The 288358-nt window shown below is 39.3% G+C and overlaps 4 protein-coding genes and 1 long non-coding RNA gene across 6 annotated transcripts in view; 3 read left to right on the forward strand and 2 right to left on the reverse strand.

Moving 5' to 3' along the window:
• The first annotated feature begins 42613 nt into the window (after positions 1-42613).
• On the forward strand, positions 42614-55856 carry LOC310637923. The gene is made up of 4 exons (XR_014491995.1): positions 42614-42682; positions 44299-45475; positions 47729-47947; positions 53605-55856. It is a non-coding gene; the product is annotated as an uncharacterized lncRNA (long non-coding RNA).
• Positions 55857-110635: 54779 nt separating this feature from the next.
• On the forward strand, positions 110636-227260 carry CDYL (chromodomain Y like). Its single transcript, XM_083361178.1, has 7 exons — positions 110636-111169; positions 159122-159776; positions 213340-213593; positions 215529-215701; positions 217204-217414; positions 220263-220406; positions 225338-227260. The coding sequence occupies exons 1-7, from the start codon at positions 111146-111148 to the stop codon at positions 225494-225496; spliced, it is 1620 nt and encodes a 539-aa protein (XP_083217304.1). The 5' UTR covers positions 110636-111145; the 3' UTR covers positions 225497-227260.
• Positions 227261-242195: 14935 nt separating this feature from the next.
• On the reverse strand, positions 242196-262468 carry RPP40 (ribonuclease P/MRP subunit p40). Of its 2 annotated transcripts, XM_083357748.1 has the most exons (9): positions 262315-262468; positions 251919-252063; positions 251182-251250; positions 250289-250384; positions 249299-249424; positions 248267-248465; positions 245149-245283; positions 243509-243729; positions 242196-243075 (listed from the first exon to the last, which is right to left on the reverse strand). In XM_083357748.1, exons 1-8 carry the CDS (start codon positions 262438-262440, stop codon positions 243534-243536), a joined length of 1092 nt encoding a protein of 363 aa, XP_083213874.1. In that variant the 5' UTR covers positions 262441-262468; the 3' UTR covers positions 242196-243075; positions 243509-243533. The 2 variants fall into 2 exon arrangements, with proteins under 2 accessions (XP_083213874.1, XP_083213873.1); XM_083357747.1 differs by having other exon boundaries at positions 242196-243729.
• A 20686-nt stretch (positions 262469-283154) lies between these two features.
• Positions 283155-288358, reverse strand: part of F13A1 (coagulation factor XIII A chain) — a 564207-nt gene continuing 559003 nt past the window's right edge. Inside the window, exon 16 of the transcript XR_014492156.1 lies at positions 283155-283187. The gene's annotated coding sequence lies outside the window, so the exon portion shown is untranslated. The remainder of the gene's footprint in view (positions 283188-288358) is intronic.
• PPP1R3G (protein phosphatase 1 regulatory subunit 3G) overlaps positions 285675-288358 on the forward strand; it is a 5053-nt gene continuing 2369 nt past the window's right edge. The window contains exons 1-2 of the mRNA XM_083357850.1: positions 285675-287286; positions 287430-288358. The exon at positions 287430-288358 is cut by the window's right edge and continues 2369 nt beyond it. Coding sequence (XP_083213976.1) covers positions 285855-286907 — 1053 coding nt within the window. The 5' untranslated portion in view covers positions 285675-285854 and the 3' untranslated portion in view covers positions 286908-287286; positions 287430-288358. The remainder of the gene's footprint in view (positions 287287-287429) is intronic.

The raw sequence follows: 288358 nt of genomic DNA on the forward strand, positions 1-288358 counted from the left end.
CCTTTGTGTTATGTTTCGGGTTCGAACGAGCAGGAAAGACGCCAGGCAGATGAGTACAGAAGAATAGTTGCTTTATTCATAACTATAACTGTACTGAGGGTTAGGGGTATCCATGCAGTCTTTATATAATCTCCCATAGTCTGAACAACCAATGAGATTGAACCCATCATTCCCGCCAAGTTGACTGCAGCCTGGATTGGAAAGTCCTATCTGTGTTGCTGGAGAACCGTTAGCTTTCCAGCGTACACATGGTAAGGTGTTCCCAAAAGCTCAATACATAACACTTTGAAATAATCATTGCAGCTGTTATTGTCTTTGCTATTCATCATTTCTTCATTCAGTAGCTTCCCCCGCTGCCAATCCCTCTCAGTCTGTAGAAACCCAGTGGAAAGACTCTCCTCTTCTAATTGAGGTGAAATATTGGAAGCCAAGGACGATACAGGATTATACTGGAAAAAACAGGACATTTATACACATCATTGCTTCTAACTAAAAACAGCAACATGTAGTTTTGAGAACTTCACTGAAATTTTCCTTTGAAAGAACCTTAAAAGCAAATACGTTTTCATCCAGTTGAATGACAAGAAATAAAACATAAAAGCCTAATATATTAGTCCTTGCTGTTTGAAGGATGGTGGATATGGCCAATGAGTGCACCATTTGAGCCAGTTTTTGTTCTGGTTTTATGTAACATTGGAACGTGACTTCTAAAGAAGCAATCCAACATTGACTGACTGCTTTAATGATCTAACACTGTATATCTACTCAGAATCAACATTGCTGAAATCAATATGGCTGTCTAGTATACCCACCTAGTATAAGCCGGAGAGCATTTTTCTTTGTAGACTAGCAATTCAGTGTTATGTGTGATCTTATTCTGTATTTTAAAGATTTAAAGGAAAAGAATTTAAATGTTTTTGTTCCTTACTTTTATCCTTTCCTGTGAAACGAACCTCTACTGGCAGCTTCATTAGCTAGACAAGCGATGTTCCTGAATTTTTCTTAAAGTAAAGGTAAAGGTGTGTGCTAGTCGTTTCCGACTCTAGGGGCCGGTGCTCATCTCTGTTTCAAAGCCGAAGAGCCAGCGCTTGTCCGAGGACGTCTCCGTGGTCATGTGGCCGGCATGACTAGACGCCAAAGGCGCACGGAACGCTGTTACCTTCCCACCGTAGTGGTCCCTATTTTTCTACTTGCATTTTTACGTGCTTTAGAACTGCTAGGTTGGCAGAAGCTGGGACGAGTAACAGGCGCTCACTCTGCTACGCGGCACTCGGGATTCGGCCCGCCAAACTGCCGACCTTCTGATCGACAAGCTCAGCGTCTTAACCCACTGAGCCACCACGTTTTTTACAACTATCTTAACTTAGTTGCTGCTCTTTTTTCAGCTACCAACCATTAAAGCAATTTAATTCCTTCAATATAGTAATATCTAGAAAGATTGCTTCATTCTGAATTGTCTCCATTCTTTGCTGTGTTGCTGGAGGCTTTTAGGTATGATGGATTTTTAAGTCATTTCACATACTGTTATTAAAAATGTTATTGCTAATACCCATCTTCCAGATTTCTTTTCATTCAAGTACATTTATTTAAAATGGTAAAGGATCTGCAGCATTCACATAGTTTTGGTGAAAGGCTACAGTACACATTTTAGCAAAATTCTCCAGCTCCAAGCAGGAATACACTGAACGAGAAATACGATTTGTATACACAGTGATGGTTATAAGCACCTAGAAAGAAAAATCTTGTAAGGACCATAGGTTCTGCCATGTAAGTACTAGATAATCCTGATTTATTGTAAAAGACAATAGTAGCAGTGCTGTTGTTCATGAGGAAAAAAATCTATAGAAACAGTACTTTTAGTAGCTAAACCGCACAGTCCATTGCAAGTTCCTTCTTCAGCCTACAGGTAATCCTCAATGAACTTCCAACAGTTCATTTAGTGACCAAAGTTTAAAATGTCACTGAAAAAATTGACATGACCGTTTTTCACACTTATGACCATTGCTGCATCCCCATGGCCACACAATCAAAATTCAGACACTTGGCAACTGATTCATATTTATGACAGTTGTCCCAAGGACATGTCATCACCATTTGTGACCTACTGACAAGCAAGGATCAATTGGAAAACCAGATTCACTTAACAACCGTGTTACTAGCTAAACAACTGCAGAGATTCTCCTAACAACTGTGAAAAGGGAGGTCATAAAATGGGGGAAAATTCACTCCACAAATGTCTCACTTAGCCACAGAAATGTTAGGATCAGTTGTGGACTTACGACCACAGTTGTTCTTATGTAGTTCATAAGAACAAAACATTTTGGAAAGGAAGAAAAAAAATGTGTCTCATCTCCTCTTTACTAAGTTGTTTCACTGTCACCTTCAGTCAAAAAAAGTGGGTCATATGAGGTACTGAGATACAAAGTTTTCTCAAAGCTTGCTGAAAAGAAGAGATAAATAAATACTTGAAAGTTCTCCATTTCTAGAAATCTAAAGTTCAGCTATTCATCAAAACTATTCCCAGCCTATCCAGATAGACAGAATTTCTGCCTACTTAAAGGCAGAAGCTCCTAGATCACGGCTGTCAAACTCACCACGTCACGTGACGTGTCACAACATATCCTGACTTTTGTCCCATTGCCGGAGCTGGGGTGGGCACGATTTCAGCATGACGCATCTGGCCTGCAGGCTGGCAGTTTGACACCCCTGTCCTAGACAATCTCTATTAAGTCTATGCAGATTTTTTTGAGAGCGTCCCTGAGAATCTGTGAAAAGCTCAAAGAAGTTCCTCCAAGGTTTGAGGCCCTGTGAGCCTACCTGGGAAGCACTTCCACATCATTCTTTTGGCAGTTAGATCCAGAGGGTGTTTTGCCATAGTGGCGCAGTGGTTAGAAAGCAGTACTGCAGCCTAACCCACTGCTTACTCCAGAAGTTTGATCCTGACTGGCTCAAGGTTGACTCGGCCTTCCATGCTTCCAATCTGAGGACCCAGATTGTTTTGGGGGGGGGCAATATATGCTGACTCTGTAAACAACTTAGAGAGCGCTGTAAAGCACTGTGAAGCGGTATATAAGTCTAAGTGCTACTGCTCTTGCTCAAGTGAGGCACTGCTTTGAATGATCTACCCAGCCTAGTGTTGATACTTAAAAAGTCAGAAGTAATTCCAACTGTTGTGCTAAATAATGGCAGTCAATCAAAAGCAAATAGGGTAGGGTTACCTGATGGCGGAAGGGAAAGGATCCTTAATTGACTATCCAAGCAAGGTGACGTAACTTGTTCCTTCTGCTAGGTAGGAATCTCACTTTAGAATGAATTTTACATTTTCCAAGTTTCATAAAAAGCAATAATAACTTCATTGGCTAAGGAAAAAAATAAAATAAAATAAAATAATGATCATTAGTATCATTTGTTGTGTAGTCGGTTCTTTGCAGGCATTGAGCGAGATGGGAGGTTCAAACAGCAACAGGCTTTATTGAAGGTCAGAACATAACAGAAGCAACATAGGAGCTGCTGCTCAGCTATTTATACGGTTGGCTGATAGGCGGTGACCAATAGGTTTAAAGCAGTGGTTTCCCGCCCAAAGACCTACTTAGCCAACTAGAGACAACCAGTCTAGGCCAGCCCAGCAACCGTTCCATACATGTGCATTAAGCAATTAGCAAATGGTATAAACAAGCAAGTACTTTCAGCATATAAAACGCCAGTACATTACATCATTATTAAGGCAAATGAAGTTTTCTTGCCCTAATATATGTTGTTTTATACATATTTTTAAGCCAAGAATGATGCGAAGTAGGGAAATGGATTCATTATTGAACTGCATTGGTGCATCAAGCTATTCCACTCTAAAAGAAATGCATGCATCATTACTAAGTGTCAGAATGCAGCATGTACCTTCTTGTTCACCGGATGCAGGCAGCAAACAATTACATTTTACTAATTTGTCTTTAGACTAGAGATCAAAGTTACATAAAACAACATCGATTAAGACTGGGCTTTGGTTGTACTTATGGCTGTCAAGTAGACTATTAGGTAGACCAGATCAGGAGATCAACTGCAGAGAAAGGTTAAAGCTATTTTTATTGAGATTTGCTATAAACATGATCTTGGAAGTCTGACTGTGTTATACCTCCTCCTCCTCCTTAAAACAGTGAATTAGAGAGGCATCTGCCTGAGCTGCTTCTGAATGTTATCTTATAATTCTGGACTTTCAATCCCTTTTTCCTAGGTAGCAATTCCTACATATTCCATCCAGGTCATCTTCCTTACTCGCTTTATTGGCAAACTGGCCAAAATCTGACAAACTGGTTGGTACTGTTTTTTTTAATAAAGAATGCTACATATAGCAATGTACAACTAACAGTAGGTTATCTGCATCCACTTTATCTTACTAAACAGCATTATGTGAAAGCCATGTTTGCAAAAAGCCATAATAGGTAGCAGTGGAAGTCAACATCCATAGACCCATCTGGTAATGACCCTAGTTTATGGAATATTATTATTTGGAATGTAAGAGAAGTAAATGATAAAAGTCATGAATTAAGAAATGAATTAATGAAATAAAAATAACCCTAACCCTAATCCTAACCCTAACCTTTTTTTGGGGGGCAGGGGAAAGATGTATCATGTGTATGTTAAAAAAGAGAAAGGGGATGGACTTAATAGTTCTTAATGAAGATGATCTGGTTTTTATGGCATAAAACTGATGAGCAGAAGCAGGAAAGTGAAGATGTAAATTTATTGTAAATGAAAGACTTAGATGTATGCCAGAAAGTATGAACTGTGTTATCTAGGCTATTGTAGATGTTTATGAAAATAGGAATCTATTGGTTGGTGATAGTTTCATGTTAGGCTCCAATGAATGGTAATAGCAGAAGAACCCAATAAGAGTTTGAGGGAGGCAGAAACGTGCAATATTTTGAATGGATGTGACCTGGGACAATGTGGGTAACTATTCTGTTAGTGACATAAATAGACTGATAAGAAGCGGATGAGAGAATACAGGAGGGAGAGAGGGAGGAGAAAGAGACTGGGTCCTTTGAGGATCCAACAATGAATGGGAATGTACTGTTTGCTGAATAACTCAGACACAGATCTGTTTTTTCCCCAAATACATAAGTCTATTCACTATACAGTAAATGAAAACCATGAATTATTTAACAGTTTATAATTTGTGTAGGATACTGTGGTTGTAAAAGGTTTTGAATATGAATAGGAAGAGGAAATGGAAACACATTTGAAACAGAGAAAAAAGCCTATGTTTCAGAATATTACAGAGTGTGAGGACTTACACTAATGTAAAATAGAGGCACTGGGTGAAATGCTGAATGAAAAATGTTCAGGCTGACAAAACTGCATAGAAGAAAACGATTAGTATAAACTTTACAACGAGAGAAAGATACTTTGTGATGCGTGTAGTGAGGAAAAGAGGCAAAAAATATAGTCAGATAGTTAAAATTAAACAGAAAATGCAGAGTGAAGTTGAATTTAAAAAAGGGTTTTGAAAGTTTGTGAAGAGAGCTAAACTAGGAACCTCTGCCGAAATGAATGGAGTAAAATCTCGCTCTTTGATGGAGATGGGCAGCCTAGAAATACTAAATAAATAAATAAATAAATAAATAAATAAATAAATAAATAAATAAATAAATAAATAAATAAATAAAGTGATGAACTTATTTGGGATAAAATTGAAATGAAGTAATACTGGAAGCATGATTTAAGCTCTTTGTATAAGGAAAAACAGTAATATGTTGAGAATGGAATGGAAACAAATGCAATAAATGCAATATCTAAGAAAAAAACGATGCAAAGGAAGTTAAAAATTCTATGAGAATGTTGAAACAGTAGAGATGCGAACCTAGAAAAATGGCAAAATATGGAGTGGCAGTGCTACCTGTTTAACTGTATGGGAAACTGTTGATTGGAAGAAGGCCATTTATGTTTTCCCTCCGCAAATGGAAAAGTAGCAAGTATGAATATCCAAACTACCTGAGGTTCATTTGTTAACTGTCCTTGGGAAGGTGTTTGATCCAAAGTACATGGTGTGTGTGTGTGTAAGAGAGAGAAAGAGAGAGACAGTGAGCATGGCTAAGTCTCCAGGTTTGGAAGTTTCAAATCTCCTGGGTTTGTGCACCCTAGCCCATCTTCCTGCCTTGTAATTATTGCTACAACAAGATATCACGACATCGCCTCCTCAACCCTTGGGCAGGGGAAAAGTATGAACCTCCCAGTCTAGGCATTTTACTGGTCAACAGGACTAAAAAGAGATGATAAAAGTCAAGTAGGTTTAGTACTGCCAGTACCTCACCTTGTAATTTGTTATATGTGATTAGGGAGATCATTCTTTCCCTCATTTGAGAACTAGCTTAATCAACATCCCAAAGTATAATGTAAAGCCAACTTTATTAAGAAAAGGGGGGGGGGAAGGAATATAAATATTTATTTCTAATTTTAGGCAGTTTTAATGGATGAAATGAAAATAATGCTACTAAAATCACAAGCAGCTTAAAACAATCTCCCCCAAAAAGCTATACAGCAAAATGTAAGTATGAGACCACAAATTATGCTACTCAGAAACCCCAAGAGGCACCAAACATACAATAATTAAGTTGCATAGATATCATAAAAATCAGAGACGATGAAGCTCTTAGTACCACACAGAAAAATAAATGAAAATTAATTTCACACCATAAAGTTTATCTTGAGGGGTTTTTTTTACATATCCTTCTTGAAATAATTGTTGCCTGAAACGAATTTCTCTCCATTTCAATTATCCTTGTATCTTTCCTCCAGATGGCTTATGAGGATTCCTGTCAGATAATTTCTCAGCAGCCACAATTCCCAACTTCTTTTGCAAAAGTTTTTTTTTCCTATTTAACAGAAAGCAAAGGGGTGGAAATAATCTACTTGTGTATATGAGCCAGAACATATCTCTCTCCCTTACTCAAATTTATTCAAATCCAAACAAATAAATATGGGCCCTGAAAGCTTTCAGTTTGCTTGACTTTTTACTAACATTCTGAAATACTGTAAAGGGAAGCTAACTTTAAATGGAGCAAAATCTGGAAAGTGCAGTATGGTTTTAGGTCATGCAAGGTAGATTTTTCCTCTTCAGCAGGGTAGCTGAATGTGAACAACACCCCCCACCCAAACAAAACATATTATAAGTTTTATGATGTAGAGAAAGTATGTAAAAAAGTGAATAAAGTTGAATAATGGATCGTTCCGCTTGAATATGAAATTGACGGATGGAATTGATGGTTGTTGAATGCAATAGTGTAAGATGGAAGTAAAACATGTCTGAGAATAAATGGAATTTTTCTTGATGGCTTAATATATTTATGGATCAATCTGTAAGGAGGCCTTGTGATGCTGGAGGTCTGCTGATTGGGAATGTGAATGTATGTGTGTTTTTGTGTGCAAAAAATACTTGTGTTGGCCCAATGATGATTTGCAGCAGCTATTAGACTATATAATGTATAAGGCAATGAGAAATATGGATCCAAAAATTGATATCAAGGATCAAAAGTAGTTGAATTTGATAGAGAAAATTAAATAAGCAATTGCAAGTTATATAAAATGGTGAAAGGCAGAGCAAGTAGATGGATTTGTGTAGCTTTGTAAAATGTTTTGTACCGTCAGAAAAATAGATGGAGAAATTTGAAGATGTGGAGTAACTAACTGGTAGAAAAGTACTGAGTACTGCTGCTTATGGCCTACTGTGAGGAATTAATGTTTTTTTTATGAAGTAAATGAAAGTAGAGGAAATAAGTACACATTTCTTCTGTCAAGCCCTTTGCTCGCTCGTTCTTTCTTTCTTTCTTTCTTTCTTTCTTTCTTTCTTTCTTTCTTTCTTTCTTTCTTTCTTTTTAAAGCAAGGGGAATGTATAAAGCATTACACAAAGTGTTCTTTAGAATCTGAGACTGATGTCCACTATGGGAAGTAGTAACTCAGTAAGAGATTTTGAAAAGAGAAAAGGCTGTGGAAATGGAATGAGAATACAAGTAGTTTGATACCCAAGAGCATGGATGCCCTTTCTGCATCAATATATTACTTAAACACAGATACAAATATGAAGGCATTGCCTGATTCTTGAGATGGTATGGTATCATCTCCACATGGGAGGTGGTATTCTGCAAAACAGCAGGAGAAGAGGGTTCTCCAGTTTTAATGGTACATTATTTTTGGCAGTTCTTTCACGCTGAACAGCTTTCATGGCCATTAGACGAAGGAAAGCTGCAGAGGAAACAGAAGGATGCCAAACTGTTTCTGCAGCTGTTAGGAGTGCAAGAGAATTTCTGAAGAAAGTTGGCATCCATAGCCATCAAGAAGGAAAAAATGAAAGAGAAAAACAGAATCCATTTAGAAACTGTTATCAAAGCGAGGGGTCTTTGATCCTCTCTGAGGGTGGTTGTTTTCTTGCAGACGTTTCATTACCCAGATCAGGCAACATCATCCATGCTGTCAGTACAAACGCATTTTGTACAGACCTAAAAAAATTTTTTTTTCAAAAAATTAAATGTTTTAACCTCAAATTGCACAGTGTCAGAGTATCTCAAACATAATTCCTGGAATTTTACAAATATGAATCAGATGGGCTAACATTCCTTAGGGCACAGGAATGTGTTGTAATAAGGAACGATGATTTTTTTTAACTCATTAAAACAGGAGAAAAATTGAACAATCTGAAAATGATGCATGAATAAATTATTTTAAATCATTTCCTAAACATCAGCTTCCTAAACATCAGCTTCAAGCAACCATCCCCGGCCATTGAGAATCTTTTGCATCGTTTTGCCAAATCCTGCTCTCACTTCAGCTGCCACTTTAAGAGAAAACTCTAGTAACCCTAGAGCAAGTTCATGACAATAATATTTTGGGGAAAGACAATATTTGGGTATGGTAATCGTGAAGGAATAAAAGTAGGACATGGAGCGCTTCTGCTTACGTAGGTGAATTAACAGCAACAGCCAATAGCTGATGATGGGATTCCTCTTATCCATCATCCATTAACCACTCTCATTCTAATGTGGTGGAGACAGAATTGCTTCCAGATGGACATTGTTTTGTACTACCAAGCAAAAGATGCTGGGTGGCTGTTTTATCTTTCCCTCCTTAATGGATTTTCTGTGTCAAGAAACAGCAGGAAGAAACAGCAGGAAAACACTGGAGGGGTTATAAGTAGAGGTCTACCACTGTAGACGTTTGTTATTTTTTGTGAATGAGGTTGAATAATGATACAGTAAAAGCTTCATCTGTAATCACCGTGGCTGAGCTCTGCGGGAGGAAGGTCAGAGAAAGAGAGTGGCTGTGTGTCCTAGTTTATACAAGGTTGTCCTCTATTTGGTTTAAAAACAAAAGGTATGAAAAGAGCACGTAAAGAGCAGTTGGCATCCAGACAGCAGGTAGAACCAGATTGAAGGTTATCTCCCCCGTCTCCCGTGCTATTTCTAAAGTCTTAATTGCTGCAAAAATGCAGATCTTTTCAAGTAAGTGACCTCCATAGTTGGTTAATTGTAGACAATACTTTAGAAAAAAATTATTGTATGACATTGGCAGAATAAATCTACACTTGAATCAGGTTTTTTTAAAAAAAAAAGTGGTAAAGAAGAGAACTGAATTGTTCCATCACAATTTTTAGTGTACTCTTGATAAAAATAAATAAATTCCAGGCCTTTAAAAATATTTTGTTTTGACATCATGGTATTAACATTGTTGCATGCAAGTATTTTCTTCTGTTAATTAGAATAATAAAACCTTTTTAAACACATACAAGTGATCAGACTCAATGATATTTTTAAAATCAGGTTGATGTCTTTTAAATTGCCTCTATACTGTACACATACATTAACAGATACAAGTTTTGTTCAGCTTGATGGTCTTTTTTAACGATGATGTTGATATATTTCCTCTTTTTCTGCAGTTCCAAAAATTATCCCTCCAGGAAAAAATCAATTTGACATATCTCAAATTTCAATTAGGGAAAGTTACTCTCCAAGCAAGGGGTACAAAATCTTCTCAGTTGGGCTAACTTTTGCCTCCATTATATCTTGTATCCATTATTCCTCTGTAGATATACAATAGGAATCTAATGGCAGCAATTTTTTCAAGAAAGAAAGATTTTTTACAGGTTTATCACACTGAGATTGTAAGAAAGACTTCTTCACACCAGTGATTATTATTCCAAGCAAATTTTTTTATCCTCAAGTAACATCATTCTTTTGGATCCAATTTTTGATGTAAAAAGTTCAAGGTACCTGACTATAGTAGGAGCGAACCATTTCTGTTATATCCATTATAAAATGCTAGGTGATACCCATCTCAGCACACCATCTCCTTTCCACAAGATATGCAAATAAAATCTACATTAGCAGGTTGTATTTATAGACAGGTATTAAACAGAGTGGAGGTGAATAATGAATAAAGGAAATATTGTATTTGCAGCTGTTCCTTTTTTATTCTTTGTATATGTTTGTTTCTATTAAATGAAGTTGCCCTGTCCACAAAGCTCAAAGCAACAACAACAAAAAAGCTAGCAAAGGATATCAGTTCTTCACACAAAACAGAAGTCTAAGAATGAAAATTATTTCTAAAGTCTTTGCAATAAAAATTAAGATTTCTAGTTGTTTGGACCTTTGTGCAATTTTGGAATTTATGTGAGAAAAGTTACAACATGTAACCAGGCTGTAGCCAGCCTAACACTTTCATAGGAAAAGGCAAAATAAGTAGGAGGAATCTTATCTGATCTTACAAGGATAATTTACAAGCTAAGGAGCAGAGTCACAAGAGATTAGTGGCGTTACATCTTGCAATTATTTTGAAGCTGGGGCCTGAGGAAGGAGATAAATATACGGTACTCTGAATATGAGCTTTAAAACCTCTAGATTAGATTCATACTCAATTTGGGTTTTTTGGCTGGCTTGAATTATATGTATGTAGCTGGATTCAGGAGATTGTTACTCCCTTGTTAAAGAAAGTGAGCTGCTGCCTGTAAACAGAGGATATCCCTCAATGCAATCATTCTGAACAATTTCTGCCAAGGTTCTAACTTCCCCTTGGGGGGAAGGTTGCTAAGAAACTGGGTAGAGTCAGCAGAAGAGAATCCTTGAAAGAACAGATTATGTAGATCAGGGGTCTTCAAACTTGGCCCTTTTATGACTTGTGGACTTCAACTCCCAGTATTCCTCAGCCAGGCATGCTGGCTGAGGAATTCTGGGAGTTGAAGCCCACAAGTCATAAAAGGGCCAAGTTTGAAGACCCCTGATATAGATCCTTTCTGATCAGGACACACACCCAAACAGGACGGAACATGTTCTAATATGGGTACCACAAAACTCTGTCCTATCTACCATTTTTCACACACACCGTTACAGCATCCCCATGGTCACATAATCAAAATTCAGACAGATTCACTTACCAACTGTGTTACTAACTTAACAACTGCAGTGATTCACTTAACAACGGTGCCAAGAAAGGTTGTAAAATGGGGCAAAACTCACTTAACAAATGTCTCGCTTAACAACTGAAATTTTGGGCTCCGCTGGGGTCATAGGTTGAGGACTACCCATATATGAAGTCGATGGGAGAGGACCAGTTTGAGATAGAATATCTATTTCCATTGCTAATCAAGATAATTGATAAGTGAATTTTGCCCCGTTTTATAACCTTTTTGCCACAGTTAAATGAATCACTGCAGTTAAGTTAGTAACACGGTTGTTAAGTGAATCTGGCTTCCCCATTTAGCTTGCTTGTCAGAAGGTCACAAAAGGTGATCAGATGACCCTGGGACGCTGCAGCCATCATAAATATGAGTCAGTTGCCCAAGCTCTGGACTTTGATGCCATGGCCAAGGAGATGCTGCAAGGGTCATAAGTGTGAAAAATAATCTTAAGTCACTTTTTCCAATGCTGTTGTAACTTTGAACAGTCACTAAATGAATAGTTGTTAAGTTGAAGGCTACTGTAATAGTTTTACTTGAATTTGGAGCAGAAGTCCTACTTCTTCCACATCAATCACACTCAATGAAATAGAATCTGTTTCACTGAATGTTTTCACGTCTACCATTTCTGCTGTTGGAAGAAAGCATCCTTTATTGGCAGGATTTTATAGACACCTGCCAGGACTAGCCTGAGTGGTTTTTTTTTTGAGAAAAAGAATTGGAAAGGAGGGAGGGAGGGAGGGAGGGAGGGAGGGAGGAAGGAAGGAAGGAAGGAAGGAAGGAAGGAAGGAAGGAAGGAAGGAAGGAAGGAAGGAAGGAAGGAAGATTTTTATGTTTCCTGAAAAGTCTGTAAATGGGTTATGTCCTAGGAATGATGCAAAGAGAAGAGGTGCTTGTTGAAATATCTGTTATATGTACCAAAATAACTGACTGATTTTGAGTGTTATGATCCCTGGGCAGCTGATGGGGCATCATTTTCTATCTTGCCTCAGGCACAAAATGTCTTTGACAGCCCTGGCCTGCCCATTCCTAATTAAGGATCTATTTTTTGGCTTCAGAGTGAGTTTTGGAGCAAGGCAATTCTATTTTAAAACCTGTTTTGGCATCAAGCCATTGGATCGATCCCTCTTCCCCCACAACCAGCCTTAGCAAACATGTAATCTAGCACAGATACTTCTAAACAATCTCAAAATAGCTTGGGAAGATCAATCACAGTGGAGTCATAATTTAGCTGTAAGAGGAGATCACATCACATCATGCTCTCTGTACCTGGCCAGCCGGTTCCGAAAGACAACATGAGATTTGAAAAGCTACTCCCAAGGAGAAGCTGCCACTGATGAATTGTCATTTTAATTTTATAGCTGCAATAACACAGCCTGCATGGATTCTCTGTGAGTCAATAACAATAATCTCTTATTTCTGCAAGCTGTTCAGTGAAGCTGCATCTGTGTCCCAGAATGAAATGCATCTCGATGTGGCCATCCTTCCTTGCCTTCTGAAAGATATGGCGATTTCCAATGCCCTCTCTTTAGATTGTACTTGGCGATATTCTTGTCATCACTGCCAGAGTAAGCCATAATTATTGATTTAGATTTATATGACATTTAAAAGTAGATAACCTTGAAGCTGAGATGTAAAATATGTTTACTGGCTGCCTTAAGACTTCCTGGACATTGATCATATATTTTGATCAATTGTTTCACGTTTAGGTTAGTTCAGCAGAAAAATTGCTACTAAAAACAACAGTCAAGTCTAGACAGGTATCCTGGCACATTAAATCACATCATGAATAAATTGCCTGCTGGTGGACACAATCTGATTCTTCCTGTTTCTGTTTTCCAATTTTGCATGGATACTTGAGTCAGGTATCCGAACCTAGGATTGCTAGTTTGTGTTTATGGAATGCCTTTCTCTCACCACTCCCAGGATCTTGTCTTTCACTCTCCTCTTTTTAAGTGTAATTATTCTGTAAATGTCAGTGTGCATATTTTGGTGGAACAACCTTTTAGATGAAGCATCGCAATTTGCTGTTCCAGTTACGAATGCCTTATGAAAGTCTGCTGTCAAACAAGGAAGTTGACGTTGGTCAATTTTGTGTGTGCTGTGTAAATCATAAATCATATAAATGAGGTAGAGTTGGAAGAATGAAAACAGTTTACTCTTGGTCTCCTGCAGTCCCTGGATTAATTAACTGGAGATTGCTTCATTCTTTCAAGGACATACCTGATAGTAAGACAAATGCTGGGAATTAGGATCCAGAAATGAATCTGAACATATGGTTGACTACTCACTTTATGCCCCTTTTGTCATCACACTAACGGTGCTACCCTTTCTACCTTGAAGGTCATGATTCAGTTGCTTAATGTGTGTAAACTGTGGGTGTTCTTTTTTTCCTAGAAATTGTGCTGGGAATAAACACCATCTATTAATCTAAGAAAAGATGTGGGAACAAAGCTTCCTTTGGGGGATAAAAAGAATTTCAGATTGATTCAGACAGAGCCTAACTCTATATCACAATGGAGAACAGATTCCACACAAAATTTTAATAAATTCCACAGACTATTCCTGTTGGACTTTGGCAGGTCCAATTAGACAGTCCCTTCCTTGCTCAGTTCAATTGCATCCAGTTTACAGAAGCTGCGTCCCATGACTAATAAATCTACAAGTGGAATCTAAGGTGTCATAGGAAAGTGCTTAATTCATCTGAACAAGAGGTCTTATTAGAGAATGCAAATTATGCCATTGTTTCCCACATTAGGAAAAGTTTCCTTGGAGGCTACAGTCCTCTCAGTTCATTCTCATCTAGATACTAAATTTGGGCTTTCAGAATCTACATTTCACATTTATAGTATCCCCATGTAAGAAGCACACAACAGGGCTCAAGAGGTTATATGATAGACAGACAATATCTACTGCAAGACAGAGTAAGTGAAGAACTTTATATAGTTCCAAGTGCCCTTTTTCCGTATTTCCCAGATTGTGGTGGAAGAATTTGATCAACAATGCCTAATTTTCAACTGCATAATTTATCTTCAATTGTTAAACTCCAAAAGGGCTCTGTAAGGCTTAACACACAGGCTTCAAGCCTTTATATCTTTACAGACCTCAAACTCTGAGAAATAAACATTTTCAGTCCTATCTATCCAGTGACCTTGTCTTGTCTTGTCTTACCTTATCACCTCACCTCACCTCACCTCATCTTATCTTATCTTATTATCTACAATATCCCCAACTGGTTTGAAGGACCCTGCCCTGGTCTTGGTTTCAAAAGCCAGATACCAAGTCAGATAATAACTTAGAATATACTATTGCTGTGTATTGTGCATTTCTTTATTAATTAAATTTATATGGCCACCTGTCTCATGAGAAGTTACTCCCAGCAGGATACCATAAACTACTTTATTCTTATAGAGTTGCTAAGCCAGAATAGTTTACTTATAATATAGGTGATGGGAGGCTTGTTGGCCTATAGGAAGAAACATTTGATAAATGAAGAAGTTAACTCTTCCAATTAATATCATGATCCTGTTTAAAATCATAATCCAAAGTTATTATTCCTCCTAAGAAAGAATCTAGCTTTGGTATTATTGTAAAACCTCAACTGAACAATTCCTAACGAATGCAAAGATAAAATAATGACAGAAGTACTATTTGCTTACTCACTGTTACCGTAAATATGTAAATATTTAATTAAAACCCCGGGGGATCCTGACAGAAACTCTTTTAAAGGAGAAAAGTCAAAGAAGAAAGAAAAAGCCAGTTATAAGAATGTAAGGAAGAGGGAGAAAGTGAAAGACATTGAACAGGGTGTATGCCCAACCGAAGAGGCCTCACTTTTTCTGAATATTGTTCTTTCTTTTTAGGATAGTCAGGCAAAACTTCGGCAGATTTAACAGGACCAAAGCATTAATGAAGCGCAATGGCTCACATGGTTAGGACGCTGGGTTGATAAATTGCAAGCCCACATTCAAAGCCCAAATACTGCTATATGTTGGGGTGAGCTCCCATCATTTGCTCCAGCTACAGTTTCTGCTGACCTGGCTGTTCAAAAGTGTGCAAATGTGAGTAGATATATAGATACCACTTTGGTAGGCTCATTAATGGGGACCTGAAAGGAACCCCCAACTGGGCATCCCCTGGCAATGGTGGTGTCACCAGCTGGTCCTATCACCATGGATGTGCCTTGGTGCATCCAACACGAAAGTAGTAATAGTAGCAATATTGGTTAAGTAACTGAGCTCAAGCTAAACAAAATCCCACCTTGCAGTATAGTAAACCAGCCTAGGTATTTATAGTGCTAGGGGTAATTGCTGGGACCTTAATCCAGACACTGTTTCTTTTTATTGAAGTAAATAATAGGAATAAACCGCATTCAGGGTTTTTCACTTTTACTGATATTACCCATTTTATTTATTTACTTGCATTCCTATACCACTTTTATTACAAAGAACATTTAACAAAATGTTAAATCCAAAAAATATTTCTGCTTTGAAAGAGCAGGCGAGACAGCAAGTTAAGCAAACTTAACTTTATTAAGAACCAGGCAAACAACAGAAGAACAACGCTCTTATTTATGCTAGCAGCTGTCAACGTTTGTCCAATCAGGGCTGAGCCGGTTTCCTGCACCGTCTGCTCCGCCAATCCGAGCCGGCTGGTTTTGACAGCTCGGAGCTGTCATCGGTAGCGCGTGCTGTTGCCAGGTGATTCTGACAGCCAAGAGCTGTCAGACGGTGGGCGCCTGCGTAGTTCTGTCCGGCAGCTTTTGACAGCTGTCAAAAGCTGCCGCGGCTTTACCTCAGCCCTGTATATTCTTAATGTTAACGTTAATAAACATATAATACATAACACCCCTTACCCCTCCCTCTGATTGAGTTGCCGTTTTCCCGATTGTTTCTTTTTGGGGTTGCCCCATTCGAAGTCTTCCAAATAGGTGGGGGGTATTTTTATTCTTTTGGACCACCGGGGGATTGTTTCTCCAGTTTGTTCCTTTTCTTCAAATGTATTGGGATCTGGCTCGGGGGGCGGGGGGCTTGACTCCCTTGTTTCAGGGTTTCTTTGAGGAAAGGAGTCATTTTGTGCGGGGTTTTGTTGTGGTGTCAATTGTTCGGGGGGGGTCTTGGTGTGCGGGTGCCTGCAGCGGCGGTTCTGGTTGCATTTCCAAGTTCCCCCTTTCCCCCATATTTTGTGGGTTGCGTCGTTGTAGTTGATCAATGTGTCTGCGGATATGGGAATTGTTCCCTGTGTCAATGACGTATGATAGGGGACCTGTTTGTTCTATGACGACCCCCTGTGTCCACTTATTGCCATCTCCGTAGTTCCTAACCCAGACAGCTTGCCCGGTGCTGAGAGTTCTGTACCGGAGGGGAAGCTCTGGGTCTGGTGGGGATCTGTCAAGATGTAAACGGTCCAGTCTGGTAGTTAGTCATTTGCCCCAGTGTAGTTCTGCTGGAGACTTTCCAGTAGTTGTGCAGGGGGTGGTGTGTTGTGATAGAAGGAATTGAGCAAGTCTGCAGTGCCAGTTGCCGGTGATGATTTTCCGCAGTGCCTCTTTGGTTGATTTCACCATCACCTCAGCCAAGCCGTTTGTCGAGGGGTGAAACGGAGCCGTGGTGGTGTGCCTAATAGAGTTCGCCGTTGTGAAACTCTGGAATTCGTGGGAAGTAAACTGGGGGCCGTTATCGGAGACTAATACATCCGGAAGCCCATGTGTGGCAAACAACCCCCTTAAAACTTGTATTGTGGCTGCAGAAGTTGTGCTTGTAACTGGGGCTACCTCTAGCCACCTAGAATAGCTATCTACGACTATTAGGAACATTTGTCCCTGGAATGGACCTGCAAAGTCTATGTGGACGCGTGACCAGGGTGTTTTGGTTGTTTCCCATCTGTGTATGGGAGCCTGAGGCTGAGCTGCTCTGACAAGTTGGCAGGGATAGCACCCAGCTACATGTGATTCTATTTGCCTGTCTAAGCCGGGCCACCAGACGTAGCTTCTGGCCAAAGCTTTCATCTTGACCGTGCCAGGGTGACCTTCGTGGAGGCTTTCCAAGACTTTTAATCTGTGTTTTTCGGGTATTATTACCCTGCTGCCCCATAATAAACATCCCTGATGGGAGGATAACTCTTTTTGTTTCGAAATGTAAGGTTGGAATTCTGGGTCTGGGGATGTGGATTGCCAGCCTGAAGTGACGTAGCCTAAGACTCTGCCCAGGATTTTGTCTGCAGCTGTGGCTGCAGAAATGTCCTTGACTGATAATGGGCATTCTGGCAGTTCGGAAATAGCTAGGATCTTTCCAGCTGGTGCAGGGTTTGGGTCAATTACTGGTTGTGGAAGTCTGCTAAGCCCATCTGCATGACCCATGCTTTTCCCTGGTTTGTATTCTAAAGTGAATGAATAGGCTGACAAAAAGGTGGACCATCTGAGGATGCGGGGGGATAATATTTGGGGCGTCTGTTTGTTTACTGTGAAGATTCCTAATAGGGGCTTATGATCCGTAAAAATGGTAAATTGGCGACCATAGAGGTAGTCATGAAACTTTTTTATGCTAGCAACTATGGCTAAAGCCTCTTTATCTATTTGAGCGTAATTGCACTCAGGTTTTGACAGCGTTCTGGAATAGAACGCTACAGGGTTTTGAGTTCCCTCCTTAGTTAAGTGGCTTAGGACTGCTCCAATGCCGTAGGGTGAGGCATCACATGCCAGACATAAGGGTAGCTGTTCATTGAACAGTGCCACCGTAGCGTTGCTAGTCAATAAGTTTTTTAGAAGTTTAAAACTTTTGTCATGCTGAGGGGACCAAACCCAGGGTTTGCCTTTGTCTAATAGCCTGTGGAGGGGTTCAGCGATTGAGGCTTTGTGAGGCAGGAAGGTATGGTAGAAATTAACTAACCCTAGAAAGGCTTGCAGTTCCTGTTTATTCTTTGGGATGGGTGCTGTTTTGATGGCTTTTATTTTAGATTCAGTGGGGTGAATCCCCTTTGCATCAATTTTAAACCCTAGGAACTCCGTTGAGGGTACCCCTATGGAGCATTTGTCTCTTCTTAATTTGAGGCCAGCCTTCCTGAACCTAAGGAGCACCTTTGTTAGTTTGTCTGCTAAGTCATTTTCTGATTCCCCTGCAATAAGGATGTCATCGAAATATGGGCAGACCCCTGGGATCCCTTTTAGTGTTTTTTCCATGATTTCTTAGAAGATCCCTGGGGCTGCGGAGATGCCGAATTGAAGGTGGTTAATTTTGAACGCTCCCTTGTGCGTGACAATTGTCTGAGCTAAGGCGGTGTCAGGGGTGACAGGCAGCTGTAAATATGCCTGCGCCAAGTCTAACTTAGCGAAAATGGCGCCTGACTTAATGGCCGCGAGGATGTCTTTGACAGCCGGGACCGGGTAGGCATGGGTGTTTAATGCGCGGTTCAGGGTCGCCTTATAATCAGCGCATAATCTTATTTGGCCATTGGGCTTAATAGGGGTCACTATGGGTGTTTCCCATTCGGCCCCTTCCACTGGTTCTAAAACTCCCAAAGTAACTAGCCGATCTAGTTCATTTTCTATTTTTTCTCTCAAGGCGAAGGGAACTCTTCTAGCCTTGATTCTGATAGGCATTACATTAGGGTTCAGTTTTAGTGATACTGGGGGTCCTGTGTATTTTCCCAGTGAACTGTCAAAAACGTCCGTGAATTGAAGGCAGACGGATTCCAAGTTTGACAGCTGAGTGGCGTTGATGCCTGTCAGCGCTATTCCTAGTGCCTCGAACCAGTCCAGCCCTAGCAGGCTGGTCCTGTTTTCCTGGGTAACTAGTATAGTAAGGGGTCCCTTAAATTGTCTAAACTCCGTTGGGACTGAGGCCTTTCCCCGGAGTTTAATGGGCGTTTTTTGAAAATCCGCTAGGCGGAGTTTAGTGGGGCGTAAGGCAGGCCGTTGCCGGCTGTGGTTACAAATGTCCCTGTAAGTTTGCCAAGAAATGAGAGAGACGGAGGACCCAGAGTTCACTTCCATCTCGCAGGGGATTCCGTGAATTAGGACGTCCACCTTGACTTTGGGCCTAAGGGTGCTGTGGACCGTGTGCTCTCTCACTTTTCCCTTCACATTTTGCACTAGGGGTTTGGATTTGTGCCTGTCCCTGGGTGTGGGTTGGTTCGTACCTGCAGACGTCACCTCCAATTCATGTAGATTTTCTCAGCTCCGGCTCCGGCACACGGCTTTGAGGTGGCCTGTTTTTCCGCATCCATGGCACTTGGCACTGCGGAAACGGCATGATGCTCTCGGGTGGCTTCCGCTGCAGCTGGCACATTTAGCTCTGTTCAGCTGGTAGCTAGTGCTCTTGTTGTTGTTGGAAGGGCCCCCTCGGTTGTTGCGCTGCAGCCTGAGTCTCTCGAATCGCCGCTGCACGGCATCGATGTCCATGGAGATGTCGTCCTCCTCTGGCCCGCTGAAGGCGCCGTCCTCCTGGTGCACGGACCCACTGGGCCCGCTATCAGGGGGACGTTGGCTGTCACCGTGGCTGTCTTCATAGGCGATGACTTCCATTGCCACTTCAGCCAGCGTCAGAGCGGGTTTGGCGATCAGCTTCCTCCTCAGCCGTTCATCTTTAAGCCCTATGACGATTTGGTCCCGGATTCGGTCCTCTAAATCGGGGAACCGACATCGCCGCGCAGCGTGTCTGACCCGGGTTATGAAGTCATTAGCGGGCTCGTCAGGAAGTTGTACTCGTCGGGCGAAATTTACCCTCCAGAAAAGCTCTGACTTCGTGGGCATGAAGTGTTTACTCAGCCCCTCGGTGAGTTCAGCGTAGGAGATTGTTGCGATGGGTTCTGGACTGAAGAGTCCCACAGCGGCATCGTAGACGGCGGGCCCGCTGAGCCAGAGGAGGGCGGCTGCTTTAGCCCGATCGTCCGTTATCTTCTTCACCACCAGGTACCCTTCTACCTGGCCTAGATGAGATTCCCAGCATTCTGGGTGGCGAGTGTTGAACTCGCGAATATGGCCATGGTTCATCATGCTGTCCGGTCGTGGGTGCTGCTGCTTGCGTTGTGTGGAAGCTAGGCTTCCTTAGTGACTTCAGCGAGTGACTAGCTCTGGCTAAGGGAAAAAATCTCTTCTCCCCTTAGGCGGTGACTTTAGCTATGCAAGCAGGCATCCCATCCTCGTCGCCAGTGCTTTGAAAGAGCAGGCGAGACAGCAAGTTAAGCAAACTTAACTTTATTAAGAACCAGGCAAACAACAGAAGAACAACGCTCTTATTTATACTAGCAGCTGTCAATGTTTGTCCAATCACTCCGATCATTCCGCCGGGGTCTGAAGACCTGGCTCTTTGAGCTCTCGGGCCCAGGCTGAGGAGAAATTTATTTTAATTGGGGTTTTTAATTGTACAGGGTTGGTTTAATCTTTTTTAAATTGGTTTTTTAACTTTTGTATGGTTGATTTTTAACTCCCTGTAAACCACCCTGAGTCCTCAGGGAAAGGGCGGTATATAAATGCAATAAAATAAATAAATAAATAAATAAATAAATCAGGGCTGAGCCGGTTTCCCGCGCCGTCTGCTCCGCCAATCTGAGCCGGCTGGTTTTGACAGCTCAGAGCTGTCATCGGTAGCGCGTGCTGTTGCCAGGTGATTCTGACAGCCGAGAGCTGTCAGACGGTGGGCGCCTGCGTAGTTCTGTCCGGCAGCTTTTGACAGCTGTCAAAAGCTGCCGCGGCTTTACCTCAGCCCTGTATATTCTTAATGTTAACGTTAATAAACATATAATACATAACAATTTCGGTTTAAAATTGTACTTAAAATCAGTGCTTTTTTGTAAAAGAAAAAGGTGCCGGAACTCACACATGTCATACAACCTGCCTTGCATACCCTACAAGGTTCCATCCAAAAAAAGGTGCCGGAACTCCGTTCTGAGCATTCTATGACAAAAAAAGCCCTGCTTAAAATGAAAAAAACAGAATCTCTTTAACAGTCAAAACCAAAGCAAAAGGAGGTATAAAAGTACTGTACTACAATAATTTTATCTATTATTGCTTTTCAATGTTTAAGCAAACAACTAGACAAAATAACTGGGGAGACCAGTAACATTCTGGCTGAGTTTCAGGGTTAAGATTGCTGGATTTCAAAACAAAACAGAAGAAATATATTATTCGTCTTAGATTTGCAAGATCCCCCACTGACATTTGATATAATTGATCATGGCATGTTTTCAGGATGGTTAAATGACTGAATTGGCAGGATTTTCCCCCCAGTTTTGCTGTTCCATGAAGAATTGGCTTCAGAAGCTAGAACGGAACAATAATCCTAGTTCTTTCTCCATTAAAGTTTATTTTGCCTATTATGTGGTTTACATAGCTCTTGCAATAATAATAATAATAATAATAATAATAATAATAATAATAATAATAATAATAATAATAATAATAATAATAATAATAATAAGTAGTAGTAGTAGTAGTAGTAGTAGTAATAGTAGTAGTAGCTGGAAGGTACCTTGGAGGTCATCTAGTCCAACCCCCTGCTCAGGCAGGAAACCCTATACCATTTCAGGCAAATGGCTGTCCAGTCTCCTCTTAAAAACTTCCAGTGTTGGAGCATTCACCGCTTCTGGAGGCAGGTTGTTCCACTGGTTAATTGTTAATTGTCAGGAAGTTTCTCCTTAGTTCTAGGTTGCTTCTCTCCTTGACTAGTTTCCATCCGTTGCTTCTTGTTTTGCTTTCAGGTGCTTTGGAGAATAGCTTGATTCCCTCTTCTTTGTGGCAGCCCCTGAGATATTGGAACACTGCTATCATGTCACCCCTCACCCTTCTCTTCGTTAAACTACACATACCCAATTCCAGCAACTGTTCCCTATATGTTTTAGCCTCCAGTCCCCCAATCATCTTTGTTGTTCTTCTCTGTACCATTTCTACAGTCTCAACATCTTTTTTACATCGTGGTGACCAAAACTGGATGCAGTATTCCAGGTGTGGCCTTACCAAGGCATTGTAAAGTGGTATTAGTACTTCACGTGATCTTGATTCTATCCCTCTGTTAATGCAGCCTAGCACTGTGTTGGCTTTTTTGGCAGCTGCAGCACACTGCTGGCTCATATTGAAGTGACTGTCTACTAGGACTCCGAGATCCCTCTCACAGTTACTACTATTGAGCAAGGTACCACCTATACTATACATGTGCATTTGATTTTTCCTGCCTAAGTGTAGAACCTTATTTTTCTCACCATTGAATTTCATTTTGTTAGATAGCGTCCAGTATTCGAGTCTGTCCAGATCCTCCTGTATTTTAAGCCTATCTTCTGGAGTATTGTCTATTCCTGTCAGCTTGGTGTCGTCTGCAAATTTGATGAGTTCCCCTTCTATCCCCTCATCCAAATCATTGATGAAGATGTTGAAGAGCACTGGGTCCAGAACAGAGCCCTGGGGCACCCCACTACACACTTCCCTCCATGTAGATGCAGTTCCATTGAGGACCACACACTGAGTACGACCTGTCAGCCAGCTACGAATCCATCTGGTGGTGATGCTATCTAACCCACATTTTTCTATCTTATCAAGTAGTAGGTTGTGATCGACTTTATCAAATGCCTTACTGAAGTCCAAGTAAATTATATCTACAGCATTCCTCAGGTCCACTAATTTTGTCACTTGGTCAAAGAATGCAATGAGATTTGTCTGGCATGATCTGTTTTTGACAAACCCAAAGTGATGACTTTGTTTGCATCAAGGTGTTCGCTGATTTGTTGTTTGATTATCTTTTCTAGAATCTTCCCAGGTATTGAGGTCAGGCTGATAAGTCTGTAGTTTCCTGGATCTATTTTTTCCCTTTTTTGAAGATGGGAACTACATCAGCTCTCTTCCAGTCCTCTGGTAGTTCCCCAGTGCTCCAGGATCTTTGAAAGATATAGTTCAGTGGTTCTGAGATCACGTCTGCCAGTTCGTTGAGAACTTTGGGGTTAATCCATCTGGTCCTGGTGATTTGAACTCATCTAGGCTGGACAGGTGCCCACTTACCATTTTTTTGCCTATCTTAACTTGCGTTTCTATTCTGTTTTTTATGGCACTGGTTTTGGTAGGTTGGACTGTTTTTTCCCTTTGTGTAAAGATAGATGCAAAAAAATGAGTTAAATAGTTCTGCTTTCTCCCTGTTGCTTGTCACCTTCTTGCCACTTTCCCCCACTAATGGACCAATCATTTCCTTAACTTTTTTTCTTGTTTTTTATATGTTGAAAGAAGCTTTTTTTTGTTATTTTTGACTTTGGTCGCTAGCCTTACTTCATTTTGAGCCTTAGCTTCCCTCACTTCATCTTTGCAGGCACGGGCTATTTGCTGATATTCTGCCTTAGTTATGTGCCCCTCTTTCCACTTCTTATACTTGTTCACCCTGCTTACTGTTCATGCTCTGTGCATTGGTGTATAGACATTTGAGTCCTTTATGACTGACCCTGTGTTTACTTGCTACATAACTTGTGTGGTGCCTGACTTCCCCTATTTTCTTAAGATTGCTGGGGACAGTGATGTTCTGTATCAATTAACTCACTGTCCCCGTTGTTTAGTTTAAATGTTCCTCCAGAAAAGCTGTGAATTTATTGCAAAGTAACTCAGTCCCTTTCTTGGATGGATGCAGACCTCTTATGTACATTTTTTTATTGGACCAGCTACAGACATCGTGACTAATATAACCAAAGCCTTCTACTTTACACCACTCCTTTAGCCACATATTAAATTCTGCAATACGCTGGCCTTTTCCATTTTGCTCCTTATACACTGGTAAGAGACCTCTGAAAAAGTGAGCCTACAGCCTATTTTGCTGAGTTCCTGCTCCAAGCTCTGGAAATCATTTTGTACACAGAGTACATCCTTTTGGGACAGATTGTTAGTGCCAAGATGTACAATAGCATCCACATTACAGTCATTGCTGGCATTGTTGACTATTTTGAAAATACGCTTCTTGTCCCTACTGGCAGTAGCACCTGGAAGACACCTGACCTCTTTTGAAACCTCTGTATTTTTCCTCAATTTACATTACTTATAATTGAATCACCAACCAGAAGGTGGCTTCTCTTTTTGGGTACCTTTCTGTTCTTGCATGACTGATATATACATACCTCATTTGCACTTCTTCCTGTCAAAAACAAGTTCATCTTGGACCATGGTCCCCTGCTTATTTGAGTTATCATCACAACTACCGTGACCTGTTTCCTTAATGTCCCTATTAAGGTCAGCAAGGGCACTGTATCTGTTATGCAGGGACACAGCGAAAGCTTTGGGTTTATGGTTCACAGCTCTCACCCTGCCAGATCCCACGGTTGTCCACACTGCCCTTCTCCTGCAGGATCTTTGCAGTAGAGGGGGCCAATAGCGCAGAGGTTCAGTAGAGTAGAAGGGCTGAGCTGAACACCTAATTTCTGCCTGAAGAGCACAGATTACAGACCCTAGATAAATAAACTGTCCTTGTAGACTAGTGATTTGTGTACAGATAGGACATTTTCCCAGTTTGAAAAGAGTGCTGCGAAAGACAGCTGCAAAACAAGTGTTGCACTGAACTAAGCCAGACATGCTGAGATGAAAGGAATCTCAGATGAACTTGCCCTGAATGTACCACCACTATTTTTGCTTTTTAGTTATGTGATTTGTGTGCTGTTAGGCTCGCGGACCACTACTTTGCTCCTCACCCACCTTAACTCACAGTACTGTGGCTTTTCCCAGCAGCCTCTGGCAGTTTAAAAGCAAAGAGGGTCCAATCAGCAAGGGGTTAGCTACTTTGCTCCTCACCCACCTTAACTCACAGTATTGTAGCTTTTGTCAACAGCCTCTGGCAGTTTGAAAGTTTAAAAGTTGCAAAACTACAGTACGTCTCCTTTAATTCTAAAATGCAGAAAAGCTGAGTGGTTGATTCCTTCTTTCAATATCCTATTACTGTTCATTCAGTCTATATTGTTGGTTAACACTGATACAACATTGAAAGATGAATGTGATATTTGTGGTTTTGTTTGCATAGCATTAGCATTTGTCTTTTTGATTAAAGCAAAACAAATTGTTATCTTTGGGACAGATCACCTCTAGATCTATAGTGCTGTACTAACAGAATACATATTTATTTATTTTTTAAGTTGCTGATACGGCATCTTTCCTCTTTGGAATTCCCATCCCCCTCAAAAAACCTAACTACCTTCTGCAATGGGAGCATACTTAAATAAGCATGTACTGTATGTCAGATTGCCAGCATCCTTGCCTTAAGAACAAATAATAAAAATTACTGATAAGAAATGAGGCTCCAAAACAGTGCCATCATGAAGGTTTCAGTATAATACTTACCAATTCAGTCTAAGGAGAAGTCTTAAGAAGTCGGTAGAATTACAGATAGTCTTAACCTTACAACAGTTCATTTAGTAACTGTTCCAAGTTACAAAGGCACTGAAAAAATGATTTATGACCATTTTTCAGTTACGACCTTTGCAGTCTCCCCATGGTCATGTGATCAAAATTCAGACACTTGGCAACTGGTTCATACTTATGACCATTGCTGTGTCCCAAGGTCACATGATCCCCTTTTGTGACCTTCTGAATAGCAAGGTCAATGTGGAAGCCAGATTTACTTTACAACTAGGTTACTAACTTATGAACTACAGTGATTCACTTAACAACTGTGGCAAGAAAGGTTGCAAAATGGGGCAAAACTCACTTAACAAATGTCTCACTTAACAACAGAAATTTTGGGCTCAGTTGTGGTGGTAAGTGGAGAGCTACCTGTAGAGTGGAGAGGAAATCAGAATGGCTTCTATAGGCAAGGCATTCTCTATGACCAGACATGGCACAGAGAAGCCCCTCTTTGTTTTCCTCAAAACATATCTCAACTTTAATCCCCGTTTAAGCAGATCTTAGCTGTTGCAATCATTCTTATGGAAAGAGACATCCTTGGTGTTATGTATTGGGCTCAGTTGTAACACCACGTGGTAAGCTGGAGCAGCTAACGGCTCTTCAGCAACCCAGACTCCAGGTCTCCAGTGCTGCTATTGGCTGTCCCTAGGCGGTAATGGGTTGCTTTAAACCTATTGGCTGCTGCCTAGGGGCCAGACTATAAATTGCTGCAAGCTGCAGCCCAATTCTCAGTTCAGATCCTGCAAGCAATAAACCATGAGCTTTGTTGAACTCACTTGCCTCGTCTCCTTTCCTGCACGAAGAACTCACTACACAACACTGGCGATGAAGGTGGGATCCTGTTTCTCCAAAAGAGCTGAAGTTCACTAGGGGAGAGGCAGCTCACGCCTGGAGGGAAAAGGCATCCCCCCCTAATGGTTGGCTAGCTAGCCATGCTAGCAATCACGTGCTCAGTGGATTCAGTCCCTGGGCCTTGGAGAAGCAGGATCAAAAACCGCAGGAACCAGCTGAAGATGGAATGCTGAAGGTTGGAAGACTTCACGAATTTGATGTCAAGCATCCAGAGGGATGGCCTTCCTACAGGTCCCAGGTAGAAATCTACCTCCGAGCAAACCAAATCACAGAAGATGGGCTGAAGGCCGCAACGCTGCTCTGCGTGTGCGGCCCAGCCACTTTTGACCGGTGAAACAGCATCAGAATTCATCGCAGCCTTGAGACAGGCTGCACGCCTCTGTAAATTCTCGAACCTTGAAGAGCGACTGCAAGACCGGCTCGTCTGTGGCCTGCAGAACTGAACGCTCCAACAAAGACTTTTTGCCAGACTGAAATTAACATTTTCAGAAGCTCAAGACGAAGTTATGGCAGAGAGGCCACTGGGGGTGCAGTCCAAACAGTCCAGCCTGCCAAAACGACGAAACATGAAGAAACAGTCCACCACGAGGACGCCAAACACTTAGAGAAATCTTCAGAGGAAGAAGATCCTGAAGTCAACAAGCTTCACAAGCAAACCAACGTGCAGCAACAGAGCACCAAACAGCAAAAGAACACTTACAAGTCAGTTCTCTTACCTAGATGTAAAGGGTGTGGCGGCGAGCATTTTCACGCCAATTGCAGATTCCGATCAGCCACATGCAGGGCCTTCAGCAAAACAGGCCACATCACAGTGGTCTGCAGAGCTCACCAAAGGGACCGGCCACCCAAACACCAGTCGGAAAATCCGACCAGGAAAGGTACCGACACCCAGGGTCCATTCAGTGTGGGGTTTTGTAGAAGCTGTTGAAGCGTATGCCGCACAGGGGCCCGTCGCCCCCTCAAACCTAAACTCAAACTGCAGGTAGAGCTACAAGGAGTCCCTTGTAAAATGGAGTTAGACTCTGGCTCTGCTGTCTCCATTATTTCCCAGGACACCTTCAATTTCGTGTGCAGTCACAGTAATAAATGGGCCAAACTGAGGCCCTCAGACATAATTTTAACTGACTTTCAAAATGCTCAAGTCAAAGTTAAGGGAGAAGCCTCCTTGGCTGTAAAATTTAAGAGGTTTTATGGGCACCTGAATGTCACAGTAGTAGGGTGCCAGAGAACAAGTCTCATAGGACTCAATTGGTTTGATGCCTTAGGCATTCAGATAATTGGTATCAACTGGATACAAGCTGCAAACCTTTCATCAGTTTGCGAGGACTTTGCAGATGTTTTTGATTCAGCCCTAGGAACATACACAGGACTGCTTATCTCATTCAGGCTAGACCCCAACGTAGTTCCCATTAGGGTTAAGCCACGAAGGGTCCCTTTTGCCCTCAAACATAAAATTGACTCAGAAATAGACCAGCTTGTAGAACAGGGCATTTTACAACCAGTTGATGGTGGGAAGTGGGAAACTCCTATAGTCACCCCGCTTAAGGCCAATGGGGAAATTAGGATATGTGAAGACTACAAATGTACAATTAATAAAGCCCTTAAACAACACCCTTACCCTGTCCCAGTGGTCAACCACATTTTACCTTCCTTGCAAGGGAGTACTATTTTTGCTAAATTAGATTTAGCACAGGCCTATCAGCAATTGCTGGTTGATGAGGCCACAGCCAAGGCTCAGACAATCGTGACTCACAGGGGGGCTTTCAAAGTTAAGCGTTTACAATTTGGAGTCAGCGTAGCTCCAGGCATTTTCCAGGGAATCATGGAGCGCACACTTAAAGGCATTCAGGGCGTCTGCCCTTATTTTGATGATGTTCTTATTGATGGGGAATCTACAGAAGTGTTAGCCAATAGGCTCAGGGCTGTCCTACAGAGGCTTCGTGAAGCAGGCCTCAAACTAAAAAAGAGTAAATGTAGTATTGGGGTCCCTTCAACAGAATTTCTGGGATTTCGAATTGATGCTAACGGTATTCACCCTGCTGAATCAAAACTGAAGGCCATTAAAATGGCTCCTAGTCCTAAATCCAAAGGAGAGCTACAAGCATTCTTGGGCCTCCTCAACTTCTACCATGCCTTTCTGCCTAACAAGGCCACATTAGCAGAGCCTCTTCACAGGCTCTTAGGTAAGAAAGCTCCATGGAAATGGACCAACATTCATGAAAAAAGATTCCAGGACTTAAAGGCACTGTTGTCAGTTAAATCCACGGTAACTCATTTTAGGGAGTCTAAACCAGTCTGTTTAGCATGTGATGCATCTCCTTATGGGGTGGGAGCAGTCTTGAGTCATTTAGAAAAGAATGGAACACAAGTCCCTATTGCATTTTATTCTAGGACACTGTCCTCTGCTGAGGGTAACTACGCTCAAATTGACAAAGAGGCCCTAGCCATTGTTGCTGGAATAAAAAAATTCCATGACTATTTATATGGCAGGGACTTCACGGTCTTTAAAGACCACAAACCACTGTTGGGACTTTTCACAACAGACAAACAACCCCCCCACACACATACTTTCTCCAAGAATGTTGAGATGGTCTATTTTCTTATCTGCATACACTTTTAAATTGGTTCACAAACCTGGTAAAGAAATGGGCCATGCTGATGGCCTCAGCAGACTCCCACTGACACTAACGGAACCAGATCCGGCCCCTGCGGACAGAATTCTGTCCATTCAGGACCTGCTAGAATTTCCCCTCCATGCTGGGGACATTGCTGCAGAAACAGCTACAGATAGAACACTTAGTAGAGTGCTTTCATGGGTACACATGGGGTGGTTAGATAAAAGCCCAGGTTCTGAGTTTCAGAGTTATTTTGTCAGAAGACATGAGCTATCAGATCACAAGGGGTGCATCCTACAGGGAAACAGAGTCATAATCCCCTCTTCACTGAGAGACAGGGTTTTACAGTCATTACATGAGGGCCATCCAGGCATTGTCAGAATGAAAGCTTTAGCAAGAAGCTACCTTTGGTGGCCTGGCCTTGACAAGGACATTGAGGCACAGGTACATGGTTGTTATACATGGCAGCAATCTAGGCCTGAGATGCCACACGCCCCAGTTCACAGGTGGGAGGAAACGCACACTCCCTGGTCTAGAATTCACATAGACTATGCTGGGCCTTTTCAGGGACAGCGCTTTCTCATAGTGGTGGACAGCCACTCCAAATGGCTGGAAGTAATTCCAGTTGCAAATATGACTACTGCTAGGACCATCCAGGTGCTGAGAAAACTCTTTGCCACACATGGGTTGCCTGATGTCTTAGTTTCAGACAATGGGGCCCAATTCACTGCTGCTGAATTTCAGGCCTTCCTAAGAGCAAATCTTATCAGGCATGCAACATGTGCCCCTTTTCACCCGTCCTCTAATGGTCAAGCTGAATGAATGGTGAGGACTACGAAGGAATCACTCAAATGCATCGTAACAGGTGACTGGCATCACAGACTGGCAGATTTTTTACTCTGCCAACATTCTACGCCCTGCACTGCTACAGGCAACAGTCCTGCAGAACTTCGTTGGGGGAGGTGACTGATCACTAAACTGGACAGGTTGCATCCAGATAGAGTGGCAGCAGAAGCCTCTCGACCAAAACCCCCAAGGGGGCTGCAAATGGGCGATTGGGTATGGGCTAGAAACTATGGACATGGGAATCTGTGGGTTCCTGGTAAAATTACCAAATCATCTGGTCCCCTTTCTTACGAAGTGGGGCTGGAGGGAGGGCGAGTTGTCAGACGCCACATTGATCAACTCAGAAAATGGTTTCCAGAACGGCCACTAGGTGAGGACTGTGTCATAAGTCCCTCCCAAAGTCCTCAAACTTGCAGCCAAGCCAGCACATACATGGACTCTCAAGACTCTTCCTTCTTAAGCAATGAGGAACTTGGCATAGAGGAGGGGAGTCCAGAAGTACAACATGGATCCCCTGAAGGAGCAAACCAACCAGACTTTAACAAATGCTGTGCCAACTCTGCTGATCAGTATGACTCTGGGGTGGGCCAACCTGGTGAGGCCAGCCAGAAAGCATCTAATTCCTTTGACTCAGGTGCATCAAGGAACATTGGTCTACCTGGCCCAATGGGTAAGCTGGTAGACCAGAAGGTGACTGGAACCCCAAGGTGTTCCACAAGGGCACGCAAGCCTCCTTCTTATCTAACTGATTATGTTGTAAAATAAAGGAAATATAATGTTGCCTGTACTGTAACTTGTCACTACACTGAAACAGTATTGGAGCTATGATGTTAACTGTCTCGTGTGCTATAATGGAAGTCTATTCTTTCGGGCTAACTGATGCTATAATGTAACTTGTATTGTTTTGCAAAAGTTGCTATGATGTTAAGTTTTGTAACTTGTACTGTTTGCCAATTATTGCTATGATGTTGTCTGATCTAAGAGGGGAGGGGTGTTATGTATTAGGCTCAGTTGTAACACCACGTGGTAAGCTGGAGCAGCTAACGGCTCTCCAGCAACCCAGACTCCAGGTCTCCAGTGCTGCTATTGGCTGTCCCTAGGCTGCAATGGGTTGCTTTAAACCTATTGGCTGCCACCTAGGGGCCAGGCTATAAATTGCTGCAAGCTGCAGCTCAATTCTCAGTTCAGATCCTGCAAGCAATAAACCATGACCTTTGTTGAACTCACTTGCCTCATCTCCTTTCCTGCACGAAGAACTCACTACACAACACTTGGCGTATCTTAACTTCAGTCATTTGCGTTTTAAAGTCCTTGCTGTCAAAGGCTAGAATGGATGTAACATGATGGTACATGAATGACAAAGGGGAAATTTTCAGCCCTCTCCTCCTCCAAGATTGTCTGTGTGTGTGGGTTTGTGTTTGTGTTTGTGTGTGTGTGTGTGTGTGTGTGTGTGTGTGTGTGTGTGTGTGTGTGTGTGAGAGAGAGAGAGAGAGAGAGAGAGAGAGAGAGAGAGAGAGAGAGAGAGAGAGAGAGAGAATGCTTTTGTTGGTTTATTTTTAGTGTCTTACTAATGTTAACTGTTCTAATAGTGCAGTCTTGGTAAGAAGGAGCTCTAAGTTCTTGAAGGAGAGGACACACACACACACTGTGTGCAAAATGCATCCCTCCTGCTGCCCTAAATACCTCAGAAGAACTATCCTACTTTTTATAGGCAGCTTCAGACAGAATTCAATGTAATAGTCTTGTCTTGTTATATGTATGATATCTGCTCTATGCTATGTTTTCATAGCAAGTGGGGTTGAAAGATTAAAATATTTATTAAAGGATAGAGCAAAGGCTTTGAAAATACCCATCAATAGTAAATATCTGTTCCATGAGCTGTTTGGGAACAGCATGTTCATACGTTTTGGAAAGATAATTTTAGAAACTGTATTATAAACAATATTTCTAGAATTTCATCACTATTAGAGTAATAACTATGATAATTACTAGCTACCATGCCAAGTACAATTTTGTGATTTCATCATATTTCAATGTCTTGTTTGACAAACTCCAATCTGACAGAACGAAACCACGGATTCTCAATGCTAATTTACAGTTATATTAAATTTTATGGTCTTTGGAAATTTTCTTATTTTCTAGCCAACTAGCTTTCTTTGTTGCACTACTTGCATAATATCATTTGACAGTTGGATCCTACATTGAGGATCTGTGAAAAATTTTTTTATTCTGCCTAGATTGGGACTCTAATCTTTTTGAGTACCTATCCTCTCTCTCTATTAGGAAATTCTACCTAAAATGGTTGAGGCAGGTATTACAGGATACTTAAAATTATCCCTTATCGCATGAGTGTCAAACTCACCACGTCACGTGACATGTCAGGATGTATCACAACTTTTTTTTTGCATTGCCAAAGCTGGGGTAGGTGTGGCCTCCATATGATGCAACTGGCCTGCAGGCCAGCAGTTTCACACCCCTGCCTTATTGTAAAAACAGTGTACTTTGTTTCAGTTCTATTTTTGCCAGATGAGAGATTTTATATTTCCCAAAATGCATTGTTTCCCTTGTTTCTTCATCCCAAGTGCTTTTAAAGGTTAAGGTAAAGGTTCCCCGCACATGCGTGCTAGTCGTTTCCGCCTCTAGGGTCCGGTGCTCATCTCCGTTTCAAAGCCGAAGAGCCAGCGCTTGTCCGAGGACGTCTCCGTGGTCATGTGGTCAATAGGGACGTCTCCGGCATGACTAGATGCCAAAGGCGCACGGAACGCTGTTACCTACCCACCGTAGCGGTCCCTATTTTTCTACTTGCATTTTTACGTGCTTTCGAACTGCTAGGTTGGCAGAAGCTGGGACGAGTAACAGGCGCTCACTCTGTTACACGGCACTCGGGATTCGACCCGCCAAACTGCCGACCTTCTGATCAACAAGCTCAGTGTCCTAACCCACTGAGCCACCACGTCCCTTTTCAAGTGCTTTTAGGAGATCCTTATTGCAGGGGTAGGCAACCTTGGCTCTTTTATGACTCGTGGACTTCAACTCCCAGAATTCCTGAGCCAGCCGGCTCAGGAATTCTGGGAGTTGAAGTCCACGAGTCATAAAAGAGCCAAGGTTGCCTACCCCTGCTTATTGTAACTAACACCAGTTCAGCACTTGTCAGAAAGCAATTTGTCTCCAGAATAGCCCCACATTCCCTCCAAATCTGGAGAAATGGATTTAAAACAAGGCACTTTCCATTTTTCTCCATTTTTTCTTTTTCTTTTTGCAACTATGCCTCATGAAAGGTTTTTGAGAATTGAATGCTCATCTACTCTTATAAATGTTTTGAATTGGCTAATATAGGTATTGATTTAATATGTTCTTTGGGTGTTCTATACAAATGGAAGCACTGGGTTTGTTAACAATTATGGGCCGTTAATTGCAATTGATGGTAGGTCGATTATGTGCCATCAAGTCACTGACAATTCTTAGCACCCACCTAGATGTGATGAGCTGTCCCAAACTTGATCATTCAGGTCTTCCAATAATGCACTCGTCGTCACTGTAACTGAGTCCATTCACCTTGTTGCTAATTGACCTCTTCTCCTTTCCTACCACCTTTTCCAGCATTAGTGTCTTCTCAGAAATGTTTAGGTCTTTGCCTAATGTGTCCTAAGTAAGATAAATTGAGCCTGGTCATTTGGACCTTGAATGAGAATTCAACTCTGGGTTAAATTTAGTACAATACTGACTATATAAACAAATTTAATATAGAAAAGTATTTACTGTAACATTATTATAGTAATATTTCTACGATTTTATCTATTTTTAAAAGCAAACTAAATTTATAGATTAGCATGTGCACATTTTTATCTTCTTTTTTAGGTGATATATAATTTTTTGTCTTATATGCATTATTATCACCATGTCTGGTAACTATCAATTTTTTCCTATCAAATTCCAGATCAGTTGTAGTGCTGGGCTTTTTGAGCTACTCTGTGGTAAGGTAGGTGTGGGCAAACACTCCTGTTTTACCCATTCCAGTAAAGTGTCTGTTGTGACCATGGATACGTTCTCACAGTTTTAGCACCTGTGCCAACTGCAGCTTTTTCTGAAGTCATCCTTGGCCATAGCCAAAACTGCCATGATAATATCCAGCTATTGTCTTTGAAAAGGATTATTTTTTCAAAGTATTTTAATTGGCAATATGATTACTCTATTGCCTGACCTTGTCTTACTCCTGATGGAGAGGTGGCGCAGTGGTTAGAATGCAGTACTGCAGCTCCTTCTGCTGACTGCTGGCTACCAGCAGTTCAGCACTGGCTCAAGATTGACTCAGCTTTCCATCCTTCTGAGGTCAATAAAATGAGGACCCAGATTGTTGGGGGCAATATATGCTGACTCTGTAAACACTTAGAGAGGGCTGTAAAGCACTGTGAAGTGGTATATAAGTCTAAGTGCTATTGTTATTCTTTCTGAACACACTTGGAGGAGTTTATGATTACCTTTAAATATATAAATATTTTGAATATGGGATATTTAAAAGACAATGTGTTTTTTCATAATCTTGCCTATTCACTGAGATCAATAGATGTTTTGTTCTGGCCTGCAATGATTTACACATGATGGGTATACTAGATAAAGATTTTTTGGATTGGGGCTCCAAATTGTAGAATTTGCCATTCCTAGAGAAACTTCTATCCACTCCTCTGGTAATAATTTACTAATTAAAAAAACATTGTATGTAATTGAGACATTCATAGTGGAAGATATGTTTTGTCTGATCCATTCTGTGGGAAATCTTAATGTAATTCTTGTGATTGTATTTCTGCTCCTCATAATTTAACAATTGATTTAATGTGTGTGTGTGTGTGTGTGTGTGTGTGTAATTATCTTCTTTAGATATAAAGAGTAAAGGTAAAGATAAAGGTTCCCCCGCACATGCGTGCTAGTCGTTTCCGACTCTAGGGGCCAGTGCTCATCTCTGTTTCAAAGCCGAAGAGCCAGCGCTTGTCCGAGGACGTCTCCGTGGTCATGTGGCTGGCATGACTAGACGCCAAAGGCGCACGGAACGCTGTTACCTTCCCACCGTAGTGGTCCCTATTTTTCTACTTGCATTTTTACGTGCTTTCAAACTGCTAGGTTGGCAGAAGCTGGGACGAGTAACAGGCACTCACTCTGTTACGCGGCACTCGGGATTCGACCTGCCAAACTGCCGACCTTCTGATCGACAAGCTGAGCGTAACCCACTGAGCCACTGCATCCCTTACATATAAAGAGTATATATAAACAAATAGGTACCATTTTATCTGTATTAGATTTAAGAACTATATAACATACAAGAATAAGGATTGGACTACTGTAGTAAATCCTTTTAAATAAATAATATAATCCCTCCAAATTTATTTTCAGATTACTTTGATACACTTTTTTGGATCATTATTATAGCTGCCAAATTGTCTATCCGGTGACAAAAGGGCAAGAAACGTTTTGCAAAATTTTCCCTAATTCTGAGAGGCATGAGGAAGAAGTATTTTTTAAAGTCATCACCTGAAGATAAAAGAACATAAACTGAGAAAAAGCCATCTAGATGGAATTTTTGTTTTTGTCTTGATGGAAACCTGTCTTAAATAGTGATAATTTATCCTGAGCTACATTAACTGTTGGTGGACCTAGTTGCTATCAGATAATTAAATATAGACATGAAATTGAATTCCTATACATTAGTTTCAATATGTTCCATAATGGAACCCTGACAACATCGCTTGGAGATGCATAGGCTGTATCTGGCAGTTCATGCTAAGCAGGCTTCTCCAGAAGAGAACTATGAAGCTTTTATTTGCTGAACCTGAGATTCAATAATCCTGGCTCAGAAACTGGAAAAGCTAGTTCTCTTCAACACCACATATGCACAGCAGTTGTGATGGTATGGCACAGTCTCACAGAGCCAACCAGATAATAGTAATAAACTCAGTTGGCTATTTAGTGGAGGTGGAGAAATCCCCCTTCTCCCTATCCTAAATAGGTTCCCAGATTTCTTTCAAGGGTATAATTGGGGCTACATGTTTAACCTCAATAAATAGTCTTATGATATGAAACTGTATAATCAGCACTCATTTATGCCTGCAGTGCCTATCAAGCTAGTTAAAATGGCAATGAGCATTAGGTTTGTGTCACATGGTTGTGTAAATAGCAATTACATTGTATTATAATTATTTTCTTTAGTAGAATAATGTAGATTAGATGTTCAAAATAAGTCTGTGTGCATGTGCCTTTGAGTCAGTTTTTTTTTATTATTATTCCTGGCAACTGCCTGGATAAGTCCCTGCAGTTTTCTTGTCAAGTGGTTTGCCATTGTTGCTTTCTAGGTCCAAGAGAGAGTGACTGGCCCAAGATCAGTCCGATGGCTTCATGCCTAAGGTGGGGCAAGAACTCACAGTCTCTTAATTACTAGCCTGATGTCTTAATTATTACATCAGACTGGCTCTTTGTCAAAGATTTAGCTGCTACCAAGCCAACATGGTGGTTACATGGACCAAGATCCTGTTTAATGGATATATTCTTATTTTAGAGGGGGAAAAATCTGACATTTACATTGTACAAACAGATGGTATAATCAAATATAATTCACTTGTTGTTCTATGAAAGACAAAGGATAAGAGAAAAATAACAGGAACCATGGTGTAATGCACGCCTAATGCCCCATGTTCAATCACTGATTTTGGAATTGATATGAGTTAAGGAATGTCCAGTGTGCTGTGAAGATAGAGAAGAAGGGTTTGCTAGTGATGAGCAATTAATTTTAGTAACTTTTAACTTTAGAGAAGCAACCTAGAACTAAGAAGAAACTTCCTGACAATTAGAACAATTAACCAGTGGAACAACCTGCCTCCAGAAGCGGTGAATGCTCCAACACTGGAAGTTTTTAAGAAGAGACTGGACAGCCATTTGTCCAAAATGGTATAGGGTTTCCTGCCTGAGCAGGGGATTGGACTAGAGGACCTACAAGGTCCCTTCCAATTGTTGTTGTTGTTGTTGTTGTTGTTGTTGTTGTTGTTGTTAAGTAGCTAATTTTTTACTGGAGCCCTTGGCTTACTCTTTCAGGAATTTAGTATAAGCACAGTGTTATTTTAACAGAAGGCCTATAATTTGTTGCCAGGAAGTTAGTTATTCTTGAAATAAAATCTTCCTTTTTACCTATTTTCTAACAAATTGAGCCCCATCAGCCTGATCATTCCAGTTGGTGGGGTCCAGGAGAGGGGCCTTCTCTTCTGTTTGTCCCTGCCCTTTGGAACATCTTGACCCCCTCAGAGTAAGATCAGTTCCAACCCTCCTGGAGCCATCATTGCTTAAAGACCTGGCTCTGCCAGTTAGCTTGGCGTTTCAATGTGGAAGTATCACAGTGAAGGTGGTTGATAGATTAACAAGAGATCCAACCCTACTATTCTACTGTCCTCGCCATCTTTAATTGGATCATAGTGTTTGGCTTGTATGAACTTATTTATGTTTTTAGTATATACTTTTTTACGCTTTATGATTCTAAGCGGCCCAAAGTTACCCTGTGGTAATACGGACAGCCAATAACTTTTATATAAATAAATAAATTGAAATGGTAAAACAATTGGACTATAAAAAAACACAACCAGAAACATTCTTCTTGGAAGGATGGGAGATCTCAAAAAAGGCAACGCAAGAAAGCCATAGGTCTGTTTGAGGGCATTAACTAAATTCTGCCTGCTTGATATCTGACAGAAAAACTCTTATCTTTAAAAAATTATAACAAGAATTAAGGAAAAGGTCCACAGGAAGGCCTGTTGCATGCTGTATTTTGTCCGATGATGTTTGACAGCTCCAGCTAAATGGTGTGAAATGCAGGATTTAAACTCACACCGTCAAAATAATTGGAGACTCAATCCAGAGCTGTATTTCCAGCAAGAATGGCATCTCCAGGTTTAGGAAAGCTGGCTTAGTCATTAATCCAGCCAAATGTCATCTGGTTATTCTGAACTGCAGTTACTTGGGTTGCATAAATCCTCAACAAGAAATTAAATCAGAAGACAAGAAGGTGCAAGCTGTCCAACAAATGCACTCTCCAACTCCCGAGGAAGAAGTAAAGACATTAATGGGATTCATGAGGCCCTATGGAGAATATAGTCTTCTGTTTCCCATAAAAGCAAATCCCAAAGGTGCTTTTTCACGAGGCAATTTGGACTTTCTTTTTTCTCTTTATAGACATTTTGCTTCTCACCAAGAAGCTTCTTCAGCATTGTAAAAGCAAAAAAGCTTCATAAAAGCCAATCTTCTCACAGACTTAACCAGATAGAGCGAGCTTAAGATTTGGGGGATTCTTACCTGCTGAAAAGTGTTTCAGAAGTTAAGAAATGCTTTGCATTGGTAGTTTTGTGTTTTGTCCCTTGTCCTAAGAGGTTGAATTTTAATCATCCTTTTGTTTTATATCAGAAGGTCAGCAGTTTGGCGGGTCGAATCCCGAGTGCCGCGTAACAGAGTGAGCGCCTGTTACTCATCCCAGCTTCTGCCAACCTAGCAGTTCGAAAGCACGTAAAAATGCAAGTAGAAAAATAGGGACCACTACAGTGGGAAGGTAACAGCATTCCGTGCGCCTTTGGAATCTAGTCATGCCAGCCACATGACCACGGAGACGTCCTCGGACAAGCGCTGGCTCTTCGGCTTTGAAACGGAGATGAGCACCGGCCCCTAGAGTCGGAAACGACTAGCACGCATGTGCGGGGGAACCTTTACCTTTACCTTTATATCTGATACGGTGCATTCCTAATGTAAGAATTTGAGGACATAAAGTTTAAAATTTCCCTTTTATCTATTTTCTAACAAATCATCCTCTTTCCCCCAGAGATGCCAGTAGCAAGGAGGAGGAATTGATATGTGAAGCATATTTAATATGCTGTAGAGTTCGATATAAATTATAGGTATTGGAATAAAATAGTAAATAAAATGTAAAATAATTTATCAGTCTCTTAGAAGAACAATCCTCCCATTGTCATGAATATATGTGACAGAATTCAACAGTAAATGGAAAAATCTGAAAGGACCTCATTTTCAGATTTTATTTTTCTGATGTATATAATAATTGTCACAACTCTATTTTTAAACCAATTTCACCGGCTGCCATTTTTATTGCTATGTGCAGTTCAAACTGTTAGTTTTCATCTTTGAAGTCCTAAATTATTTTAAAAGAGGCTACTTTTAAGACTAGTCTACACCTTCTGTATAAATCTGCCTGACCTTATTGAGTGCTACATGCATACAGTATATCCCCAACCTGGCCTTACAATTGGATGAACTGCATTTTGTGAGAATGAAAGAAAGACCATCTCTGAGTGTGTTGGTATATTGTCTGTGCTTCCTAATTGTGGGGTGCAGGCAAAAATATTTCAGCTTGCAATATGCTTTCTAAATTTAAGATCCTACCATGACCACATTTGGGGAATGTGCACGTGATAGGGGTACAACTATGATTTTCACCTAATGTAGTCTATTTTACTAAAATGCATTATGTGATAGCTTCAGTTGACAAAAACCGTGATAGACCTTGGATATGTATGGTGCGTGGAAAGTTGCAGCTTAAGAGGAATATCTGGGAAAGACCATGAAATAATAAGCAAAGTGAATAAGAAAAATATGTTGTGTGAGAGACATAAATGGCAGTCCATTTGGGGGGATTGGAATTGATGAATGCATGCAAGGAAATGATGGTAGGCATAAAAGCCAAATAACAATGATATAACTCAAAAGTAAAGTGAACTCAAAAATAAAAGCAGAGATGGCCCAATCTGGTTAAAACAATTCTGGTTTCAACATCTTACTGACTGAAATCATGCAGGGGACCAACCTGATCTTGACAGAAGCTGTTCCAGAGATTGGCCCTGCAACTGTGAAGTAGCATCTCCTGGCTTCAGTTCCCTTTATGTCCTCAAAATAGGGTACTAAGAGCAGTTTCTCCTGAGGTGACCAAATAGATTGGGTTAATTCTCTCCTGTGGAGTAATTTAATTTATTTAGGAATAAAAGAACTAAATTACATAATATGAATTGATACTATGGGTGCATGTGCCTAGAGTTGCTTTCGCCACAAAAATACATTTAATAAATAAATAAAAATAAACAACCAGGGATAAGTTTGGGAAAAATTGTGCAGCTCTCTTCTGGGTCTTGTGAGAAGGGAACAACATCATCTGCAAATCTTAAGTGATTTAAATAGGTGCCATTGATTTTTATTCCATCGTTTGCCCAGAATGTTCTAGTTATTTATAATGAGAGACTAGGATAAAGACATAGAGATGAGGAGAGATTCTCAGTGAAGGGAGAAACTAGAGTGAAAGTAACAAAGAAAATATGCATCTTGTGTAAAAAAGAAAATAGTTTAATCTCCCAACAGAATGAATGAAAAATAGAAATAAGGAAACAGCAGGTAGAAATTATTTGAAATATAGTGAAAAAAGAATTATATTTTACAGTGCCACACAAACACGTGAAGTTATGAGGAATATATAAAAGGCTTCTTGGTGAAAAGTTGAAGTGAAAAGGGCAAGGGATGGCAAAAATGCATATAAAGAAAATGTTGGCTAAAAATAATGAGAGAAAGTTATTGCATTATGTTTATATAGAGAAAGCAATAGTTGTGTAATAAAAGAGAACAAGAGATAGTTAAGATTAAGACAGGAAAAAATGAACAAATATTTTAATGTTGATAAATTTCCACACAGACACCTCCCACCTGTTGTGCAAGCATTTTATTTGATTTTTGTTTTTTAAGCATTATATATCTTGTCTACCTTTATGGTTACAATAAATAAAATAAAATTCTGTTTGTAACTTTTTCTTAAATATTGAAAAACACACTTTATTGTCTCCCTGATTTCTGATGTGCATTGCCAACGTAGCTTGAGCAAGCAAGAGACAACATACAGTATGTTTTAGTCTCAACATGAAAGTAAATTTAGGCTACTTTTGTGAGGGCTCTGCTGGAGTAAATGCTTTTGCAGTAAGTCCTTATATCAGAAATTCAGAGAGGCATCATTTCTACTTTTTCCAAGTGACAGTCATTGCAACTGCACTCAGCACTAAGATTTTATTCTCACACTATTTAAAATAAATGCATTCTACAAGTAGTACTGTTGTATTTCTTGTGTTTATAATGTCCTTCCTTCCTTCCTTCCTTCCTTCCTTCCTTCCTTCCTTCCTTCCTTCCTTCCTTCCTTCCTTCTATCCATCCATCCCAACTATAGCTGCAGAACTCTAGCAGGTTTTAAGAATAGTTTTAGCCAGGGCTTTTTTCCTCATAGAACGCTCAGAACGGAGTTCCGGCACCTTTTTTGGATGGAACCTTGTAGGTTAGGCAAGGCAGGTTGTATGACATGTGTGAGTTCCGGCACCTTTTTCTTTTACAAAAAAAGCACTGGTTTTAGCAGAATTTAAAAGGCAAGTCTTTGCTTTAATGAGCACATCACCTGAAGAAAAAATGATTAGATATGGTCATAACTCTGAATTATTTATTTATTTGTTTGTTTGTTTGTTTCTTAATTCACTTATAGGCCACCCATTCCGAATAACTCTCTTCAGCATATGGATTAAAAATGTAATTTGCTTTATACGTCTGATATCTACTGGTAGACTTGGATAATGATAGAATACAACCTTAATTGCAGTTTTATTTGGATTTTTCCCACCCCAGACCTTCCCATCCATTCTAATGCAACTTTTCAAAATGTTCCAGTAAGGTGATGCTACTCACCACTTAATATTTTTTTTACACTGATCGTGGCATAGCACTCTTTAAAGATAACATGACAAATTGAGAAGGTAGCTACTGTAGATCCAGATGCCCTTTGCTTTTCCTTATTGCCAGGTAAAAGACAGGATTTTCCCGTTAGGCTTTTTATATCCTAATATTTGCTCATCACTAAGAATGTTTGTCTCTCTCAGGGTCTATAAGCAACAAAATCATAATGTATGTAATATTTGAGTTCCTATGGTATTACTTAAACATAATAATAAACAGAGGTACAATGTTATCAATACTCATCTCTTTATTATCAGCATTGCCGTATGTAAATTGTTCTTGTCTTTGCTGTATTGATTGATATGATTATAGATCTTGTGTTGTCTTTCATTTGCTGACTCTATTGTTCAATTTATTATTGTGAATTCAGACTATGCTTTTCCAGCCAAAGAAAAATGCCCCAGCTGGACATAAGGGAAACAATTTTAAAAAAATAATCAGGAAAGAAAGGAGATCTAAACTGCAACGAGTGATAAATAAAATCAACAGTTAAAACAAGTTGCTTCAATGCTATCAGAAAATAATGAAAACAAATATTGCAATCAGAGTTCACTTACATTATTAAATTACATCCTAGTGACTGGTGCCTTAACCACATTTCTTACTTGTTTCAAACAATCTACCAAATGAACTTAACGAGTTTTTGTTTCTTTTGACGAGAGGGCGTGGCTTCAGACTTCTTGCTGTCTTTCAGGTCCCTGAATGTTTGTTTGTTGTATTTCCAGAACTACTGGTGGATGGGGAAGGGGAAGAAAAACCTGCATGGAGCTAAAGCTGCTCAACTGTTATCAGTAAGTTCCTTTTATTTTATGCTCTTTGCTCCTTCGACAGTGGGAAGTTCCAGGTTTCCTTCATAGGTCAGTAGCTTGGTGAGTAGCAGATAAAGCTTATATAAATCGCTCCTCTGAAGGCAACCATTCCTTATCTTTCAAATTTTCACACTACAATTTTACGTAGACTATATTAAAATGCATTGTGAGGGGAAAGAGCCAATTCCTCAGATTTCAGGTTCAACTGCATTGGCCTTTGCCAGTTAAAAAATGTGGAGATATTGAACATCTTCGCCTGAGAGCTTGGAAAGTGATTGCCTATTACAGTTCACAGCTTTGGGGAGACAGACAAAAATCTAGATGTACACAAATATTGCACCCATCAGCACACCGATTGCCTCTCTCTTGGAACACAAGGCACATACGCTACCCTGTTTTCCCTCAAAGATCTTTTTTTTTTCCTCATTGCTTTTTATGACAGTTGCTTTGGGCAGTTGAGGTTTTCTATATATTGCCAAGTACCATGTGTTTCAAAGTTCTGGCACTTTCAATTAAATTTGCGAGAATCAGTTTGGGGAAAATCACACTGTTTATATAATCAGGGAAAACCAAGCAGCACATTTTCCACAGACAGGGTGAAACAGAATGCAAAGAACTAAAACTGATTAGGATGGAATAATATTATTAAGATCAGCTTCTGAAATAGACTAGAGTGGCATAGGGGCAGCATGCAGAAAGGAGAGTCATGATCTGGTTTCCACTTGCATCTAAAAGCTGACGAACAGTTCCTTTTAAAAATAAGTGTGATTGTTTAAATAGCAGTACCTCTGGAGAAAGAAAGGAGTCATTGTCAGCCATTCAGTCACGGCCAACTCTCGACCACTCTATGGATCAGCACCCTCCATGCCCCTCTGTCTCACCCTGCCTCCTTTGGATCTGCCATGATTATCTGGTGTTTATAGTTTTATAGTATCCAGCCAGCAGGTACTAGCATGGCCCTTCTCCTTTTTCTGCTGATCACTCCCAGTATGATTGAATTTTCAGGTCGAGTCAGCTCTCATGACATGACCAAAGTATGACAGCTTTTGTTTGGCTATCTTGGCTTCAAGTGATATTTTTGATGAGGTTTGGTCTAGCACAGGGGTAGGCAACCTTGGCTCTTTTATGACTCGTGGACTTCAACTCCCAGAATTCCTGAGCCAGGCTGGTTCAGGAATTCTGGGAGTTGAAGTCCATGAGTCACAAAAGAGCCAAGGTTGCCTACCCCTCTAGGACTTCTTTCTTTGTTATTTCTGCAGTCCGTGGGATGCGTAATAGTCGACTGCAGTACCACAGTTCAAAGACGGCCACTCTTCTCCTATCTGCCTTTTTCAGAGTCCAGGTTTCACAGCCATAAGTAGTGATTGGAAAATCGCTACTTAATTGGGGAACTGGAAAATTGGAAAAAGGGAAACTGCAAAATAAAAAAAAGTGTGTGTGTGTGTGAATATCCAGAAGCTCCTGGAGACTGCAACAGTGTTCAGGAATGTCCAGATATGATGTATTTGTTCCTCTTTGAATGCTGAATAATTTGTGTATGCTCTGCTTTATTTTTCCATAGTACTAAGGTGCCATGGCCATATATTCTCATTTTTCAGGATTTCAATTTGTCAGGTACAAAACATTTTGGAGTGTTTTATGCACTGAAGAGATGTCATTCAGTTATGGAGGACAGCACCTTTTTCTGAATGGCATGGGATGAAGGAATTAGTAGTATCTCCGCTGTGTGACTGTAATGATGCTTTTTCCGTGCTATTTGTTTCCTCATCTCTTTTCCCAAGATACGTGTTAAAATAAATCACTGTGGTATGTATTTCCTGAGAAGAACTAGCCATATTATAGAGATGACCAGATAAAATACAGGTATGGCCTTTATGATTCAGAATAATTGTTACTATTTCCTTATATTCTCTTTTTTTCAAAACCGAAATAATTATCTCTGTGCAATTTTCTAATCTATATGTCAGGAAATATTGTGTAGGAAATATTTTAAAACTGTAAAACAGAGCATAGCTACTTAGCTCAGATACGAAGCTACATAATATTACTTGCTAAGAAATTAACTGTTAAAAAGTACACCTGTTTTTATAATGGAATACAATCTAATATTTATTATGGGATACATGTTGAATAGTATTTGCTTGTTTGTTTGTTTATTAATTACATTTATACACCATCCATCTCACCTAAATGACTCTGGGCCTTTTACAACAAGTATTTTTTTCTCTGTCTGCCTGTCTATCATTTATCTACAAACATACATTCAAAATGCCACAACTGTTATATTCACAGTGCTTAACTGTGCTTTATCAAATAAGTCATCATGGCTAGGTATACATATGTTAAGCCATAAATCATGGTATACAAAATCACAACTAACTGGATTCATATAACATGCCAAGCCAAATCCAAACAAACCATATTACTGTTAGCCTGTTGTCCTTTTATTATCAATTATTTAATTTTATTGGACAAAATTAGCCCTCTGCAAAAAGTCAAATAATAGTTTTAGAATTATCTCAATGTCCACAATTCTGATTGTAATACTGTTAATTTTCACTCTATTGCTACAAATCACATTTTGCTAAATCTAAAAAAACAAAACAGAGTTAACTGTAGTTTTTACTTTTGGGGTAGACTTAGATTTTTTAAGCTGGACTGGGAAGCTGAAAAAAAATCCCGGAATAAGGCGGTGGGAACCACTTTATTATTGCTGCCAAGAAGCCTGCATCAATGTGCCCACATAAGGACTCATGCTCAGCTCATTGAGTGACGGTTAGTAGTTTTATTAAGAAATATGTGGATCTTGATGTATTCTAAATGAATAGTTCAGATCTATCTGGCTTATTGGGGACTAAGTCCAGGTGAATATACTGTGTAAGCTTTACTGCAATTACAAATATTACAAATTTACTGCAATTATAAATACTGCAATTTACTGAATTACAAATATATTTTGTTCAAGGTAAATCACTTTGATCATTTCAGTGATTGTCTTTTTTTTTTGCAAAGGCTATGTTACATCATGTGTATCATCTCCATCATGATTACATGATACAAATTATATAAATCTCCATGGAAATTAACCCATTGCTTGGCTGTATCAAGGTCTGCTAAAATCAAGTTTCAGTACATTGATTCTGGAAAAAAAATTAAAAGGATACCTCACTTAACAACAGAAAACTTGGGTTCAGTTGAGGTTGTAAGTCAAGGACTACCTGTAGTTCTTAGGGAGCAAGCACATCCAATAATTTCTTCCATTGGATCCCACATCTCCAGAAACAATTAAAGTCCAGTGATGTGGAGATTTTACTCAATCCACGTGCAGACCTGTTGAAGTGGGTTGCTCTGTAAAGAAAGCCCTCCCGACAACCGTAGAGAAAAGTTCCAAAAATGTACCATGTTGAACTAACTGGACCCCATTCATTACCACCTGCTTAAAGCGGCTGGTGTATTGGAAAGACAGGTTTCCTATTGAGCTGAAAGGTCATTGATATTGCTGCATAGCAAATGAAAGGATGGCCAAGGGAACCTTGTTCCTTCACCTAGGCCAGCTAAAAGAGGAAAGTGGTGGTGGTTGCTGGTAGGTACTGTAAGTCAGAGGTCCCCAGCCTTTGGGGAACCAGGGACTGGTTCTGTGGAGAGAGGTTTTTCTGCAGAACAGAGGGCGCATGGTTTTGTGAGCTGCCTGCATCTCGTGGATAGGACCTTGCTTGTTCATGCAGACCAGTTGCTGGCATGCCATGGACCGGTACTGGTCCACGGACCGGGGGTTGGGGACCCCTGCTGTAAGTTAATGTGATGTGAGCAAGGGAAGGTGGCAGGAGCAGGACTGGCTATCTTTATGTGGTTCCTAGAAGTATAAGAAGCAGAAGAAACTGGCTACTGATTAATTAACAGCATAAGACCTGTTTTGCATGTTTCTTCACTCATGGTAAAATCTGTTTGTATGGTCACAGCTTGACTAGTCAGAGCCAACGAATAGGCTTGTCTCTGAAGAAACATACAGGTAGAAAAGTCTAAAAGCCAAGGTTCTGTGAGACTAGATGCCTGATGCCTGGTAGTGCAAGATTCTTGTAGGTCTCTGTTGTTATTTGTTTGCTTATTTATTTGTTTCTCCCCCCCCCCCTCAGTTAATTTCTCTGAAGGGAAGATTTTTGTAACGGTTAGCTAGGCAATGATACCTTCATCCAAGAGACAGAACTGTAGCAAAAGTTCGGTAACTTTGAAAATACAGAAGTTGCTGAAAAGGTCATATCTACCCTGGAGGGTTGCGCTGTTGGGATGCCCAGCAGTCCATTAATTTAGGTCTTGTGCTTTTAGCAAGTAATACAGTTTAACACAGAAACTTTAACTTATCCATTTGCTGTGATTTACAGTGGAAATATTTTCTTTGCTGTTGGTTTTGGAGGAGGAAATAAAGAGCCATTTCCATACCACAGCTTGGCATACATGCATTGCATGCCGTTTTGTAAAGTGGTTACGTCTAGGACTAGGTAGTAAAATCTGAAGAAGATATCATTACATCAGTTCAGAGCCAGGTTAAAGGCAACCAATGCCCATGCGCAAGTAGCAACGATGCTGCTCGATGGAATCTCTTGCCGTGAATCAGAAACAAATGGGATATCTGACAATATCTTCAAACTAAACTTTTAAATTTTGAAGGGTGAAGATTAAATATGGCAAATACAGATGTTTGCACAATTCCACTAAAGTTGAGTATGGCAGTGAAAGGTTTCCCCCCTAGGAATCAAGCCCTTGTGGTGCCTCCCTTTCTTAGTGTCCTAAGCATGTGCTTATTTTGTTAATCCAAGTGTTAGTGGTAAACACTATTTTTTTCTGGAAAATCAAAACTTTTGGTTGAAAAGTGGGAGGCAGAGGAAGGTGAATCAATAGGTTTTGTATCCAGGAGTAGAAAGATCGAAAACAATGTAGAATATTTCAGTAACAGCTCCACCATATTCATTTTTAAAAAATATTTAGAGTTATTGAATGTCTAATAAAGCTTTTTTTCTTCCTTATTTGTAGCTAATGAACTGGACTGCTATAAACATATAGCAGAATTTGTCACTTGCAATGGGCTGATGGTGACAAGCAAAAAGAAGGAAAAGATCTGGTGCTCTGGTTTTCTGCTTTCATGAAACAGAATTTTAATTCTACCTTCTGAGTTTCCAGAAGGAAAATGCAATCTTTGGATTCCATAGAAAAGGAATATGACTGTGGATGTAGTTGAATTCACACATTATGGTAAACCAAGATATGGCTTGTTTGGTTTTGGTTTGGTGTATTCTATGAACCCAACCATGATGGTTTGCAGACCATAATTTTGTTACAGCTGAATCACAATAATCTGCCTAGGGAATAAGCATGGTTAAACCAAGTTTACTGGGATAAGTAAAAACAAACGGAAAAATATGAACATATCACTTGTATTAGAAGAGCAGAGCATTAGAATCTTCTAAGACAGTGTTTCTCAGCCTCAATCACTTTAAGATGGGTAAATTTCAACTACCAGTGTTAAGTCCGGAATGACGAGCGTAGACAGCGAGGTTGAACAAGAGAACGTTTATTGAATGCACATGGGTCAACTGGCTAGCAGCCGTTGAACCCAATCTTATATACTAAGGTGCCTTTAAACATAACCAATCCCCGGCCCAGAATCTCCCGCCGAGAATGTAACAACCAATAACTGCACCAGGTTTTCCCGCCTTAGGAAAACCACTCCCATTAACTATGGACACAACACCCCTTCCCCCCCAGATAAATGTTATTTACTTAACATAGTCTTTTAGATAACTTGGTGGCTTATGATTCCTGGCTGGGTATCTGCTAGCAGTGCTGACAACTGGGATGCCTACTGTTCCGCTATTTGTTTCTACCTCAGGGCCTGTTGTTTGTGGCACTGACTCAGGCAATGTCACACTTGTGGGTTGTTGGGGTTCAATGGACTGTCCAGGGGACTCTGTTGGGCTGCCCGGGGACAATGGTTCAATTTCTGCTGTGCTACTTTGGGGAGTTGCTTCAGCTGCCCTGATTTGTATTCCAATCCCCTCACCCCCTGGTGCTGCACCTAACTGGACCTGACTGAATGCATTGTCTGGTGTAGTGATGCTCCTGTCATTGTTGGCCTGTACAATTTCAGGGGACCTTTTCCTCAGCTGATCGATGTGTCTCCTGATCAGCTGATTCCCTTTCCCCTCAATTAGGTAAGATAACGGTCCAGTTTTGTCAATGACTACCCCTTGTGACCATTTGTCCCCCTGTCCATAGTTCCTTGCCCAGACTGTGTCCCCGATATTTAGAGACCGGGCCGGAATGTCCAGTTCAGGTTCCACATGTAGCCTGTCAGGGTGTAGTCTGTCCAATTTGGTAGTTAGACGTCTGCCCCACCTCATTTCAGCTGGGCTTTTCCCTGTGGCCATGCAAGGTGTCGTATGTTGGGCCAACAGGAACTGAGCCAGTCTCTGATGCCAATTGCCCTGGATGATCCTTCTTAGGGCGTCTTTGGTTGTCCTGACATTACATTCAGCCAATCCGTTGGAGGAGGGGTGGAAGGGTGCCGATGTCGCGTGCCAAATCCAGTTGGCCTTGAGGAAGTCCTGAAATTCATTGGATGTGAATTGGGGCCCGTTGTCAGAAACAATCACGTCAGGTAACCCATGGGTGGCAAAGAGTCCCCGCAAGACCTGTATGGTTTTGGCTGAAGTCATGGACTTTACAGGCACGACCTCCAACCACCGGGAGTAGCTATCCACAACAACTAGGAATGTGAGGCTCTGAAATGGGCCTGAAAAATCAATATGAATGCGAGACCAAGGGTTCCTTGCCACTTCCCACTTATGTACAGGTGTGTGCGCTTGTTCTGGCCTAGACCGTTGACACTGATAGCACCCGGCTACTCTGTCCTCAATTGCTGAGTCTAACCCTGGCCACCATAAATGACTCCTCGCTAGGGCTTTCATACGAACAATCCCAGGATGCCCCTCATGTAGTTCCCCAATCACTGTGTTCCTATGACCCTCTGGAATGACAACCCTATTTCCCCACAGTATACATCCCAGGTGTGATGACAATTCATCCTTCCTTCTAAAGTAAGGCGTGAATTTGGGGTCAGGATTTTTGTTGGGCCACCCCCCTTGTACCCACGCTGCTATTCTGCTAAGGGTGTGGTCTTTTTTGGTAGCTGCTGCAATGTCCTTGGCTGTCAGTGGGCATTCTGAGAGTTCCTGTAGAGACAGGATTTGGCCCACAGGTGCTGGGTCCATGCCAGTATTTGCTAGGGGTAATCTGCTAAGGGCATCTGCATGCCCCATCTCTTTGCCAGGTCTGTGTTTGATAGAGAACATGTATGCTGAAAGGAAAATTGACCATCTCAGCATCCTAGGAGACATGATTTGGGGTGTCTGTTTGTCTGTGGTGAATAATCCTAGGAGGGGTTTATGGTCTGTGTATATTGTAAAGTTCCTACCATACAGGTAATCGTGGAACTTTTTTACGCCTGCCACGATGGCCAAGGCTTCCCTGTCTATTTGTGCATAATTCCGTTCTGCTTTAGTCAAGGTCCTGGAATAATATGCAATAGGCCTCTGTTGACCCTGGTTGTCCAAGTGGCTTATGACTGCCCCTACTCCATAAGGAGAGGCGTCGCATGCTAGGAAGATTGGTTTGTTTTCAATGAAGTGGGTGACTGTGGAGTTGCTGGACAATATGTCCTTCAATGTTTGGAAACTGATTCTGTGCTTATCCTGCCATTGCCAAGGGGTCTTCCTATCTAACAGTCTGTGTAAGGGTTCAGCAATAGCTGCTTTGTGAGGCAAGAAGGTATGGTAGAAATTTATTAAGCCTAGGAAAGCTTGTAGTTCCGCCTTATTTCTGGGTTCAGGTGCTAATTTGATTGCCTTAATTTTCCCTTCAGTAGGGTGTATGCCCTGTGCATCAATTCTGAATCCCAAAAATTCAGTTGATTTTACACCTATGCAACACTTGTCCTTTTTAATTTAAGCCCTGCATCCCTGAATTTCCCCAGTACCTGTTCCAGCCTGTCTGCTAAGATGTCCTCAGTTTTTCCAGCAATTAGGACATCATCGAAGTAAGGGCATACACCTGGAATGCCCTTTAAGGTCCTCTCCATCACCTCTTGGAAGATGCCTGGAGCTGCTGCTATGCCAAATTGAAGTCTGTGAATGCGGAACGCCCCCTTGTGGGTAACTATCGTTTGAGCCTCGGCGGCTTCCTTAGACACAGTGAGTTGCAAGTACGCCTGCGCTAAGTCGAGCTTGGCGAAAATGGCGCCATCCTGGATCGTCGCAAGGACCTGCTTCACCGTCGGGACCGGGTAAGCGTGTTTTTTCATCGCTAAATTTAGGGTAGCCTTATAGTCGGCACAAATCCTCACATCCCCATTCGGTTTAAGGGGTGTGACGATTGGTGTCTCCCAGAGGCCTCCCTCTACGGGTTCTAGGACGCCCTGGCCTACTAGCTTATCTAGTTCGGCCTCGATTTTTTGTTTAAGGGCGAAAGGCACCCTCCGGGCCTTAAGCCTAATGGGCCTAACAGCGGGGTCTAAATTAAAACTAATGGGGGGTCCTTTGTATCTCCCTAATGACCCATCGAACACGTCTGCGAAGTTATCGCAGACAGACTTAAGGGTCTTACTATTAATTGTGTTAATTCCCCCTACCCAAATTCCCAGGGCCGGGAACCAATTGAGGCCTACTAGGCTGGTTCTCTGGCCCTCGGTGACTAAGAGGTCTAAAAATCCACTAAACCCCTTGTATTTTACTTTAATAGTGGCCTCGCCTTTTAGTTCTATGGGGTTTTTTTGAAAATCGGCTAACTGTAGTTTAGTGGGTTTTAGGGGAATTCTCCAGCCGCTTTTATTTCCAATGTATCTAAGGGTGTCACTGGAAATTATAGATACTGAGGCCCCCTAGTCCAATGCCATCTTGCAGGGAATGCCCTGCAGTTGGACTCCAATTTTTAATTTAGGCCTCAGAATGTGATTAATTCTAGGGGTGTGATTGATTCTATGGGTTCCCACGTGGTTGACCCCCACCCCCGCCCCACGGTTGGAAGTGCGTGCCTTAGGTCTTGGGGTCTCTCCGCCACTCCCTTCGGGGGTTCCCTCACCTGAGGCCCATGCGTCGAGCTCGTGGAGACGGTTGTCGCGCGGTCGGCTTCGGCAAATGGCCTGGATGTGGCCCGTTTTTCCGCACCCTCGGGATTTCGCGGTTCGAAACCTGCAAGTTGCTCGGAGGTGGTTTCCGCCACAGCTGCCGCACCTCGCTTCTGGGTCGCGAGGCCTGGTTTGGTTGTCCCTCTGGGGTCGTTGTAGTGGTGGAGGCTGCTGTCTTCTCCCTTGGTCGGGTCCATCGGAGCGTGAGGGTCTCGCCGCCATCTTCCCGAACCTTCGGGCAATTTCTGCAACGTCGGCTTCCCACTGGTAGTCCACCTCCCCACCGTCCACATGGCTCTCGAGGTTGATTTCAGCCGAGGCAGCCGTGCTGTTGTAGGGGGGGTCGCGTCTGCCTGTAGACTCGTACGTGAGTAGCTCGTCTAAGACTTCTTGCAGTGAACCTGTGGGCTTTGCGATTATCTGGTTTTGTAAGTGTTCGTCTCGCAGTCCCAAAACTACTCGGTCCCTGATTCGAATTTCGAGGTTATCGTATTTGCAACACAGGGCCGCTTCTCTGACTGCCGCCACAAACTGCGTGATTGACTCGCCTGGTCGTTGGTTCCGCTTTTCGAATATTCTCCGCCAAAACAGTTCGGACCTCTTTGGAGTAAAGTGGACCTTTAGCTTGGCCAACAGGTTGGCGTACGACACGCTGGAGACCGGCAAGGGCTGGCACAGGCCGACGGCAACCCGGTAAAACGGCTTGCCACTAATGGTGAGAAGAGCCGCCGCTTTCTTCCGGTCCTCCGTTATTCCGTTGACCAGCATGAACCCCTCGACTTGGCCGATGTACTCCTCCCAGTCTTCGGGGTAGTTCGGGTCGAACTCCTTCAGGGATCCGACTTGCGCCATTCTGTGAGTTCAGTCGCGGTAGTAGTTCGGTTGACTGCAATTCAAAATTCCCGCTTTTCGCTCAGCTGGCTTCCGTGGCTCCTTCGCTGTTCCGCCGTCGATCCCATCCTCGTCGCCACTGTTAAGTCCAGAATGACGAGCGTAGACAGCGAGGTTGAACAAGAGAACGTTTATTGAATGCACATGGGTCAACTGGCTAGCAGCCGTTGAACCCAATCTTATATACTAAGGTGCCTTTAAACATAACCAATCCCCGGCCCAGAATCTCCCGCCGAGAATGTAACAACCAATAACTGCACCAGGTTTTTCCGCCTTAGGAAAACCACTCCCATTAACTATGGACACAACAACCAGAATACCCCCATCCAGCATGCTAGGTTGAAGTCTACTCATCTTAAAATTGTTGAGGTTGAGAAGCATTGTTCTAAAAGAGCATATCAGTGTTGTCTCCCTTTTAGTATGTTTGCCATATTATACACTGTCTTGTATTTTTATATATCATTTTGCTATTTTTTTAGATGATTCTCTCTTCAGTTGCTTAATGGAATGCTCAGATATTCAAACCTGATAATTTAGTTGCACAGCAAAGATTCAGAAAACTATGTTGCTGCTTTCTGGCTCCAGTTGACTTGATTGATTCATTTATTCTTAATTTCTCTGCCCATTAAAAGCTCAAAAACGTTTTTCTCCTGCAATATAAGGTTGGGAATTCTTTTTATGACTACACTCTATATAGGAATCCACACACTCCAGACACATTGCATTTAAAATTGGCCAGTTCCTACTTAGAAAAATGGCAAATGTTGTCAAACCTGTTTCCACCCAGTTGCCATCTTTATGACATTGACAAATTAAACAATGCTTGTTTTAATCTTAGGTACGAATAAGCTAGTACAATGGAACACTGTGTTCAGCAAACATCGTCACTATGGAAATCATGGAGAGAAATTCTAGAAGCATTTTGGGAAGAAAGAAAAATACTGCAATTTGAGACAGGGTTTCCACCCCCCCACCCCCACCCCCGAATGTAAAATCTAATTGTTGTTTCAATGATTCCCTGTGGAATACAGTACTATTCTTAAAGAAATTGTAATCTTCCAATATCATCAACTGAAAAAACAAAATTCCATATTTAAAGGTTTTGATCATCAGATGGAATGATGTAATAGGCTCACTGCAACTCTGTGTAAATGGTTTAGCCTGCAGTCTTATTAGAATCTCCTGCCCAATGCCAAAATGTTTGGGTTTGCCCAAAGTGGTGGCTTTTGAATGAGACCATGTGATGACCATGCTGGTTGGGAATCCTGGAAACCCCAGGTTGAGAAAAACTGGAAAACAATTGCCTTTAAATTTGCAACCCTATAAACATATACCTGGGAATAGGTTTCAATAACACATTTTACTATTGCTAGACACCCATATAACAATAATTACATTTATTCTTCCATTTAACTCCAAATGCATTTTTTTTCCAAACATGGGTACTTATGTAACCAGAATGCCAGGCTCCAAAGACCAGAGATTTTGTTCTTATAATATCCTCAGCCATCCATTTGCCCACCACATTTTAACAGAATAACAGAGTTGGAAGGGACCTTGGAGGTCTTCTAGTCCAACCCCTTGCTCAAGAAGGAGAGCCTAGGGCCTATGCTATTTCAGACAAATGACTGCCCAGTCTCTTCTTTAAAATCTCCAGTGATGGAGCTTCCACAACTTCTGGAGGCAAGCTCTTCACTGATTAACTTAATTTCACTGTCAGGAAATTTTTTCTTTGTTCTAGGTTGGTTCTGTCCTTGATTAGTTTCCATCCGTTGCTTTTTGTCCTGCCTTCAGGTGCTTTGGAGAATAGCTTGACTCCCTCTTCTTTGTGGCAGCCCCTGAGATATTGGAACACTGCTATCATGTCACCCCTCATCCTTCTTTTCACTAGACCATACACACCCAATTCCTGCAAACATTCCTCATATGTTTTAGTCTCCTCTTCTTTGCACTCTTTCTAGTGCAGGGGTCCCTAACCTGTCGGCCACAACCCACTAGGGGCCATGATAGGTTTGCAACTGAGCCGTGGAAACAGCCAGCAAGCATGTGTGCTTACAGGTGCATCCTCACTTTTGCGAGCAGCGGGCAAGCGTGTGTGCGCATGCTCCATTTGCGTGAGTGGCAGGTGCACCTGCATGCTGCTCACGGAAATGGAACTATGTGTGTGAGCGCTTGCCCGTGACTTGCGTGAACCATTCCCTGCCCGCCCCGCCCCCACTGATCCACAAAGCTGGAAACGTTGTGGAACTCTGTTCTAGAGTCTTAATATCTTTTTTATATTGTGGTGACCAGATCTGGATGCAATATTCCAAGTGTGGTTTTATCGGGGCATTATAAAGTGGTATTAATACCTCACGTGATCTTGATTCTACTCCCCTGTTAATGCAGCCTAGGACAGAGTTGGCTTTTTTGGCAGCTGCCTTATAGCATGCTCTGTAAATCCAATGAATATGATTAATTCACCATTCAGAATGTTGCGAGAAGCCCCCCAATTTATTATTTTGTCAACTATGATTAATTTTACTAAGGATAAATACATTTTGCTGTCCCATCAATGGAAGAGGTTTTGGTAGGCTTAGAGAATTGAAAGATTTGCAGAAAGATCATTTTTAAATATATCCTAAATGGACATCACACAAAAAAAGAGTAACAGGAGAGTAAAAATGCTCACAAAACATAATTTTTTTTAATGGCGAAAGGAAAGGAAACAGTAGAATACCCAGGAAAAAAAGGTTGGAATACTGAATTCATACAGCAGTGTCATAGTGCTATAATAAGCGTCATAGTTGCTGCTCTGTACAAAGCAATTTATTTACCATCAACAGTACCAATTTTTCATAAGAATTTCATAGAGGGTTCAATTCAAATAATTTATAACTCAATTTATAACAAGCTTAATTAGAAGCCTCATTATTTCCCTGCAACTGCCTCCAAAATAAATGTGCTTATGAACAGATAGGTTTCTAATCTGATATGTCGATAGAATTATATTCATCACGCAGAGCTGAAGCTTTCTTGAAAAATAAAGATTAGAGCTGAAAAGACCTTCTTCCTATAAAACCTGACACTGCAGCTTTTTTATTAGCATTAAAATGAATAAATAAATAAATAAATAAATAAATAAATAAACAAACCTTTATTGTCAAAGTACAACATGTGTACATTGAGATTAGCTGAGCCTCCCCCCCCCGTGCTCTCTCCCCCCAACACACATAAACATGCTGAATGTAAAAAAAAAATAAACCAAGTCCCAAACTGGTACATAAATCTTCCTAAAACTGGCATATTCTAGATTTGTTAAGATTACAACATCCAGAATTCTGAACAGATTTAGGGCACCAGAAAAGGTTGTCATAGGCCAAAGGACACTTTTTGCTAGTGTCAAGACTGATGATCTGGAAAATGATGTGTAACTTAAGTAGAAATAGGAGAAACTAAGAACAGTTGGCATACCAGAGTGATCATGCTTTTCCAACTGCAATCAGTCTAATGTCAGGGGCAAGGTTCACATATAATCCTAAACCATTGCTTGTTTCAACTGCAAATGGCAGGTTTGCACTGGAGCAAGATTATTATACGGACAAAGATGGAAAAATACTGAAATGTCCACAATGGATTGTGAAGCTGGCAGAAGTGATTTGTCAATTGGAAAAAGATTGAATAAAGGGTCGAACAGTTTTCTGTAATGTTAAAGAGGGAGAAAGGGTAAATTGCCCCTTCTTTGTAACTGCTGTAAAGAAGAGTTTTTCTTCTTCTTTAATTGCATTCTTTCCTGTACTTTCTCTTTTTTTCCTCTTTCTTTCTTTTCTTTATATGCCTCTATATTTGTCTTTCATAAGACAAATATATAAAAACTTTTACTAAAAAATAATATTAAAAATTGCATACCAGCTGAATCATCAACTCTGGTTTACAAACCATAAAGGTTGGGGTTTGTACCACATGCCAAGCCAACCATATAACTGCGTCATTTTATGGGACAAAGTTAAATCCTGTACTTATCTTTGTTGAATTGATATCTGCTGTAAAAATACAACATTGGTTTCTGCTAACTTGCTGCTTTGGGAATGCAGAAAACAATGCCAGAATCAACTAGATATGAAAATTCAGTGGTTTAAAGTAATGTTTAAGAGATATGAGCTGTGTTCAAATCCTGTCTGAACCATGAAAGACAGCTGAGTGACCTTGGGCCAGTCATTCTCTCTCAGCCCAACTCACCTCACAGGGTTCTTGTTGTGAGGAAAATAAAAGGAGGAAAGTGTGTGGATACATTCACCACCCTGAGTTATTTGTGAAAACAATCAAGACAGGATAGAAATAAATAAAATATAATTCAACAAAATCTGTTTAGAGTACTTAACTTCTCTATTTGTTTGTTTCAGTTTCACAATCCAAAGAACTCTGGGGGATGCACAACATCAAAAAAAAACACAATAAAAAACAAATTGATCCCATTATCAAAAGATTAAAAACAGGCAGAGCAGAAAACTAAAAGAAAACCCCTGATCTGCAATCAATCAATTGGGACTGAAGGCAAGTTAAAATAAAATGGCTTTAATATGCAGGCAGAATTGCAATAAGGTAGGTGCTTCAGGTGCTTGGGGTGGGAAGAGAGTTCCATGAGGCTGGACTGCCCCAGAGAAGGCCTGTTCTCTAACTCACATCCATAATGGTATGTGGATATGATTTTGGGAGACAGGAAGAAGAGCCGCAGTCTAGACAACCGTCATGCAAAAGACATCTCAGCTCCAAAAGGAAAACAGATGTGGGAAGAATCTCGGAAAGGGCCCTCCTTGTTTTCTGGAAAATAAAAGTAAAGAAGAGGAGAGGGGCTTTCAGACTTGCGAGATCCTGCTACCATAATGTTACAGTAAAGACAGTGTTAATACTCATGGTTTGTACTTCTCGTGTGGACTACCTGGAAGGGCTGAAAATACTCTGTGTAGCCGTGGTGGCACAGCAGTTAGAATGCTGTATTGCAGGCTGACTCTGCCCACTGCCAGGAGTTTGATCCTGACCAGCTCAAGGTTGACTCAGCCTTCCATCCTTCCGAGGTTGGTAAAATGAGGGTCCAGATTGTTGGAGGCAAAATGCCAACATGGTAAACCGCTTACAGAGTGCTGTAAAGCACTATGAAGTGGTATATAAGTCTAAGTGCTATTGCAATTGCTACGTCCCTAAGAGAAGTAGCAATTTCTAGCAGGCCTTCTCTCAATGAGTAGGCTGGCCAGGCAGATTCTACTCTGACAAGGTATGACCTGATATATCCTGATACTGCACTGTTTGGGGCTTAATGATCAGCATTTTGATCTGGGCCTGGAAGCCTGCTGGACCTTAATATATGTGTAATTTTATATGGCAGGGTTGGCCTACCAATCATCTTGCTCTTTCTTTATGTAGGAGCTGCAGGTTTCCATTTATATCCATAGAGTGTGTTATGCTGTACACAAGAGAATTTCCTAGAGGACAATGTTCATAGAGTTAAACTAACCTAAAAATAATTGACTGCTTTGAATATTGCACCTGACAGTTTTATTGTACAAGCACTTGAATCAGCTAGTAAAGAAGGAGCCTTGGCATACTTTTGACTAGGACTCTATCTTACTAGAATTTAACTGCATCGCCATTATCATCTCGCTTAACATTGGAAAAAAGAGTTTTCTTGTTCTGATTGGAATACCTCTAGTTCCAGGAGTTTAGCTCAATTAGTCAACTTCTGAACAAAGTCATCACAAGCCTGATGATTTACAGGGCTCATTCTTAATTTTGAATTTCTGTGAAAGCAATACAAGAACATGGTATTTAATTATAGTGATAAACCATTCATTTCTTTCCTATTACATGATAGAAATAAGGAATAACTTGTAAAAATTTCACATGTAAAACATTAATTTTTCAATCCCCTAGATCAGTAACCTTTCCCCTTCCATCACAACTTTTTCAATGCTATATTTATATTCCCTGTCCCTCCCTAACATTTAATCAAATCTTCCTCAGCTTTGTAAAGCTCTGGAACACAAACAGATTTACTGACAGGTGTTTTTTAAACAACTTTTCCTGAAGACTATTTTAAGTTCATTTCTATGTTTGTTTTGAACATGAACCAAGACTACTTTCAGTTTCTGAACATAAAACGAAGATTTCCTATAATCTATAATATTTTGTTTTATAGCATAGCATCGCAGCAGCATCGTATTTCATAGACACAGTCTAAGTGCTAAGTTGGAAAATTCAGCAAATAAGTTAAATTGGCTTCAAATACATATAGTTTATTCTGCTGTGTTTTTTAAATTTAAACCTCAGTTTTTCTCTTTATACAGAAACTGAGAGCAGACCATTTTTTAGCAACAGGCCATTTTAAAAGTGATTAAGGCCAGGCACAAATAATTGCAACCAGCCTGCCTTCCATAGAAAACCTGTATATTGTGTGGGTCAGAAAGAGAACTGAGAAGATATCTACAGATCTCTTGCATCCTAGACATAAACTGTTTCAACTCTTCCCTCAGGACAGCGCTAAAGGGCATCGCATGCCGAAACAACTAAACACAGGGACAGGTTTTTCCCCCTCATGCCATTATTCTACTGAACATTTACTATAATTCTCAGTGTTGTCTAATGGCTGGAGTATTGTTATTTATCTTTTTTATTTTCTTTACTATCCCCTCTTATTGGGATGATGATGATGATGATGATGATGATGATTCTGTTGCTTTATATGTACACTGAGAGCTTCTGCACAGGAGATAAATTCCTTGTGTATCTAATCACATTTGGCCAAATAATCAATTCAATTCAATTCAATTCAATTTGAAGATCTATGTAGAATACACTACTAAAAGGTGAAGCATTGTAGGGTATGGGAAGTTTCATTATAAAGTGGATTGTTTTCTAATATATATTCCACCTGAAATTGGGAAAAGTAAAACAAAATGTTAAGAAGAAGCAGGAGAGAGTACACTGAATAGCTGCATTCACACAATATTCTGTGCCATTAAGTTTGACACTCTTTGGTAATGATGATTTGTACCTTACACAGTACACTAAGGCTTACATATTGCAACTAGGCAAAATATGACCACATGACCACGGAGACGTCCTTGGACAAGCGCTGGCTCTTCGGCTTTGAAACGGAGATGAGCACCGGCCCCTAGAGTTGGAAACGACTAGCACGCATGTGCGGGGGAACCTTTACCTTTACCTTTACCGATAGATAGATAGATAGATAGATAGATAGATAGATAGATAGATAGATATAGATATAGATATAGATATAGATATAGATATAGATATAGATATAGATATAGATATAGATATAGATATAGATATAGATATACACACATACACACATACACACACACACACACACACACACACATATATATATATTCTTAATAATTTTAAAAAGACAGAAGCTTAACAGGAATAGATGGATGGACAGGCACAATGAACAGACGAAAGCGACCATCCCAAGGCAAGGAAAATAACCAGCAAACACGTGACCCATAAAAAGAAATACAGCAAACAGGATAACACGACTCATAAGAAAAAGAAGATACCGATCATGTAACAACTAGCTGAGAAGACAAGAAATGAGCTGAAAACAACCCCGATTGAACAGATATGGGCGAACCAAGGAAAGAGAGTGCCGCAACACACATACACACCAACAAACAAAGAACGTCCAAATACAGTAAGATCAACTAAATCAGATGGCAGAAAGCAAGGGCGGCATATAAATAAACAAAAAATATTGGGGTGGCAAGTCCAGGGATCAGATAAAGATCAGTGGATAAGCACTGAAAAAAAGTCATATGTGCAGGTGAATTGGGGTGGGGAGCTGTTTGCAGAAATCACAGAAGGGAGTCAAGAGGGAAACCCAGGCATAGCACAGAATGGCCAATCACAGGCAAGGAGGGTAGAGAAGGAGGACACAGAGAACAAGGAAATACAAATACCAACAGCTATGACATTGGATGAGGAACAGCAAAAGATAACAAGACCAGTTAAGATAGGGAGGAGAAATTTTAAAAAAGGGGGACAGTAAGACCAGATTGCAAGGGAAGCGATGCAAGACAGTCAGAACAATCATGATTGGCTAGAGTAAGGTCCATCACACGGCCAATGAGCAGAGCACGGAACCAAACAGGCTTACCAATGGTTTTTCAAACCTTCAATGCTTTCTCTGATGATGCTGGCAGAGGACCAGCAAAAGCTTAGATTAGGTAGATATACTTTAAACAGTTACTTTTTATTGCTTATTATGATCTTTTAGCAATAAATGACTGTTTTATGCAACATTTAAAAAACAGGTTGAACACAGTGTGACTTTTCTGGCTATTTTACCATACATACTATACCATATACCATATATCTCCCTAATCATTTATCTTTTATACCCTTTCTATGCTTAGTTAATACTATTTACATATTTACATACATGTTTACGTATATTTACAGCATAACTTCCATTTCCATTCGTATTTCATATTCTTTCTGATCTCTATCTTACGCTCATTTGGGGGATGAAAGTCTACACTTTCTCTCTTCTAGGCAAGCTTTCTTTGTTCTAACCAATAATACATCTTATCCCAAACTTTGTAGTACTCTGTTTCATCCTTGTCTTTAATTTCTAAAGTTAGTCTATCCACCTCTGCACATATCAATTTTTTTTAATTAATTCGCTCTCCGCCGGGGTATTTTCGTTTTTCCAGTTCTGGGCATACACCAACCTTGTCGCTGTTATGATATGCAACACTAGATATATCTCTCCTTTGTTAAACTTCCCATCTATCATTCCCAGTAATAACAATTCTGGTTTGAGATCTATCTTCTGTCCCAACATTTCCTCCAACCAAGTCTTTATTAGCCGCCAAAATTCTTTTGCTTTGAAACATGTCCATATTTTGTGTCTTCTTTTTCTTTGATCTTCAGTGTAAGTCTGTCCATTTCTGCACATTCCAGTATTTTCTTGATTATGTCATTTTCAGAAGGCATTTCTTTATTTTTCCAATTCTGTGCAAAAACAATTCTTGCTGCTGTTAATACAAGTACCATTAAATATACATTTTCTTTCTCATATTTTCCTGAAATTATACCTAATAGAAATAGTTCTGGTTTAAAATCTACATGCTTTCTTAACATTTTTTCTAACCAAGTATGAATTTTTATCCAAATTTTTTTTTGCTTTGGGGCACGTCCACGAAAGATGATAGTACATGCCTGGTTTTTGCCTACATTTCCAACAATTGCTAGACATATTTTTAAACATTTTTGCTAGTCTGGCTGTTGGTAAGTGCCACCTGTTATGTACTGGGCTTTTGGTACATCACCACGTGCGTTGCTGGAGAACTAACGGTTCTCCAGCAACCCAGACAGGTCGTCTTCGGTCCTGCAATTGGTCAACTTTGGGTGGCAAACATGGGTTCAATCCGATTGGTTGCTTCCAGAGGGTCTGGCTATATATTGTGGCAGGGTGCACCCAAGTCCTCAATACAGTTACAGCTTAATAAAAGAATGAGTTTCTCTGTACTCAGCTGTGTGTCTTCATTCCTGCTCATCAGAGCCCATTACATAATAGTGGCGATGAGGATGGGATCCTGCTTCACCGCCTAAGGGCTGAAGTCACAAGGGGTCAGCATTACTCGCTGAAGGGAAGAGGCATCTTTCCCCCCACACCTCCCTAGGCCAGCTAATAAAGCTACACTAGTGCCCGCGTGCTCAGAGGACGCATTCTCTGAGCCTAAGAAGCAGGATCCAAGAACGCAGGAATCAAGGAAAAGATGCCGAAGGTCGGCAAACTCCGAGAGTTCGATATTAAACATCCAGAAGATTGGCTGCCTTACCTCTTGCAAGTGGAGAACTATCTACGAGCAAACCAGATTGCAGAGGAAGGCCTAAAAGCTGCAATGTTGCTGTGCATGTGTGGGCCAACGACGTTTGATCTAGCGGAAATCTCTTCGCACAAATGCCCATTGAAGCAGTATCTTTTGCTGACCTTAAGAAGAAGCTGACCAGGCATTTTCAGCCCAAAATGTCGGAGATGGCATGGCGTTTTAAATTCAACCAACGAGTGCAGCTTCCCAGAGAGACAGCATCAGAGTTTATTGCGGGCCTAAGGCAGGCCACGTGCCTCTGCAAGTTTTCAAATTTAGAGGAGCGTCTGAGAGACCGACTCATCTGTGGCCTGACAGACAGAACCCTGCAGCAGAGATTGTTTGCCAGACCAAATCTCACATTTGCCAAAGCACAGGACGAGGTCATGGCTGACAAAGCAGCCGGAGGTGCAGTACAAACAGTGCAGCCCACCAAATCTTCAAAAATAGAAGATTCCATCCACCATGAGGTCGCCAAATGCAACGGAGAATCATCAGAAGACAAAGAACCCAAAATAAACAAGCTCCAGAGACAGCCAAGCATGCAAAACCACGGCAACCAATAAAGAGAGAACGATTACAAGGCAGTTCTCTTACCTAGATGTAAGGGGTGTGGAAGCAGCCACTCCTGCGCCAATTGCAGATTCTGTTTGGCCACGTGTAGAGCTTGCAGAAGGACCGGCCACATCGCGGTGGTGTGCAGAGCCCGCCAGAGAGACAGGCCACCCAAGCACCAGTTGGAGGAACTGACTAGGAGAGGTACTGGGGCCCAGGGTCCAGTTAGTGTGGGGTTCTTCAGGAGCTGGAGAAGTGTTTGCCGCACCGGGGCTCATTGCCCCCTTAAGCCTAAACTCAAGCTCTTGGTAGAGCTACAAGGAGTTCCATGTAAAATGGAATTGGACTCCGGCTTGGCGGTCTCGATCGTCTCACATGACACATTCAACTTTGTGTGCAGACGCAGCAATGAGTGAGCTAAACTAAGGCCCTCAGATATTATTTTAACAGATTTTCAGAATGCTCACATTAAAGTTAAGGGTGAAGCCACCTTATTGGCGAAATTTAAAGGGTTTTGGGGGCACCTGGATGTCATAGTAGTAGAGGGCCAAAGAACAAGTCTTATTGGACTTGATTGGTTTGAGACTTTGGGCATTCAAATAACAGGCATTAACCGGACACAGACAGCAGACCTCATGACTGTGAGGAATACGTGGATGTTTTCGAGTCAAAACTGGGAACGTACGCTGGGCCACCAATTTCTTTTAAATTAGATCCTAACGTTGTACCGATTAGGGTCAAGCCTCGCAGGGTTCCTTTCGCCTTAAAACACAAAATCAATTCCGAAATCGATAAGTTAGTAGAGCAGAGTGTATTACAGCCTGTTGATGGGGGGGAGTGGGAAACTCCTATTGTCACCCAACGGGGAGGTTCACATTTGCACAGACTACAAATGCACATTAAATAAAGCCCTAAATCAACATGCATACCCGGTCCTGATCGTCAGCCATATTCTAGCCTCTTTGCAAGGGGGAACCATTTTTGCTAAACTTGATTTAACGCATGCATATCAGCAACTGCCGGTAGATGAGGCCACAGCCGTGGCTCAAACAATAGTAACTCATAGAGGGGCATTCAAAGTAAAAACTCTTGCAGTTTGGAGTCAGCGTTGCACCGGATATTTTCCAAGGGATTATGGAACTCACACTTAACGGTATACAGGGTGTCTGTCCTTATTTTGATGATGTTCTCATTGCCGGGGAATCCCCAGAAGTATTGGCCAATAGGCTCAGGGCTGTTTTGCAAAGGCTCCATGATGCGGGCCTCAAATTAAAGAAAAACAAATGTAGTATTGGGGTCTCATCAATGGAATTCTTGGGGTTCCGTGTCAATGCTAGTGGAATTCACCCCGCTGATTCAAAAGTAAAGGCCATCAAAATGGCTCCTAGGCCAAAATCAAAAGGAGAGCTGCAAGCATTTTTGGGCCTCCTGAATTTTTATCACACATTTCTATCTCATAAGGCTGCAATAGCAGAGCCCCTCCACAGGCTACTTGATAAAAAAGCCCCTTGGAAATGGACTGACTTACATGAAAAAAGTTTCCAGGATCTCAAGGCCCTTCTTTCAGAAAAGTCCACTGTAACTCATTACGTTGAGTCTAAACCTGTATGTCTTGAATGTGATGCATCTCCCTATGGGGTGGGGGCAGTCTTAAGCCACATTGAGAAGAATGGGAAACAAGTTCCTATTGCATTCTATTCTAGAACCTTATCTGCTGCTGAGCATAATTATGTGCAAATTGATAAAGAAGCCTTAGCCATAGTGGCTGGAGTCAAGAAATTTCATGATTATTTATATGGGATTTCACTGTCTTCACTGACCACAAACCCCTTTTGGGGCTATTCACAACAGATAAGCAAACTCCCCACATACTATCTCCAAGAATGCTGAGATGGTCTATATTTTGTCTGCATACAAATTTAAGTTAATTCACAAACCTGGGAAAGAAATGGGCCATGCAGATGGCCTCAGCAGACTACCACTGCCACTAATGGATCTTGAGTTTCCCCTCCATGCTGGGGATATTGCTGCTGAAACTGCCACTGATAAAATTCTGAGCAGAGTACTGTCATGGCTATACATGAGCTGGTTAGAAAAAAGTCCAGGCCCTGATTTCCAAAGTTATTTTGTCAGGAGACATGAGTTGTGTGCACACAAGGGCTGCATATTATGGGGCAACAGAGTCATTATCCCCTCATCATTGAGGGACAGAGTCTTACAATCCTTACATGAAGGCCATCCAGGCATTGTACGGATGAAAGCCTTAGCTTGAAGCTACCTTTGGTGGCCTGGCCTGGATAAGGCTGTAGAGGATCAAGTTCATGGTTGCTATACCTGCCAGAGGTCTAGGCCTGAAATGCCTCAGGCCCCAGTTCATAGGTGGGAGGAAACACATACTCCCTGGTCCAGGGTTCATATAGACTATGCTGGGCCTTTTCAAGGACAGCTTTTTATGGTAGTAGTGGATAGCCACTCAAAATGGCTGGAAGTAGTTCCAGTCCCGAATATGACTACTGCTAGGACCATCCAGGTGCTGAGAAAACTCTTTGCAACACATGGGTTGCCTGATGTTTTGGTTTCTGATAATGGGGTTCAATTCACTGCTGCTGAGTTTTAGGCTTTTCTTAGAGCTAACCTCATCAGACATGCAACGTCTGCATCATTTCATCCCTCTTCGAATGGACAAGCTGAACGCATGGTGAAGACAACAAAGGAGGTGCTCAAGCACATTATCACAGGGGACTGGCATCATAGACTGGCAGATTTCTTGCTCTGTCAACATTCTACACCCTGCACAGCTACAAGTAAAAGTCCGGCTGAGCTTTGTTGGGGAAGGTGCTTAATTACTAAACTGGACAGGTTGCATCCAGACAGAGTGGCACCTGAAGCCTCTAGACCAAAACTCCCGAGGGGGCTACAAATAGGTGATTGGGTTTGGGCCAGAAACTATGGGCCTGGAAATTTGTGGGTTCCTGGTCAGGTGACCAAAGCATCCGGACCCCTATCTTACAAAGTGGGGTTGGAGGGAGGGTGACTGGTCAGAAGACACATTGACCAACTTAGGAAGAGGTTTCCAGAATGGTCACTAAGTGGGGACTATGGCACAAGTCCCTCCTGAAGTCCTCCAGCTGGCACCCAAGCCAGCCCACACCAGGACCACCAGGGTTTTCCTTTCTCAGTGGAACTTGATTCTGAGGAGGAACATGGCAGCTCAGAAGTACAACATGGGACCCCTGACCAGGCGAATCAGCCAAATCTCAGCGACCACTGTGCCTACTCTGCAAAACAGTCTGACTCTGGGGTGGGCCAACCTGGAGAGGCCAGCCAGAACATTCCAATTCCCCTGGATGACGGAGCACAAGGGGACATGGGTCTACCCAGCCCACCGGGTAAGCTGGTAGACCACAAAGTGACTGGAACTCCAAGGCGTTCCTCCAGACCATGCAAACCCCCAGCATATCTTACAGACTGCATTGTAAAATAAAGTGATGTGTAATGCTATGACATTGTACCACTACCTACAGAAATTGGGGGTAAATTGTAACTGCTGTCAAGCATGTTCATTGAGACATTGTTTTATCTCTTTGTAGTTATACTGCATTGACAAGCTATTTTAGCTGTTGTTTAATCTCATTGTAGTCCATACTACAAGGCACGTCTGTAAAGGTCGCGTAATGTCATTCTAACTGGCTTAACAAGCATTATTATCATTATTATTTAGTATTTTGGTTGTTGGGAGTGATTCATAAGCCTTGACTGTTGTCAAGTTAATAAGGGTATTATAGTCTGATCTTAGGAGGGAGGGGTGTTATGTACTGGGCTTTTGGTACATCACCACGTGCATTGCTGGAGAACTAACGGTTTTCCAGCAACCCAGTCCTGCAATTGGTCAACTTTGGGTGGCAAACATGGGTTCAATCCAATTGGTTGCTTCCAGAGGGTCTGGCTATACATTGTGGCGGGGTGCACCCAAGTCCTCAGTACAGTTACAGCTTAATAAAAGAATGAGTTTCTCTGTACTCAGCTGTGTGTCTTCATTCCTGCTCATCATAGCCCACGACATAATACCACCTATAAAACATTTTATACAGATTTTCTTTATATGCAGCTGCCATTGTTGTTTTATAGTTCCTTTCCCAAAGATTTTGCCAGTGCATATTTTTAAAGTGGTGCAAACCCTATTCAAATGGCAATGAACAAGGTTCTCATGTTCCACTGTCCTATAATATGTTGTTGTGATAAAATACAGAAATGACTTTGGGAGACTGGAGTCCACGGGGCTGGGAAAGCTTAGGAGGTTTTCAAAAGGGGCCCTCCCTAGTTTTACACTGATGAAAAACAGGGTGTGGGGGGGAAATAATTTCAATCCTGCAAGACTGATATTAGCCCTTCGAGGTTGTCCAAGAAACAATCAGGATTGGTCAATCCTGCAAGACTGATATTAGCCCTTCGAGGTAGTCCAAGAAACAATCAGGAGCATCAACACTATCTTTATTGTAAGGTTACATTAACACCGGGGTCTTCAAACTTGGCTCTTTTATGACTTGTGGACTTCAACTCCCAGAATTCTTCAGCCAGGCACGCTGGCTGAGGAATTCTGGGAGTTAAAATTCACAAATCATAAAAGGGCCAAGTTTGAAGACCCCTGCATTAACAGACTTTTGAGAGACTGAAACTACTGACCTCCCTCTTATCACACTGTTGCCATGACTGCAAGTCTTCCTTCTCTCTCCCAAGGTCATTCCCACATACCATCACAGCTGTGTATACTCAGTCAGTAGTTGACTTCCCGCATTGCAGTAGCTGATAGCTTGTGTGACCTTGGTTTTTTAAAGAACTTCCTTTAAGATCATGCTTCCTCGTATATCACAATTTTCAAACCGTGATAGCTGTCTCCCTATATACTAAACTGAAGCCAAGCTAGTAACATTATGGCTTTGTGTATGATGTCAACCCTGCCCACTGTGGCTTGTTCAATAAACCATGACTTAATATAAGGTTAAAACAGGAATATCAGACCTGGGCTGCAAAATCTCAGAGAACTGTAGATGGGAACAAAGACGAAAAAAAAAAACCTCTGCTATCTTTTATTGGTCAGGTAGATGTTTGCAGGTCAGAACTGGTCACCCCATGTAAGAAATCAATAACATAATATGCTCCATGTAACATATTCTGTTTAATCAACAATTGTTGGAGCAATTACAGAAACAATGGGCCTTTCCACATTCCCTCCCAACTTCAGAATAATTCAGAATAATAAAGGACAAGTATAGAAAGTGGAAAGAGGGGCATATAACTAAGTCAGAATATCATAAATAGCCCATGCCTGTAAAAATGAAGTGAGGAAAGCTAAGGCTCAAAATGAGCTAAGGCTTGCGACCAAAGTCAAAAATAACAAAAAAAGCTTCTTTCAACATGTAAAAAATAAGAAAAAAGTTGAGGAAATGATTGGTCCATTAGTGGGTGAAAGTGGCAAGAAGGTGACAAGCAACAGAGAGAAAGCAGAACTATTTAACTCATTTTTTTTGCATCTATCTTTACACAAAGGGAAAAAACAGTCCAACCTATCAAAACCAGTGCCATAAAAAACAGAATAGAAATACAAGTTAACATAGGCAAGAAAGTGGTAAGTGAGCACCTGTCCAGCCTAGACAAGTTCAAATCACCAGGACCAGATGGATTATACCCCTAGGTACTCAAGGAACTGTCAGATGTGATCTCAGAACCACTGAACTATATTTTTCAAAGATCCTGGAGCACTGGGGAACTACCAGAGGACTGGAAAAGAGCTGATGTAGTTCCCATCTTCAAAAAAGGGGGAAAAATGGATCCAGGAAATTACAGACCTATCAGCCTGACCTCAATACCTGGGAAGATTCTGGAAAAGATAATCAAACAACGAATCAGCGAGCACCTAGAGGCAAACAAAGTCATTACTAAAACCCAACATGGGTTTGTCAAAAACAGACAAATCTTATTGCATTCTTTGACCAAGTGATAAAATTACTGGATCAGAGGAATGCTGTGGATTTAATTTACTTGGACCTCAGTAAGGAATTTGATAAAGGAGATCACAACTTACTACTTGATAAGATAGAAAAATATGGGTTAGACACCATCACCACCAGATGGATTCGTAGCTGGCTGACTGGCCATACTGAGTATGTGGTCCTCAATGGAACTGCATCTACATGGAGGGAAGTGTGTAGTAGGGTGCCCCAGAGCTCTGTTCTGGGCCCAGTGCTCTTCAATATCTTCATCAATGATTTGGATAAGGGGATAGATGGGGAACTCATCAAATTTAAAAATGACACCTAGCTGGCAGGAACAGCCAACACTCCAGAAGACAGGCTTAAGATACAGGAGGATCTAGACAGACTTGAACACTGGGTGCTATCTAACACAGGGCTTTTCAACCTTTTCACCCATTGTACACTTTTAGGATATGGCAACATCTGAGTACCACCAGTCGCCTAGCAAGGTGTCAAAAACTTGATGACCAAAAAAAAGGAAAAAAATGATAAAGTACAGAGTCCTCGACTTACAACAGTTCACTTAGTGACTGTTCGAAGTTACAATGGCACTGAAAAAAGTGCCCCCCAAGCCACAGCCGAGCAAGACACCTGCCTGCCCGCCTGGCAGCGCTCTTCCTCCTGTCTGAGGTTTTCATTGTTGTGAGCATTTCTGTTGAGGATTGGCAGCGGGGGTGGGGGGGTTGGTTTTTATTCCCCCTCCCCATCTGCTGGGTGTTTGCAGCAGGTTTTGGTCACTTCACATGACCCTGGGACACTGTGATCGTCATAAATATGAATCAGTTGCCAAGCATCTGAATGTAAATCAGAAGACCCTGGAGATGCTGCAGCATTACAGCCGGTCGGTGCTTCTGGGCTCAGCAGACGTGCCAGGATCAGTGCTGCTTTCCAGCTGATTGGTGCTTCTTCAGGGCTCAGCAGAATCACCAGGATCAGCCCTGAGGTCCAGCTGGAGCCTGGCGCTTCCACTGAGCCCTGACAGCCCTGAAGGTCCAGCCATCTCTCTCTCGGGCTTGTGCAGTGCTGCCACCGGTTCAGCTCATTCCCATCCCCCACTACTTTTCCAGGATGGTCACGTACCGCCTGCCAGGTATCAATGTACCACAGGTAGTACCCATACCACTGGTTGAAAAGCCCTGATCTAATAAAATGAAAGGCAACTGCTTGAATAGCTCCTGTTTCATGGTTTGTGTCTTGTTTGCTTTTGTATCCATAAATTTGGCAGGCTTAGTTCCAGCCTCTTGCCTTCTTATAAAAGGGGTTGTCCCTGCCTTTTCTGCAGGGCCGGTAGCAGGCTGGTACAGAACACAACCTAGAACTAAGGAGAAACTTCCTGACAGTTAGAACAATTAACCAGTGGAACAACCTGCCTCCAGAAGCGGTGAATGCTCCAACACTGGAAGTTTTTAAGAAGAGACTAGACAGCCATTTGTCTGTAATGGTATAGTGTTTCCTGCCTGAGCAGGTGGTTGGACTAGATGACCTCCAAGATCCCTTCCAACTTTATTATTATTATTATTATTATTATTATTATTATTATTATTATTATTATTATTATTATTATTATTATAAAACTTTTGTTTGTAAAACAAGAAACTCAGTCAACTGAACACTCAAATTGACTGGCACTAATGGTTGACACGGGTTGCTGCTAGCATCCTAGGTATCAACCAGGTATCGCCTTAAAATGTAAGATATTCCGAGTAGCGCAGTTTTTTGTAGCTTTGCTGGAGTTATTGCAGGAAGCTGCAATTTCTTGATGTATTTTGCAAAGTTTTGGGACATAGTTCCCAGTGCACCGATGACAATGGGTATCACTGTTACACATTTCATCCATAATCGTGCAGTTTCGATGGCCAGATTGCGGTATTTCATAATTTTTTTCAGTTCTTTTTCTTCGACTCTGGCATCTCCTGGTACAATGATATCAATCAACTGTACGCTTCAGTTCTCTATAACTGCGATATCTGGCGTGTTGTGTTCCAAATGGTGATCTGTCTGTATTTGGAAGTCCCACAAGATCTTCACCCTCTCATTCTTGACAACTTTTTCCATCCTATGTTCCCAAGACTTTTCGGACGCAGGCAAGTCGTATTTTTTACACAATGCCCAATGTAACTTTATTATTATTATTATTATTATTATTATTATTATTATTATTATTATTATTATTTTGGTCACTTTCCTTTTGCTGCAAGGAACTTCAAATCAACTCACAGAAAAGGAGGACAAAATTTGGCATCCTTCCCCTCCCCCTGTTCCTGTTCTCATTCTTACCTCATGTTTGTGACGTGTGTATCTATAAAAATTTCACCAGACATTCTGAATATTATGCAAATTAAGATGGTAACGTACAATTTTGTAATTCTTGATTCAGTAATTTGAGATGACTTGATAATAAGTTCTGCGTTATGATAAGAGATCATCCTAGCTGAAAGGTGACCACTTGTGAAGCGGAACAACCAAGATGGATCCTGATTTTTTTTTCTTTCTTGCAGAAATGTAAAAAGTGCAAAAGATATTTAAAGAGAGAGTCTGATCGCTCGAGATAATGAGAAATTATATTGGAAATGATCTAAATTCCTATTAATATTGGAATCTTTGAGATGTAAATATCTTGGGCTACAAGTTCCCAGTGAATCTTTAGACACAACTATCTGTCAATGAAACTGGATGCCACTATAAGAAAAAAGGACATAAAAATGCTTGCAGGCATTGTTATTCATCAGTTTCAGTAAATTTCAAAGATAAAAAATATCCTATAAAGCAATGAATAAAAGCTTACTGGAGCTGAAGCAATGTTCACCACTGTGGGAGCAATTGTTCGCTAAACTAAATAATGAGAGAAAGCAAATTAGCACAAAACATTATTTTATTTTGGCTGTTAAATCCAAACCTCTCCCAGGGTATTCTAATTTCAGGCTGTGCCAAAAAGCTAATTTCCCTTGCAATCAGTGTCCTCAAAAGGAGATTGGCTGCTCTGAAATTCCTTCCCTGTTCTCTCCCATAAACTGTTGGGGAGGGGAGCTGCATCTCATTTGGACTAATAGTAGACAAGGGCTGTCTTAAGTCAGCTAACCAAGACTGTTCTTGGTCAGGAGGCATAAGTTTTTGTTTCACAGTGCATATCTAGGCATTTGTACATATCTTTCATTTAGTCACATCTAATAGCTGCCAATTACTTCTTCTTCTTTTCTTTCATTCAGTCGCATCCAATCCTTGGAGATTTCCTGGACAAGTCCCTGCAGTTTTCTTGGCAAAAAGAAAGTGTTTTGCCACTGCCTCCTTCCTAGGGCTGAGAGAAACTGACTTTTATTGATTGTAGATAATGTGGCAAATATTCAATGCATAGATACAGTTGTAGTGCTTTTCACATAAAAGTACTAAACAAAGCTTGGCATTTCAGATCAAGTATAGGAAGTTTCATTGTATAGAATTATGGGTAAAGTATGTTTGGATGCTGGGAAAGATTGAGGGCAATAGAAGAAGGGGACGACAGAGAATGAGGTGGCTGGATGGAGTCACTGAAGCAGTAGGCGTGAGCTTAAATGGACTCCAGAAGATGGTAGAGGACAGGAAGGCCTAGAGGAACATTGTCCATAGGGTCGCGATGGGTCGGACATGACTTCGCAACTAACAACAACAACAACAATGTTTGGATATATACTGTGAGTTAAGAATCTTTTCAAACTGCCCAAAAATTCAGTGGATTTTAATTTTGACTAGACATAGGCAGTGTTGAAATGCTAGCTTAAAAATGAGTACAATTAAAACAAAATTCCTCTTTAATATGAATGGAAGTTTGAGGAAATGAGTGACTTTGTAAAAAAATAATGTGTTTTACAATTTCAGTTTCATACTTGATTATATTCCTTGACTACTATTTGCCATGTACAATTGAATGTTCCCTCGGTGACATCTCAAGAAACAAAACAAAACAAAACAAAAAAAATCCTGAAGCACAATAAGAAAATAAACAGAAAAGAAAGGATTTCATCCTGCAAGCAATTAGCATCTAATTTAGTGTAATTGAGCTGAAGAATTCATTAAAACTAATAGTGGATACGCAATAAGTAATATATGAAATTATAATACAGACACATTGAACAGAAGTTGCAGAAAATCCATTTCTGTTGACTATGTTTGAAGAATTTGAGTTCCACAATAAAAAAGGCCCATATTTTTTCTGAGGAAAGGAAATCCTAATTACATTCTAAAATGTAAGGATATGTATATGACACCTTTGTCATAATGAAAAAGGACCAGCTATAGAGGACACATGAAACTATCAACAACATCTTCAAAGGAATGAAATTCACAAGGGAAGAAGAAAACAACAACACACTAACCTTCCTGGTTATCGCTGCCTCATCAGCAGAGGCAGTGATCACAAATTAGAAACACAAGTCCATCTTAAAACCACCCACACCAGTCAGGTGTGTTTCACTACCAGAATAACAACCCAACCTCCCACAAGAGAAACTATGTGATTAAACTGTTTAGATGAACAAGCACATTGCAGCAATTCTGACCATTAGAAAAAGAAAACAGATCATCTGTAGAACATCTTCCAACATAATGGATACCTATACAACTTTATCAAAAAGTTTCTGACTACTTAACCTCATATAACATAACCAACACAAGTTAAGAAAAAGATAACATTGCCATACATTCCAAAGGTGCTTTTTTATACAAGGCAACTGGATTTTATTTTTCCTTGAAGACTTTTCGCTTCTCATCCAAAAAGCTTATTCAGTAACTGAAGAGTCTTCTTGGATGAGAAACGAAACATCTTCAAGGAAAAACAAACTCCAGTTGCCTTTTGAAAAAGTACCTTTGAGACCACCATGTCCTGGATGACTGAGAATCTTCATAGACATAGCCGTACATCAAACATATCTCAGAAACTACTAACTACTATTACAACCACATGGTCTCACTGTAGCAAATCAACCAACTAAAGCAGAGGTCTCCAACCTTTCTGGGCTCATGGACTGGAGGGAAGGAGATCAGCTTCAAAATTGGTGTGTTTGCGTGCGCATGCGTGCACAGGGTCACACACACTGGCACAGTACTAGCAGCCCCATTCATGCATGCAGCATGCGCTGGTGCTGTGCACATCCATCAATGGCTGTGCCCTCCATGGTGATTAGCAGTCCCATTCATGCATGCACAAATGGGCTGCACAACCCACCCAGGCTAGCGGCTCCATTCATGCATGCGCAAACAAGTTGCACCCACCCGGTGCTAGCAGACCTGCACACTAGTGCGAGTGGGGGGAATGCACACCCATGCATGCATGCACCGGCCAGCCACTTCTGCGGCCCATAGGTTGGGGACCCCTGAACTAAAACCCTCCAAAATATCCTAAGTAAACCAAAAGATGTAGCTGCCCCAGAATTAAAAACAGGAGTCATCTACTTCATACAATGTAAGGACTGTAACAGTCACTATGTAGGCAGAAGACTAGCAGAGTGCACCCATGAATACCACTACCAGTCAGAAGACATGATGAAGTCTCCTTAATTTCACAACACATGGATAGACTTAACATAATTTCAACTGGTAAACTGTGAACATCCTAGATAAGCCAAGTCTAAAAAAACATTTCTTGGAAGCATGGAGTCAGACAAATTGGTCATCAACAGGCACATAGAGATAAGCAACATCTACATACCATTCAAAAAAGATAATAACCCCCCCCAAGAAGGAAACAAAAAGACTAAAACAACTCTTCAACAACAATCAACAGCTAGAGCAAAAATTATCACCAAAATTAACACTAGACCAACCAAACAATACCCCAGCCAAGGAACCACCAAATTGGACAAACAAGCTAACAGTAAACAACAGCCCAATCAAGGCACCACCAAGACCACTCCCTGACATGGTAAGCCACTAATATATAAAATGAGAGCAAATCCCACTCTATCTAGTTTTGTAATTAAACGTCTGCAAGAAAACAAGCTCAGAGAGCAAGAAGAACTCTGCTGTTAGGATATTTCCAACAAGTTTGGAACAACTGTTTTGTACTCAGAGAGTTTCAAGCCTGAAATGTTTTGTATGCCAGTAGACTTTACTCCTAATTATTTCATGAGTAACACCCTGGAGGGAAAAGTAAATCACAGGGCGTACAGTATCTCTTGGCTTGGGAAATTGTTCTATGCGGTATTTACAGGGCACAGTTTTGTTACCAATGCTATTTAACATTGTTATAAAGCCACTGAACGTGGTTGTTGGGAATTTGGGGTGAGAGTGCCTTGTTATCCCTGAATAAGGTTACTACCCCCCAGTCAACCTCAGCCAAGTCAAGTTCAACTAGGATGAATGCCTGGTTAAAATGGTAGACCAGAAAAGAGCAAATAAGCTGCGACTGAATCCTGACCAGACTGAGGATCTTCCCAGATCTGAGAGCTCAATAATTTCCAGTAAAACATATACAGAGTCACACTCCCACTATGGAATTTAAATGTGGGGAGAGAGCTTCAAGGATTCATCTTTGTCACTAGAGGCTCTGGGTGTTTAGTGCGGCCCCTCAAATTTCACCAACTACCACTTCAAATGACACATTCTTTCTGAACTTTCCTAAACAGAAATAGCCTTGCTGTGACATTGGACAATTGAAAAGCACATTATGCACCTAATGTAACACCCTGTATGTGAGATTACATTAGCCTTGAGAAGGATTTGGGAACTGCAGAGAGTACAGAACCTTGCAGTTGGGATACTCAGTGGGCTGCTTAGCTTGCAAGTATAATCCCTGAAAGCTGTGCACTGGCTGCCAATTAGCTATCAAACCATGTTTGAAATATTATTGTTAGTTTATAATGTCCTGAACAGCTCAGGACACGTTATCTGAGAAATCACTTTCTTTCCCTTAGGCCTATCTGGTGTTTATGTTCTGTGAAAGTTGCCTTGCTTATTACTCCACGGATTACTGATGCTCACTCAAAAGTGCTGTGGGGAACAGGGTTCTCTGTTGTGGCACCTAATAATGTGGAGTGACCTTTCTGTTGATGTTAGCAGGGCTCCAGTGTAAATATTTCTGCTGAGAGACACACATCACATGATCTAAATAAAATAAACCTACCTTTTTTCTGAGATAATTTGAGGTCGCTACAGTACGGCAAAGGCTGCATGTGGATGCAATGCTACAGTATGCCACATCTTCATAGGAAGCACTTAAGGATTTATACTTGTCTGGAATTTGCTAAAACTATTATTGGTGATGTAAAGGTATTCGTTTGAATGATATGGCCTCTTTGCGAGATTAAAAACAAAACTTAGTTATCCATGTCAAATTACTTAGTTGCACGAGCACATTTTAAAATAACAGTGTTATGCCCAATATGCTCCTCTGCCCCCATGCATCTAAATAATGGCATTTCCAATAGGGCATCCTATGAACACAAGTCTAGTTTGAATGAAGAAGGTAGCAAGAGTTGCTGTTATAGAGGCAATGAGGAATGGATGATTGGACAGACACAGAGAATTCCACTTTGAAAAACATACAAAAGTAAACCAATAGTAACACATACTAACCTGAAATTCAGAAGAACAGCTTTGTTGAGTTTGCTGTTGAAGTCTGAAATGTATGCATCTTCCACTGGAATGCATACATTTCTTTATGCATCCAGTCACTGGCAAAACAGAGGACAATTTGCTCTACACAGTAAATTCGCAGAATATAGAATGTTTCTGTATACTGTTTTTGTGGCATGTACCAAACTGCTCTGAAAAAGACGGTTGACATTTGCATTATGAAGCCCATGGACTTCAGCATACAAATTTGTCAGTATTTTTCTCATTTCTGCCCCTTTTCCAAAAGTATATGGAAAGCTCTACCATACCTAATCACAAGCCTATGGGCATTTCATTTTCAGTGGGTCCTTGAGAAGCCCACATGTGATTGCAGTAAAGTTCGCTTCTTTGGGTACCCCAGCAACTAGGATATTGGCTCCAGCCATGGCTGCTAATTAGCAATGGAAACCTTGTTTCCATTAATTTGCTAATCCTGTTTTAAATTGGAAGGCATCCTTATACTGCAGAGAGTAGGATTATTCCATCAGAAATGGTGTAAAAAAGTTTCTTTTATTTTGTCTTAATTTTATTTTAAGATAATTAATTTTATCTTAATTTCCCACCACTGTACTTTAAGAACTCAGTTCTGGGAGTATGGAAGAAAAAGAGGAAAAAAACACTTTTCACTATCCATTTTCTTTTGCAGATGTATAGCTAGAACCATTTACAGTATTGCAGGTGTAGTCATTCACAACGTGTAATTTCTCATTTCAGTTATCAACATAATATCTGTTACAGCCTTTCCTTGATCAGTCATCTCAGCTGAAATTCTATTAGTCTATGCTTACAATTTTGTGAAGCTATTGTGCCTCAATATTCATCATGTTGTACTAACTTGGAGCTTTTAACTAACTTATTTATTTAATAAATAAAAATATGAACCCCTCAGAATTCAAATCAACCACACAGCCAACTGGAGACACCACCGACTCTTAACCAACCCACCCAACCACCCAAACCAACACTTCACCTTCCAATGACTCTCATCTGATGTGATCTCTCCATCACAAGACCCTCAGTTAACACAACCCCCTCCTGACCCATCACTAGACCCTAACCTGATGTGACCCTGACCTGAAATGACCTCACCATCACAAGACCTACTGACCACATAAAACCCTTATAAGCAGAAGAACACTTGACATTGACATCCCCCAAGTTCTGCTGAAGATGTTACCTAGCCTGGTAACAAAATATTCTGAAACCAACCCACAAACTCCCACAACTTCCACCTCATCCCACACCCGAGCTACAGATATTTGCCACAATTGCAAAACTTAGATTGAACTACATATTTATTTATTTATTTATTTTTTCTGTTTGAAAGGGGCCTGAGAGAGCTCAACCAGTCTAAATAATGTGATATTATCAGCAAATTGGACAACCTCACGCAGTTATCAAAGAGCAATCCAATGATCTGGATTTTAACATCCGTATTAGGAAAGACCATTTTCTTGTAATTCTGTTTATTAATAAGTCTTTCATACATATTGAGGTCATTTACTATGTTCTGAAGATAGTGTCTTCTAATGCTTAAAAGCCTCTCTGTCAGTTAGAAACAGAGCCCTCAAAGAAAAAGTAAAGAAGCTGTTGATAATGCTAACATGAAACTATGAACACATGACTTTAGCTTATTGTATAACAAAATATAACAGTCAAGACTGAAGCTTTTCTCAATAATTTCAACTCCAAAGACACAGAGATAAAATTAGCAAAAACTTTGGTCTGAATCCTGACAACTATTTTAACTTAGAGTAGAGAACCTAGAACAGTGATGGCGAACCTTTTAGAGACCGAGTACCCAAACTGCAACCTAAAACTCACTTATGTATTGTCGGGTGCCGGGTGGGCATGGCCCATTGGGTGGGCATGGCTGCAATGGTAACAGCAGACTGGGTGATACTAAAAAGTTCAATCAATCAATCCCAACTTTGCAAGACCTTTTTTTTCCTGCGAGAAGTTGAAATTGATTGATTTGAGTGAACCTTTTTTTTTTGCACATGGCAGCAGATGCCTAAAGCAAGAAGGTTTCATAAAACCCAGCTGAAGGCCTAGGACTGGGGCGACAGCACGCGTGCCCACAGAGAGGGCTCTGCGTGCCACCTGGCACGCGTGCCATAGGTTCGCCACCACGGACCTAGAACAAATGAAAATATAAGAGGTAAATTCCCATGTACTAAATTGCAAATGTGGTTGTTGTTGTTTTTAACAAATATTGCAATATGTTAAGAATGTTACTTCTACATAATAGTGCCTCTCTATTGAACAAAGGAGTGGGTCATCAAACCTTAGGAATCAAGGGATATTTTAAGACTAAGCCTTAATCATGATCATTTGAAGATCAGTTATGGATTTGAAATTCGGGAATATATTCCTCACAAACACATTCACTACTATCTAGCTTTTTATTGGTAGATAAATTAATATGATGTGATCTTTCAAATGTTGTTTACAGTCATGAGCCAGTCAACTCGTAAGTTAAGATGCTGGACAAAGAATGGAGAAATCAGAGTCTAGTCCCACCATAGGCACAAAAGTATCTGGGTGCCTTTGGCTGGCTACTCTCTCTCAGCCTTAGGAAGAAGGCAAGGCAAACCACTTACAAAAATGTTGCCAAAACTATATGGATTTGTTCATAAAGTTAATTAAGAGTAAAAATGGACTTGAAGGATTCCCTCCTGCTTCCAATTGGGGGGGTAATAATCTAGAAGCCGTACATGTTTTTCAACTGTACACTTGTGATGACAAGACTATCAGAGCTAAGCAGAGTTACTACCTATTTTGATTATTTAATTAGTGCAGCAGGAATAACAAGATTACACAGGAAAGAGGTTCTTAATAAACATGTCTTCCTGGCAATTAATGCTGAACTCCCTCAGTTATGTAAGAGAGGTTTGGGATAGGTGGTTGGCTGGCTCTGAAGGGGCTCTGAAAGTAGGCCTTTGTTGATGTATAATAGTATAATTGATTTATACTATATCAAGACTTCTTCAATTATTGGTTTGTTGAGTAAGCTAGAATTGGCATATCGGACGAAATCAAAATCAACCAAACACTGTGCTTCAACGAGATGCATCAATCATCTTAAGAAAGAAAAGCATGGTTTACATACTGCACATTACCACAGAAGCTGATGCCTTACTGATATTTTTTGAATGTAATCCCCATACAGGTTGTCTATTCCTTATTGAAAACTTAGGAATTCCTTCCTCTACTGTTCTAAGATGTGCTCTTCTGTTCATTTAAGGGCTCCATGAGAAATTCAGATGTCAGTAACCTAGAACTAAGGAGAAATTTCCTGACAGTTAGAACAATTACCGTATTTATCGGCGTATAACACGCACCGGCGTATAACACGCACCTCATTTTAAAAAGGAAATTTCAGGAAAAAAACTTAAATTTCAAATAAATAACTTTAAAGCAAAATAAGGGTAGCTCAGAACTTTTTTTATTAATATTATTAACACTTATAAGGTAAATAACGTAAAATGACAGTAAAAGCAACTGTTTTAACAAAGAAACTTGGATCTCATATGTTTTTACAAAAGTTTACTCAGAAATCGCTGCTATCTGGGAAACCAAGAAACTCTTCATCTTCACTGCTATCTTCAATATCTTCGAACTGAACACTGCTGCTTTCACTGCTACTGTCTTCATAAACCAGCTCGTCTTCTTCACCATCCAAAGAATTGCTTATGCCACATTTCTTAAAACATTTGATGATAATATCTTCCTTAACTGCGTCCCACGAAGTCTTTATCCACTGACACACTTTTGAAATGCCAGGTCTTTTCATTCTCCCAGAACTTGTACTTTCATGTTGGCTTTCATCACACATGTATTTATTCCATTCTTCACGCATGAAGGCTTTGAAGGGCTTATTAATGGAAACATCCAATGGCTGCAATTGTGATGTACGTCCTCCTGGAATGACTGCTACTTCTGTTTTGCACATTTGAAATTCTTTCTTTGTTGGTTCTGTAAGATGAGATCTGAATGAGTCCAGTACTAACAAAGATGGCTTCTTTAACAATGCACCTGGGCGCTTCTCCCACACATTTCTAATCCAAAGCCTCATGCCTTCTTCATCCATCCAACCTTTGGGATGAACATGCACCCGTATGCCACTTGGAATCTTCTCCTTAGGAAAAGTTTTCCTTTTAAAAATGACCAATGGTGGTAGCTTGTTTCCGTCTGCAGTGACAGCAAGGACCACAGTATAACGGTTTTTTTTCATGCCCTGAAGTTTTAATTGTTACTGTCTTGGCACCTTTTGCTTCAACAGTTTTATTTGAAGGAACATCAAAAGTGAGTGGTACTTTGTCCATGTTGCCAATTTGACCAATTTCAAAATTTTGTCTCTTCCTTTGTTTGATAATAAATTTATGAAAATTTATTATCTTCTCTTCATAATCTTCTGGCATACGCTGGGCAATCCTGGTTCTTGTTCGCATCCGAAGCTCATGCCTCTTCATAAATCTTTGGCACCATGATGCTGTCCCTTTGAAATCTTGTATTTGCAACTCTTTGCTGATTTTCACTGCTTGAATGATGATCATTTTTGTTGATAATGCAATGCCCGCTTTTCTATGATTAAGAACAAATTCCTTCACCCGTTCTTCTAATGTTGGCCATTTAGCAATACCGCTGCGAAAATTACATTTTGTTTTTGATAATGTCTTGAGTTTTTCTTCCATTTTTCGCCACTCTCGTATTGTGCATTCTGTTGGTGGCTCTCCAAAATGCCTTGCTGCAGCCCTATTTCCATGTTGCTTGGCATATTCCACAACCTTTAACTTGAAAGCGGCTGTATATGCTGCACGCTTTTGCTTTGATTCCATTAGGGATAGGGATACCGTAGTACGGAAATACCGTAAGTACCGTAATGAATGCACGTATGATAGTGCAGAGTTCAGCGTCGGAATGTCAGGATGAGTCACACTGCAGTGGTATACTTTTTACCTAAGTTTAAATTAAAAAAGAATAAGGTAGTATCAGGGGTCTGTAAATTTACGGTTACTCTTGTTATATACGGTATGTGTGTTGTAGGATGGCTGTGTTAGCATGTGTTTGTATGGTATGGTAAAATTAAGGATGGGCTCGGACGTATTCAGATTGAGCCCCCCAGGAAGCCAATCATAGGTAGTGAGGCATTTCCCAAAAGTCAGCTTCACATACACACGCTACCTATGATTGACAGGGTGCAGTGTCGGCTTCCTGGCGGGCTCAATCCAAACACGCCCATCGCCTGAAAGGGGGAGTGGGGTAAAATGACAGGGATGGGGTCCTGTGTGTCTCTTAGCTCCCATCCCCCTCTCAGGTTGTTGACACATCTGGCATCTGCCTGAGACAGTCTGACTCTTGACTCCCACCCCACCATTTCACTCTAACTGGCTAACAAATAATGTATAAGCAGAAAAGTAAGATAAAATTAGAAATATAAAAATAAGTAAGAAACAATGCTGATTTAGACAACCAGTAAATGGCTTCTAGTTCTTGTCTGGGGCCTGAAGATATCCAAAGCCAAAGTTAATATCTTTGTATTTAATATCAGGTATGGGGGATCTCCACTGAGTACAGAGGTAATGAAACTCCCATTCTGATCATAAAACCTTCCCCTTCAGCTTGTCTTGAGAGACTTCTCCTGAAACCTACACACTGCATCATTTTAGGCTGGTACCAAGAAAGAAAACCTTCATAATATGTCAGGCAGGACAGAAAATACGGAGTTAATACAGGACAATGTCTATGATGACTCCTCCTTCCCTCATTTCTCCACCTACCACTTGCAAACATGACCTTTTGTATAGGTTTATTACCAATGCTGATAAAACTGCCAAGGCAGAGCATACAGCAGGAGAGAGATAACATATTTGTAAGCAATCAGAACTGGAAAACTGTTTTGCAAATTTAGCCCTGGGTGATAGGATATCTCAGCAGACCAGTTGTATAATTCTATTTGTACTGTGATGTGTAAAAAGATCCCAATTTTTTTGGCAAACCATATAGAAAAAGGAATACTTCAGCCCCCTTAATACATTTGTTTCCTTAGCACAGTATTCCTAGGCCCTTGGAACAGACTCTGCTTACCGTAGTTAGATTTTATACCGGTAGGTTTTTTTGGAATCTGAGGGAAAGATTCCAAAAAAAAGTTTCTGCGACAGCTTCCTCAAAGAGCGGCACCTCTGCCCGTTCGCGCGGAGGTACGCGCGCACCTCTCCAAAGGTTTGGGGAGGTGCGCGCGCACCTCCGGTCATTCGGAGAGGTGCGCGTGCACCTCTCAGAATGGGCAGGGGCGCTGCTCTTTGAGGAAGCTGCCGCGGCCCGTCTGCAAAGCTGCCGAAAGCGGCAGCTTCGGAGACGGGCCGCTACAGCTTCCTCAAAGAGCGGCACCTCTGCCCGTTCGCGCGGAGGTACGCGCGCACCTCTCCAAAGGTTTGGGGAGGTGCGCGCATACCTCCGGTCGTTCGGAGAGCTGCGCGTGCACCTCTCAGAATGGGCAGGGGCGCTGCTCTTTGAGGAAGCTGCCGCGGCCCGTCTGCAAAGCTGCTGAAAGCGGCAGCTTTGCAGACAGGCTGTCGCCGTCGGGCAACCGGGAACCGGTTCCATCTCACATTATATCGGCGTATAACACGCACACATCATTTGCCCCCTATTTTCAGGAAGAAAAAGTGCGTGTTATAAGCCGATAAATACGGTAGTCAGTGGAACAACCTGCCTCCAGAAGCTGTGAATGCTCCAACACTGGAAGTTTTTAAGAAGAGACTGGACAGCCATTTGTCTGAAATGGTATAGGGTTTCCTGCCTGAGCAGGGGGTTGGAGTAGATGACCTCCAAGATCCCTTCCAGCTTTACTACTACTACTACTACTACTACTACTACTACTACTACTATTATTATTATTATTATTATTATTATTATTATTATTATTATTATTATTATTATTCGCAGTCAGCCAGATGTTCAGACTGGATTTGACATTTTTGTCTACCTATTGAGTCCTTACCAAGGACCTGGAATAGGCAGATGTGGATGTTTGAATTGATGGTATTACAGATATCATCGCAGGATGGAAGCAGTTCTAGTAAGGCCACCTTTTGCAATTGACTAATGGTCAATGCTAATGGTGTCCAAGTGGTGCTCCAGTTGTTTTGGGATTGCACCTAAGGCACCTATTACTATTGGTACTACCCTTGTTTGTCTTTGCCTCAGTCATTCTATTTCTATTTGTAGGTCTTTGTATTTTGTTATCTTCTCCAGTTCTTTCTCATCTATTCTGTTGTCTCCAGGCACCGCCAAGTCCACTATCCAGACTTTTTTTCTCTTTCTTATCTACAATTATTAAGTCTGGGGTGTTATGTGGCAGGTATTTGTCTGTTTGAATTCTAAAGTCCCAGAGCAATTTAACATTTTCATTTTCTATGACTTTCTCTATTTTATGATCCCAACAGTTCTTGCTTGCAGGCAAATGATATTTCTTGCAGATCTCCTAATGTACCATTGTTGCTACTTTGTCATGCCGCTGCTTGTAGCCAGTCTGTGCAATCTTCTTGCAGCAGCTTACCAGGTGGTCCACTGTTTCTTCAGCTTCTTTGCATAGGCGGCACTTACTGTCTGTTGCTATCTTCTCAATTTTGTCTTTGTATGCATTTGTCCTTAAGGCTTGGTCTTGTGCAGCCAGAATTAGTCCCTCGGTCTCTTTCTTCAACTTTCCTCCTCTTAGCCATTGCCAGGTCTTGTTATTATCTGCTTTCATAGCTATTTTTTTAATGTACTGGCCATGTAATGCTTTGTCTTCCCATGCCTCCATTCTGTTCTTCATTTGATCTTTCTTGTAGGCCAGTTTGGTCTCTCCAGTAGTCAATAAGCCTTCCTGATATACTAATTTCAGTGCATCTTCATCATTGTCCTTCAGATATTCTTCCAAAGCCATTTTTTCTTCTTCAACCATCTGATGTACTTGCAACATTCCACGCCCATCTATTTGCCTTGGTAGATAGTCTGTCAATATCACTGCGTGGATGAAGCCATGATTCATTGTCATTATTTTTCTGATCTTCCTATCCATTGCTTTTAGTTCTGCTTGAGTCCAGTCCACTCTTCCAGCTGTGTATCTAATGACTGGAATTGCCCAGGTGTTGATTACCTTCACAATATTTCCTCCATTGAGTTTGGACTTTAAGATCTTCTTCCCTATCTTGATGTATTCACCTCTAATCTTTTTCTTGACTTCAGTGTGCTTGATGTTGTCAGCTTGAAGGATACCAAGTATTTGTAGTAATCTTCCTCATCCAGATTTTTAATGTTATTTTTGTGGGGCATCTTTATTCCTTCAGTTTTCACTATTTTTCCTTGTTTGAGGGTAAGTGTGGCACATTTGTCCAAGCCGAACTCCATTGCAATATCGTGTTGAACAGCGATTCTATTTCAGATGATGTTTTTCCGTACAGCTTCAGATCATCCATGTAAAGGAGGTGGGATAGTCTGGCAGATGTTTTTGATGTCTGATAGCCATGTCCTGAGTTATTCAGTATTACTGACAGAGGAAACAGTGCAATAACAAATAGTAGTGGTCATAATGAATCTTCTTGAAATATTCCTTTCTTGATATGAACCTCTCCCAGTCTCTCACCATTGACCTGCAACTAAGTCTTCCTTATCAGTCTTTGCACAAATTTTCTGATGTTTCTACTGACTCCTGTTATTTCTAGGCACTTGATTATCCAATCATGTGGCAGGGAGTCAAATGCCTTTTTGTAGTCAATCCATGTCACGTTCAGGTTGGTCTTCCTTCTCTTGCAGTTTTCCAAGATCATTTTGTCTATTAGGAGTTGATCTTTTGTTCCTCTGCTATTCTGGTGGTTTTCTTTCTGCTCAGGTGGGAAGAGATTGTTTTCAACTAGATGCTGTTGGACTGCATCAGCTACCACACCAGTTAGCAATTTGAAAGTTGTTGGTAAGCAGGTAATTGGCCTGTAGTTGCCTGGTGTTGCCCCTTTTGCTGGATTTTTCATTATTAGGTAGGTTTTCCCAGTTGTTAGCCACTTTTCAATTTCTCCTCCTTGTAGTATGTTGTTGAACTGCTTGGCAATGAGTAGATATATAACAACTAGATATTTCAACCAAACACATGCAGGTCATTTTCACCTGACCAATTCTTAATCTTCCTTGCTCTTTTTTCCACCATTTCTGTTGTTATTACTAGTTCTTTCATTTCAACTTCTGTTTTATTTGCATCCCCCTTTTTTAACCAAGCTGCGTCCTTGTTGTATTTCTTTGGGTTATCCCTTATCTGCTTCCAGAACTGCACTGTTTCTTCCTTGCCAGGTACTGACTGATTCATTGCAGTTTCTCTGTTGATGGTAGAAATGTTTCTGATTGGATTGAAATTGGAGGTTTTGCCTATAATTTGCAATTTGAGCTTCATATCTGCTGATTTTCCTGGCTATAGCCATTATTGTTGCTTTATTATTTCCTTCCTTGATCTTCCTTGTTTCTAAGTGGTATTTCTTGATTAGGTATTCTTTGGTCTTTTTGTTCTTCAGCTTCTTTTCTTTTATTTGTTCTAGCTTGCTTGCATCTGATCTTAACTTGGTGATCTTATTTTCCAGTCTAACCATCCATTTTTGTGGTGCACTGTTTGTTTTTCTTCTTTGTTGATTTTGCATCCCAGATATTCAGTTATAACTGCAGCTGTGCTGTACGTCAGTTGTTTTTTTTCTTGCAGAGAATTGGTGCTTATATTTGATATTGCAGTATTTGCATCTATTGATGCTTGTGCTAGTTGTTTCTTTGGAACAAGCTTCAATGCAGGCAGACTTATTCTGTTGTTTTTGTGCTGTTCTAGATGCTTAGTTATTCTTTGTTTCAATTCTTTTATTTCTTTAGTTAGTGGGTTTTGTTCTTCCTGAGGAAAAAGTGCCTGGTTTCCAAATGAGAAAAGTTGTATATCTCTGCTGGATTCCTTCACTGCCAACTCCCCCTGGTTTGCCTCTACATTCTGAATTACTTCTGGCAAGGCTTTGATTTCTTTGCCCTGAGTAAACCAGTTCTGTTTCTGTGAATACTTTATTTCATATAATAAATCAGCGTTGATCTGCTAGTCTCTGTTCTATTATTTCTGATTCTGGATGTTGTTCTTTCCAGAACTAGTGCATTCATTTCAGATATCCTCTTCTTGCTGGACTTGATCTGTAATAACAGATCATTATTTCTTTGTTTTCAATCACTGTATATTTGCAATGAGTAAACACCTTTTCTTCCAGTAGTTCTGTAGCTGCTAGCCTTGTTTGCTCAGCCAAAGTCCTGAATCCTATAACCCATTTTTCACCAGATATCTAGGAATTCCAATATCTAGCGTGGACCTTGTTAACCCAGGTGACATCCGAGCCGGTATGGCTTTCTGAAATTTACATCTCACCATATTTTTTATTGGAGAGACACTCTTTGTCTGACTCCTCTGATTAGACCTGTCCAGTATGGTTGAACCTCTGGTGTAGCTCTCATCTTCCTCAGAGTACACAAGCCCCACAACCACATCAAGGTAGTGCATCACTGGATGGTGATGATGATGATGATGATGATGATGATGATGATGATGATTACCTTTAGGAACTCTGATATGCATGCTGGTTATTACATATAACAAGTCATGGAGTTTCTGTTTGTTTCTCATATTTAGTACCCTATGACCAACTTTTGTATGCTGGAGGCCATTAAGCAACTTTAGGCAGCTACTGATATGGGTGCTTGAGGTGTGCTTTCTTTGGTATGAGCCATAAAAAGAAGAATGCATTGAGAAGAGCAGGAGACAGGGCAGCCAAAATGTGTCAAATTGTAGCACAGCAATTTTCAGGCTACTAACTATACTCTGTGCTTTATCATACTGCCATAATGGATGTGACCTGAAATAATAGCTACAAATATTTGTGGTGCTTTCAGATGCCATAAAACATGTGAGGGAGAAAACAAAAACAAAACATCTATTTCAATTATTACCAATATAATTTAAGGCTGCAAATAACTTATGGGAGGTTTATAGTCATCACCGAATAAATGAGCAGATCAAGTTAAATTATTTGAAACAGAGTAAATCTTAAAATAGCTTTTTCTCTCTCTTTCTCTCTCTTCTCGGACAGTAATTGGACTTTGTGTTGCCTTGTGACAAAACAAGTTGAAGATAGTCTGAGGATACTGTGTTTTGTTAAATTAATGTAGCATTATTTGAAAAACAATGAAGCAGCTCTATATAGCTAATTGGATCTATCAGGGGAGAGAAAGAATTGTAGTCCCAAATGGCACAAAAATATTTCCAGATAAGATATAGAACAAATTGTGACTTCATTTTTTTGGTTTTATTGAGGAAAACCAGAACGCACTGGAAATAAACCCTTTATTGCAATTGTGTACCTGTTTACCAAGAGTAAAGCCCATTGAACTCAATAAAAATTGCTTCTTCTAAAATATTAGTAATTCAGATCCAGAAGGGATGCTATTGTAGGGCTGTTGCTTGAGGAAAAAACCTGATAAAATTGACTGTACAACTTTATAAGCCTAAAGGGCTGTTAAGAAAAACATCATTTGGAAAAACAGACCCCTGAGAGACCCTTCATATCAAATACAATTCACACCATAACCTGTGCATGTTTATTTAGCAGCAGACCTATAAAATTCAATATATTAGCTGGTGCCTAAGAAAGTGTAGAGTGTAAATCTCTCTTCTTTAATATATACATTTTTAAAATATTCAAATGGCTAAATGAGCAGCCAAAACCATGTGCTGCCGATCATGTCATAATTAAAAGTAAATGTATGTTGGGTATGTATATTTATACATATTTTTTATGTTACAAGGAAAATTTTGTGAAATATTTCAGAGATACTTTTCTTAGAGTGTGGGGAGGTTAAAGGATTGGCTAGGATTAAGGGTTAAGATGTGCTCACATTATAAATAGAGTAACACTAGCTTACAAATATTTACAGATGCATCACAACATACAGGTAGTTCTCGATTTACGACCACAATTGAGCTCAAAATTTCTGTTGCTAAGTGAGACTTTGGTAAAAGTGAGTTTTTCGCATTTGACAACCTTTCTTGCCCCATTTGTTAAGTGAGTCACTATAGTTGTTAAGTTAGTAACACAGTTGTTAAGTGAATCTGGATTCTCCATTGACTTCATGTGTCAGAAGGTCGCAAAAGGTGATCAGATGACCCCGGGACACTGCAACCGTCATAAATATGAGTCAGTTGCCAAGCGTCTGAATTTTGATCATGTGACCATGGGGCTGCTGCAATGGCCGTAAGTGTGAAAAACAGTCAACGTCACTTTTTCCAGTTTTGTAATTTCGAACAGACACTAAACAAACTGTTGTAAGTCGAGCACTACCTGTACTGTACAGCAAAACTTAAGGACTTGTGTAACTCTGATTGTCTTTCTCTTTTAAGCTTGTTTGGAGATTCTGGCAGGGGAATGTAGCTATTACATACAGTATGCTTGACCAAAGACTGATGTGCTCCTGTCTGGGATGGTCATCCTCTTCTGCAGGGGTGCAGCTTGGAGGACACCCCACATGAAATGACGGAGAAATAGGACACCCTCTAGCCAGCCAGATCAGCCAAATCAACCTTGCTAAGAACTGTGGTGACAGATGTCACAGTCAGATCGCCTTCACTTCAGTGCTCATTACAGCTTCCATTAGAAAGATTCGGGATTAGCTTTTATTTTAGAGAGTTATATGGATCATCTCAACTTTACCAGGTCATTTTCTCCAATCTTCCTCTCTTAACATTTTCTTCTTTTGTTGTACATTACACTGTGTTGTTTTACTAATTATGATAACCCTCTCTTTTCCAACTTTTTGGTTGTACTTCAATAAACAGAGGCCTTCTCCCAAGTAGCTGATATCTCTAGTTCATGATTACTGTCACTATCTCTGAATTTCTGAGCCCAGGAGAATGACATTTATTACTGTTTCAACATCTCTTCTAATTTTAAGTTGGCATTGCCTGTTGAAATAAATTAAGTCTGACTTAGTGTCGGAAGCCTAGGTTTCATACTTTCTTGTACACATACTGTAAGCAGGGGTAAGAATTGTCATTTTTAGAAAATGTGTTATAAAATATGAAAGCAGATATGCATTACAAGATGATGGGGGGTGCATACATATACACACAAGTTATGATCTGTGACTCTGTATATTTGCAATAGGTGGGTGAGATTTTGTGGGCAGGAAGTCGATTTTGTGTGGGCCAACACCAGAAGATTAAAAGGGCCCTTCTACATACCATGTCTTTTTGTCATGATCATCTGTTTTAAGGCAGCTTATGGAAGAAGGCAACAGCAAGCCACTTCTGGAAAACCTTGCCAAGAAAACAGCAGGATCTTGTCAGACATGGTTGAATGGAAGAAAACTAATAATAATTTAAAAAAAATACTAAGGGAAAAGAATCATACCACTGAGTGTCACAAGTGGTTTACTTCTTAGCCTTAAATACTACATATCTAAGGCCAACTCTTCAGCGGTGATCTATAGTGAAATATATGGGACAAATTTATGGTCCTATCACTCATCCACTAATGCATCTGAGACTCATGGAGATTTCATATCAGTAACTTCAAAATCAATCAGTCTGTCAGAGAAATGTTTCCTGTCTCACACAACATTATTCCTTCTCCCAAATCAGTCCTGAAAATTGGGCAGCTTTTCTTTAAATTTTGTGATGCACATTAAATTTGTTCCACTGCCAATAGTTTTCTATTAATAGGCAAAATACTTGGGGGATTTGTTTCTAGCCATCAAAAGGTTAGTGATACCACTTTATTTTTCCCCTGATACATTATACACAGATGCTTAAATCCAGTCTCAATCATATGCGTATCTATAAAGAAGTAAGGTACAAGGTCTTTGGAAAGGTTTGTGCATAATATTGCAACATTAGAGCTGTGAAAACAATATTTATATCAACAATTTAAACAGATATATTTAAGACACGGATATAACAATCTATTCACTTACATACAGTTCCATATTTTATTAAATGGTCGGCCTGAGTTTCTTCCTAATAAGAAAATTATATACAATATCAATAATCTTTTATTAAAAGAAAGGCATTCTTTGTCCCTTTTGTCATTACTGAACCACTGTGCAAATCACTGGGTACTTTAAAAATATTCTTAATTTGCAGTTGTTTTGAATATTTTATTTTTCACATCTCAACCAATTAATCAATGCCAAAGTTGCTGCAAGTTATTCCTAGGTTGCAGCCTCAGCTCATTCAAGGAGTATTTTCTGTTCACTCTGCTGTAACATTATTTGTCTTTTATTTATTTAATTTATTTATTTATTTTAATCCCATTTATATCCCGCCCTTCTCCGAAGACTCAGGGCGGCTTACAATTTAAGCACAAACCAATGTGCTTAGCAATAGCCTTCATTCTATGTATATGCCTGCTTATTAGGGCTTTCGGGGGGCCCCAAGCGGCATTATTACAAAGTCAGCTTATTGCCCCCAACAATCTGGGTCCTCATTTTACCTACCTCGGAAGGATGGAAGGCTGAGTCAACCTTGAGCCTGGTGGGACTCGAACCTGCACTAATTGCAAGCAGCTGGTGTTACTTAAGGAGGCATTAGCCCACTGCTCCACCAAGGGCACATCTGCACTCCCCCATATCTAAGGAATTCAGCATTGGTGGAAGATAGGAGGCACTTACTATTGAACATGAAAATGGGCATGCAAAAGCTCCATGAGATTTTCCAGATCTTAAGACATTTTTGAAAATTTTATCAGTTTCTCCTGGTCCTACTCTTGTTCTGAATATTGAGACAAGTCATTTCCCTATTAGTAAATTTACCGTCTTCTAGAATCACATGATCATCGTTCGGCCACAGAATAATAACGACAACAGGCTTGGTACTACTTTAATAATAGCTGGATGATGCTTTGAAGGCACTGTAAGTCACTGGCCAAAGACTTCAATTTCAGATCACATTCCCCCAGAACTGAAGAAGCTTCTTGGATGAGAAGTGAAACAAGTTCAACGAAAAACAAAGCAAGTCCAGTTGCTTCTTGAAAAAGCACCTTTGGGACCCCCAACGACTACTTCTGTTGCTGCAAAATTGTTGATTATCTACCACTGCATCCGCTTCTTTATTTGGAGTATCTACCTCCAGCACTGACGTTCAGGTTTACAGGATGTGCTAAATTCTTATGCTGGTCTTAGCAAATCATTTAGTATTGAAACAAGCCACAGGATTGCTTGGGATGACTTGGTTCACAAAACAAGCTAAGATGATGGCTGAATTCAGCCAAATTCCCCAATCCTACTTTAAAACAGTTCCTACATTTTGGCAAGCTCATCAGCTAGTAAGCATCCAAATACATTTTACCATAATAAATTGATTTATTTTCCAGCTATTTAGTAAATAGCATTCCTGACCTAAAACAGTCTAAAAGTAAGCACACCTTTAGGAAGATAAAAGCAACAGCATACAGAAAAAAAGATGTATTCAGTTTTATGTATGTTTATGTTTATGTTTATTGGACTTATATACCGCCCTTCTCCCGTAGGACTCAGGGTGGTTCACAAGGAATTTAAAATAACAATACACATTACAAAAGTTAAGAACAATTAAAATAATTAAATTTAGTCCTTGAATAAAATAAAATCCCTATTAAACTCCAATTAAAACCCAATTAAATAAAATTACAATTAAAATTCTCAGTCCTGGCCAGAAAGCTCAAAGAGCCAGGTCTTCAGGTCCCGGCAGAATGAACGAAGGTCAGGGGCAGTCCTAAGCTCTACAGGCAGCTGATTCCAAAGGGCAGGTGCACCCACAGAGAAGGCCCTCCCCCTGGGTGTTACCCGCCGGCAATCTTTTGCCGGCGGTACCCTGAGAAGGCCCTCCCTGTGGGAGCGCACAGGACGAAGGAAGCTTGATGCCGGCAGCAGGTGTTCCCTCAAATATCCCGGACCCAAGCCATTTAGGGCTTTATAGGTCATCACCAGCACCTTGAATCTCACCCGGAGGGCAACCGGAAGCCAATGCAGCTTGCGGAGCAGAGGTGTTACATGGGAGTATCGGGAAACCCCCATCACAACTCGCGCGGTTGCATTCTGCACCAGCTGAAGCCTCCGAGTGGTCCTCAAGGGCAGCCCCATGTAGAGAGCGTTGCAGTAGTCCAACCGGGAGGTCACGAGCACATGAGTGACTGTGCGTAGGGCATCTTGGTCCAGATAGGGCCGCAACTGGCGCACGAGGCGAACCTGGGCAAAGGCCCCCCTGGTCACGGCTCCTATATGATCTTCAAAACTGAGCCGCGAATCCAGGAGGACGCCCAAGTTGTGAGCCCTATCAACGGGGGTAACACCTCACCCCCCATCATTAAAGGTGGAATAGACTGGTTAACCCGAGATGCCGGTATGCACAGCCACTCAGTCTTGGCAGGATTGAGACGAAGCCTGTTTCTCCCCATCCAAACCCGGGCCGCCTCCAGGCAACGGGACATCACGTCGAGGGCATCACTGGGTTGGTTCGGGGTGGAAAGAAAAAGCTGGGTATCATCAGCATACTGATGATACCCCACCCCGAAACCACGAATGATCTTGCCCAGTGGCTTCATATAGATGTTGAACAGGAGGGGAGAGAGAACCGACCCCTGAGGAACTCCACAAGTGAGAGGCCTCAGGGTGGATCTCTGCCCTCCTGTCAACACTGACTGCAAGCGGCCCAGGAGATAGGAGAACCACTGCAAAACAGTGCCTCCCACTCCCAACCCCCTGAGACGCCACAGTAGGCTACCATGGTCGATGGTATCAAAAGCCGCTGAGAGATCTAATAGGACTAGGACAGAGGAACAACCCCTGTCCCGAGCCCGCCAGAGATCATTCACCAGCGCGACCAATGTCGTCTCCGTGCTGTACCCAGGCCTGAAGCCCGATTGGTACGGGTCAAGGTAATCAGTTTCCTCCAGGAACAGAGGAAGCTGATGCGCCACCACACTCTCAACTACCTTCACCAAAAAGCGAAGGTTGGAGACTGGACGATAATTATGTATGTATGTATGTATGTATCTATTTGTGATTTAAACAAGTAAAGTTACTAAAGAAAAATTGATATAATTAAACAACCACCCCTCCCACCTACACAAAGCTGTTTGTCAATAATTGGACAAACCACAAACTAACTTATATTATTTTTGTTGTTGTTAGCTGCAAAGTGATGTCCGAGCCATCACGACCCTATGGACAACTTTCCTCCAGGCCTTCCTGTCCTCTACCATCTTCTGGAGTCCATTTAAGCTCATGCCTACTGCTTCAGGGACTCCATCCAGCCACCTCATTCTCTGTCATCCCCTTCTTCTCTTGCCCTCAATCTTTCCCAGCATTAGGCTCTTCTCCAGTGAGTCCTTCCTTCTCATTAGGTGGCCAAAGTATTTGAATTTCAACTTCAGGATCTCGCCTTCTAAAGAGCAGTCAGGGTTGATCTCCTCTAGGACTGACCGGTTTGATCGCCTTGCAGTCCAAGGGACTCGCAGGAGTTTTCTCCAGCACCATAGTTCAAAGGCCTCAATTCTTTGGCGCTCAGCCTTTCTTATGGTCCAACTTTCACTGCCATACATTGCAACTGGGAAGACCATAGCCTTGACAACACGCACTTTTGTTGACAGGGTGATGTCTCTGTTTTTTAGTGTGCTGTCTAGATTTGTCATGGCTTTCCTCCCAAGGAGCAAACGTCTTTTAATTTCTTGGCTACAGTCCCTATCTGCAGTGATCTTGGAGCCCAGGAAAATAAAATCTGTCACTACCTCCATATCTTCCCCATCTATTTGCCAGGAATTGAGAGGGCTGGATGCCATGATCTTGGTTTTCTTAATGTTAAGTTTCAACCCAGGTTTTGGACTCTCCTTCTTCACCTGGAACAAGAGGCTCTTTAGTTCTTCTTCACTTTCTGCCATTAGAGTGGTATCATCTGCATATCGACAGTATACAGCCTTGCCAGACTCCTTTCCCAATTTTGAACCAATCAGTGCTTCCGTGTCCAGTTCTCACTGTTGCTTCTTGGCCCACATATAGGTTTCTCAAGAGACAAATAAGATGGTCTGGTACTCCCATCTCTTTAAGAACTTGCCACAGTTTGTTATGATCCACACAATCAAAGGCTTTAGCATAGTCAATGAAGCAGAAGTAGATGTTTTTCTGGAACTCTCTAGCTTTCTCCATGATCCAGCGTATGTTGGCAATTTGATCTCTAGTTCCTCTGCCTCTTGGAAATCCTGCCTGTACTTCTGGTAGTTCTCGATCCACACACTGCTGGAGTCTAGCTTGTAGGATTTTAAGCATAACTTTACTAGCATGAGAAATGAGTGCAATGGTGCGATAGTTTGAACATTCTTTGGCACTGCCTTTCTTTGGAATTGGAATGTAAACTGATCTTTTCCAATCCTGTGGCCACTGTTGAGTTTTCCAAATTTGCTGGCAAATTGAGTGTAGCACTTTTACTGCACTGTCTTTTAAGATTTTGAATAGCTCAGCTGGAATATTGTCACCTCCACTAGCTTTGTTGTTGCTCAGCTTTTCTAAGGCCCACTTCACTTCACATTCTAGGATGTCTGGCTCGAGGTCAGTGACCACATCATTGTGATTATCAGGGACGTTAAGCTCATTCTTGTATAGTTCTTCTGTATAATTTTTCTACCTCTTCTTAATCTCTTCTGCCTCTGTTAGGTCCCTGCCATTTTGGTCCTTTATCATGCCCATTTTGCATTAAATGTTCCCTACATCTCTCCAATTTTCTTGAAGAGATCTCTGGTCCTCCCTATTCTATTATTTTCTTCTATTTCTTTGCACTGTTCATTTAAGAAGGCATTCTTATCTCTTCTAGCTATTCTCTGGAATTCTGCATTCAATTGGGCGTATCTTTCTTTTTCTCCCTTGCCTTTCGCTTCCCTCCTTTCCTCAGCTATTTGCAAAGCTTCCTCACACAGCCATTTTGCTTTCTTGCATTTCTTTTTCTTTGGGATGGTTTTGGTTGCTACCTGTTGTACAGTGTTGCAAACCTCTGTCCATAGTTCTTCAGGCACTCTGTCTATCAGATCTAATTCCTTAAATTTATTTGTCACTTCTACTGTATATTCAACAGGGATATGATTTAATTCATACCTGAGTGGCCTAGTGCTTTTCCCTACTTTCTTCAGTTTAAGCCTAAATTTTGCAATGAGAACTCATGGTCTGAGCCACAGTCAGCTCCTGCTCTTGTTTTTACTAATTGTATAGAGCTTCTCCATCTTCGGCTGCAGAACACATAGTCAATCTGATATCTGTGTTGACCGTCTGGTGATGCCCATGTGTAGAGCCGTCTCTTGGGTTGTTGGAAAAGAGTGTTTGCTATGACCATCGTATTCTCTTGACAAAATTCTATCAGCCTGTGCCCTGCTTCATTTTGTACTCCAAGGCCAAACTTGCCTGTTATTCCGATTATGTTCTGGCTTCCTACTTTAGCATTCCAATCCCCCATGATGATAAGGACATCATTTTTGGGTGTTACTTCTATAAGGTGCTGTAGGGCTTCATAGAACCGGTCAATTTCATCCTCTTCAGCACTGGTGGTTGGGGCATAGACTTGGACTACTGTGATATTGAATGGTTTCCCTTGGATTCGAACTGAGATAATTTTGTCATTTTGAGGATTGTATCCCAGTATTGATTTTCCTACTCTTTTATTGACTATGAAGGCTACTCCATTTCTTCTGAGGGATTCTTGCCTGCAGTAGTATACCTGATGGTCTTCTGTATTAAATTCACCCATTCCTGTCCATTTTAGTTCACTGATACCTAAGATGTCGATGTTCAGTCTTGTCATCTCTTGTTTGACCACGTCCAGCTTTCCTTGATTCATGGATCTTACATTCCAGGTTCCTATGGAGAAAAAATCTTTACAGCATCGGACTTTCTTTTCACCAGCAGACACATCCACAGCTGAGAGTCCTTTCAGCTTTGGCCCAGTCGCTTCATTCTTTCTGGCGCTACTAGTACTAGCCCTCTGCTCTTCCCCAGTAGCATATTGGACGCCTTCCAACCTGAGGGGCTCATCTTCCAGCGTCATATCGTTTTGCCTTTTGGTACTGTCCATAGGGTTTTCATGGCAAAGATACTGGAGTGTGTTGCCATTTCCTTCTCCAGTGGATCATGTTTTGTCAGAACTCTCTGCAATGACCTGTCCGTCTTGGGTGGCCCTGCATGGCATAGCTCATAGCTTCATTGAATTACGCAAGCCCCTTCACCACGACAAGGCAGTAATCCATGAAGGGGTTATATTATCTACAAGGTTCATATCTTTTTTTTTCCATGGAAGTGTGACTGGGACTTTGACCTTCTCAGTTATAAGTGGATGAATGATTAAAAAAAATACTGAATATATTTCCTGCCTCATTTGCAAAAAAGAATCCAGCTATTTGGGATGTTTTTAGCAAAAGTTATCCCATGGAAATTGAATACTCAAGATACTCCAAAAAAAAATCAATGCTGAAACTGGGGAAAAAAACCTGCTATGGGGTATCATTTCCTAAGTGAGAAAAAGGGCAAGCTTACAGTTAAGGATTTGAGAATGTGGTAGTTCAAGATGATCCCCAAAGAATCTTTTCTTTCTATACATTTTGATCCTAAGATTTCTATACTTGGTGCCGTATGGCAATATCTCTTACATTGGACAAAGCAGCAGTTGTTAGCTGAAGATGTTTTTCAACAGCCACAGAGGAACTGAAAGCCTGCCATGTTCTGGTAGTATGTTGCCAGCAGAAACTACAGTGGTGCTTAAAAGTTTGTGAACCCTTTTATTCCTGCATAAAAATGGCCTAAAACATGATCTGTTCTTCACCAAAGTCCTACAACTTGACAGAGGGAAACCAAAAATATTATACTTGTTCATTGATTTATTGAAGAAAACGATCCAAAGCTACATATTTAATTTTGTTCTCTTTGTCTAGATTTAGTTGGGTTTTAGGTCATTTTATGCAGAAATATTGATAATTCAAGAGGGTTCACAAATTTTTATGCCACACTATACGATACCCAACGATGGACGATTGCACTTATTTTTTATGTGCATGTGTAAGAATAACTCAAGCTAGCCTTTTTATTTACTTAGTAATTATAGGTACTCCTCAACTTAAAACCACAGTTGAGCCCAAAATTTATGTTGCTAACTGAGAAAGGTGAGTTTTGTCCCATTTTACAACCTTTCTTGCCACAGCTGTTGAATGAACCACTGCAGTTTAATTTAATTTAATTTAATTTAATAATTTGATTTCTATACCACCCTTCTCCCGAAGGACTCAGGGCGGTGAACAGAGCAATACACAATAAAAATCAAATACAAAAATTAAAAAACCATTAAAAAACCATTAAACATCATGCCCATAAAATCAATACATATTAAGTTAAAAACTAATTTTAAAAACCCAACCCCATCCCATCAGACCAGGCCAGCTTGTTCAAAAAAGAATGTTTTAAGATCGCGCCGGAAGGAGCGAAGGTCGGGGGCCGTCCGGAGCTCAACCGGTAAGCGGTTCCAGAGGTCTGGCGCGCCCACAGAGAACGCTCTCCCCCTGGGGGGTCACCAATCGGCATTCTTTGATCGGCATTCTGCACCAGCTGGAGTCTCCGGGTGAACCTCAAGGGCAGCCCCATGTAGAGAGCATTACAGTAGTCTAGACGAGAGGTCACGAGCGCATGAGTGACTGTGCGCAAGGCATCCCAGTCTAGATAGGGCCGCAACTGGCACACCAGGCGAACCTGGGCAAAGGCCCCCCTAGTCACAGCTCCAATATGCTCTTCCAAAGAGAGCTGTGAGTCTAGAAGGACCCCCAAGTTGCGGGCCCTATCTACGGGGGGTAATAGCTCACCCCCCATGGCCAATGATGGAATAATCGGAATTTCCCGGGATGCCGGCACGAACAGCCACTCAGTCTTGTCAGGGTTGAGTCGAAGCCTGTTCCTCCCCATCCAGACCCGGACCACCTCCAGGCAACGGGACATCACGTCGAGGGCATCACTGGGGTGGTTTGGGGTCGAAATAAAAAGCTGGGTATCATCAGCATATTGGTGATACCCAACTCCAAAACCACGAATGATCTCACCCAGCGGCTTCATATAGATGTTGAACAGGAGAGGCGAGAGAACCGATCCCTGAGGAACTCCACAAATGAGAGGTCTCAGTGTCGATCTCTGCCCCCCTGCTGACACCGACTGCGAACGTCCCAGGAGGTAAGAGGAGAACCACTGGAGTTACATTAGTAACACTGTTTTTAAGCAATTCTAGCTTCCCTGTTGACTTTACTTGTCAGAAGCTCGTCAAAGGTGATCACATGACCTGGGACACTGCAGTTGTCAGGAGTCAGTTGCCAAACATCTGATCACATGACCATGGGGATGCTGTATCTGTTGTGTGAAATATGGTCAAAAGTCACTTTTTCAGTGGCCGTTGTAACTTTGAACCATCACTAAATGAACTGTTGTTAAGTCAAGGACTACCTGTAGTCTGTGCTAGAAAAGAGATCTGAGATTTCTAATAAATCTGAACTGGAACACAAATCAGATGGAATATGAATTCTGTTAATATTTCATATTAACATATATTCATATTTGAATATATGCCAAAGTCAATTGTGTACCAAAGTCAGGCCATCCGTCCTCAGCAACCTCTTTCCACACAACTTGAACTCTAGATAAAGCACCAGCTTTCCTAAAACTTCACCTCTCGGAAAAAGGGTACTGTAAATAACAATTAATTGAGTAATCAGTGTGCACATAAAATAGGCACATAAGACAGATAATTACTAAATTAAGACCTTCCACCTTGATATTTAACATGGCTCTTAAATTTCAAATTTTGGATTAGCAACTACTACAGGCAGTCCTCAACTTACGACGATTCATTTAGTGAGTGTTCAAAATTGCAATGGCACTGAAATAAGTGATATATGACTTGTCCATGCACTTACAACCATCATACCGTCCCCACAATCATGTGATCAAAATCCAGGCACTTGACAACTGGCATGTATTTGCCATCTGCAACCTTCCCACCCAACCTCTGACAAGCAAAGTCAGTGGGTGATGCCAGATTCACTTAACAAGTGTGTGGTTCACTTAACAACTGCAGTGATTTGCTTAACAATCATGGCAACAAAAGAAAACTTTGTAAAACCAGGCATGACTCATTTAACAACCAACTTGCTTACCAATGGAAATTCTGGTTGTAAGTCAATGACTACTTATCCTTCTAATGTAGGGGTCCCCAACCTGAGGGCTGCAGCCCGCTAACAGGCCGTGGCCACTTGGCCACTGAGCTGTATGAAGGGATGGTCAGTGCACACACACACACACACACACACACTCATTCTCCCCACACTTGTGCTAGTGCTACCCTGAGGATCCTGCTGACACTAGCATCACCCTGCCCCAAGCATCCCACCAGCACTAGCACCACCCCAAGCATCCTGCCGGCACTAGCATCATCCCGCTTTGAGCATTCCACCAGCACTAGCACTGCCCCAAGCATCCTGCTGGCGCTAGCATCGCCCTGCCCCAGTGTCCCAGTGTCACTAGTGCTACCCATAGCGTCCCGCCAGCGCTAGCGCCGCCCCATTTGCAGCACTTGCATCCACACAGCCCTGTTTGCACTTATGCAGCTGTTTGTATGCGCATGCACTCCCACATGGCCCATTTGTGCACACGCACATAGCAGTACCTGCCTCCCTTTCCGGGCCACCAAACCAAAAAGGTCGGAGACCTCTGTTCTAATGGATTTAATATGTGTGATATTAAATAGGAAGAGATTAATGAACAAATAATACAAACTAACAGCTGATGTTATTAACCTGTCATATGACTTCTAAAACTAGGTATTTGCTAGACAGCAACTCAAAACTCTGCAATGCAATGTATTCGGTAAAACAAATAGATAATCCAAACTGCTGAGGTTTACAATGCAGAATTTTGTGAAACAGCAGAACAATGGATACAGCTGATGTTTGGATTTCCTAATGTCAAGAAGAAAGCACTTTATTCATTATCAGTAGAGATTGTAAAATATGTTCTAGATACTGAGAAATTGAAATCTAAAAATGGGAGATATGGCCTCATAACAGATGGAAGTACTAATAAACTTCTATCTCATTGGTAAGCAGCTGTCCAATGATATACTGTATAACTGTAGATGTCTGGCTGTACATCTCTTCCAACCTGAATAAAACAGAAAATATGGACTAGAAATAGCAAAAAAAATCTGACAACATGGAATGGCATATAATATCCTATCCAAAATTTACAGTACAATAAAAAGTACATGACAGCATTTACAGTAATGGCTTTTATTCGTTGGAATAAAGAATTTAGTTAAGGCATTACAATCTTATTTAGAAACAACACACACACCTACATTACAGTCTTGTTTAGAAATTGTATATACAGTATATCTATTGTGTGTGGATGTATGTATATATGTCTGTGTATGTGTGTATATGTGTGTGTGTGTGCGTGCATATACATAGACACAAACACACACTTATATTCCTGCTTTAGGTCATTTATCAAATCATATGAACATTTATATTAAATATACAAGACAGTTGTCAGTCTTTAAAGTAATGCTGATTGACCGGTGATATGATGAATATGCAAGTTCTTAAACTGTCTGAAAAGATAACACTTCAACACTTTACTCCAGTGTTGAGGCAGACTAAAGAAACTCAATGTGCCATTAAATATCTCATGCACCAAAATGCAGTTGTAACTGGACTTTTTTTATATAACTGCAATTTCTGATCTATTGCAGACAATGAAACTGCTGAAACATCTACCCCCGCTGCAGCAAATATTCCATATTCTCAACGTTGAAATTCAAAGACACAAGAGCACACTGGTGGAAGACAAATGCACTACTCTTAGTAATATTAAAAAAAGATTTAATAAGCCAGCTGTTTTCATTTCTTGCAATGGGATATTCAATGGAGCAGGAATCCTTGTTAAAGTGCTCTGTCCATTCATCTATCCATCAACTGGCTGTTTTCTTCCTAAAGTGTGAAAAGGGAGTAAGAAATAGTAACCCAATTAAATTAAAGATATGAGATAAAGGGGGGGGGGAGAGGAAATACTGTAGTGCTGAATCTACTTTATGTCAACATCACCTATTCCTGATACTATTTCCACCATATCAATATACTTCTCCATACTTTGTGACATCTTATTCAAACCTCTTGCCTCTTTTCTTTTTGAGGATTTCATTAATACTACTCAACTGCTGCTTTCTGAGTTTTCTTCCTTGTAACTCTTTTACTATTTCTTCATATATTTGTTTTGCAGTTTGATCATGTGGTCTATATGAGCAATGTATCTCAGTGCATTTCTTGCCTTCACACAGAATCACTCACGTTTGTATTCAGTTCACATTTATTCAGCACCTATTTATTCTTGACTCTGTCCTCTTTTATCATGCTCCTTAGATACTCCATTTCCTGTATGTTTAGGTTATTCTTATATTTCTCCTGATATCCAATCTTCACTTCCATGCAACAGTGAGGACAAGCTCCCTTAACAATGTTCTAGGTTGTTTCAAGAACATTCATTTCCCATAACGGATGACATACAAACTTCTACTCAGCATTTGCAATCTTAAAATTTCTCAATTTCCCATATTTAGAAAACATTTTGTCAAGATATACAGTAATATTTTTGCTGTAGTCTATGTATGTATAACTGCAGTTGTTCACCTTATCTTGCCCATCAAACACAATCATCTTGGTCATTGATATACCACCTTTCAGATTTATATTCCTATTTAACATTTGTAACCAATCATTCAAGTTTGCAGCCAAATATTACATTATTTGTGTCATTAAGAACACATAGGTTCACATCTATTAACAAAACTCTATCATCACAAGCATCACAGGGATTCCTTATAGGTTTATTCATAAACATATTAAAATGCTTGCTTAATCACATATCCCTATCTTGTTCAATGCTCATTTGAAATCTCACCACAAATTCTATTAATTTTATGCATGGTTTACTCCCATCATATATTGCTTTGTATTCAGCAGCTAGTTTTTAATTTTGTACTCAAATAAAATATTCCATCATTTACTTTAACATACATTTTTCTCAATCAACATGTTGTTGTTGTTAGTTGCGAAGTCGTGTCCGACCCATCGCGACCCCATGGACAATGTTCCTCCAGGCTTTCCTGTCCTCTACCATCTTCTAGAGTCCATTTAGGCTCACGCCTACTGCTTCAGTGACTCCATCCAACCACCTCATTCTCTGTCGTCCCCTTCTTCTCTTGCCCTCAAACTTTCCCAGCATTAGGCTCTTCTCCAGTGAGTCCTTCCTTCTCATTAGGTGGCCAAAGTATTTGAATTTCAACTTCAGGATCTCGCCTTCTAAAGAGCAGTCAGGGTTGATCTCCTCTAGGACTGACCGGTTTGATCGTCTTGCAGTCCAAGGGACTCGCAGGAGTCTTCTCCAGCAACATAGTTCAAAGGCTTCAATTCTTTGGCACTCAGCCTTTCTTATGGTCCAACTTTCACTGCCATACATTGCAATTGGGAAGACCATAGCTTTGACTATACGGACTTTTGTTGACAGGGTGATGTCTCTGCTTTTTAGTGTGCTGTCTAGATTTGCCATGGCTTTCCTCCCGAGGAGCAAGCGTCTTTTAATTTCTTGGCTGCTGTCCCCATCTGCGGTGATCTTGGAGCCCAGGAAAATAAAATCTGTCACTACCTCCATTTCTTCCCCATCTATTTGCCAGGAATTGAAAGGGCCGGATGCCATGATCTTGGTTTTCTTAATGTTAAGTTTTAAGCCAACTTTTGCACTCTCCTTCTTCACCCGCAACCAAAGGCTCTTTAGTTCCTCTTCACTTTCTGCCATTAGAATGTTCTCATCTGCATATCTTAGGTTATTGATATGGTCTGGTACTCCCATCTCTTTAAGAACTTGCCACAGTTTGTTGTGATCCACACAATCAAAGGCTTTAGCATAGTCAATGAAGCAGAAGTAGATGTTTTTCTGGAACTCCCTAGCTTTCTCCATGATCCAGCATATGTTGGCAATTTGATCTCTAGTTCCTCTGGCTCTTCGAAATCCTGCCTGTACTTCTGGTAGTTCTTGATCCACATACTGCTGGAGTCTAGCTTGTAGGATTTTAAGCATAACTTTACTAGCATGTGAAATGAGTGCAATGGTGCGATAGTTTGAACATTCTTTGCAACTGCCTTTTTTGGAATTGGAATGTAAACTGATCTTTTCCAATCCTGTGGCCACTGTTGAGTTTTCCAAATTTGCTGGCAAATTGAGTGTAGCACTTTTACAGCATCGTCTTTTAAGGTTTTGAATAGCTCATCTGGAATACTGTCACCTCCATTAGCTTTGTTGTTGCTCAGCTTTTCTAAGGCCCACTTCACTTCACATTCTAGGATGTCTGGCTTGAGGTCAGTGACCACATCATTGTGATTATCAGGGACATTAAGTTCACTCTTGTATAGTTCTTCTGTGTAATTTTTCCACCTCTTCTTAATCTCTTCTGCCTCTGTTAGGTTCCTGCCATTTTGGTTCTTTATCATGCCCATTTTTGCATTAAATGTTCCCTTCATCTCTCCAATTTTCTTGAAGAAATCTCTGGTCCTCCCTATTCTATTATTTTCTTCTATTTCTTTGCACTGTTCATTTAAGAAGGCATTCTTATCTCTTCTAGCTATTCTCTGGAATTCTGCATTCAATTGGGTGTATCTTTCTTTTTCTGCCTTGCTTTTCACTTCCCTCCTTTCCTCAGCTATTTGCAAAGCTTCCTTGGACAGCCATTTTGCTTTCTTGCGTTTCTTTTTCTTTGGGATGGTTTTAGTTGCTACCTCTTGTACAATGTTGCGAACCTCCGTCCATAGTTCTTCAGGCACTCTATCACACGGGTTGGCAACCCGCAGCTCCAGAGCCACATACAGCTCTTTAAGCCGTCTCCTGCGACTCCCAGTCCTCCTCCGCCATGTGCAGTTCTGAAAAAAAAGTGGGAATAAAAAAGTCCCATTAAGTGAATGGGGCAGCTGAGGTTTGGAGAGCTGCTGCCTTCGTCTGCATTTCTTTCGGGGCCAAAAGAAACACGAAGGCAGCAGCTCTCCAAACGGGGCAGCAGAGGTTTGGAGAACTGCTGCCTTTGTCCGCGTTTCTTTCGGAGCTGAAAGAAACGCAGATGAAGGCAGCAGCTCTCCAAATGGGGCAGCGATTTGGAGAGCTGCTGCCTTCGTCCGCGTTTCTTTCGGGGCTGAAAAAACACAGACGAAGGCAGCAGCTCTCCGAACCTCCGCCGCCCCATTCCCATTGAGAGAATGGGGCAGCGGAGGTTTGGAGGCCCCTGGGGGAGGGGCAGGGTGCTCGAGTGTCTCCGGCGGCGCCCGGGCTGAAGGCGGCGCTGCAACCCAGCACCCGTCACCAGGGAGACCTGTTGCCGCTGCTGCGCAGGTTCCTCCTGGCTTGGGGGAGCCACGCTGCGGGAGACACTCACGCGGCTTCCTTCGGCCGGGGAAGGGCCCGTTGCCTCTGAGGGGGGCCTGGGTGGGATTCTCTGAAAGGCCGTTTCCTTCGTCTTCGCGCGGCTCGGCCTGCGAGTCCTCCCCGGTAAGCTGGCGGCACCGGGCAGCGACAGGTGCATGCGGCTCAGAATGCGGCGCAGGCATCGGGGCTGCTAAGGATCAGCGCAGTGCAAGTTATCCAGGGCAGGAGCTGATCCCGAAGCTTCACAAAAGGCAGAAAGAAAAAAGCCTCAGAGACAGAGAGCGCAGGGCGGGGGGAGAGCAGTTATTTCTGAGGGAGGAAAAGCCAGGACGGCAGAGCCATCCATACTAGAGGTTTATGGGGGCAGGGCTGGTGCACGTTTTGCCTTGTTCTGTGCACGTGCATGTGTGCACGCATGCATGCACACATTTTGCGGCTCCCACTTTTTTGTGTTTGTGACAGAACCAGTTCCGAGTGGCTCTTTTGCTGTTTCAGGCTGCTGACCCCTGGTCTATCAGATCTAATTCCTTAAACCTATTTGTCACCTCTACTGTATATTCATCAGGGATATGATTTAGTTCATACCTGAGTGGCCTAGTGTTTTCCCTACTTTCTTCAGTTTAAGCATAAATTTTGCAATGAGAACTCATGGTCTGAGCCACAGTCAGCTCCTGCTCTTGTTTTTACTGACTGTATAGAGCTTCTCCATCTTCGGCTGCAGAACACATAATCAATCTGATTTCTGTGCTGACCGTCTGGTGATGCCCATGTGTAGAGCTGTCTCTTGGGTTGTTGGAAAAGAGTGTTTGCTATGACCATCGTATTCTCTTGACAAAATTCTATCAGCCTGTGCCGATTCATTTTGTACTCCAAGGCCAAACTTGCCTGTTATTCCGGTTATCTTTTGGCTTCCTACTTTAGCATTCCAATCCCCCATGATGATAAGGACATCATTTTTGGGTGTTAGTTCTATAAGGTGCTGTAGGGCTTCATAGAACCGGTCAATTTCATCCTCTTCAGCACTGGTGGTTGGGGCACAGACTTGGACTACTGTGATATTGAATGGTTTGCCTTGGATTCGAACTGAGATCATTTTGTCATTTTGAGGATTGTATCCCAGTATTGCTTTTCCTACTCTTATTGACTATGAAGGCTACTCCATTTCTTCTGAGGGATTCTTGCCCACAGTAGTATACCTGATGGTCATCTGAATTAAATTCACCCATTCCCGTCCATTTTAGTTTGCTGATTTCTAAGATGTCGATGTTCAGTCTTGTCATCTCTTGTTTGACCACGTCCAGCTTTCCTTGATTCATGGATCTTACATTCCAGAACCGGTCAATTTCATCCTCTTCAGCACCGGTGGTTGGGGCACAGACTTGGACTACTGTGATATTGAATGGTTTGCCTTGGATTCGAACTGAGATCATTTTGTCATTTTGAGGATTGTATCCCAGTATTGCTTTTCCTACTCTTATTGACTATGAAGGCTACTCCATTTCTTCTGAGGGATTCTTGCCCACAGTAGTATACCTGATGGTCATCTGAATTAAATTCACCCATTCCCGTCCATTTTAGTTTGCTGATTTCTAAGATGTCGATGTTCAGTCTTGTCATCTCTTGTTTGACCACGTCCAGCTTTCCTTGATTCATGGATCTTACATTCCAGGTTCCTATGGAGAAAAAAAATCTTTATAGCATCAGACTTTTCTTTCACCACATCCACAGCTGAGCGTCCTTTCGGCTTTGACCCAGTTGCTTCATTCTGACACTGCTAGCACTAGCCCTCTGCTCTTCCCCAGTAGCATATTGGACACCTTCCGACCTGAGGGGCTCATCTTCCAGCATCATATCTTTTTTCCTTTTGGTACTGTCCATGGGTTTTTCATGGCAAAGATACTGGAGTGTGTTGCCATTTCCTTCTCCAGTGGATCACGTTTTGTTAGAACTCTCTGCTATGACCTGTCCGTCTTGGGTGGCCCTGCACAGCATAACTCATAGCTTCATTGAATTATGCAAGCCATTTCGCCACGACAATGCAGTAATCCATGAAGGGGTCAATCGACATAGAATATTTTTTTTACATCATTCCATTTGTACATGTCCTGCTGAAGAGTAAATCCAATCTTCATAACCACTGCTTGGCAAAAAAAAACATATTTAACTTCAGAAATGTACTTCTTGTACGATTTTGATCAGAATTCTATCAAATGCCTTTCCAAATGCATGTAATAAATTCATTGCAAGATAGTTTTGCGTTCACTTATGCCGCTTTTCCATTTATGGAACAGTAACAGCATTTTTCAACTATCTGGCACAGATGTAGTCTGCACACATTTAATAAACAAATTGCACAGCCATTTGTTGACTATACCATAACCATGTTTTAATATTTCTCCAATTCTATCATCTAAACTTGCAGCCCTGCCTTTGTCTTCATTTTACCACAATATTTTTATTACATTTTTCTTGACGTTAATATGTCACTGTAATTCCATACAAATCTTTAAAATACTTCATCATTCCCTTATTCTACTTTTTTTCCAAATGATTTTATCACTGCCTGGCTTTGATTGCCTAATTTCAAGTCAGTTTTTTATTTCCATAAAATCACTTTTTATATTTTATTTACTATATTTTTGTGACTGTATTTTTATGTACATGCTACAAAAACTTATTTTTAGTAATTGTTTTCTTTTATGCATTTTCTCATCCACATATTTTAATCTCATTACACATCTTTTTTCATACTTCTCATTAGTGTAATCTCCAAACACTTCTAACACAATTCTTTTCTCTCCCAAGCTGCTTCCACATCTTTTTCCCCTTGTCTATTTTTCACTCATTTGATTGAAACATCAATTTCTAATATTTTAGACTCATATTTTATCTTCCTATGCTCTGATTTCATTTACTTTTCCTGCTTCCTTGTCAATTTTTTTCCTAAGATACTTGCTTGACATTATCAAAAAATAGTCTATGTCTCATTTAAAGTCTCTCATGCTACCATATGCTTCACTTATCGCAGTGTTTCAGTATAGACAATCAAATCAATCATGGTCTTAGATATATATTAATTCTTTTATCAGGTGTACTATGAATTCAGTTAGGCTTAAATCATATGTTTGAAACAAGCAGACATTTTTCCAAGTATGTATTCACCGGTCACTATTCTCATCCACTTTGGCTTCTCTAGTGGCCAAAAAACATTTTGCATTATGTTTCTAAGTCATTGCCTTATCCTTTCATGCCATCTAACAGAATATTTTTCCTATGGATCATGTTCATTCAAAATGTTGCACAAATTTTCTCAAAACACATGACTGGGTGATTCTTTTATTATCATTACTGGAGCAGAACAGGCAATTATCACCCACCTCTGGATTCTTATTTTCATATTCTCCCATAACAACCTACAAGACTCTAGTTCAAACTTTCTGACATACGTTCCAATCTTCTCATTCACTATTAAATCTACAACTCCATATATTAATCAAGGCCACTCCTCAAGATAAGACTACTTTCATTCCTATTTCATTGTTCCCCTTACTTTTAGACTGATAGACATCATATAACACTATTTTTTATTTGTTAATTCATAGTCTGTAGATTTATTTCTCTTATATTCCAAGTCCCCATACCATGATTATCAGATTGGTTCATAGATATTGACCTCTACTGCTAAAATCTTGTATCCATATGCAAATAATTGACTAAATTATTACCCAAACTGTAAAAACTGGTTTTAACTATTCTTGGTATTACTCCTCTTATAGACCTGTTTGAAAATCATTTAAGTGTAGCTATCAGGGCTTTCCCTTAATTGATGATAGATGATAGGGTTTTAGTTAGTTATTTTAGAAGCATTTTTTTTCCTATTGGCATGATGGAAGAAATTTGCTAAGAAGCTATTCACAAATCCTTTTGCTATTCTATCTTGTTCGAAATGCCCAGTAATATTTACAGTAGTCTGTACAAGCAGGCAGAAAAACAATTATGTATAACCAATTGATGTTCTGGATGCTTTATATAAAATGACAGGAATTGAATTAAACAAAATGTGTAAATATATAAAAGATAAATGAATCTAAGATACCAATAGGTACCAAATGGGTAGAATCCATAGACAGTAGAAATGTTTAAGAGACAGCAATGATAATAACAGGTGATAATAGCAATAAAGATAAATGGGAATATTAACAAAGAAATTGTATAAGGGTGATGAGTAGGGCTTATTTGTAAAGAGGAAATAAGCAAGTTCATATAGAATAGATTGGTTAAGAAAATAACGGAAAAAGATGGATAGGACACATTTACATTAAGAGAAAATTGATGTAAAAATGCTGAATTGATGAACAGAAAGGTAAAGAAGAAACAGAAGCAAAATAAGATTGTATGCCGTGAATATAAAACTGCAAAAAAGTTGTAGATGGAAAAAAATGGCAGAGCATAATCTAAATAGAGAATGCATATGGTTAGGTAGGAACCAAAAGACCAAAAAATAAGATAGTACATGAAATGTGACAGAAGAACAACTGTTGATTGCATAAGAGAACTCTTAGAAAAAGAGATTGAAAGAGACCAAAGGAAGTAAGACCAAGAAAGACTACACTAAAAAATTGAGATAAATGTAAACAGGATGGGCAAATGAGTGTATAGAAAAAAGGAAGCAATAGCCTGTCCAGAACATTATTCGCCAAAATAAATATGGAAGGGTGAGATAGCAGCGCAAGATGGGACAAAATGAAGCAAAGGGATGAAGAGACGGAAAGGGAAGAGGCAGAGGAGAAACCGGTAAATGAATGCAACTGGATAACTAGACACAGACTACTAGGGTTCAGGTACCAATGGAAATGAAGATTAATGGGTGAGGTAAGAAAATGGAGGGATGAGCTTATGTGTCAGCTTGACTGAAGACAAGGATGAAGAAAAGCACTTTTCTTCCTTCCTTAGAACCTCATGAGAGGTGGAGCTCTCTGGCCAGGAGTGTCCCAACAGCCTCAAAACTTGGCTTCAGTCTTTTCTTCAACCACCACCACCACTTCCTCCAACGATGCATATGGCAGACCAGCTCCTCCTCACCACTTTCTCCCTCCTCCTCCTCCTCCTCTCCCTCCTCCCCTTTCATCGCTCCTCCCCCTTTCTCCCGGCGGCCATTGGCCCAATCCCCGCCGCCCCCTCACGCCGCCGCTCAGCTGAGGAGACAATGGGCGAGCAAAGAAGGGGAGGGGGAGGAGGAAGAGGATGGCGCTAGGCAAGGCGAGAGCCCGGCTGTGTGGCGCTTTCTCTGCGCTCGATTAGTGATCCTTAGAGGGAGAGCCAGCCAGGCGCCGAAGCGAGGCGCTGGGAGGGACACCGAGTGGTGGTGGTGGCGGCGGCGGCGGCGGCGGGTACAAGGAGTCCTTGCCACTGCAGCTGCTACCTCCTCCTCCCCCCCTCCCCCTCCCCGCTCTCCCGCGCCTCGCGAGCAAAGTGTGCGAGAGTGCGAGTGTGAGTGAGTGAGCGAGCCCCGTTGCGCAGCTTGGTTTGCGCACAAGCACCACCAGCAGCGGAGGAGGAGGGCGGCAGAGGCACCACCACCAGCACCACCAGCGCCCGGGCATTTGAGGAGAGGAGCGCTGTGGAGCGAGGCAGATACACGCATATCTGAGGGGGGGGGGGGGAGGAGGAAAAAAAAAAAAGCGAAGCAGCACCAGAGGCCACACCAGACACCCAAGTGAGACAAAAGTAGCTCCAAACCAGCACCCAACTCCACCTTGGGAGGCAGGCGGCAGGCGGGCGCCTCAGCATGGCTTCCGAGGAACTCTACGAGGTAACAGCCCCAAATGCTTCCCCCTCTCTCCTCGTCCCCGCCTTCCTTATTCCCGCCGCCCTCCCCCCCCCGCTTTTTTTCGGGGTGTGTGAGGGCTAAAATCCGGCGCCCCCTCTCTCCCCAGTTTCTTTTGGCTTCTGGCTTTTCTTGGCGGGGCCCTCTCTCTCTCTGTGTGTGTCTGTGTGTGAGAGAGTGTGAGTGTGTGTTTCCAAACTGCGAGCCTGCCTCTCTTCCCTCCCCCAGTTTCGCTAAGAGGACGGAAATATGACTGAAAGCAGGAGACGGTAAAGTGTAACCATTGGCTTGCGCTTTCTCTCACTCCCTTTTTTTTCTAAAAAAAAACCACCCTCTTTCTCCCCCCCCCCCTTTTCAACTCCACGGCCACCCCTTTACCCCTCTCCGGTCTCGCCACGAGGAAGGGAAGGGAAGGGAAGGGTGGGTGCCGGACATTAGGTAGCGGCGCTGACAGCCGCGACTTGCCCAGACCCTCTCGCGCACAAAAGTGTTTTGATAGTGTGCAAAAATGTGCTGCAGAAGTCGTGCCCGCTTTTTTTTTTTTTGAGGGTGGTGGTGGTGGGGGGGGGGGGAAGGCGAAAGGAAGGGTTATCTTCTCTTTGGAAAAGTAGATTGACACCTTTGCCTGGGAAGCCAGCTGGGTTGATGGCAAAACACGAAAGATCCAAAACTTAATACTATACTCTACATTCTTTAGCAGAATGAACAAGTTTGGGGAGGTTTTACGTTGAGTGGAGGGTCGGCTGGTTCAAACGCATGCTATTTTATTTGAAGGACGCCCAGGTGATTACGTGTGGTAGCTTCGTTGGCTTTGCTTGAGGATGGAGGAAGGCGACTTTTCTTAACTTTGAATTTCCAGTCTTTTGATGTATTGTACAGGCACCGAATGGGATTCCTTTTGGATGCAGTTTCCTGGTTTTTTTAAAAAAAATACTTTATGGAGTATTTTATATAGGTGAACGTTGAATTAAATTTTTGAAATCATTCTAATTCATTTGGTAGTTAAAACTCATGGAAGACCCAGTGCTAGTTTTCTTCTACCATTGACAAATACTTAGACAGGTTTGATAGATTTGTGTGTTTAATTGACTAGCAACAGTTTGGAACCTTAAAATTACTAAAATATATTAAATAATAGTACAAAATATAGGGTACAAGTCTTTAACATACATACTAGGGATTGTGTTCCACTGACTTTATAACTTTAGTAAAACAAAATTGTGTTGTACTTCGAATGTTGTATTCTAAGTGATGCTGTAGGAAGAATTTAGGAACTGAGAATATTTCCAGTTCAGCAAATCAGTGGACAATAATCCATATCTATGAGTGAGTAGAGTTTAGTTTTTAAACAACGTTTTTGAACTAATAATCTGATTGAAGATTATGTGTCACTAAGTGTTCACTCTTAAGGGACCACATAGTTAGATTTCCTCTAGGATTATCTATCCCCAGTCTGGTCCTTTTTAAGTTTTCCAGTAGTGTACCTGTCACTGCTCTAGTGGAGTCCATCCATCTTATGATTGGTCATCTCTTTAACCTTTTCCAATACTAAAAACTTGTCAAGAGAGCTAAATCTTTGCATAATGTGTTCCAAATATCATTTGAACTTGGACATTTGTGTTTTGGATGAGCATTCTGAATTGATTTGTTTTATCAGCCAGTAATCTGCAACCTCAGTTTAAGAGATTATAAAAGTAAATTATGACTAAAGATGCCAAAGATTTGGGGGATCTTTAGAGGGCAGTACAAGCATTATTTGAGGGAATTGTCAGTAATATAAGCAACAGGTTCAAATCTGTTGGGATTTTTGAACCTGTATTTCATAAGTGCTTATGTTTTCTGCATTGTTTTTCTCTAGGAAGGTCATTGGACAATTTAATCCTGTTCCTTATTTCCGATGTTGGGAATTCTTGAATCTTGTCCAGAAATGGAATTTAAAAGTTGCTTACGGCTATAGTAACCCATACTGTTGATTGCACAAAATGGTCCCCTCCAAGATGCATTGTGTTTACTTTATCACTCAGTCATGTTAATTGGGCTATAGAAAACTAACCCTATAAATTAAAGAACTTGGAAAAATGCTTGAGAAAGCAAATTAAGATATTTAAAACTATGGCAGGTGCTTTATATAAGTACACTATTTGGACCTTAACTGTAATGAAAGGATTAAGGCTATTATTGAAGCTGAGTTAGGTGTAGAAACTTTACAAATATTCTTGGACTTTTTAAAAACGTTATACAGTCTGCTTTACTGTTGAAAAATTTAGTAAGAAAATTAAAATCAGTTTCTTGATAATCATATGTTTCAGATGGAAGAGACCTGAAACTTGTTATATTTATAAAAGATAATTGGGCTTTTTTCAGTTGAGATGTATTGTTCAGATAAGTTATGATACTGGGATTCTCTAATTTTTTCAGATAGTTGTTTGGAATTACTGCATTAAGAGGCAACAATATAATCTCAAATGATTAAAACAAGATACACCTATTTTTATAAAAATGAAATATAAACTTTATAGAAATATATGTGACAATCCAATTAGGGAATGGTGTTGATAAGATCTTCAAAGCATTTTAATTGGAAAAACATGGATTTATAAATTATTTGATGAATTTGTGTCTCTGTGTACAGAAGATTGTAGAAAAGAGACAGACTGCAGTTTATGCAAAACAACTTTACCAACCTTTGCTTTCTTACAAAAAGAAATTACTAGGAGAAATTGTGGATTAAATTTATTTGTACTGGATTTAATCATCCTTTGGTTTATAAAAGAGTTGAAAGGATGGTATGAACATCAAGTGGAAAAAATACTTGTGCAAAAGTTAAATACTTGTCCCAATTTGTTTCAAAAAAAAAGTTTTTAGGAATTAAATAGAAATTTATTCAAGATGTTGCATAAACCATGAGCAGCATTAATCTATCTTCCTTCTACCCACCCACCCATCCACTCACCCATCCATTTATGGCATGGGCATTATCCTATGCATTTTTTTTGAAGCTTGATGAAATGTCCTCCATTTATCCTCAAAACTTTAGAAAGTAATTAGTAAATTACTTGTGTTACTGAGTGACCCAAGTCAGGAGCATATACATACTACCTTTAAGAATGAGTTCTCTTTAAGAAATTTACAATCAGTAAGAATTTTTGTCAATGCTGATGGTATTCCAATGATGGTCCAATTGTTTTGGAATTGCACCCAAGGTGCAATCACTACTAATAAAGAATTTGTAGCTCAGGGTTGAAATGAGGGGTCCTTGGTGCTCTCTGAGCTTGCTTGTTTTCTTGCAAATGTTTCATTACCCTAACTAGGTAACATCATCAATGCTAGGAAGGTGTTTGCTGTCAGGTTATATTCTTGTGTCTTGCCTGTCTGCCTGGGTGGGTGGGGGCTGTCTTAGAGATTCTTTAGTTGGGCTGTTTACTAATGGCTCTTTAGCAGTTTTTTCATTGGGCTATTGCTTACTTGATTGTTGTTGGTCTGAAGGTGACCTTGGAGTTAATCTATGCTGATCTTAGTGGTGATTAGTGGTGGGGAGGTGCTGCAGTCTTTTTCTCTTTTGGGCTGGTTGATTGTCTCTTTTGCATAATCTGTAGATGTTGTTAATGTCTATGTGTGTATTAATGGCTGATTTGTCAGAGTGCCAGGCTTCTAGAAGTTCCCTGGCATTTTTGGATTTGGCCTGGTCTAGGATTGTCACGCGGTGGCTCAGTGGGTTAGGACGCTGAGCTTGTCGATCAGAAGGTCGGCAGTTTGGCGGGTCGAATCCCGAGTGCCGCGTAGCAGAGTAAGCGCCTGTTACTCGTCCCAGCTTCTGCCAACCTAGCAGTTCGAAAGCACGTAAAAATGCAAGTAGAAAAATAGGGACCACTGCGGTGGGAAGGTAACAGCGTTCCGTGCGCCTTTGGCGTCTAGTCATGCCGGCCACATGACCACGGAGACGTCCTCGGACAAGCGCTGACTCTTCGGCTTTGAAACGGAGATGAGCACCGGCCCCTAGAGTCGGAAACGACTAGCATGCATGTGCGGGGGAACCTTTACCTTTACCTTTAGGATTGTCACATTTTCCCAATTGAAAACATGGTTAAATTGTGAAATTAAAGAATTTTCATCATGCCTTCTGACTGCCAGTTGGTGTTCATAGATGCATTCTGCACCTATCACTATACCTTTGCTTTCTTTTGCCATAGTCATTCTACTTCTCCTTGCAGGTTTTTATATTTTCTCCAGGTTTTTTTTTCCAATTCTTCTGCCATGTCCATGTTCCAGATTTTTTTTTCTTATTGACAATTATTAGGTTTGGGGGTATTACAAGGTAGGTGTTTGTCAGTTTGAATTCTTATGGCAAGAATGAAACTTTGGCAGCTACTTGCCTCTTCGTTTCAACTTGCCATTAGAGTAAATGGGGGGAGATGTTGCTTTAGAATGGGTTAGAATGGAGAAACAAACCTCTGCAGTTCTGCTGAAGACCATGAGAACCTGAAACCATTCCAAGGACACTGCAGCAGGTGTGGAGAGGGAGCAGACTGTTCTCATAATTGTTTACATGGGCTATATGAGAGGGTGGGGGTTTGGCCGGAGAAATTATTGTTTAATTCTATGAACTGGTGTCTGGGAACCTCAGAGTTAGTTTTGTTTCAACGTTACCATGTCATGTATTCAATAAACAGTAAGTTTTTTGGAAACTGAATGAACCTTATTTAGTTTTTTGAGCTGGATGTTGACATCTAAAGTCCCAGAACACTCTTAACTTCTTCATTTTCTATTGTTGTTGTTCATTTGCTAAGTTGTGTCCAACACTTCATTTTCTATTATTTTGCCTATTTTGTAGTGCCCCCATTTCTTCCATGGAAGGAAACAGCATTTCTTACAGATATTCCAATGTGTCATTGCTTATTTATCATGCTGTTGTTTGTAGTCAGTCTGTATGATTTTCTTGTAGCAGCTCACTTGATGGTCCACTGTTTCTTCAGCTTCTTTGCATTTACTGTCTGTTGCTGTCTTCTGAATTTGTCTGCTTTTGTTCTTAAGGCTTGTTCTCATGTAGCCAGAATTAGCCCCTCGATTGCCTTCTTCAATTTTTCTCCCCTTGGCCTTTGCCAGGTCTTGTTGTTATTTGATGGTAGTTTTAAAAAAATGTACCGGCATGTAATAATTTGTGTTACCATGTCTTTTTTCTGTTCTTCATTTGGTCTTTCTGTTTAGCCAGTTTGGTGTCTCCAATGTTCAATAATCCTTTATGGTACACTAGTTTCAGTGAATCTTCTTCACTCTCCTTCAGATATTCTTCCAATGTCCCTTTTTCTTCTTCGGCTATCTGGTGTACTTGCAACATTTGGTGACCACCTATTTTCCTTGGTAAGTAAAGTCTGTCAGCATCATTGCATAGATAAGGGCATGATTTATTGTTACTATTTTTCTGGTCCTCCTATTCAAGGCTTTTAGTTCTGCTTGAAGCCAGTCCACTATTCCAGTTGTTTATCTAATGACTGGAATTGCAGGTATTTAATCACACTGATGGTATTTTCTCCACTGGGTTTAGACTTTAATATATTTTTCACTCTAATGATATATTTACTTCTAACCTTGGCTTGAGTATGCTTGATGTTGTCAGCTTGAAGGATGCCTAGGTATTTGTAGTGATCATCTTCATCCAAACTCTTAATATTATTCCCATAGGGCATCTTGATTCCTTCAGTTTTCCCTAGTTTTCCCTTTTTGATGGTGAGTGCAGTACTTTTGCCCGGTCCAAATTCTTTTTCAGTATTTTGGTTATATATATATGGATAATTAGAATAACAGAGTTGGAAGGGACGTTGTAGGTCATCTAGTCCAAGCCCCCACCCAAACAGGGGACCCTACACCTTCTGACAGATAAGGCCCAGTGTTCAAGTCTGTCAAGATCCATCTGCATCTTGAACCTATCATCTAGGGCAGGGGTGTCAAACTGCCGGCCCGCTGGCCAGATGTGTCATCTGTAAGCCGTGCTCACCCCATTTCCAGCAATGGCAAAACTCTCCTGATACGTTCCGCAACATCACGTGACGTCGCAAATTTGAAATGTCTGATCTAGGGTGTTGACTATTCCTGCCAGTTTAGTATCATCTGCAAATTTGTTAAGTTCCCCTTCTATTCCCTCAACTAATTTGTTTATGAATATATTGAAGAATACTGGGCCTAAGACAGAACCTTGTGGTACCCACTGCTTACTTCCCTCCATGTAGACATAGTACCATTAAGGACTACTTGTTGAGTACTGTTTGTCAGCCAGTTACAAATCCATCCAATGGTGATGCTATCCCACTTTTTTCTAGCTTTCCAAGAAGTGGATTGTGGTCTATTTTGGTCTAATGTTAATTAGCAATTCTATTTCAGGTGGTCTTTTTCGTATAGCTTCAGATAATCCATATAAAGGAGGTGGGACAGACTGACTTGTTTTTGATGTTTATAGACATGGCATGACTTGTTTAGTATTGTTAACAGAGGAATTAGTCCAATAGCAAACAATAGTGCTGATAGTGAGGTTTACTTGAAGAATTCTCTTTATATTATCCCCTCTCAGTCTATCACCATTGACCAACCATATCTTCCATTGTGCTATTGATCTTTGCACAAAGTTTCTAATGTTTCAATTAATTCTTGTTATTTCTAGGGATTTGATTATACAATCATTTGGCAGGGAGTTGAATGTCTTCTGGTAATCAATCCAAGCTACATTAGTGTTGATCTTCCTTCTCTTGCAGTTTTTTATTCTTCTGCTGTTTGAGCAGTTACCTTTCTGTTCAGGTAGAAGGAATTTGTTTTCAGCTAGATGTTGTTGACCGCATCAGCTACCACACCAGTTAGCAATTTGAAAGTTGCTGGTTAGCAGGTAATTAGTCTGTAGTTTCCTGGTGCAGCCCCTTTTCTTGGAACTTTCATTGTCAGATAAGCTTGGCCACACGTTAATCAATCCTCAACTTTACCACCTTGCAGTATGTTGTTAAACTGCTTGACTTGGTGGAGACCAGTCAGATGTTTCAACGAAAAACCATGCAGTTCATCTTCACCTGCTGCTGAACAAATCTTGATCTTCCATGCCCTTTTTCTACCACTTCTACTGTTATTACAATTTCTTTTATTTTATCTTTTTTATTCTTTTCCAATTCCTTTATCCAAACTGCATTCATGTTATATTTCTTTGGGTTGTCCCATAGCTGTGCCCAGAACTTCACCTCTTCTTCCTTGTCATTTGTTAATTGCTTCACTGCAGTCTTTCCATTGTTGGATTGATAGAAAACACTCTGATTTCACTGAAATTGGAAATTCTGCCTATAGTGTATCATTCAAGCTTTATATTTGCTGATCTCCTTGGCTATAGCTGTTATTTATTTTATTTCCAGTGCTTCCTTGATCTTGTTTGTAGGTGATTTTTCTTGATCAGGTATTCTTTAGTCTTTTTGCTCATCAGCTTACTTTCTTTCATCTATACCAGACATGTCAACCTTGCGACATCATGTGATGTCGCACAACGTATCGGGATGGTTTTGCCATTTGCCGGCAATCGGGTAGTCGTGGCTTCTGCATGATGCATCCGGCCCGTGGGCCAGCAGTTTGACACCCCTGATTTGCCTGCATCTGATTTTAGATGATTGATGTTATTTTCCAGTCTGATCTTTCATTTTGGTGGTATGCTGATTTGCCTCCCACCCACCCACCCCGTTTATTGATTTTGCATCCCAAGTGCAGCTGTGCTATACTTAAGTTGGTTTATTTCTTGTAGTGAACTGGTGCTTATATTTGATATTACAGTATTGGCATCTTTCAGTACTTGTGCTAGCTTTTTCTTTGGAACAAACTGCAATATAGGCAACAGTATCCTCTTGTTTTTGTGCTGCTCTACATGCTCAGTTATTCTTTGTTTCAATTCTTTTTTAGTTAGAGGCTCTTGTTCTTTCTGAGGAAAAGGCGGAAGAGTGGATTTTCTGTTTAGAAATGGAAACAATATCTGGGCTGGCTGATTCCCCCTGGTTTGCCTCTATAGTCTGAGTTCTACAGTTCAGAACTCTGCAGTTCTGTCAAGGTTTTGATTTCTTTGCCCTGGGTAGGGCAAATTCTGCTTTTGTGAATACTTTATTATTATTATTATTATAAATCAACCTTGATTTGTCTATCCCTATTATGTCATTTCTGTTACTGGCTGGTGTTCTTTGCAGCACTGGTGCATTCTTTTTGATATCCTCTTGCTGGACTTGATTTGAACAATAAATCATTATTTCTTTGTTTTCAATATTCATATGTTTGCAGCAGATAAACAACTTTTTAGTCATGCAGTTTCTGGCCCTGATTGCTCAACCAACATTCCTCAATTGTGTAGCCCATTGTCACCAGAGGTCCAAGAACTCCACTACCCAATACAGTTCTTGTTAATCTGGGTGATGACCAATTTGGTATGGGTTTCAATAAATTACATCTCACTATATTGTTTATGGGAGGGACACTTTTCATCTGGCTCCTCTGATGAGCTAGTCCAGTATGTTTCAACCTCTGCCATAGATCTCCTCTTCCTCAGAAAGCAGTATTAGATTTACATGCTTACATTGGCTTGAGGTTCTATCTCTATGCTGATAACTCCCAGTGTTCTGCTTCCATCTAAGTCAAGGATATAATATTTTAATGTTGCTTAATCATTTTGAATGAATAAGTGAAACTAAACTATGGATAAATCCAGGTAAGAGAGCAACTCTACTTGAGAATTGAGGTAAAAGCCTGTTTTTGATTGGTTTGCAGTTCTCCACAAAGGACAGGGTCACAGCTTGAATGTGCTTCTTGAACCCTATTATTAGATTTATAGATGACAACTATGGTGAGGAGCATATCTGCACAACTAGACAGATCAAATATCAGTTACCTTCCACTTTCACTTTAAGGCTGTGTTTCTCAACTTTGGCATCTTGAAGATGTATGGACAATTGCTGCCTGGGGAGTTTTGAGAGTTGCAGTTCACATATCTTCAAGTTGCCAAGGTTGAGAAATGTTAGTTTAAGGTGTTAATGATGATATTTAAGTCCTAAGCAGCTTAAGAGTGGCTTTCAAGGATTGCCCTTTCTTCCCATTACTTAAATCAGTTAGATTGAACGCTCCTTCTGAAGATGTGCTGCAATTTCCTCCGTGAAATATGTCTTAAGTGAAAGAAGTCAGTAATAATATGAGAAATTGCATACATCAACATATACCTTTGATAATGGCAGTGGCCATGTGTCTGCTTCTCTATATGTTTGCAATTTCTACACAACATAAGCATGTGTGTGTGTGTGTGTGTGTGTGTGTGTGTGTGTGATATGTTAACTCTTAGATTACCTTGCTAGGCCCCAAACATGGGGCAAATCTTTATTTCCTGTTTTCAGCCTTATCTCAAAGGCCATCGAACAGGCTGTAGTCACACCAGACAGTTCATTTATACACACACACACACACACACACACACACACACACACACACACATATGTCATTTTTCTTCGTGACAGTATATGTAAGTAAGTGGAAATGGAAAATAGGCATAGAGGATGAGAGGAAAGAAAAGATGGAGCACAAGAGTTAAAATTTGGGTTGAGACATCTTGTGCTAAAAAGCCAAGTATTGTTTCTATAATTATGTTATATAAATGTTTATGATAAATGGAGAGATTGTTGATGGAAAGATTAGAGTAATAATTCATTTTAAGTCATGTTTCTGAATGAAAAATAGATGAAATATTGTACATTTAACTTAAAATGCTCAAATATTTTAGCTTACATCAGATAATATTAGATAACATTGGAGCAGTTTTAAAAATACTTTCAGGGGAATGTGAGTACTAGCTTTTAAATGTGATTTTAAATCAAAATACTATTATAAAGAATTCTTGATTTTAGTGAAATAACTTGTTAAATATTCCTTGGGCAGAACATGTTCACTTTAATGAGTTAATTTGCTGCTTATGTGCATTTTGTTGTAATTACCTTATAGTTATTTCTCCATTAACTTTTGAAGCAAAATATTGTGCTATTAATATAATTATAGGAATGAAAACCATACATTATGAATGATCAATAACTGTATATTCACATAGATCTTAGAACCAAAACACATTCAAATTATTCATATGAGATAGAACAGTTATATAAAACATATGTGTTACAAAATTTATTTTCATTTTTACTGACTCATTTTTCATTTTACTGACTCATAGGAATAGCAAATATGATTTTGACACAATCTGAATCTGAGACAAATTAATCACTTCTAAAATTTAACTGGAATATTGAGCCATATCTTTGAAGATACAGTGGTACTTCAGTACTCATTCTAATTGGTTCCGGAGGCACAATAAATACCAAAAAACGATGAGTACCAAACAGATTTTTCCCATAAGGAATAATATAGTGAGTCCCAAGGCAGCCGAAACCGACAAGTTCTAGCTTGTGTGTTGAGTACCAAACAAACAATCAGTACTGGGACAAAATGTTTATATCAGAATGCTTTGAGTACAAATTCAATGAGTTTCAAAGCAATTGAATTATCAAGGTACCACTGTATTCACAGCCTGTCATGATTTGTCCATCTTTCAAAAATTATAAACATTTAAATAGTCATTGTCTACCCTCACTGTAATCCTTCAGAACTATTTATTATGAGCTAATATACAGTAATAAATAAATAATAAACAATATTAGGAAGCGTATGTGGAGACCATCTGATCACACGTGACTATGCCAGTTTTATAATCATAAATTATCTCAAGCTTGATTTTGTAATTTCTGCATTCTTATACACTAAAGGAAAGAAAATCACAATGATTTCTTTGACACTAGCATAATTATTCACTCTTCATAATGAGCATATATCTGGATTTATAGTTAAGAAACAGTGACTTAAAAAAAATACAATGGACCATCTAGTCAGCGTTTTTTAAAGTTAATTCCTTAGCTGGGGATACTTCAATTTAAAAAAAAATATTATTTGTTAGTCTGATAGATGTGGTTGAATTTGTTATTCTTTGTCCTACATTTTGAGGTAATATGATGTGACCTTTTATATTCATATATTTGAACATTATAAATGTTGTAGTCCAGTCTGAATTATGTAATTGATTAATTGTAATATGATACGTTAGGGAAAATCTGGTGTTACAAGCAAAATGATTCAAACCAAGTTGTGCTGCATGAATGGTGATGTCTGTATTGGGAGGTTACAAAATACTTTTTAAAGGCAAACTAAAAATGAAGTTGTAAAACCATGGGGTACTATTAAACCTATTATGACGAAATTTTGAAAGGGGCATGTGTGTATGTATCAAAAATTTCAGCATATACACACATATTCACAGAGAGAGAGAGAGAGGCACACATACATACATGCATTTACCTATCATAAAGAAATAAGTTTTTCACTTTGAGAGCGGGCAACTAAATTTCATTTTTGATGTATGCCGTTGTGCCCACAGTAAAAAAATGACAACAAAGGTTATCTTACCTAAGTAGTTAATTACTCTAAGATTTTTTTAAATTTTGTCTTTTTCTTTAAAAAAATAACACTACAAGTTTGGTTTATAATTTGTTATATATAAAATGATTAATTGGAAGTTGACAGAATCTCTTAGACGCTTTAGTACTTTTTTATGTGTGTTTTTAGTTATTAATATTCCAATTGGAATAGAATTGGCATCAAGAACTGTACAAGCAAAGATGTTTTTTAGAAACAAAATGAAGAACTATGATGTTTGGAATAACACATAGTCCTCAACCATGACAGGTGAGAAATAATATTTAGATGATTAGATTATAGAAGTTTAACAGGAATACAAACTTTTTTCCAGAGGCTTTGGAAAAGTTATTATTTTACTTGTCCGTTGTTCATTTGTGGCTTTGTGGGAAATATTGCTAAGCATATTATCTCAGTGTAGAGGTAGTTGAATTATCAGTTTTGAGTGACTCAGCAGTGACTCAGCGCTTTGAGATCTTGACTATAAATACTGAAGTAGGTAGATCATTTTTTGTGCCAACAGAGTAATTTGATATTTATGTTTTATTGAAAAGCATGCTAATTGGACATTATGTTTGTAACTTTTTTAAAAGTGAAGTTCTGTTCCTGTACTTAAATGTTCCTGCACTTTCTGAATGAGTTCTCATTAGTCTGTTGTGTTCTCAATAAATAGTCTTCCTAATATTTAATTTAAACAAAATGTTAATGTTCTCAGAGTTTAAAGTCAGATGTGGGCTTTGGTGATATTATACTGAAATGGATACAAATCAGTGTGTGTTAAGAACAGATGTCTCTCTGCACATTATTAAATTGTTGGTAACTGGTTGTGGTGAGAATGCTTATAACAGTGGATATTCTGAGCATGTGCCTGAAAATAATAGCTTGTTCATTGGTTCCATATATAACTCACATTAGCAAAAGTAGAACTTCTATTGTGTGATGGTATGGTTGATTAAAGGGCTAAATGGTTTGCAATGCTGAATAGATGTGTTTTTAATTTGCCATTGTATATGCAGTTTCAGTATTTTCAGCCTGTTGTCTATTCAGTGTGTGTATTAAATCAAATAAATTGGATAGATCAGGGAGGACAGACTTTTTCAGTTGTGGATGACCTTACTAGATCTCAAGATGGAGAATGATGTCAAGGTTTCATCCAGAGGAGAAAATGTTATGTAATTAATAATTACAGTTAGTCTTACATAGATTGGATAAATAATGAAATCTTTGCATATACTAAACACAGTGCAGTCTTGACGCTAAGAAACACTGAAAGATGTAGTCTTGAACTAGCTGAAAATAATAACACTTCTGTAAAATATATATTTTAGTGTAAAACTTGCTAATCTAGAGTTAGTTTTGAGTTTAAAAGAAGACATTTATAAAAAATGAACAAGTAAAGTAAAGGAAGAGACATTAAAAAAATAAAGCTAAAAGGATTAAATGTGTCTTCAAATGATATTTAGCTAGAATCTACTCCTGCAGGACAGGAGTGTGAGAGGATATCACCAGGGTTGACAATATGAAGGATGCTATTAGAGGTAAGGGGTTTTCTTTTCAGAATGGAAATGTTTCCAATTTCTAACTCATTATTTTTTGGTTCTAAGAGGTAGAGTGGATCACTTTACCCAACTCCCAGAAAATGACATTTTTTCTCTTTAAAAATTCCAACTAAGTTCCACAAAGAAATAATAGTTCCAATTCTACTAATTTCTCTATTTTGTCACTATCAGTTTTGGCGCATAAATATTTTCCCCTCCCCATTTGTGTTTATACATACTGCCTTTTAAATATTTAAAATCTTTTTTCCTCATAATTATTTTCCCTCAAAAAGTTTTTATAAATATGATTTTAATTTCAATTTCCTATTAAGCAAATAAAATCAAAGATTTTCATGTACCACTGAGATTAGTCAAGACACTTTATGCATATTAAGAGCAAGAAAATGGCTATTATAATTTTATGGTGAAAGAAACCAACTAAATGAGGGTGAGTAGTCATTTTATATGCTAAATATACACTGTGTGTTCTATCAAGAACTCTGTTAAATTTGAAGAGAAATGGGCAATGAAAATGCATTGGGGACCCCAGAAACCAACACCCTTCCCATGCAGGAACACATAATCCCTTTTTCATACATGTTGTATTCCCAAGAGTATATTTTGCTTTATGTACAGCAAGACAACTATTATGATCACTTGGTTCTACATTTAGGTTGACTTGAGAACTTCATGTCTAAAAGCTCATTATCCTTAAGAGTTTACCATATGCTACATTGTTAAGTTTGTTCATTTCCCTTTTTGTTGTTGTGTATTCTTGTAATGTTTTATTAGGATTATTTTTTATACATTAGGCAAGAGTTGTATGATAGATTTCTAATTCCTATAATGTTTGTGCTTCCACATTCTGTAGAAATTAGGCTGGAAGGACTGCATATTCTGATGGCTATTAAGTTCTAAAAATAAAATATTAATCCTTAAAAGTGTAATTCTAAGATTAAGAATTCAACTTCTTAAACATTTTGACTCAATAATATTTTAGTTATGCAGTCAGCAGTATATAGAAATGAATAAAGTTGGTGTGGAGCATCATTAATCTTTATAAAGCAGATAAATTTAGCATACACCTACAAAAGAATCCATATTTATTAAAATAATTTTAAGATTGCATCAGCAGAATATATTCTTAAAGTCACTGGAAACAGTCATTCCACTTCTTTGGTCAAAACAGATTTTAAATTCAATATTCAGTTCAGGGAACTATATTTTAAGGAATCAGAGAAATTGGAACAGGTTCAGAGAAAAGTAGTGAGGATGATCAAGCAATTAGAAACTAACTCCTAAGAAGAAAGAAGCCTTGAGAAAAAATGAGGTATATTATAGCAGTCTCAAGCACTTGAAAGATTGTCAAATGGAAGATGGTCAAGATCTGTTGTCTATTATTTCTGAGTGCTAGATATTGAATAATGGTTTTTAAGTCACAAAAAGGTTGATTCCAGTCAAACGTTGGGAAAAACCTCTAACAGTAAGAACATTTTGTTAGTGGATCTATCTGCTCTCCCAGCTGAACCAGACAAGGAAACATGAATAGATGAACTAATTTTACTATATTGTAAACCTACATTAACAGAATTTTGCAAGTCTGAAGGCAGAAGCTCCCACCCCCACATATGTTTAGATCCATTATGCAAAATCTTTCTTAAGTTTCTTTCTCTGATTTTTAAGCCACTGGGGGCTCCTGTCTTTTTTGTCTGATTGTCCCATAGGTGCTTTTTTAAAAGGCAACTGGACTTCCTTTGTTTTTTCCTTGAAAATGTTTGCTTTTTCAGTTCTGACTGAATGGTTGGGAATGGAAGGTTTTATATTCTTTGCAGTCATATGGTCATTAGCACTCTGAAGGCCTGTAGTTGGCTCTCTGAGAGTCATTGAGACCACTTGGGCATTTATCTGTATTCTCAGGGTCACCTGATTCAGTGCAAATGGGTGGAACCTTTTTGGAACTGCTGTGAAAGGACTGTGTTGTAGATAGGAGAGGGCTGTTCTGTTGTAACATAGATGGCTCTTTTATCCCTCTTTCAAACCAGTGGTCCTCTGTCCATTCCCCACCATTCAGTCAGAATGGAAGAAGTTTCTTGGATGAGAAGTGAAATGTTTTCAAGGAAAAAATCAAGAATGTTGAGTTGCCTTTTGAAAAGCACTTTTGGGATAATCATGACCTGGATGATTGAGAATCTCCATAGACAGTCTCATCTGATTGTTTCCGAGGCAGCATCTCTTCTCCTCTTTCCCTAAAATCATCCACCCATTCCATTACAAGATCTACAGATCTCTGTGGAGAAGGAACAAAACTGGGAGGCAAACAACATGCACCATTACATCATGGAACAAAGAAAGCAACTTACCTCATCTATTGTGATGCAATTACTAAGTTCTCCTTTGCACAATGACATGATACATATATTTTGGTATTGTAACTTGCTATAGGCACTATTGAGTAGGAACAGTTTCAAAAGTAGTATACTATTCTTCACTGATTGTTTTAAGTGGAACACTTGTGGTGCTTTTGCTTGGAATCCTGCAGGAGACTGAACTAAATGGCTACTTTCTACTCCTATAATTTAATCTGATTGCTTTAGTGTCACACAATTTGACTTCCATTTCCCACATTTCTTGTAATAGTGAAAATGGATACCTGTTGTGTACACTAACCAGTAGTCATGTCTGATTATAGCTTTGTATTCTGTGCCTCAAATTCCTCTTTCCTAATCCAGTCTGATTTGGAGAATTTGAAATTTAATAGTTAAATAGGACAGCAGTTTGGGAAAGGCTGATCTGTCCAAGGTGACTGAAACTGATCCTGTTCTATCCACAATTACAAAGAAGGTGAATGAAGTTGTAACAGCTCAGGTCACAATTTGATACTTCTTTTGGAATCCCCAATTAGAAATCCCTATATAGGTAATGATCTTTAGATTTGCTAGATCCAATTTTAGAGCTAAAGTCATATTAAAGAAGCTTTTCTGTTTCACAGGTGTTGTATTATTATGATTCAGGCTAAACCTACTAAAAAGTTCTCTAATTATACAAGAAATTGTCTTGTAAATTATATGAAAGGTGCAGTACTGAGCACAATTTCACGGAAGCAAGTCCCATTATGTTGAGAGTTAATTTAGAGTAAGTCTGTCTTGGTATTGAGAACTATAGTCAAAACAAATGTAAAAAATCTCTGGCTAGGACAAAAATAATGTATTCCAGACAGTTCATCTGGATGTCTAGAAATGTGATGCTACCTGATAGAAATATGAAATGCTTATTCAGTCATGGAGGTTTGAGAACCTAGATATTTTGGGAAGATAGAAAGTGGGACATTTTTTCTCTCTCCTTGATATTAGCAGCACAAAATACTGAAGTCAAAGTATATACCAATTGAACTATGATCAAAAACTGTTATTGTAGCATATTTCACAACTTTGTAAAAAGTAAGCTGAAGATTTCATTATATGTTCTAAAACAATAAAAGAATCAGTATTGAATTTCCTATAATGCCATGGCAAACCAGCAATATAAAAGTCTAATTTGTTTTTTAAACTCCCTCCTTTATTGCATTATTAAGCAAATTATATGCCTTTATAAATTTAATGAATAGAATCTAATTAAGGAAAAAATATGCATAATATTGCTAAGCACATTGATTGTAAGCCGCCCTGAATCTTCGGAGAAGGGCAGGATATCAATGGGATTAAAATAAAAAAATAAATAAAAATAATCTATATAAAGGAAGGCAAATATTTTATAGGGGTGTGGTGGCTGAGCAGTTAAGCTAAGCTTGTTGACTGGAAGGTTGGTAGTTCAAGACCATGTGACAGAATGAGCTTCCATTACTTGCCCCTGCTCCTGAAAACCTAGTGGTTCAAAGCATGTAAATGCAAAGTAGATAAATAAGTACCACTTCAGTGGAAAGGTAACATTGTTCCATGAGCCTTTGCCACATGACCACGGAAGCATCTTTGGACAGCAGTGGCTATTTGGCTGTGAATTGGAGAGGAGCACTGCCCCCTAGATAGGGGAAGGGGAAACCTTTACCTTTTTTAAATAATATTTTATGCGTACATGTCCTTTTTTTCTGTGAATGAAGAATAATATCCAATATTTTAGTTTGAAGTGGGTAAAGTCAATTGGTCCGATCATTTTGAACGTGGTAGAACATGACCCAAGAAGAAAGTTGGAGATAAGATTACCTTAGTGCACCCTTTAATTAGGAGGATAGGGCATTTATTTTTCATGCCAACTGTGATCCACTACACATTAAATTGTTAACTCTTGATTAAAACTATTTCAAAAACTGATAAAAATCAACAGTTATGAAATAAACAGTAATTTACTTTGAACAACTGATTTAATAAAGAGTGTTTAAGAATGCTGAAATATCTGACTTAAAATGTCTTTACAAGCTGCAAGATTCAGTAGATTTTATTTAATTTATAGATTAAGTACTTATTTATTTATTTATTATATTTTTATACTGCCCTTCTCCCGAAGGACTCAGGGCGGTATACAGGGCAATAAATATTAAAAAAAAAACTTGGAACATAGCAATAGCACTTAGACTTATATACCACTTCATAGTGCTTTACAGCACTCTCCAGGCAGTTTACAGTTAGCATATTGCCCTCAACAATCTGGGTCCTCTTTTTTACTGATCTCAGAAGGATGGAAGGTTGAGTTAACTTTGAGCCGGTTAGGATCAAACTCCTGGCAGTGGGCAATCAGCCCACTGCATTCTAGCCACTGCGCCACCATGGCCTCTCCTAAATATGTATTATGATTATGTAAAAATGAGTTTTATGTAAGTGCTCTGCATGTTTTTAATACGGTAATAGCTATTACTGGATCTTTCCTCAAATTGCATTATTGTATCTGTACCTGAGCAAGGATCAAGTTTGAAGTTGCTGTATACTTATTTCTCTGAAATTTCAAGTTGCCATTTTGGGACAGTTACTTAACTGCCTCTTCCTTTTCATAGACATCTTGAGTGGCAAAGGGGTTTAAAAAGAGCCAAGATGCAGCAGTGCCATCTTTTTTAGACCTGACTGAAAGTGTGAAAGTAACCATTGAAGTACATGAAGCTGAGAAAGAGATTTATTTTCTTGCCCTTTTTTGGTCTTCATTCCTTGCTTCTTTCCTTTCTTAACCAATTTATAACCCACTGTTCATTCAGTAGTTGAAGATAGCTTACATGGAAATCTCACATCGTTTTTCTCCCTATAGTAACAAATTGATGAAGTAACTTGGGTTGGGAGAGATGGTTTACTCAAAGTTGCTCAGTTTCATGACTCAAGATGGACTTAAACTTAGAAAATATTTCAGTATTTGAAACATTTTAAAAATGATGTATGTTTGCAAGAGACGCATATTCGCGTATCTGATCTGGTTGTGATGATGCAACATATTATGTATGGTGGACTTGTAAAAAAGTTAAAGCCTTTTGGATTAAAATTTGGTGGAACATGCAGAAGATTTTTTTTAAAAGATAAGATTTTTACCACAATTGTTTTTCTTGGGTATTATCACTGATTGTACTGCTATAGAAACCAAATTGATGCTGAATTTAATAACAGCTGCAAGACTTTTGGTAGCGCAATACTGGAAGAAGGAGGACCTGCCTACTATTGAAGAATGGACTTTGAAAGTTTCGAACTTGGCAGACATGGCTAAAATCTTGGCATATGTGAAAGATCACTCGCAACAGATATATAGTGGAATGGAAAAAATGGATTGATTTTACTCAGAACAAATATGGGACTACAAAGTATTATTTAGCATTTGAATAGTTATTAGTTATTGTAATTAGAGGCTATATATATATATTTCTTCTATGGTTAAGGAGAGTTTAAGTGCGATAGGGTTTAAAGAGTAATTATAGTAATTAGAATATTTTAGAGTAAGATTGTATGATGTAATACCCTGTATTCGGCTCTGGGAAGTCGGGTGTGTGTGTTGGGATGGGAGGGATGGGGTAGATGGGGTATATGTTTCAAAAATGTATTTTAAAACTTTTCAATAAAAAAAGATGGACTTAAACTTTAAACATGAAATAGTGATTCTCCATAGACTTTATTTCTTGGATTTATAAGAGATTAATGCCAGCTTTAATTAAGGAGGTGTAGATGGCATTCATAGCATTCTCTTTACCTATTATTTCTCACAAATACTCTGCGCAGTAGATGGCTAAGATAAGAGTGACTGGCCAGGTGTCACCCAGTAAACTTCTGTGGCTGTGGGTGGACTAGAACTTCGGAATCTTTGCTCCTAGTCCTCCATTTAACCAGTCTGCAAAAAACTTTTTTCACTAGATGTGTACATATCTCCTATCCAAATAATTGCATTTTATTTATTTATTGACAGTTTGTCATGCTGTTCAGATAACAGTATTAATGTAGGAGATGAGTAGACTGAGCCCAAGGGTGGGGTCAAATGCATCATCAGTTTGGAATCACTATGCTCTCACAAGTGAACAAAGTCCAGCCCCCCCGAATTCCGCTGAACCAATTTGGTTTGACCTTCAGTAGACAAGACTCTTGTGTATAGGTAGCATGTAGTAAACTTGTCAAGCTTTGAACTCAACTCCTGTTCTGATTACTTGCACCTGACAATTGATTGAGAACATTTCAGTGCTAAAGCAAGCTTGTTTATTTGCAAATAATCCTATACTTATAATCCTATTTTCACTATAGGTAGTCCTTCAGTTACAACTGTAATTGAACCTAGACCTTTTATCATTTATAGTGGACATGTGATAAAGCAAAGATATATTGGGACTTCCGGTAGCGCTGCCGCGCCGAATGGCGGTGTTCTGAAGCCGCCCGATCCTGGGAAGCGTCAAAGCGCCCGGAGGCAGCGAAAATCAGCTGTCCCGCGGCGCTGGAGCTTCTCCCTCGGGAGAAGAGGGAGAGGCGAGCCGGACTGGGTAGAGGTAGAGCTCTCCTGCGATTCTCCCAAGTAGTTTGGGGGATAACAGGGTGAGCCCCCTCGGAGCCCAGGCTTTCTCTGCTCTCAGGACGTCTTCGCTCCAAAAGGAGTGGAACAAGACGCGACATCTGCACCTGCTGCTTAGAGGGGATTGTGAGTATTTCGTTCCTTTGAAAAGCAGGCAGAGCAAAGCAGGAAGATCTGAATTTTCAAATTGGATTTTAACTTTAACTCAGTTTCATTATCTTCTTCAAGTTTCAAGTTCGAAATGCAGTAAAAATGGCGCTGAAATGTTTCTCTCCTGTGTGAAGTGACTGTGTTTGAAAATTGTTATAATTTGCTACAAAGCAAGAGATACAATTAGCAACTGACTTTATCCAGTATCGGATTTTGCTTATTTGAAAGCCTGTTCCCTTTTCTTCTTATTGAAGGTTAAGAACTTTGGGAGAATTGTTATTTTTTCTTCCCTTTTTTCCCCCTGATTCTGCTGGGTGAAAGAGGAAATCGAAACCTAAGAGATGGCTGTGAGATGTGGGGGAGGGCCTCCACTTTCTAAGAATGTTATTTCCTCACCTATACCACAAGCTGTAGGGCAGACTTCGATGAAACCTACAGTACAACCACCCTCTCCCCCACCTCCTGCATTTACACTGACAGACATTCAGCAAGTTGTGATGCAGTCAACACAAGTTTTGCAGCAAGAAATAAAGAAAACAAGGGAAGAATTTGTTAATCAAAACAACCAGATCAGGGAAGATATAGTGCTTGCACTTCAGGGTTTGGCTGCACATATAGAACGCCTGGATGTTCGTGTGGACTCAGTTATGGAGTATGTGGAGAATTTGGAAAATAAAATTATTGATGCTGAACAGAAGATTGATAGAGCAGAGACCAAGATTGACAGAACAGAAGACGAGGTTACTATATCAGAATACAAGAACATGGAGTTTGCTTTGCGTATCAGAGGCCTCAGAGAATCCTAAAGAAGATTTGGAATAGCACAAGCAGTGGCTCCTGTTTTGAAATGTGAACCTGAAGAACTACTTAAGGAAATGGATAAGACTTTTAGGGTTAACTCCTGGATTGCTAGGCAAAAAAATCTACCTAGAGACGTAGTGATTTATTTTTCCAGGAGATCAACCAGAAATTCTATTATCCAGGCTTTTTATCGGGAAAAATTTCAGATTGCAGGCCAAGATATTATGATTTTAAAGGAGATACCTTCAAAAATTCTTAGAAAAAGGAAAGACTTTGCCTTTTTGTCTGATGAGCTTAAGAAGCGACAAATCCAGTTCAGATGGGAAATACCTATTGGAATTGTGGTAAATTATGCAGGGACCAGATACAGATTGGATACAATTTTAAAAGCAAAAGATTTCTACACCGAGGTCCTGAAAGCAGGTTTACCACCGTCTCCCCGAATTAAAAGAACAGAAGCAAGACAAGAAGATAAACAATTGAGTGAAGGGGCAATGTCATTGCCTCTTGAGGAGATGCAGAAGGCGGAGGCTACGGAGCAGAGTTTGGCATTAAAGGAAGACCCAAAAGAACAGAGGATGACAAGAGCTGCATATAAGCGTATGGAAAAAGAGCAAAAACAAAAGCCTGTAACTGGTCCAGCTATGCAAGATGCGGCTGTTTCAGAGCCTGTGGGAGGAGCACGTCCGAAGAGAGCAACAGCTGATCTTCAGGCCATGTTCCAAAGGCTCATGGTCACCAGAGATGGTGAAGTTCCTGACATGGAATGTTAATGGGTTAAATTCACCACAGAAAAGAAAGTATTTTTTTATCTGAAACAACATAAAAATGACATTGTTTGCTTACAAGAGACACATATTGCATTAAAAGATCAAAAATATCTGATTAATTCCCGATTGGGAACACATTTTGCATCTTTTGCTCCGGACAAGAAGGCTGGAGTGGTTATTTACTTAAGAAAAGACTTTTCGGCAAGATTGATTGAATCGGATAAACAAGGGAGATATGTTAGTATTGAATTAATACTACAAGGAAAGAAAGTTCTTCTTATTGGATTATATGCTCCAAATCAACAACAGCAAAAAAATTTTAATTTTTACATCAGAGACTAATTGAACTGGATTACAAATCTGTTATTATGATGGGGGACTGGAATGGAGTTTTGGTGCCATCTGAAGACAAGAAGGGATCTTCTAAAAACTTTTTTAATTCGAAATTGCCTAAAGCTTTTTTTGATTTGAAGGAAGATCTGGAATTAAGAGATGTATGGCAGGAAAGGAATATGAGAGACAGAGATTTTACTTTTTTTCGGACAGACATAAATCTTTCTCCAGGATTGACTTTATTTTGATTACTACTGATCTTTCTTCTTCGGTTAAGAACATTAAGATTTTTCCTAGGACAATGTCTGACCATAGTCCTGTTTGGTTGGAGTTCTTTGCTGAAGATGCTAGTAAAAGATCCTGGAGGTTGAATGAGAATTTATTTACAAATGACTTGTTCTTGCAGAAATGTAGAGAACATATGAAAGAATTTTTTGTTACAAATATGCATAAAGGTACCTCGATGGAAATGGTTTGGGATGTTAGTAAAGCCTATATGAGAGGGGTTTTGATTTATATGAATAATGCTTATAGGCGTAAGCAAATGCAAAAACATTTAGATATTGAGGAAGAGATTAAAACTAAGGAGAAAAAGTTCATTTCGAACCCATTGGATAATAATTTAAGGATCTCAATACATTTATTGAAAGAACAATTTAATATGCTACTGGCTGATCAAGTAGCAACTAATTTGCACTATGCCAAACACAATACGTTTTGTAACGCTAATAAGCCTGGTAGATGGTTGGCTTATCAATTAAGGAAAAAACAGAAATCACGTACTATAGATAAAATAGAATATAAAGGAAAAGAAGTCTACCAACAAAATTTGATTAAGAGGAGTTTTTTAGATTTTTACTCGAAATTATATTCTAAAGAAAATATACAAGCTTTAGATATAGACAAGTGGCTAGTTTATACTATGATGTAAAAGTACAAAGTTGAGGTTTGATATTATTATGTTATTTTACTGCACCAAAAGGAGTTGGAAATCAACACCTTTTCTTTCTTTTTCCCTTCTTTACACTTTCCCCTTCCCTTTCCCCTCCCCCTTTTTCCTATAATTTGCTATTGTACTTTTGTATTTTATATTACGAACTAATAAAAAAGGGAGCTTGGAAAAAAAGTCATGTCCTTCACTAAGTGAGTCACCACATGATTGTGCCCAATTTTACAACATTGTTGTAGCATAACTTACGGTAAGTAACTCACATGATTATTAAGGGAACACAGCAATTATTTACTGAATAGATGGTCTGCCATGGGTGTTTTTTTGCCAGAAACTAGACAAATGCTGGGTTCTGGTTTCTAGCAAAAATCACAATAAATTGCAGTCATCTGACTAATGGGGATGCTACAGTCTAATTGCTGAACATCCAAAATGCAATTATGTGACTATTGGGAGGGGCGTTGGAAATTTCAGTCCAGATTGTAAGTCGACCTGGAGATGTCCAAACTTCAAATGTTTGCTAAGTGACTGGTCATAAAACAAAGACTATCAGTATATATAGCATGCATGTGAATATATACATAAAGATTGAGAGATAAGAGAAAGTTAGCAAGAGGGAGTGCAAAAACTACTAGGGGATTAGTTTGTTAAATATCCCTGGAAATATGTTTTGGAATCATTCTGACTGAAAGGATACAAAACATAAAAATGACCAAAGTTTACAATTTTAGTGCAACTTTATGCTGTACAGAGGATGTTTGAGCCAATTTTTAATTGAAAACTGTATAAATGCAATAAGGTAAATTTATTGTATGTTTGTTGATTTATAAAAAACCTATGATAAAGAAAATGAACTTAAATTATGGGGAAAAAATTGTGAATATGGAGCTGGAGATTGGTTGCTGAATGTGAATATAATTTGAATATGATATTTGAATATAAGAGGTACATGTAATGAATGATTCAGTATTGAGTGGTAATTAGATCAAGGATGTGTGATATCCCGATTGTTTAATGTATTTATAAATAAATGGATAAGGAATTTTGGTGGCAATATTAGAGTTGTTTGGGGATATGAATGTATATGTATTTATGTGTGCAGTGTACCTTAGTTTATGCAATGGAATGCGAGTTATGGATCTCAAATTTAGTTTTAACAGAGAACATCAAAAGTTTGTGTGGTTATGTATGAGAAAAACTAGAATGAGTAGACACAAAAAAGAATATTCTTCTGCCTAGCATGTGATCTATAAATTTTGAGTTTGGATTGTCAGGATAAACATAAAGTTATGTAGTGTGTATGGATTACTTAAGACAGTACCTAGTATATGTGAGACAAAGTGGATGGTGTTGTATAAACCAAATTCAGATGTATTTCCATTTTTTTCTCTTATAACTTCAGTTTTTTCAGCTTGCTATTTCTTCCATCTTGTCTGCAGTTTGCAATACTCTTAATTACCCTGAAAAGAAATAATTTAATGAATATATACATATGTTTTTCTAATATTGATTTATGCTGTTTAAAATTCAGTTACGTGGAAATGTGCCATAAATGCTAGTCATTTGGAGACATATCTCAGAGGACAGAGATGAGTTGTTCGGCCCCTGAACTCAGGATTCTCAAGTAAAGAAACATTAGAGTGTCTTTCCTTGAAAACTGAATTCTGATGTACGGGGGGACAATTCATGAAGTCCCATGAGGATTCCCAGGCAGAAAGCTTGTAAATAGAGTATTCATCTACAGATAAATTATCCATAAGAACATTGCTTCCAAATAGCAGTACTTTTTACTCACAAAAACTCTCAAGTTTTCAGGGCCATAATGGCTTCTAATTGAGCCAAGAGAAAACCTGCAGGCAGGAATATATATTGTAAGTCCATGGTGGTGAATCTATGGCACACGTGCCACACCGGGCTCGCAGAGGTGTCTCTGTTGGCACACGTGCCATGGCCACAGACAGAGGGATGCAGGGCCAGGCTGCTCTCCTCCCCCCCTCCCCGCATGTCCAGGAACAGCTGTGAGAACTGGGCAGGGTGAGGGAAACCTATAAAAGGAGCAGGTTTTGGCAGGAGAGTGAGTGGGCGGCCTTTGGAAGCAACCAGTGGTGGGTTTCAAATCATTGAACAACCAGTTCTCTGCCTCAAGTTCCCTCCACTTTGGGCTGGGCTGTTTGGAGGGGTTGGCTGGGGTAGGGGCAGGAGCTCCCAGTTGCAGAATTGCTGGAGGTCCCAACTGGGGGGGGGGCTGCAGGAGTGACTGAGGTTGGTGTAGGAGGGTGGGGGGTCATCAGGTCCTGGCTGGGAGAAGGCAAGGGATCTGGCTAGATGGGTGGGAGGGCTGGGATGCCTCCACAGAGCACAGCCACTGGCCCACCGGCCAAGCCTCTCATCCACACTGCGGTCACATAGAAGGGGCACTGGGCAGGGGGCAGCCAGCAAGGGGGGAATCGGAGCTGTGGAGGGAACTGAATGTTTGAACTGCCAAATGTGAGCCTCAAAACCTTAATGACTTGGAGAGGATCTGCAAAGAGGAGTGGGACAAAGTTCCTCCTGAGATATGTGGAGGGACAACTACAAAAAATGTCTGACCTCTGTGATTGCCAACAAGAGTTTTGCCACCAAGTACTAAGTCATGTTTTGCGAAGGGGTCAAATCCAGTGTTGGAGCATTCACCACTTCTGGAGGCAGGTTGTTCCACTAGTTAATTGTTCTAACTGTCAGGAAGTTTCTCCTTAGTTCTAGGTTGCTTCTCTCCTTGACTAGCTTCCATCCGTTGCTTCTTGTCCTGCTTTTAGGTGCTTTGGAGAATAGCTTGACTCCCTCTTCTTTGTGGCAGCCCCTGAGATATTGGAACACTGCTATCATGTCCCCCCTCACCCTTCTCTTCGTTAAACTACACATACCCAATTCCAGCAACCGTTCCCTATATGCAACTATAGATTAAATAAATAAGGACACAGAACGCTGCCTTCTCTCATTCATTTCCTAACCTGGCACCAGTCTATTTTGTTATGCTCAGACAGTAGTGTAGTTTTTTTATATAAATTTATCAGAACAAGGAGATGTTCTGGGTATTGAAGCGATGTAGAATAAACAAACACTGAACCGATATCACTGAAGGAATTTACTGTAGTTGCATAGCACTGGTTCCACTCCTCCAAGTTTGTTATACTCATTTATTTTCTCCTCTAGCATCAGGTCCTCTATTTCTCCCATCTTATTTATATTTATATTGTCCCACTCCAAATATCTCTTGTTATGTACTTTATTCTATCATACCTATGGCATTTTTGACTGCCAATTTACTCTTCAGGTGTATGTTTTGATTAAACTATCCTACTTTGAACATTTAGAATAATTTTGAACTGGATGCTTGCCTCACAGAATCAGTTTAAAACCTGTTTTGCTGTCTTTCAGTATTACTTCAGACATTTACTTCCATCCTCATCCATTCTAAATGAATATATGAAATAATAAAATAAAACAGAATAGCCCTATTACCTATACATGTGGTTTCACAGAAAGGTCTTCAATCATTTTAATACTCTGATAAAACCATTTTTAAACTGAAGTATAATGTAACTGCTTTTCCATTCTGCACCTACCTAGTCAAAAAAAGCTATTTGAATGCAGCAAATGAAGAATCTTCTTCGCTTGTTCAAAATATTCTATATTTACCTTGTTCAAAATACATAGGTAAATCTCAACTTACTGCTACAATTGGGATTGGACCTTCCATCGCTCAACAATGTGGCATTAAATGAGTCATGCCAATTTTACAACCTTTTTGCTGTAACAGTTAAACAAATCTGGACATCAGAACCCGCCTGGGAACATCACAAATGGTGATCAAGTAACCCCAGGACATTGCAATCATGGTAAATATATGCTAGTTGCCAAGTGCACAAATTCTGATCACATGACCACAGGAACACTGTGATGGTCATAAGTGCAGGGGCTGGTTGTAAGTCACTTTTTCATTGCAGTTGACTGTGAACGGTTGTTTAAAAATGGCCATCAGTTGAAAACCACCTATAAACTACTCTTCTATCCTTTCCTAAGGGCCGAAAGATCTGGCTGTTGGCACTGCCAGCATAGTGTGACACTCTATGAAAGTGAAACTTGGACTTTGAGGAAGCAGGATAGGAAAAATATTGAAGCTTTTGAAAATGATGTTGGGGAAGACTCCTGAGAATACTGTGGACAGCTAAGAAAAACAAACAAACAAATACATTGATCATTGAACCAACCTAAACTTCTCACTCGAGGCACAAATGAACAGTCTCAAATTATCCACTTGGATATGTTATGTGATGATCTAGCTCCCTGGGGAAGACTTTAACATTAGTGGAAGGAAAAAGAGAAGACCAGCAGCAAAGTGGATGGACTCTGTTACAACAGTGTTGGGTACACTGTTGGAAGACTTGAAGCAGTAGATTGGATTGGTGTAGAGCAGGGCTTTTCAACCTTTTCACCCATTGTACACTTTTAGAATATGACAATATCCAAGTACCACCAGTCGCCTAGCAAGGTGTCAAAAACTTGATGACCAAAAAAAAAGGTAAAAAGTGATGAAGTACAGGTAGTCCTTGACTTACAACAGTTTGCTTAGTGACTGTTCAAAGTTACAATGGCACTGGAAAAAGTGCCCCCCAAGCCACAGTCGAGCAAGACACCGGCCTGCCCGCCTGGTGGCGCTCTTCCTCCTGTCCGAAGTTTTTATTGTTGTGAGCATTTCTGTTGAGGATTGGCAGTGGGGATGGGGTGGGGGGGTGTTTGGTTTTTATTCCCCCCCTCTGCTGGGTGGTTGCAGCAAGTTTTGGTCACTTCATATGACCCTGGGACACTGACCATCATAAATATGAATCAATTGCCAAGCATCTGAATGTAAATCACAAGACCCTGGATATGCTGCAACATTCCAGCTGATCAGCACTTCTGGGCTCAGCAGAAGCATCAGGATCAGCACCGAGCTTCAGCTGGAGCCTGGCGCTGAGCCTGGTGCTTCCACTGAGCTCTGACAGCCCTGCAGCTCCAGCCATCTCTCTCTCAGGCTTGTGCGGTGCTGCCACTGGTTCAGCTCATTCCCCTCCCCTGCTACCACTTCTAGGATGGTCGCATACCACCTGCCTGGTGCCAATGTACCACAGGTGGTACCCATACCACTGGTTGAAAAGCCCTGGTGTAGAGAAAATAAGTGGTCACTAAGAGCTAACAACAGTGTGATGGCAACATAGTATACTAGGATAACGATTTTTGTCAGAAAACCCATATTTGCATAAGATGTGTCAGAGCAACTCTATAAAAAGCTTTTTTACTGATTTGGAAAAGTATATGTTTAATCTTGTCCGATTGAACTATTTGGATCATTTTGTAGAATCTCAATACAAGGAATATAAATGAATCTGAAAACATACAATTTATATTTTCATGGCAAGTATCTAAAATATGCAGCACTTTCTGCCCTTTGCTAATTTCCATTGACAATTTATCCCTAACTTCGTAGAGTACATGAGGCTGCTGTCTCAACTCTTAAAATATGTAGGTTCAAAGTGGTCTGCTTAAGAGCAATAAGAATTGAAAGTCCCTTTCCCTTCCCAATCACTGCTCAAATAGCCAGACCCCAAACAGAAAAATGCAGGGGGAATTTTTTGCAATGTGTATTCCATTCCAGATTGTCTTTTTCAATTGACCAGAATTAAAATACTTTTAATAAATAAAAAGTTACTTGTGGCAAACATAGTGTTCCAAGAGTGGAGGCATTTGTAAAAGAAGTAGCCTTTCCAGTAGAAGTATAGTGGTGCTTAAAAGTTTGTGAACCTTTTTTGATTTTTTAATATTTTGCATAGATATAACATAAAACATGATTTGTTCTCCACACAAACTATAAACTAGATAAATATTACCCAGTGAAGCAACGAGTCAAAAACAAATAGCTTGTTCATTGATTATTGAAGAAAATTATCCAAAGCCACACAGTTATGAATGACAAAAGTAAGTAAACCAGTAGGATGATTAATTCATTTAAAGGGGAAATTAGAAACAGCATGAACATTAGGTGTGAGTATGGGAATCCTGCCTTATTTAAAGAACAGAATTCTGATACTCACTTTCCAAGGCTGATCTTCACAATACTGGCATGTGGAAGTATCATGGCCCAAAGTGTCAAAGATTACCGAGGACCTTCAAAAATAGTTGTTGATGCTAGGCTGGAAAAGATTATAAAATTATTTTCTTTTTTAAAAAATATCTTTGTCTATCTGTTTGTCTCCATCCATCCATCCATCCGTTAAACTGTTAAAAAAGAAGGCAAAACTGATAGAAACTAATATAAAGTAAGAAAGAAAGAAAAAATCAAAGATAAAGCTAAAAGCAAGAAAAAATAGATAAAAAATAACAAGCAGGCTTCTCTTGATATAATTTTAAATTCTTCTTGATGGTGTTCTAATAATTTCTCATACATTTTGTCTTTGTCTGATGTTTCTCTTTTATGACATGCTTCTTGAGCTGAGATCCACAAAGGAGTTTTCAAGCAGAACATTCCATATTTAGAATTTTCTAAATATGGAATGTCTAATAAAAAGTCTTTTAAAATATACATTAATTTTAACTTGATTGTACCTAAGTATCCATGTTATCCAAACTTCAGTTTTTAATTCTTAGTCTCTTGTTTCTCAGCAACATCCATTATTTTATCCAGAGCAAACAACAAGCTGTGAAATCTTCCAAATCCAGTTCTCTTTTTTCCTTTGCATTGTGTAACATTTTATATTTAATTAGTATTTTTTCCCTTTGCCATATAGGTAATTTTTGCCATTGCTTCAGTGGTACATCAGTTGTCAAAAAGGATATTGTCTGAAACAAAAATATTCTCGGCAAAACATTCATTTTCATCACAGCGACAATTTTAATTTTCCCCATCTTAACATGTCCTTTGTAATTCCATTCATTTTATTATTTTATTTTATTTTATATTTTATTTCCTGCTTTATTACTTTTATTAAGTAACTCAAGGCAGTGAACATGCACAATACTTCTTCCTTCTCCTATTTTCCCCAAAACAGCTACCTTATGAGGTGAGTTGGGCTAAGAGAGAGTGATTGGCTCAAAGTCACCCATGCACTTTTGTGCCTAAGGTGGGACTACAACTCACAATCTTCCAGTTGTTATTTTGAAATAACTTATATTTCATATTTGTTAGTAATACCCAATATTTTACTTTATTCTTTATTAATTTTTCTTCATTAGTTTTATTTGCTTTTAATTTCATATTTTCATTGACAACTTTGTCTTCTGATTATTGATCTTAAAATCTGCTAACATACCAAAGTCCTTTAATTTTTCCCATTAATGTTTTTACTCCCTCTAGTGGAACTTCCAAATCAACTGCAGATGCCCTTAACTTATAAGTTACTTTCTTAACCTTAACTCCTATAATTGTCTCATCTTTTCGTATGTCACTGTTCAGTAGTACTTCAAAAATTAAAATGACAAAAGCGGTGCCAGAAAACCATCTTGACTTGTCACTTTTTGAGTCTTACAAGTTTTTGTTAGTTCTCTATTAACAATTATTTGTGCTTTTTTGTGAAGTATAAATTGATCTTATTTAATATTATATCCGTGGCTCATAAGTTCCAGAATTCTAAACAAGAAAATCCAATTAAAATTATTAAATGCCTTCTCTAAACTTAAGAATATCAGTGCAAGTTGTTTTTCATTTTTTTACTCCCAAGTACTCCAAAATATTTCTAATATTTTTTTTATCATTTCTCAGCTTTTTGGCTAAGATCAAGTGAATTGAATATTTTCTTGGAATTGTCTTTTAGATAAAATCTTGCATTTATCTTTTTGAATAGAGTCCTGTAAAGTTATCTTTAAACTTTCAGCCAAAATCACAATAAACAATTTATAGCTATTATTCAATAAATATATTGATCAATAATTTCTTGTTAAAGGCTAATCTTGTGCCTATTTAGGTATTAATGATATTTAAGCTTTTTTGAGCTATCAAGAAACTTTCCATTCTGTAGAATAATATTCTTTGTTTGTTGTAAAGATTGTAAAAAAAAATAATCCTGAAAATATTCATAGTAAGAACCTGGAAGCCCATCTGGACCAGGTCACTTTCTTGTGTGAGTCTGTTTAATAGCTTTGCTTACTGTTATAGACCCATTCAAAATTTATCTCAGATTGGACAACTATTTGTTTGAAAGTATAGGGTTTCTTACCTCCAAGGTTTCCAACTCTGTTATTCTCAGTAATTTTTGGTAAATTCTGATTATATAAATATTCATTTACTTTTTTTGAGCGAATTGTTCATTCTATAAAGTAGTATACTGATGAAACCTTTTTTTGCATATTTGCATTATCTGTTATTACAAGATTTCCTTCTCGTAACATTAATATCACTATTTTTGAAGTTTTTACGCTAACAATTTCCCTGGATTATTTGCAAATTCAATTTTGTTTTGCTTTGTATGGTTGATCTTTATTTTCATCTCTCACACTGTTAACATAGATAATTGCCTCTGTAAAAGCTTAATTTGATAATAGTTATCATCCCTGAGGCTTTTTAAAATTCTTTTTTTAATCTTATCCAAAATCATTTGTATTTTCTCTTGTGTTTTTAAGTTCACTATTATTGTTGTACAAAATATCCTCTTATTTTATTTGCATACTAAACCGTCTTTTACCTCTGTACATTTCCTTTTGTAAGAACAAATCTCATTCAGTCTCCACTTAAAAGGTCAATTTTACCTTTTAAAAGTTAAAGTCACTGGATTGTGATGTAAAAAACTCTGGTAATGTCTCAACTTTATAAAAATTAATAGCCAAAGTCTTAGAAATGCAAATCATATTTATTCTTGAAGAATTTTTATGTCTTTCAGAAAAATATTCTTTTGAATCACTATTTTTATATATCAGTGAATCAACAAACTCCAAATTATTTGTTCAACAGAAGCAAAAAAAACTTTGGTAGTGCACTTATTTTAAACACTTTTCTCAGAAATTCTATCTTTTTGTGGGAAAACCATTTCATTCCAGGGCACCTCAATTTTCATAAGGAAAATCTAATAATTTTACCATAACTGCAGTTCAAAATGGATTACTTTCACATCTCTGAATAGCTCCCTGGATTTTTAAGAGTTTTTCCAGCAACGGCAGTATATTAGAAGCTCTGCCATGAAGCCATTGAGGAATTAAGTAAGGAAAGTTTCTCAAATGATGACCCAAATGATGACCCAATTGATCACTGGTTGTCTAGTTATATATTCAATCTTTCACACCATATATCAAAAGCAATTAGGTGTTTATGCAATTTATGTTCCTCCTTTATTGTAATGCCTCTTTAATCGTGTTTACTAAGTTGTCTTTTGAAACTGTTCCAAAGGTTCAAAGATCATTGGGAAAGAGAATCTATCCAATATTGTTACAGAGTTCAGAGGTCTGAATTCATGAACCACTCTCTTTCTATATGACAAAAAAAAGTTTCCCTTGAGGCTGGAGATGTTGTATGTTCAATAAACCTCTTGTGAAATTGTTATCAGTAAGTACCTTTAAAGAAGTCAACTTGTGCAAATGTAGGGTCCTGGGCTTCTGGAACTATACAAGCATAGGCGCTTTCTGTTTTTTATGAGTAGCTTCTACTCACATAATTGGGTCTGTTATCTCAGTGGGCAAAACATATTTGCAAACAATGGCCAGATGTAAGGGGCTATAATAATTCTGAGATGCTTTCTCCACTCCCATTCCTTCTTTGCACTCAAATTGTTCTATAAGACCATAGACCATTGCCTAGGTCCGTGGTGGCGAACCTATGGCACGGGTGCCAAAGATGGCACGCAGAGCCCTCTCTGTGGGTATGTGGGTCATCACCCCAGTCGTCGGCCTTCAGCTGGGTTTTATAAAACCTTTTTGCTTTAGGCCTCCGTTGCCGTGTGCAAGAAAAAAAAAGGTTCAATCAATCAATGTCAACTTCTCACGGCAAAAAAAAGATCTCGCAAAGTTGGAATTGATTGAACTTTTTAGTCCCACCCAGTCTGCCGTTACCACTGCAGCCACACCCACCCAAAGGGGCAACACCCACCCAAAGGGCCTTGCCCACCCGGCACCCGATGATATATAAGTGGGGTTTGGGTTGCAGTTTGGGCACTCGGTCTCTAAAAGGTTCGCCATCACTGGCCTAGGTTGTGGCTTTTCCTCCTATCTCCCAAAGTTATTCTCATATCCCATTACAACATTAACCCTTTTGTCTGTGAATCCAGAATCCGTTAAGGCAGGAGAATGTTTATCTGAAGTAAATCAAATAGAATAAATAGCCAGTGCTTTGAATTGTATATGAGAAGCCTTCTTGATTGTTGGATAACCTAGTTACTGAGCTCCTAAAGCGGGATACTGAGATTCCTGAAAAGGCAGGCTTGGGACAATCGGGGCACTTGTGGCATTTAGTTCCAAAAGAATTACGGGTTGTTTTTTTTCAGGGCAGATAAATGCAAAATATTCAGAAATGCTACAGTATAAATAGAGACCAACCGTGTGCCCTCAATCTAATGTGTCAGGTATTTCTTGTTGAACCAGCTCATCCTACAGTTCACCAAATAGGTTTCTTTAAACTAGTCAAAGTCACCCTCCTCCAGCGCACATTTCTAGAATAATGTTAAAAGTCAGCTCCATATGCCTCTGCTCACCTTGGCACAATGTACAAATTTTAGTTAATTGTTTGATTAGTATGGTCTTCATAGGAAGGTGCCAATTTAAGCATAAAATTAGCATAATTGTCTAAAAGTTAATATTTTCTGTGATTGAAATTGCCCATTTGGAAACTTCATCTGTCAAAAGTCCAGGTATAAATCCTATCTGAAAAAATTAGTTGATCTTAAGAATATAAATAATTCTTATTTAGTGAAGAAAGGATTGAACTTCTTTTGAGTCCTGTCAAATTTATCAGCAAGAAATCAGGACAGTGAAGTATCATTGTTGGTTAATTGTTGGAGTCAAATAATCTGGGCATCTGTCTAGTTCTGGCGCAAGTCCACTTGATTCATCAGTTGCAGAAAAACATGGGTGACCTGTTCCAGCAGTCAGTTATGTAGCAAATGATCTGTTGCCATTGGATCAAAGTAATCAAACAAGATTGTCTCCCTAGCAAAAAAAAAAGTAAAATTCCCCTAGAATTAAGACTTCTTTAATAGTAGTCAAGACTGAAAATTACAACGTGAAGAACAAATTCCTCATTTCAGTAAGTATTAGTTGTTTTAACAAAGATTTAAATAACCAGAATTTCAGCAAGTACTTTACTTTCAAAGAATTTATATACCGTATAGATAATTTGACACAGATTATTCTCTCACTTTCTTTCAGTGTAAATGGCAGCCATAAACTGATGATGAATAAAAATGTGTCATGTTTCATTGTAAAGTTGTTATGCCCTGTATTCTGCCAATAGAGCAGTGAAGTTGACCAATTTTAAAACATTTTGTAGAATTAATGTCTATGGTTTATTGAAAAAGTAGAGATTAGAATGAAGCCATGGGATTCAGTGTTGTGGGAAATGGCTGCACTAATTTATTCCAGGTGAATTCACTTTTAAAAACACTTTCACTCAATGAATAAAACTATCTTAACAGAAATAAAACATACTTATTAAGCATCTAAAGAATTATAATGTAATCGTTCTATTTTGTAGCAAGAAAACATGCAGATTTGAGTGTATCTCTTATAAAGTGCTATGAATGTCTGACCACTATAATTTTATAATGAACAAGTATAATTAATGCAAAAACTATCCATTATGTCACATTTATCTGTGGTTGTCACTTGCAAAAATATTACTACATAATATCAATTCAAACTCTCAATCTTTTTACGTATCTTGACCTTTCCTCCCAGACCCCTCGCCCAGAGGGGGGAGATTAGGGAGAAAGAGATTTCAGGAGAGTAAAAAATTTGAGTAGCATGCCCACAGCACCCAGTCCTGGGCTGCTGGGATGATATCATTGCTTTTGATATGTGCAAGACCATAAGCAAGGCACTTGAATATTCAAAAATGACAGTGGTATGACTAGCAGGCAAACAGAAGCTGAAGGTGTGGAATTGAGTAGTCTTGCCTCTTTGCAGTCAGAAAGTACAGTCACAGCCACATAATTTCCCACATAGGAAATTGCTTCACTTTGTGGTGGAGTTTCAGGTCCCAATTAAGACTGTTTAGCAAGGACTATCTGTAGTATATTTCAAAGCTGATAGGACAGTAATTTTTCAAACACTTACAAAAGGATATAAACTTTATTTTAAAAATCTGTAACTTAGATCTGCTGAGAATCATTTGCAACTGCTAAATAGTGTACCAGTATTTTGTATCCAACATACAGAAGAGCCTTTATGTTAGCCAGACATAATATTAATTTCTACTACATTTATATATCATTTAACCCATTGTATTTTGTATAAATGAGTTCCATATTTCATTATATCCTGGTGGTTAGAATTTCAGGCTAACTCAGCCTAGAGTGGAGTTTGATCCTGAGGGGCTCAGCCTCCCAACCTTCCCAGGTCAGTAAAATGAGAACCCAGATTGTTGGGGGCAATACACTGGCCTTATAAACTGCCCAGAGAGTGCTGTAAAGCACTGTGGGGGACAGTATATAATAAGTGCTATTCCTATTCATTATACTTGTCCATATAAAATCTACATCTGTAGGCAATCTGCTCATAGGTGTAATCAAGTCTTTAATCCTTTGAATGAATGGGGCATACATTTATCTTTCCAGTGTTGCAGTATCAATTTTTTATCCATAGTAAGGACAAGGAGAATCCATTTATTTTGTTCAGTTGTTAGATTCCATGCACTAGGTATATAGTTTAAAAGAATATTATTCTTTGAAAATACTAGATTTTGTCACACGTTCCATGTACATATAGATCACTATTTCTTCCCAAAACTTGTTTAATATAAGACATTATAAAAGCATGTGTTTGAAAGAAGCATTATTTTTATTACACTTCTAGCAAAATGCTTAGACATGTCAAAATGCATGTCAAATTGCCGGTCCGCAGGCCGGATGCGTCACGTCGAAACTGCACCCACCCCATTGCTAGCAATGGGGAAAAAACACAGTACATCACGCAACGTCACATAATATTGCAAGTTTGACATGCCTGGTTAGACCATCCTTTTTTGTAGAAACATAATGGAATCCATTACATTCTAAATACTACTTTTTCGTGTTGAATTAAGTCATATTTTGAGGTCCATTGACACTCTTGCTATAGAAGTTAAGACATTCTCCCATTGTCTAGGCAACCGCTAATTCTTTATTCTACTCATTACATTTGCATATCATCTTGGTATGATATTTGAATGCTAATTTGAGTTTCTATGCAGGCTTCACATCTGCGAGAAAACACGATCAATTCAAACGGAACAGCTCATTACTAGATACAGTATCTGTTATAGGTCATTAAATGAATTGGTTTGGGGAAACTATAAGTGGGCCAAAATAAATTAATGAATGAAGTAAGTTTGTGTCCTGTAGAAGGGTTGTAAGAATCTAAAAATGTAATCTTAGCATATTAAAATTTGTTACTTCAGATATTTATCTACAGAAGATTTATTTATTGGAATAGGTTGCATCTTTATTAATGAAGGCTTGTGTGGAAATGGTTTATCTTACAGATGGTTTGATGAAGTCTAAAGGTGTGTCTGTTTCAGTGTGAAAAGGAATCAACTTGTGTACATTGGCTTATCAGAGATGTAAATGAGCATTATTCAATTTTATGTGCTAAAATATGGATGTAATAGCTATGGTTAATGTTTATGAACGTAATCTGTATTCTCTATTTTTATGTTCTATGTATATATTATGTTTTATGAATGTTTTCAACACTTTTGAGTGTTGAATGTATTTATAACAATTTGGTAATGGAGGACATTTCAGTGAAATATTGGATCCCAAGCCTGATAGAAATATACTGGTACAAACAAAATCCAATCATTAGTGAGAGAAACAAATAATACTTATGTAGAATAATTGAATTTAACAGAATTCACATTTTATTAATGTGTGCAGCAAATTTTTTAGGCATGATTATTTTTTTAATATTTATTTTAAATCACCAAATTCAAGAGTGTAATATCAGTGCTTGTTATATATTGGACCATAAGGAAATTATCTTGAAATGTGTTTCAAAAAACAGTTGAGGTAATAAAAATTAATATTTCCTTGTTGCCCTTTTGAAGGATAAACAGTTTGTTCAATAATTGTATTTAGAAGCCTTACAATTCTTTGATTTGAATTCATAAATATCAAGGGTGCAAATTTTTGAAAGGGAAGTATAAAGATATCTCTTGTTGAATTACAGCTTATGTATCATATAAGATTAAAAATAAAAGGGAAAATTGAAAGATGAATTGAAATATTTATGGGCAAGTATTACAAATACAGAAGAAGAAATAAGAATGAAATACTATATTATCACAGACAATTCATGCTCACGTGTTTATAATAGAATTAACTGGGAGACTGGTTAACATTTTGGCTAGTCACTTAAAGCAAAATAAATATAGGGCAGTGATTCCAACTATTAGAGGTGAAAGGGACAAAAGAATTAAGAATTTAAGAATTCCATTTAGAATTATTTAGCAAACCAGAGACTGTATAGGATGAAGATATAAAGGCTTTTAAAAATACAATTAAAGCACCATATTTAGATGGGACAGAATAAAACCTTTTATTTGCTCTACAATATGAGTGAGATTTTAAAACAGGGGTGTCAAACTCACAACGTCACGTGACGTGTCGCAACGTATTGTGACTTTTTTTCCATTGCCGGCAATGGGGTGGGCGCGGTTTTAGCATGACGCATCTGGCTCGCAGGCCAGCAGCTTGATACCCCTGGTTTAAACAAATGATTTTAAAATGGCACGCAGTAAAATACCAGGTTTGGATGGATTCCCTGTTAGGTGATATAACATGTTTATAAATCTTTGGTGCCAAAACTTTGTCAATTGTATGATGAGATATTTGATAAGGGAATTTTATCAGCAGCATTTAATCAACATTATATTAATATAAGCAAATATAGATCACACTTAGCGTACTACTTATCATCAGATACATGTGTTAATGTTGATAAAAAGGTTTTAACAACAGTGTTACTAAATACAGCAAGTGATATTGTTACTAAGAATGATTTAAGTTTATAAAATTAGGCAAGCAGGAGACAGTATTAGGTTAGTATAGATTTAATAGACTTTAATAAAAATAAAGATCAATTTACAATTTTACCATGTGATTCTGAAAAAGTCTTTGATAAAATGTATAAACAGATTCGGATTTCCTTTAAAATTTATAAAATGGGTCAAGATGCTATACAGGTAGTCCTTGAATTACGTAAGTTGCAACAATCTCCTCAGGACTACATATGACCCAGATTCAGAGTTCTGATGGCTGCACTGCCCTCTCATGGCCAAATGATCACATTTTGGACACTTGGCAACTGGCCTGTACTGTATTTATGACCATTTACTGTATCAGCTTCCAGCAAAAATTCACCTATGGAGGCCAATAGATTTCCTTAACAACCATGGTATTTGCTTTATGACATCCACATTTGCTTAACAAGTGCTGTAAAAAGGTCATGAAATTTGGTGCGGTCATGTGGTGACCCAGTTAACAACCGGCACAATTTACAACCATAATTCCAAGCTCAGTTATAATCATAAATCAAGGTTACTTATATTCATCATAAAATAGTTTAGCATTCTCTGTTTAAAATGTTAGGGTCCCTCTGGGTAGAATTTTAAAACTTTTTATCTTATGATTTTACAATGTTGTATACCAGTCAATGGTAGCTTTGAAGGGAGGGGGGGCTTTGAGTCATTGAGACCTGTTGACTGACTAGGCTAGTTCTCTATAGCTTTCTGAGCAAGATTTTTGGAAGTGGTTTACCATTGCCTTCTTTCTAGGGCAGAGAGGGAGTGACTGACCCCACTGGGTTCATGCCCAAGGCAGGATTAGAAGTTAAAGTCTCCTAGTTTCTCTCCTGGTATGTTAACCAACACACCATACTGGTTCTCTAGCACTAGTACTAGATACTAAGCCACATTTCATTTTACTAAATTTATCATTGTTGTCTAAAAATTGCTCATTATTGAATTAAAATGTAAATAGCTTTCCTTCTTTTGTTTTTCTTTAACTCACATAACTTCTTTTTTCAATTTTAATGTATATTTTATATCTGTCTCTCTATATCTCTATAGCTACATACACATTTTGGTCAAAGATTGTGATAAAGGTTTTCCTACCACCTAAAAAATACAGAAATGTGAATGGAAAGAAAGAAAGAGAGAAAGAAAAGAAAAGAAAGACTATGACCACTGGGTCGTAGTGGCTTTCATGCATAAAGAGGCAATGTTGAGTTTGCAGGATACAATAAATGATTTTGCCTATCTTGAAAAGAACTAATAAGTATTCAAAATGAACTAGTTTTGCATAAGGAAGGAGCCTCCCCCCAAAGAATGCCAATATTAATTGTATCAAACATTAATTATTTACTGGATTGCTTTGAAAATTGAATTTCTCAGTTGAGGGATTATAGTCAGAAGTATCTGCACAATTTAACCACGCAAACAAAATTTTAACCTTTCAATACACATGAACATATATTTTGGAAGGCAGTGTTCTAGATAAGTAAATAGCTAAAATATCAGTATAATTGTCTAAAAGTATGTATTGTATTAAAATAATCATAGTAAACCAAATCATTAATGTTATCTTCAGTTACTGTAGTCTCATCTCTACTCTACAGATGTAATCTAATAAAGGGTTTAAATTATTATCATGCCAACTGATCCCTGTCAGATCACTTGCTTCTATTATCTACTATTCTGGCATGTGATTTTTATTTCTACAATTACATTAGCTGCCATTTCAGCTGTAAGAAGAGACAATTCTTTTATTGCTTGATTTTAAATGCCTGAATAGAACTTATTTTTAGGCCTGTATTAGGTTTATTTCATGAGAAAGATCTTGCCATGCTACTGTTTGAACAAGAATATTTTCTCCTACAAATACAGTTCTAGCTCTATTATTTTTAACGTGGTTGGTAGTATTAAACAATGATTTTCAAGACATCTGGTTTTTATTTATTATTAAGGAAAAGTCTGCTTCAGATGGAGTTGCCTTGCCCAGTAGCAAAATCACAGAATATGCACAGATAACAAACCTCTTTCAACAGTATTTTGTTTGAACTCTGTCAGAATCTTCATTACAGAAGTGATCAGAATGCTTTTTCTAAATGAATTTCAAACTTGGGCATGTGTATGTCTATATAACACTTGAGCTCATGCACAATTTGAGGCCCTCCTTAACTGAGCTCCTGTTTGAGGTGCTGGTGGCTGCCATGGCTAGTGGGGGCCTTTTGCACAGTTTTATCTTGTGTGCCTGTTTTGCTTTTTCCTGGATCAGGAAGCATTACTCATGGTCATTTTTTCTTTACTCACTTCCAGTTTGGATTACTGCAGAGAATTTTACATATGGCTCATTTGGAAATTACAACTGGACCAGAAGACAGGGGCATGTGCAATACTGAGAGTTCCTAGGTTTTCCCATGTCACATCTGTTTTGTGAGCTTCACCGGCTTCCAGTTTTTTCTAGGTGCAATTCAAGGGGTCTAGGATGTTTAGGCACCCACCATTGGCTGTGCCCACTTTGCCCTAGCAATCCGGCTCAGCCCATTCACAGCTTGCCCTCTGCCCCTGGACCTTTGCCCCAGGCACCATTTGTCCCAGGCATTTTGCCCAATTGGCTTGTGGCTTCTTATCCCATGGAGCAAAATATCCAGGACAAACAGAGCCTGGGAAAAAGGGCCAGGGGGCCTTTGGCCATGGAGAATTGCCATGGAGGGCCAGCAGAGGAGGAAGACTAGCTACCAATGAGCTGAGGCAGGTGGCTAGGGGTGAAGTGGGCATGGTCATTGGTGGGCGCCTAAATGTCCCATTCCAAATTCAAGATACTGGTTTTCACCTTTAAAGCCTTACAGAGCATAAAGGTAAAGGTTCCCCCACACATGCGTGCTAGTCATTTCCAACTCTAGGGGCCGGTGCTCATCTCCATTTCAAAGCCAAAGAGCCAGCGCTTGTCCGAGGACATCTCCGTGGTCATGTGGCTGGCATGACTAGATGACAAAGGCGCACGGAACGCTGTTACCTTTCCACCATAGTGGTCCCTATTTTTCTACTTGCATTTTTACGTGCTTTCGAACTACTAGGTTGGCAGAAGCTGGGACGAGTAACAGGCACTCACTCTGTTACGCGGCACTCGGGATTCGACCCGCCAAACTGCCGACCATCTGATCGACAAGCTCAATGTCCTAACCCACTGAGCCACTGCGTCCCCATTACAGTGCATAGGACCAGTTTATTTACAGAACCCCCTCAATCTGAGAGTATCTACCCATCCTACCAGATTAGATCGGATGTACACGCTTCAGGTCCCTTTCTCGGTATTTTTTTTATCCTGGGGCTATGATAGAATGAGGGAGGGATGGTCTAGAATGCTGGGTTTTTGTTTTTTATTTTATGATTTTAGATTTTATAATTATTGCATTATAATTTGTTTATTATTTATAAGTAAACCAATTTTATTGTTGGGAGTCTTTAAAATTGTTTTAAAGATGGATGGTTATACATGTTGTTTGTAGATTGTGGGATCCCTAGTTTTTAGATGGGGGACAGCTTTGTATATAAATATACATATTCAAATTAAATGCTGTAAATAAGTTGGCATATTAGCAGTAGTGATTTGTGATTCTCTAAATTATTTCAAATGCTAAACAAACAGTGTAATTTGTTCTAAAATTAAATATGAAAATCTTTTAAAATTCTATTAACTCTACTATCCTGTCCCGTCATTCAAACAACAGACATAGTCAGATGAGCTGACGTAAAAGATAAAAGAAAAATCAGAGAATAAAATACTATATTTTCTCACAGACTTAGAGGCTATGTCATGATCAGGATCTAGAACTGGAGAAGCAAAGAGAGTGGAAGATAGTTTTTCCAGATTCACTCTGTTAGGTTTGCTGGATTTTGAAGGATACGAATATAAAATACAGGTATTCTCCATCATCATGCTGAGAAAAGGCGTTCAGGTAAGACAGCGCCCCTTCCTTGTTTAGCAGTCACAATTGAGACCACTTAACTTGGTTGTTAAGTGAAACAGTTCCTGTATGAAAGTGCAACTGCTTATGGATCTTACTTCAGCTTTCCCTTGCTTTACAGACCTGCAAAAGTCATAAATGCAAAGATAGGTGGCATAGTTACTTTTTCATCACTGTTGTAACTGCAAATGATCTCTGTATAAGGCTAGATAAATAAGGCCTATCTACAGTATACTGAATTTCACTAATAGACTAGAACCAGTTGCACAGTATAGAAGTGTTTTCTAAATTATATTTTAAAATTAATTGACAACTAAGTTGCAAATTCATAACTAAACTAAATATAATGAAACCTATGTTGCATTAACTTGTTTTTAAGTGGGTTTGGGGTACACTAGATATTCCTTACGTTGTGTAATAAATTAGTTACTATGCATTGCTTCTCACAGGGATTACACAAACAGGAGTAATTTTTTTAAAAAAAATATTAAAATCTGCTTTGAAACTAAGGTGGAAATAAAAAATAAGGCTTTCTTATTTTTAATTAAAGACTGTAATAGATTTCAAATTTTAGAAAGTATAAGATATGCCAAGGTTGTGGTGGGGATTGTCAGTAATTATTTCTCTACCATTCCACCAGCAAGAGTCATTGTATAAGTACAGTGCTTACCAGTGGATAGAAGGAATCTTTCTATTGAAAAATACAAAATGTGAATTGAGTCTACATTGTCCAAAGACCTTTATTATATAAGAAATATAAGAAAACATATAAATGACCCCACATAAAAAGATGCCAGGCTTTGAACTACCGTGTCAGCAATGGGCAATAGGATTTGCACCTCAAGTGGTGTCTGCTGGAATTTTTTGTAAAAATGGGACATAGTATCCTCCCCTCTGTGACTGTGGGATCCCACATCAAACTGTAGATCACATCATGGCTGGTTGTAAGCTGAGGCCATTTACCTGTCCACTATCTGATTTTTCCCCCTTTAATATAAATGATGCTGTATTTCAGTGGTTAGATGGCCTAGACATTGGTATTTGAACATATTTTTTAACATTTATATTTTACTGTGTTTTATTAATCTAGGTGAAATGTTAATATATATTGCTATTCCATGTCTGATATGCCATACACTGAATGAATGAATGAACAAATGATGAATGAATAACATAAGAAATCTATTTCAAGCGCTAAATTTCTTGCGGCTTGGAGATAGTTGCTAAATTTTCTATAGAATAAATAGAGAAATGAATTTTTGACTTCAGTATTTGAGGATTAGATTTTATTTGACCAGAAAATTATTGTGAATTGATATATTTTATATGTTAGATTAAAGTTAAACTAATATATGAATATGTTTTTTAAAATATTGGTTAATATTTTAAGTTACTTTAGTTATTTTAGGGGTGTGTGTGTGTGTGTGTGTGTGTGTGTGTTTCACATTTCTGAACTGCCCATTTCCCTTAAAGAGATATTATTTATTTATTTGAACTTAGAGGTCTCTATACTGAAAAAGTTGGAAGTCACTTTTTGTATATATTTCTTTTATGGGTTTTTTGTCACTTTTCCCTTTTATTCCCTTCTCCTTTTCCCCTTTATATTAGTTTGTATTTTATTTTATTTTACTTTATTTTGAAATTTAATAAAGGTATACTCACACAAACATGCACACATGTTTATATATCTCATGAAAACATATTTGGTATACATGTATAGAAATGAGATTGAAAATAGTTTAACAATAATGTGCATAAAGACAGGTCTTCAGCAATTCAAAGTTTGATTCATTCCATTTCTGATGAGGTATGTGTGTGCCTGCCTGCCTATCTCTTTAATTTCTTTCTCATCAAGTTACCAAATTGCTTAAAGCATTTCACCAGTATATGAAGAACTGCTATTGTTTGATTTTAGGTTTTAGAGTTATCTTTCCATTACAAATATAAACTAATCAAAGCAAATTTTGTAACTTATTTGCATATGTGCGATACATTAATGCTTATCTCAACAGATTCATTTCCATGGATTGATAGATAATTTTACATTTTGATAGAAATGATTTATATAATACACTGATAGACTATGTAGGAATGCTGAATTTGTAGAAAGGAATCACTTTTGCTATACTATATGCATTCCATGAGCCAATATTTCTGACTGTGATGAGTAGCACTGAATATGATTTTTGCAAGATGTAGACCGGGGGTGTCAAACCGCCGGCCTGGAGGCCGGACACGTCATCAGGAAACCATGCCCACCCCATTGCCGGCAATGGAAAAAGCTCCGATAAGTCATGCGATGTCATGGGACATTGCGAGTTTGACATGTCTGATGTAGACCCTCAAATGATGAAAAAAATAGGTGGAAATTCTATAGCAACAATATGCTCTTGTATGAAGTACTCATAACCATGCAAATCCTGTTACTTAGTAAAATTGTGTAATTAGTAAGTCTAGATAATATGCTATAAGGCAAAGATTTTGTACTATCTTTTTAAAATGTTTTGTTGATTTTCTAATTTTACATTTAAGTATTTGAAAAGCCGCATGGCGGCTGGGTTAATCAATAATACAATGACTTACAAGTTATCTTTAGTGCAAGTCCCAAGCTGTTACATTATTTATTTATTTATTTATTTAATTAAATTTTTATACCGCCCTTCTCCCAAGGGACTCAGGGCGGTGTACAGGGCATATAATAAAAATACAAAACTACAAAAGTTAAAATAGAATTAAATTAATGCCCACGATAAAACAATAAAATATAGCAATATTTAAAACCCAAATTAATTCCCCATCAGGCCAGGCCAGCTTGTTCAAATAGGTGGGTCTTTAACCCGCGCCGGAAGGAGCGGAGATCCGGTGCCATCCGGAGCTCCACCGGCAGCTGATTCCACAAAGCCGGGGCGCCCACAGAGAAGGCCCTCCCCCTGGGGGCCACCAGCCGACATTCTCTGACCGGAGGCACCCTGAGGAGGCCCTCTCTGTGGGAACGCACTGGGCGGAGGGGAGTTGACGCCGGCAGCAGGTGATCCCCGAGGTATTCCGGACCCATGCCATGTAAGGACTTAAAAACCATCACTAAGACCTTGAACCTCACCCGGAAGACAACTGGTAGCCAATGCAGCTCACGGAGCAAAGGTGTAACATGGGAGTACCGGGAAACTCCCAAGACAACTCTCGCGGCCGCATTCTGTACCAGTTGGAGCCTCCGAGTGGTCTTCAAGGGAAGCCCCATGTAGAGAGCATTACAGTAGTCAAGGCGAGAGGTCACGAGCGCATGAGTGACCGTACACAGGGCATCCCGGTCCAGATAGGGCCGCAACTGGCGCACCAGGCGAACCTGGGCGAAAGCCCCCCTAGTCACAGCTGCTACATGTTCTTCCAAGGTAAGTCGTGAGTCTAGGAGGACTCCCAAGTTGCGAGCCCTATCCACGGGGGGTAACAACTCACCCCCCATAGAAAGAGATGGAACATTTTGAATGTCCCGGGATGCCGGAATGTACAGCCACTCAGTCTTGTCAGGGTTGAGTTGAAGTCTGTTCCTCCCCATCCAGACCCGAACCGCCTCCAGGCAACGGGACATCACAGCGAGGGCATCACTGGGGTGGTTTGGGGTCGAAAAGAAAAGTTGGGTATCATCAGCATATTGATGATACCCAACTCCAAAACCACGAATGATCTCACCCAGCGGTTTCATATAGATGTTGAACAGGAGAGGCGAGAGAACCGACCCCTGAGGAACTCCACAAACGAGAGACCTAGGGGCCGATCTCTGCCCCCCTGCCAACACCGACTGCGAGCGTCCCAGGAGATAGGAGGAGAACCACCGAAGGACCGTGCCTCCCACTCCCAATCCCCTGAGACGCCGCAGCAAGATACCATGGTCGATGGTATCGAAAGCCGCTGAGAGGTCTAATAGGACTAGGACAGAGGAACATCCCCTATCCCGAGCCCTCCAGAGATCATTCACCAGCGCGACCAATGCCGTCTCTGTGCTGTACCCGGGCCTGAAACCCGATTGGTACGGATCCAGATAATCCGCTTCATCCAGGGCCAAAGGGAGCTGATGCGCCACCACACTCTCAACAACCTTCGCCATTAAATTTTTCCTCTCTTTTCCCCTTAGTATTTACTGTCTCCTGTTTAAACTAATACAATTCTTATTAAATCAATTGGATAAAAATGACATTCTTACATTTATCAATACTTTTTGGCTTATACATATCCTTATTATTTTAACATTCAATATTTATAGACAATCAGTGTCCTAATTAGTTTTCCCCAGTTTTTATTTTCCCATTAATATTTAACTTATCATTTAATATTTCTAGTTTCCAAGTTTTAAGTAACCAAAGTTCCCATTATCACAATGCATCACAAAGTCTAATATTCAGAATACATATCTATTTGAATAATTCTATTTCTCACCATCTTACACCAACTAATTAATAATACAATGTAAGAATTTGTACTATCAACATCTCCATTATGACATCCTGTTTTATGGGAACAGGCAAACAGGTTATTATTTATGGCAGTCACATGTATTCAGTGTTGAAATATTTGTTATGAAAACATACCAGGAACAAATATTTTAAATAACTAAATTCAGAATAAATAAATATATTTTAAGCATATTAAAAATAATGTGATCGTTACAAACATCAAAATTAACCTGGTTTGAAAATTGAAAATCAAATTTCCATCTGATTTTAAGTCATTCCAGATTTTAGTGTTTCTTTATTGTCGTTTTCTCTTTGTAGCCACTTTATAGATGCTAGTTTCATTTTTGAATGGTCTGTTACAGAAGTATTAACAGAATTCTACTTTAGAAAAATAGAAAACCAAGTATTTTGTTAGCATGGGGAGAGGGAGATAATATAATAAGAATTGAAATAGGACATCAAGATGAAATGTGGTGTATTAATTTTTGTTGTCTCCAATATGATTATGTGATTAACATTAATATATCAAGTTATATCTATCTATATTTGTTTATGATTAAAGATGAAAAATTCCCAAGAACTGATTTCCACGAATACAGATCTACTATGATTTACATTTCTGTCACCGTAAGAATTCTTATTTTATCTTATGTTTTATGTCTTTAATGAATTGACAGTAATATTGAAAGGTGACATTAGTAAGGAATTCAAAAAGATTTTGCATCCTTAATTTGCCCATTAAAGAGCCATTTCCCCTCTTCCACCATTTTAAAGATAAGGTAATGAATGCATGAGTTGCCCAAGATAGGTTGCCCAACATACGAAGATGTTCACCAATGATTATAATCTTGTTTTCTTTGTTGTTGTTAGGATAGAAGCTTAGGGTTATTGCACTGAGAGTAAGGCATCCTAGTAATTTATGATGGCAATAAATATATCAGTACTTGATATATAATGGAAGGTGCAGAGTTCTTCCCATCACGGAATGTCAAATATTATTTATATATTAAACAAATGTATATGGCCACTCAACTCATACATTATGACTCCAGGCAGTGTACAACTTTAAAAATATGTATGCCATTAGTACCATTTTTCTTTTCAGTCATCATCATATAATTTATTTTATACTTTCCTGCATTTGTGTACATTTAAGGTTGTTTGAGCTTACTAATAAAGTATACAATTATTTACACTGATTGACAAAATTAATGAGTACTATTGAAACAAAACATAATTGTTTCTAGATTCTGTATTTCAAATTGCCTCATTGTACATTCATGTTTGAACATTCACAAGTACATCTTCATTGCCATCTCTAATTCTTTCAACAGGTAGAGAGAATTGTTGATAAAAGAAAAAACAAGAAAGGAAAAACGGAATATTTAGTACGATGGAAAGGCTATGAGAGTGAAGATGACACATGGGAACCTGAACAGCACCTTGTAAATTGTGAAGAATATATACATGAATTTAACAGACATCACAGTGAAAAACAAAAAGAAAGCACATTAACAAGGACAAATAGGACATCTCCAAATAATGCAAGAAAACAAATTTCTCGATCTACTAACAGTTCTTTTTCAAAAACGTCCAAGTCCTTAGTTATTGGAAAAGACCACGAATCAAAAAATCAACTATTTGCTGCCCAGAAGTTTCGGAAAAACAACACTCCTCTCTCTGGTAGAAAAAACATGGACCTTTCAAAATCAGGTATCAAAATTCTTGTGCCCAAAAGTCCTATCAAGAGTCGGACAGCAGTAGATGGCTTTCAAAATGAAAGTCCTGATAAGCTGGATCGCATTGAGCAGGATCATGAAGATTCTGTAGCACCAGAGGTGGCAGCAGAAAAACCAGTTGGAGCTTTATTAGGTCCTGGAGAAGAACGTGCTAGAATGGGGAGCAGGCCAAGAATACATTCATTAGTGCCACAGTTGCCAATGCCAGTAACAGCTAATATTGCATCTGCATTAACAATAAATGGAAAAGGTAAGATATGTATGGATGGATAGGTTTTCCAGCAAATTTTGTAGATATTCATATAAGTAACTTTTAAATGTTTCAGAAATTGTTTTGTTATATAATTTGTATCAGGAACAAATATGCAATATGTATTTTTTCTTTTTATCTTGATTGGTTCATGATTTTTATTTATTAAGAAATTTTATATGGTAACCCAAATCACACTCTGTGACTCTGGGCGACTTACAAGGATAAAACCCCATTAGAAAAACCAATAACTCACCACCTCCACTTGATGGGCTCCTTATCACTCTGGGGTCCCCATTGGCAGAACCACATCTTCAGGGCCTTGCAAAATAGTTTCAGAGTGGGAACCAATCTTACAATAAAATTCACAGCAAAATTTGTTAATTTATACCTTTCTGAGAAGCATGTTCTGATTGATTTTTTAAAGACAGGTTTTGTCAGGGTCTTAAATTTACCATCTATTAATTGCTTGAAACTATTTGCTTCATAGATTTAAGAAATGGTGAAGTTCATTAAGATGTTGATAGGGAACCAGTATATTCTGCCATTTTCATTTTTGGACAAATGCATTTATTTAATTCGTGAATTGTTGGTATATTGCTCGCTGTTTTTCTTTTATGACATATTGTATATATTCAGTTACCCTCTTCTAGGTAGAAAATCATCTTTGAGGTAATATGAAAAATTTTACAGGAAAAGAAAGGAGTAAAATTATCTGACATTGGATGTGGACATCTGCACAAAATACGTTTTGAATTTGTTATAATTCATTATTAGGTCTTCCCTCCACTCTTATTTATATTTTATAGTTCTATTGAACAGACAAATTTCTTGATTTTTTCTGTCTTTTTATAAAGCATTTGAAATATTACAGTATGTTGAAGAACTGGAATTGTATATGAAGTTTCTATATGGGAGGAGGATGTGTTACATAGGTCTTAATCACGTTTCTGAGACTATTTCTAGAACTGTACTACTATGCTCTTCCATCATTCTGTTTATCCCTAGTTTTCTCATATATTTATTTATCGGGATAAGCTCCAATGAGGCGATTAAAACTCACTGCTAAATGAAATGCATAGTATCTTGTTCTGATTTAGTTGTTTTTCTAGATTACTAGTTTTATTTATTTATTTTTAATTCAGCATGAATGATTTTGCTTTCTGATTTGAAAAGGGTTTTTTTTCAGTTTAAGCTATGTTTTTATAATTAATATGAAAACCCTGAAAAAGTAGATTGGGAAAGGCATCCCGTTGGAATTGTATGAGGAATATTTAGATAAAATAGAACTCAGATAAAGCAATACATTTTGTAGTTTAGATTTGATATTTCAATAATTTAGTTTCTTCGTTTTATAAAGAAAGTAGCATTTGCCCATTTTGGCAGAAAGGCAATGCTGTAAAAATATTGGATAAGACAGTGAGTGGTATTGATTAAGAGAAACATCTTTGCTGATAAAAAGAAATGGGTGACAATAATAGATTTCAAAGACCAGTTTTATAGAAGGTTCAAAAGATAAACTGTTTTCATCACACTCATCAAATCTGCGTAAGTAGATACTAGTTTAGTGAAAATATGTTTAAAATATGTAACACTACTATAAAGCTGTATTTTCAGTGACTCAATCCCTAGTAGTAATCAAGGGATCCGATGAGAGTTCTATTAACTTGTATTTATTTATTTAATAGATTTTTAACATCCAGAAAGCCCCAGAGCTGCCACACCAAGCAGTGAAATGATTGCAGTTGCTTCATGTGTCCAGTAGCTGGATCCAGAGGGACAGTTTGCTCATGAGATGTTTTCTAGGCACACATTTGTTCAAAGCGTTCAGGTTCAGGAGGTTCTTTAATTGCAAGGGAAACATCTTGACTCATAATCACTACTCTGGTCAGCCTTATTATATCTCTGCAGATCAATTAAGTTCTAGAACCAGAGTTACCCAAGAGCTTATTTGTAGTTAAAACCACTAGTTAGTTACTAAGTCCAAATAAAATTTGTCTCGACCTACTGTAAAAGTCAGCAGTATCCTATGCACATATTTCTTTGAAAAGTTTTTGTAGGCCTGATAAAGAAAATTTGTGCTCCAATTATTTTAGATTACAACTCCAGTGTACATTAAAATTAGTCATAATGTCTGGGACTAATAAGAATAGGTCCAATATACAGAGAGGCCAAGATTCTTTAAATGCCAAATGCTGTTCTTCCAGGCATATATCTATATTTGTTAATTGTCTAGTGCTTTCTGATTTAGTAACAGATGTGCACTTTTTAATGTTTTGCACTGAAATAGTAAATTTTAATACGCTTCTCTAGTACACATTGCAAATGGAGGTTTAAGGCTCAGGTGGGTTCTGTTCATTTTAACTAAAGGATTCCTAGTTTACAGCTGGATGTCAGCTGTGTTTTTCATCATTTTTAAGGTACTAAATTCTAGGTGCAAAGGCCTCTGGAAAAAGAATAACTGCTTCTTGTACCTTGTCAATTTAGACATTATACCAAAACTAAACTACAGCTAGCATTCCTTAACTATGATTTGGCTTGATATGCAAATGAAACCACAATGGCTTGCCTAGGGCAGTTCATACATCAGATATAATTGGAAACATACATTTTGTGGCTCGTGTACCACATTACAGATAGTCCAGTCATTTAATAACCATTTGCAGTCATGACAGTCTCAGAATAGGTGCTTTACAACTCCAGCTATCATAAAATGTCATGCTGGCTCTCCCAGTCATATGACTGAATTTTGGTTACTTGGCAACCTGTTTGCCTTTATGATGGATTGCCAAGTGCCCTGTGATCCAAATGATCACCATTTGCAATCTTCCAAGTTTCAGAACTTGAAATTGAATTGTGTTATTTTAAACCTTGTCTATATGAACTCACACATTTTGTGAACTTCATTGCATCTAATTGTAACACACATTTTACATATTCAGATGCAACAATAGTTTTTTAAAATTTTAATTAAAGGTTCTGATAAAAAATTGCTAGTGTGTGCAGGAATTGCTAACGTGTAAAATAAAAGAGATTATTCAAAACTAAACATCTGCCATCTAATATTTCATTAGATCTGGAATATTTTAGGGGGGGTTAACTGTTTTTAAATTATTTCTCCAATGATGCTTTTGAAATCTTAAATAATATCACTGGAAATACATAATTATTATCCCATCTTCTGTTTTGAAAGCCAAGTAGATCATTTTAGTTTAAGAGTTTCCATAAGAAGAATTGTTGAAAGCATATAAAACCTTAAGGTTGTTGCTTTATTGTGATGATTCTCTAATCCCTCTTCTGTCATATTTCCTTTGTATACTGGGAATTCTTATAGGCCAAAGTCATAAACAGCTTTGTATAAGTGAAGCAGCTTTGTATAAGTGCCTCTCACCTCACAGTTGCTGTATCCAAAGAAAATTGGTGGCTGAACAATGAAGAAGTCAGTCCATCATAAGGTTTAGTAAGGCAGGAGTTAGAGAACCAAAAATCTGTTCTGCTCACAGATGTTCTGCCACTGAAATTTCTCACTTTTTTCCCTCTACTCTTTCATATTCATAATACTTTCTTTAATGCTATGTGGTATTCAGGGACGCGGTGGCTCAGTGGGTTAGGATGCTGAGCTTGTTGATCAGATGGTCGGCAGTTTGGCGGGTCGAATCCCAAGTGCCGCGTAACAGAGTGAGCACCTGTTACTTGTCCCAGCTTCTGCCAACCTAGCAGTTCGAAAGCACGTAAAAATGCAAGTAGAAAAATAGGGACCACTATGGTGGGAAGGTAACAGTGTTCCATGCGCCTTTGGCGTCTAGTCATGCCGGCCACATGACCATGGAGACATCCTCGGACAAGCGCTGGCTCTTCGGCTTTGAAACGGAGATGAGCACCGGCCCCTAGAGGTGGAAACGACTAGCAGGCATGTGCCGGGGAACCTTTACCTTTACCTATGTGGTATTCATAGTAAAGGATGTCTTATCAACCAATTTTAAAATATCTGCAGTCCTTTTGGAAAACTTATCTTTTATTCATGATTACAAATGAAAGAAAAAGATTAATCAGTGATTAGAATTAGCCTCAGAAAAAGGATTAAAATAAAGCAAATTACTGTAAGTTTGACTTTTGTCAGGATATTAAGAATGGTGAATTTCTGATGCATGAAGGCTGGCCAAACTTTTTATTACACAGTAGTAAAATGTTTGCTCCATATTAGTTTATTTTTACTAATATTTTAATAGTTAGCATACAATTTCATTGTTTAAAGCCTCCATTCTTTCCTTTCTCAAATCTGCTCATGTATGCTGGAAATTGAATTGAGGGTCTGCCTATATAGTACACATGTGCTGTCTACTGTTTCATTAACTATAGGCTGAACTATTTTAGCTCTGATTGTTTGGGTTTTTTTTAATGAGTTTCCTACTTTCGTTCTATTGAAATAAAATAAGAGTAGCTCTTCTGAATTTGATGAGTGTCTAGACTTTCTAGATACAGAGGAGTTAGTGGTGTGTCATTGAAATCCTTGCAAGGAGTTGAGACTGCAAAACCTCCAAGTATGCTAAAATATTTTTGAAAACATTGCACTATAAAAATTAACCAGTGCCGTGGTTCCAGTATTTTAAAACTTGCAAACATTTAACTTTGGCTATTATAGAAAGGCTGTATGAAAGCAGCACTAAAGTCCTTAGCTAGCTATCTACAGTGTCAGGTACAAAGAACCAGACTATTTGTTATGTCAGAGGATATATTATTATTGCCTTTACGCAAGAATCTAGTCAAATAACAGCACTAAATTGGCACTAGGGGAGCTGGACTTGGGTCTCTTGTGGGAACGCAGGGACTCTAAACTGATGATTCATTTAACTGCACCTTCCAACTTTGTCTGCTCTTCTACATCATTCAGTTACAGTTCAGAGTCAAGTAAGAAGATACTTTTGGTGGTAAATACATTTCTGGAATCTATACTTTTAAAATATTGGTAAAAGATTTCTAAGATTTCAAGAACTTTTCGCTTTATTTTCTCTAGTAATATCAGAATTATTGGTATTGCTTTGCAGAGCAGATTAATTATGGAAGTGCCCACAGAGGGCGTATAGATTCTTTATATATGTAGGAAAAAAATAATTAAGAAACTAGCTGTGCACTAGCATTTAGGGATTAGCTATATTGCATTAAATACATTGTACTTTCCAGTAATAGCAATTAAACTATTAAAAATGTTATTTTTTATATTACATGTTTCAATATAATACTTGTTTATTTATTTGTTTTATTTATTTATTTGATTTGTATACCGCCCTTCTCCCTAAGGACTCAGGGCGGTGAACAGTGACATAAATATCAGAATGCACAAATACAGATATTGAAAACAAATTAAACTCTAATTTTGCCCAAATGCAGAAGATAGTTACCTTAAAACAATAATTACAACAGAACCCGTCAGACCAGACCGGATTGCTCAAACAGATATGTTTTTAGGTCGCATCGGAAGGAGTGAAGGTCGGGAGCCATCTGGAGCTCAACCGGTAAATGGTTCCATAGGTCAGGCGCACCCACAGAGAACGCCCTCCCTCTGGGAGCCACCAGACGGCATTCTCCGAACGGCGGAACCCTTAGGAGGCCCTCTCTGTGGGAGCGCACTGGACGGAGGGACGTTGATGCTGGCAGCAGGTGATTCCTAAGGTACTCCGGACCCATGCCATGTAGGGCTTTGAAAACCATTACCAGCACCTTGAATCTTACCCAGAGGACAACTGGGAGCCAATGCAGCTCACGGAGTAGAGGTGTAACATGGGAGTATCGGGAGACTCCCAACACAACTCTCACGGCTGCATTCTGTACCAGTTGGAGCCTCCGAGTGGTCCTCAAGGGCAGCCCCATGTAAAGAGCATTGCAGTAGTCTAAACGAGAGGTCATGAGTGCATGAGTGACCGTACGTAGGGCATCCCGGTCTAGATAGGGCCATAATTGGCGCACCAGGCGAACCTGGGCAAAGGCTCCCCTAGTCACAGCTATTATGTGGTCTTCCAAGGAAAGCTGTGAATCTAGGAGGACTCCCAAGTTGCGAGCCCTATCTGTGGGGGGTAATAACTCACCCCCTATAGAAAGAGATGGAATGTTCTGAATATCCCGAGATGCCGGTACGTACAGCCACTCAGTCTTGTCAGGGTTGAGTTGAAGCCTGTTCCTCCCCATCCAGACCCGAACTGCTTCCAGGCAACGGGACATCACATCAAGGGCATCACTGAGGTGGTTTGGGGTCAAAATAAAAAGCTGGGTATCATCAGCATACTGGTGATACCTGCCCCCCAAACCATGAATGATCTCGCCTAGCGGTTTCATGTAGATGTTGAATAGGAGAGGCGAGAGGACCGATCCTTGAGGGACTCCACAAGTGAGAGGCCTCGAGCTTGATCTCTGCCCTCCTGTTAATACCGACTGCGAACGTCCCATGAGATAGGAGGAGAACCACTGGAGAACCTTGCCTCCCACTCCCAATCCCCTGAGACGCTGCAGCAAGATACCATATTCGATGGTATCAAAAGCCGTTGAGAAATCTAGAAGGACTAGGACAGAGGAACAGCCTCTGTCCCGAGCTCTCCAGAGATCATTTATTAGTGCGACCAATGCCGTCTCTGTGCTGTGTCCGGGCCTGAAACCCGATTGGTACGGGTCCAGATAGTCAGTTTCCTCCAGAACCGAAGGGAGTTGATGTGCCACCACACTCTCAACAATCTTAGCAAGAAAGCGAAGGTTGGAGACTGGACGAAAGTTGTTTAATATAGTTGGGTCCAAGGTAGGTTTCTTGAGGAGGGGTCTCACCACCGCTTCTTTCAAGACGGAGGGGAAACAACCCTCAGGGAGGCGGATATCATCGCCTGGAGCCAGATTCGTGTTCCCTCTCGAGCTGAATAAACCAGCCAAGAAGGGCACGGATCTAATAAACAAGTGGTGGAGCTCAGCTTCCTCATAATTTTGTCCACTTCCTTTGGGGTCACAGGGTCGAACTCATCCCATATAACATCAACAAGACCACCCATGTTCTGATCGTTAGACTCTGCCCAGTCGGAGTCTAAGCCGGTCCGAATCCGAGTGATTTTGTCCGACAGATGTTGGCAAAACTCCTCGGCACGACCCTGTAAGGGATCCTCCCTCACCTCTTGATTAAGGAGGGAGCGAGTTATCCTAAACAAGGCGGCCGGGCAGTTATCTGCGGATGCAATGAGTGTAGCGAAGTAATTGGACCTCGCCATCCTCATTGCTGCGAGATAAGATCTAGTAAAGGATCTTAGTCGTGATCGGTTGGATTCAGATCGGGTGGATCTCCAATGGCTCTCTAGGCCCCGTCTCCCCATCTACTTAATTTGTATCTGTTTCATTTGTAATATGCTACAATATTTAACTTATTTGTAGCAGACTTAAGTAATAGAAATAAAATATGCATGCTTATTCTTTTTCGAAAAGCATGTGTAAAAGAATGTCTATTTTTGATGTGTTAATTAAGCTTGAATGAACTAGATTACACAGTTTACAATAATGTGTTTTTTTAAAAAAATACTACAGAGTTGTTATTGCTGGCACAATTAATAGTACAATTGATATTTTTCTTTAAAAAGAATTTCTAATACACAGAACAGGATACCTTTGTATTTTTATTAGAACATACATAAGTGCAAGTAAAATTTATTAGGAATGTTTGTTGTTATTCTTAAAGGTGAATGATCAAAAACTTTGCAGATCTCATATAAGTATATAATTATAATTATCCTTACTTTTTGCTTTATTGCTGTGTTTATGTTAAACATGTTTACTAATTGCAGATCTGACATAGTTTACGTTGCAAGATGAGTTGCACATTACCAGTTTCTTTATATCCACCTTGTTGCCCTATCTGATTATTATTTTACTGTGATTGAGGCGATTGTTGTGATAGTTTTCAGACTTTTATAATTACAAGAGGTTGCTGATACATTGTCATGAACAGGTTACTGTGCTTGGTTTGAGATTTACAATGGTGTTTTAGTAGAAAGATGTTCACTTCTTTTGTTTCTTGTATTGTTGTCCCAGGCACATAAAATTTGTTTTAATAAAATACTGCACTACATTTAATGAAGTAATTTGATTTTTGAAATGGAATATTCTTCTGAGTTGTACTCTACTTCAGGGGTCCCCAACCTCTGATCTGTGGACCGGCACTGGGCTGTGGCATGCCAGTCTGTACAAACACGCAAAGCCCCATCCATGGGATGCAGGCAGTACACAAAACCATGCACCCTCCGGTCCGCGAAAAAACCTTTCTCCACGGAATTGGTTCCTGGTGCCCGAAAGGTTGGGGACCTCTGCTCTACTTCAAATGTCGTCTGCATGTTTAAGGGGTCCTTGGTACTCTCTGAGTTTGGTTGTTTTCTTGCAGATGTTTCATTTACCCAAACTAGGCAACATCAACATCAAAAAACGCTTCTGCATTTTTCTTTTTCTTTTTTTTATGAAGATGTTTTAATGAAGATAGGTGTGGCATCTTGCCTTAGAACCAAATTAAAGTAATGATAAGTTATACATCTTAGTCTGTATTTTCTGCAAATTGGTTTTAGTTAATTAAATCTTGGGTAATAGTCATAAACTAATACGTCATTTATTTTTTTTATTGAATGTTTGGAAATTACGTGACAGTTATTTTCTTTCTTTTTTATTTTGCCACAAGAAAACAATCTTTGTTTCACCCAAAAAGAAATTAGTAATGGTCCTCGCATACCAGAACAATCATTCAAAATGCAAAGTAGATTTGCTCTAATAAATGTGGGTGTTTGATGCTAATTACGATGTCATAACAGTGGTCATTGTAAAACCGATAACTGACTTGAATCTCTTATTTTTATATTTCACATGAAAAATAGACAACAGATGCAAAAGCATATCTCAGAAATACGTATTAGCATGAAGGTAAAACTACTGTCATATTCTCTCCTAAATACTGTATGTTCCTAGAGAAAATAATTTTTTTCAAAATGACAGTGTGTTGCTTTAAAAAATTCTAAATTATAAAGTAAACTGATAAATGAACAATTATACCTTTGTAAGTTGTACCTAACCAAAGAAGGGTTAGGGTTAGGTTATTTCCTCAATTTTTTGTAAACATGAGATAGAGGAATTTCAGTCATAAGGTGTAGTTGTAAGTCAAGATAGCACATGACTGGGCTCGATTTTACATCTTTTTTTATAGTGGTCCCAAAGCAAGTCACCGTGGTTGTAAAGCAAAGCAAATGTTCCTTAAGCTATCCAGATGGTTATTAATTGAATTGATTCTTTGGATGGGTGTTTGTTTTTTTTCTGGGAAAAATATACCAGAAACCAGCCAAAAAAAAAAAAAAACATTGTAAATCGTGAATATGGAACACTGCAACTGGTTGTAAATGCAGGCTGGTAGTCAAATGGTCAAAAGACAGTCATGTGATTGGGGAGGGGACAGTTGTGAAGTCCATCCTAACTTTGAACAATCATTAAGCAACCTGTTATAAATTGAGGACTACCATTGGATAAGTAATAGTAGCAAAAATTAAAACTTTCACGGTCTTTGGTGATATATGCTATTTTCCCCTTCGTAGCCATTCATTCTCCATAGTAAATAGGTCATCTTGTTTGTAAGGACAAGTGCAGCTTTGCTTACTGCTATATTACCCCAGCTCTTTTTTTATTTGCCACATCTGCAGTATAAGTGTAATCCAATCATCTTACCTGTTTAAAAGTCATGATTTCCTAGCTTAAATAAACTGGGGACTTGTTTCGTAAGAGTTCTGAATTACAAGAGTTTGGGAGAACTGAAGAAAATAGTGGTAAATGCATTATTATAAAGCAGTTCTATATTAAAGAAGATAGAAGATACAGTCAAGGAAAAATATAAGTACGCTCTTGAGCTTATTGCATTGCAGCTCTAGAGTTGGGATTTACCTGAAAACTGCATTTTCTTCTGATTTTTTTAAAAAACTTGCTGGACAGCTACTATATTCGAAACAGGCCTTTCTGGTTCTAACATTGGACCAATAGCCTAATGAGTTGGCAGGATAAGGAGTGGAAAGCATATGTTTCAGGAAAAAGGGCTTGAATGTAATCTATAGGCACACAGAAGTTTATAACAATAAAATATTTCATTAACCTTTTTATGTATGCTCCATTTTGTGAAGCTTTTGCCACACAAGTATGTGTTTTGGTGAGCTGACTATGGATTTCTGCTGTGTAAGTCACTTTTAGATCTTGAATGTTTACAGGTTTGTGTTGTATCCACCCAACTGCATTCTTGCTATAGAATCTGCAATTTCTTCTTCTCTGTCTTCCAAGCTACTTTTTATTATGCTTATCACTGTTAATATTCTAGAAAGATTTCTAATTCCAGATGTTCAGCAATTTGATTATAAAATACAGTTGTTTTAAACTTCTGTTTTAAGGAAAATAATGAATGACACTGTTAATTTTTTATATTCCCCCATGTAGCCAAAGCTCTTTTTAAATTAATTTCTATGGGTTGTATGAAATCAGAATCAGAATTTAGGGAATACTTAACTTTTTGAATTTTGCAATAAAACTAATGAGCTTGTATGCTTCGTATTTATATGTTATTGCAATTCAGTGGAGGAAAGTAGCTGTATTCCTAAGCTACCTAATACATACATTAATGACCCAGAAAAAGGAGTGAACAGGGAAATAGAAGAATCTGTAGATGAAACAACATTATTTATGATGGTTAAAGCTTCAGTACACTGTGAAAAGAAATCCCAGTAGGATAGATTTGCACTGAGAAAAGCAAGCAATAGAATGACAAATAAAACTTAACTTTAAATATGAGTTGATACCTCTGATGACTAAATTTCAAATATTAATTCTTACTCAAGATTCAAGAGACAGGCGCTCGTGGCGCGTAAATGAGAATTTGTTTAGAAATCAGAGAAATGTGGAAGAATGCAAACAGCGGATGAAGGATTTTTTTGAGATTAACATGAATAAGGGTACCTCTATGGATATGGTTTGGGATGCTAGCAAGGCCTATATGAGAGGGGTGTTGATATATATGAATAATAAACATAGACGTGCAGTGGAAACTAGAAGGAAAGAACTGGAGAATGAAATAAAGGAAAAAGAAAAGGCTTTGATTTTGAACTCAGAGGATGTGAAGACCAAGGAGGCTATTAGACTGTTAAGAGGACAATTTGATAAATTAATGGCTGATCAAGTGGCAACCAATCTGCGGTTTGCTAGGCATAATACTTTTTGCAACGCTAATAAACCAGGCAGATGGTTAGCTTATAGATTGAGGAAAAAACAAAGGGCTTCTAATATAGATAAGATTGAGTATAAAGGAAGGGTTGTGTTTCAACAGAACCTTATTAAGGATGCTTTTGTGGATTTCTATTCGAAATTATATGCCAAAGAGGAAATTAATGAAAAAGATATTGATATATATTTGGAGAATGCTAGCATCCCGGTTCTTACGCAAGTACAAAAAGAGGGGATTAATCAACTGATTACAGAAGAAGAAATTTTCACAGCAATTAAGGAATTGAAGGTGGATAAAGCACCAGGTACGGATGGCTTGACTGCGGCCTATTACAAAAATTTACAATTAGAGATGATAAAACCGTTAAAGGAACTGTTCCAGACAATCCAGAGGGGGGGAAAGGTGCCACCGTCTTGGAGAACAGCTTTTATTTCTTTGATTCCGAAGGAAGACCAAGATGCTACTCAAGTTAAAAATTATAGACCGATATCGCTTTTAAATACAGATTACAAGATATTTGCTAAGGTTTTGGCTAATAGACTGATGAGGGTTCTGCAACAGTTGATTCATGGGGATCAAACGGGGTTTATTAGTGGTAGGCAAATGAAAAATAATGTGAGGCATATAGTTGATGTGTTAGAGTTTTTGGAAAGGAATAACCAGATCGCTGCGGTGCTAATTTTTTTAGATGCTGAAAAAGCTTTTGATCAATTGAATTGGAAATTTTTGTTGAAAGTTTTAGACAAAATGGATTTTGGGGAAAAATTTTTACAACCGATTAGGGCATTATATCAAAAACAAACTGCCCGAATTATAGTTAATAATAGCTTGACAGAAGCATGTAATATTGAGAAGGGCACAAGGCAAGGGTGTCCGTTATTGCCCTTGTTATTTGTGTTAACATTAGAGATATTATTGGTTAAAATTCGGAATTCGGAAAAAATTAAGGGGATACAAATTGGAGATCAGGATTACAGATTGAGAGCATTCGCAGATGATCTGGTTGTTACAGTGACCCAGCCAGAGAACTCTGTTGTGGACCTGATGGAGATAATAACACAATATGGGAAGGTTTCTGGATTTAAAGTTAATACACAGAAAACCAAAATTTTGGCCAGAAATATGACAGTTTCGCAAAAGGCTCTCCTAGAAGGAATAACTGGATTTGAGATTGTTAAAAGGGTTAAATATTTGGGGGTGATTTTGTCGCCCTCTAATACAAAGCTATATAAAAATAATTATGAAAAACTATGGGGGAAAATTCAAAAAGAATTGGAGAGTTGGGAAAAATTGCAATTGTCTTTGTTGGGACGGATTGCAGCAGTAAAAATGAATGTCCTGCCTAAATTTTTATTTTTATTTCAAATGATACCGATTCTTAAGAAAGATTCTAATTTGGAGGAATGGCAGCGAGGTATCAATAAATTTGTGTGGGCAGGGAAAAAGCCACGAGTTAAACTTAAGATTATGCAGGATACTCGTGAGAGAGGTGGCCTTAAATTGCCTAATTTTAAATTATATTATGAAGCTGCTGCATTAGTAGGAATAAGTGATTGGATTAATTTGACGCAAGGGAGGTTATTAAATCTTGAGGGCCATGATTTGTTGTTTGGCTGGCATGCATATTTGTTGTATGATAAGAAGGTAGACAATGTGTTTAGGGTGCACATCTTAAGACAGGCATTGCTGAGAGTTTGGAAGAAGTATAGACATAAGTTGAGTTGCAAGATACCATTGTGGGCAATTCCAAAACACGCAATAGAAAATATACATGCTGGCTTCAAACATGATGTGATTACGTACAAGGAGATTCTAAGTTTGGAAAGAAATGTCTGGTGTTTGAAGTCATATAGCCTCTTGCGAGAAGAGAAGGTTGTTCAAAACTGGTTTCAATATACTCAGCTACGGGCCAGGTGGAAAGAAGACCAGAAAAATGGTTTTACAATGACTGATGAAAATTTGATAAAGCAAGTTAGAAATCAGGGACCAGCACATATCAAACGGATATATCTTGCATTGATAGAGATTGACTCAGAAACAGAGCTTGTTAAGGATTGTATGATAAAATGGGCCCAAAACATCCAGGAAGTTATCACAATGGACACGTGGGAAAAGATTTGGGTGAGGAACGTAAAATTTACTCAAGCTCAAAATCTAAGAGAGAACTTTTACAAAATGTTTTATAGATGGCATTTAGATCCTAAAAAGCTTGCAAGTATGTATCCGAATTATCAGCCTAAATGTTGGAGGTGCGGTGATGAAGATGCAACATATTTTCACATATGGTGGACATGTAAGAAGGTTAAGGCTTTTTGGATAAAAGTCTGGTGGAATATGCAGAAGATTTTTAAACAGAGGATAAAGTTTTGTCCGCAACTTTTTTTGTTGGGAATAATTGCAGACGCTACAGTTGTGGACACCAAGTTGATGTTGAACTTAATTACGGCAGCAAGACTTTTGATAGGCCAATATTGGAAGAAAGAGGAACTGCCGACCATAGAAGAGTGGACTTTAAAGGTTTCCGACCTGGCAGAGATGGCGAAGATTTCGGCCTATTTGAAAGATCATTCGCAAGAACGCTATATTATGGAATGGAGAAAATGGATTGAGTTTATCCAGAACAAGTATAGGGTTAAGACGTTTTATGTAGCATTTGAATAAGTCTTCTTTCGTTTTTTTTTTCTTTTCTTATTTTAGTTTCTTTTTATACATATTTAATATTACTAAGGCTTGTTTTATCCTATATAAGCTAGAGAGTGATGGATTTTAGAGTTTATAGTTGTTAGTATATGATTGTTTATGATTGCTTTTTATATATATACCTTGTATTTAGCTCTGGGAAGTCGGGGGGGAGGGGGGGAGGGGGGAGGTGGGGGGGGAGGAGGGAGGGGGAAGGGGGGATTTTTAAAGGAAAATTGTATGTTAAAACTTTTCAATAAAAAAAAAAGATTCAAGTTTATTATTAGCAGTAGTACTCAACCAAGTAGTTTTAAATAATGTAGACAATCACTTAAAATGCCTGAATTTTTTCTTGTTTTTTAAGTTAGTAGTGACTTTGTTTTGAGTATCACAAATAATATTGTAGATATAATGAACTAATTATGTATTTTTTATAGAGGACTTTAGACTTATTTCAAACTGTTGGTCTTATGCTACATCAGGGGTCCCCAACCTATGGTCTGTGGCCCATTACTAGGCCGTGGTCTGTTGGCCACTGGATCACAGGAATAGCTGGTGAGCTCCCCCCCACTTGTGGTAGCGCTGCTGCGCTGGCACTAGCAACCCCTTTGCACATGGGCGGGTCCACTAGCATCACCACCAGCATCACGCGGGCCTAGTGGCCTGTTTGCACGTGCGCCAGTCGCCCTTTTGTGCATGGGTGCTGCTGCAGGCACACGCAGCCTGCTTGCATATGCACATGCACGCTAGCCCCACTGCCATGCATGCACCCATTTGTGTGTGCGTGCAGGTAGGCCTCATGCACGCACATTTCCATGCTCCTCCCTTTCTTTCCAGGCTGCTAAGCTGGAAAGGTTGGGAAACTGTGCTACATAAGATGATTTTTTAAGTCAAATAAAAAAACAATGCATAAACTAGGACAGTTTATTGTTCCAAGGAAAGTCAAATTCAACTGAATATACCATCTCTATGGCATGACAGATATTTGTCTAGTTGCCAAATACTTTGAGTCACTCTATTTCACAATACTTTAAATTAAATATGTTGTTTTATTGTCTCATTGTCTTTCCCCCCTGACAACAAATTGTTGTATGAAATTATCTTTCTCTCTTACTGTTTTAGCTGTTTGTAGACTATAATAAAGATACTTGATTTGAATCTTAACTGAATAAAGGTACTGAAATAAAACCTTATTTTAAAAGTAATGGGATAATCTTTTGAATTTTCTTAGCTCAAATTGCAAATTAAATTGAATATCACCCAGAAGTAATGAAGATAAAGTTTGCCTGAGACTTTGAGGAAAGGAAAAATGAAATGTGGAATATATTTTCTTTCTTTTGATCTGGAAAAATAGTTGCAGAACCAAAAGTAATAATAATTCATGCCTGTCCAAAATAGCTGACAAGTAAATCTTTTTAAAGATTTAGAAAACAAGTGTTTACAACAGATTTTATGCATCTCAGCAGTTCTTTCTGATCTTTACTAGCTCTCAGTTCCAGCTCCAATTCAAGATGCTGTTATTAATCTATAAAGCTATTCTCAGTATCCAAAAGGAAATACTTTCTCTTTCTGAAGTCATCTTCAGAGAGCTTACTTATTCTGGGTGCTCTCCAATACTCAAGTATGGTGAATAACTAACCCAGGGCAAGGTTTTTAGTGGTAGTCTTCTGACTTTGAATGCTGTCCAATACCTGGGCTATATCTTTTTTATCTTTTAGGTGCCTGGTGATGAGTTTTATTCTCCCAGGTCTTGCTGGTGTTTTTATTTTTATTTTTTGCTTCTGCTTTATTCTCAAATCCTTATTTTATTTAATATAGGTATAAAACATTCTTATGTATGTTTTTTCAAGGATACAGGGCTTTTCAGGAGCCGCCCAGCTACAGATCATACAAAAATGTTGATAGCTTGTTATGACATGTTTGGTAGATATTTTGAGGGAAAATCTGTCAAATTACTTAAAATATACAGTTTTAGTAGTTCAGTCTGTTTGTAAGACCATGCCTGGAATTTTGATTTTAAAGTCAATAATGCAGACAAAATGCTGATTTGAATTCAGTCACATATATGTTTGAGATGTGTTTGAATATTAGTAGCTCAGGTTGGTAGTTGGGCTGTTGGTTTGAGATCAAAGCAACAGCCCAACATATATATTTCTTCATCCATGTCTTTCATGCCTCATTGGGGGGAGGGCACTTTCACCTAGGTTCAGAGGGATGTAAATTTTTTTGAGAAGGACTAATTCTTGCATCTTTAAGAAGATTCTAGTAAGACCACTCCTGGGGGGAAAAATCATTGAATCCAAAAGATATAAATTATTATGTGCCAATACCCAATACTGATTTTCTTGACAGGGTGCTAGAAGATGAGCTAGTTGATCAAATCCTCTCTTAGATTATATGAATTGTTTAAATGAAGGTTCAGGCCAAGTTTTGTCACTGAAATTATCTTGTTACCATACTTGATCATCTTTTCCCAAAGAGAGATAAATGTATGTCACTATGTTTATTCTCCTGAATATCTCAGCAGCTTTCAATACTATCAGACAAGGTATCCTTGTGGAAAGATCTCCCAAGTTAATTCATTCCAGGATGATTTTTTCTACAGTGTGGCATTGGGGCAGATTTTGCTTGACTCCATGGCATTTACAGTATACAGTGGGATTATATACTAGGTTCTATTTTATCCTCTATGTTTTTCATCTTTTACATGAAAGTCTGAATGAAATCATTTGAAGATTCAGAATAAAATGTCATCAGTTTGTTGGCAACTCTAAATTCTGCCCCTCTTTTTAATTGGATTCAGTTGAGACAGTAGAATTGCTAAACCAATACTGGAGTACAGATTTGATGATAGTCAAAAAAATGAAGCTCAATCCAGACAAAAGAAAGGCATACATTGTTGATGGCTTATCATAATCGAGTTCAACTTCTACTACATGGGATTGCATTCCTTCTAGGATCAAATTTGTAGCCTAGGAGTACCCCTGGACCCATTTTTGCCATAAGAAGCAAAATGTCATAAGAAGCACAAAAGCAGTTTCAAAGTTTTGGATAAAGCGGACCTCATTATAGTATGCTATGCCATGATAACTTATTAATGAGATTATTGCAAAATATATCTCACATTGGCTTTGAAGATGAATGAGAAACTTCATTTCTGACTCATACTTCAGCAAAAATATTTAATGGAACCATAATTTGAACACCTCATCAGTTCTGAATGATCCTCACTGGCTGCCAATTTGTTTCTGGTCCCAGTTCACAGTAGGGGTTTATAAATTTGTTCACATGTGGGATCCTAATATCTGAAAGAATGGCTATTCTTGAATATTTCTATCTGTAGCATCAGGTCATATTTAGAGAGGCTGTCCTAGATGTTTTCCCATAGTGATCTTAAAAAAACCATTTTTTTCAGCTAGTCCCCAATTTTTGAATCCCTTACAAGTTAGTATGCCTACTGCCATCCTTATTGTGTTCCTGATACCAGCAAAATGTTTTTGTTCTCTCTAGCTTTTTAATAATGGAATTTAATAATAATATAAATAAATTATCAGTAAATAAGAATTGTTGCTGCTGTGATTTTTTGTAATTTCTGTTACAGTTTTAATGTTTATCTGGCTGGTTTTATTTGATAGTTCTCTATTTTTTTTAATAAAATGTCTTAAAGCATATCTTTCTATTCATTACTTTAACTTATTAATTGCTGTTCTAATTGTAACTGTAAACTACTTAAAGCAGACATGTCAAACACAAGGCCCGGGGGCCAGATCCGGCCCACTAAGTGGTTTCATGCGGCCCGCAAAGCCATCCTGGAAACAGTGAGGGAATGGCCCCCACTGCCTTGGCCCTGGCCCAGAGACCCTCCTTCTGCCAGAGACCCTCAGATCTGTCCCACTCCTGCCCAGGCCCCCATAGGCACCCTTGATGCGAACGATGTAGAGCTGGCCACGCCCACCCAGTAGGCCATACGCACTCTAGTCACGCCCACCCAGTAGGCCACGCCCACCCTGGCCATACCCACCCGGCCCCTTGAGGGCAACCGCAATGCTGATGCGGCCCTCAATGAAATTGAGTTTGACACCCCTGACTTAAAGGTTTCCTTTAAAGGGAGACTCATAGATGTCTTAATTAACAAAACAATTTTAGCCTAGTAGTTTGAGTTTGAGTTTTACTGTATATGCTTGAGGCTTTTTAATATGAAGTGATATATAAATATTTTAAAGAGAGAGTGAAAATAGTATTATTGTATTATTTAATCTAACTTCCAGTAATTTCATTATTGACATTTTAGACCTTCCTTTGTGTGAAAATAGATTCCATGATGTTTAGTTAAACTGACTTAATTTCAGTAGAGGAGAATATATATAGCTCAGGATGGGCCAGGTTTCCTAAGAAGAAATGACATGAGTCCTACACAACATACAGCTTAAGGACTATAACAGCCACTATGTAGGGCAGACAGGCAAGAGACTTGCAGAGCACAACCATGAACTAATAGTTAGAAGACACAATGAAAATTCCTTAATCTCACAACACATGGACAGACTCAACCATAGTTTCAATTAGGAAACTGAGCATCTTAAATCAAGCTAAATTCTCAAAATGCTAGGGAATTTCTGGAAGCTTGGTATTCAGACAAATTGACTATCAATCAGCCATCAAATTCGCTAAACAGAGAGATAAACCCTTTTTACATTCAAAAGAGACAATAAAAAGCTAGAAAGGAAACAAAAAGACCAGAGCATATCTTTTTCAGCAGCCAACACTCAGATAAACAGGGATTAACAAACAAACATTCAAGCAGAAAACAATACCCGAATCAAGGTACTATCAAAGAAAAAAACCCCACACCTCCTCCAATACTAGCATGGCAAGTTACTACCATGTTTCCCTGAAAATAAGATCTGGTTTGTTTGTTTTTCTGCCAAAAGAGGTGGTGTCTTTTCCACTCGCCTCTGAGGCACTGACAACCCTGCTCAGCCAGCCCACTTCTTTTGCAGCTGAGAATGGAGCTCGTGCCTGCATTTCGCAGTCAGAGGCCTTTCTGGAAAGGCCTCTGCAGCTAAGAACTGAGATATGAATTGAATCCATAGCTTGGTTCTCGGCTGCAGAGGCCTTCTAGAAAGGTCTCTGCGAAATGCAGGCCAGGGAACGCTGCAGAAGAAGTGGGCCGGTGTGGAGAGGCAGGTATCAATTCATGGGAGGCCTGGGAAGTGGGGGTGGAGTGCATGGGACAGCTCCACCCCCACCATAGTTTGATTTTTAGGCATGCGCCTCGCCCCAAAACTAGGGCTTATTTGGGGGATAGGACTTATATTAGGTCCACCCCCAAAAATCAAGCTAGGGCTTATTTTTGGGTTAGGTCTTACTTTCGGGAAAACATGGTATGTATGAACAGGAAGCAAAGCCCAAACATCTGCAATCAAACAGTCAACCTCAGAGAACTCTAAGGAGTACACAGTGAATTAAATTTATCCACACCTCACAGAGAAGATTTCTGTTTCTACTTTATTAATAAATCCATATTACAAAAAGAATTCCTATTCAAAGTACCTTAAAAGCTGCATGGTGGAACAGTGGGCTAATGCCTCCTTAAGTAACACCAGCTGCCTGCAATTAGTGCAGGTTCGCGTCCCACCAGGCTCAAGGTTGACTCAGCCTTCCATCCTTCCGAGGTAGGTAAAATGAGGACCCAGATTGTTGGGGGCAATAAGCTGACTTTGTAATAATGCCGCTTGGGGGGGCCCAAAAACCCTAATAAGCAGGCATATACATAGAATGAAGGCTACTGCTAAGCTTGTAAGCCTCCCTGAGTCTTCGGAGAAGGGCGGGATATAAATGGGATTAAAATAAATACAAATAAATAAATGGTTTTTCATTCATAGGTGTTATGATTTAGGGCAAGAGTCCGCAACTCCCGGTCCGTGGACTGGCACCGGTCCACGGCATGCAAGAAACCGGGCTGCACAAACAAGCGAAGCCCAACCCCACGGGATGCAGGCAACACACGAAAGCACGCTCCCTCTGGTCCATGGAAAAATCCTCTCTCCACGGAACCGGTCCCTGATGCCCGAAGGTTTGGGGGCCACTGATTTAGAGACCAGAATTTATATATTCTCATGTTCCCTGTATATTCTTAAAATGTATGAGACTAAATAAATTACTATTTTAACCCAAGTAAATTAAATAGCTAGCTAGCTAGGTAGGTGGGTAGTGGATGGAGGGATGGATGGACGGACGGACGGACAGACACCTTAAAGATAAATTAAGCTTCAGAATAATAACTGAACTGATTAATGTTATATAAACCAAGGCACTGTATATGTTCTTGTCAACGGAAGCTTTTTTTTACTCAGAATTCTGTTCACTGTTTCCTTATCATTTCACTGTAGGATATTATTTCAAGTAGGGGCATTTCTGTAGGAGTATTTGGAATAGCCACCTGGCTGATGAAACTTTCTTTTTGCTGTTGACCTCATTACAGAAAATCATAATAGTTTAGAGAGCATGTGAATTCTAAGTGTTCAAGGAATTTTTGTCCTTAGTTCTTATATTGTCTCTGCTTCTAGAAGTTCTTTGCTTGATTTGTTTTGGTTTTTTAATAGTAATATCTCAATTTAATATTGGCAGAGACATTATTTCTACATTGTACAGAGGTTCAGAATGAGCAGGAACATTTTTAATTGAAGGAGACTAACCTGAAAGACGGGGTTAGCTGGCAGTTACTAACCCTTATTAAAGATTATGTACTGCATTCACAAAAATTTGGGAGCCAGGCTGCTTGCTGAATTTATCCCAAAGGAAAACATAGGCAACCAAACCAGAAAAAGCATATTCAGTTCAGTGGCATTGTAAATCCCTCAAAATTGATCTCATTCCTTTTGGCTTTTCCTGAAAGAAAAAACTTTGGTTTTTCCATTATTGGAAAGCTCAGTTTTAGGAATTGGCTTGAAATCTGTGTGGGATGATATCAATAAATTTATCTGTAGAACATTCCAAAATTATCAATGACATAATATATTAACCACATATAATAAGTATTTGTGTTCAGCTCAAACCACTTTACATCCTGGATTGTTTGATTGATTGTTAAAATATGCCAGTGCTTCCATTATCAAATTTAATACAAATCTTTGGAAATTGAATTATTTCTGTATATGTCAACTTGTCAAGGATGTCATTTATCAACTTTTATCTTTAATTACATGTGGGAGTTATTGGCTCGCTTTTTGCATTTTCTATTGATTCTTTGCTGCAATCTTTTATTTATTCCAAACATTTCTTTTTGTCCAAACAGTTGACATCCATTAAAAAAAAAAGGAATGAACACCAGGGAATAATTTGAGTTACTGACTTCATAGTTTGTTACATTATTTATGAAATGAGAGAAAAAGTAGAATTATCAGAGTAAAAGTAAACACCTTTTTTAGGCTTGATTATATCGCTATATCCATGGTAGACTTTTAGCAGTGGTTTGTTGTTGCCTTGTTCCACAATGTTTTTTCAACATTCCAGTCCACCCTTCAGTCCTGAAATTCCCTGGTAGCCTTTATCTAAATCTAGTCAGGTCCTGCTCAGCTTTTAAGCCCTGATAATTTGATCAAGGGCTGGCATCTACCTAGATTTCTTACAGACTTCCCTCGTTATTTAGTAAGATGCAGAACAATATTAGTTTATGGGACTCTAGGGAAACTGCCACCTTCTTGTAGTGTCATCCTACCTATTCCTTTCATAAAATAATTTCTTTGGCAATTACCGTATTATTCGGACCATAAGACGCACCGGACCATAAGACGCACCCAGTTTTTAGAGCAGGAAAACAAGGAAAAAAAATACTCTGAACCAAATAGTATCAGTATACTAAAACAGGGCTTTTCAACTTTTTCATCCATTGTACCACTTTTAGGACAAGGCAATGTCCAAGTACCACCAGTCGCCCAGCAATGTGTCAAAAACTTGACACCCCCCCAAAAAAAGGAAAAAAATGATAAAGTACAGGTAGTCCTCGACTTACGATTTACTTAGTGACTGTTCAAAGTTACGATGGCACTGAAAAAAGCGACTTATGACCATTTTTCACACTTTGCAGCATCCCCAGGGTCATGTGATTTACATTCAGATGTTTGGCAATCGATTCATATTTATGATGGTCACATTGTTCCAGGGTCATGTGATCGCCTTTTGCAACCTTCTGACAAGCAAAGTTAGTGGGGAAACCAGATTCACTTAACAATCATATTACTAATTTAATTTCTCTCTCTCCTTCTCTTTCTCTCCCTCTCTCCCCCTCCCTCTTTCTTTCTCTCCCTTTCTCTCCCTCTCCTTTCTATTTTTCTCTTTTCCTCTATTTCTCCCTCTTTCTTTCCCTCTATTTCCCTCCCTTTCTTTCTCCTTCTCTTTCTCTCCCTCTTTCTCTCCCTATTTCTTTTTCCTTCTCTCCCTATCTTTCTCTCTTTCTCTTTCTCTCTCTCTCTCTCTATTTCTCTCTCCCTCCTTCTCCCATTGTCCCTTCCCTCCTTCCTTCTCTCCCTCTTTGTCCTTTCCTGTCTCTGTTAGAGCAGTACCCACAGAGGCAGCCCTGCAGCCCAGCCCGGCTTTCTCTTGCAGAAAGCAAGCTGAAACGAAGCGAGGGAGATTGCCAGGAACGCGATCTTGCACGGTTTCAGTTTCCCTTGCTACAAGAGAAAGCAGGCTGAAAGAGAACGAGGGAGGTTGCAGCAGTGCGAGATCGCGTTCCTGGCAATCTCCCTCGCTCCGTTTCAGCCTGCTTTCTCTTGTAGCATGGGAAGCTGAAACCGAGCGAGGGAGATTGCAGGAGCGTGAGATCGGCGTTTCTCAGCACATGCCGATTTGTGCTCCTGGCAATCTCCCTTGCTTTCCACTTGCGGAGGTTGGGGCTGGCCATACGGATCACCTTCGGACCATAAGACGCACCCTCGTTTTCCCTCTCACTTTTGGGAGGGGGGAAAGTGCGTCTTATGGTCCAAAAAATATGGTAATCATAGATGTTCTCCTAAAAAGATGTGCTGAGCAGCTAACCACACTACACTTATTATTCTCACTCAGCAATATATAGGCTGGATTTTTTGCCTCCCCGGCAGTATTTAATTGCGGAGTATTTCATTCAGTGTATAGTTCATTTGTGAATTTAGAATATAACCTCCCCAGCAATATATTGCTTTGTTACACCCCAGTGTCTGAATCGCTAGCCTGTTCTCAGTGGTATAAAGAATTTGCTTGCCTTTGAATTCTGTTTCACTTGTTCATATCCAGCTTTTAGAATGAACAATTTGGATTTATACTTGGCTCTCCACATATAAGAAATAGAGTTGATTTATATTAAGTTATTGTAAAACAGTGCACTAATTTGTATGCTTTTTATTGACTTGTTCATAATACATTTTTAGCAATGGAAAATTTCCTGTGGATAGTAATTAATTGAACAGTTTGGTTTATATAATTTTAATCTAGGGCCAGCCTATAATTAATGTATTTTAAATAGTACTACAGTAGGAACAAAGGAATAACATTTGATTTTTTTAAAAAAAAAACCTTTGTAGCCAATTACTTAATTTTTTTTTCTATTTCCATAATTATTAAATAAATTTAGGCAAACCATACAGTATAAACGAACACAATGGAGGTTTTGGCATATCAGATTTGAAACATTATCCTGATGCCTTTCAACAAAGGTAATTGTTGTTATGACTAGGATTTCAAATAATGGTGAATCTAATGAACTAGTATTAGAATTCCTGCTGGTTACAATGGATACTATTTCTTCCTAACATTAAACAAATCATTTTAGGAATTTGGAAAAAGTAAAAATAGTATTTGTTTTCTGACCTTTCTCTTTCTGTATTCCTTAGTCATCCTCTTTTTTTAGGTATAGGGATAAATCTGTTCAATACAAGGATTGGGTGAAAAGTTTTTATGGAATTCACCTTTATTGTTGATGAAATCTTTGGTAGTGCCCAATTAAGTATAAGTTGAAAAAAATAAATACTTGTAAGCTGCATGGGTTTTTCTTTTACAAATATACTTCTTTTTCACTTGTTTTTTCTCCCTGGTTTATTTTTCTTTTTAACATTATTTTTCGGTTTGTATTGCTGTTGTTGACTCAGTAAGAAAGCAAGTCAGAAACTAAAAAACTAAATGTAGTTTCAAAGGAATGTTGGAAAAATAGAGCCAATCATCAATTCCATCCTTTTCAGTTTTTTTACATAAATAATCCTTGTCTGTGACCTTCAGTTACTATTTGTGTTTCAAGTTTTGTTTTAGAGTTGCCTGCAGATGCCTTTGTGAGAAAGCTTTGCTATGTTGTTATGTATGTCCTAATTACTAAAGAGATAAGGGACAAGCAATCCATGCACCAGTTGCTGCAGCAAATGGTACTATAATTGTCTTTAGAAAAGCAATTTAGCAACTTCACAGCATTCTTAGTTTTATAGAATATTTATAACAAATTTTAGTCCATTGTCTATGTACAGTACAAAACACTTGATATATTTACCATATATCTAACTATATATCACATCCCTAGTGGCATTTTGGATAATGTGATAAGCTTAAATCTATTTGCACTTGTATTTAGTAGTGTGCTATAAACAGTCTTGATGTTAATGAATCCCTGATAATTGATGGGCAGTTTACTAGCAGATAATGAGGCTCTCAACCAGCCCTAGAGCCCTGAGGACAACAGAAAAAGCCCCAAAGGTCTCAGGGGCTCAATTCACCTTTCCCACCAAGCCCGCTTCCCACTTCCTTGAGCTGTCACAACCCTAAGTCTGCTGTCCTGCTGAAGAGATAGCAAGAGAGCCAGCTGATCTTATCTGGCCTATGGACATACATGAGCCAGCATCGTGACAGTCAGAAAAAAAAATCACCTGTAATTTTGTGGGCCACATTTCATAATCCTGACAGAAGCCCTGAGGGCAGAATAGGAGAGCAACTTTGTAAGCTTTGGGTTGCTCAGCATCATTCTAAGATCTGGCCACTCTTGCTTCCCTGAGTGTGTGAGTGGGGCTACCACCCACTATGTGACGCTGAACCAGATAAGTGAGGGGCAGATCTCCCCTTCCTGCTCCTACTGGGGAGAAGCAAGTGTTGCCAGCAGGGGCTGTGAAGTCCACAGCCTTTGGCTGCCTCTTGAGATCAGAGAGCGCCAATCCTTCTGCTCTTGGTCAGCCTTACCAGATACTCAAGGCCCCTCTTCTTCCCTTGCAGGATTCTGCTTCATTACTGGAGAGGCTCCTCCTCCTACGCTTAACCCTCTCTTCAGGCCAAGACTGCCTGTGCCCAGAAGTGAGGCAGTGATTGCAAGCAGCTCCATGCTCTTTACCCTAACCACCCTAACCCGTATGAAGTCATAAAACCTAGTATGGTTGATACTATGATTATGGTGTAATCAGTGCAGATAACATGTCCAATGACTAGTGCTACACTGAAGGACTGTATGGAAACCTCTTTGGGGGTGAGTTCCCCAAAGAAATTCACTTGGAAGGAGGCCGTAGTTGAGTGTCAAGCTCTGGCGCAGAGATGACCGCCCTGAGTCCTTTGGGAAAGGGCGGTATATAAATCTAAATGAATGAATGAATGAATGAATGAATGAATGAATGAATGTCCATGCCTGGCCAGATGAATGCAGCCTTGGAACCAAGATGTTTTGGATTACTGCAAGATGGCCTGCTAAGATAGGTAGTTATGTAGGCAGGTTGGTAGACAGACAGATAACTTCTCTTCCATCCTTCCCCCCGCCCCTTGCCAGTAACAGGGCAAACCAGGATAGAAGAAGCATCTTAAGATTATCCACATCCTGGATTTCAAGATCTAGAAGAATTGAGCATGTTTGGTTGTTTTCTGCTCTTTTAATTCTTTTTTTATATATGTTCTTATATGCATACTTATAAAGATAATCTCTGAACCAAGATAAAATATTTACTTAATGATGGTCAACTTCAAATGGCAGCAGTTATACAAATTCTCAGAACGGTATTCCAGAGTGCAGTATTTCAATTTGCTATTTATTGAATTCAAACAAAAATAAATGTGCAATCTCTCTTCTTAGAAGTTTTCTTTAGGAATCAATTCTTAGCATTCAACATAACTACAGTATTATGTTAATACAATTCATTTCACTCCAGTAAAACACGAAGATTTTTCTTTCCACACAGTGCCAGAAAATATTTACAGTTTCTGGGTACATGATAAAATGTAAACAATGAAATAATTTATTAAATGAGCACAGAATCAGATGATGAACGGAACTAATTTATGTTCATTAATTATTTTTAAATTAGCCTATTGATGAAGATGAAAAATGTATTTTTCTGATTTTTTTAAAAAATTACCACTTAACAAAGATAAATAAGCGTTATAGCTTCTGCCCAGAAAGAATTTTAAGTATTATATACATTTACATTTGGAAATTGCATTATCTAAATAGTTGTCTTAAAATGCTTTTTTGTAATAATTCCAAAAATGGGCACGAACAATACTGTTTTGTGACTATAAAAGTTGTGCAAAGTGTGTGGTAATACAACCTACTTCGTTAGAATCGTATAATATAAATTGAAAAGATTGGCTTGGCACTTTAGTGGTTACATTTTCTTAGACAAGGATCAGGTTGCTAAGCTTTTTTGGAAGCAGTTTTTATGTCCTTAGCTGCTCCTATTTCTACTTTGCTTGTGCCTATGGATTTAGAACTCTGGAATTCTAACCTTAAGCTTTTCTGGCAGCTTTGTATTCTTCTTTTAAAGACAGCTAGAATATTTCCTGTAGAGCAGGGGTGCCCAACCCGATCACATCACGGGCTGTGTCGTGATGTATCGACATTTGTTTTACCCTTGCAGGACCAGGGTGGGCGTGGCCTGCATGGGTCGGATGCAGCCCACGGGCCATGTGTTTGACATGCCAGCTGTAGAGCATTGCACCTACTCTCTTTGGGCTTTAGGGGGTAGTTAATGTCTTTTTAGTTATAGATAATTCATTTTAATGAAGTTATGTGTTGTTTTTCTGTCTCAACTAAAAGTATTAGTAGGACATGACGTGGCAAGCGAGCATATATCTTAAAAGTAGTTCTGATCAGGCATGCAACCCACAGTTTTTGCAGTTGTTAAATTAAGGGATAGAGATTTTTTTAAATCAACTGAGACAAACACATATTGCATTGTGTTACTTCACTCTAAGGTGGGATTTGTCAAGAAGGGGTGTTTTTTAATGTCACCAGTGATTTCTCACCAATAATTTGAATTATTATTAATGATGTTAATTAAATTATTTCTGTCAACATGTTCTTGAAATTTCATATGAGAAATATATTATAAACAATGAATATAATAAACAACATGTAAAAATAGGGGTTTTTTATGTTGGTGGGCCTAGGGACTTTGATGGAGTGACTACTGATACCTAAAACAAATAGTTAGGAACCACTCTTTTAAATCCTTACAGCAAAGCTTATTTGCCTCACTGCTAAATTATATATAGTAAATACTCCAAAAAAAACCACTATTCAAACAAATCTGATTCCTGAAGCAATCATTCTGTCTTTTAACAATTAAACATACTATCAGATTGCTATTATTTAGAAACTTAAAACACCAACTTATTTTACAACATGGATTTTTTTTCCATAATGACCTAAATATTATGTGTTACGCCAGAAACCCAGCTACCTATATTTTTTGACCTCTTCGAAAAAAGTCAGTGTACCTGTTCAGATAAAAATCCCCAAAGTTAAGTATCCAGCTAGGAATCCTGTGGACAAACAGTAATAAGTAATAAAATATGGGCCTCTTTTCCCTAAATCATTATAGTTTAGGCTTCATTGATTATGTACCTAACATGTAATCTAAAATTAAATTCATGTTTGACAGTATGAACATTACCAAATTATTCTTTTGCATATGACCCCGTACAATGGACAATCTGATTAGATTTAATAGTAAATTTAGGTCGATTGTTACAGATACCCCAGCTTCCAATATTGTAAATGTCTAGGTCAAGGTAGGCAACCTTGGCTCTTTTATAACTTGTGGACTTCAACTCCCAGAATTTCTGAGTCAGCATGGCTGGTTCAGGAATTCTGGGTATTGAAGTCCACAAGTCAAAAAAGAGCCAAGGTTGCCTACCCCTGGTCTAGGTGAAGCATTGATTTTCTTACCTTCAGTTGGTGTTTATTGGTATTTCTCTAATACTGTATCTAATAATATTTAGTATTTAATAAAGATAAAGTTTAGCATTCCCAAAAGACAGAGGGTCCACTGCCTTCCTGATATCCCCTGAGAAAATGTTGCTTCATTTTTTCCTCAGCATGAACTTTATTGACATTTAACTTCCACTCTGAGAAACTCGAAGCTTATGTGAATCTCAGTTGGCCCTAATAAAAATGAATTTTAGATTTATTCACAATATCCTATTTTTCCTAAAATATATGAAAATGTACTGAGATATAGGTTACATAAAATCTGTGAAGAAGATTGAAAATAGAGTAGGAATTTAAAACTAGGCCTTACGCATTTTTAAAAGTGGAAAAACAGGGCTTGCTTTTGGTCCCTTGGATTTAATTTTTATTGGAAAACACCCTTGTTTATTTCTGTGCTCCCAGGAATAGATAGTAAGTTGATCTGGGTTTCAAAACATTTATAAATCTAGGAGCCAGCCAGGTCTTCTAGAGGTCAGCTTGATATATAGTAATCTAAGTTAAAAAAAATGTTGGTCTTTCTATAGAGTTCTTCTATGTTCTTCCCCTCTGCTATCCAGCAAGTTCTTAATAATAAGGAATGAATCCTGTAGTCTGATTTTTGAGTTATCCTTCATTGAGTAATTACTGAGAATAGGAACAAACAAAAAGTAGAAATGGCTACTTGGCTATACAACACCATGTGGAAATTAAAGAGAAACTAAAGACAGGCGGACAGCCACATTAAAAAGCAGTGTACTGGTCCATGAGCTAGCAAAAAAATATGCTGGTGTAAAGTGTTCTGCCAAGTAGCCAGGCCCTGCTCCACCTTGGTAATGAAGCCAGCCAATGGTTCTGTCTCTAAAAGTTTCGAAGCAGGACAAATTAAGAAAGTCAAATTTGGATTCCCCTTCCTTTGTTTTCCTTTTACTTGGCTGTGAGAAATACAACACTTGTTCTCATTTATGTGGATGGGATATGGCTGAGCAAACATTAGCATGTGCTTTGAATGATGGATTTAGCCACCTATTGTGTTGCCTACTAATAGGTTGCAGAGACCAAGTATCTGGAGAAGTCCTTCCACTTTCACTCTGCACTCTTCCTCTGCTCCTGCAATCTTGTCAGCTCAGCTATTTTTGGACACAGGCTCAGCATTCTTTCAAAAGGGAATGAATGCAGTTCTGGCAGTGAGTGGCCATGACTGGCAACACAAAGTAGCTTGTGGTGTAGACAAAATGATGTTCTCCTCCCATTCCCAGTAATAGAAACAGTATGAGGTACATCTACATAAAAATCATTGTCAGCAGAAGCAATGGAAAACCTATAATGCACTCACTGTCAACAAAACCAATACAGCCAATGTAGCTCTACCTCCCTTATTTAAAGTGATTGTGCAGTACTAGACTCTTCAAAAGAGCACTAAACTCATGTATATGGGCAACCTGTGTGAACCTGACGAGCACTCTGAAAAGTTTAAAGGTAAAGTAAAGGTAAAGGTTCCCCCGCACATGTGTGCTAGTCGTTTCTGACTCTAGGGGCCGGTGCTCATCTCCGTTTCAAAGCCGAAGAGCCAGCGCTTGTCCGAGGACGTCTCTGTGGTCATGTGGCCGGCATGACTAGACGCCAAAGGCACACGGAACGCTGTTACCTTCCCACCGGAGTGGTCCCTATTTTTCTACTTGCATTTTTACGTGCTTTCGAACTGCTAGGTTGGCAGAAACTGGGACGAGTAACAGGCACCACTCTGTTACGCAGCACTCGGGATTCGACCCGCCAAACTGCCGACCTTCTCATCGTCAAGCTCAGCGTCCTAACCCACTGAGCCACCGCGTCCTTAGCCTAAACTGAAAAGTTTAGGCTAAGCATAATGCAGGCTGATAATCTGCAGGAGCCATGAGTCCTGTCACACAAGCTAAAATAGCCATAGAGATTACCCTGTAATTGTTGGGGGACATCTTTGTAGTAGTCTAAACTTTGGATCGTGTTTATTGATGTCCTTGGGTGGGATCAGAATAGTGGTAATGTATCCCTCTTTGCCTTATTTGATCTTTCAGTAAAATCAATCATGCTATTCTTTTGGACCAATTCAGGAGATTAGAATAGGAGGCACGCTATTACTCTGGTTCTTCTTTCTACAGAGCTAGTCAGAATAGAGAGGGGAAAAGATCTAGACTGCTGCTTCAGAAAGTGCCTCAGGACTCTCTTCTCTTCCCTATTTAACATCTCCATAAAGCCCTTGGATGAGCTCATCCATTGGCATTGGTTGAGATATCAATAATGAACATTGATGTTCATGTGTACACTTCTGCATCAAATCCTCCTGTGATGCCATCGAGATACTTTTCCATTGTTTGGAAATTGTAGGAGTCTGATTGGAGAAGAGTTGGCTTCAGTTCAATTCTAACAAGGCTGAGTGGCTCTGGATTCTGAGGCCTCTTGGGTCCAGATACATTCCATCTTTAACTCGGAGATGCCACCCTTCCGGTCAGAATTGGTGCACAATTTTAAGACCATTTGGAAGCTGCAACTAATCCAGAATGCATCGGTGCAGGCACTTTGGAACGCATCAAAATACCATGTAATGGTAATGTAATGCCACTTTTTGGCAAAATACACTTCATTGCATTAAGGTTTCTGTGCAGTTCAAGCTGCTTGTTGTCACCCAGAAAGTTCTACAGTTATGGCAGAGGATCAGATTATCTGCAAGTCCTCCAGTGTTCAGTTGTTTCTGCTTGACACACCGAATCTGATAGGGATTAAAACTGTAGGAACAGAACCACAAGCTGGTTTTGTCGCTGAGCCTATTTGGCAGCATATTTTACGCCAACATATTTTAAGTTTTGGGGCCAGGTGAGTCCTGTTGTTATCCATCTGTTATTTGGACCTTTGGCACACTATATATTGTTGTAATTTTTAATGTTTTGGATTGTTATTGTTTTGTTTTATTACTGTTAGGCAACTAGAATCCCTGCAGCAAGATGATATGCCGTATAAATAGTTTAAATAAGTAAGTGCGGGGTCATTCTGGGAGTGAGCTCCACAGCTATTTTTTTAAAATTAAAAACTATAGAAAGATTCTACATTTCTGTATGCAACTATGAAATTTACACTGTTTCATACACTAATTTAATTATACTTATTGCCTGTTTCGATAAGAATATTTGGGTTCTTGTGTTCAATTATTTTCTGCTAAATACAGTTTTCTGGAATAGGAGATGTAGTTTTGTGTCTGTTCTCATTGTTAAAAATCAGACATTTAATTGCCCAGGACTGCAATATATGTTAATTATTTTATATTGCTAGATTTGTTTTTTCTTTCTAGTGTTTCCCTGCAACTGCAGGGCCTGTTCTTTTTTTTTTTCATTTTTCTTTTTTTGATCAATTAAATGTTGATCCATTTGGTTGCAACAGGAATTGACCAATCTGATTGACCCCGTGGGCTAAAAGAAGATGACTGGCCGAAAGTCATCCAGCCAGCTTTCATGGCTTAGGTGGGACTAGAACTCACAGTCACTTGGTTTTTATCCTGATACCTTAATCACTAGACCAAACTGTCTCTTTTTATATCTAGATTAAGCTTATATATAGTTTATATTCTAATGAAGGAAAGAAATGAAAAGAAAGAAAGAATGTGTACAGTATATTGAAAAACAAAGCAAAGTCCTTTTTGGTCACTTTGATAGAACATTAAATGGCCTGAAAGATGGGTTAAAATTTTCTACCTGAGCTGTAATGTTTCCAGCACATTGATATTAGTTAAAACAGAGATCTCCAAACTTGACAACTTTAAGCCTTGTGGACTTCAACTCCCAGAATTCTCCAGCCAGTATGAGTTATCCAGACCCCTGGAGTTAAAAGAATGGCATATTATTTCAAAAACTATTCAGCATCAAAACATTTAAAGATTTTGTAGTCAGAGTAACGAAGCCAAGTAATTTCTCAGTAAATTTTTTTTGCATTTGGGTGCCTCCAAATGATATCGGTATATACATAGAGAACTGTAATGTACATATAATAGGAAAGGCAAAAACAGAAGTAAGGATTGTGAGTTCAAGGACACCTAAAGATACTTGAAATAATGAGGAGGTGGAGATGGCAAAGAATGAAAGTCATTCCAGAAGCATGATAAGGAGGTCATGTGGAACAAGAGAGAGGCAAAAGAAAGCAAGGAAGTGTGCCAGCTGGAACTCAATGACTTGTGTGTTAAATAACTGAAAAATACTAGATTAATATGATAAAACATTACAGCTAATTAATAATAGGATTTCTGAAGTATTCAATTTAGTACTTTTTAACTTTTAAAAAGAAAGTGAGAACTTTATCATTTTTAAGTAAGGGATATTAATTCTTAAGCAAACAATTGGGAGGCCAGAAAATGTATTATTATAAAGAGGTCATAGAAGCTCCTTGTTTTTCAGCCTGAGTCTTGCAGGGTTTGCGCATTCTCTTCATTCCTTAGTGGCCACTACTCCAGCCTGACAACTATGTACAAACATTACTTTCAAAATCCTGGATATATGATATACAAAGGAATTGTATGTTGGTTGATTGACAGATTGATTGATTGATGCAGCACCTTAAGGAGTTCAATACCTTAAGTTTTTAAGAAATTGTAAAATGTATAGATACTAAACAGGTAGTCCAGTATCTTAACACTACATCCCATGATGATTTGGTTAAATCTGTTCTCATTTCTGAAAAGAACTCAAGGCAGTTTTTAGCAGTTTATGGGGCGTGTGTAACTTTCAAGTACTTAATTGATTTCATTGCTTTGTTCGGTGGTTAAAATCTAAACTGTACAGGAAACAAAGCAGGTAACTTTCCTGGTGTCTGAGTCTAGGAAAAATTTAGTTTTATATACCACATATTTTATGTGAGGACCCAGATTGTTGGGGGCAATAAGCTGACTTTGTAATAATGCCGCTTGGGGTGTGTGAAAGCCCTAATAAGCAGGCATATACATAGAATGAAGGCTACTGCTAAGTTTGTAAAGCCGCCCTGAGTCTTCGGAGAAGGGCGGGATATAAATGGAATTAAAATAAATAAAAAATAAATATGAAATAGTGATTCCATGCTCATTGTGTAAACACTGAGAATGTCTTAGTGTGCTTTGAAATTGGTGCTACCATGAAGTTTCATGTTAAATATAAGATGCAGACTTTTAACATTAAAGGTCCAGCATGTCAATTGTGCTTAAACTTAATACTGAAGACATTTTTAAACCTGCTGAGAAAGTATTAGAAAACCAATGCTGGATTATTGGTTATTTATTAAAACAACATATGTTAACATTTTTAGTTTTTGTACAGCTGCAGTCTTTGTTTCATAGGACTTTCACTTATCACTAATACCTTTGCTGGATGTCACTTCAGAGAAAAAAGTTAAAGATATTTCTGAAGCCACAGTGATTTTTTGAAAAATCTGTTGAGTGCAATAGGTGCCTTTATTTTTATATTTTTCATTCTACCTTCGTTTTGGACCTACGTATACTAGGATTAATATCAATCTTTCCAAGTTTGAATACCCTCCAAGAGTATAGAATTCAACTTCCACAGAATGCCTCAACCAGCATGACCATTGCTAAGTATATTGCCAGATAAAGAGATTTGAAGATCATCCAATATGGGAGAAATCTGATCTCTATTAGATTTCAAATATGTGAGCTGTTCTGAACCCGTCATTAGGTTAGTTATTAAACTTAATTCTAAAATCCCTGGAAATACAAAAAGACATCATTTCATCCTTCACTTACTCTTCCCAGGATATAATCATTAAATGGGTTTCTGATTATAATTGAGTAAATGTTGATAGGAAGTTTTTAAAAAGTTCTATTGTTTCGCTGTTCCAGTTGTGTCATGAAATACTGCTGCTTGTTGAAATTAATTAATATAATAAATTAGAACAATTTCAACACCTACCACTGAGGTGAGATCAGAATGGATTGTGAATTGTGTTTTTGGAATAGCCAGTCAAGTTAACCATTGTTTCCAGATACACATCAACCGATATTTTAAATTGAATCAGTTAATCTACAACGTCTTTATTTATTTCCCACAAATACTAACCTGTAATAACCTTAATCTGTTAAGGTAGTCACTAGCTCAAAAGCTGTTTCCTAGCACTTCTTAGCATAATCAATGAAGACAGTAATGCAACTACATCTATTTAGAGCAGGGGTCCCCAACCCCCGGTCCATGGACCAGCACCAGGCTGCAGCATGCCAGAAACCGGTCCGCACAAAAATGCAAAGCTCCATCCGCGGTATACAGGCAGTACATGAAACCACACCTCCTCCGGTCCACGGAAAAACCTCTCTCCATGGAACCGGTCCCTAGTGCCCAAAAGGTTGGGGACTTCTGATTTAGAGCACATAGTTTATATGCAGAGGATTTTAAAAAAGATCAAGCCAGCAGTGTGAGAGCGCTTCTGCCAGTTATGGTCAACAGTATTGAGTTAGCACTAACTTAAAATGTTTGTTGTTCTGCTATATTTTTGTTCACTATGTAAAGTATTCATTATTTTCAGAATGTGGCAAAAGCATAATTTACTAATCTTAGAGTTACAGAAAGGGTGAGAATCATTTATGCAGTTTGGTACGTAAGAATCATGTATGCATCTTGGAAAGCTAACAAGGCAAACACTATTAACGTTTTTAATCTCCAGAATTAAATCTGGACAGATTGTCAGTAGGTTGTGATGCAGTGAGGTATAATGGCAAAAGTTCACAGCAGTGTCAAATTCTGCAAGAGAACATAGGAGTCCTGCCAATGGCTTTGATTTTTGCTGTTGCTGTTCAATACCAGCTACTAGTGATTTAATTCAACTATCTTGAAATGGAAAATGCAACAACAACAACAAAAATGGAAGGGATTGCCAGTGTCCCATTGCTTCTAATTGTTCTTTTCTTATTTTATTTCCTGTTTTTGAATACTGTTTGGTTGAGATGCCAAATTTTTCTCCCTCATTTCTCCATCTGAGACTTATAAGCATAGAAAACACCAGGTTGTATTTGTATTGTTTGGCATATACTGTATGTCTTAGCATATACTGTATTGCCATTCTTATCAATGCCAACATAAGATATATAATTTTTATCACTTCAGTTAGCCATTGTATAATTAGAACATTTAATACATTCAGGGTTCATTTTATGTGTTTTCTTACTATAGAGTAGTTTCCATAATAAGACAAGTTCCAATATGCAAAAAAGAGACAAGAAGATACACCCCTCCAAATTACAGTCCTATAAGCCTTACTGATATAACAGTGTAGATGTATGTAAAACATCTTTTAGGGAAAATAGAGGGTTGGGTGATTGAATATATTAGTAGGAGAACAGGCTGGGCTGAGACCTAGGTACTCCACAACAGACAATTGCTGTGTTCTGTACCATCCTGTTACCAAATACACAACAATGGTAAACATAGCAGTGATTCAGGGATGGGAGAAACATATATATATAAAGGAGATATATATATATATATATATATATATATATATATATATATATATATATATATATATATATATATATATATATATATATATATCCTTTTTTATTTAATTATTTTTGTTGATATTGCAGCTGTTTCCTATTTCCTGATTTCCAACCAGAGTGTCCACCAGTAGAAAATAGGATGTAAGAAGCAGCTGTAGCCAGAAGGGACATGAAAATAACTGCTTTAGTCCTGGACTGCTATTCTCCTTCTCTTATGCCTACTTAGATGTACTTTTTCTCTTTCTGAAGTCTTAGACTGTGACATTTCTAACGTCTGCATTAAAAAATGAAGGAGGGGGAGCAGAAGTGGTGGAGTGCTTTTGCCTTCTAGTACACCACACTTCCCCCTCCCCCATAGACATTATTTCTAGTCATTTTATAATAATAATAATAATAATAATAATAATAATAATAGAAGAAGAAGAAATAGAAGAAGAAGAAGAAGAAGAAGAAGAAGAAATAGAAGAAGAAGAAGAAGAAGAAGAAGAAGAAGAAGAAGAAGAAGAAGAAGAAGAAGAAGAGGAAGAAGAAGTGGTATTAGTACTTCATGTGATCTTGATTCTATCCCTCTGTTAATGCAGCCTAGCACTGTGTTGGCTTTTTTGGCAGCTGCAGCACACTGCTGGCTCATATTGAAGTGATTGTCTACTAGGACTCCGAGATCCCTCTCACAGTTACTACTATCGAGCAAGGTACCACCTATACTATACCTGTGCATTTGATTTTTCCTGCTTATGTGTAGAACCTTACTTTTTTCACCATTGAATTTCATTTTGTTAAGATAGTGCCCAGTGTTCAAGTCTGTCCAGATATTCCTGTATTTTAAGCCTATCTTCTGGAGTATTGGCTATTCCTGCCAGCTTGGTGTCGTATTGTGGATATACTTGGAAAGTAAAGCTACAGAAAGGTACAGATACTAAGGAAGGACAATTTGGAGGTTATAGTTCCATGGAAATGAGGTGAGCAATAAGATGGTAAGAAAGACAGACAAGCTAGTGAATGAAGGGATACCTGTTGAATTGTGGCAGCAGCAAAATGAATCATTTGATTACATACCATCATTATTTGATAGGAAGTAGAAAACTTGAGGGATTGTGTATGGCTCATGGGCCATAGATTGTGCAGCCAACTGTAGAATTTTATCTTTGTTTCTGCAAGAACTAAAAGCAAAGTTGATATGAGTTAAATTTAACTTAGATATTAAAACAATATCTTGTCTTGGAATGCTTTATATAAAATATAAAAGATGACTCCAAAACAGTTTTCTTGCCTGATTAAGCTTTTTGGACTTGAAATATTTTGTTAGTTTATCAAAATATAAACTACAGAAATACAAAGAAAAATATACCGCCCCTTCGGAGAGGGGCGGTATATAAATCCAAGAAAGAAAGAAAGAAAGAAAGAAAGAAAGAGGAGAAGAGGAAAAAATTGTAGGGTAAAGGGAAAAAGAAAAAGAAAAGCTTTGACCTCCGACTCCTTTTGGTGCCATAAAATAAGATAGCAACATAAAACCTGAAGTTTTATAAAACATAAAAGCTCTGAAGTATTTTTATTTATGTTCAGTAATGCTTGATCATTGAAATAGCTGCTAAGTCTGAAGATTAAATAAATACCAAAAGATATTTAAAATTAGACTAGATGACCAGAAGTCAAATTTTATGCCTGTATGTATATGTATGTACATTCTTGTTATTAGAAGTATCCTTAAGTGATGGAGTAAACAATAAAAGCGTCATCATGATGCAAGTTGTTCTGTTCCTTCTGTCGATGTGTCATGATGCAGCACATGCATCTGAAAGCAGAAGAGCTTACTATTTTAGTGCAAGTTTCCATTGTGTGTATACAGGCAGCCAGGGAAGAGCTGAAATGAAAACACTGCCCTTGTCTTAGATCTTTTATTATAACGCATGAATGACGTACAGTTTCTTTTCTTTCCTGTTGCCTGCTCTTCTTTGACAGTGCTCTTTCTGCCGTCAGTATCTCCATAGTTATATTGTCCGCGTTTTTAAATAAGATAATTTAGCATAGATGATCTTTGCATTCAAACCTTTCACATGTATTGATTTAAAGTTGGAAGCAGTGTGATAGAGAACTCTTTGGGTCGACAAGTGGCAAATGTTTTTCTCTTTAAGGGGTTTGATGGAGAGTGGGAAATGGATTTAATACATCTGATTGAGGAATGATTTTATGTTGAATTTTGGGGAAAGATAAATTGGCTTTGGACCTGTTGTATTCAATCAATCAGCAATTGATAATAGTATAAGGATACAGTCTTGGATATTTGATCCATGACCAATTAAGGATTATCTGGACCCGTACCAATCGGGTTTCAGGCCCGGGTACAGCACGGAGACGGCATTGGTCGCTCTGGTGAATGATCTCTGGAGGGCTCGGGATAGGGGATGTTCCTCTGTCCTAGTCCTATTAGACCTCTCAGCGGCTTTCGATACCATCGACCATGGTATCCTGCTGCGGCGTCTCAGGGGATTGGGAGTGGGAGGCACAGTTCTTCGGTGGTTCTCCTCCTATCTCCTGGGACGTTCGCAGTCGGTGTTGGCAGGGGGGCAGAGATCGGCCCCTAGGTCTCTCGTTTGTGGAGTTCCTCAGGGGTCGGTTCTCTCGCCTCTCCTGTTCAACATCTACATGAAACCGCTGGGTGAGATCATTCGTGGTTTTGGAGTTGGGTATCATCAATATGCTGATGATACCCAACTTTTTATTTCTACCCCAAACCACCCCAGTGATGCCCTCGCTGTGATGTCCCGTTGCCTGGAGGCGGTTCGGGTCTGGATGGGGAGGAACAGACTTCAACTCAACCCGGACAAGACTGAGTGGCTGTACATTCCGGCATCCCGGGACATTCAAATTGTTCCATCCCTTTCTATGGGGGGTGAGCTGTTACCCCCCGTGGATAGGGCTCGCAACTTGGGAGTCCTCCTAGATTCACGACTTACCTTGGAAGATCATGTAGCAGCTGTGACTAGGGGGGCTTTCGCCCAGGTTCGCCTGGTGCGCCAGTTGCGGCCCTATCTAGACCGGGATGCCCTGTGTACGGTCACTCATGCGCTCGTGACCTCTCGCCTTGACTACTGTAATGCTCTCTACATGGGGCTTCCCTTGAAGACCACTCGGAAGCTCCAACTGGTACAGAATGCGGCCGCGAGAGTTGTCTTGGGAGTTTCCCGGTACTCCCATGTTACACCTTTGCTCCGCGAGCTACATTGGTTACCAGTTGTCTTCCGGGTGAGGTTCAAGGTCTTAGTGATGGTTTTTAAGTCCCTACATGGCATGGGTCCGGAATACCTCGGGGACCACCTGCTGCCGGCGTCAACCCCCCTCCGCCCTGTGCGTTCCCACAGAGAGGGCCTCCTCAGGGTGCCTCCAGTCAGAGAATGCCGGCTGGTGGCCCCCAGGGGGAGGGCCTTCTCTGTGGGCGCCCCGGCCTTATGGAATCAACTGCCGGTGGAGCTCCGGATGGCACCGGATCTCCGCTTCTTCCGGCGCGGGTTAAAGACCCACCTGTTTGAACAAGCTGGCCTGGCCTGATGGGGAGTTAATTTGGGTTTTTAAACATTTGTATATTTTACTGTTTTATCTTGGGCATTAATTTAATTCTATTTTAACTTTTGTAGTTTTGTACTTTTATCATTTGCCCTGTTCACCGCCCTGAGTCCCTAGGGAGAAGGGCGGTATAAAAATTTAATAAAACTGAAACTGAAAACTGAAGGTTAATATTTGGGATGATTGAAATTGTGGTAAATTTTCTACAAGTTGATTGCAATAACAGCTTGTTAACAGAGGGTTTTGGAATTTCAACTATGTCTTTCTCCTATTACTGCTCACAATATTTATTACTTTTTATTGTTACATAATATGTTCATTATTTTTCTGTTAACTGCTTTGTTATTAATATAGTTTACCAATGACAGACTAACAATTTGTAAGTAGATTTAGTAGTTTAACAGTTTAAAATTCTTTTGGCTTGTTTTGGAGGGGATGGGAAACTAAAATTATTGTACTATACCAATCAGCATTCAGTTAGGGAAGATGTTATGTTGTTATGTGTTGTTTTTTTAAGACACTTTTTTCATTAATGTTTTTTGTTGTGGTTTTTTGTTCGATTTTGAATATTTTGGTGTTTTGTATTTTAATCTTTTTTTAATAAGCTAAAACATTTTGAGAAAAAAAATAAAATTGCAAGCAGTGAAAAAATTCTCCAAATACTTTCTGGTTAGAATTGCTTTATATCTAATTTTTGGGGGGTTTCCCTTGCCATATGAACTTGGAAATATCCTTCTACCATTGTTTAATAGGAGTATCAGTTGCAAGTATTGATAACACCTGAAACAAAAAAAAACATATTTGGTAAAACATTCATCTTAATTACAGAAAATCTACCCAATAATGATAAATGCGATTAATTTATCCCATCTTAATAAATCCTTTTTGATATCATTTCAAAGAGGCACATAGTTATTGGGAAACAATTTTATGTTTGCATTTGTCAATATAACCCCAAGTATTTCACTTTTTTTCAACCTTAAAATCAGATTTTTTTTTTAGGTGTGTTATCCTAAGAGTTTGGAATAAATATAAAACAAGGTTTTCTGTAAAGTTGCCTTTCTGTGTGTCATTCCAGGAAGCTTTTTTTTAGAAAAGAAATGCTGGAGAAGCCAGACTGGTGGACTTACAGTCAAATAGTATATTTTAACTTTGGTGATCCTATCCTTAAGTCTAAGGACGAGTTAAAAGGGCGTGTCTGCCATTGGTTTATATATTTACAATTGAAAGAAAGATTTAAAGCAGACAAAAAGAGTTGTGTGTTTGATTTTGTGAAAAACAAATTGGAAATCCTACTGTGTGGTAGTCATGAACATATTGCTAAAGTTTACAAATTGTTATTGAATTTGAATTTGGAGAATGAACATGTCTTACTGTATGATTCAGTGGGCAAGTAATTTTGGATGTGTCATGCTTAAACAATGGAAGAATGTGCGGACGAAAGGTTTAACATTTACATTAAATTATAACTTAAAAGAATTTTTTTATAAGATGATGTAGGGTTGGTATTTAACACCAGATAAGTTGTCAAGAATGTATAAAGGTATTTTAAATGAATGTTAGAAATGTAAAAGAAGGGACCTTTTATCACTTATGGTGGACATGTGACGAAACAAAGAAATATTGGAGTAGGATTTGCAAAACTGGATGCAGTATTCCAAGTGTGGCCTTACCAAGGCATTGTAAAGTGGTATTAATACTTCACATGATCTTGATTCTATCCCTCTGTTAATGCAGCCTAGCACTGTGTTGGCTTTTTTGGCAGCTGTAGCACACTGCTGGCTCATATTGAAGTGATTGTTCACTAGGATTCCGAGATCCCTCTCACAGTTACTACTATTGAGCAAGGTACCACCTATACTATACCTGTACATTTGGTTTTTCTTGCCTAAATGTAGAACCTTTCTTTCTTTCACCACTGAATTTCATTTTGTTAGATAGAGCCCAATGTTCAAGTCTGTCCAGATCCTCCTGTACCTTAAACCTAACTTCTGGAGTGTTGGCTATTCCTGCCAGCTTGGTGTCCTCTGCAAATTTGATGAGTTCCCCATCTATCCCCTTATCCAAATCGATGAAGATGTTGAAGAGCACTGGACCTAGAACAGAGTCCTGGGGCACCCTACTACACACTTCCCTCCATGTAGATGCAGTTCCATTGAGGACCACATGCTGAGTACGGCCGGTCAGCCAGCTACGAATCCATCTGGTGATGCTGTCTAACCCACATTTTTCTGTCTTATCAAGTAGTAGGTTGTGATCTACTTTATCAAATGCCTTACTGAAGTCCAGATAAATTATATCCACAGCATTCCTCTCGTCCACTAATTTTGTCACTTGGTCAAATAATGTAATAAGATTTGTCTGGCATGATCTGTTTTTGACAAACCCGTGCTGGCTTTTAGTAATGACTTTGTTTGCCTCTAGGTGCTCGCTGATTTGTTGTTTGATTATCTTTTCCAGAATCTTCCCAGGTATTGAGGTCAGGCTGATAGGTCTGTAATTTCCTGGATCCATTTTTTTCCCTTTTTTGAAGATGGGAACTACTTCAGCTCTTTTCCAGTCCTCTGGTAGTTCCCCAGTGCTCCAGGATCTTTGAAAAATATAGTTCAGTGGTTCTGAGATCACATCTGACAGTTCCTTGAGAACCTTGGGATGTAATCCATCTGGTCCTGGTGATTTGAACTCGTCTAGGCTGGACAGGTGCCTATCTTAACTTGTGTTTCTATTCTGTTTTTTATGGTACTGTTTTTGATGGGTTAGACTGTTTTTTCCCTTTGTATAAAGACAGATGCAAACTTATGGAACTGCATGGGAAGTGAGGTGGACTTTAAGGGTCATCATTTTTTAAGTTCCATCTAAGCCACAGCAACAAATTAAAAGTTGGAAAATCTGTGTATCATTGATATCAGTTTATGTATGTGTTATTTTCTTATCAAATGTAAGAAATCTGTTATAATTCATTTTTATATACTGGCTCTAGAGGGGTTTTTGAGGGGTTTTTTTATTCCCATCTGAGCAGTTTCACAGTTTTATGGTTTAGTAACAGAGGATTAATCTAGCTATGTTTATAATATTAAGAGGCCATGTTACATTATTTTTGTGCTGAATATGGGCAGGCTTTGAGTTACAACCATTTGTTTAGCAACTGTTCAAAGTTAAAACCACACTGAAAACAGTGACTTATGATTGGTCCTCACATGACCGTTGGAGCATCCCCATGATCATATGATCAGAATTTAGACACTTGGCATCTTTTGTGTATTTATGATCATTGCAGTGTCCCAGGTGCTTGTGGCCACCACTTGCAATCTTCCCAGCCAGCTCCAATAGGGCAAGCGGAATTTGCTTAACAGTCATGTGATTCACTTAACAACTGCAGTGATTTGCTTAACCACCGTGGCAAAACAGATTGTAAAATCAGGCACAGCTTATTTAACAACCACCTGGCTTAGCAAAACAGAAATCTGGTCCCAATTTTGTTTGTAAGGATTATTTTTTTTATTTTTTTATTTTAATCCCATTTATATCCCGCCCTTCTCTGAAGACTCAGGGCGGCTTACAATTTAAGCACAAACCAATGTGCTTACCTCTGTTCAACTTTCTTTCCCAACTCAGCTTTGCAAATTAAGAGATACTCCCACCAGACATGTAGAAAAAGGAGCAAGGAAGACCTTTGTTGGGTAAACTAAATCCGCACATGTATTGTTTGATGTAATCCATTGATTCTCTGAGAGATCGATAAAAGGGGGTTGTTGCTGCAAATGATAGCCTGTAATAGGAGCCCATTATCTTTGTGACATGTACTAAATAAATAACTTGGTTGAAGAGTTGGAAGCAGGGAGATAATGTACCTCTCTCACTTGCTCTTCCTTGTTTGTGCACGTGGTTTCTAACTATTGAAATCATGATATTATTTTCAAAGCCATTTATTATGGGAAAGAAGAGCCTACACAGCTGGGTTGGTTGTTTACAACAGTAGCCCTGTTTCTGCTGTGTTATCTAGCTCTACCCAAAAACCATTTATTCAACTCCTATATTTTAAATTTAAAATATAATTCTTTGTAGAATAAATTACCGTGACAGTTTTTTAAATGATCATCTCTCCAAAGTAGTCTTTTTTTACTGTTAAGATTCTTTTCTGTGCAGCTTTCAGAAACATATAGTCACATTCTAGTACATCTCTCATAAATGACTTTTTAATATGTATTTTTGACCAGAAAAAAATAGATGCTAGCAGATTTCATTATTGCTTTCATCCATACCACAACTGAGTTCATTTTGATGGATCTTATGGATCTGTTCCTAATCTGCTGCAGTTTTTTGATTGCATTCCGCTAGGAAGTGTAAATGTCTTGTTGTTCAAGCATTCATATTAGTAAAACAAAACTTTGGACAGAAGGTTAAGAAAATCTACTGATTTTGAAATAATACAAGTTTGTGCCAAAGAGGATTCATTCAAGTAAACTGTCTAATTGTAGCATTTTGCCTAATAAAATTAGAGATCAGCCAGAGGAGGAGGAGGAGGAGGAAGTGCTGGTGGTGGTGCTGCTGATTAATAATAATAATAATAATAATAATAATAATAATAATAATAATAATAATAATAATAATAGTTGGAAGGGACCTTGGAGGTCTTCTGGTCCAACCCTCTGCTTAGGCAGAGAAACACCACTTTAGCCAATTGACAATGGTTCCTTGGTTTGTTGAATGGCAAGGTAATTTTGTATGATTCGCTAGAGATTGAAGCATCCTATTTGTTGTTATTAATTAATAATTATTTGTGGCTATTTTTACTATTGTTAGGATTTACATACTATCAACATTTTTATATAATGTGTGCATGTTATGTTCTGCATTAAGATATTTCTATAATTTTTTTATCCATGACTTACACTCTTTCATTGGTTACACAATAATAAAACTGCTCTTTGATGGATGGCATGCCCAGTTTTTCTTTTTTTTATTTATCAGGATGAATGTAGGATTTATTAGCTGGCTTTCCTATAATGCTGTGATATGTGTCCCTTTTTCTAAATACCCCACCACAGATAATTTATGCACAGAAAAGTTTTTTTATGAGGAGGAAAGGTTGACTGAAATAGGATTGGTCATTATCTGCATATTAGCATACAAATTGTACCTGCACATAAAAGGAAAAGGAGGAAAAGGAGAAATTTTGCTATTCCATTACCTTTCTAATTCCCATTTTAAGTGCCCATCTGAAATAAAATGATTATGTGTTAATTATGAATATGTTTTTTCACTCAACAAAATGATACCAATTTAGGCCTGAAAAATTGGCTGGGTGACTTTGGGCATATCAGATATGTTCGTCATCTTACATTATTTATAGAAATATAAAGATGGGATAAAAAACCCCTTAAAATAATGCACAAATAGTGACCTGTAATAGTTGGTGTTACTTAGCTGACCTTTTGTTAATTTCTTTTTTTATTATTGCATTCCAACTTTTCCTCAAAAATATTTCACTTTCTGCAAAATTATATTTCCTTTCATTCCTCAATTTTGACTTTAATCTCTTTTTTTAACCACCTCTTATATCACTGCAAATTTTTAGCATCTGTAATTTTGTATGTTTCAGAAGATTTGCTTTATTTATGTACTTCTTTATTTGTTTTAACATGTCCCCTAAGTTCATTACTTCCTATTTTCTTTTAAGTAAAAAAAAATGCTCCTCCCCTCTCATTTCCTGAATTGTCTAGCCACGTGGAACTTTTTTCAATTTGCTCTTGATATTTTGAAGAAATTATTTTAATTGTTTTATAAATTTAACTTGACCTTTTTTTTACTGGCAAGAATTACTGGTTTTAGTGTGATTTAGTTACACTCTTATACACATCCAGTCATCAAAGTACAGCTTAGTTGCTTTCCACTTCCCATCTATACTCCCATTATGACCATTTAAGTGTATTTCTTACATTTGTGATTTATTTATTCTGTTTTTCTTCAATAATTGAAATCTCTTCTAGATAGGTAGGTCATGAGAAAGCAAATAACTTATTTACGTATTTCAGCTACAGGGCATATTTTGCTTTGGTTTTTTGAATGAACTGACTTTAATGTGTATGTATTTTGCTTGTTTATTTTTGTTTGTATGTGGATGGCTGTATTTGCTTGCTGAGTATATTACTTTCCTTTGTGGCAAAAGAGTGACATTACTCATTATTGACATTATTATTTGGAAACTACCCCCCTCCTCCATGCATCCCTTTTTATTCTTAGGCAATTTGTTATCTCAGAGACATACCAGTTTTGGCCTAGAACAGGGGTAGGCAACCTCAGGAATTCTGGGAGTTGAAGTCCATAAGTCATAAAAGAGCCGAGGTTGCCTACCCCTGGTCTAGAAAAATGATACTTTGTGATTGGTTACATCTACCACAATATCCATTGTGAGTCTCTTCTCTTAAATCCCAAATATGTCTAATGGCCAAGTAGGTTTTGGGGGTGGGGGTCTTTGATGTTCACAATACACAAATGTGTGTTTAGTAAATACTATTATGCTGAAGTGTGCACCATTTTTAATGCTCATTTAGTTGACCATTAGTGTTCATTTTGTTAATGTTCATTTTGGGAGAAAGATAAATGTTTATTTCTACTGATTTAAATAACCTAAGCGACATAACTGTACACTCTAAAGAGGCCCAATATTGTAAAATATATTTGAACATTAGATACATGCATATACCTACTGTTCAGATGTCAAATTTGCCTACAGTTTTGCAGTTTTCCACTTGCATACAGGGTAAGTACCAGGCTGGCAAATATCTTTTCTCCAGCTAGAACACTGTCCGAGGCACTTGGTTAGCTATGATAGGAAGATGGTGTAGTATTGCCAGTATGCTTCAAAACCATGATTCAAAATGTTACTTATGACCTACAAAGTTGCATGAAATAAAGCCTGGCTATTTGAGGATCTGCCTATTACCTGTGGTATCAGCCAAGTTTAATACAACAGAGGTGATGCGCTGCAGACTTCTTCAGTTAAATGTATCTATTGGAGCCCAAAAAATATGCCTCCTGTCTTCGCACCTTCATTCTGAAATGAGATTCCTCCTGATTTCCATGGGGGTCTTATCTGGATGATGTTCCAAAAAGCCTTAAAAGTTATTTACTCAAGCCTTGGGTTAGGATGATTGGAACTCCTGTTTGTGGTGTGGCTATGACACAGGATTTTTTGTTTGCTTGTTCGACCAATAACCAAACCAATCAGACTCAAAAGTCACCAAGTAATGGAAACTTGGACGGTTGGTTGGGGTTTTGCATCTCCCTGTGAGGAAAGATGTTTTATTTTATTTTACAAAAGAAAAGTCTACAAGTAAAAGAAAAGGAATTGTAAATTATAAATGCCTACAGCTAGTGTAGAAACAAATCTTAATAATAAAACTCTTGTCTATTTTAATTATTTTCTATTTTAGGTTCTGCTTTCTATTTCTGTTCTGTCAAAAATCTTTACTTTTCCTTCATCTTTTCTCCTTATTTGTTCCTGATTGGGCTTTTTGACTGTTTGCTTCTTCTGAATCCTGGCTGTGTCTGACGGAAACAGAACTTTTCCCTCATACCAATCTGAGGGAAGGAATATACTCCTCTCTGTCACCAGTTTTCTTAGCTGCTACTCCTCAAGGCCTCCTCTATCTTTCCAACCCCGTTCAGTATCCCCTTCACGCTCCTTATCTGGGACTCCTGCAACTTGGTGGAGCAGTGGGCTAATGCCTCCTTAAGTAACACCAGCTGCCTGCAATTAGTGCAGGTTCGCATCCCACCAGGCTCAAGGTTGACTCAGCCTTCCATCCTTCCGAGGTAGGTAAAATGAGGACCCAGATTGTTGGGGGCAATTAAGCTGACTTTGTAATAATGCCGCTTGGGGGTGTGTGTGAAAGCCCTAATAAGCAGGCATATACATAGAATGAAGGCTACTGCTAAGCTTGTAAGCCGCCCTTAGTCTTCAGAGAAGGGCGGGATATAAATGGGATTTAAAAAAAAAACAACTTCCAACTTAACGACTGCATGTCCTGGATATATGAGGGCATTGGGGACTTTTGGGATTACCATTGGTAAAGGATGCAGTCTTGTGACATCACACTTTACAACTGCACTCCTTAACAATGGCAAGGCCAGGCCCAATTGCCATCTAACTCGAAGAACAATTTGTAATTATTATATTGTACTTCCTATTCTATCAGCTTCACTAGATAGATCCAACCAAGAAATCAACTCCACATAAAAGCTGTATATTTTTTAATGAGACTGGCTACAATAACATAATCTTGCAAGTCTGATTGTGCTGTATTTCCTCCTCTCTCCACATACATCTTTGAATTAGAGAAGACTTCTGTCTGAACCTCTTACAAATGTTATCTGTCTGTTGTGGACTTAAATTATGTTATTATACTCCTTGTCACTTTGATTAGAAGCTTACATGTCTCTTATCAAGAGTAAGTATTTTCCTTACTCTACAATTCTTTTGGCTTTATTGTATACTGTCCAGAGTAGGTTTGGAATCAGCAGATGCTTAAATTAAATTATACACATAAGGCCAGATTAAGGGATGTCCTCCTTCCTATATGTGGAAAATACTTTGTTTTCAGTGGGTTGTTCTGTACTACATGTAAAATGTTATAGATGAAAAAGAAAACTATATTCAAGAAACTTCTACTTGCAAAGGTTCCTATAGAGCAGGGATAGAGAAGGATGACCCTTTTATGATTTATGGCAGGAGTGTCAAACTCAATTTCATTGAGGGCCACATCAACATTGTGGTTGCCCTCGGCGGGCTGGGTGGGTATGGACAGGGTGGGCGCGGCCTACTGGGTGGGCGCAGCTGGAGTGCGTATGGTCTACTGGGTGGGCATAGCCAGCTCTACATCATTGGCATCAAGGATGTCTATGGGGGCCTGGGCAGGAGTGGGACAGATCTGGGGGTCTCTGGCAGAAGGAGGGTCTCAGGGCCAAGGCAGCGGGGACCGTTCCCTCACTGTTTCCAGGATGTCTTCGGGGGCCACATGAAACCACTTCGCGGGCTGGATCTGGCCCCCGGGCCTTGTGTTTGACATGTCTGATTTATGGACTTTAACTCCCAGAATTCCTGAGCCAGCCATGCTATAATCCCACCTTTGCTAGAGAAGAAGATACAAATGAATTTAGAACCTGTTTAATGCAGTTATAGTGCATTTAGGAATAGTACTGTTTTCCTTCTGCTCTGGTTCTTTGGATCCAACCCCCATGGCTTTCTGTCATTGTTTTTCAGTATACAGCTTACATCTGAAGCTGTTCTGCTCTTCATCTAAGGAACAAACAAAAGAAAACTTGTTAAAATTGTAAAACAGAACACTGTTAGAATGCTACCAAAAGTAGAAGAATGGTGGAAAAGAGCATGGTTGTGATCACCATCATATTTACAAGACTGCTATACTGGAATAGAAAAGGATAAAAGCTAATTCCTTGTTTGTCTTATAGTGTAGTTAAAACATTTTGGGATAGAGTAAGCGTGGAAATTTCTCTCTCCAAGCAGAACTTTCAAGTTGCTGATAGTAATAATTTATTATCTAGTAGCTAAAAACTGGTAACTAATATTCAGCATTGGACAAAATTGTATGAGGACACTTGATATGAATATAGTACAGTTTTTGTAAGTCGTACATCATTCCACACATGCCTCTGAATGCATGGGTACCTGCAAGTTTTTGGGAAGGAGTGTGGGTAGAGAGCTACAGAGTAGGTATGTTTACAAGAATAAAACCAGAAAAACAAAAACCAATAACTTCCCACCCCCTGGAGACAAATAGTCAGACCAGCCACTTGGTAGGCTGCCTATCGTTCTGAGGTCCTGAGGCTCATTGGCAGAATACGTGGTTGACATATACGTGGAATCTATGGTGATATGTTTTGAACTAGTGTCTGCTTTGCTAGAAACAGAAATATGTGGTTACTTCTCCAAGCACAGTGAACATGGACATGAAAGTAAAATTTAGCTGTCCGAACATATTTTCTTACCAAATTTAGTAAATATTATATTATGCTTATTTTGTGTATCTCAAAATCTGTTGAGGCATTCTGTTATTTTCTGTGAAGATGAATGCATAGAGATATTGTATCTTTACTGAAAACAGCTACTTAAATGCTGTACTCCCCACCTTTTTTTTGGAACAGTGATAAATATGAGCAAAAATGCCACTGAAGAGTCAGATTTCAGCTGGTAGTAGTCATGGCCAAAAAAATTTGGCGGTGAAAACTGTATCAGTGGAATTAGGGAGGTTTGTTGGAAGCATGCTGCCAGGAGAAATTGTAGGACTCAGAGAAGTTCCTATAAGTTCGTATACAACTTTGGCTTATGTTCTAAAAAAGAAATTGGGTGTTTAGTAAGCAATGTGTAGTACAATATATTAAAGGCCATAACTTTAAAGTGATATGTTGTTCTTTGGTCAGCTAATTACTTAAATATCAATTTTTTAAAAACTTAACTTATTCCCATGTTCCTTCAAAACAGTTCAAAGTATTTGATCAGTACAGCAGTTACACAAAAGGAAAACAGACCAGACAATTTAAAAGAGCAAAATAAATTCACACTGGATACACATTTCACAACTGTATCAATAGTCATATTTAGGAATATATATTTATTAAGATCAAATTCTAAGAATATAAAATACTTGAGAGTATCCTCATGAGGTCTATGTATATTTCATGGTGACAAGTCACCATTATTGAAAGAAGCATGTGAGACTATATGGATTACCTGTTGATCCAGCAGAATTACTTTTCTTAAAGTTCAAGTGGAAATCCACATATTAATAGGCATTTTTTGTATATTTTGTATATATAATTTTTTATTTTCTGTGAAACCAAACAATGTACTTATTTTCTATTAAATTATAGAAGTAAATACCCTGCGGTTGTTATAGATAGTTAAAAGGTCCAATTTCATAAGTTCATACTCATCGTACATGTATACAAAAGTGCTTAGTATGTGATGATATTACTCCTCTTTTATATTTCATGACTAATCATGCAGGTTTCCAGAGTACAATTCTTTCTTTGACTGTCAAGCCTAGAATTTAAGTTAGCCCAGTAATTTTTAAATTCATTATTCTCAAACTACCAAAAGTTACCATTTTTATATCTTTAATCAGAAGATACTTTTTCATATTTTTAGCATTGGCACATTTTCAGTGAAAAATTGTCAATCTATCATAAAATAGGGCAGGTCTACACATCATTCTTTAAGCTAATTATATGTATAATTTCTTTCACTAACTATAAACATTAAAAGTAAAATGCATATATCAAAATATTAATATTCAAAGTCCAAAACCTAATTTTTTTGAACCCCTAGAATTTTCTGTACCCAAAACCTTATCTTACTTTTTGTTATTTAAATTCTTAAAAGTTATAAAACTTTTAAAGTAAATCTTCATATTCTAATATTAAGGATTAAAAGCATTCACTCACCCAGTGTTTCCAATCTTGTCATTCCAAAGGTGTCTAACTTCCTTAAATCCATTGTCAGCTTCCAAACTAGTTAGGAAGGGAAGTGTATCCTGGAAAGGTTTCACTTTGCAGCTGGAGAAAAATGGTAAACTCCCCCATCTCCTAATTCCCCATCCCCACCTCAAGATTACTGTCCTGTGGCCTTTTTATGAGGAAAAGAAACATCGATAAGGAGAAATAGCTTGGGCAATCTCATGTGATTCTGTTCAAAAGGAGCTGATCTACTTTGGCTCTTTTATACAGGGAGTGCAGAATTATTAGGCAAGTTTTATTTTTGAGGATTAATTTTATTATTGAACAACAACCATGTTCTCAATGAACCCAAAAAACTCATTAATATCAAAGCTGAATATTTTTGGAAGTAGTTTTTAGTTTGTTTTTAGTTATAGCTATTTTAGGGGGATATCTGTGTGTGCAGGTGACTATTACTGTGCATAATTATTAGGCAACTTAACAAAAAACAAATATATACCCATTGCAATTATTTATTTTTACCAGTGAAACCAATATAACATCTCAACATTCACAAATATACATTTCTGACATTCAAAAACATAACAAAAACAAATCAGTGACCAATATAGCCACCTTTCTTTGCAAGGACACTCAAAAGCCTGCCATCCATGGATTCTGTCAGTGTTTTGATCTGTTCACCATCAACATTGCATGCAGCAGCAACCACAGCCTCCCAGACACTGTTCAGAGAGGTGTACTGTTTTCCCTCCTTGTAAATCTCACATTTGATGATGGACCACAGGTTCTCAATGGGGTTCAGATCAGGTGAACAAGGAGGCCATGTCATTAGATTTCCTGCTTTTATACCCTTTCTTGCCAGCCACGCTGTGGAGTACTTGGACGCGTGTGATGGAGCATTGTCCTGCATGAAAATCATGTTTTTCTTGAAGGATGCAGACTTCTTCCTGTACCACTGCTTGAAGAAGGTGTCTTCCAGAAACTGGCAGTAGGACTGGGAGTTGAGCTTGACTCCATCCTCAACCCGAAAAGGCCCCACAAGCTCATCTTTGATGATACCAGCCCAAACCAGTACTCCACCTCCACCTTGCTGGCGTCTGAGTCGGACTGGAGCTCTCTGCCCTTTACCAATCCAGCCACGGGCCCATCCATCTGGACCATCAAGACTCACTCTCATTTCATCAGTCCATAAAACCTTAGAAAAATCAGTCTTGAGATATTTCTTGGCCCAGTCTTGACGTTTCAGCTTGTGTGTCTTGTTCAGTGGTGGTCGTCTTTCAGCCTTTCTTACCTTGGCCATGTCTCTGAGTATTGCACACCTTGTGCTTTTGGGCACTCCAGTGATGTTGCAGCTCTGAAATATGGCCAAACTGGTGGCAAGTGGCATCTTGGCAGCTGCACGCTTGACTTTTCTCAGTTCATGGGCAGTTATTTTGCGCCTTGGTTTCTCCACACGCTTCTTGCGACCCTGTTGACTATTTTGAATGAAACGCTTGATTGTTCGATGATCACGCTTCAGAAGCTTTGCAATTTTAAGAGTGCTGCATCCCTCTGCAAGATATCTCACTATTTTTGACTTTTCTGAGCCTGTCAAGTCCTTCTTTTGACCCATTTTGCCAAAGGAAAGGAAGTTGCCTAATAATTATGCACACCTGATACAGGGTGTTGATGTCATTAGACCACACCCCTTCTCATTACAGAGATGCACATCACCTAATATGCTTAATTGGTAGTAGGCTTTCGAGCCTATACAGCTTGGAGTAAGACAACATGCATAAAGAGGATGATGTGGTCAAAATACTCATTTGCCTAATAATTCTGCACTCCCTGTATGAAGCTGCAGATCAACAGCTCCATTTGTCTGTGGAGCTCTCTTCAATTGGCCATCTTTCCCCGGAAGCCTGGGTCATAATGGAACCATGAGCCATACTTTGAATCTTTTGTTTTGTTGAATCTGTAAAGTGTCTTTTAACATGAATTTTTAAAATAGATTATGAAATAGCAACAACACTAAAAAAATAAGTCAGCTATGAAATATGAAAAGTGTATAAATGAGAAAGCGAAATTTCCAGTGGCATATTTATATGTGTATAGGTCTGCAGATTAATAACATCACTTTCAATCCTTTTTGGATATGGAATTTAGGAAAGAAGAGAATTTATATTTATAAAAGACATAAATCTTAAAATTAGAGAAAGAAACATCAAGAACCTGTAAATGTGAAACCTGAACTTTGAAGAAGTGGAGAAAGATTATTATTTAAACTCTGGTATTGGAAAAGACTCTTGAGAATACTATGGACCATAAAACAAATCAATCCAGAGTGGCCACTTAAGACAGAAATGACCAGACTCAAATTATCATATTTTGGACACATTATATAAAATCTTTGAGTTGTCTATAATGCTGGGAAAGGTAGGAAGAAAAAGAAGAGGACAACTAATAGCAAATTATATGGACGTGATTACAGTAGAAATGGGTGCAGTGTTGGGAGATCTGAAGGGTCAAGTTGGGGACAGATCACCTTGGAGAAGATTTACATGATCACTAAGAGTCAACACATATATGTGCTCGTGTACTTTTTTAATATTTTGTATGTATACATTTTTCTATATCAGCAATGAAATAAAGATTCTTCTAAGAAATCAGTGGTTATCTATCTTTTAATATCAACCCTAGCCCTATTATCCATGTAGGTATAATCCCTTCCTTCTCTCACATATATTCTGTAGAACCGTAAGCAGTTGCATTTCAGAAATGCTTTTTAATAGCTTTCATTAAGACATTTAGTATTTGCTTCTGTTATGCTTTGCTATAGTATTTTGGTATTACCATGTTTTCCATATAATAAGAATTTGATGTGCTTCCTGAATAAAGCTGAGGACTAAAAATACTGTAACCCTTTTCACAGGCACATCTACCTTTATAGAAGCCTTGGCAACCAATGGTAACAACATTCAGACATCAGTAACAGGAGTAGCAGCCAATAAACGAAGATTTATTGATGAAAGGAGAGATCAGCCTTTTGATAAAAGGCTACGATTCAGTGTGCGGCAAACTGAAAGTGCTTACCGCTACAGAGACATTGTTGTCAGGAAGCAAGATGGATTCACGCATATTTTATTATCCACCAAATCATCAGAGAACAATTCATTAAATCCAGAGGTTAGAGTTGTTTCATTACTTTTGATTTTTTAACTGGGAGGGTGGGATTCCTGCTATCTCAGAAACTCACAGCCATCTGTGCCCTAGTCACTTCCAGATTGGATTACTGTAATGTGCTCTACATGAGGCTGTTCTTGAAGAGTATTCAGAAGTTTCAACTGGGGCAACATGTTACACCTCTGCTCTGTGGGTTGCACTGATTGCCAGTTTGCTTCAAGGTCAATACAAGGTGTTGGTTTTAATCTTTAAAATCCTTCACGGCATGGGGATCGCCTCTTCTTGATTACATCTGCCCAACCCATTAGATCTGCCAGAAAAGGTATGCTTAAGGTTTCACCTGCTAGAGACTTCAGGTCCCAACTGCTAGAGGTGGGTCCCAGAAGGTGGGCCTTCTCTGCTGTGGCATCTCCTTACGGAACATTCTCCTCCCCAAAATGAAGTAAATTTTTCATCTGTTAATAGTCCCTCATGACCTAGTTATGTCTTCAGGCCTGGGGTTCCAGAGGAACAATGGTATTCTAAGGTGGCTCTGTTATTGGGATTCATATTTATTCTCTCCTGTGCTTGGTGGTTTACATATTTTTTAATAATGACTGTTCTATATTTTTAATAATAATTGTTTTTATATATTTATTGTTTTACTTGGTTGTATGCCACCGAGTGTCACTTTTTGTCAGATGAGTGGCCATGTATTGATAAATAAATAGTGCAGAAATTAAAAGTTAAGCAGCACATCAATGGCAAAACATTAGTAAATCAGTAAATGCAGGTGTAGAGGTTAGTGCTTGAGATAAGGATGCGGAGGCATTTTCAAGAAGATTAGAATGATAAGGAAAGTTCAAAGATGCCTGATTGGTAGAACATGTTTCTTACAAAAAAAAAGTCCATGCTTTGGATTTTTTTAAAATTTTCAGAGGGCTCTTAAGAAACAAATGATAAAGGGGTCCCTATGGATTTTTCTCCATTAGTCATTGCCAACTATAGGGGATAGTGCTCATCTCCGTTTCAAGGCCATTGAGCCAGCGCTATCTGAAGACATTTCTACGGTCATGTGGACAATATGACATCACAGAGCACTGTTACCTTCCCACCATACTCGTACCTGTTTATCTTCTCACATTTGGATGCTTTTGAACTGCTAGGTTAGCAGGAGCTGGGGCAAGGATGGGAGCTCATCCTGCCACTTGGCGCTCAGGTCTCAAACTTGGGCTGCCGGCTTTCCAGACAAGCCCAGCATCTTAACCGCTGAGCCACTGCGCCACCCCTCCTTAAGAAACAAGTCAGCCTGAAACTTCATAGGTCACTGTCAATCCATTTCACCACTGCAGGTCATAAATTGGGAAAATATAAATTAAAACAAGTTATGAATTGTGTCACAGTATTATATTACTAGTATTACACTGATATAATACTAGCAATCATATTCGTTTCCAAACCTAAAGTTCTGTATATTTAAACATTTGGGATAATGGAAATTAAAAGCTATTTGACAGGGATGTAAATATGAAGCTTCAACTTACCCTAAGGCTTAAGTGATTTACTGATTTGCCTATGTACTATTTTTCTGTATTTTTGTATCTGTAAATGACCTTATTTGTTAAGAATTAAGATTTTCTGTCCAGTTTTTCAGCGAATTTAGATATTCATAAACATCAGGCTTATCCCTTGGGAATAAATACTGCTCAGCTTGGTAAAATTTAACACAACGCAAGTTAATATTGGTAATGCTTACATTTTAAAAACATTTGTCCATTGTTGTCTGTCTTTTTTGGGGGGGGGAGGACTTTTAGCCTTGTCCTAAATTTAGATGTCACTGAATTGGTTACATATGCCACCTGCTGTTCACATTACAGAAATACTTGGCAAATGAAAAGCTTTTCAGAAGCAATACTCCATATCCTTTTTTTTTCATGTGTTTCATGCATCTCATTCCAGGTGATGAAAGAAGTCCAGAGTGCACTGCATACAGCAGCCGTTGATGACAGTAAACTCGTACTTCTTAGTGCAGTTGGCAGTGTTTTCTGTTGTGGCCTTGATTTCATTTATTTTATTCGACGTTTGACAGATGATAGAAAAAGGGAAAGTACTAAGATGGCAGATGCAATTAGGTTTGTAAAATTATTCTGTTTGTGCTTAACCAAATCATGAGCTAAAACAGCTATTTGTGAAACCAAAACTGTTATACCCAATTATACTTGGATTTTTCCCCCCTCAGTCAGTAAATGGATTTAAATCAGAATATTTATTATTTTGGAGATATTGTAAAGGTGTCAATTTTCAAACTGGGAAGAGTTGCACATCCGGTAGGTTAAGTATGGTTAAACATGTTTCCAAGACAGTTTTTATATTGGAAGAAACTTATTGAATAGATGCAATTTTTACCTTTCATAACAGTCTCATATTATGGGAAACCAGATTATCCAGAAAGGTTATTCAGACTAGATGTTTGGAAATTAATTATATGTTGAGAGAGTCTATGTGTACGGACCATACAACTCACAGAATGAGAGTTTAATGTTCTGCTTCCCAATCTCCCTGTTTCACTGAAAAGGAAATTTGGATGGATGGTTTGTAACAAGCCACTATTTATTATTAATACCAAATATGAGAAACATTGTTAAGAAATGTCTCTATCAAAACTAAATCTTAATATCTAAAATAAAAATCAATGTTGAAGAGAAAAAAATGAAATGTTTAACAATATATTATTTCAAGTGGTTTTTTCTTTGTTTTTTTAAGTGTGTAATATGAGAAACTACAAGTCTCAGAAACTACATCCTCAGTATTTTAAAAAAACATATTTTAGCAAACTATGTATTTTGTTCTTGAAGTAAAGTCCATTTTATAGCTGTAGTGTTTATTTTCAAAAATTATATTTTATGTGTTTATCAAATTGTTTTGAGCATCCTAGCAAAATACAGATAAGCCCTTGACTTACGGCTACAATTGAGCCCTATGTTACTAAGTGAGATTTGCTAAGTGAGATTTGCCCCATTTTACAACCATTCTTGCCATAGTTGTTAAGTGAATCAATTGTTAAGTGAATTTGGCTTCCCCATTGACTTTGCTTGTCAGAAGATTGCAAAAGCTGATCACATGATCCTGGAACAAGGGAACCGTCATAAGTATGAACCAATTGCCAAGCATCTGAATTTTGAACTCATGACCATGAGGATGCTGCAACAGTCCTAAGTGTGAAAAACACTCATAAGTCACTTTTTCAATGACGTTGTAACTTTGAATGGTCACTCAAATGAACTGTTGCAAGTCGAGAAATACCTGTAATAGAAATGTTTTAATATTTTTTTAAAAAAGCTACTTGAAGGCAAACGCTGCCTACAAATAACTTGTGTTCCTACTTTCACTTTCTCCTTTAGAGATTGATAATTAAATTTGATGCCCTCCCTCCATGTCACCTCCAATAAAATAGTGGTGTTTCTAGTTCTTGTTTTATACTTTAATAAGAAGATGTGGTTGTGCCTGTCACATTTTCGTAAAAAGTCTTTATAAACAATGAGTATTAGAATAGTTACAATTTTGAAATAGATTTCACTAAAGTATATTGCTGCTAAAATGTGAGCTTGTAACCATGTTCTTACTTTTATTTCAGGAATTTTGTAAATACTTTTATTCAGTTTAAAAAGCCCATAATTGTTGCAGTAAATGGCCCAGCTATTGGACTTGGAGCATCTATATTACCTCTATGTGATGTGGTATGGGCTAATGAGAAGGCCTGGTTTCAGACTCCATATACAACATTTGGGCAAAGTCCTGATGGATGTTCATCTCTCACATTCCCAAGAATAATGGGTCTGGCATCTGTAAGTAATCTGTAAAATACAGGTAATCCCCCCAGGTACGAACATTCATTTAGCGAGTTTTCACAGAAAGAGGCCTCTGTAGCCATGTGTCTTGGATTTAGTCACTGCTGCAAGCGGCGGCCATTTTAACTCTGTGACTTGCCTGTGCTGTTCAAGTTACGAATGCAGTTTCCTGAAGCCGGAAGAGGTGTTTTTTGTTGTTTTTCTCCCTGGTCACATGGCCAAACGAGCCAGTGATTTTTGCAGCTGGCGCCTCCTGGGCTTGAGGACCGACTGCTAGAATTGCTTCTGTGAGTGTTTTAAAATATTTTTTCCTTGTTACTCTACAGTGCTTGCAAACTGTTTGCAAGCTCTTTGGAAACTCCTCTTCTTTTTAAGTACTGTACTTTGCAAACTATTGTGTTTGTAAGTGCCGTACTTTGCAAAAATAAAGTTTGTTTGCATTTTCCTGGAAACTGTAGAAATGCTAGACTCATCCTGTATAAGGAAAATGTTTTGGAATAAACCAGTAATTTTTCAGGATGAAAAGATTTCTGGCTCTTAAAATGTAGCCATGTGCGTTTGTGGTGTTGCGTTTTTGCATATTCGATTCTTCTACATTATAAGTTAAGAGCTATTTTTATAAGGCTGAAGAGGAGATGCTGGATTTAATTTAGAAAAGATGCTTCAGGACATGGGGAGCATAAAAATACAATAAAAAACTTACATTAAAGCAGTCAAGCCTTTTTCTGTGGTCAGTTGAAAAAATCAAGAAGGCAGTTGGGTATCCAATGAGAAGCAAATCATAGGTTTTTCAAATGCATCTGTGCAAGCTGAACTAAAAATATGTCATTTATATGAAAGGTTTCCTATTGTTTCAGATAGTATAAATGATTATAAACTATGTGAAGCTGGAATTAAGTCTTGTGGACTGATAGTCTAATAGTCTAATCTGCTTAGCCTACCATGTGTTACTTCCTATTAATGAGGCAGTTGTTTTTCATGGTTACTTCAGAAGCTGTGTAACCGTAGAGGAACCAGTAATGGACATTTCTGATTATAAGCATGAATAGCGAAAAATTTTGAAAATTTCAATATATTTGAAAGTATAATGAAAATATATTAAAAGGTAAAGGTTCCCCCGCACATGCGTGCTAGTCGGGCGCTCACTCTGTTACGCGGCACTCGGGATTCAACCGGCCAAACTTCCGACCTTGTGATCGACAAGCTCAGCGTCCTAACCCACAGAGCCACCACGTCCCAATAGAAAATATATTACACAGATTCTATTGCACTAAGAAATGTGAAACTTTTTTCTCTTAGAAAATATAGTGGAATAAAAAACTACAGAGCAAGATTAATAAAATACATAAAAAGTATGGCCCTTCATAAGCGTTCCCCCTCCCCCTTTTCTCCTTTTTCTACATTTTTTTGGTATTGCAGAATCAATAGGTACCTTGTATTCAGTAGGGGTGAAAATAGGTACCTGAAGTTCTGTATAGGCTTGGTATCAATTTTTATACTTTAAAAACACTGGAACACCCCTCAATGTAATTAGTGAATTGAAATTGGTCATAAACTAACACTTACACAAGCTATTTAAATTCATCAATATAAGAAATGGCTTGAAAATTGACAAGGGACAGAATTGTTTAGTTCTGAGGAAAAGATGCAGATTTATGTACCTTTATTAACCTTATTCGTAAAGGTGTATAAAATAGGTAGCCTTTTTTTGTACAGGTGCGCTGCAACGCAGAGTCAAATAGTTCCCTGGTTTAGGGATTGTAGACCCTAGACCAGTGATGGCGAACCTTTTAGAGACTGAGTGCTCAAATTGCAACCCAAAACCCACTTACGTATCGTTGGGTGCCAGGTGGACGTGGCCCATTGAGTGGGCGTGACCCATTGGGTGGGCATGGCTGCAGTGGTAATGGTAGACTGGGTGGGACTAAAAAGTTCAATCCCAACTTTGCGAGATCTTTTTTTCCCCGCAAGAAGTTGAAATAGATTGGTTGATTTTACCTTTTTTTTGCACATGGCGGCAGAGGCCCAGCTGAAGGCCTAGGACTGGGGCCACGGCGCGTGTGCCCACAGAGAGGGCTCTGCGCGCCACAGCTTCGCCACCACGGCCCTAGACCGTGCATAACTATTTTGTTTTATTTTATTATTTTCCATCTAAAAATAATGAGTTTTATTAATTATTTTTGAGATATTTTTTGGGGGGTGGCAGTTCAAAGTTGAGAGAGAGACCGCAAAGGTCACAAAAATGACTGATAGAACCTAAAAGTGGTCTGCAGGTTGTTTGCTATACCTTGATTTCATAATCTGTTTCCCTTAACAAAGTTTCTCTATGGCAAACCCTGTCAACTTCCTTTGAGCTATTATCATGATTCAGCAATCAATTCAAGGCAGTTAAAGTTGTTGACTTTAGAACTAATGATATGTTTTGCAATGGTTTGTTCTAGTTTTTTTTGCTTTTTTTCTACTATTAACTAGATTTTTTTTTCCTTAAAAAAGGATCTAGATGTAAGGATCTAGATTCCATATTTTGGCAATAAACAGATTTTTTTTAAAAAAAATCAATTTTAAGTTAAGATGAATAATCATTGGCAATTTTTTATGTAAATGATCAGACTACAATGCATGTCTTGGATCATAAATACTTTGAAACTCTTATGTAGGGCTAGAAGTTGACATTGAATTATTGTGTTGCTTTCAATATTTGCTTTATTTCAGTTCAGCACACAGACAAAAAGTAACGTAATCTAGTTAATTGTTCCAAGTAGGAGCATTTTTTCTAAGCCAGTGTTTATAGTTAGAAAATTTTTATACTTTGTTATAACTTACAAAAAATTTCTATCTTTCTCAGGCAAATGAAATGTTGTTTAGTGGAAGGAAGCTAACAGCACAAGAAGCATGTTCAAAAGGACTGGTGTCTCAAGTATTTTGGCCAGGAACGTTCACACAGGAAGTTATGGTTCGAATTAAGGAACTTGTCACATGTAATTCAGTTGTAAGTTGCTTGCTTCTTTCAATAAAAGTTTAATACTCAGACTGTTATAATGATTAAGTATCCGTTCACATAGTAAATTTAGTCTAAAACCATTTTGATCTGGCCCTCCAATATCCTGGGAAGGATTTTCACTATTCAGAACATACGTTGGCAGAAAGGGTTTCCACCAACTATTCAAGTTAACTTTGAACCCAAAAGCTGCCACTTTATTGCCTCTTCTTTTAAAAAGGCACTCAACTGCAGATTGTAATATTTCACCGAGAGAAGGAAGTGACGTGTGGATGAATTCTGCAAATAGGTTCCTAATATCCAGTAGCGCGTCATCAGCTGTAGTGCAGCTGTTGTGTAATGCATAAATCTAGTAAAACAAATTTTAAGTGTTTATGGTAAGAATGCACTATAAAAATTCAGTTGTTTTGACTGTACTGGTATAAATATCTGGTCCAAAACTATGGAAGGAAAAAAGGTGTGAAAACTGTCTCTTGACTTTTTACCTGAACAGCTTAGTTCCTTGTTGCCCAATCCCAGAATGGATTTCTGGAAGCAGCAACCCCAAAGAGAACCGGTTGTTTACCTATTTGAATTCCACCACTGCTTAGTTCCATCACATTTCTCTGTTTAATTTACAATTTCTTACTGTATAATAACTTACTTACAAAATAAAAACATGTTTGCATTGAATTATCTGCTAATGCAGAATGTAAGGTTTATAATACGCTGAACTCCAACCACCATTACAAAATAATTTGTTGCTGCTGCATTAGATATGATATGATCATACACCTGCATTCTAGTAGTGGTCCTGAGTGGGACCAGTGTACATTTTGCAGTCCAAGTGTACCTTCAACTGTATTCTTCTAATCCAGGGCTTTTCAACCAGTGGTACGGGTACCACCTGTGGTACATTGGCACCTGGCAGGTGGTAAGCGACCATCCTAGAAAAGTGGTAGCGGGGAAGGGGAATGAGCTGAACCGGTGGCAGCACCGCACAAGCCTGAGCGAGAGATGACTGGGGCTGCAGGGCTATCAGGGCTCAGTGGAAGTGCCAGGATCAGCGCCAGGCTCCAGCTGGAGCTCAGCACTGATCCTAGCGCTTCTGAGCCCAGAAGAAGCGCCGATCAGCTGGAATGTTGCAGCATCTCCAGGATCTTGTGATTTACATTCAGATGTTTGGCAACTGATTCATATTTATGATGGTCACAGAGTCCCAGGGTCATGTGAAGTGACCAAAACCTGCTGCAACCACCCAGCAGATGGGGGGGGGGGGAATAAAAACCAAATAAACCTCCACCCCACCCCCGCTGCCAATCCTCAACAGAAATGCTCACAACAATGAAAACCTCGGACAGGAGGAAGAGCGCCACCGGGCAGGCAGGCAGGTGTCTTGCTCAGCTGTGGCTTGGGGGGCACTTTTTTCAGTGCCATTGTAACTTTGAACAGTCACTAAGTGAACTGTTGTAAGTCGAGGACTCTGTACTTTATCACTTTTTTCCTTTTTTTTTTTTTTTTTTTGTCATCAAGTTTTTGACCCCTTGCTAGGCAGCTGGTGGTACTCGGATCTTGCCATATCCTAAAAGTGGTACAATGGGTGAAAAGGTTGAAAAGCCCTGTTCTAATCTATTTGGATGGCCTTTCTGGAATAGTTCCACAGTGTAGGGTGAGATTTGCAATGGAGTGTGGATTGCAACTCCAACCTGTTTAGCATCTAGTCTTGATGTAGTACACATTATTATTAGCAAACGATGCTTATACAGTATAACCAAACCAGAGACAGCTGGGTAGCTTCAATGAAGGATGAAAGATACTAGCTTCCACACTGCAGCTGTCTTGTTGTCACCCCAGCCTTAATTACAGTTGGGGATGTTAACGTTTCTTCACTAAGTTTTCTTGCAGCAATTAAAACCCATTTGCATGTCTTCTATGCATGCACATACCCATTTTTAGCACAGCATCTATGTTAATTGCAGTCCCACCACAGCCTGCTAGAGGGATTGAGGCAGCCAATCTTTCTGAGATAATATTTGAAAATTTAAAAGTCATTTGTATTCTAAATTGAATATATACTACTTACACATTAAATGCTTGCTCACTTTTCCCCTTAACAGTCCTTTCCACATTTATCTGTAATCAAAGAAGTTGTGTAACAGAGCAGTGATATGGGGGAATGAACATGCAATCAAACCACAAGGGAGAGCAACATGTTGAAATGGCACTTCAGATGTGCAAAGGGTGCAAATGTGCATCAGAATTCAGATGAGAGGATTCATCCAGGATCCCTTCAAATAACAACAGAATGCCTTTTGCAGACATGTGGTTGTTTCGGAAAATTGTCGAATAAGATAATGTTCTGGAACACTTCGTGCCGCGCTAAATCAGTGAGGATCTGTTGACATTTCTTTCACATTTAATAAAGCTAAAATCAATTTATTCCATATTATCTTGATGTGTACTACATATATTTCTAGTTGTCCTGCTATTTCATTAGCCCAAATCAGTTGGAACTGAAAAATTTAGATACGGGAATTAAAATTGAGTAAAGGGTACTAATAGGAAATCCCTATTTCATGCAGCAAATCAGTTTGAAATATATCCCAAAACTTGCTTGTGCACGTGGAGGAAACAGACTTTTTCATTTGCTTTTTTTAATCCTTGGATTTATATTCTCTTCCCTTGAAACACAAGGAAAATATTCGATTTGTGCAAATTCCAACGAATTCTGTTGAGCCAGAGCAGCCATTGAATTTCCGACTGCTTTCTATATGCTTTCCCTTCCTTCGTTTCTCCGAGTGGGGAATCCATTTTTTTATTTGAAAAAGGCAGACTAGAGGAAACATAGCCTCAGAGATTATTGGATTGGCTTAACATTTACTCTTCATAGAGTTTTATGTGCGAAATTGCCAATGAAAGTCCCTGAAAATTGTTAACATCCTGACTTTAGCATGCCCGAAAAGCTGTGCATATAAACATAAATCATTTCAAAGTATAGTCACCCTGTCAGTTAGTGTCACTTTTATTTGACGAGCATTCTTTCCGTTCCAATTGCCCAATTCATTTCATACTATGCATTCATATTGTTGCCAACTGTATGAAGGAAAGTGTTTATAATGTAGACTTTTTCTGCCAGCATAAGGTTGGGAGGGGGGGTATTGTTAATCTACTACTGCTAGTACTAATTTTCATACAAAACTATTTTTATGCAAATTAAACTCATGGAAGAACGTCATATATGTAGCGTGGGAAAAATAAAGCATTGCTGAAGGGAAGGCGAAATTTTCTTAAAAGTTGATGGTCCCTGTGTTTCTTCTTCCTTTTTCGTCTGTTTTTCCTTTCTTGGCGGTTCAGGCAGCCTATATTTTCAAAAGTGTTCTCTGTTTATCAAAGTGCTTGCCAAAATAGTATTTGCTGGCCTTTCCCTGATTCTCCAGAGTTCCAGCAGGTGAACCTAGAAGACTTCATTCTCTAATCTGGACCACAAATAGAGAAGGAAGAATTCCTCTCCTGGCTCAACAGTTGTGGTCCTTAGAACTCACCTATGTCTATCAGCATGTTATTCAATTATTTTTATTAATAACATGGAGAAAGAAATTAAGGGAATGCTAATCAGTTTTGTAGATGATAGAAATAAGATGACTAATATCATAAAAGTCAAACATAAATTCAGAATGGGCCAAAAGAAATGCAGTAGTCTTTTACTGCAGGGTTCCCCAACCCCCAGTCCGTGGACCAGTACTGGGACGTGGCATGCCAACAACCGGTCCACACAAGCAAAGCCCCATCCGCAGGATGCAGGCAGCACACAACACCACGCCCATCCCCCGGTCCACGGAAAAAAATTCTAGTGCCCAAAAGGTTGGGGACATCTGTTTTACAGAAAGAAATGCAATATTATTAATTTAGCAAACAAAAATTCTTACCTCAAGGAATGGAACTTTTGAAAAGAAAATTGTAATGAAAATTAATTGCAGAGAGAGCCAGTTTAATTTAGGCAGTAGCTTAAAAACTGGAAGACTGTGACTTCTGCTCCCAACTTAAGCACAAGGCCAGCTGGATAACTTGGGCTGGTTACTTTTTCTCAGTTTTAGGAAGGAGGCAACAGCAAACCTCTTCCAAAAAACCTTGCTAAGTTGCCAGGATTCAACACTGAGTCAAAGGCACCCCCTGTCACCAAAAAAATTAATTCCAAACTGAGTATCTATTACTTTTGATGATTTTTTTATTCTACTCTTTTAGATAAATATAGCTCCTGATAGATTTCAAATGTACAAGTATTTAGGTGTGCAAAGTATTCCAGTTTTCAGGTCTATGATTCAATTATTGGCTTGAATCTTTTCCCAGAGTGAAGGATAGATTGGAATACACTGTTCAGTTTTTAATTTGGTACCTCTCTGAATTTGCAATTCAGTTCCTAGATCAGCAGAAACAAAAAGTATAAAAATGCAACATTGAAGGCAAAAAATAACTTTAGAAATCCGTATTTTAATAAATAGATTTAGACATGCTGCTAAAATAAATGTTTTGAAATGTTTTTTTCAAATTTTGTGACCTTTTAAAGAAGGCATTGATGCAGAGTTAGGATATATAACTGATACAACTGATAAGATATAACCCACAAAATATAAGTATACTGATTTTTCATGCATATATGAAATAAGTATACTGATTTTTCATTCATATATGAAATGCCTATGTTATATACCTTCTTAGAGAGGAATGGCTGCCATTGATTCCTATTAGGAAAATTGAATGGCTTATTTTTAAAAGAGAAAGAAGAATTGTGTTTAAGCTGTGATTCTCTGCCATCCATAGTAAAGCAGTATACTTAAGCAACAGTCTCCATTCACATGCTTACTCTCTGACCACTATTTGTGAATAAAACATGTGTTGAATATTAAATAATACCATGCCTGTGCTTTTTTTTTAATTTAATGTAGGTACTTGAAGAATCCAAAGGTTTAGTTCGTAGTATTATGAAGGTGGACTTGGAACAAGCCAATGATAAGGAGTGTGAAGTTTTAAAGAAAATTTGGGGTTCTGCTCAAGGGATGGACTCAATGTTAAAATACTTACAGAAGAAGATTGATGAATTTTGAAGAGATGTGCATTGACACTGGATTGTATTTACTTGGACATCTGGATTTCATCGATACCCTAGCTGAAAGTAAAATAAAACATACCTAAGGCTCAGAAAATGTGGGCTAAAAGGTAGAGGAACATGGTTTTATGGTCAAGGGTTTTAAAAGAAGTACTGTATGTTAAGCATTGAACAATTTGTTTTCTTTTTTCCACACACACACATATATAAATATATATATATATATATTATATTTCTTTATATACACAAACTAAAATATATAATGGAGTGCACTACCAAACTTTTTGTCTTCTACTTTGTTATCATTGGCTAGTACTGTATCAGAAGAAAATGGTGAATAAAATGAAATGTTGCATTATTTTGTAAGTGGCAGGAAAGTCCTGAAGCAATGACTATTTTTTCACTAGAGTCCAGAGTTAAAACGGGTATTGGCTGGCCCTTACTTTCACTGCCCAAAAAGTAAGTTAAGAAGAGGCATTGCCTTGCATTTTGAGAAAGGTTTAAAAATACCTCAAATAATGTGTTCTAAAAAAAATATTTTTTAAGAAAAAAATACCCCATATAGAAAATGCCCCTCTTCCCCAAATATCCAAGCGTGCTCAGGATTTATTCTATACAAACACTCAGCCCTTCATGTTTTGGGGAACATGCCCCATTCTTACCCAGATAGCATGAAGATGCCAGTTTCTTGTCAAAAAAAAAAGTTTTGTTTTACAGTATTAGTGAATCACTGAAATACCATATATATTATGGATTAAATAATAGTTTAGTCTTAGTGGTTTTATAAAAATTTAGGGTTTTTTAATGATTTTACTACATAATTGCTTCTATTGCTGGGTGAAAAAAACTATATACATTGTTTTGTTCTGTTTGCTTGTTTAAAGAAATACACCAAAAATATATATATTATGTTCATCTTTAGCCTCCTGTAGAATATATTTTATTTAATAAGTTAAAATTTGTGTGGCACACTATTAATTATTCCTTTTTCATGCTACCTTATCTTAGTTGTCTGTTGTCTTTTGTCAATGCTTTTAATCTTAATTATACACTATGACCCTGATCCAGAGAATTCTCCATGCAGCAATGGGCTCTAGGCATTTTGCAAGGCATTGGATGAGGTTCCGCTCCAGAGAACAGGAATAGTGCTTTTAATTGAAGTGGGTACGTAGAGGTATTGCTTACCTATTTGGCAGCCTATATTGATGCAGGATTACTATCCATGGCCTCCCAACCCTACATCAAGTGTTGGAGGCAACCCCTCCATTTCCCATCAAAGACACACAGTGCCCTTTTGTGCGAATGGGACTGCATCCAGAAGGGCAATGTGCTGGTGAAATTCTGCTTTCATGCCTTTTCTGGATCAGGGTGCATAATAGTCTGGTATACAAGAGTGCCCTGTGTAAATAGACCTGTTTTGCATTCCTGTTGGGAGTGTATGATGATTCCTACTCCAGATATCTACTAGGATTTAGATATCTATACTTGCAATCTTACTGAATGTATGAAGAATGGGGAAAATTTAAACCTTATTTTTGTACAGTTTGGAACTTTATACTTGGAGCCTGACCACCTCATCCTAGCAGAAAGATGTACAGTGTGTAAATCTGCTTTTCCTTGGGTTGGTACAGTATTTTTGCATCTGTGGGACCTAATTTTTGTTGTTCTAGTAGTTTGAACTATATATAAACTGTACAATCTGTAAAGTTTTTATAGAATAAATATTCAGCTGTGAACCTGTTAAAATAAAACTAATATTTCTTAACACCTCTTAAAAGTGCTGCAAAGTGTTGTCCTTATTCTCCATTCAGTGTTCTTTCATCTTCCCCCAGGAAATGCATTTTTATAGCTTTGAGGTCTTTTTTGAACTGTGGTCTGTAGTAGTTCTTGTAAATTTTTATATTTTCCCCAGACTCTCTTAATTTCCTGTTTTGCAGCAAAAGCAACTTTTAAAAGGCATATAGAAAATTCACTGGATTAATTCTTAAGGTTGGTTACTCTACCTCTTAGATTCTGGAAGGCAGGTACAAAAGTATAAACACTTTCCCTTGGTGTTTATGTGGAGACATCAGTCTGCTGTAATCTGACTTGTGCTGTCTCTAAAACCAGGTAAAAAAACAGGATAATATGATTCAGTTTCCAGAGGACTAATCTCTTCACATCTGAACAACTGCAGTGCATTTGCAGAGAAAGGCTCAGATTACTACTGTATGTTGCTTTTTTAAAAAAATTGGCTTAAAACAAAAGTCCCACATTTATTTTAATCAACCACCTTGTTTTCGCTGCCTTGTGACTATAGATCCATTATGATCTATAGTCAACGTTGTACAAACTACGTATAAGATCTAAGATGGCGGCGCCTGCAATGGCTGCGGCTGCAATGGCTCTTGAAGGCAAATAGTTTTGGGAGGGATAGTAAGGGCTATAGGTCACATGATCAGGAAGATTTTAATGTGTTTGAGCAACATGGTGGAACTAAGGTAACATACGACATACGACTGACAATCTTTGCTGGCATGGCAAGTTTCTAGTTGTTTTGGAACTGTTGGTGAGACCATTAAAAGTCGTTGGCACTGTTTGAATTTGTTCTACCAGCAGCAAGATCTGACTGCTGGCCCAGTGATGGATTGTATTGCAAATCAGGACTGTTTCCAGAGGAGGCAGAGGAGGAGAGGACCTGGAGCTTATGGAGCGAAGGAACTGGATGAGGCTGTCGGCAGGCCCAGAGGAAGAGAGAGGCTTTTGGAGGAGTTGGTGGAGGCGGCAGCGTGCTCCAGGGGCAAAAAGAAGCAAGACCTCTTTAAGGAAAAGGTGGAAAAGTCAGGATCAGAAAAATGAAAGAAGGCGAGGTTGTCAGAATACAAGCGAATTTGAGGGCTAATCCACATGGAGCCCCATTTCAATCTGTCCTGTGTGCCATCGTTCACTCCCTAGAGACTAAAATGGACAATGTGAAATTTCAGCAGGCCACGAACAAGAAGTATATATCGGAGGTGGTGACCCTTTGAGAGCTGTATGCAACGAAATTTCATTTTGATGTATGCCGATCGGTGTACATTCAAAGTGACAATAAAGTTATCATCATCATGTGCCTCTTCAATGGTGTGAAGATGGTCATACAACAGCCTTCATTTCCCTGCTGCACCTCAAAATTTGTGGGCTTGAGCAAGATGATATTGAAGAGTTCCTGGCGTTGTATATATGTTTCACATATATATATTCATAATAGATACTTCATATCTACTACAGTGAGGGGGGGAAAGTATTTGATCCCCTGCTGACTTTGTACATTTGCCCACTGACAAGGAAATGATCAGTCTATAATTTTAATGGTAGGTTTAACAGTGAGACAGAATAACAACCAAAAAATCAGAAAAATGCATTTCAAAAAAGTTATCAATTTATTTGCATTTTAATGAGTGAAATAAGTATTTGACCACTTTGCAAAACATGACTGAGTACTTGGTGGCAAAACCCTTGTTGGCAATCAGAGGTCAGACGTTTCTTGTAGTTGGCCACAAGGTTTGCACACGTCTCAGGAGGGATTTTGTCCCACCCTCTGCAGATCGTCTCCAAGTCATTAAGATTTTGAGGCTGACGTCTGGCAACTCGAACCTTCAGCTCCCTCCACAGATTTTCTATGGAATTAAGGTCTGGAGACTGGCTAGGCCACTCTAGGACTTTAATGTGCTTCTCGAGCCACTCCTTTGTTGCCTTGGCCATGTGGTTTGGGTCAGTGCCATGCTGGAATACCCATCAACGACCCACTTTTCAATGCCCTGTCTAAGGGAAGGAGGTTCTCACCCATGATTTGACAGTACATGGCCCCATCCATCGTCCCTTTGATGTGGTGAAGTCGTCCTGTCCCCTTAGCAGAAAAACACCCTCAAAGCATAATGTTTCCATCTCCATGTTTGAAGGTGGGGATGGTGTTCTTGGGGTCATAGGCAGCATTCCTCCTCCTCCAAACATGGCAAGTTGATTTGATGCCAAAGAGCTTGATTTTGGTCTCATCTGACCACAATACTTTATACCCAGTTCTCCTCTGAATCATTGAGATGTTCATTGGCAAACTTTAGACGGGCCTGTACCTGTACTTTCTTGGGCAGGGGGACCTTGTGGATGCTGCAGGATTTCAGTCCTTGATGATGTAGTGTGTTATCAATTGTTTTCTTGATGACTATGGTTCCAGCTACCTTGAGATCATTAACAAGATCCTCCCTTGTAGTTCTGGGCTGATTCCTCACTGTTCACATGATCATTGAAACTCCACGAGGTGAGATCTTGCATGGAGCCCCAGACCGAGGGAGATTGAGTTATTTTGGGTTTCTTCCATTTGCGAATAGTAGAACCAACTGTTGTCACCTTCTCACCAAGCTACTTGGCGATAGTCTTGTAGCCCATTTCAGCATTGTGTAGGTCTACAATCTTGTCCCTGGCATCCTTAGACAGCTCTTTGGTCTTGGCCATGGTGGAGAGTTTGGAATCTGATTGATTGCTTCTGTGGACAGGTGTCTTTTATACAGGTAACAAACTGAGATTAGAAGTTCTCCCTTTAAGAGTGCGCTCCTAATCTCCACTCATTGCCTGTATAAAAGACACCTGGGAGCCAGAAATCTAGCTGAATGATAGGGGATCAAATACTTATTTCACTCATTAGTGCAAATCAATTGATAACTTTTTTGAAATGCGTTTTTCTGGATTGTTTTGTTGTTATTCAGTCTCTCACTGTTAAACCTACCATTAAAATTATAGACTGATCCCTTCTTTGTCATTGGGAAAACTTACAAAATCAGCAGGGGATCAAATAGTTTTTTCCTTCATTGTAACTAGACCATAAATAAATTCTGTGGTGGTGGAAAAAAGGGGCATATTTTCACATGATAATAAGGAGGTCTACTTGATTATAAAAACAGGAAAGCAATGCATCATTCCTATATAAAAAAACCCTATGTATTTCAAGCAATATTCTTAATCATTTTAAGTAGAAAAACAAAGCATTATTTATTTGGAAATTTACAGTGCTTCTTAACCAAAGATATAAAAGTCCCTTTCCTTTTCAAGTGAAAAATAGGTTGCAGAGAATACATTGTGTCTTGTCCTTGCTCTTAGGCAATTTTTTTTGTAATAATGTACTAGATAAAAATATTTATGGCCAATAATAAATGCACTCTGGTTTGGAATCCACCATCACCACCACCCCGAGTTTGGAATAGTCTTAAAAGAACTATTTTAAACGGAGCTCAAACTTCACCGTTTGGTACACTTGTGGCCTGAACCTTTCCAGAACTTTCCAGATGTAAAATGCAACTGCATCCTCTTCTCACCTGCATGATTGTGCTCTTACGTGACTGTGGCCTTGAATGACAGCTTTTTCTAGTAGCATTTGTTTGTCCCAAGAATCCCAGCCTTCACAGGGCTACAGTATGCTTTGCATCTCTCCAGCAGCTTTCAGTCTACAGCAAGGAATTTTGTGGGAGGCAATTCTTGAGGCTTCTAAAGCTCCAAGAGTCAAAAATACAGCATCCCCAAAGAATGCAATCATCTACTTAAATCTTCATTTACTTTTTAAGAGGTACAGCCCATCTTTCTCTGGATCTAAAGGCAATTGACTTAATGCTCCGTCCCCATTTTGTTTCCCACCACAATCCAGCAAGATAGGCTGAGAGAGTGACTAGGTCAGTCACCCAGGACGCTTCCAGGACTCAGGATGGACGTGAACTTGGGGCGCCCTGATCACTGCACTACAGTAGCCAATCATTTCCATACTTTTCCTTTAAAACCAGCATGGATATGTTCAGGTACACTTCCAAGTTATTGTTCACTTGGGAGAAATGTTATTTTTAAATACTAATGCTTACTGGTACGCCATAATCAAGGAAAGTAAATGTTGGCTAGAATTGGCTTTATAGGATTTCTTTTCACATGCGTTTGCCCATTCAATCAGAGAGAAGATAGCAAAATTTCATTTTTGCATATGTAGGACCATACCATTGCGTTTTCCTTGCGATTGTGCTTTATGAGTGAAGTGCATTCCCAGGCATCTTCCCACAAAAATGGTGATTCCAGTGGACCTAATCTCTTCTTTGACTGTGCATGTCTTTCCAAAATAAACATGTTATTTTTTTTTATGTAGCCTTGTACTTCACATACAATGCAGCAATTCATCGGAAATAAATATGGACTGCTGCATTTCTGATTAAGGGCACTTCCAGGTGTAAACAATAGTACCATTGTGCAATGTTGTGGTTGAGCTGCAAAGGGTCAGAGGACCACTGCAGGGCAGCATAGAGGTTCAGAAGGTAATTTTGTACTACCATCTAGTAGTAATTGAGTCAAGTACAGTAATTGAGATCAGATTTTCTGTTGCTAAGTGATGCGGCCATCAATAGTGATGTCACATGACCACATCGCTTAGTGATGGCAATTCAAGTCCGTCCCTCCCCCCGTTACTGTCATTGAGGATTGAAGGTTGTTAAGTGAGTCCCAAGTGGCTTGCAAGCAGGTCAGCAGGCAGTTAAGTGGCGTGGCGTGGTGCAAACAGGGCGAAACCAGGGTGGCCCCTGCTGGGTGGAGAAGGATGTATGGGTGACCTGTGAAGTGCAGCACAACTGCAGCGGGACCAGGCTGTGGGAGAATGGAAGCAACATAGCAGACCATCTTGTGACCTTGCCTGATGGGTTCTGTATAGAATTTGCTTGTGGAAAACCAACAGGGAAGGTTCAAAAATGATTGTGTGACTGTGGTATGCTGCAATATAAGCATGACCCCAGATCACATGACTGCAGGTTGCTAAGACAGCTGGTACTTTGAGACCAGTCATAAGTACCACTTGTTCAGTTCTATGATGACTTCTAATGTTGCTGAACAAGTGGTCATTAAACAAGGATTGCTTGCATTTTATAATTTTCTTATTGAACAAGCCACCTGGAGTCAGTTGTTGATTAGAGCAACCTCTAAGTCTAAAAAACAAAGAAATTATATGTACAATTATTTTTACATTGTACTTATTTTGAAGTCTTATAAAAATATTCATTCATATATTTAAGAGAAGCATTGTGACACTTTAAAAATGCAAATCAATATTTTTCCCCCTCACATGGTTTTGAATATAGAGGTGAGTAAGAATATGAATTTCTCCTCATAAAAGGAGAAATCAGATCTCACTGCTTCCTTCCCTTCCTGGGACCAGTATGGGAAGCTGAAAAAACAAATGTTGGGTGTGGAATTCTTATTTTTCACATTTACATTATCCAGGAAATAGGAGTTCTTGACACTGGGTTCTGGGAACTAACTGCAAAAACAGAATGAAAATAGCATGCATTTCTCCAAAATGAACTCATCTGTATCTTCTTCCACATTCTTCCATAGTCAATGCAACTGCTGTTTGATTTCATATTGTTAACAGAAAAGGATTGGGATTCTCACTCAAAAAGAGGAATTGTCCTGATACTAAAAAAACAAACATAAAATCTGAAATAACGCAGTTACATGCCTTTATTCCATTAAGTGAGGTGCTGTTATTTTTCACATACAGTATTTATTGGATTAGGGTAGGTTAGGGTAGGTAGTCCTCAATAACAGCAAATGGGATCAAAATTGCTGTTGCTAAGCTACACAGTGCTGAAGTGCAAAATCACACTCACATGACTGAAACTTCTGACTTCCGGGTGGCTTCCCCATTGACTTTGTTCGTGGGAAGCCAGCCAGGAATATCAGAAATCACAATCACATGATTTGGCTCGCTGGAACATTGTAATCAGGAGCCAGATGCTAAAGACCCAGATCATGATCACGTGGCTGCAGGGACGTTACAATATTCAGAATTTGGAGGTGGGGTTGTAACTATCACTTGTTCGGCACTGTCATTAAGTTTGAACAGTCACTGAACAAGGACCATCTTCTGTTTGTGTGTGTGTTTATCAGTATTGTAAGAAAATATTTAACATGTAAACAGACTGAATGTAAATATTGGGGAGGGACTATGTTGTCACATGGAAAAAATTATGATACTTTCAGGCACAAGTTTGTAAATAATTCTCTGAATCTTGGAAAGGTATTGTTAGTATCAAGAATACCAAGCTAGATGACTCAGTAGCTGAACTCACAAGTTTTCTCATTCTGGTCCTTATCTGCAATTGGCCCTGCAAGAGCTGTGATAAAAGTTCTGCTTTTCTTGGCAAGCAATCTGTGGAAATAGTTTGTCCATCTCACCCTTTGCTTTGATGTGTTTGGGCTGTTTCTGACATAATTAAACCTAACAGATCCAGACATATTTTTGGCATATTTGTTTTGTGCATTGCACTGATTCTTTAATCATTTCCCAGTAACAGCCGTGGACACCGATTGACAAAGCCAATACAGACAGACACACACACACACACACACACACACACACACACACACACACACACACACTATCTTAGCCAGGAATTGTAGTCCAACGAGATGTAGAGAAATGTAGTCCAACGAGATGTAAAAGGCTAGAAGTTGCCCATATCTATGCTTTCATTCAGAATCCTGTTTTTGCCATGCAAAAACTAACATCATCAAAGAGTTATCTACATAACATAATGAACTGTTTCCAAAGAGGCCATCCTGGTGATTTTGTGAACACATAAACCTACACAGTTTATTATTGAATAGCCACTGCTTTCTTCCAAAATGTTTTTCTCCATCTTCCCATTCTTTCTTGATGGTCTCCCAGTCAAGTCCTAAACAGGTGTGATCACAGTTGGCTTTTTGACATCATCCAAATGCTGCCATCTAGCTGGCCTACCTGACTGCTAAGTGTGATGTTTCGGTGAAATGCCTGTTTGGTAACTTATTTTTCCATCAGATTTGCATTGTGTTGCCTTCCTTCATCCAGTGCTTAAATCTGGTATAATTAAAGGTGTTCAGAGCATATGTGTCTTCTTGGATTGGGGTACAAAACCTTTTGGCCATTGAGTCAGATTTACTACTCAAGCACTATTTAAGACAATATATTTTATTTTATTGATACAATCGATAAACTACTAAACTACAGGAATCCCTGAAAAGATGGCTTCTCAGATTTTCACTGAATGCATTCGACATGGAGGTTGGGGGGGAAGGGAGCATCAGCCCTCTGAGCAATTGTCAAACTGTTCTTTCTAGTGGTTCCCCCCCCCCAAATGTTGGCAGAAGGCAGAATCTGCCTTCACATAACTTAAGCTTGTGACTTGTGCACTGAGGCAATAAAGATCAATTGACTTTCTTTGGGGTTGCATCCTTTCAAATATTTAAAAAATGTTACCGTACTCCTTGCCCTACCAGTGTTTCTGCTCAAGGTTAAAATGCCTTTAAAGTTTTTTAATCTAATAAATTTCTTGTCCTCTGATCACCCTTACTGTGTTTCTTTAAATTGGTTTCATTTTGTTCTGCTTACAGTCTGGTGCCCAGAACTGGATACAGTGCTATAAACTTTATCCATATTTAGAAACCGTTGTTAATGTGGCCTAAAATGGCATTTCCATTTTTTTAAGCCACATTATATTGCTGACTCCCATGCAATTTGTAATCAAGAAAGTAATTAAGTTGTCAATGAGCCAAAGACACTGAAGCGATGAAATGAGAACAAAAAGAGACAAATAACTAAAAATAGTTAACACAAATACAATTCATATAGCCCTCAATACCATTCGTAACCTTGCAAATTATCCCTGTTTCCTATGCAATACTAGATGGATTGCCTGACATTCTTTATCTTTTCAGTTCTTCAGAACTGAAGACGTTTCTTGGATGAGAAGCGAAACATCTTCAAAGAGAAAAGCAACATCCAATTGCCTTTTGAAAAAAGCACCTTTGGGACAGCCATGACCTGAATGACTGAAAACCTCCACATTCTTTATCTCATCTTTCTCTTCTTGAGGAGCAAGCTCATTCCAACCAAGCACAACTTTCTGAATCTTCCCCATTCTCTTGACCCTTCCATAAAATAAATAGCATTAGCTGCATACAAAAATATACGTATGTTCATACACACACACACACCAAACAATAAACCTCTAACACTGATGCCAGCATTCTTCACCCATTTATCCAAAAATACATGAAATAACAGAGACCATATTTTTGTCTTCTGCTACAGAAGACGATAATCTTTGAGAGAGTTCAATTACTCTCCTAATGCATAAGGAAGGAGACAGACAAGATCACTTAATCTTCCTTCTGTAGTGGCAAGATTTCTCTGCCATGAATTCTCTTAACTTCCAAGTACAATCTTCTCTTTTGCAATGGTCATCACCCAATGAGGCCTAGATATTCTCCAAGGCTTTGCTCAATTGAGGATTTCACATAATAGAGAAGCTGGTAAACTAGGCTGGCAGCCTTAGTCACACCTGTGCCATATATAGTATTTCCTGATAAGGGTAAAGAGACCATAGATCTGTTTGGACATACTGTAGTCAGTATACCACTGGAGGGCCTCAAAACTGTTTTATGTGTTGCTCACAGAAGTCTATCCATTCCTAATTACTTGCCAGCCAACATGCTGTGCTTGTACCCCATCAATTAGGAGAAATATACAGGCACCAGGATACCTCCCCTATTCTATAGTCTCTTCTCTTTTTTCTGTTTCCTAATCCCCTAATTTTCAATTCTCCCTAGTTTATTCTGCTACTGTCTGCTGATTTATCTAACCTATAAAAACCATTTTGAAATTTATTTGTTTTTAATATATATTTTATTGATAATTTATTAATACAAACTTAAGAAAGAGAAGAAACAAAATTAAAATTTGCAGGAAAAAAGAAAACAGGGAAATTATATAGAAAGACTTCCAACTTTTATCATAATAACAATAGACACATTTAGTAGCTCTACACCCCCTATAGCCAGGGTGGCGAACCTACGGCACGTGTGCCACAGGTGGCACGCAGAGCCCTCTTTGTGGGCATTCGTGCTGTCACCCCACTCCCAGGCCTTCAGCTGGATTTTATAAAACCTTTTCGCTTTAGGCCTCTGCCGCCATCTGCAAAAAAAAGGTTCAATCAATCAATTTCAACTTCTCATGGCGAAAAAAAGATCTCGCAAAGTTGGAATTGATTGACTGAACTTTTTAGTCCCACCCAGTCTGCTGTTACCACCACAGCCACGCCCACCCAATGGGCCACACCCACCTAATTGGCTACACCTGGCACCCAACGATACATAAGTGGGATTTGGGTTGCAGTTTGGGCACTCGGTCTCTAAAAGGTTTGCCATCACTGCCCTATAGGGTTAAAAACCAATCTCTCTTCCTCACCTATCCCATCCCTTATCTGTAAACCAGAGGCATGGTGACCTAGTGGTAAAGATGCTCACCTGTCACTCAGAAGGATGAGTGCTCAATCTTAGGTAGCAGATTTTTCTCCTAGGGCGCAAAAAAAAAAATCTGCTCCGAACTCTACATGGTGTCAGGAAGGGCATCCAACCAGTAAATGCTCAGTTTCATCCAGTTGCCCCAACTCTACCCTGAATAGTGACTACAGAGTCGTAAAAAGGGAGTTATCTGTAAGCAAAATCCATAAAACATTAACTCACCAGGATTTCTCAAAGTGACACATAGAGTTATGGCCAAGCCATCAGAAAATCCTTTGGCTAGCCTGAGATTTAAACTGAGTATAATTAGGTTTTCCCTGACCATGTTTCCACCAATCTCAAATTTCAGTTCTCCCCTTTTTGCTTTTCACGATTGCCTGATTTCAACTGTGTCCTCTTTTTAGAGAAAGGTACACTACAGTAAAAAGTGAATAATTCTGCCTTTACTTTTCTGTCCATTTTGTCATCTCCATTAAATCACTGGCATACAGATTCTTCTCTATTTTTCCTCTTCCTTAGCTTTTTGTTGTTCTTAGTTTTCTGCCAGCCTCAATTCATTCCAAGCTTTACTTTTTGGCATCTTTTTTATAACTCCAGGCTATCTGCAGGATGATCTCTCTGCCTACCTTCCTGTATATCCCTTTTATTGTGAAAATCACAGTAAATTTTATTAATTCAACTATGCATGCATTTGACTTCTCCTGTATATCCCTTTTATTGTGAAAGTCACAGTAAATTTTATTAATTCAACTATGCATGCATTTGACTTCTCAAGCTCACTAGAGTTTAGGAAAGAGGTAGCATTGCTATCAACAATTCCTGGTGTAATGTAACTTCGCACAATATCTTACTGACACAGGGAAAAGTCTTCAGACTTTCTGGAAGAAAACAAGAGAACCTCTTCAAAGGAAAAAAGAATGAAAATGGTTTCAGTGTCACTTTAACAGCAGTAATTGCTGGTTTTAAGGGTTGCCTGGCTAAAAGCCCAGGAGAGAAAAAACTGCATCATGAATTCTGTTAGCCAGTATTTTCTTTTTCCTCTGTCCGGGTTTAAAAGCTAGAAGTCATTTGGAAGCAGCTACTCCGCAAAGTGTGTGTGTGTGTGGGGGGTGTTTGTGTGTGTTTCAAATGCTTTTAGGAAACTGTATTTTAATTGTTAATCTAAAATTATTTAAAGAGGGTAAGAGTGTGCTACTGTAGTGAATCAAATTATTAATTTTCCTTAGTGGCCAGCTCAGTGTTTGGGAAAATTTAAGAGCGTAAGATGGCAATAGTCCTCCTATGAGGGCTGTATTCAGAACTGTTTGTAATATAGCATTAGTTTTTTATGATGGTTCTTGTTGTGTGGTGAGTTCGTTGCACAGGAATGAAGACGAGGTGAGTGAGTTCAGCAATGGTCATGTTTATTTGCTTGCAGGATCTGAACTGAGGAACTGAGCTGCAGCCTGCAGCAATTTATAGCTTGGCCCCTAGGCGGCAGCCAATAGGTTAGAGCAACCCATTGCCACCTAGGGGCAGCCAATAGCAGCACTGGAGACGGGGTGTCCGAGTTGCTGGGAGCCATTAGGTAGCTCCAGCTTACCACGTGGTGTTACAATTAAGCCCAATACATAACAGTTCTGATCAAACCTGAGAATTCTTAAAAGCTGGGAGCCCAGCATGTCAGACATTAAATCTAATACTTCCATTAGGAACTAAATTGGGGAAGTTGAAAAGAGCTGGTGATGTGGGATTGAGTTTGTGACTCTGACTCTAAAGCTCATGCCAGTTAAAAGAATCAAGAGAGGCTATTGAAAATGTGCCCCACTGGCAAATTAGATAACAGTTTCTAGTTGATTTAATCAACAAGGCAATGTTTTATTTTGGCTTAATTCAAAGTTTTATTGCAAAACTACAATTCCAATACAGTTCCAGCTCTTGATTAGAGGAAGATCTTGTATTCAGATAGTTGTATGGTCTAATTCAGTGCTCTCCTCTGTCATTTCTGTTGGGTCCTCTTGCTGCTTGAGAAGAGTCTTCCTGGAACTTCTTTGTGCAACAGAATTATAACAATTGACAGGGAAAAAAATGGATGTATAGAAAGGTTCTGAAAGAAAATGTGCCTCTGGTGAGGGTACCTAGCAACCTTTTTAGAAAAGCAGCAGTGGTGCACACTGGGTAGTTTTCAGTATAAGTAAACACGAAACAAATCTTTTCTATATTTTACCTCTTCCCGTCCCACCACAAATACTTTTAAATCCAGGTGTCCTGAACAGCCCTTTAATGTAGGTTTACTTGAAGTTTTCGAATTTTACCTCACCATTTTAAATAAACCAGCAAAATTGGTTAGTTACATTACTATAATTGTTGCATATTGGATAATTAATATTTTTTGTTTTAATATTTCTAGACACATCTGGCTTTATTTTTAATCAGGTCTAATAAATGTTGACATTTGTATTATATGAAAAGTGTTGTATTGAAAAGTCAGGATTTTGAATATTTATAGGAACCTGTTCTGTGAGTTCCATTTTTCTTCTTAGTACTTCCTTCACATTGTGCTGATTAAGTAAATTCATCTTAACTTAGTTTTGAAGCTGTGTGTGTGTTTTCAAGAGAGACAATAGACATAAAAAGAAAATGGAACAAATTTCAATGATAAAATTTCTGAAGCTCTGCCAGAAACATATCTAGCTCTACTTATCTTTTCTTAGTTCTTCCTGATATTACCTTGCATTTGTAAATCTTAAAAATAATTTAAATGTGACATAGGGTAAATTAAATTGGCTGTTTCTATAGAGATCTAAAAAACTGACATTGCATCAAATTCAAATTAATGCCTAAATGATCAGCAACAAAATGCCAAGAAATCATGCTGACATGTTAACAATTGGTTTAGATATAATGATGTAATTAATGGATGGAACATGCATATTTTTATTACATGCCCGCTGCCACAATTTAATTGGACTTCACATCAAAATACTTCTGCAATCAGATATAGGTCACTTAATTCTCATTTATCTCTTGATAAAGGCAGCATAGATGAACAACAAAATTACTCCCTTATGAGGTAAATAAGGTATATAGCAGGGGTGTCAAACTCAATTTCATTGAGGGCCGCATCAGCATTGCGGTTGCCCTCAGGGGGCCGGGTGGGTATGGCCAGGGTAGGCGTGGTCTACTGGGTAGGCGTGGCTAAAGTGCATATGGCCGACTGGGTGGGCGTGGCCAGCTCCACATCGTTCGTATCAAGGGTGCCTATGGGGGCCTGGGCAGGAGTGGGACAGACCTGAGGGTCTCTGGAAGAAGGAGGGTCTCTGGGCCAGGGCCAAGGCAGTGGGGGCCGTTCCCTCGCTGTTTCCAGGATGGCTTCGCGGGCCGCATGAAACCACTTCGCGGGCCGGATCTGGCCCCCGGGCCTTGTGTTTGACATGTCTGGTATATAGAGAAAATATCTTGTCTTTCCAATGGGTAGGATTAAATTCTTTCACTCTTCAAATTGTGACTATGGTAAGCAATTTTCATGCTGTGAAGGCAGGCAGGCTGCAAAGCATAAGACCAAAAGACTTTGAGATAAGTTCAATGTTAATGCTTCCTTCTACTCCCCCCCTTTTCCTCCCCACTGTGTCCTATTATTTGCTTTTGTATTTTTGTATTTTATTCTATAATCTAATAAAATATTACAAACTGTAGAAAAAAAGAAAAAAAAAGAACCAGTTTTAATTTCTTCGGTGGCAGTTCCTTTGCTGAATTACTTTTCCTTAGCACTGACAAATGTATGATGAATTTATCCATATTTGTTAATATGCACTACTACCAGCTGGCTGTCAGTCCTTCTTCTTCTCTCCCTCTCTTCTTCCTCCCTGCCTTCTGAGCTCTCCTTCCACCGTGTAATAAGAATGCACACACACACCCAATCCCTTCCCTGTACCCTTAAAGACACAGGAATCAAGTGCAAAGCAAGAAAGGCTCACAAAGCCCTCCCAGAATAAACACTAAACTCCTGGGTTTTTTTCTTTAAGCTGCCTCAGGCGTGTCACATGTCACAGTGTTGCAATCTAAGACTGAAAGCCTCAGGCAATTGCAAAAAGCTTTAGCCTTTACGCGTTTTCCTTCAAAGAAAACTTTCTGAAAGCCATAGAGACTCAAGATAAGGGGGTAAAACTAATTACATTTGTTTAAAGGGATTAAACCTATGGAAGTCAACACTTTGGACTCACCGCTAGCTTTTCTGAAACAAATATCCCAGTAACCAAAGCACACAAACTGAGCCTCTGAATTACAAACGCAGTAAAAACTGCACAAAAATCCTTATGATAACCCAATCAAGCTGCTAGCTGATCCAGAACTAAATAAACCCACCTCCTTTCTGACATGCTTGTCTCACAGCATTTCATCAACGCTGATTGCATTCTCCTGGCTGGAGAAAACAAACCAGGAAACCATTTCTTCCAGCAACAGCTGCTGCTTCTTCCCTCTTTCCTCCCTACCTGCTGAGCTCTCCTTCTACAGCAGGCATGTTAAACTCACGTCATGTGACAATATATGACATATCGCAACTTTTTCCCCATTGGGGTGGGCGTGGTTTTGGTGTGACACATCCGGCGCATAGGCCGGCAGTTTAATATGCCTGTTTTACAGCTTTTTCTGTCCCCTTTCCCTGTTGTCTTTTTTTCCGCCCAAACCACCTCCTTTAATATCATCTCCTCTCCTCCCCCCCTTTTCTTCAGTTCACCTCCAGCTCTGTGCTGCTTCTGGAAGCATCCATTAGCTGGAGCCCTGCCGGCACCTGGGGCTTCTGCCAAGCCCAGACAGTCCTGCAGCTCCAGCTGACTCTCCCAGGGTTGGCTTTTTTCGGCTCATTCCCCTCCCCCACTATACTTTTCTAGGATGGTCGTGTACCACCTGCCATGTGGCAAAGTACCACAGGTGATACACGTACCACCGGTTGAAAAGCCCTGCTCAAGCAGGAGACCCAATACCATTTCAGACAAATGACTATGCAGTCTCTTCTTTAAAACCTCCAGTGATAAAGCACCCACAATGTCTGAAGACAAGCTGTTCCACTAGTTAATTGTCCTCACTGTTAGGAAGTTTCTCCTTAGTTCCAGGTTGCTTCTCTTCTTGATTAGTTTCCATCCGTTGTTTCTTGCCTTGCTTTCTGGTGCTTTGGAAAATAAGTTGACTCCCTCTTCTTTGTGGCATACCCTCAAATACTGTAATACTGCTATCATGTCCCCCCTTTTTTCTAGACTAGCCAAACCCAAATCCTCCATCTGTTCATGTTTTAGTGATCCAGATTTTAATCATCTTAGTTGCTCTTGTCTGCACTTTTTCACAAGTCTCAACATCTTTTCTGTAACTGGATGCAGTATTCCAGGTGTGATCTTACTAAGGCTTTATAAAGTGATACTAATATTTCACATGATTTCGATTCTATGCTTGTTTATACAGTCAAGGATTTTATTAGCTTTTTTGGCTGCTGGCACATACAGCAGCATCTTCTCAAGGGAATGAAGCCAAGGCCAGCAACCAAGTAGTGTTTTTGGATGCCCCACCTGGATTTGAAGCAGCTCTAGTCAAGAAGCTCTAGAAGTCTTGTCTCCTCGCAGGAAGAGGTTGGAAGAGAAGCCGCTGGGCTGGGAGCTTAATTTGCTTGGATGAAATGCTGTTACATACTAGGATACATGTATTTGATCTAATATCTATAATCTAATCTAATGCACATCTAATCAACATTATCATTCCAAGTTTGTTAATATAAACTAATTCATTTAAAATTTTTGTGCCTCTTGTAACCACTTCACCTTAGACCCCTTCAAATGTTACTCAGCATTTAGTAGCATGCAAAAACTTCGAATTTGAACAGCCAGAGTCCAAAACATCCCACTTCGAGTTCAAGACAGCTCTTTTACACTTAAAACACTTCTGAAATGTTCAGAACAACATTGGAACAATTCTGAGAAAGTCACAACAGTCCGGTTCAAATTCAAAACAATTGTTTTAGATTCAGAATGGGGCATTTTCAGGTTGAAACCATTTGGAATTTAGAAGTTTTGCACACGCTCCTTCCAGTGTCTGAGATATGTCTAAGAAAGTTCTGAAAAAAATCTGTCCTTGAAGCAGCATTCCTGTAAAATGAGCACCTTGTGGAAGGACCCAATTGTTGAAGTTTTAAAGAAAGAATGCAGGTAGAATGGGTCTTCTTCCAAAGTTATGTACCTCCATCTTCTCCATGGACAGTGCCGTCCACCCCAAGTACTTAATGAAACTCTGAAAATTAAGACAAAGGTCAACCCATTCAATTTTAAAAAGCTACTAATCTGCAATAAGTACATCAGTTAATAATTAAAGGCACAAAGGTAAAATAAGGATTTTCTTTGCTTCTTCAAAACAACTAAACTTTATTATTTTTATTCCACTTTTGCTTTAAGAGATATAGATATATAGACCTGCTATAAGTTCTGGTAAGAATAATTTATCATCTTACTTTGAAAAATGCACACAGTGCTTGAAACTTGTGAATTCATACTTAACTAAACTGGTAGAAACCATAACCCTCATAATTCTTATTTACACTCATGCCTTCCAAGATCAACATTACTTCTCTGTTTTAGTCACTTTTTTAAGTCAGGAAGCTAATAAATGTCCCACACCCTTCTAAAGGGTAAATATTTTCATTAAAATGTTTATTTACAGTTACTACCTGGAATGGCACTCAAGGCAATTATTTATGGACAGTTGTCATATGCTCCTACTGCCATTTGAAGCCAGTAGCTTAGATTCCTAAAAATTATGAAGTTGTATAAATTCTCCCCTCCTTTTAGAAAGCCATGTTCATTTTCTCTCCAGGAAACAGGGCTGTCAGCAAAACCATGGACAGTCAGAGATACCCAGTGAGCAAGTTTTGGGTCTTCAAAATAGCAACTGTTGGAAAAGATAAAATAATGTCATGAATAAAGTATATGAAATTAAAAAACATATCTATTCAAACGGGAACAATTCTCTTCCCATGTACTGTGATTACAAGATGATGATATCAATGTGCATAATAAGACTGGAGTCAAAAATATGGCATGGAGTACAATATGAGAAATTAGTCATTTCTATTTAAGGCTAGTGGATTTTTTGTGATAACCATGTATTATTAATTTATTTAACACAGAGAGCAAACCAACATGTGAAACAATGGTTCGTATGGTTCTCCAAGGAGATAATTGGGGTATATCCTGAAGGTAAGGGAGCAATTGCTTGTAAGTAGACAATCCAATTTGGGTCTTCCATTTTGTCTGAAAGTGTAGGGTTTTTTTGTTTTTGTTTGGTGGCAACGACATTATTCAAAACCAAGAAAATGGGTAACTGAGCTCAAACACTTTAAGAACACTGATGTAAAAACTGTCTTTGCCACGAACATGGATGGACAATGTCACTTTTGGAATATACAAACGGGGAAAAAAAGAATATTTAGTTATTCATAAAATAAAAAATAAACAAATTCTTATTCAAACCCAAAGTCATTAAACAAACTTCTAGTGATCAATACCATATGAAAAATTATTGTTATAACTTCAAAGGAAACTTGAAAATTAGCTTTCTTATTTCTGATATTCTATATCAGGAATGCACAATCTGTACTCATCAAAGGCTTGGGAAACCATAAGACTTTATATATGTTGTTCACATGTTATTTCTATTAGTTTTTTTTCTTTCATTATAACATCAGAAAGAAAGAAAAGGAACAAAACACAAAACACATTCGTTATCAAAAAGCTACATAACAAGTGCTTAAAAATAAGTGGAAAAATACAAAATAATAATAATGCTGTTACAATAGTTACAATTCCATATATTATCTAACATAAATATGCATATACAAACACTTATATGACTTATGTTTTTTTAACCTAAAGTATTTTGTATAAATGAACCCCACATTCCATATTTATCCAAATGTAACTTTTTCAAGTGGCAAAAATTACTTCTCACTGTATTTAATTATTCCATTTTCTGTATTTAATTTCAATTCATCTGAATGAAATCCAGTATCATTCCTGTCCTGGGCCTGCCTTCAAATGCTCTTCAAGGAAAAGAACTTTCTTGCTGCTGCCCTTAAATTTAAGTGAAATGTTCAAACAATAGTATTTGGAAGGTTGTGGTAAACTGAGATAAAAAGTTACTACCACCAAATAAAAAAAAATAAGTAAGTAGAATGGAAATGTGGCCTTGCAGGCACAAGAGAAACTTACGTAATACAAAAAAAAATATGGCTATGTTCTGTGGGATTAATTCTCCAGCAAGCCTTAATTTGAGCAATTCTAAATGCTAATTAGTCAAGTCACTGCTTACCATATTTGCTCCAATAAATGAATGATCTTTTCTGATGGTATAAAGCCAGTTATTGTACACATCAAAGCTTGTTCTATCAATGTGCTTGGCTCAGGACATACACAGGTTGATAAAAAACTAAAAGATGTGTTTTCTCTGCAAATAGAAGATATGTAAGATAAACAGCTCTGGGACACATGTAACATTTGAACAAGGCAAATAAATGTTCTGCTTAAAAATTATATTAGATACTTAACATCCATTCAGGGCTAATTGCTTTTTTTAATGTTTTGGAGCTTTATAGCAGAGTTTCACTGATTAATTATCTAGATATGGCAGGCACTCCATAAACAAACAAGTAAAACCAAAAGGTGTTTAGCATTTTTATACAGAATTTAAATAATTTCTGTTTTGCAGTTACTTTCCTCTTTTTGACTGCTCCTGCTATTTTACACTACCGTTTTTATACATTTTTCTATATTTTTTTCTTAGCATTTTTTACAATTACGTTATCTGTTATAATGTCACTTTATTTGGTTGTGAGCTTTTTTTAAAAAAAGAAAAGAAAAAAAAATGAAATGCACACAGGTAACATTGCTACGTTGCAATGAAATGTGGTATGCTCTCCTGGTGAGGAACGGACAGAAGCATTGATGAATGTCAGTAAAATAAAAAAGTTAGATGAAAACTCTTGACCATGTAAAGACAATACTAATGAAAAATGGCTTTTGACACAGCAACATGCTAAAATGGAGCAACAAAGTTTTGTATGGTTGATTTGGAAGAATCTGCATCTTGAACAGATATTTGCAAATATAACTGAACAATGCGCCCTGCATATACAATTTAATGTCATCTACTGATTGTCTAGACTTTTATTAATAACCATATTTGCATTTTGAAAGGAAATGAAGTTTCGAAGAAACTAAATCCAACTCTGGATCTAAATCCTTGATTCTTCTCATCCTTTTTTCCTTTCTCATTTTGTTCAGTTATATGTGCTAGATGCGCATTCAATGCTTTCATCCATGTTGTATTTATTAATAAAATGTTAACACTTCTTAAAAGTATTCCATCTGCGCTTTTTAATTAATGAAAGTTGAACTTGATGTAATAGAGTAGATGTAATGAGTTGAAATGTGATGGGGGTGTTACTTCATTTGATGAATTTTCTTGTGATTATTATATTTCAACTGATTGGATTAGAATGCTCATTCTCTAAAGCTAAGTGGATGTTGATTTGAGCCATGATGGTGCAGTAAGTAGAATGCAATGCTGCAGGCTACTTCTGCTGACTGCCAGCTGCCAGCAATTTGGCAGTTCGATTGACTCAGCCTTCCATCCTTCCAAGGTCGGTAAAATGAGGACCCAGATTATTGGGGACAATACGCTGACTCTGTTAAACTGCTTAGAGAGGGCTGTAAAGTACTGTGAAGCGGTATAAAAGTCTAACTGCTATTGCTATCTGATCCCTGGCAAGGATGGACTGTATGTCTGTCCTTTCTGGGTTTTTTAATGTTCTTTTGTACTCCAGCTATAGCACACATCCTTCTTTTCCCTATCAATGGCTTTTCTAAATTAACTGAGAAAATGAAAAATAAAACCTGTTTGGAGCATTCATTCATTATTTTGTGACTAAAGAAATCTGTCCTTTGCTTACTTGCAGAGGGATGGGTTTGGTTTTGAATGGGAGCTCCATTTTTTATTTATTTATTTATTTATTTATTTATTTATTTATTGGTTTTATATACCGCCCTATTCCCGAAGGACTCAGGGCGGTTTACAGGGCGAATTAAACAATACAAATAAATACAACTAAAATAGAATTAAATTAAGACTAGCCCACAATTAAAACAAATTAAAATTTAAAATTTAAAGTTAAATTAAAACCCCCTCAGTCCAGGCCAGAAAGATCAAATAACCAAGTTTTCAGGTCCCGGCGAAACGAGCGAAGGTCTGGGGCAGTCCGAAGTTCCACTGGCAGTTCATTCCATAGGGCAGGCGCACCCACAGAGAATGCTCTCCCCCTTGGAATCACCTGCCGGCATTCCCTAACCGGCGGAACCCTAAGGAGGCCCTCCCTGTGGGAGCGCACAGGACGATGGGAGGCTGATGCTGGCAGCAGGTGCTCCCTTAGATAATCTGGACCCATGCCATTTAGGGCTTTATAGGTCATCACCAGCACCTTGAATCTCACCTGGAGGGGAACTGGAAGCCAATGCAGCTCGCAGAGAAGAGGTGTTACATGAGAGTATCGGGAAACTCCCATTACTACTCGCGCAGCTGCATTCTGCACCAGCTGAAGCCTCCGAGTGGTCCTCAAGGACAGCCCCATGTAGAAAGCGTTGCAGTAGTCTAACCGGGAGGTCACGAACGCATGAGTGACTGTGCGTAGGGCATCTCGGTCCAAATAGGGTCGCAACTGGCGCACCAGGCGAACCTGGGCAAAAGCCGCCCTGGTCACGGCTCCTATATGATCTTCCAAACTGAGCCGTGAATCCAGGAGGACGCTCTTCCTAAAAAGAACCCCCTTGTTGCTAAGAAATTTATCTTATAATACCTGCATAACTTTTTTTTTTGGCATGGAACTTAGCCATCCAGAGTATGTACAAGTGGATGAGATACAAATTGCATGCCTGCACGCATAAACTGAATAAATGAATACGTAAGTAAAACCTCTTGCTAATAAAAGTCCACTGGGATTCATTCATCCATAAACATTTGTAATTTACTCACTATCCAGAGGAACTCGTGGCAAGTTACAATCCATAAAATAACCAAGTAAAATTTAAAACACACAGTATCACACAGGGGCTTAAGGGACAAAAAGGCAGCCAGGTTATAGATACTGTAACAGGAGAGCAAACACTCAGGACTTCAAACTGGAAGCAGATGAGGTTGATGCACAGCTGGCCTTCAAGAGAAGGGCAAAACGCCAAGGCAAAAACACACCCCTAGATAATTTACCTCTTCCAAATGTCACTAAGGCCTCCCTAGAGATAACATGTTCTTAAAAATCCCATTTCCCCCCACAAATTTACAATTTGGCAACAGATTTATTTTTGGCTGTATGATGAAAGTTTCATCATTTGCTTCTTGATTTGCTAACTGTAAATAAATGCAAAAAAAAAATACTTACAAACCAACACGAGTAAAAATGGCCCCAAGCCACTCAAACAATTCTTGTGCGCTGCATGCTGCATCTGGCTCACCATGCAATTTATCACTCTTTAGAATTGGACACTGCACATTTCTTAATGTGCTAAAAGTTACTTTTGGCCGGTAAGCCTGTATTTCCTTTTTAGAAAAATAGGACATCAAATTTGCTTCTTCTGATCCTTAAAAAAACAAAAAACACCAAACATCATCCCACATTGAAAGACAGATAATCATTGCCACAAAAATAAACATCCTGAGTTAAAGTATTCGAGTTCCTGTCATGGTACATGAAAAGAGATCTAATCTACTGAAAAGCTGCATTAAAAAAATGAAGTCTTCTTGCAACTGCATCTATGCAATGCCCAAAGATTATGACCTCCAACTTTTTACTCTCATTTTGTTAATCTCCATTTTCTTTTGAGAAACCACAGATTCAGTTCTCAGAGAATGACCTCTCTAAACCATTTTGCCTGAGTTTAAGTAACAATTATTGCAAATCACGTATTTTAGATTATCAGATATTTGGGAATAACTAAATACCCTGTCCCATCAAATGGTCCATTAAATTATGGTTTTACTGTATTGTACTATTTACGCTGCATTTAATCTCATATTCAAACCTACTGTTGTACTTTAAATAATTAAGAAACATTCCTTTTTATCTGAAATAATTCCACAATAGGATGTTCTTAGGTGGTCTTAACAAGGGTAGAATGAGAGATCACTAGGAAATTCCCAGGGAAATAGGCTAAACTAGCAAGATGAAAATACTCAGTGGTACAACGGCACAATGTTATTTCAAAAATAAATAATTACCTTTATGAGTCGATTAAGATACCTAGAGTTGAGCTTAATTCAAAGGAACCCTACACTGAAACCTAAAAGCAGTCTTCCCAGATTATATAATTCTCATTCTCATATTGTATCTTGTTTTTCACATACATATAGGCATCTGAAAGCACACATAAAAATATCAAAAGCCAAGAATAATTATTTTTTGTAATTCTATTACCTGTGGGTTGCCAAGTTAACAAGAACTCAAACTCAAGTGGCTTTTTTTCCTTCAGGGCCCAAATTATTCTCTTATATTTTTTATTTTCTGGACTGAAAGCTGTATCCATCAAGTCAACTGTAATAACTATTAAAGGAACAAAAAGAACAAGTGTTAATAGTTCACATGTTATTTGGATAATTAAAAAGCTTTTCTTTCTTTCTCTCTCTCCCTCTCCTTTATATTAGTACAAAAAAGAGCCCTGTTAAATATTATAATAAAATATATGTGCAAGACATTATAGTTCAGTTGGACCCTAATACTGACCCCAATTCAGCTCTATTCACAATGTCTACATCCGCAAGATGGAAACACACTCCTGCACTTCCAAAAAATCCCAGACTTCCAGCCATTCCAACACAGCAACTACAGTACAGGCACATGAAACATTTCTGTGAAGGATTCTCTATTAATGGGTCAGGGCAACCACTTCATGTAAAGGTAAAGGTAAAGGTTCCCCCGCACATGCGTGCTAGTCGTTTCCAACTCTAGGGGCCGGTGCTCATCTCCGTTTCAAAGCCGAAGAGCCAGCACTTGTCCGAGGACGTCTCCGTGGTCATGTGGCCGGCATGACTAGACGCCAAAGGCGCACGGAGCGCTGTTACCTTCCCACCGTAGTGGTCCCTATTTTTCTACTTGCATTTTTACGTGCTTTCGAACTGCTAGGTTGGCAGAAGCTGGGACGAGTAACAGGCGCCCACTTTGCTACGTGGCACTCGGGATTCAACCTGCCAAACTGCCGACCTTCTGATCGACAGGCTCAGCGTCCTAATCCACTGAGCCACCGCGTCCCTCCACTTCATGTACAGGTGGCTAAAATGTTTTTTTTCAAACTGAAAACTAAATTCTACTTTACAAGTCTTCCCCACCCCACCAACAAACATAAATCTTCATAAAACTATTTAAGAACCAGAAACAAGTGGGTAATGTTTATGAACTATAGATACTTACTGTATCTCATTGGCTTTTTACCAGAATACAAAGAAGGATGGCCTTGCAGTCCAAGTTCTTCATAAGTATCCTTATCTACTGATAAAATCAATTTGCCTATAACAAGCAAAACCCATATGGTTCAGAACAACTTATAACCTATTTCATTTGTACATATTTTAACACCAAAAATTAGCAATAGACATAGCTCTTTCATCCTAAAAACTCACCACATACAATTACACAAAGGGGGACAAGCATCAACTGTGTTAATTTATCCTCATAAAAATCTTGTAGACCAAATTCATGACCTCATTTTGCTTCTTTGCCTTTGCATTTAACTCCACTGATACTAAACTCCAGTTTTTCAAGGAAATTCAGATAGTTGAATTTACGTCTTGCCCTGGACAATATAAATTGCTTAATTTCTCAAAAGGTATAAAACTGCTTCTCTCCCTCTGCCCCAATTTTTAAAGGTTAGGGATGCCAGCTCAGAAATTCCATACAAAGCTCTTTTCTGGATGATAAAGAACAATGCAACTAAGCAGCAGCTGAATATGTGTGTTCTCAGGGATGGGTCTTTCATTCCCTTGGAAAATTTTCTTGCATGGTGAAGGAGGTGTGCAAAGTGAAATTAACTTATAGAATATATATTTGTAAGAATTGATTTTTGCAATCCCTCCACCTAAATAGAAGTGATTAAAAGTATAACTTCAAATTATGTCTGAAGAAGACTTGGGGAGGTGTACATGTCAGTGCTTAATTTTGAGGTATGTAAACACGATACTTGGCTAAATGATTCATATGTACGCTGTGATCTTCCCTCATTCTTAGCAATTATTGCTTAATCCCACTGAGTTAAATAACTAACATTCTGGAGCCATTAAACATCTATCTTAAATCTGATTTCATACCTGTTGGTAGCAAAGCAGCTGTATTGTCTTGGTCAATTCTTGTATTATACGTAAGAGCATAACATGTACCTAAAATACACACAAGGTTTGGATGATTTTTTTAAAAAAAACATCATACTAGAAATACAAGACAGAACTGCTATTAAGAGGAAGAAGCTTATTTATCTCCAACCAAAAGGGCTCCCTGGATGACTATTATTACAACAGTTTTATGAGTTGCTGCTATATCTTCTCTTCCAATACCACAGCACTAGTGCTGGGCCAGGGAATATACTTCCCTCTAGATTTGTTCTTGAGAAGCAATATGGGGAGGCAATTGCTAGTTCTAGCAATGTCACAAAAGGTTATTGCTTCTAAAAGACAAAGAACATATGAGACTGAAGACTTTCATACAGTGCTGCAGGTTAGCTACTTAACCCGCACATGAGGGAATGCTGCAGATAAAAGAATGAAGAGATCCTAGTATTATTAAATGGGGTTTAGAACAGTTATGTCCATCACTGTGGATTTTCAATTTCAGGGAATTTCAATTCAGAAAGTTACGGAATTCCCCATCCTAAATACAAAAGCAAAATGAAACATATTCTCTCCTAAGGATCATAACATATTCTGAGATCATAATAATTTATTACCAACTGTGAGTCCAGGAGCAGGACTGATGGCGTGTATTCCATGGGATGGGAGCTCAGGAGAGAGAACAAAGCTACTCACAGTTATCTAAGTTAATTCTCACTTACCTTTTTTCACAAATGTGTTAATGAATTCTTGGGTCACTAACTCATGAAGAAATAAATTCTTTACAAGGTAATATTCCCCAATATCAGCAACTGCATTTTTTAGGACTTGTGGAACTATTCCACAATCAGGTATCAAAAAGGACACCTATCAAAAGAACATTTGGGACACAAATCAGATCTTCTATTCATTGATAAAATGGATTGAAACACACATTTTTACATAGTTCCTTGCAAAACATCAACATGAAACAATGCCACAGATCTTGCACAAAATAACAATACCAAATAGCAGGTCAATGCTTAGTCTACTGTATAATACAGGGGTCTTCAAACTTGGCCCTTTTATGACTTGTGGACTTCAACTCCTAGAATTACTCAGCCAGCACGCCTGGCTGAGGAATTCTGGGAGTTGAAGTCCACAAGTCATAAAAGGGCCAAGTTTGAAGACCCCTGGTATAATACAACATTTCTTGAATCCAATTCCAATTTGGTGACTCACTGTCCGTCATTGGCTTTCTCTGTCTATGGTACATGCCTATCTTCATTATGGCAGTCATACCGACTATTGCTTTAAATGTTTATGCACTGCTGGTAGATCAAGTAATCTCAAGGCAATTTACAAACATTACCATTATAACTACCTTCCCCTCCTCCACTACATCTCCTTTGAAAATCCAACATCAATTTAATTACCCGTCTCTGACGAAATGATGCATAGCCAACTGTTGAAGAATGGATTTTAAAACTGACTGAATTAGCAGAGCTGGTGAAATTAACTGCTTTGATCAGAGATAATGGATTAGATAGTATTATAAGAGTCTGGAAGCCATTTGTGGACTTTCTACATGTTAAATACAGTAACAGATGGTTAACACAGAGATGTGAAGATTAGTTTAATGTTAAATTTGACATTTGGGTCACCTTTTCTCTAATTTTGTACACCAATCTTCTTTCTTTTTTGTTGTTGTAAGTGCTGGATATATATTGTTTGTTTGCTTTTCTGTTTTGTATTTTATCTTTTATGATAAAACAAAATGAATATACTTAAATGGAAATGATGAATAGCTCACAGAAGTTTATGATTTTTAATAAAATCTGTTAATCAGAAACTGTGTTTTCAGACTACTTCTAATTTCTGGCTACCACAGACTAACTCAGCTCTCCTATAAATGTCTAAGAAATTATCCAGTGGCCTTAATCTTCTGATTGGAATTTCATTTTTTCAGTCACTAGGTTCCTGGCATGTGAAGAATTTTTTCAACAAACATTCCTTTGAACAGGCTCCTTCTCAGGCCTTTATTAGAACGTTGATATTCTTGTTGGAAAGGAGAATATTGGGACAATTTCTATGATGATTTTAATCTTTTAGCCATTTTAAGGAGGCCAGGTTAATTCACTTCTGCGCCGTAACATAGCTCCATTGCTCTTGGTTTTATTGACTTCCAGAACAATAGCTGTATTAATCTCTTGCTTACAAAATGAAGCGTTCAGCACTCTCAATACCTTATTTATTAAGGCACACACTTTTAATCAATTTCATCAGATGCACAAATTGTTATATGAAACTAGAACTAGATAGTGAAATGAAAAATACAGATTCCATGATGATAAGAGCTCTATAGGCAATTTATTAACATCCGATTTCATTCTACAAATACTAATAGAATACTGCGCTGAAGCACCATACGATGAGTGGAATCCAACCAACTGCTATGAGACTTAGACAAGCAAAACACATCCCCTTGACCATCAATATTGGGAAGGATTCAAAAGTATTTACAATGATATCTTGTTTTCTGACAATTATGCAAAAGGGGTGGTGGTGGTGTTTAAAGTAGCACAATCAGATCCTGTAAACCAGACATGTCAAACACAAGGCCCGGGGGCCGGATCCAGCCCGTGAAGTGGTTTCATGCGGCCCGCGAAGCCATCCTGGAAACAATGAGGGAATGGCCCCCGCTGCCTTGGCCCTGGCCCAGAGACCCTCCTTCTGCCATAGACCCTCAGATCTGTCCCACTCCTGCCCAGGCCCCTATAGGCACCCTTGATGCGAACGATGTAGAGCTGGCCATGCCCACCTAGTAGGCCATACGCACTCTAGCCACACCCACCCAGTAGGCCACGCCCACCCAGGCCATACCCACCCGGCCCCCTTGAGGGCAACCGCAATGCTGATGCGGCCCTCAATGAAATTGAGCTTGACACCCCTGCTGTAAACCTTTGAGAAATGAAAGTGATCTGAATAGATTTTAAACATAAGAGATGAAAGCCAGAATACCAAGTATAGTAGATCAGGGGTCCCCAACCCCCAGTCCATGGACCAGTACTGGGCCGCAACATGCCAGCAACTGGGCCGCACAAACAAGCAAAACCCCATTCATGGGAATGCAGGTAGCACACAAAACCATGCACCCTCCGGTCCGCGGAAAAACCTCTCTCCACAGAACCGGCCCCTGGTGCCCAAAAGGTTGGGGACCTCTGAAATAGATGGTTTAATTAGACTATTATTACTGTACCTTACTGAAAGTAAAATAAAAATAAATCTAGTTTTTTTAAAGTAATCGCAATATAATGCCTCTACACAGGATTGATCTACACAAATCCCCTGGTAGATAGTTTTGATTTATACACAATTGCCTTTTTGTTCTTCTATGGCAGGTGTCAAACTGCTGGTCCACAGGCTGGATGTGTCACATGCAGGCCACGCCCACCCCGGCTCCACAAAGGCAAAAAACGTGATACATCACAATATCTCACATGATATGATCTAATTTGATACCCATGTTCTACGGTCTCAAATTTCTTGAGATGCTTTTTTACAGTACACCACAGTGTTTTAATTCTTTGTTCAAAACTCAATACAATATTAAACACCTAAGCCAACCAAATAACAAAAAATTCTAACATACTTGGATACTACTCCACCTAGTTAAAGTGAGGGGGAAAAAGTAATTGATCCCCTGCTGATTTTGTACGTTTGCCCACTGACAAAGAAGTGATCGGTCTATAATTTTAATGATAGGTTTATTTTAACAGTGAGAGACAGAATAACAACAAAAAAATTCCAGAAAAACGCAATTCAAAAAAGTTATTAATTGATTTGCATTTTAATGAGTGAAATAAGTATTTGACCCCTTTGCAAAACATGACTGAGTACTCGGTGGCAAAACCCCTGTTGGCAATCACAGAGGTCAGACATTTCTTGTAGTTGGCCACCAGGTTTGCACACATCTCAGGAGGGATTTTGTCCCACTCCTCTTTGCAGATCTTCTCCAAGTCATTAAGGTTTTGAGGCTGACATCTGGCAGCTCAAACCTTCACACACCCTCCACAGATTTTCTATGGGATCAAGGTCTGGAGACTGGCTAGGCCACTCTAGGACTTTAATGTGCTTCTTCTTGAGCCACTCCTTTGTTGCCTTGGCCGTGTGGTTTGGGTCATATCCATCCCACGACCCATTTTTCAATGCCCTGTCTAAGGGAAGGAGGTTCTCACCCAAGATTTGACAGTACATGGCCCCGTCCATCGTCCCTTTGATGTGGTGAAGTTGTCCTGTCCCCTTAGCAGAAAAACACCCCCAAAGCATAATGTTTCCATCTCCATGTTTGAAGGTGGGGATGGTGTTCTTGGGGTCATAGGTAGTGTTCCTCCTCCTCCAAACATGGCAAGTTGAGTTGATGCCAAAGAGCTTGATTTTGGTCTCATCTGACCACAATACTTTATAATAATAAACCTTTATTGTCAAAGTACAACATGTGTACATTGAGATTAGCTGAGCCTCCCCATGTGCTCTCTCCCCCCAACACACAATGACAACAAACCCTCCATCCCACCACACTATGTGAACCAACTACACCACACACCGGCCTCCCAAGTCAATTCTGCATAAGATTATGTCTCATTTAAAAGCCTAACAGCCCACAGATAAAAGCTATTTTTCAGCCTGTTGGTACGGCTGACTATATTCCTATATCTCCTACCGGATGGTAGGAGAGTAAAGAAATACCGTCCAGGATGTGAGTCATCCCTGAGAATCTTCCTCACTCTTCCAAGGCAACGAGCCCTGGCGATGTCATCCAGTGGTGTCAGGGAACAGCCCACAATGTCTTGTGCTGTGCTCACTACCCTCTGTAATACTTTCCTATCCGCGGCTGTCAGACCAGCATACCAAACCACAATACCATACGAGAGGACACTCTCTATAGTAGACCGGTAAAAGAGGGTCATTAGCTGTTGTTCTACCCTGTTCTTCCACAAGATCCTAAGAAAGTGAAGCCTCTGTTGGGCCTTTCTAGCCACCTGAGTTGTGTTAACTTTCCAGGTCAGATCTTCACAGAGGTAGACTCCCAGAAATTTAAAGGAGGAAACTCTCTCTACACAGTTCTCTCCGATGTGAAGTGGGGTAGGTTCCTCCTTTTTTCTCCGGAAGTCTAACACCATCTCTTTCGTCTTGCCGATGTTTAGGTGCAAGTTGTTGTTACTACACCATATGGATAGTTTTTGTACCTCCGCCCTATATGCTGTCTCATCCCCACCTGTAATAAGACCCACCACAGTTGTATCATCTGCGAACTTGATTATAGCAGTGGATGGGTCAGATGATACACAATCATAAGTGTATAAAGAGCACAGGTAGGGGCTAAGCACACAGCCCTGTGGCATGCCGGTGCAAAGCTTCAGGGGGGTGGACAAAGCAGAGCCGACCCTCACTGTTTGTAACCAATCCCTAAGAAAGTCTTGAATCCAATCGCAGATGGCGGGGGAGAATTTCAAGTCAGTCAGCTTCTCGATGAGAATGCTCGGCAAAATGGTGTTGAAAGCCGAGCTGTAGTCAACAAAAAGCATCCTGATGTAACTTCCAGGCTTCTCGAGATGACTTGCTACACAGTGTAAAGCAGTAGCTATGGCATCGTCTGTCGACCTATTTCCCCTGTAGGCAAATTGATGTTTATCAAAGTCCAGTGGGAGGCATGTCCTAAGATGTTGGAGAACCAATCTTTCGAAGCATTTCATGACTACAGACGTTAATGCAATAGGTCTGTAGTCATTCAGGCACTCAACTGCAGTTTTCTTGGGGACTGGGACATTGGTAGCTGCTTTCAAGCACGATGGTACACATGCCGTTTGCAAGGAGATGTTAAAAATCTTTGTCAGGACCCCTGCTAATTGATCAGCACAATTCCTGACCACTATCCCCAGCACCCCATCTGGGCCTGCGGCTTTGCTGGGATTCACAGCCTTCAATACAGCTCTCACTTGGTGTTCACACAGGGTGAGTGGCTGAGAGTCAGAAGGCCGGCCAGCAAAGGCTACGGGGTCTGGTCTTTTAACCTCGTAGTGGGCGAAGAAGATATTCAGCTCCTTGGCCAACGAGGCATCGGTGTTTGCCATGCTCCTCGTGCTGCCCTTATAGTTGGTTTAGTGCTGCAGTCCCTGCCATACTTGCCTCGGATCGTTGTTCACTAAATGGTTCTCCACCTTTTGTTTGTATTGTTGTTTTGCCATCCTAATGCCTCTTCTGAGATTTGCCCTGGCCTCTCTGTATCTGTCCCTGTCCCCCGCCTTAAAGGCAGAATCCCGGGCTCTCGGGAGTGTTCGTATCTCTGCAGTCATCCAGGGTTTACAGTTCCTGTAAACTCTAATGCACTTATCCGTTGTAACACTATCAGTGCATGTTCTAATATAAGAGAGTAAGGCATCTGTATATGAATTTAGATCTTGTTCTTCAAATATACTCCAGTCAGTGGTTTCAAAGCAGTCCTGCAACTGACTGAGAGCACCCACTGGCCAGGTTCTGACCCTTTTTGTGACTGCCTGAGTCCTTTTCCTGAGAGGAACATACTTTGGGCACAACAGGAGTGAAAGATGGTCAGATGTACCCAGGTGAGGAAGAGGGAAAGTTCTGTATGCCTGTTTCAGATTGGAATACACATGGTCCAAAGTGTTCTTCACTCTGGTGGAAACTTGTACATACTGTACAAACTTAGGGAGAACTGTCTTCAGACAAGCTTGATTGAAGTTCCCAGCCACGACAAGAGCGCCCTCTGGGTGAGTTTGCTGCTGCCTGGTGATGACGTCATAGAGCTTAGAAAGCGCCATGTTGACATTGGCATCAGGTGGAACATAAACAGCTATAATTACCACAGTAATTTCTCTAGGCAGATAGAAAGGCCTATATATAACAGTTATCAGTTCCACATCTGGGGAGCAATATGTGTATACCAATCTGCTGTTAACACACCATTCACAGTGTATGTACACACACAGTCCTCCTCCTTTATACCCAGTTCTCCTCTGAATCATTAAGATGTTCATTGACAAACTTTAGACGGGCCTGTACCTGTACTTTCTTGGGCAGGGGGACCTTGTGGACGCTGCAGGATTTCAGTCCTTCATGGCGTAGTGTGTTATCAATTGTTTTCTTGATGACTATGGTCCCAGCTACCTTGACATCATTGACAAGATCTTCCCTTGTAGTTCTGGGCTGATTCCTCACTGTTCTCATGGTCATTGAAACTCCACGAGGTGAGATCTTGCATGGAGCCCCAGACCGAGGAAGATTGACAGTTATTTTGGGTTTCTTCCATTTGCGAATAGTAGCACCAACTGTTGTCACCTTCTCACCAAGCTGCTTGGCGATAGTCTTGTAGCCCGTTCCAGCATTGTGTAGGTCTACAATCTTGTCCCTGGCATCCTTAGACAGCTCTTTGGTCTTGGCCATGGTGGAGAGTTTGGAATCTGATTGATTGCTTCTGTGGACAGGTGTCTTTTATACAGGTAACAAACTGAGATTAGGAGCTCTCCCTTTAAGAGAGTGCTCCTAATCTCCAATCATTGCCTGTATAAAAGACACCTGGGAGCCAGAAATCTAGCTGAATGATAGGGGATCAAATACTTATTTCACTCATTAAAGTGCAAATCAACTGATAACTTTTTTGAAATTCATTTTTCTGGATTGTTTTGTTGTTATTCTGTCTCTCACTGTTAAAATAAACCTACCATTAAAATTATAGACTGATCCCTTCTTTGTCAGTGGGAAAACTTACAAAATCAGCAGGGAATCTAATACTTTTCCCCCTCACTATATAAAACAATAGTTCCACTTAAAAATACATAAATCACAATGCATAAGCAGACATGTACTTTCAACACACACAGAGAACACCTCGTATTAACAAATATAGTTGCAACAAGCAGCACCATAAAATTAAAGAGAGGGCAATTAAGATTTAAGATACTTGTTCTGGTTGGTGGCATTACGGAATAATGTTGCTACTACATGTACTACATGTACATGTACATGTACTGTAATATTTTATTTTTTGTTCTTTTATTTGGTTTAGAGCAGACATGTCAAACTTGTGACATCACGCAACTTATAGGGATGGTTTTGCCATTGCCGGCAATGGGGTGGACGGGGCTTCCGGATGATGCATTTGGCCCACAGGCTGGCAGTTTGACACCCCTGGTTTAGAGAGTAACAAAGGCCTCTTCAAATTAGTTCACCCTATTAAGAATATTGGAAAGTGTCAGTGTTGCTACCACCATTTTTAATGAATGTTTTGATTTTTAATAAGCAGTGTTTTATATTATTTTAATGTATTTTTAATTAGGAATGTTTCTATTGTAAACACATTTAGAGGCATTGTGGAACAGACATATAAATAAGACATTATGTATCTCACTGGACAATGATGGCAAACCTATGACATGTGTGTCAAATATGACACACCAGCATTCACCAACACCCCACAACTATTCTTGAAAGCATGCCTCATTCTCATGCAATTTTTGAAGGATGCGGAGGTTGCATAAGAATAAGGTGTGCTCTTGAGCATCCTCCGAAAAATTATTTGTATCCCACCTTTATTATTTTTACAAATACCTAATTCAAATCAGCAAACATATCCAACACACCTTTCTCCTATTTTCCTCACAATAGCCCTGTGAGATGGGTTGGGCTGGGAGAGTGACTAGACCAAAGTCACCCAGCTGGTTTTTAATGCTAAGGCATCACTTGAACTCAGTTTCCTGCTTTCTAATCTGGTGTCTTAAGCTTAGACCAAACAAATTGGTTACTCCTGTTTCATTTTTGTAATTATCTGACATTTCTTTATAAAATACATAGCAGCACATGATTGGACTGTATTAATTTTAAATAAATGAATATACAAATAATTATTTCTCTCTTGCTGGGGGAAGGGGAGAGATACCTGATGACAACTAGCAGAATCAAGTTAGATTTTTTGTAATTTTTGATATGCTGAGCCCAAATGGTTCATCATCACTGCTATAGAAGATACAGAAGCATGAACTATGCTGGGTGGATACAGGTAGTGCTCAACTTATGATCACAATTGAGCCCAAAATTTCTGTTGCTAAGCAAGATAGTTGTTAAGTGAGTTTTGCCTCATTTTATGACCTTTCTTGCCACAGTTGTTAAGTCAGTAGGATGGTTGTTCAATGAATCCGGCTTCTCACTGATTTGCTTGTGAGAAGAGTATAAAAGGTGATCACATGACCCTGGGACACCACAACAATCATAAATATGAACCAGTTGCCAAGCATCTGAATTTTGGTCATGCGATCATGAGGTTGCTGCAATGGTCGTAACTGTGAAAAATGGCCATAACTCACTTTTTCAGTGCCCTTGTAATTCGACCAATCACTAAAATGAGTGACTGTTCAAGTCAGGGACTACATAATAAAACAAAACCATTAAAAAGATTCTTGTGGAATCTTAAAACAGAGATTTTATACTGCAATTCTTCCTTCCTTTAACTGAGAATAAGTTATTTTTGAGGAATGTAAACCAGAGCTCTTGACTTCAAAGAAAAAAAATGGAATCAAAATCTGCAGGAAGTAGAAAAAAAGTGCAAATGGTAATCACAGTTCACTACACCAACAAGGATGAGGATTCCAGGACATTGAAACAAGAACTCTCCTGGTGCCTCAAAGTCTATAACTCAGACTTGCCTCTATTTCATTTGTTACAACTTTTGTAGTTGTTATCCCCCCAACACTCAGTGGGTGTTATGTTCTGGTTTTTGCTTCTTGCCTACTCGTTATTTCACACTGTTTTAATCGCAGTATGTAAACCGCCTGTAGTTACCTGAGTGATTGAGGCTGCATACAAACTGATAAATAGTATTGGTCAAGTGTGATTTGGACACACAAACAAATGCGCAACTCACATTATGGCTGGTGTCTTGACCAAGTACAACTTTCTCTAGTATGGGCCACTGTTGTTGTTAGCTGCGAAGTTGTGTCCGACCCATCGTGACCCTATGGACAACGTTCCTCCAGGCCTTCCTGTCCTCTACCATCTTCTGGAGTCCATTTAAGCTCATGCCTACTGCTTCAGTGACTCCATCCAGCCACCTCATTCTCTGTCGTCCCCTTCTTCTATTGCCCTCAATCTTTCCCAGCATTAGGCTCTTCTCCAGTGAGTCCTTCCTTCTCATTAGGTGGCCAAAGTATTTGAGTTTTAGCTTCAGGATCTGGCCTTCTAAAGAGCAGTCAGGGTTGGTCTCCTCTAGGACTGACCGGTTTGATTGCCTTGCAGTCCAAGGGACTCGCAGGAGTCTTCTCCAGCACCATAGTTCAAAGGCCTCAATTCTTTGGCGCTCAGCCTTTCTTATGGTCCAACTTTCATAGTTATACATTGCAACTGGGAAGACCATAGCCTTGACTATACACTCTTTTGTTGACAGGGTGATGTCTCTGCTTTTTAGTGTGCTGTCTAGATTTGCCATGGCTTTCCTCCCCAGAAACAAGCGTCTTTTAATTTCTTGACTACAGTCTCCATCTGCAGTGATCTTGGAGCCCAGGAAAATAAAATCTGTCACTGCCTCCATTTCTTCCCCATCTATTTGCCAGGAATTGAGAGGGCCGGATGCCAGGATCTTGGTTTTCTTAATGTTAAGTTTCAACCCAACTTTTGCACTCTCCCTTCTTCACCCGCAAACAAGAGGCTCTTTAGTTCTTCGTGGGCCACTACACATTTGCTAAACCAGGGGTAGGCAACCTTGGCTCTTTGATGACTCATGGACTTCAACTCCCAGAATTCCTGAGCCAGCCATGCTGGCTCAGGAATTCTGGGAGTTGAAGTCCATGAGTCATCAAAGAGCCAAGGTTGCCTACCCCTGCGCTAAAACCTTTCAACCGCCCCGAAAAATCCTCCGAGGTTTTGTGACTAACAGGAGATGCCTCTCCTTAAAGAAACACGCAATCGTGCTTCCCCGCGGAAGCCGCAGCCGGGATGGCCACGGATACAGAGCAATCGCTTTGTCTCTTAGGGGAAAAAGAAAATCAGCTTCTCTTTCCCTTCTGAACAGCCTCAAAGCCAGGCGCTTTCCCTTCCCACACACACACACACACGCACTCACTCACTCACCCCACAATTGAAAGCGTGCTCCCGCACGTGCGCCACATGTCGAGATCGCGCGTGCTGCACGTGGCTCCTCTCGCACACCAGCAAGTGGCGGGGAGACTCGCGGATCCACCGCAAAGGCGCAAACATCCCCCTCCCGCGCGCGCGCCAGCTGCGGAAGCCGGCCTGGACAGAACTGAGGCGGGATCTTTACGTCACGCTTTCGTAAAGAGGCGGAGAAAAGAGCCCGCGAGCCCGCCCTAGGGCGGGGCAGACGTTATTGTTCACGCGTGTCGAGCCCGTTACGGCTGAAGCGTCCGCGCCCTTACTTAGGTGCCAGGAGCAGAAAGGACGGCATGGCAATAAAAAGCTTTTTAGGGAGCAGAGGGTTTTGGTGTTTTTTTTTTAAACCGTGTTTCTCAACCTCAGGTGTTTTAAGATCGGTGGACTTCAACTCCCCGACTTTCCCAGCCAGCGTCCTGGCTGGGGAATTCTGGGAGTTGCAGTCCATCTCAAAGTGGCTGAGGTTGACAAACTGCGGGGGAGCAAATGAAAGAAAAAATTGGAACAAATTGGAACAAACGTGATTGCAGCTAGACATGATTCAGTGAGTGGTGATGAAATCCTAACCCAAAGTTGAGTTTAATCTCGGGTCTGTCCAGGGCAGGGGTAGGCAACCTCGGCTCTTTTATGACTCGTGGACTTCAACTCCCAGAATTCCTGAGCCAGAATTCTGGCTCAGGAATTCTGGGAGTTGAAGTCCACGCGTCACAAAAGAGCCGAACGGATACCCTGCACACAAAAAGTGAGTGAAAAGTCCCAACGGTGATATTTGTGAGCTGTAGTAACGGGGTGGGGGAGTTATAAACAAGATGGCAGTAGCAGCATTATGATCCAAGTCTCACTCTTTTTTCTGCACTTCCATGTAGAAAAGCCGGGACTTTGATCCAGTGCCAGGACCACCACTTTGTCTGTTTTGATCTCTGTAAATATTGCTGTTTCCTTGTGCAGCAGTGCTACACTAAAAGATCAAACCACTTTCGATTACATCCACCATAGTTATTCTCACTAACACACAACATACATATTTTTCTGCTTTTCCTTTCGTTAATTCCTGCTCTTTACCATTTACTTTTCTTATGTTCCAAATTACAACCATCTATAATGCTATGGTGAGTGTATTCCAAGTACCCTTGATTATATTACATCATCTATCCGGACCTAGAACTATGCTTACTCTACTGCAGCACCTGCCTTCTGGAGTAACACATGGATCTCGCCCTGATGATGTTCCAAATGTCCTTAAAATTCTCTCTGTACTCCAAAGCTGTAAAGTAGTTATTGAGAACCTGTAGATTTGGTTTTTCTGTCCTGCACATGGATTTTCTATTCCATAATTTTTATTGTTTCTTTTGCTGTTGATATCCAACAATTTCATCAATAGAAGCTAAAGAATAAGTATATATTTCTAATATAGTAATATCTTCAGTTAATAAAACTGGAAGACTGCACAGCCAGGTAAGAAGCCAGAGTTTCTGTCATCTAAAAAAAATATTGATTTGGGTTGGGACAAGAGACACCTTCCAAGTGTCCTGTCTTTCCCTTTGGCCTTGAAATCAGCAAGAAAATCTACAATTAATATACCATTCAGAGCCCCTCTCTGAGATGGTTTAAAAATGTGAGATATAAATAAAATCTAGAAGAATTCCCCCCACACACAAACACACAAAAGGCAAAAAGTCTGTCTATTCTTCTGTATCAGGAAGCTTCTTGCAGCCTTCTGCACCCCACAAAGTTACTCAGAAGTTACATGGGAACATTTAAGATGTTATTTGCCCCACCTGCATACAATGTGAAGCGATGCTGTCCATTTTACTATATGTAGGCCTGGTGTGTGCAATTGCAATTTAATTCCCTTGGCAATTTGTCTGCTGCATCCTGAAGTATGCTCAAAGTAGTATTTCAATTCATGTATGACTCCTAGATTTTTTTTATCCATGTGGTTCTCTTGTTTCCTTTTCAAATCTCATTTTATTGAGATTACAGGCTGTCTGGACAAAGGTATATCAAGACTACATTCAATGCTAGCAGTCTATATCAAGCTGAAACAATTAAAGATGACTTTAAGGTGCCTCAGTTGTGAACTGGGAGGAGAGAGATAATTTCTTGATTGTTGATGTTATCCTTGATGTTATATAAAAACATTTACTAAGGCATGAAGAAGAGTCCTTAGAGTTACAGAACTGTGAACTCCACACTTTTTTTTGAATGTCAAATCCGGAGCTCAATCTTTTCAGACAGATTTATTCTTCCATATTATTTTTATTTTAGCAATATAACTTTTGGAAGGAAATGGGGCAAGACTGGAAGTTATGAAATGTGCAACTAAAGTAACCCAGAGACTCATTTAATTAAGGGCTAGGGTTAACTCTTTAAAAACTTAAATTATGTACTTTCATCCTGCAACTGTTGCTTGGATGTGAGAATCTGAGGCTGGCTGGGGAATTCCAGGAGCTGAAGTTCACAAATCTTAAAACTGCCAAGGTTGAACACCCTTGCTCTAACCAAAACTACTACTTAGGATTGCTATGAAACAAACAAATATATTTTATTCTGACCATTTTCATTAATCCCAGGGGCAGAGAAAGAGGGAGGTAAATCAATCATTTCTTGACCTACCTACAGTATTCATTTAGCTCTTTCTCTCCAAATGACATATCTAATCAATGTTCCTTTTATATCCAGCTTTAGAAATGCTTGCTCTAGAGAGGGTGAGGTGTTCCAGGTAATTGTATCCTAACAGAGACATTGACACTTAATGTTTATGTATATTAGTTGCAGCCACATTGCCAAGTAACAGTGACCCATACATTTTGCATGTGACCATAAAATGAGATTTTATTCTCCTGCCTCCATGAAAAAGAATAAGCATTTCTTAATTATGAATCATACCTTAAGTGTTGCGTGCAATGCCTCTTTTTCCTTTGCAATAACTTTCTGAGAAAAATATATTGGTATGAGATTTGTCTGCACTTTAAGGCAAAGAGCCAAAGTAGACATAATTGGATCACTAATCCACTGTTGGCTCTGACCTCAAGCTAAAGCACTTACCTCTGGTGTTTCTGCTAGCTGCTATTAGCAGTGGAAAATAGCAGCTGTATGGGGAATTTATTTGGGAACTGACTAGCACTTGGAGAAAGGATTAAATGATTATCTTTGCACTCCAGATTCTCTTCTCACCAAGTTACTTTTCAGGAGAAGAAATTTATTGTGGTGAGATCCATTCACATTCTTCCCATGTTTTACTTACTTGGCCTTAAATAATGTTATAGATTTATTGCATACAAATGTATTTTGGACAGGGAATGAAATAGGTTCCTTTGAGTCTTGACACAGGAACAAGTACTACCTGACAAAGGTAGGAATGCAAACAGCAGAGTGACAATATACAAAAATAATTCCAAATTCTTCAGAGCCAATACATCTAAACCAAATGGTGGGGAGTTAGCAGAATTAATTGAAGCTCTTTGTTGTTGTTGTTAGCTGCGAAGCTGTGTCCGACCCATCGCGACCCCGTGGACAATGTTCCTCCAGGCCTTCCTGTCCTCTACTATCTTCTGGAGTCCATTTAAGCTCACGCCTACTGCTTCAGTGACTCCATCCAGCCACCTCATTCTCTGTCGTCCCCTTCTTCTATTGCCCTCAATCTTTCCCAGCATTAGGCTCTTCTCCAGTGAGTCCTTCCTTCTCATTAGGTGGCCAAAGTATTTGAGTTTTAGCTTCAGGATCTGGCCTTCTAAAGAGCAGTCAGGGTTGGTCTCCTCTAGGACTGACCGGTTTGATTGCCTTGCAGTCCAAGGGACTCGCAGGAGTCTTCTCCAGCACCATAGTTCAAAGGCCTCAATTCTTTGGCGCTCAGCCTTTCTTATGGTCCAACTTTCATAGTTATACATTGCAACTGGGAAGACCATAGCCTTGACTATACACTCTTTTGTTGACAGGGTGATGTCTCTGCTTTTTAGTGTGCTGTCTAGATTTGCCATGGCTTTCCTCCCCAGAAACAAGCGTCTTTTAATTTCTTGACTACAGTCTCCATCTGCAGTGATCTTGGAGCCCAGGAAAATAAAATCTGTCACTGCCTCCATTTCTTTCCCATCTATTTGCCAGGAATTGAGAGGGCCAGATGCCATGATCTTGGTTTTCTTAATGTTAAGTTTCAACCCAACTTTTGCACTCTCCTTCACCTGCAACAAGAGGTTCTTCTTCACTTTCTGCCTTTAGAGTGGTATCATCTGCATATCTTAGGTTGTTGATATTTCTCCCAGCAATCTTAATTGCAACTTTTGATTCATCTAGCCCTGCCTTTCTCATGATGTGCTCTGCATATAAGTTAAATAGGTAAGGCGACAGTATATATTCCCAATTTTGAACCAATCAGTGGTTCTGTGTCCAGTTCTCACTGTTGCTTCTTGACCCATATATAGGTTTCTCAAGAGACAAATAAGATGGTCTGGTACTCCCATCTCTTTAAGAACTTGCCACAGTTTGTTATGATCCACACAATCAAAGGCTTTAGCATAGTCAATGAAACAGAAGTAGATGTTTTTCTGGAACTCCCTAGTTTTTTCCATGAACCAGCGTATGTTGGCAATTGGATCTCTAGTTCCTCTGCCTCTTCGAAATCCTGCCTGTACTTCTGGTAGTTCTCGATCCACATACTGCTGGAGTTTACCTTGTAGAATTTTAAGCATAACTTTACTAGCATGTGAAATGAGTGCAATGGTGCGATAGTTTGAACATTCTTTGGCACTGCCTTTCTTTGGAATTGGAATGTAAACTGATCTTTTCCAACCCTGTGGCCAATGTTGAGTTTTCCAAATTTGATGGCAAATTGAGTGTAGCACTTTTACTGCATCATCTTTTAAGATTTTGAATAGCTCAGCTGGAATTCTGTCACCTCCACTAGCTTTGTTGTTGCTCAGCTTTTCTAAGGCCCACTTCACTTCACATTCTAGGATGTCTGGCTCGAGGTCAGTGACCACCTCAACGTGGTTATCAGGAACGTTAAGCTCATTCTTGTATAATTCTTCTGTGTAATTTTTCCACCTCTTCTTAATCTCTTCTGCCTCTGTTAGGTCCTTGCCATTTTGGTCCTTTATCATGCCCATTTTTGCATTAAATGTTACCTTCATCTCTCCAATTTTCTTAAAGAGATCTCTGGTCCTCCCTATTCTATTGTTTTCTTCTATTTCTTTGCACTGTTCATTTAAGAAGGCATTCTTATCTCTTCTAGCTATTCTCTGGAATTCTGCATTCAATTGGATGTATCTTTCTTTTTCTCCCTTGCGTTTTGCTTCCCTCCTTTCCTCAGCTATTTGCAAAGCTTCCTCAGACAGCCATTTTGCTTTCTTGCATTTTTTTTTGGGGGGGGATGGTTTTAGTTGCTACCTCTTGCACAATGTTGTGAACCTCTGTCCATAGTTCTTCAGGCACTCTGTCTATAAGATCTAATTCCTTAAATCTATTTGTCACCTCTACTGTATATTCAACAGGGATATGATTTAATTCATACCTGAGTGGCCTAGTGCTTTTCCCTACTTTCTTCAGTTTAAGCCTAAACTTTGCAACGAGAAACTCATGGTCTGAGCCACAGTCAGCTCCTGCTCTTGTTTTTACTGACTGTATAGAGCTTCTCCATCTTTGGCTGCAGAGCACATAGTCAATATGATTTCTGTGTTGACCGTCTGGTGATGTGTAGAGCCGTCTCTTGGGTTGTTGGAAAAGAGTGTTTGCTATGACCATCATATTCTCTTGACAAAATTCTATCAGCCTGTGCCCTGCTTCACTTTGTACTCCAAGGCCAAATTTGCCCGTTATTCCGGTTATCTTTTGGCTTCCTACTTTAGCATTCCAATCCCCCATGATGATGACATCATTTTTTGGTGTTAGTTCTATAAGGTGCTGTAGGACTTCATAGAACCAGTCAGTTTCATCCTCTTCAGCACCGGTGGTTGAGGCATAGACTTGGACTACTGTCAATCTGATTTCTGTGTTGACCGTCTGGTGATGTCCATGTGTAGAGCCGTCTCTTGGGTTGTTGGAAAAGAGTGTTTGCTATGGCCATCGTATTCTCTTGACAAAATTCTATCAGTCTGTGCCCTGCTTCATTTTGTACTCCAAGGCCAAACTTGCATGTTATTCCAGCTATCTTTTGGCTTCCTACTTTAGCATTCCAATCCCCCATGATGATAAGGACATCATTTTTGGGTGTTAGTTCTATAAGGTGCTGTAGGGCTTCATAGAACCAGTCAGTTTCATCCTCTTCAGCACCGGTGGTTGAGGCATAGACTTGGACTACTGTGATATTGAATGGTTTGCCTTGGATTCGAACTGAGATCATTTTGTCATTTTGGGGATTGTATCCCAGTATTGCTTTTCCTACTCTTTTATTGACTATAAAGGCTACTCCATTTCTTCTGAGGGATTCTTGCCTGCAGTAGTATAACTGATGGTCATCTGAATTAAATTCACCCATTCCTGTCTATTTTAGTTCGCTGATTCCTAAGATGTCGATGTTCAGTCTTGTCATCTCTTGACCACATCCAGCTTGCCTTGATTCATGGATCTTACATTCCAGGTTCCTATGGAGAAAAAACCTTTACAGCATCGGACTTTCCTTTCGCCACCAGATACATCCACAGCTGAGTGTCATTTCAGCTTTGGCCCAGTCGCTTCGTTCTTTCTGGTGCTACTAGTACTAGCCCTCTGCTCTTCCCCAGTAGCAGGTATAAGAGGACCCAGGTAACTCCAGCTCCCCAGTCGTTGCTATTACAACCTGCCATCCAATAAAGATCCTGTTGCAGCCATCGCCTATGCGTCTCATTGCTCCGCGACTTAACACCAACCTTGCAAGATCAAAACAATCAGGCTAATGTTACAGGTGACAGATGATCCCTCAAGTAACCAGTTCATATGCCATGTACAATGTTATAAGTAATAATCAGCACCTTGAATTGCATGTGGAAGCAAACTGCTTGGGCAGCAGAGGTATTACATGGGTATACCTAAACATGCTCATTACAGCTTGCAGTGCTGCATTCTGGACCAACAAAAGCTTTTGGGTGGTCTTCAAGGGAAGCCCCATCTACACTATGTTGCAATAGTCAAGCCACAAAGTGACTAGAGCATGACTGATTGTACAAAGTTCCTTTTCTTGTCTTAATATGGGAAAGTGCACAATTAACCTGGTAATACCTGCTTTTTAAGCAGGAGCTGCAAATCTGGGAACACCTTCAGATTACATACCAACCTGGGAGTGGTACCTCATCCAAGGTCAAAAGTTGAATATCCCGAGATCTGGGTTTGCACCCACAGCTACCCGGTCTTGGTAGGCTTGAGTTGGAGGCAATTTCTTTCCACCTAACTCCACACAGTTTCCACTAAAATATATATTTAAGTAAAAAAGGGTATCATATTGTTGAGCCTTAAAATGAGGTCTTATATCACTTCCTAAGTCTTCATTATGGAAACATTACTGACCTATTACGATGCCAGCCATAATAACTAGAATCAAACTAAACAACTAAACTAGGCTAAATTGAATGCACAGTGCTGACATTCTAATTGCCAATTGCCAGGGAAGCCTTAAGTAAGGCACTCTTGCATAGCTAATGTCTCTGAAAGCTTTCAGTACCCAGTGCTTCTTGCAGAAATGATATTAGGACTCTTGTTTGACAGAATACTTAACTGAAAAGATAATTATTTACCTTAGGTACTAGCCCCTTCCTAACTGGGAGGGGAGGATAGATACAGGAGTAGGGAAAGACTATTAAGGACATTTCTTAAGCTCAGATTGTTTTAAACATTTGTTTCAAAGACAAAAAAGGTGGTATAAGAAAACCTTCACGAGATTAGGATCATAATGTGGTGAAAGAGGGCATTGACTCATTGACTAACCATATCCATCATCACATTCCTTCTTTCACTTAGTCCTCAACATAATAATAATAATAATAATAATAATAATAATAATAATAATAATAATAATATAAAATAATAATAATAATAATAATAATAATAATAATAATAATAATATAATTAAGCTGACTTTGTAATAATGCCGCTTGGGGTGTGTGTGAACGCCCTAAAAAGCAGGCATATACATAGAATGAAGGCTACTGCTAAGCTTGTAAGCCGCCCTGAGTCTTCGGAGAAGGGCGGGATATAAATGGAATTAAAATAAATAAATTAATAATAATAATAATAATAATAATAATAATAATAATAATAATAATAATTAGTAGTAGTAGTAGTAGTTGAAGGTCATCTAGTCCAACCCCCTGCTCAGGCAGGAAACCCTATACCATTTCAGACAAATGGCTGTCCAGTCTCTTCTTAAAAAGCTCCAGTGTTGGAGCATTCACCACCCCTGGAGGCAGGTTGTTCCACTTGTTAATTGTTCTAACTGTCAGGAAGTTTCTCCTTAGTTCTAGGTTGCTTCTCTTCTTGACTAGTTTCCATCCATTGCTTCTTTTGCAACCATTCAATGTTACAATGCCTCTGAAAAAAAAAGAAGTGACTTACAATCGGTCCTAACAACAGCAATCACAGCATCCCCACAGTCACATGATAAAAATGTGATGCTTAGCAACTATTTATGTATTTCTGACCGTTGCAGCATCCTAGGGGTATATGATCGCCATTTGTGATCTTTTCAGCCAGCTTCTCACAAGCAAAGACAATTGGGTAAAGCCAAATGCTCTTAATGACCACAGCATTCCTTAACAACTGCAAGGATTCACTTAACAAGTATGGCAAAAAAAGTTGTAAAATCCAACATGATTCTCTTCACAACCACCTTGCTTGGCAATGGAAATTCTGATCCCAAATGTGGTCATAAATCAAGGACTACGTGTACTGCAATGGGAAGAAAGCTCTCTCGTGGATGAAATTTTTCCAACTGCAATTAACAAATGATAATAAAGATGGAAGCATTCAATTAGACTCAGGGTAGAGGCAAAGGATTAGATCTATCTTCTTTCTTTTCCAGGGTTTCAATCTCCCACATCCCAATTTATTTAAAATTAAACATGCCAGGATCACCTACATGGGGCTACTTCAAGCATTCATGTCATCTACACCATTCCATCTAATCAAAAATCAAGGTATAGCTGAATTCCAAATCAGACAAGTTTAAACAGCCTTTGCAACCAAAGAGATACATAAATATGCTTTTAAAAAGCATGGCTGTTGCAGCTACTAAAACTCATATAATCTTGTTAAGATAGAAAAGCATGGGGATATAAATAGGACAAAATTAACCAATCAACTAATGTAGCCTTTGCAATAGTGAAGCTCGATCTAGGGATGAGGGATGGGACGGTTATCACAATCCCAATGTAAAGCACCACAACTGGAAAGCTGCGCTCAGTTATTTGTATTTTTAGTATTTGTTTATTGGGAAAGCCTCATAGTGTTGAACCACAAGGTCCCTTGCAATTCTATGATTCTGTGGTTCAGGTTGCTGAGGTACACTTCTTGCTCATAAAGCATCTTGTACAGCTCAACTACTTGCTTGAACATATTCCTCTGGGTAACTAAAATAATATTAAATAATGTGCAAAGAAAGAAACATAGATACATCCATTAAGATAAAGTGTAAAAACTGTAAAAAAAATGGGTCAGTTAAAGCAGCAGCAAGAGTAGTCTTCGCGCAATACTGGAAAAATGAAGGAGTACCATTAAAAAAATTTTTTAGAATGCGCAGAGATGGACAGATTAACTATGAAATTGAAAGATAAAGAAAAAACATAATACTACCAAATCTGGGAGTCATTCTACAAATGGCTAGAGGAAAGAACCAAGGATTAGGAATTGATTATGTATTAGCGCTTTTGAATCCAGACAGCACGCTGGTTGAAAAATTAATATATGTATGTAAGAGAAAAACTAATAAAATCTTTATTAAAAATAAATAAAGCAGAATTGTTCAGAATTGTCACACTGGCCAAAAACATTTGATTTCCTTTTTATATATTTTCCCTGGATACAGTTGTTATAACTTCTTAGCTGAAAACCTAGAAGTACCGGTATATCAGACTGCAATATGGAGCAGAAAACTGAATTAGGGTAATTTAATTTTCATGCATTCCAATTAATCTGTTGCAATTATTTGTATACTTTTAATGTCATGTTTGTTTTATTCTACTAATTTGAAATGCTGTGAAAGATTTCTTCTTCCAGTTTAAAACACTATTTTGCTGAAATGGAACCTATTTATTACATTAAAACACACAGAATGTGTTCTTCTAAAATGCACAGGTACCCCATTTCCCTACAGAAGTAGTGATACATATACCATCAACCTTGTGAACTCTGTTTTCCTCTTTCTGCTATGTATTCAAAATGAACAGTGATTAATATACATACACACACACTGTATATATACTCTGTGTGTGTGTGTGTGTGTGTGTGTGTGTGTGTGTCTTGAGTGTTTTGAGCACTCTGTCGACCCAAATGTGGGCGAAATCTTTTGCCTGTATCAGCCTAAACTAGGGCTGTCCACAGGCGGAAGTCACAACTGCGACAATCGTTTATATTAAATAAATTTGGATTGCTAACAAAGAATTAAAGGGAGACTGAAATAGCTTGTAATAGCTATATCAGTCTCCCTTTAATACTTTGTTAACAATCCAAATTTATTTTATATAATTTCTTTTGGGAGCAGGCAACAGAATTTCATTTTTAATGTGGACTAGTGTGCTCACAGTAAAAAATGACAATAAAGGTTATATTTATCTTATCTAGCTTACATCTTCCTTCTGAATCCTCAATTTATCTTTATTTAAATATTTACTCCAAATATCTTCCCCAGTTTATCTCTGCAAAAATCTCACAGATGTAGTCTAGCAAACAAGAAAAAGAGATTGTCTTTTCCATGTTGTATAGCAGGTTTCAAAACTAACTGGAGATTTAAACCCAGATTAGATAATATGACATTCCAATTTACTGCCTTCTCAGAGTGCTGGGCTACAGTGGTTATACTTACTGAGATTGAGGCACCAAAAAATGTACTATCAGTAAAAAAAACACGAATCTACTATAAATTACATGTATAGTCATTGCCAATTATAGGGGGTGATACTTAACTCTGTTTCAAGGCCATTGAACAAGCACTGTCCCAAGACATTTCCATGATCATGTGGCCAGCATGACATCACAGTGCACTGTTACCTTCCCAGCAAAGTGGTATCTATTTATCTACTTGCATTTGTATGCTTTCAAAATGCTAGATTGGCAGGTGCTGGGGCGAGGATGAGAGCTCATCTCATTGCATGGAATCTTGGTCTCGAACGAGGGCTGCCGGCTTTCCAGCCGACAATCCCAGAGTCTTAATTGCTGAGCCACCCCACTGTCCCATACTACCAGTAGATGGCAGAATAAAAGGAGCTTTCAGTATCACTTTGCTGCCTCCTAGTGTCCATCATTCAAGAGTGTTAAAGTCCATTTCAATGGTAGCCTTCCTTACCTTAAGAGAATTGTGTTTTAATAGACTAGGAATCAGATCGGGACAAGCTATGATAAGATTTGTCAGAAAAAGTGTGATAGACTTGCCTTGTTTAGCACTGTTGCATGGCTTTTGGTTATGGAAATCAGTATGTTGGGAAGTACCCACTGGAGCAGATTACCAGATGTCAGGAATCACATGCAGTAAACTAGGGGGTCTGGGGCTATACTCTTAGTTTTGGAAAGCAAATGTTTGCTTGTATAAATCTCTCTCTCTCTCTCTCTCTCTCTCTCTCTCTCTCTCTCTCTCTGTGTGTGTGTGTGTGTGTGTGTGCGTGTGTCTGTGTCTGTGTCGTGTCTGTGTGTGTGTACATATATTACAATATCACTTTATAGCCAACCTGGTTTTTGTAGAGAAAAGTGTAAAAGCATGTAACTAATCTATGTACAGCATATATATGTTGACTGAAACCATTAAAACCCCAAGCTTTCCAACAGAGCCTGAAAATAATAATAAAAAAGATATGTCTGGTGCAAAGATAAACCATAAAAAAGATGCCAGATAATCAAAACTTTCGGTATCTGCTTTTTAAAAGTTTCCTTTAAACTCTCTTTTTAAAGAAGCAAAGAAAGGGATAAATGGAAGAGAGGAAATTATTCTGCTATAATATATGCATTTCCGTATGTGTACATAACGCCAGGATTGTACTTCTGCATGTGGTGACTGTCATTTGGCAGTCAACCAGATTTTTTAGAGAAGGTTGATGCATCCCTGTTTATACTGTATATACCATTGTTTATTAACAGCATAAAATTGCTTATTAACAATATAAAGTATATGAAAACCAGTTTGATGCAGTCATTAAGGCATCAGACTGGAAACTGGGAGACTGTGAGTTCTAATCCTCCCTCAAACTCAAAGCCAGTTGAGTTACCTTGAGTCAGTCATTCTCTCAGCTCCAGGAAGGAGGCAATGACAGGCCAATTCTAAAAAACTTTGCCAAGAAAATTACAGGCATTCTCCAAGAATTGGACACAACTGGATGAAAGAAACAGAACACACACACACAAAGAAAAACTGCATGTATGGCTATCCACAAAGGGATGGAGCATTCAGCTTGAAGGTTCAGAAAAAGTTAATGAAATGTGTTTCCTTTTACTGTCCAAAGAGTTGAAGTAGGCAGAATTTCCTGTGGGAGTTTTTAATGGAAAAAGCAGGCTCTGGAAACAACTTTTGCACTGCAGTTAAAACACTGCTAGCTGGCTGTTAGTAATCCAGACTCATTGTTAATCTGAGATTCTTAGAGCTCCCTCTTGTATAAAATGAACAGACAAAAATCAAGTATTCTGATGGGCACTTAGCACCAAATTTGGGTGATAAGCATTTGATTTTAATTCAGTGCTAGGATATGGTTGCTTATTTCAACAAAATCACATTGCACTACATATAAATATTCATAGTCTGAGCCTTTGCGCCTTTGCCTTCTGGCAGACTTTAAAGGAAGGCTAGTGCCAATTGACTAAGCATTTTGGCAACCAGGCTATCCATTGTTAATTCCTGCTTTCATTTTAAATCTTTTCTCTCCTTCCTTCTCCTTAACTTCATTTAAAATTGTACATAGAAAAACTATACAAAAATGATGGAAACCAATTTGAATTACTGTAATTTTTAGAACATAAGACTCACCACCACATGGAGATATCTTAGCAAAAATTATGAAAGATCTTAAGATTGTTTTGCCTGTCCATTGAAATTTAAGCAAAGTATTTATGTGAACTTTGGCTCTAATTGACATGAGTGAAAATGTGTGCTTACTATTAGCTTCAACAGGGGCTACAGGGAAAAGTGGAAAAAAATTCTGCTCACTGACAGAAAAAACTGGTAAGTTTGCTGTCTATTGCCATTTTTATTTTCTGAAACTACCTGTGGAATGGCATAGAGGCCAAAGATAGAAAGAAGTAACCAGAGGCTGGAATTTCACTATGTTGCATATCAATTTTACAGTTAATTAAAATAATCTGAAAGCAAGGTTGGATAACCAATAAAACCTTGTTGGCCTACAGTACTACTGAATCAGGTGGGGCTGTACTTCAGTGTCAAATACATACAGATACTTTACCTTCCATCATTGCTTTGGCCCTCTTTCCAGCTTTAACTTGGGGAATTTTGTTTGTTTTTGGATGTTATGTGTGCTTTATGGGTTTCTTTTATTGTTTCCTGTTTGAGGATTACTTTAATGAAAAGCAGGCTAAAATAATTATAAATCAATAAAGATGCTTGGAATAAGGTTTTAGCTCTTTTCCTGTGCTGCAGCAGTTCTGCATTCCATTTGAAATACCTGTGACCTCCTGAGGCAAAATCTAGCCTAACAAACCAGAGCCACTGTCTCTTTTTTTCCTTTCGTGAAATCTGCTTTTGAATTTCTAAACCTTCCCAGGTGCATTTTGACAAGATACACAAAGGGCTTCAAGAAAGGGAACAATTGTCTCTATCCTCTTGGGATGCTCCATTCTGGCTTTTTGTCTTGCACAATTATTCTTTTGTAATTATTTCTATTTCTATTCTGTTCAATTATTCTTCTCTAAGCCCAGTTTTATTTTGTTGACTTCATAGTATTACCATATGCCTACAGAGAGGCTACAGATTTTTAAATGATAACGTTAGGATTAGGTTTCATTTTTTAAAAAAACAAAAAATTACAGTTGGACTTTTTCAGGTGTTGTAATTACTTCCATATGGTTACTGACCAGCAATCTTCATAGAAGCAATACTCTAATAATATGGTAAAATGCTAAAATAGTAAGCAAAAACTTGTAATAAAATTTTAAACACCCTGTGGGAAGAATCCAGAGAAAGAAATATTTTGGGAAATATTAAAAAGGCAGAATATATTTATCCAAAGGAATAATGGAGAAGATCTTAAAGGCAGAAAAGCAAGCCCAGTTTTCTTAATAGCTCCAAGGAGAAACTAGGCAGAGGCCAGTTTTTAGGGTTAGGGAAGGTTGAGGCCAGAAAGCTAGAAGCCATGAGATTAGGAAGACAAAGACCCCTAAAATCTACATTCCCCACCCAAACTCTAAAGACATAATAGGATTAACTTACCAATACCAAAAGGGCACACTCAGTCGTAGGTCAAAATACATGACACAGGAAATACAAAGCCTAAAACAGGAACAAGAAACAACCTCAAAAGCCCAAGAAGGTATAAAAACCCACCATTCCCAGGAACATGTGGTCAGCTTTCCCAGAACCATGTTTTTGTCTGGCTCTGCTCTTCAAAAACTACAACCTTCTTTCTAAAACAGTCTCTATTTTGTTTATTCCAAGCTTGGACTGGAACCTGATGAAGATTTTTCCTTCAACCACCCCATACAAACTGAGAGTAAAAACAATAGAACAAAGAGGAAATTCTTGGTATGGTTTCCAAGCAACAGAAGCAAAATTTGAAGAGGTTGTATCATTCTAGTTGAGCAATAAGTAATGTAAACTGAGCGAGTGGCCAGGTACATGACTAAAAAGAATGATTTATGAAGTGAATGCATGTCTTCTTTTTAAAAAAAAAGGATCATAGAAAAGGAAGTGAACTGTAAATTCAATTGCTGCAATTTCACATGGGCAAAACCAGATAGTAATCTCTTAAATTTCTCTTCCAGAACATCTAAGGATAGCATATTTATGCAAAATAATGATAGTTTTTTTTAAATTAAGAGTAGTTTTTACAGCACGATGGGTGGCATATAAATTTAATAAATAAAAATTTAGGCCCAGTAATTCAATTTGGATAATGACCTGGGTAGACAACGCTTTTTTAAGAGAATTCTGTATGTATTAAAGGTTGGTCTAATTGTCTATCCATACACATTCACATGGGTAAGAGCTGGATTTTGTCACAAAAAAGCCCAGATCGTTACCACTCCTGCCTCTCTGTGAGGATGGTGTACTTTTACAACTAGAGGCAGAATCTGCTAGACCCAGTGAGAAACAAGTGGAATTTAACTTCTCCCACAGATCTACACTTTGGGATTTGGGGACAGAAGAACAGAGACAGCCTGGCTTTTACTACCTTCTCCAGCCTCAGAATTAAGTGCTGGAAATTTCCAGGAAAAACAAACCAGGTAAAGAGGAAAACACTTTTTCCCCCTAAGTCACTCATTTCTTCTTGCAGAAATAGATAAAGAATTTATACAGTAAACTGTATTAGGGCCTTGATTCATTTTTTTTCTATATAGTAGACTTCTACCAACTTATGGTTTCCTGAGAACACTGCATGTATTTCTATAAATCAGGCATAATTTATTATAAGTTTTACTTTTTAAAAAAGTTTTATTTTGTTTATCATTTGTGTGATTTTTCTCTATTCACAAACCTATAAACAGCATGGCTGGGAAGTTGTATTACAAAAATTATTTCTTAGCCTCTCCTCACTGCCCCATTTATGTTTTTTTTTATTGCCACTAAGGCAACATAAATGGTTTAAAAGCCCATCAGTTAAACCCCAGCATGGGGAAAAGATACTGGTTGAGATGCTCCCTAGAAGATTGATGGTGATGGTGACAGGAACTGTGAAGCTGCTACTCCAAGGCAGAGAATTATGGACAGAGTATGTAAAAGGCTTCTGGGACAGGAGGTTGATGCTGCCATGTTCTCATTCTATAGATTTGTCTCTGCTGCTGTTCTCAACTTTTCTGTTTCCTGAAAACACCAGCATCTTGATGGACACCAATGAAGAATTTTTACTGTATTGATTTCAATGGGGGAAAATTGTAATATAGCTTGATTTGACCACTACGTGGCTGAGATTTTGCTAAGAATAATTATCTTGCATTAGAGATGAATAATGCAATATTGGAACTTTAAAAGGATTGAAAGGCTAATGTTAAATTTTGAGTTTTATGAGAAATATAACCAAGACTTGAAAACCTATGCTCAGATATTTACAAAAAAAAATTGGTTCTTTTACATGTGCATGTAATACTCAGGATCAGACTTTAGGGTTTAGCAAAAATGAGAACCTTAGCTTTGGAAGGCTTTATCTTTAAATCTTCTTCACTGCAATAATGAGCAAGAGAACATAAGACTTACTTTAAGCCCAGTGCAATCTCCCACAGTAGGATTGCGTTATCTTTATAAAAGGAGAGTTTGCTTGCTAGCCAGCTTTGGAAGATTATATTAAGCTGGCCAAGATATAATGGTAATTATGTGATTAATATAAATGTTAAGTATGGATATGGTGTCAAGATCCAAGCCTGCCTTCAGATCAGGATTTGTTTTGTAAAATCACACAATGAAATTTCAAACAGGAATTTTCATCAAGTTTGCACAGCTGCAGGAGCAAACAGCAACCCACCACAGAGTTCTCAAGTTCCAATCACCCCTTAAATTTTGACAAATCAGTCAAATGTGAACCTGATTGTCTAAAAGGCTGCATATAAATAAGAGTCAAGTGTAGAAGTGTGATTTTCATTTAGGTCTTGTAGAATGCAGACTTGGTCTAATATGGAATGGATAAGCCTCAATTATTCCTCTACCAGAAAGCATTCAGAACTGAAGAATGTATAATTTAGATATTTAGTGTAAATCTTGCTGATTAAATTCATGAGTATGATGGGGCAATAATTAGCAGCTGTATCCCTTTTAATTTCATTATCTAAAGAAATTATTATATGTATGCCCCAGTCCCAGGAGTGTAAATTATTTAAAGAGAAAAGAAGGCTAGTACTGGGCTGTACCATTTTAGCGTACAAATAGCTTCAGCTGTAACAAATTCAGTTTGAAGGTTTGTCATATTTGAACAATTTGACCTGACCTGGTCCCCCATTCTCTTGGAATGTTTTCTTGTACATTTTACTATTGTACCTTTTACTATATTCATATCCATAAAGTGTAAATTGAGAATCAAAGATATTATATGTGTATTTTCCATATGTTCATAAAATATAATTGGACATATTTTTCTTGCCTGCTAATTCTTCTAAATTAGCTGATTTAAAGATAAAGTATATAATTTCAAATTGCTAAAAATTAATTGTGTATTCTGACTTTTACTTCATTTAGTTTTCATTAAATGCAACCAGGTAATCCCTAGATCAGGGCTTTTCAACCAGTGGTACGGGCACCACCTGTGGTACATTGACACCTGGCAGGTGGTACCCGACCATCCTAGAAAAGTGGTAGTGGGGGAGGGGAATGAGTTGAACCGGTGGCAGCACCGCACAAGCCTGAGCGAGAGATAGTTGGAGCTGCAGGGCTGTCAGGGCTCAGTGGAAGCGCCAGGATCAGCACCGCTTTCCAGCGGATCTGTGCTTCTTTGGGGCTGTCAGGGTTCAGTGGAAGCACCAGGATCAGTGCCAGGCTACAGCTGGAGCTTGGCACTGATCCTGGTGCTTCTGCTGAGCCCTGAAGAAGCACCAATCAGCTGGAAAGTAGCACTGATCCTGGAGCATCTGCTGAGCCCAGAGGCACCGATCGGCTGGAATGCTGCAGCATCTCCAGGGTCTTGTGATTTACATTCAGATGCTTGGCAACTGATTCATGTTTATGATGGTCACAGAGTCCCAGGGTCATGTGAAGTGACCAAAACCTGCTGCATCCACCCAGCAGACGGGGGGGGGGGAATAAAAACCAAACACCCCCCATCCCACCCCCGCTGCCAATCCCCAAATGCTCACAACAATGAAAACCTCGGACAGAAGCACACCGCCAGGTGGGCAGGCAGGTGTCTTCCTCGGCTGTGGCTTGGGGGGGGCACTTTTTTCAGTGCCATTTTAACTTCAAACAGTCACTAGGTGAACTGTTGTAAGTCGAGGACTCTGTACTTTAACACTTTTTTCCTCTTTTTTTGGTCATTAAGTTTTTGACACCTTGTTAGGTGACTGGTGGTACTCGGATGTTGCCATATTCTAAAAGTGGTACAATGGGTGAAAATGAATTATCCTTTTTCTGGCTGCAAGCTGCTTAAAGCAATGCTCAGTTTTTCAGTGTTCACAAAGGCTATAAATTTGCCATAGACGTTTGCAGTTCTTGATTTAATTAGAAATCTCAGTGCTGTGCTCTGTACTCGTTTATACTGGCACAAAACATCTGGACTTTCTTCATTAAAGTCAAGGGAACTTCTTAGTGAATAAAGTGGAATTGTTATGCACAAATTAAAACTGCAAATTTCAGAACACTCAAGTGGAAGATTTGCAATTATAAAGGCAGTCTGTTTTGTGCTCTAGCTAACATGGCCAATGCACATTAGTTAGTATCTTAAAAGTCTAGAGGAACAAATACTATAGAAGAAGTTGGTTATTGTAGAAACTACAGTATACAGGAGTTCTCCGCTGTATTCAGTTTTGAGGGAGAAGCAATAACCACATAGAAAAATCAAAGACCTCTTCAGCCCAGTGTTTGCTTTCCACAGGTGTCAGCCAGGAACTCACTGAAAAATCACAAGACTTGAATGCACACTAGCTCACACAGCATGCTAAAGCATGGGTTTACGCCTATATAGCATTAAAACCCAAGCCATTGATTAACCTATAGTTTGAGAAGCATGTTAACCGTAAGTCAGAATCACAATCTGTATTAGGTTTACTTATTTCATAGAATCTTATCTTCAGTCAGTATGTCAGATTAAACCAGATGGAGGAAAGGTTAATCTATGTTTAACACCCCGTTCAAGTCTCTGGCAAGAAGAATGAGAAGCCAAAAAAATCTTAAGCTATTTCAGCCATAATGTTTCTGTTACTTTTCTGTTTTCCCCATTCCTCTTCTAGAGAGGCTGTGTGTGTGTGTGAGAGAGAGAGGGGGAAGGAGGGGAGAGGGAGAAGGAGAGGGAGAGATGGAAAACAATGAAGATAGCAGAGTCTCCAATCCATTATCCACTGTAGTTCTGACTTGGATCAAGATATTTTAAAAAAAGGGAAGAGAAAGGGAACAGGAATTGGCAGCTGACAAGCAATTCACAAAGGTAGTATAAATGGGTTAAACAGCAAACATGGTGAGCTCAGTCTACTGCCTTCTGCAGAACTGCCAGTTTGTAAAAATGGACAAACGTTTGCATTGGCCCAACCCTGTTATCCTTTAAGCCAGGATTTTTTCAAAATTGGCAAGTTTAAAGTGAACGACTCCCAACTTCAGGAATTCTCGAGCCATTGAAGTCCATGTATCTTAAAGTTGTCAGGTTGAGAAACAGTGCTTTAAGCAAATCTTTACTTTTCCCCCAGCCCTTGGGATGAGGTGAGGTTTTCCTTGAATGTGTTGCACAATTGGGTTTAGTTCTTTTTCTGGTTTCCATCATTTTTATACTGATTTGGTCTTTTTTTATTTCATAGAATCATAGGGCTGGAAGGGACATTGGAGGGCTGGTTCAGGAATTCTGGGAGTTGAAGTCCACGAGTCATATAAGAGCCAAGGTTGCCTACCCCTGGCGCTAGACGTACCTCTAGACCTTATTTTCTTTTAAACTGTGCTTTGCCCAGTAACTTAAGTTGGGCTGTTGTATAAATTTTATTTTTTTTTATTTTAATTCCATTTATATCCCGCCCTTCTCCGAAGACTCAGGGCGGCTTACAAGCTTAGCAGTAGCCTTCATTCTATGTATATGCCTGCTGCTTATTAGGGCTTTCTCCCCCCCCCCAGCGGCATTATTACAAAGTCAGCTTAATTGCCCCCAACAATCTGGGTCCTCATTTTACCTACCTCGGAAGGATGGAAGGCTGAGTCAACCTTGAGCCTAGTGGGACTCGAACCTGCACTAATTGCAGGCAGCTGGTGTTACTTAAGGAGGCATTAGCCCACTGCTCCACCAAGGCATTAATTGGGTTAATTAAGTCTGTAAATCACACCACTTTGCCATTCTGAAGAATAGAGGCTGATTTGGGAAACGTATTTTATAGCCTTATTAGAAAACCAGACATTTCAGACTTGTGGAAAGGAAAGTAGATACTACTTTTGATATTGCTCCAAGTTCATATCCAACAAGTTCCTTTGGAGGCTGCTGTGTGACCCCAGAAGAAGATGCAGCTGCGTAAGATGGTAAATTTGCACCCCCAAGGGTCTTTGAAGAAATGAAATTAAACCACATATATCTGGGACCAGTGATTTGTCTTCTCATCAGCAAGTCTAGAACTCTCATCACTTTTCTTGTTGCAAATAACTGTCCAGGTATGAATTGTTAGTTATTAAAGATACAGTCTACTTATCATTTTCATGTCTGATCACCAGATGTTTGACAGGTGATTTGTATTTATGATGGTTGCAGCATCCCAGGGTCATGTGATCACCTTTTGCTACCTTCTGACAAGCAAAGTTAATGGGGAAACCAGATTCGCTTAACAACCATTTTACTAACTTAACTGCATGAATCGCTTAACAACTGTGGCAAGAAAGGTCATAAAATGGGGCAAAACTCACTTAACAATTGTTTCGCTTAGCAACAGAAATGTTGGGATCAGTTGTGGTCGTAAGAACTACTTGTACTGCATACTTCCTTTGATACAAGGCAATTTGCATTTAAGAGTATCAAGGACTGTAAAAATCCAAAAACGCGGGACAGAAAAGAGAAATACAGCTATCTATGGTGCCCCTCATACCATTAGTACCTCAAATTATGTGGAACGGGCATATTTTGAGAATTTTGCTTAAAGGCCGGGAGGCTATAGCTGTTGTTGTTGTTAGCTGTGAAGTCGTGTCCGAACGATCGCGACCCTATGGACAACGTTCCTCCAGGCCTTCCTGTCCTCTACCATCTTCTGGAGTCCATTTAAGCTCACGCCTACTGCTTCAGTGACTCCATCCAGCCACCTCATTCTCTGTTGTCCCCTTCTTCTCTTGCCCTCAATCTTTCCCAGCATTAGGCTCTTCTCCAGTGAGTCCTTCCTTCTCATTAGGTGGCCAAAGTATTTGAATTTCAACTTCAGGATCTGGCCTTATAAAGATCCGTCAGGGTTGATCTCCTCTAGGACTGACCGGTTTGATCGCCTTGCAGTCCAAGGGACTCACAGGAGTCTTCTCCAGCACCACAATTCAAAGGCCTCAATTCTTTGGCGCTCAGCCTTTTTTATGGTCCAACTTTCACTACCATACATTGCAACTGGGAAGACCATAGCCTTGTCTATACACACTTTTGTTGACAGGGTGATGTTTCTGCTTTTTAGTGTGCTGTCTAGATTTATCATGGCTTTCCTCCTGAGGAGCAAGCGTCTTTTAATTTCTTGGCTACAGTCCCCATCTGCAGTGATCTTGGAGCCCAGGAAAATAAAATCTGTCACTACCTCCATTTCTTCCCCATCTACTTGCCAGGAATTGAGAGGGCCGGATGCCATGATCTTGGTTTTCTTAATATTTAGTTTCAACCCAAGTTTTGCACTCTCCTTCTTCACCTGCAACAAGAGACTCTTTAGTTCTTCTTCACTTTCTGCCATTAGAGTGGTATCATCTGCATATCTTAGATTGATATTTCTTCCAGCAATCTTAATTCCAACTTTTGATTCATCTAGCCCTGCCTTTCTCATGATGTGCTCTGCATATAAGTTAAATAGGCAGGGTCCCAGATATATGTATCTAAGACGTCTGAACAACTAAGAGAGCACCTATTCGGGGGTCCTACTCATCACACTCGCCCAGGGCAGGGGGTGAACCCTCTGTATTAGAACACGTGGGTAGGTCAACTCGAGCTCCTGTCAGTAGCCAGCAGGTACTGACCCACGTGGGATCCCATGGATGGATTTTCAGGCATATTTGAACCCAGCCCCTCTTCTTCCCTCCCTTCTCCACCGCTTCGTTTGGCCATGCAGTACTGAAGAATCGCCGAGAAAACTCTTCCAGTGCAACGATGCATGGTTGAATACTGACTCTGGGGGAGTAGAGATGGTGGCAGCTTTAAGTCTTACAGCCACACCGCGCCGCAACACGAATTCCGATTCCCAAATTGCCAGTCACAAAAGAAACCAGCTAGACGAGGAGGAAGAGGGAGTCAAGCTATTCTCCAAAGCACCTGAAAGCAGGACAAGAAGCAACGGATGGAAACTAGTCAAGGAGAGAAGCAACCTAGAACTAAGGAGAAACTTCCTGACAGTTAGAACAATTAACCAGTGGAACAACCTGCCTCCAGAGGTGGTGAAGGCTCCAACACTGGAGGTTTTTAAGAAGAGACTGGACAGCCATTTGCCTGAAATGGTATAAGGTTTCCTGCCTGAGCAGGGGGTTGGACTAGATGACCTCCAAGGTCCCTTCCAACTTTATTATTATTATTATGATGATGATGATGATGATGATGATGACAGTGGCGTCTGGCGCGGGGGTCGAGGATAAGGGCCCTATCAGAAAGAGTTTCCTGTGGCGAAGGAGGCTTCTCTTATTTCACTTCCTCTCCGGGAGCTCCGCGCTCTCCAAACTCTCTCAACCTTGCAGAGATACCATGCGGGGGGGGGGGGGAAGAGAAGAAGGGGGAAGGGGGCGTGGCAAGGCCGAGCCTGCCGCGCGAGAAAAGGGGGCTGGGAGCTTTAACCATTCGGCCCCGCCCTGCGAGGTCTTATTCCCTTAAATCAGGGGTCTTCAAACTTGGCCCTTTTATGACTTGTGGACTTCAACTCCCAGAATTCCTCAGCCAGCATACGCTGGCTGAGGAATTCTGGGAGTTGAAGTCCACAAGTCATAAAAGGGCCAAGTTTGAAGACCCCTGCGCTTAAATTATTATATTCCATCTCCCCCCACCCCCCTCAGGAGAGTGACGCGCGCGCGCGCGCTTGCTTCCCAATTTCCGCGCGGAGCGGCTACGTGCCTTTGAGCTTGTGGCGAATGTCTTTTTCTTACGGTTTTGTGTGGGAGGTCCCGCCCCGCCCCATCCTTTCTCGGGAGAGGAGGAGGGGGGAGGAGGGAGAAGAGAAAGGCAAGGCGAAGGGGGCGCGCCTTCTCGTCCGAAGGCCTTTTGCCTCCCCTGACAGATAAAGCGACCCGCTTTGAAACGGAGCGGCGTTTGTCGCGCGCTCTTTTTTCTCCACGGGAGCTCTGACGGGAAAAGTGGAAGGTGGCTTCTCCCCGAGCGGGAGCTTTGGCGTAGCGTCGGCGCCATGCTATGGAGAACCGCGGCTCCGCGGTCCTGAGTTGGGGGCAACTTTTCGCTCCCTTCGGGGAGCGTCAGCCCGACGAGCAACCTGCGCTAACCCCGGCATGGCGAGAAGACGCCGAGGAGGAGGAGGAGGAGGAGGCGACAGCGGCGGAGAAGCCCGCGCAGCAACAGCAGCAGCAGCAGCAACGGGACTGCCCGGTGGCAGCCGCCCGGGAGAAAGACGAGGAGGCGCTGCTGGAGTGGCGCCGTCGGCGCGGGCGCTCCTTCTCGCTGCCCGACAGCCCGTCTTTGGCAGCGGCGCGCTTCTTCCAGAGCAGGCGAATCCCGGGCGACAGCGACGGGAGCGAGGATGACGAGTTCGACCAGGCGTCGCCGCCGACGGGGGGCATCCGCGGCTGCTGCACCAAGTGCAAGAAGCGGGTGCAGTTCGCCGATTCCCTGGGCTTGTGCTTGGCCAGCGTCAAGCATTACAGCGCTGCCGAGGAGCCGCAGGTGCCTTACGCCGTGCTCTCCCGCTTGCAGAGCTTCCCCATGAGGCAGAGGGACTTCGAGGACTTCACCGCCGCCCTGGCCGAGTTGGGCGGTTGCGCAGCGTCGCCTTTCCCTCGGCCGACGCCTCAGGTCCCGCTCCGGCTCGCGGCCCCTTTGGACGGGGCGGACGAGCGAGTCAGCGGCGAGCGGCTGCGGCGGGATCGCGTCTGCCTGGAAGAAGTAGCGGGGACGGCGCTGGCCGGGGCTCCCGCCGACGTGCGTGGCGTGGTGAGGGTGCTGAGTTGCCCCGGCTCCAAAGAAGTGACGGTACGCTACACCTTCAACGAGTGGCTTTCTTTCCTGGACGTCCCGGCTCTGCCGTTCCCGGATGGGGACCTTTCGGATGGCTCCGCTCCGGTCGAGCGTTACCAGTTCTCGCTCTGCCTTCCTCCTGGTTTGCCAGACGGGACGGCCGTGCATTTCGCTATCTGCTATCGAAGCCAGCAAGGGGAGCATTGGGACAACAACGGCGGGACCAACTATACCCTCCGCGATTGCGGCGCCGAGAAATCCGCAACTCCCCTGTGATGAGAAGCGGAGCCACCGCGACTTGGCTGCCAGCTGGCTCTTGAGAGAGCCCGAAATGGCTCCAGAAACCAGCCTGATTTGCCTCGCGTTACAGCCTTCCGGAGTCCTACAGCGCAACATCCTAAGGGCTGAACCTATCCATGACTCGCCTTGGCCCCTTTTTTCCTTCGAGCGGCTCAAAATATCGAGATCGCCAGCCCTCCTCGCACTTTAGCCATCGTGCCGCCAGCCTGGTAAGCCTTGCTTGCCGGCTTCAAGTTTTGGATCGAAGAGGCCGCCGAATGGGAGAATCGTAGCCCGGTTTAGGAAAAGAGAAGTGGGCGTCTTAGAAAAGTAGAGTTGATTGTTACAAGAATCCTGAAGGTTTCTGGCACTCTAGGCCAGCGTTTCCCAACCTTAGGAACTTGAAGATGCGTGGACTTCAACTCCCAGAATTCCCCAGCCAGCATAGCTGGCTGGGGAATTCTGGGAGTTGAAGTCCACGCATCTTCAAGTTCCTAAGGTTGGGAAATGCTGCTCTAGGCCAGGAAAAGAGAATGCTTTAAGACTCATTGGACAGCAGTTCTGGCGAAGTCTCCTTTGCAGCATGGGTATCTCTGAGTGGGGATATATCAGCTTTTGGGTATGAAAAAGAGAATTGAACTACAGCAGGACTGGAACTTTGTCCCCTTTAAAGTCATGGGTGATTTGGGCTGATCTTTCCTCTGTTTGGCAGTGACTTCTGAAAAGCCTAGAAGAATGCTGCCCGAATTCAGAACACTTCTCTGGAAATGGGATAACTAGAGTGATGAAGAATATATATATATTTTAATTTGGTTGAATGGGGGTTTCCCCTTGCCTGTTGTGCCTTAGGACAAAGGTTCTTTATAAAACTGCAGCTATGAAATTATAATGCTACGTTTGCAATGTATCATTCCCTAAGAAATGACTACTGTCATTTTTTACTGTAAGTGATAGGTATGTTGGAACCTACTTACTTTCGAGATTATTTACATTTCTTAGCAGGAATTGATCAGGGTCTTGAAGAAATGATGCTTGGTTTGCATTGCAAGTTTTAGAGCCTGCTCCATTATTCAGGAATCACATGTTTTAAGAACAATATATATGCTATTTGGAGATACTTATAATCTGTGAACTAAGTACCTATGTGAGAACTCAAATCTGGGTGATTATTAGTAGCTTCACTTTTGTATATGCCTAGAGGGTGACCAAAGGAAAAGAGATACGGTAGAAGTTTTCTATCTAAATGTAGCTTACATTTTCTTCCCCATTGAAATGACCTCTTTTACATAATTATTGCAAGTAAACAATATCTGTCCCCTTGGGTCTTTGGCTATTATATCAGCTAGGCATGAGTAGCAAGGAGTGCAGGTACAACTGATAGGATTTTCTGAATTGACTGCTTCATTTTTTAAAAAGCAAATTCTGTATCTCCAAATCCTCTCATGTTG

This window comes from Vipera ursinii, assembly GCF_947247035.1.
Source record: "Vipera ursinii genome assembly, chromosome: 3".
NCBI lineage: Eukaryota > Metazoa > Chordata > Lepidosauria > Squamata > Viperidae > Vipera > Vipera ursinii.

What these genes read in the sequence shown, in the direction of transcription:
- RPP40 (XM_083357748.1), bottom strand. Translation starts at nt 262,440, where the DNA reads ATGTTTGCGCCTTTGCGGTGGATCCGCGAGTCTCCCCGCCACTTGCTG. An exon ending in AGCACGCTTTCAATTGTGGG is followed by an intron (nt 252,064 to 262,314) that starts GTGAGTGAGTGA and finishes TTCTTTTGATAG; the next exon opens with GTGTCCTTTTTGATACCTGA. An exon ending in TAACACATTTGTGAAAAAAG is followed by an intron (nt 251,251 to 251,918) that starts GTAAGTGAGAAT and finishes TGTGTATTTTAG; the next exon opens with GTACATGTTATGCTCTTACG.
- CDYL (XM_083361178.1), top strand. Translation starts at nt 111,146, where the DNA reads ATGGCTTCCGAGGAACTCTACGAG. An exon ending in ATTAACAATAAATGGAAAAG is followed by an intron (nt 159,777 to 213,339) that starts GTAAGATATGTA and finishes CCCTTTTCACAG; the next exon opens with GCACATCTACCTTTATAGAA. An exon ending in AAGATGGCAGATGCAATTAG is followed by an intron (nt 215,702 to 217,203) that starts GTTTGTAAAATT and finishes CTTTTATTTCAG; the next exon opens with GAATTTTGTAAATACTTTTA.